Source organism: Neolamprologus multifasciatus, chromosome 19 (genome assembly GCF_963576455.1).
Source record: "Neolamprologus multifasciatus chromosome 19, fNeoMul1.2, whole genome shotgun sequence".
NCBI classification, from domain to species: Eukaryota; Metazoa; Chordata; class Actinopteri; order Cichliformes; family Cichlidae; genus Neolamprologus; species Neolamprologus multifasciatus.
Window position 1 is genome coordinate 10,086,100 of NC_140457.1, and position 279,833 is coordinate 10,365,932.

General features: G+C 40.9%; 22 protein-coding genes, 1 long non-coding RNA gene, 1 other non-coding gene and 1 pseudogene across 37 annotated transcripts; 13 read left to right on the forward strand and 12 right to left on the reverse strand.

The window, feature by feature from the left end:
* The first annotated feature begins 3,961 nt into the window (after positions 1-3,961).
* frmd6 (FERM domain containing 6) lies at positions 3,962-31,555 on the forward strand. The gene is made up of 14 exons (XM_085143535.1): positions 3,962-4,250; positions 15,331-15,606; positions 17,020-17,110; positions 18,858-18,937; positions 20,136-20,212; positions 20,356-20,542; positions 21,770-21,925; positions 22,095-22,160; positions 23,276-23,344; positions 27,142-27,316; positions 27,518-27,826; positions 28,146-28,277; positions 28,401-28,492; positions 28,705-31,555. The coding sequence occupies exons 2-14, from the start codon at positions 15,508-15,510 to the stop codon at positions 29,002-29,004; spliced, it is 1,833 nt and encodes a 610-aa protein (XP_084999661.1). The 5' UTR covers positions 3,962-4,250; positions 15,331-15,507; the 3' UTR covers positions 29,005-31,555.
* A 9,663-nt stretch (positions 31,556-41,218) lies between these two features.
* gng2 (guanine nucleotide binding protein (G protein), gamma 2) lies at positions 41,219-59,477 on the forward strand. Of its 2 annotated transcripts, XM_085142928.1 has the most exons (4): positions 41,219-41,471; positions 51,089-51,165; positions 56,373-56,495; positions 58,082-59,442. In XM_085142928.1, the coding sequence occupies exons 3-4, from the start codon at positions 56,409-56,411 to the stop codon at positions 58,208-58,210; spliced, it is 216 nt and encodes a 71-aa protein (XP_084999054.1). In that variant the 5' UTR covers positions 41,219-41,471; positions 51,089-51,165; positions 56,373-56,408; the 3' UTR covers positions 58,211-59,442. The 2 variants fall into 2 exon arrangements, with proteins under 2 accessions (XP_084999054.1, XP_084999055.1); XM_085142929.1 differs by lacking the exons at positions 41,219-41,471; positions 51,089-51,165 and having other exon boundaries at positions 56,398-56,495; positions 58,082-59,477.
* A 416-nt stretch (positions 59,478-59,893) lies between these two features.
* On the reverse strand, positions 59,894-59,976 carry trnal-cag (transfer RNA leucine (anticodon CAG)). Its single transcript has one exon. It is a non-coding gene; the product is annotated as a tRNA-Leu (tRNA).
* Positions 59,977-61,136: 1,160 nt separating this feature from the next.
* dusp23b (dual specificity phosphatase 23b) lies at positions 61,137-63,531 on the forward strand. Its single transcript, XM_085142927.1, has 2 exons — positions 61,137-61,406; positions 61,759-63,531. Exons 1-2 carry the CDS (start codon positions 61,137-61,139, stop codon positions 61,942-61,944), a joined length of 456 nt encoding a protein of 151 aa, XP_084999053.1. The 3' UTR covers positions 61,945-63,531.
* On the reverse strand, positions 62,557-79,947 carry afdnb (afadin, adherens junction formation factor b). The gene is given in 26 exon segments (XM_085142919.1): positions 62,557-62,731; positions 63,235-63,286; positions 63,412-63,499; positions 65,036-65,935; positions 66,040-66,183; positions 66,321-66,412; positions 66,548-66,706; positions 66,801-66,919; positions 68,098-68,171; positions 68,279-68,344; positions 68,478-68,564; positions 68,657-68,748; positions 68,842-69,040; positions 70,740-70,883; positions 71,093-71,364; positions 71,463-71,563; positions 71,946-72,091; positions 72,278-72,483; positions 72,582-72,623; positions 72,728-72,831; positions 72,940-73,064; positions 73,152-73,261; positions 73,494-73,686; positions 79,617-79,734; positions 79,831-79,913; positions 79,915-79,947. Coding segments are annotated over 26 exon segments (3,828 nt in total). The 5' UTR covers positions 79,933-79,947; the 3' UTR covers positions 62,557-62,637.
* Positions 71,986-92,872, forward strand: LOC146495996 (uncharacterized). Its single transcript, XR_014871115.1, has 2 exons — positions 71,986-72,099; positions 85,631-92,872. It is a non-coding gene; the product is annotated as an uncharacterized LOC146495996 (long non-coding RNA).
* Positions 79,932-86,569, reverse strand: LOC146495997 (peroxiredoxin-like 2C). 2 transcript variants are annotated; one of them, XR_014871113.1, is made up of 10 exons: positions 86,438-86,569; positions 86,185-86,278; positions 86,007-86,060; positions 85,772-85,817; positions 85,555-85,682; positions 85,298-85,412; positions 84,174-84,296; positions 83,959-84,096; positions 81,220-83,806; positions 80,658-80,733 (listed from the first exon to the last, which is right to left on the reverse strand). XR_014871113.1 is itself a non-coding variant. In XM_085142923.1 (9 exons), exons 1-9 carry the CDS (start codon positions 86,544-86,546, stop codon positions 83,699-83,701), a joined length of 915 nt encoding a protein of 304 aa, XP_084999049.1. In that variant the 5' UTR covers positions 86,547-86,569; the 3' UTR covers positions 79,932-83,698. The 2 variants fall into 2 exon arrangements, 1 of the variants encoding a protein (XP_084999049.1); XM_085142923.1 differs by having other exon boundaries at positions 79,932-83,806.
* Positions 88,455-92,056, reverse strand: txlnbb (taxilin beta b). Its single transcript, XM_085142921.1, has 9 exons — positions 91,822-92,056; positions 91,367-91,458; positions 91,066-91,236; positions 90,246-90,440; positions 89,847-89,966; positions 89,683-89,757; positions 89,501-89,593; positions 89,157-89,252; positions 88,455-89,011 (listed from the first exon to the last, which is right to left on the reverse strand). The coding sequence occupies exons 1-9, from the start codon at positions 92,054-92,056 to the stop codon at positions 88,529-88,531; spliced, it is 1,560 nt and encodes a 519-aa protein (XP_084999047.1). The 3' UTR covers positions 88,455-88,528.
* Positions 92,873-94,684: 1,812 nt separating the features above from the next.
* hivep2b (HIVEP zinc finger 2b) lies at positions 94,685-108,402 on the reverse strand. Of its 2 annotated transcripts, none has more exons than XM_085142917.1 (7): positions 107,435-108,402; positions 101,058-104,955; positions 100,299-100,456; positions 99,953-100,128; positions 99,692-99,790; positions 98,816-99,603; positions 94,685-97,482 (listed from the first exon to the last, which is right to left on the reverse strand). In XM_085142917.1, exons 2-7 carry the CDS (start codon positions 104,853-104,855, stop codon positions 97,063-97,065), a joined length of 5,439 nt encoding a protein of 1,812 aa, XP_084999043.1. In that variant the 5' UTR covers positions 104,856-104,955; positions 107,435-108,402; the 3' UTR covers positions 94,685-97,062. The 2 variants fall into 2 exon arrangements, with proteins under 2 accessions (XP_084999043.1, XP_084999044.1); XM_085142918.1 differs by having other exon boundaries at positions 106,457-108,402.
* Positions 108,403-111,718: 3,316 nt separating this feature from the next.
* Positions 111,719-115,971, reverse strand: fuca2 (alpha-L-fucosidase 2). Its single transcript, XM_085142922.1, has 7 exons — positions 115,681-115,971; positions 115,228-115,415; positions 114,725-115,064; positions 114,431-114,641; positions 113,577-113,767; positions 113,345-113,450; positions 111,719-113,203 (listed from the first exon to the last, which is right to left on the reverse strand). The coding sequence occupies exons 1-7, from the start codon at positions 115,869-115,871 to the stop codon at positions 113,066-113,068; spliced, it is 1,365 nt and encodes a 454-aa protein (XP_084999048.1). The 5' UTR covers positions 115,872-115,971; the 3' UTR covers positions 111,719-113,065.
* A 108-nt stretch (positions 115,972-116,079) lies between these two features.
* LOC146496001 (putative deoxyribonuclease TATDN3) lies at positions 116,080-122,153 on the forward strand. Of its 3 annotated transcripts, none has more exons than XR_014871114.1 (10): positions 116,080-116,244; positions 116,329-116,361; positions 116,448-116,521; positions 116,603-116,687; positions 118,452-118,514; positions 118,597-118,706; positions 119,237-119,292; positions 119,381-119,582; positions 119,702-119,779; positions 120,024-120,158. XR_014871114.1 is itself a non-coding variant. In XM_085142925.1 (10 exons), exons 1-10 carry the CDS (start codon positions 116,191-116,193, stop codon positions 120,165-120,167), a joined length of 813 nt encoding a protein of 270 aa, XP_084999051.1. In that variant the 5' UTR covers positions 116,097-116,190; the 3' UTR covers positions 120,168-122,153. The 3 variants fall into 3 exon arrangements, 2 of the variants coding, with proteins under 2 accessions (XP_084999051.1, XP_084999052.1); XM_085142925.1 differs by having other exon boundaries at positions 116,097-116,244; positions 119,381-119,493; positions 119,699-119,779; positions 120,024-122,153; XM_085142926.1 differs by having other exon boundaries at positions 116,102-116,244; positions 119,381-119,493; positions 120,024-122,126.
* Positions 122,154-122,656: 503 nt separating this feature from the next.
* coq8ab (coenzyme Q8A, genome duplicate b) lies at positions 122,657-135,335 on the forward strand. The gene is made up of 15 exons (XM_085142920.1): positions 122,657-122,839; positions 123,140-123,296; positions 124,991-125,275; positions 125,385-125,451; positions 126,575-126,646; positions 127,629-127,754; positions 129,334-129,419; positions 129,502-129,642; positions 129,739-129,820; positions 129,935-130,028; positions 131,771-131,912; positions 132,130-132,237; positions 132,333-132,398; positions 133,604-133,690; positions 134,569-135,335. The coding sequence occupies exons 2-15, from the start codon at positions 123,162-123,164 to the stop codon at positions 134,860-134,862; spliced, it is 1,785 nt and encodes a 594-aa protein (XP_084999046.1). The 5' UTR covers positions 122,657-122,839; positions 123,140-123,161; the 3' UTR covers positions 134,863-135,335.
* Positions 135,336-161,070: 25,735 nt separating this feature from the next.
* On the forward strand, positions 161,071-162,578 carry LOC146496003 (transcription factor Adf-1-like). Its single transcript, XM_085144438.1, has 2 exons — positions 161,071-161,591; positions 161,733-162,578. Exons 1-2 carry the CDS (start codon positions 161,462-161,464, stop codon positions 161,972-161,974), a joined length of 372 nt encoding a protein of 123 aa, XP_085000564.1. The 5' UTR covers positions 161,071-161,461; the 3' UTR covers positions 161,975-162,578.
* A 22,651-nt stretch (positions 162,579-185,229) lies between these two features.
* On the reverse strand, positions 185,230-191,840 carry LOC146496004 (proton-coupled zinc antiporter SLC30A2-like). The gene is made up of 8 exons (XM_085144079.1): positions 191,726-191,840; positions 191,406-191,608; positions 191,045-191,191; positions 190,239-190,392; positions 189,943-190,141; positions 189,488-189,593; positions 189,277-189,411; positions 185,230-187,525 (listed from the first exon to the last, which is right to left on the reverse strand). The coding sequence occupies exons 1-8, from the start codon at positions 191,788-191,790 to the stop codon at positions 187,398-187,400; spliced, it is 1,137 nt and encodes a 378-aa protein (XP_085000205.1). The 5' UTR covers positions 191,791-191,840; the 3' UTR covers positions 185,230-187,397.
* A 127-nt stretch (positions 191,841-191,967) lies between these two features.
* On the reverse strand, positions 191,968-200,369 carry dnajc5gb (DnaJ (Hsp40) homolog, subfamily C, member 5 gamma b). Of its 3 annotated transcripts, XM_085144085.1 has the most exons (7): positions 200,208-200,368; positions 198,622-198,751; positions 197,953-198,166; positions 197,637-197,790; positions 195,928-195,984; positions 194,886-194,942; positions 191,968-194,112 (listed from the first exon to the last, which is right to left on the reverse strand). In XM_085144085.1, exons 2-7 carry the CDS (start codon positions 198,732-198,734, stop codon positions 194,048-194,050), a joined length of 660 nt encoding a protein of 219 aa, XP_085000211.1. In that variant the 5' UTR covers positions 198,735-198,751; positions 200,208-200,368; the 3' UTR covers positions 191,968-194,047. The 3 variants fall into 3 exon arrangements, with proteins under 3 accessions (XP_085000211.1, XP_085000213.1, XP_085000212.1); XM_085144087.1 differs by lacking the exon at positions 194,886-194,942 and having other exon boundaries at positions 200,208-200,369; XM_085144086.1 differs by lacking the exon at positions 195,928-195,984 and having other exon boundaries at positions 200,208-200,367.
* tp53i3 (tumor protein p53 inducible protein 3) lies at positions 200,208-205,502 on the reverse strand. The gene is made up of 7 exons (XM_085144084.1): positions 205,374-205,502; positions 204,286-204,357; positions 203,999-204,172; positions 203,575-203,842; positions 203,178-203,390; positions 202,007-202,203; positions 200,208-201,811 (listed from the first exon to the last, which is right to left on the reverse strand). Exons 3-7 carry the CDS (start codon positions 204,137-204,139, stop codon positions 201,614-201,616), a joined length of 1,017 nt encoding a protein of 338 aa, XP_085000210.1. The 5' UTR covers positions 204,140-204,172; positions 204,286-204,357; positions 205,374-205,502; the 3' UTR covers positions 200,208-201,613.
* A 474-nt stretch (positions 205,503-205,976) lies between these two features.
* On the forward strand, positions 205,977-207,592 carry LOC146496007 (uncharacterized; annotated as a pseudogene).
* A 27-nt stretch (positions 207,593-207,619) lies between these two features.
* On the reverse strand, positions 207,620-211,098 carry cenpo (centromere protein O). The gene is made up of 7 exons (XM_085144080.1): positions 210,975-211,098; positions 210,540-210,671; positions 210,201-210,352; positions 209,569-209,719; positions 209,142-209,413; positions 208,518-208,677; positions 207,620-208,102 (listed from the first exon to the last, which is right to left on the reverse strand). The coding sequence occupies exons 1-7, from the start codon at positions 211,015-211,017 to the stop codon at positions 207,993-207,995; spliced, it is 1,020 nt and encodes a 339-aa protein (XP_085000206.1). The 5' UTR covers positions 211,018-211,098; the 3' UTR covers positions 207,620-207,992.
* On the forward strand, positions 210,622-224,971 carry slc5a6b (solute carrier family 5 member 6). Of its 4 annotated transcripts, none has more exons than XM_085144069.1 (17): positions 210,622-210,743; positions 210,896-210,949; positions 212,239-212,698; positions 212,783-212,848; positions 213,722-213,773; positions 213,886-213,953; positions 214,208-214,362; positions 215,291-215,431; positions 215,770-215,899; positions 216,294-216,382; positions 217,799-217,911; positions 218,014-218,084; positions 218,163-218,249; positions 218,326-218,477; positions 218,552-218,658; positions 218,744-218,865; positions 220,939-224,971. In XM_085144069.1, the coding sequence occupies exons 3-17, from the start codon at positions 212,351-212,353 to the stop codon at positions 221,074-221,076; spliced, it is 1,839 nt and encodes a 612-aa protein (XP_085000195.1). In that variant the 5' UTR covers positions 210,622-210,743; positions 210,896-210,949; positions 212,239-212,350; the 3' UTR covers positions 221,077-224,971. The 4 variants fall into 4 exon arrangements, with proteins under 4 accessions (XP_085000195.1, XP_085000199.1, XP_085000197.1 ...); XM_085144073.1 differs by having other exon boundaries at positions 218,552-218,662; positions 220,939-221,072; XM_085144070.1 differs by having other exon boundaries at positions 210,634-210,743; positions 210,878-210,949.
* A 3,258-nt stretch (positions 224,972-228,229) lies between these two features.
* LOC146496010 (adhesion G-protein coupled receptor F3-like) lies at positions 228,230-238,572 on the forward strand. The gene is made up of 17 exons (XM_085144065.1): positions 228,230-228,324; positions 228,946-228,994; positions 229,089-229,218; positions 229,322-229,471; positions 229,708-229,817; positions 229,921-229,979; positions 230,066-230,190; positions 231,162-231,386; positions 231,748-232,014; positions 232,135-232,275; positions 234,794-234,902; positions 235,113-235,188; positions 235,402-235,581; positions 236,123-237,442; positions 237,532-237,573; positions 237,858-237,893; positions 237,974-238,572. Exons 1-17 carry the CDS (start codon positions 228,296-228,298, stop codon positions 238,031-238,033), a joined length of 3,108 nt encoding a protein of 1,035 aa, XP_085000191.1. The 5' UTR covers positions 228,230-228,295; the 3' UTR covers positions 238,034-238,572.
* LOC146496011 (adhesion G-protein coupled receptor F3-like) lies at positions 228,238-249,444 on the forward strand. The gene is given in 18 exon segments (XM_085144066.1): positions 228,238-228,324; positions 242,321-242,369; positions 242,479-242,608; positions 242,711-242,863; positions 242,957-243,063; positions 243,173-243,231; positions 243,323-243,447; positions 243,810-244,031; positions 244,263-244,520; positions 244,617-244,754; positions 246,317-246,425; positions 246,638-246,713; positions 246,947-247,132; positions 247,448-247,926; positions 247,928-248,768; positions 248,858-248,899; positions 249,184-249,219; positions 249,300-249,444. Coding segments are annotated over 18 exon segments (3,099 nt in total). The 5' UTR covers positions 228,238-228,295; the 3' UTR covers positions 249,360-249,444.
* A 120-nt stretch (positions 249,445-249,564) lies between these two features.
* On the reverse strand, positions 249,565-252,293 carry ankrd66 (ankyrin repeat domain 66). Its single transcript, XM_085144090.1, has 3 exons — positions 252,127-252,293; positions 249,923-250,151; positions 249,565-249,812 (listed from the first exon to the last, which is right to left on the reverse strand). Exons 1-3 carry the CDS (start codon positions 252,263-252,265, stop codon positions 249,665-249,667), a joined length of 516 nt encoding a protein of 171 aa, XP_085000216.1. The 5' UTR covers positions 252,266-252,293; the 3' UTR covers positions 249,565-249,664.
* Positions 252,294-252,923: 630 nt separating this feature from the next.
* On the forward strand, positions 252,924-276,671 carry smc6 (structural maintenance of chromosomes 6). Of its 4 annotated transcripts, none has more exons than XM_085144059.1 (27): positions 252,924-253,102; positions 262,803-262,963; positions 263,063-263,174; positions 264,647-264,752; positions 264,884-265,020; positions 265,840-265,901; positions 266,013-266,093; positions 266,199-266,300; positions 266,575-266,694; positions 266,791-266,886; positions 267,123-267,269; positions 267,370-267,458; positions 267,531-267,701; positions 267,786-267,964; positions 270,050-270,251; positions 270,354-270,468; positions 270,581-270,741; positions 270,971-271,106; positions 271,891-271,971; positions 272,070-272,240; positions 272,323-272,460; positions 272,600-272,745; positions 275,510-275,635; positions 275,739-275,844; positions 275,946-276,098; positions 276,206-276,303; positions 276,558-276,671. In XM_085144059.1, exons 2-27 carry the CDS (start codon positions 262,817-262,819, stop codon positions 276,643-276,645), a joined length of 3,270 nt encoding a protein of 1,089 aa, XP_085000185.1. In that variant the 5' UTR covers positions 252,924-253,102; positions 262,803-262,816; the 3' UTR covers positions 276,646-276,671. The 4 variants fall into 4 exon arrangements, with proteins under 4 accessions (XP_085000185.1, XP_085000183.1, XP_085000182.1 ...); XM_085144057.1 differs by lacking the exon at positions 252,924-253,102 and adding an exon at positions 261,855-262,042; XM_085144056.1 differs by lacking the exon at positions 252,924-253,102 and adding an exon at positions 261,855-262,023.
* Positions 253,435-261,608, reverse strand: tdrd6b (tudor domain containing 6b). The gene is made up of 4 exons (XM_085144055.1): positions 261,459-261,608; positions 254,110-259,208; positions 253,953-254,024; positions 253,435-253,796 (listed from the first exon to the last, which is right to left on the reverse strand). Exons 2-3 carry the CDS (start codon positions 259,181-259,183, stop codon positions 253,978-253,980), a joined length of 5,121 nt encoding a protein of 1,706 aa, XP_085000181.1. The 5' UTR covers positions 259,184-259,208; positions 261,459-261,608; the 3' UTR covers positions 253,435-253,796; positions 253,953-253,977.
* Positions 268,229-270,043, forward strand: LOC146496015 (uncharacterized). The gene is made up of 2 exons (XM_085144240.1): positions 268,229-268,291; positions 268,595-270,043. Exons 1-2 carry the CDS (start codon positions 268,229-268,231, stop codon positions 269,150-269,152), a joined length of 621 nt encoding a protein of 206 aa, XP_085000366.1. The 3' UTR covers positions 269,153-270,043.
* Positions 276,672-279,833: the final 3,162 nt, after the last annotated feature.

A 279,833-nucleotide genomic window follows, 5' to 3' on the forward strand; every position in this document is an offset into this window, starting at 1 on the left:
CTGTTTTGTCCTGTTAAATTCTGCTGTCTAATACAAATATAGACACGATGTCAGCTCTTGATACGGGCGGCGTCATGTTTGAGCATTTCAGAAAGAGAAATGAAAAACAAAAACAAAAACAGCTCACTGCTCATGGACAAGAGGCTAGTCAGAGAGCTGTGTTTTATTTTATTACCAGTTACCAATGCCATACATTTATCTACAGCCTTTTCTCCATCCCAGACTTATTTTACATGATTCAAATTGGATCAATACAAACACTGTTTTTGTGTTATCACTGATAAAACTCTCTATAACATAAGGCTTCTTAGACTGGTGCTTTATTCATTCCTGGTCCACTAATGCCAACATTATGTTATAGTCTGCATGTGCATTGCATATAGTATTGCAGTTTAGGATTACAAGAGCACACTGAAAGAAAGCAGTGTTGTGTTACCATTGTGCATTCTTTTCACTGTACCATCTGGTGACCTCACTCTTCCACCCCCATCTACAGCTCTCTTTCTCTCACTTTGTTTCTTTGTTTATATGTTTTCCTCTGTCACTTTCTCTCCTGCTCTCTGGGCCGCAGCATTCAACGTCCAGTGAAAAGTGCATTGTGAGACGAGCCAGTGACTGTGAGCAATGTGAGAGTGACTTGAACCTTTTTTAGCGGGACATGCTTGTTGCTTTTGTTTCAACAATACAGCGGCGATTGTCTTGCTCGATGCTGGAGAATCACATTTTGAGAACAAACGGAGACAAGTCTTGGATGATTAGTGATCTTTGCTATCAAAACCTGCACCACGAGACAGCATAATAAACTTTTTATTTCAGCTTGCAGTGCCACTACTGATGCCACAGGGTTCTCAGACAGTATCTGGAGATGGCCTTGGCACAATAATTCAGATCAATGACCTCTATTTTCTATGTGGCTGCAGGAAACTCAGCATGTTTCTTCAGAATTGCTCTAACTTTATAGTGCACCAGGGCTTTGGGATTACCACCCATCTTTTCCTCCAGTATTGCAGGATGAGGAAGTTCATTCTTAAAACTTTCAGTAATCTGTTTCATTATTGCACTTCAGTAAAATTACAGCACACCAGAGCATCTCGAAGCCTTCCTCTCCCCATAACACTTAAGTTATCTTCCATGCAGATATCCCCACCCCTATTTCCCTGAGATTTCCCTGGGGAGTGAGAATATTGAGTCCATAGCATCGTGTAACTGACCAGCCATCTGCCTTACTGCCTGAGAATGCATTCAAAGGACACTACATAAAACAAACAAAAGAGCAGCAATACTTGAAACAGAGATGTTTGTACTCCTCTTCATTCCTCTTCTGATGATGCTTAATACATTTGGTATGCACCCTTGCATAACAGATGAGCAAATGACCACAATTAGAGAACATCTGCTGAGCTCTGAATGCATGCTCAGCTTCTTAGAGTCCAGGCTGTTGTATTTAACAGAACAAGTACAAGCATTCTTTTGAAGGCAGAGACGGGGAAAAGATAACAAAAAGCCGATAGAGTTCAGCTCAAACGTAAATAGCTGTTCAGCGAGAAAGCAAAATAAGGTTTCTGTTAAATGTTGGTAATGGATGGTTGGCAACATCAAAGCGCTACTCAAATAAATGACAGATTATGATTTCTGACGATAAATTCCCCAACCTGTTTCTCATAATAACTGCACTGACAATGGTAACTTACCAAACATGTGTGTGAAATCCCCTCTTTGCTTGTTTTCATCTATTTACATTGATATCTTAGGCAACAGTGCCCTCCCACCTTTGATTCTACAGGCTGTTTGTCCCTGTCCTGTTTCACTATAGCATCATTTCTGAGTGCCAAGCTGCGCCCAGAAGAATAGCTTTGCAGAGCGCAGACTTACAGTGCATGCTGCAGAACTACTTTAGGTCCCCAGGGCACATTTCACAAAATGTGCAGCATACAAGTTGCAACTTGTAGCTTGTGACATGTCATTGTTTAGTCTCTGGGTAATTTTGACACGATTGTCTTATAAAAAGAACCATGCTGCTCTCCACAAGTATAAGATGGAAGTTAAATAAAGTGATCCCAGGTGTATTGTTTTTTTCTACATGACTTTCTGGTCCAAAATATTTTAAGAAAGTAAAAGCAATGAGAGCAGAGGATGGTATAACATATTAATGTCCTTAAGAAATAAAATTCATGCAGTCCAGTAATGACTGCATGCTCAAGTCATTTAGTTTTAGCTATCTAGACGGTGAAACAAGTCTGTGCGTGCTCATCCGTAAGCTCTTTTGGAAAGTATGGAACATTTATAAGCTGATGATCCAAAGCATTCTTGCAGGGGTTATTCTTGTGCACCAAATAAATTCCAAATCACCACTGCAGATTATCACTCCATAGGAGAATATTATAATGTCTTTCTTTTTACCTTGCTTTGAGTATACAGAGTGGCTACGTGTGTCATATTAAGCCAAAGGAAGAGCTGATGGCAAGGACTCTCCACTGAGACAAAAGTCTGGTGGGGGAGCTGTTCATCTTCCCCTAGGGAGAAAGAAAAGCAGAAAGAGTTATGTCAATTAGCCAGATACTGCCTCAACAAAAAGCTCCCCCTCCTTTGCACCTCCAGTCTGGCCAGACCCAGCTAATCAAATCAAGACAGGGAGACAAAGGCTGGAAGCACTCTGCGGTTTAAGAAGGAGGTAGATGGGGTGGAAATAAGCTGTGGAATATGTCAGGTATGTCACATTTGGAGTGGCATTTGTTCCAGTGGTTTTGCATTTAGTGAGAAAATGGGAGAGGGCTGCGCAAAGTACTTGCACAACAAGAATTAATGATGTTGCAGAGGTGTCACCACCAACTTCTGAACTTATCTTCAAACACGACAGTAACCTGATCAGTGTTTCATCCTGGATTTGTGATTTGTGGCTTTTCCAACTTTTCTTTTTTGAAGATAATGGCCTGCGGGTCGCTTTGTTGTTCACAGGTCCCTTTCTGATGTCACTTCAAAGCTAAGCTCTGCGCAGTCTGGACTAGATGGGGGTTTTAGCCTGGCTTGACCAGGCACACTTCCAAGCCCCTTTTCATGTTTGACACTCATCTTTTTTCTCCCCTGACAAGCAATTGCAGCAGAGTGGGAGCCCCCACACACTAATTACAGGTCAACATGTCACCTAAAAGGGGCTCTCCCTAATTTTTTGTTGTCTTTTAAGCAACCACTGCCTGACATCACAAAGGTGGATTCCCCAAGCACACCCTTTGGTGAGGATGCAGTACACAAGTAACTGGAATGAATAAACATGAATATGAAGCATATGTACAGTTATTAAGTTATTACAATCATTTTTAAGGCTGGCTAACCTTTACTCTCATTACATGCATTTTGCCCAGATTTAAAAATCAGTAAAATTGGCGTATATTATTCTTTATTTATTCTAAGCAATTTATGCTGTGCAATTTGTTTTCTTAACTGATAAAACTGACTTGCTATGTGCTAACATCCACATTTCCAGTTCAAAATTAAGTTAGTTGAGCTCAAAGTCACTTATGATAATTTTATGACCTATAATATCACATGATTAGGTGTTTTATAAAATTGTTTTTTGTATCCTTCCTTTATCCGTGTGGAAAATACTGCCCGTTACTGCATGTTCAATAACAGTGCAAGAGGAGAAGAAGACCAAAACAGCTGGTGATCCTGAAATAAAACAAACTGCCCTACATCTCAAACTTTTTGAGCTAGGCTTTTAATACATACGAACGACGCCGTTACTATTTTACTTTACTATCCCTGCTGCGACGTCCACATTTAATGCGGCAGAGTTGAGTCCTACACAGTTGGGAGGAATGGAATGAGAGGCGGCCGTGGAAGATACCAAATCAGACCTCTATTAGGGGGGGATGCACTACAAGCTCCACGGCAATTCTCGATATTAACAGACATAAACTGTCCCCGGGCACATTACTGAGTATACTTTTGGGATATTGACATATGTTGCCAATAGTCGTTTGGCTTTATTTTGTTGGGTCATGTAAACAGAAAATCCACATCTGCATCCCGGTTCCCTCCTCTCACTCGTCCCTTCACCGCACATGTATTCCTATGTGGAGCTCCAGCGCGGACAGTGTGGCTCCAGCCGAAGGCGGCCGAACGACTACTCTTCCCAAAAACTTACTGAAGTCTTTCTAAACTGTGGATTTCTTTTTCTTTTTTTCTTTTCGGAAAAAAAATCCTTTTGGATTAACCACTTCAAAGGGGAATAACTTGTTTTGTCATTAAAGGTGAGTTTTACATCGCCGGCCAAATGCTTTGAATACCTTTAGCCGTTTTTATGACTTAACGCGGGGGGATTACTAACGGTTAGGACTTTAGCTAGCAGGGCTGTGGCGTCTTTTCTCCGGGTCAAGATGTTCATATTCGTTGCCGCAAAGTCTGGGCAGATTAGTTGCGTTGCTTCATCAACTGGGATGCTGCCAGGATATTTGACTGGGAATGTTGCCCTGAAATATGAGTATCGTGGACTTAGTCGCTGCTATTTACCTTTACTTACACGACGTGAAGACAGCTTGTTCAGGGTACATGACGAGTTATTTTATTTGCACGTCTTCACCCATCTTCTGTCATCATTACCAGAAACCTGGTCCCATCATTAAGAAGCGGATATCTCGTTTTGGGGGTTCGGTTTTTATCCAGTCCAGTTTAACAGTGAAATGACTAACATTCAGGATTTATTATTGTTGTGTAAATACCGCACACGTGTGGCTGTGGGGACGTAAATGGCAAAAAGTATGCGTGTCCCATTGCAGTCCTATCCCGGTTGTTTGTTGCTTCAAATCCCCCTTTTGTTTTCTTTTAAGCAAATTGCAAAGTTGTTGTCTTAGCGCACAGGAATGCCAGCAATTTCCCCCCTCTGTTTAATATTAGACCAAAGGGCAATCAAGACACAAAGGAGAATGGGAATCTATGGATTCTGTTTATGGAAAGGTGTTGCTTATTTAAAGCTAAAAATGTTGCATAGGTCCTTGGTTTATTCTCCATTTTCTGATTTAAATGACCTCATTTCAGAAGAAGCCAAAGCAGAAATGAAGCTTTCTCAGCTGGACTGATGTTAACTAATTTTTCATTCGTGTTCTTTGCCAAGCTCTAATAGGGACATTAATGCAATGTAATAAACATTCTTGCACAATGCATAAACATTGCACAGTGATGATTACTGCACTTGTCACGTTGGCTGCCTCTGAAGACACCAGCATAGTTAGGCAAGGGGAATCCCCCTGATAACGTTAGGAAATCTCTCCACTACATATGGCAGTTTATTCAGATACTTTGCTTTGACCATTCCCCAAATACAACCTGCTATCCAGGTCTCTGGTCCAACTGTAAGAGAGAACGGAAGAAAAACAAGCCATGTTTTTGATATGGTGACACTATCTTGGCTCAGTAGTGAATGGGAGAGGGGGAATAGTGCAGGTGCTGTCTGCACGGGAAGAGCAGTGCTGGTGTTAGAAACAAAAAGGAAATGACTGAACAAAGGTGGTTGGTGTGTGTGCGTGTGTGGGTGACTCATTCATGCAAGTCTGTAGGAATGTGTGACGGGATGGTCCATAATTTCACAAGGCAATGCCCCCTCTCTAACTGCACTAAAACTTTGTGAGTGTAATGTTTTCTGTTATGTTTTTGGAGCTCCTAAAACTTTTACCCTTAGCTTTACCTTTCTGTTAAAAAACCATAAACAGCACTTGACATTATTTCACTGAATGTTTTATTGATTGTTTTTCTGAAGCTTTCAATGATCTCTGCAGTTTTACACTAAGCATCAGAAGCTCAACTGAATCCTTAGCCTTGGGGCTGGCTTTCTCTGATACTAAATCTCTGCAGTGAGTACAAAACGCCTACCTATAGTAACAAAGCTGAAGAGGAAAACTCCTGTGGTGTTCTTTGTAGGTAACTGAAGATAACCCGTTACCTGTATTTTACATAACTCTCAACTTGCAATGCAAATTCTCCTAAAGAAGCATGACATAATGCAATGTGGGGATTATCATACCATTTAGGAAGCTTGTTTTAAAAAGGCTCTTCTCTTTATCTGCCCTTGGTTTTGTTGCTAGAAGATAAGATGAAACTGTGTTTGAGTTTCAGAACCATGTGATACACATACACAAGAAAGGTGAAATTACTGTTATTGCCATGAAGTATGAGAAACTTTATCTCTTGCCATCTTGCATGTATTATCTGCACAGTGTCTACAGTGTGAGGGTGTATACACCCTCAAATCTATTTTTCTGTTAGTTATACAGGTGCCCTCGGCTCTCTGCTGCTATCACTTTCTACTATCTAGCCCAGATAGCTGCTCCAGGTAGCTTGTATCTCAGGAAAGGCCAGTTTTAAACTAACCTAATTACCAGAGAAGCTGTTTATGTATCTTTGTAATTCTCACAATTGACTGGTTTTATTGCCTCAAGAGTCATGAGCACACTTTGGCTCTGACAGGACAAAAACAGCAAAAATATTAAGCAAAAACATCAGGGTGATATGCTTTTACCTCAGCTGAAAGGCTTAAGTGTGCTAAGGAGATAGAAGGGGAAAAAATGGGTCAGCTCTTCCTGCATTTGTCTTCCCATGTCCTTCTTCCTTGGATTGTGTTTTTCCTCTGCTAGCTGGGCTCTTTAGTGAAGCTCATGTCTTTTTGAGGATGTGGACCCGAGAGATTTAACCTGCCGGCATCCCCTGAGGATATTATCGGCTTATTTCTCAATGCAGCTCTTGGTGTTTCCTGAAGGCTGGTTTGTTGGTTTTTGGTAGGACTGATTGTGAGATGAGTTACAGAGACATGGGACCACTGGTGGGTCAGTAACACCGGATAGTGAGAAACTAAAGAATACCGTTAGTAAAAAGTGTATTTATTTCTCAGCATGCTATGATGTAATTCCAGCTGTAAGTGTTGTATGGGTTTGATGATGGCTGAACACACTGGCCCAATTATCTCTACTTTGTCTTTCCGTTGAGGTCATTTTCATGCTCCAGATCCCTTCGTAGCTGGCATGCAACCAGGTGATCAGGTTGGAGCTCTTGTTTTCCTTTCTTTAATTAAAAAAAATGGTGCCCAGGAGGTCCGCACAGTTCAAGCATTTTTCCAGAGAAAAAAACAAAACAAAACAAAACAAAAAAAGACTTGAGTGTTGTGGTTCTCCCCTAGTGTGACAGTGTAAGGAACTGGTTGACAATCCTTGTAGTTGCACACAGGAAACAGATTAGATCACCTGTGCAAACATTTTCATGCAGTTATAATGGAGCACTTTGCTTGAAACAAAACAACCGGTTTTGGTTGGGGTTTTGTTATAATTGCAGCTCATTTTTTAACCCTCTCCTTTAAGGCTATTTGTGCTATTTCAAGCATATGTAATGGTCGGGTTGACGTCTCTGTGGTGAATTGCACTGCGATTGCTAGGTTTGTGAGGTTACTCATGCAGAGTCCAAGATTAAATGCTGGGTGGGGAGGGAAGGGAGCGACTGCTGACTCTGTCCTAACATGTCTGGCAATGCCGGCAGTGTAAGATATGTGTGCGAGCTCTCAGTCCTTCATCAGAGCCACATGGATGCCAGATGCTATGACTGTTAAAGCAGTTTTTCCATAAAAGTAGCCGAGCTTAAGGTGTTCACTGAGAACTCCCTGAATCTTTTCTCTTGGAGCTTTCTGTTACTAATTTTTGTTGTAGAGAAAGAAAGAAAAGTGGCATATTCAAACGGTGAAGGATGTGATCATTCTGAATCAATTCACAGATTACAAAAATATATTTAGTTTAAGCTAGGGGGAAAAGGCAAACACAAGGAAACCTGGACATTCTTGTAACTTTAAGCATATTAATTTCCTTTGTATGATGAAAGAGAAGGTTTTATATTGTGTGCTTCACATGTTGCCACTTTGCAAATCTATCCAACTCTAATCCAGTGTATTTAAATTCAAAGGACCTGAAAATATATTGCATACTGGTATTAATGCAGAATGATTTAACCTTGGCAACAACAGTAGAATGATGACACAGGACTTATGAATTATAAATCCAGAGTCAGCAACGAGAGGTGACAGGTATCTTTTTGATTATTAAATTTTCTAAGCTAAAAATAGTTAATGTTATTAAATATTAACTGTTAACAGTTTTATTATATGAAATCTGTTGTTTTTACTGCTGGTTTGTAGGATGCAATGTGCTACAACTTCCAAAGGTGGCAGTAATGCAACTTTTAACAGAGCTGAAGTAAAAGAAGATACTACATACCAGGTGTTGGACCAGTAAAGTGTGTGTGCGTGTGACACTTTGAAATGAGATGCCATTGGATAAACAGGAGAAACACGCAGAGCCAAAGGCAACAAACAGCCTTCTGTGGAACTGCTTGGAAAAAATAAAACAGAAATGTGCCAACCCATCGCAGGTTAAGCAATTACATCCTACGTCTGACATAAATATGCACAGGTGTTTGAGAGCAGTTTGAGAAGGTGTGCGTACTCCAGCCTAAATTTTAGATGCAAAATGATTTTAAAATTAAAATCCTAAAAATATATGTATATATCACCATTGAAAATTCACCACCCCAGTGAATTCAAGTAATGGCTGCTATATACTTAAACTGCATTTTACTGGTTGAGTGGTAGTTTACCCTGAGGGCACCTATTTCTTGACTTTTCTCTGTGAATTATGTAACAGCAATACAGTGCTGTCCTGTATTCAGGTCTGACATTCAGCAATTACTGAACATGAGAATAGTCAAAGAGGACACCTAAAAATTTAGAGGTTACGTGATCATATTTTTTTTTTATGATCATCTACTGGCATGGAGGGACAAAATATTTTCTAGAGCTGGGGCTGGATTTGTCTGCATTGTGAATACTTGCCTCGATTTTCATCAGACATTTCATCAACCTTTAATAAATCACCAAAATTAGGTTTTGGTTCTCAGAGCTAGTTTTGCTCAGAGCTAAAAGGTTGTTTATACTCTGCAAGCTGGGTGGTAGGAGACAAGGAATTCTGACAGTCTACACACAATATCTGCTAGATGTTTTTGTGGGCGAGGGCTCAAGAGAAAATAGTGCACTGCAGCATTTCAGCCAGTGTATTTTAGGTCTGACTGGCTCACTAGACCTAGCATCGGAAAACTGTCTGTGTGTGTCTCTCATAGACAGGTACGTGTAGCCACCGTGATGTTTCCCATTGGTTTGTTAAGTCCTGCTTAGAGCCTTGAGCTAAGGGGTGGATAACACGTCCATCCCTGAGGAACCACATATTCGTTGGCAAATGATTTGTGGTTGACGGGTCGGTTAGCCAATGAGCGTACACTGTATAGTTCTTCTTGCCAACTCTTGGAAGAACTAATGTTGTCAATATGAACTGAGCCCATAAACTCATCAGGAAAGTGTTTACTGAAGTCACAAAGACTTCTGTGCAACCTCAAGTGTTTTTGGAGCCATAGTAGTCACCCTCTCCTGGCTGTTTGAAAGAATGCAGGTTTACAACTTAAGTTTAGACCATAAAAGGAATGGTTTCACTAGTCAAATAGGTCGGCCATTAGCAGAATTTTTATGCCTTTCTATCCCTCAGCCTTAAAAGGCTGATGGGGTATTGTTGTTACCCTACCAGGTGGGCAGGCAAGATGGACAACCAAATTTGTGAATGCAAAAACTCGAGGATGAGCGACGTAGGAGTTTCAAAACGATACCATAGGTGTATCTACTAAAATTCAAATTCACATCTCAGGTCAAGCTTTCTGAAAATCTCGTGAATGCAATAACTCAAGAAGGAAGTCATCTCATCTGAAATTGATAGCATAGATTTATCTACAAAAATTCTCAGAAGAGTGTGAATCTCAGTGATGTTGACCTCAAGGTTAGAGGTCCAAGATAATTTTTTCTGAAAATTTTATGAATGCGATAACTTGAGAACAAGTTGACATAGGATTTTGAAATTCATACCATGGACAGTGAGTCGTACCACTGGCCACCACCAGCGTTTTTTTTTAATTTTTTTTATTCTGCTTCTCATTTAGTCCATCAGCAAGTTAAACAGAAGAGATGGGAAGTCTTAGTCTGCAGGTTAATGCCATCCTGTGACTAATATGATTTAGAGTTACTTGTCAGCTCAGCAACATTTCCTATTAGCTGCATAAACTGATCTTTTGGCAGGGAACTGTGAGGGGAAAAGGATCAGCTCCTACTCGAATTAAGTCATTGGAGCTATTTATAAAAGTTGTGCCCTTTAAATATTTCAGCCAGGGCACCATCTGAAGCCCATGAAACATGACTGTATAATATAAGGATTTGTCTTGTGTTTTAGTTTATATTTAGTTAATATTTGTGAAGTTCTTCTGAGTTATTGCAGTTTAAACGTTTGTGGTGCTTTTATATGGTTCTTTTACAAATAAATAAGTTACCTGTCAAAGGTGTCATTCGTAGATGTTTTGTTTCACAACAGTCTGAAACCCAGGGATGCTTAGTTCACTGTCATATTGGACAAAAGAATAGCACCTCATTTGCATTTGTTATATTTTCTGGGAATCTCTCTTAAAAGTAGCACCAAAAAGTTTTCACAGTAACTAGAAAGTATGAAAATCTTAGTTCACTTGGCTTGACAGTTTTTTTTTCTGGTTAGCTCCACATGAGGGATTACAGTGCACGTGTGCCACTCCAGGTTTTCGGATGCTGTCAGAGGATTGTGGCGGTGCTGCTCGTTGTGTGCATCGGGAATCAAAGGCCACCATTGTTGGAATGAGAAGCAGATGTTCATGAGGAATTCTCCTGACTACAGCAGTTTTTTTCTTTTTTTCATGCCAAAGCTCTGAGCGCTGCCTTGTTCCAGCTCCCTCCCGCCTGCTCTCTTGTTCTTTGTTGTGTATATATATATATCCACTCTTCTTCTCTCCGTTTTCTTTAACTTTGACATATGCTGTACCTGAAGCTACACTTAAATCAGCACAGTACAGCCGCCTTCAGTGAGTGTGTTCTTCCTTTTCCAAGTAGAGGAAGTTTTTCTTCTTCTTGTGTTCCTGGAGCTTTGTAAGACTTGGAAGTGTCCACTCCTCTAATGTCAATGGAGGGAAAGAATGAGAAAGTAAGTCTTGACAGAAGGCCTTGCTCTGTATCTCAGTGTGGGATTCGGTGTCATGCCTGGTCCTGCCACGTTGACAGGATCCCTGTTTTAGACTTAAAGGCAGGAGGAAGCGCAGTTGGCCGCTTTGTGTGCGGGTGTTGGCTTAGTTGGACTTGAGCATTGCATCACATTTTGCAATCCAGTAGAAGGGGATTGAAAGCAGCATCCGATTCATTATCCAGCACTCTCTTTCCCGTAGGCCCCTTCTCACACACACACACACACACACACACACACACACACACACTCTTATCCATTAATGTGACGCCATCTGAATGGTTTATGTCTAATGCAGCACCCTGATCACATTTCCATAAAACTTAGCATGGCGCTCTTACAAGACGCGATGTATCCCCTTGAACACACCACAGGGCTTAATCTACCTCAGCTTAGATTCAGTAAGTACTGTGCATGTATGGAGAATAAATAGCTGTCTCCATGACTGTTGTGTGGTTATATATGATTAAAGCCTTGAGGAACAATTTAGCAAATTGATAAATCCAGTAAATTTATGTATTGCATATATGAAAAGGACCAGTGCGTTGTCATGGTGGACAAGTCTGCAGTTATGTGTCACATGTACACCAGACATGACACAATAGCCCCGAACCCATCAGTAATGGCAAAATGCAGTCATGTCTGCATTACCGCTGTCTTTGATATTAGAGGCATTTGCTTTCACCATTCAAAAATGTAAAAGTGTAATGAATGGGTAGTATGAAAGATGTGACATTTGTTTCTTTTCCTCCCCCTGCTTTCCATCATCACTCACTGCACAACATGTCATATGGAGCCACCCTGAGGAGCTGCTTGATTTTTGCACCTTAACCAAAACATTTAAATACAAGACAGAGCTATGCTGAGTGCAGCTGCCATGTGGATACTGCAAGACCTGTGGTTGGTCCACCAGTGAAGTTTGTTCTGTTACTAACTTTTCAATATCACTGATAATTAATATGTAATTCCAATTAGACCGTTTTTAACTCTCAGTGTTCGTTTGACTTTGGGACCTGAAGAGACGGAGTTTTGGACCCAGATTACTCCGCGAAGCTCCTCATTACGGCAGCTGTAATGCTCTGACAATCCATCAAGCAGTGCGGCTTACCAAAGTTGTACTAAAACATTTTTTAACAGATTTCTGCACGCCAAAATCGATTCGAGGTCAGTAAGCACAACCGGAATTCATACATAAGGCACACTCTCAATTTTTGAGAAAATTAATGGATTTTAAGTGTGCCTTACAGTGTTGGTCAAGTTACTTGAAAAAAGTAATTGGTAACTAATTACTGATTACTTCCTCAAAAAAGTAATCCCGTTACTTTACTGATTACTTATTTTCAAAAGTAATTAATTACTTAGTTACTTTTTAAAAACACAATTTACAACCTGAATAGGTGACAAAGCGATAGATCTTTCAGCCCAATTCTACTTTTTCTGCATAATCCATCATACAAAATGTAATCAAATGGAAAAGTCTCTTTTTTTAAACTTGTTTTATCAATTTTAATCTTTTAACTTTATCAAGCAAAAATTAAATTATATGCACCATTCTCTGATTTTGACGTTAATGTTTTTGTCACTTTTTATGGAATCAAACTCAAAATAAGTACTTCCACGCTTTAAACGCTGGATGCTCATACTCTCTCCCGCACTCGATATATTATCCATTGTTGATCTGCACACAGCTGTTGTCACGAACGTCGCACTCGCTTACGTCATTGTCATGAGACATTCTTGCAACAAAAATAAATAAATAAATAAATAAATAAATAAAAATCACAGTTTTAGTAACGCAGCGTTCCTACGGGAAAGTAACGGTAATCTAATTACCGTTTTTGCAATAGTAATCCCTTACTTTACTCGTTACTAAAACTGTGATTTTTATTTATTTATTTATTTATTTATTTATTTATTACAGATTACAGTAACGCGTTACTGCCCATCTCTGGTGCCTTATAGTGTGGAAAATACGTTATACACAAGAAAAGAATATATCGCGATATATATCGTTACCGCACATGCTTAAATTATACCGCGATATGGATTTTAGGCCATATCGCCCAGCCCTACTTCCCACATAACTTTGTTAAATATTTGCTGCTTACTGTATAAAGCCTTTGATAACCTGTAATGTAAATTAAAACCTCCTGTATTTTTTATGTATGTACAGATGCCTTGGCTTTATTTTCCATGCACTGCCATTCTGGCTAAGCATGGTATTTTCTGTAAACATTGTGTCTGTCCTGGGTCACTTGCATCACTCGTGCTCCAACGAGGAAACAATGATAGAGAGTAGTAATCCAGTTAGATTGGTCTCATGTCTAATTAACCCAGCTGCCTTCCCACTGCTCAGCTGTCCTGTAGTAACACCTGACATATGGTCATTGCAAGAGTCCAGGAACATACCCAGTGTAAGTGTGTGTCCTTATGAATGCTCTTACTGTAAATTTTGTCTCTAATTTTGTCTGCCCGTACACACGCGTGTTTGTGTGTGTGCAGTGCAGTTGGAGGTTTAGTCAAGGTCAGCAGCAATGCAGGGAGATGCCCCAGTCATGGCTCATCAGCTGACTTTGCTGAGTGGCTGGTTGCCTGCTACACTGCACACCCAATGACCGGCTTTAATGAGAACTGATGCTATATGTCAACAGTATGTGTATTTATGGGCGCGTTACCCACAATGCCCCTTGTCTATGCAGAAACAAAGCAGTGTTATATGTCGACAGCAGGCGTACGAATGGTCGGTGACTTTGCTGCAGAAGTGCAGTCCTACAGTTAAGGATGTTGTTTATTGGTATCAGTTCAGTAATTTCAGGGTTGTTTTCAGTAGTGCTTGCTTTGTTAAAGCTGGAATTTACAGATTTAAGACTGATTTTTTTTCCACTTAGTCTTAGTTTTTTAAGTGGTACTAAAATGCTGTATGGGGAGCTTATACTGCAGTGTTTATGGCATGCAGGTACTGCTTACTGAATCTTTAAGCTGAACCCCCTGTCAGTGAATCTTGTATTATTTAACTGCATCCTTTTAAATGCTAATAGTTTCTCACATGGTAATGTGATCCTCTCTGTTACCCATCCTGCCTGTTTTTAATGACAACATACCTTCAAGGTGAGTGACTTTAAACAGGAAGAAGTGATAATCTTTACTAATTGTTCTTAAACTTTCTTTGGTCTGGTCTGAGACTTTTCATACCCTCTGAAGGTCTCACACATCCTTAGGTGTAATTCAAGCTGTGAGCTACTAGCTGCTCACAGGACAGCTGTTAAAGCTGTTATGCTGTGCCTATTGTGTGAGAGACTGCTATTTATAGTACTTAGTAAGAAACTAGGGAACACACTGCTGTTCAAAAAGAGTATCGGAACTGTTTTCATATGACCTGACTTCAGGTTCATACACAGAATAAAGTTACAGTTGGCCTTTTATATGAAAATACTGCTGAAAATTAAAATGAGAGAGTTCAGGAATATTTTTAGTGTTTTTATTTCCTGTTCAGCATCTTCAGACTTTAATTCTAGGAAACTGAGTAAGGAGGCATGGAGCAGACATTGCCACAGTCTGACTCTTGCACTTGGATTCCAGCAGACGGTGAAAAATTCAAGAAAGTCAGACAGCCAAAAGCTTTTAACAGAACTGAATGAGTTGACAAAAGTAATGCCAGGAGGGAAATGTGGAGCTGGTTGGCTCACAGTCAGACACCCAGTCAGCATCCAGTGCCCTGTGTAGGTTTTTATAGACAGCTGTTCAAGCTGCAGTTTGTTACATTTGTCAAAGATGAGAATAGCAGCTAGATTGAGTTGGGTTGTTTTTTTTAAAAGAAAGGTGGTGACATAAACTGAAATTGGATAAGAGTGCGAGTGGCTTAGTCAGTATCTCCTTAACCCAGCATTACATGTCATCAGTTCCTCTCCAGACCCACCTCCACAGCTTCCTCCGGAGTCATTTATAGTCTTCTGAAATGGTGTCACATATACATGGAAATGAACAGGAGTGCTTCCCCTCCTTATTTGTCTTATATTTCTCATTCCTGTCAGACTTCATTAGTACAGTTTTGCTCTTTTTAAATAATAATTTAGATCTTCAGACAAATTCAGATTCATTAATTTTTTTTAAATGTCAGCCATGCCTCCTCCGCACATTGCAGAGCACATCTTTATAGTTCATACATTTGCATAAATCAGACTGTACTAACATCAAGTGCTTTGTTCTCTATCATGTGTCTTCACAGTGGCTGACTGCAGCTCGGGTCCCCATGCCCTGTCTTGTGAGCACTGCTTGGCCCGCTGAGCCCATAGGTGCGTCTATACCGGGCTATAGCTGAAGCAGGTCTGGTCGGTGGTGGAGGTGGGTCCTCGGAGGGCCCGATAGCAGGCGAAGAGGCCTGTCCCATTTCAGCCACACGAAGATGAACAAACTGAACTTCCACAACAACAAAACCATGCAGGACCGCCGCTGTGTCTGTGTTTTTTTGCCCAATGATGACACACTGAATGTCATAGTTAATGTGAGTAGATGCATAAAAACTTTTTAAGGTAAAGAAATACTTATGAGTGAAATAACGTAGTGCACTTCAAATGCTTTAATTGACAAACAGGCAGCTTTCTTTTCTAGATTAGATTTAGAAACATAAACTAAGATGATGCACATCTTTTATATACAGTCTGTGGGCAAGACTGTAGAAAGAAAGTCAATGACCAAGCGCTCAGCTTTGTCTTTGTACTCTCAGAGTACTATAGGTCATTGATTGTGCCAGGTGTTTTTTAGGTGAGCTACCTTTTGTTTTCTTATATCGGAAAACAGGTGTCTGTTTTGTAGGTTCCTGATTGAAAGCTGCCTGGTTCGTTTTTCAGAGGTAGACATAACAGCATCTAAATGTAAAGCTTTTAAGCCCTTCAGGAGCAGGCATGAAGTCAAAATCATCTCTACTGTTACACATCATGTTGAGTTTACAATAAGTTTTAAAGAGCTGTTTGCTGATTGAGTTATACATTTACACTTAATGAGGAGCTGTCAGCCAAGCAGTTGATTGATCTCAGTGCTTTCCATGCTATCTAAGCAAGGAAAAACAAGGTAGTTCTCTTCAAAAACAATAACTGTTACAGGAGCTTTTTTTTTTTTCTCCAAAGAAATGTCTCTGGCCTGGTCAGTAGGTCTTTCTGCGATCCAATGTGTTCTTTTGCAGACTGGATAATAATAAATAATAATGGATTGCATTTATATAGCGCTTTTCTAGAGCATTTTACAATTCCACTATTCATTCACTCTCACATTCACACACTGGTGGAGGCAAACCACAGTTGTAGCCACAGCTGCCGTGGGGCAGACTGACAGAAGCGAGGCTGCCATATCGCGCCATCGGCCCCTCTGGCCAACACCAGATAGCTAGATAGATAGCTGTTTACGTTCTTATTTCACCACTGGTGAAACTGCCTTATGAAAATGACAATAAATCAAGTTATACAAGCTTGGAGAGCATGTTAAGTCTGCTTGGTACAGGCTTAGTAAAAACCAGTTGGTGCTACTGGCCACTGGCTTAAGGTTGGGATTAGGTTTAACTGTAAGTGTCAAAGTAAATAAGGTTTTTGAACTCTACCTAAAAGCACACAGGCTGAGAAGTTTTGATTTCATTGCAAATTCTAGTCAATATTTCAGAAAGTTCACACATCTCTTCAAGTTAAAAGATCCAGAATTTAATTTCAATCTACAATCACCCATCTGCTTATAGTTTCCTGTGTTTGGTGGCTAACACCATGGTACCACAACATGTTTAAGCTTGCACAAGATGTCATAGGATGATAAACATGCAGGCAGAGTGCTGCTCATGCATGCCCCAGGTCTTTGTAGTGGTTCATAACAGTGCAGAATAAATACAACACATTGCCGATCACTAATAATTGTCCTGACATCTCCTCCCCAGGTGAAGAGTTTGTGCCAGGAACTGTTGGTCCAGGTGTGTGACCTCCTCAGGCTGAAGGACTGTCATCTGTTTGGGCTCAGTGTTATTCAGAGTAAGACTACTTTTCATTTAGGGGTATATATATATATATATATATATATATATATGTATATTCTGTTTTGTTGTGTGCAGCTCAAAGTTGATCTCATCAGTCAGAATGACTATTCTTAGGGTCTTTATACAAATAGTACTTTTGATGATGAAGTATTCTTGTCACCAGGAGCCACATAAAACCAGTGTAACCAGACAGATACTTTCCTTAGTACTAAAAGTAGCATCTCTCACATATCTGTCATGGCAGTTGCCCAGGAACCAGGGCCTCCTCATCCTGACTGCCTCCCATTGTGTGGCAAAGTTAAAGTTGTTTTTATAGTGATGGGGCTCAGCGAGGGTCGTCCTATTGGAATGAGTCACTGTGTCTGTTTTATGGTGTGGCAGACAGCAGATGACAGTTGTAGGCAGCTGCATAGGGAAAGTAAATTGCAAAAGGCGGTGTTTTCAGACAGCTGCCCGCCAGATGAGCCAATGGCAGCACAGCAGGTCAGTTGAGCTGGAGCCAAAGGGTCTGATTGTAGGACATTCCTGAAGTGCTTGTCTGAACAGCGTGAAATGCCCAAGGCAAACAGAGGCCACCCACTCCCTGTGTGTCACCCACTGTCCCCCTGACAAGACGATCTTCACCAGACTCAGTTTTAGATAATATCTGTGGTTTAAAATAATAAAATTTGTGAATGTTTTCAGCAATAGGGAAAAGATTTCTGTGGTTCTAGCGTCTGAAATGTTAGGAGTTGCTAATTTTGAGTTTTCAGAAAATATTTAGGCCATCCAGATATTTTTACTGTATGTTTGTAATTGTGCCAAACTGTAATTTAAGTATTCATACGGTGTGCCAGAAATGGCATCCTTCTCTATTTATATTGCTGTTATAGGCCACAAAATTACGTTTTACAGGTCAGTTCACACAAATAATATATATATATATATATATATATATATATATATAAAAACAGTTTCCCACTAACCCCTGGTTCATTTCCACTTCCACTAATGTGCAACCACAAAAATACATCTGCAGATTATCCTTGGTAATAGGAATATTGTTTCTGGAAACAGATATTGCCTTTGGGTATTTCAGATATATTTTTTGGATTCTTCAAGTGCCACAAACCAAATATAAATTGGCTCAATAGCAATAGAATGGCGGCAGAAGTCTTAGCTGTGGAGATCTCAAATTGTCACCAAGTAAAACCAGCATTTTCTTGGAAAATGTTTGAAATCTAACAGTGTGGAAACAAAGAATTTTAATGGATCTTTGTATTCTGGTGATTATAATAATGTGTTGTTGCTTAATGTGCTGACTTTATAAGTGCAAGTCATGTAAACGAACACTCAAGTTCCAGGTATATTTATAATGTTGATAAAAATAGGTGCTGGCATTCTGTCATAGAGGCTCTGCTCCTGCTCTTTATGTGGCTTTTAGCTTTTCAGCTGGTTTTAATTGTATAGAAGCCCAGAGTTGTCAGATCAGCAGGCTGCAGCTTATGAAGGGTGTCACTTTAGGAAAAGATTAAGACATGACAGCGTGATTTAAAGAGAATGAGAGGGAGGCTCAGAGTACAAAGGGAAGCTCAGAAGCTGTCTAATGTGACTGCGCTGAGGCAGTCTTTGAACTGGGCTCATTCAGTGGTGATTTTTCTGAGCAACACACACAAAGGCATATATGTATGTATCCAGGTGTGCACACACCGATGACACAGACAGTGAGTTCCTGGGCTAAAGCTGTTTCTCTCCCATTGCAGATAATGAGCACATCTATATGGAGCTGGATCAGAAATTGTCCAAGTACTGTCCCAAAGAATGGAAGAGAGAAGCAAGCAAGGTAAGAAAAGTTTTGCTGGGCTCCCAAATTTCAGTAGAAATTGGAATAAGACAGTAAGATGTAAATCAAAACCAAGGATTTACCAAGAGTCTTCTACCTGGACTTACATGATTTATACAATTAAAATTCCTTGTCAGATGGGTATAATTTACCATCTACTTGCTTACCTTCTAAAAACCGCTAAAAACCGTGTTTGCATAAAGTTCTGCTCAAAGCCCTGACCTTTTTTGGATCGAGAGGAGCTATATGCCTAGCATACAAGTTCAAATCTGTAGGTATGGACATTAGAATGACTTTATCTTGTAATTGTCTGACCAAGCCTGTGAATAGAGAGGTTAACAGGGTAGATGCCTGGAAAATTCACAGGTGGGGAAATCCTTAACCAAAATCAAATGGATTATTTTCAGTAGATACAAAGCATCTGATGCAAAGAGTTTCCTTTTATCACCTCCATATGTGAAAGAGCAACTCTGCACGGTATCAGGATTATATCCCAATTCCCCATACATTGTCTAGAGCTCATGTGTAAAATTGGCTCACCAAAGTCCTTCTCTGGATTTAGACAGTATTAATGCCTTTGCCCTGTTCATTGCAGAGTAACTGTGATGTTAAGTTCAGGGCTCTGTTGGGATCAGTCTGCTGTAAGGCTCCTTGTTCGAGGCTGAAGATAGAAGAGTTTTTTATCAGTCTACTGTCTTTTTTTTGACAGTTGTCATATTGCAGAATGAATTTGGATCACATGCCAGTCGGTGGTATTGCTCTAAACATATAAAGTGCTTAAAACATTTGCACAGTACTACATGCACCTGGAGATTTGTGCAGAATCTCTGGCTGTAACACCAGATGCAGCTGTGTGCACAGGCAATAGTGTCTGTACATCCAAGATGGTACCACACCTGGGAACCCCAGTCTAACAATTAGACTTCAGGGAGTTGCTGTGTTAGGTTGTCAAACTAGCCAGGCTAGCTGTTTAATGCCAGTGTTAATGCCAAGTTGGTCAACATCTGGGTATGAGTCGTGGTAATCAGCTTCCCTTCTCACTCCCAAGTATTACAAAAACTTAAGTAATTACTTAAGTAATTACCTGTTGCTCCTTTTCTATAGAGTTGATCCAGTTCATTTTTGTAGATTGATTGTAATCGTTCAGTGATGCTGGTTGTAGTATATAAACACATTTTTCCACATGTGGCTTTTGCAGGGCATTGATCAGTTTGGGCCTCCAATGATCATTCACTTCAGAGCTCAGTATTATGTTGAGAATGGACGATTGATCAGGTCAGTAAAGCCTCTTGCTTGTTTATTTGCATGCTGAGTCAAGTAATATGTGTGAATAATGAGGATATTAGACTCACAAAGATCATTCCGTTTAGCCCCAGTTATCCTTAAAGCTGGCTGAATCTGCTCTTTCTGCCCTGCAGCGATCGGGTGGCCAGGTACTACTACTACTGGCACCTTAGGAAACAGGTGCTTCTCTCTCAGTGTATCCAAAGGGAGGAGGCCTACTTCCTCTTGGCAGCCTTTGCCCTGCAGGCTGACCTCGGCAATTTCAAACGAAACAAGCACTTTGGGAAATACTTTGAACCTGAAGCGTACTTCCCCCCATGGGTGAGTCTGTCTAACATGTACTGCATTTGGAACGTACTGTATGTCAAACCTAAGTTATGATTTAAGATAAATCACTATTATCCTGCACACTCACAGGCTGTTCTGAATTTATCACTGATAGTTAGTTGCCTTAGTATCACATACAGAAGTTGAAGTATAGTCTCTCTTACTTAAATGGCTATCATTTGATTATTTTAAAATATTACTTTCATTACATATGAATGTTTTAGCTTTTGTTTGACTTCTGTGGTTCTAAGACTATATTTCTTATGCATTAGGTGATGCTATGTTATGTGAGGAGTTATGTGTTTTGACTGGCAACACGTGCACAACTCAGAGTACAAAAGTATTAATAGATGCATAAAATGTAAAGTTGAGTGCTGTGACAAGAGAATCGTTTTATAGTTGTATCCTAATTTAATTGCCATCTGGTGGAAAGCTTTGGCATATGCACAAAAATCTTAGAAGTGATGTTAGAAGTTGGAAACACAAGCTGTCAGATGTGGATAGCCTGCCGGAAAGAAGAACACAAACTGCCGTATCACTAGCTGAGAAGCTACAGGTATAGTGGGCATTATGTTAAAATGAGATTTTAGGCTGTCAAGCAGTGTCCCTGGCCTGCAGGGTGTAGAATATGTTTTAGCACCTTCCATTAGTCATGCTGACCAAACACTTAGCAACAGCTCCATAGCCTAGCATGAAAAATAATGAGAACTGGAACACTTCAGTTTATTTTTGTCCCAGAAAGTAGCACACGCACTTTTTAAAAAAACAAAATCTTTCAAAGCACGTAAGACGTGTCTATTCTGGCATCACTGCCTCCCCAACCACTACTACCATCCCTCTGAATATGGCAGCCACACCCATCTGATTGCCCCCACTTCCCGTCATTAGCCTCCTGCCTCCTTATCACTACTCGGAGCCAGCAGTGACAGGAAATTGTTGGAAATGAACAGCGTACGCTCCCCTCTGTAAATCTTGCCCAGATTTAGGTGCTTAGAAAGCTTACTAAATCTTCAAAAAGGGGCTCACAAAGCTTAGCGCGTGTGTTTCCGGTTGCTGCCTCTGGCTCTCGCTCAGTCTCTTTAGGTTGACATCTGTTTGCCCTGCAGCAGGCAGCTTCATCACCCTCATCAACCTAAGCCGCCAGTCGGTTGTAATAACTCAGCACAACTTCAGGGCAGCCAAGCCTGACGACTATCCCCCTCTCTCCCTCTCCTTACTCAGGTGATAGCCAAGCGTGGCCGTGAGTACATTCTGAGGCATATCCCAAACATGCACAAAGACCAGTTCGCTCTCACGGCTTCAGAGGCACACCTCAAGTATATCAAGGAGTGCGCCCAGCTTGATGACGTCACAGTCCACTACTACAGACTCTATAAGGTGAAAAATGCCTCTAATCAATCTAGTTTCTGACCAAGATAGTGATATGTTGTATGTTATATTGTTATGTTATGGCTAGGCAAAGATTATATGCATGGACAGCTGGTTTGATTTCAGCCTTTTCTTCTTAATTTCCCCCTCTTATCGTGTAACTTAATATTTTCAACAGGACAAGAAAGAAGTCGAAGCATCTCTTACATTGGGCCTGACTTTACGTGGTATTCAAATATTCCAGGTACTGTTCCTTAATTAGAAATCAACATAGCTACTTTTTTTGTATTAACTTGTATACATACAGTTAGGCTTTAACACAAAATAACATAACCAGACAAAATCATATCCAGAAATAATAAATCATACCTAAATGTAGCAATCCTTAATTGCTAATAGAGGCAAGTCCCAAATTTTATTTTATTATTATTATTTTTTTAATTTTGTTTAATTTATGAAACCAAGTAATCCAAAAATATTGAACTTTATTAGTGTAATTTCTTTTCAGATTTCAGGTGGTTTTGCCTTCAGTGCCTTTCACAGGGTTCCATGCTTATACTTAATATGACTCATGTATGCTATCATCATGAATCGCACCTGGAAACCACTTGGTGACCATCTGGCAACCAGAGGCAGCAAGGGAAAAAGGTTTATTCCTTGACTGGTTGACAAGTGGTTGCTGGAAGTTGCTTGCCAATCAGTATACGGCTCTGCACCAATCACCTTTGTGTGATTGCTTTGGTTGCAAACAGATTGCTGTGGTTGCCAGAATCTTGCATTGAAGATGCAAACTTTGCTTTGAAGACTCTTATACCAGTTAAAGTGGCAGTGAAATTATGCAATTGTTAGTGACCAAAGCAAACATTTTTTTGGTGCAGCACTAGGGCTGCACGATTTTGCATAAAATGAGAATCACGATTTTTTTGCTTAGAATTGAGATCACGAGTCTCTCACGATTTTCTTTTCCAGTATAAATATTTATAGTGCTTATTAACTGCACATCAACTTCGTAACAGTTGAGACTGAACATAAAAACAATAAATAAACATAAAAACAATAAATGTCTCACATTTTGTCGTTGCTGCAAAATGTCGTACTGCTTGAAATTCCGTCTCCACCGTTGCTCGACACTGGGTGTATAGAGCAGGTAGTGCAGTATGTATGAATAAGTATGAATTTAGATCGCGATTTTCTAACGATTAATCGTGCAGCCCTATGCAGCACCCTGTTTACAACCAGTTTTACCTGGCAATAGCCAGCAGCCACTCACCAAATGGTCAGTGAATATACATATATATTCTTTGTTTACTTTGATTTGTAATAAGTCGACATCCATGCATTTGTGTTTCTGTGTTGCAGAATGTCGGGTCTGTGAGGCAGCTGTTGTACGACTTCCCTTGGACCAATGTGGGAAAACTGGTATTTGTGGTGAGTCAGATGTCTCATCAAAACACGTAGCCCAGAGAAATGTTCTTCACAGGTCCTGCAATTTACCTTTTTGGATTTAAAAAGAAAAATCATTTCAGTGATGATGAAACACAAACATTCCCTTGCTTATGGCGATGTATGTGAAAGCCCAGCTCCTGCTTAGGGTCACAGAAATCTTTACGTGAGGATTTTTTCCTCCTTGTGGCTGTTTTATCTTAGTCCTCTGGAACTAATCGGGGATTTAAAGAGACTTTCCTTGCACACGTACACATGCAGAGCCACATACTGTAAACTACAGGCCTTTTTTCATCTAATGAGCAGCAGGATTTTCTGTTTCATGATATACATGCCCCTCGATTCATCCATTTTGATCAGTTATCACTGTGGTCCCTGTGCTCTGTAAAGGAAATCCTGTTAAATCTCCTCATCTCTGCTCTGACTCAGCTTGCTGTTAAGCTGAGCGCTGCAGCAATTTACTTCCATAGGGTTTCTGTTATCACAGGAGAGCAGAGAAGCTTACTGTTTATCTGTTTCACTCTTGACAGCTTCATGTTTTCTGCCAGTCTGTTATTAATCACAATCCCGAGAGGTCTTTATTGCTCATCACAGCTGTTACACAAAAATGGGCTCCTTGTGACTCCAAATTTGGCTGTTTTGTTGTGTTTATACAATGAGGCAGACTTTACAGGCTGTAAGGTCTCTGAGAAATGTGGTTTCTTTGTCCCAGGAAGTTGAAGGTCTTGGTCTCAGACTGGGTTTTAGTTTAGTCTAATTTCGGAGTAAGCAGCCGTCGTATCTGCTGCACAGTTCACGGTGGAGACTTCCTGTTTTCCACAGTCTTGTTTTTTTGGGTGGTTTTCTTACGTCTGCCATCTACACCGTCGTGACAGTGAACAAGCCGTGGCGTGGCTGTGGTTTGACTGAGACCCAAAAGGCCTCTGTAGGCCCTGTCCCACCCTTTTTCTGAATAACAGCCTTTCTCCTCCACCCCACCCGCAAGTCACGGCATCCTGCATTGCTGCCATCACCCGCTGCAGCTACAGGCAAGCCAGAGAAGGATGCAAGCAAAGGGGCGCATGGGTCAATAAGCACCAGATGTTGTGATGATTTTACGGGGATTTCCGATTCAGGATTTGGCTTTTGGAATGGCTAAAACTCCCCCTTTTTTGTATAAAAGTTTAAAGCAGGAAGGGTAGAGTATGCTCTTGGTTCACTAATGCAACAGCGTGGAATTCTGGGTTTTTCTGAGGGAATAAGTTGCATTTAGATTTTTCTTGAGCCAGTGAGCATTTCATCTACTCCCCTTGAAAGCTGAAATTAAGTAATTGCCCTTATGTCCTGTGCTCTTGGATCTCAGGCCAGCTTTTGCTTCGCTACTACTCTGGTTGATGCTGGTCTGTATGAGGAGTTGTTGGTGTTGCTGGGAGATTTCGATGTGTGTGGCCTGCTCGGGAGGTCTTTTTTCATGTAACGATTCAGAAAGTTGTCCAGCAGCTTTAGATGACCCGATCATGTACAGTGCACAGATCAGGAAAAGCTGTGGCTTCTGAAAACCTCTTAACAACCTGCCACTCGACAGCAGTCTGCTCTTTGCTGTGTTTGTTTGTTCTTGAATAGAGTTACCATCACGCAAGCCGTTTATCCACTATATCCGCTCCTGGGTTTTGGAGTATTTTTGCCTACTTAAAACCTGACTGAGATATGATTCTACTAAAAAAAAAAAAAAAAAAAAAAAGAAGCACCCCTCACAGAGTCATAAATACTGATGCCATAATCAAAACCAAACATATCCCACACATCCCTCTTCATATTAATCATCCATAGACCTGCTGCAGAGAGTTCAACTTAAAGATAAATGCCTGTTGAACAAACGATGCAGCATCGACACTCAAAGCATGTTTGAAGAGCGTGTCTCCCATCTCCTCTTTTCTTTTTACTAATTATCATTTATCAGCTGTCAGTACTGATACTGGCTGACATATTGGCAGGGTGTTTGTATAGATGTCTGTGGGAATACAAACCTGCTCTTTTGCCGCAATAAACTCTTTCCTGATGAGCTAATGGTCTCAATCTCTAGTTTTAAGTCTTATTATAAAGGGTGATGTTACTTTTCTAAAATATGGCTCCATTAGAATGAAAAAGGAAGAACGAATTAGTGTGTGGTTTAGGGTGTGCCTACCGTGTGATAAATTACTTTCTTTAATAGCCATTTTCCATTAATACCTACTCGGGTTGGCTTGGAACAGCTCGAGATGATTTTTAGAGTTTTCCATTAGGCAATTGTACCTGGTACCATGTAAATTTTTAGTACCTACTCGACTGGGGTTCCAAGCAATCCAAGTAATGTCAACAGACTTCATGCCACCAAATGGCTAATCAGTGACGTTGTTCGATAAGTCACCTTCACAAAAATCAAAACAGCTGTTTTTGAAACCCAGCAACAAAGGAAATGGCTACACAGAAACAATGCCATAGTCCCGGAGTCTGACCAAAAGCCACAGACCGAGCAGCAGGTATACCATCGCCTCGACGTCCACCTTTGTTGTAGTGTTCGAAACGCTTGGCTGCATTGCTATAATGACCCTTCGCACATTTAGGTGGTACTCGATTGTAATGGAAAATGAGTCAAGCTGGAGTGGCATCAAGCTGATCTGGTTAGGTAGTAATGGAAAAATGACTCAAGAGCGTGTACTCTTCACTTGTCACATACGGACAGCTAAAATACTCCATTTCACACCTGAACCTCGCAAAACCAACAGCTGATGTGACAGCCACATAAAATCTTTTGTATGCAGTCTTCTGTTGTTATCCATTTTTTCCCCCTCTGCCTATAAATAAAAAGAGCTCGAACCAAACAAAACAGTGGATGGTTCAAAGGTTTAAGATAAAAGCATTGCCTGGGAAGAACAATTAGAGTTCACAGAGAAGAGATTTAATGCTCAGCATCAGCTGCCTCCTCCTTGGACTCACCGAGTTCGCCTCGTTCACACCTGGCTGCTGCCCAGTACGACTTCACTGTTTTAGTGGTGGTTTCTTGGATCTGCAGAGTAGCATTTTGAGGTTAAAGATAAATACTCAGTTTGAAGGATGGCAGCAAATTTCTCTCGCACTTTCCCACCCAGACTTTCTCTCCTCTCCCACAGATTTAAAGAGGAAATCTTATTCACAGAAAAGTCTTTTGTAGGAAAGCCACCGGTAAAGAACTCAGTTCATTTTTTATGAGCTTATTTCTCGAAAGCTGAATAACCAACAATAACCACTAAACATACTTCAGTTCAGCAGCGTTGTCTAAATAAAGTAATGCTCTGTCCCGTAGTCCGAAAGCATAGCTATTTGCATTTTCTCGAGGTCAGAGGCTAAACACTTGCAGAAATGTTTATAGGTCTGTGTTGAAAACAACCCTGCTGACACTAAAGACAGCTGTTATTGTGTCGAGCCTCTGCCAAAAGGCGCAGGAGAAAGCACAAACCCACCATTTTAGTTTTTCCGAGCATCCAGCTAATATGTCCTCTGACTGGAAAAACAACCAAACTGCTGAGAAATGCACAGTTTCAGTTTCTGGTTTGGGAAATGAAGAACAGATTCATGAAGTGATTGTAGCTTTGTGTTCAGCAACAAAATAGTTTTCAAGAACAGACTTTGTTCTTTGGCTAATGCTCGCCTTCAGGCCTCCCTGGCACTTAATCACAATTTCACATTCCAATTTCATAATCGTGTTTTGTTAACTGCTGTAAATCACAGAGTCCTGTAATCAACATTCGTGTGTTTTCTTTTCCCCCCTCCCTCCACACTCTCAGGGGAAGAAGTTTGAAATCCTTCCTGACGGTCTACCCTCGGCTCGTAAACTCATCTACTACACAGGATGTCCTATGCGGTCTCGCCACCTCCTGCAGCTGCTTAGCAACAGCCACCGGCTCTACATGAACCTGCAGCCGGTTCTCAAACAAGTCCGTCGACTGGAGGAGAACGAAGGTATTTGGCGCCAATTATTCTGTCAACAGTAAATCAGGTACTTCTTCAGAAATATAAACAAAAGAGAGCTGATGCTTCCTGTTTTTTGGTTGCCTGGAGTATCTAAATTTGTGTTTTGAGATGGATACAGCATTTTGAACAGAAGACTGTTTGGTTTAGATATTAAAAACTACCTGTTTTTTCTTTCTTTCCCCACTTCAGAGAAGAAGCAGTACCGGGAGTCATACATTAGCGATGCTCTTGAGCTAGACATGGATCATCTGGACAAGCGTTCCCGCGCTAGTGGCAGCAGCGCAGGCAGCACGTCTCATCATAAGCGTCTGTCTCGCCACTCCACTACCAGCCACGGCAGCTCGCACACCTCTGGCATTGAGGCGGACAGCTTCAGGGCCCCCGGCCAAGCCCCACACAGACCCCTGCGCACCTGCAGCTCGTCCACAACCAGTCACGGGAGCTCGCACACCTCTGGCATCGAGAGCAGCGGCAAGGAACGCAACCTAGATGATGAAGGTATGAGTATTTACATTTATTTTTTTGTGCGTTTAGAGTCCAGGTAAGATTTCCCTTCAACAATTTAGGGGTAGATTCATTTCATAAAGTTTTTGCTTTTTTATATAAGAATCCACAGGAAAAGATTTCTCTTCAGTTTTCAAAATAAAATGCTGTAAGACCTGCCTGATCAGAGTTAACATGTTGATGGCTTGCTAGATTTCTGGGACTTGATATTACCAAAAAAAAAGCAATGATCATACTCCAGCAGTGCTGCTCCAGAGAAAGTGAGAAGACTTGTTTATCTCAGATAATAATTCAGAAACATTTTACTCTGCAGAAATTGAGATGCTGGTGGATGACCCCAAAGACTATGAGGAGCTTCATGAAATGGCCCTGGATCAGGAGATGTGCATTCACATTACAGAGGACATGCTGACGATGTCACCTAATCAGACCAATGGATATTCAGGTACAGTTTCTCTGTAGTCAGGGGAATTAGCCCCAAAGTGGAATGAGTGTTTCAATTAATGCCACCTGTCTGTTTTTAAGGAGGCGGTAGCAAAATGCATCTCAAAAGTTTGTGTTTTTGCAGGATTGATTGTAAAAGATGTTAGCTCCTCCACATCCAGCTCCTCTGAGACTGTCGTCAAAATGAGAGGACAGAGCATCGAGTCTTTGCCACAGGTAGTTAAAGCCGTTTCTATCTGTGGATGTCCTGAGAGGCTGTTTTTTTGTTTTTATTTCTTATTTTTTCTAGAAAACCACTGCACATACAAGGAAGTAAAGCAGAGGGTTTAGAGTGACTATAAAGAAACACCTGGACAACCTTCATAACTTATCTGTGTTTGATTGTCTACGTTTTTATTCATAGATTTGACTTGTTGTTTTCCATGCAGACGTCTGCCTGCAGGAAGCCTCAGTCTTCGACCGACCGCCACAGCCAATCACTAGACGACATCCGCCTCTATCAGAAGGACTGCCTGCAGTGGGCGGAGCTCTGCCAGGACACCGCCCACAGCTACACATTCGGTTGCGCTCAAGAGCTGAGCGACAGCAGCGGCGGCGGCGGCTATCAAGGCCTTGCCGATCAGCGTGCCGGCATGCTTGGCGAGCAGCACCCGTTTCCCATCAAGAGAACCAACAAGTACTTCTCTCTGGACCTGACCAGCGATGAGGTTCCCGAGTTTGTCGTGTGACAGAAGCACAAAGTAGGCGACCTCAGGGTGCCCTTTTCGCTCCTCCACGTCAGACGTGGAGATGTTTCAGGCCTCAGGGAACGAGATGAGAGGAGCGCTGCAGAGCTGGTTTCTATTCTTGGCAGCAAATAGTAGTGATGAGTAAATTGGCAACAAGTAAGCTGCCCCTTTTAAGCACCACTCGAGACGTTTCACATAACACATAAATCAATAGACATTGAGGTTTCTGTCAGAAAAATCAGACTTTAAGAACAAACACTGGGCTCAAAAGAACTAAAAAAACTGCACCCCCAGGTCAAAAGAAATAAAAGGGATTGTGTCATCTTTAAAAAAAAAAGATTTTATTTAATTCAGTCTTCTCCAAACTGATCCGCTTCTTTACAAAGTCATCAAAAGACTTGTGCATGTAGGTCTACAGCAGACAGATTAATGCACCTGACAAGCTTTTCAAAGATCTTCTGTGGAGGACACAAAGGACAGAAATCACGCTGAGCTACAAACCAAAGACGAGATGGAAATAAACTGAAACCACATCTGTCTCTACATCCAGTGTGGTGGAACATTACATTTCAGTCATGCAGGGAGGGAACATGGACCTACGATCCTCTGTGTGAGAGCGGCCATGCCTCCTTCCTCCTCTCTTCTTCTTCTTCTCCACCACTTCATTTTACCTCAACTGGAAGTGGAGTGTGCCAACACCCCCCTCCCCCCCTCACAGACTGGACTTTTTAATCATTTGAACACAAACCCGACGTGCCTTTATCACACTATGCAGGTGTCAGTCTCGCGCCTTGACAATCACACACCTTCACCCTTAGATCCAAGCCATCAGAACTCGAGCTCTGCTTTATTTTTTAAACATTGCGCATGCACACACATAAACACAGAGCTAGTTTTTTGGCAATTAAATGTTAAAAATATCACGATTTCACAATGTTTTGTGTCCTGTCAAATTCAGCCGAGTTTCCCAGAAGGAATGAGGTCGAGCGAGTTTCTACGTGTTCTGACTTGCTCTGCGATTGCGGCCACAAAAGTTTCCCTGTAATCTAGCCTCAAAATGGAGCCGGGCTGGCTGTCAGCCAAAACAAACCACACTTTGACGCATACATATACATTCTCCTTTGACTCTTCTAATTCTTTTGTTTCAGCTATTGTTTTAAACTGGAATTTGTTACATTTTTCTCTTAAAAATCAATTTATATGTTGTATTTTTTATGAACTGTATATGTTACACACTTAATCTGTGTAAGGTTAAAGTCTCTCAGTATTACAAGCCAGTGTAGGTGACAGTATTAAGGACATGTGGCTCTGAACAAGAAAGACAGGTTTTATTGTCGGTTTGATTCAAGAGATGTGACCGTTACTCAAGATTTCAATACTCTAGAAGTGGCACCGTTTCCACTGCGGTTTGTAAGGCAGTTGGTTGTGGAGATGACATCTTTTCATCAGAAATGGAGACTCTTTCCCTGAACCGATGTTTCCAAACTATTTTATTGGGTTAATTTTTCCGTTTTTCTTTGCCCCACTGAGCAGCATGAATGAGAGCAGGAGGAGGTCAGTCAGTTATTGGTTTTGATCAACAGTTTTCTTTTTTTTTCTTTTTTTTTAAATCATGAGATTAGGAGAAATTGTGGAAATGTTCAGTTTTAGATATTGAGGATCATGAATTTTAAAAAACGCTGCTTTATAAGGGTGTAGGATCATTTTGCTATAAAGCTACAGCTTAGCTTAGCTAAAAGACACAAAGAACAAGTATCCTGGCAGTCCATCCACCTGCCAGCTCACATTCATTCAACATGAGGGTGTAGGAAGTGTTCATTACCATTTTAAAATTTAAAGTTATAGGGTTGGCTAAATCAAACCCCTCAGTTTAACCCCACCTGCCCTCTTTCTTCTTTTTGTTGTTGTTGCAGTCAGCAAACAAAAGCGAGGTGTTAATGTGGTGATACTCCAGCAACTTTTTGTGCCAACCTGTGACACGTGCAGTGTAAGAACCGTTAGCTGAGAGTTTAAAACTCATTTATCATGGTTTTAAGTGTTCTGCGCTTAAAAACGCTATTTTAACACAGCCTATCAGACAGCATCAATGAGAATTTTTATGCAATACATAACAAATACATGGATTTAATAAAGCTGTGTAATTAAATCAACTTCTATATTTCATACTGTTTGTTTTCTTTAACTGTTTATATAATTACTCATTAACTGAAAATGTCTATTTTGATGGACAACAATGTTTCTTATATTAAAACAGCATGTGTTAAGGTACATAGCCATACATTCATAACCCATGTCCTTAAAGTCTTCCTGATTTACATCTTTGGCTCTGCTATATGGTCATACTTACACTTTGTAAGAGTCTGTATGTCTGTGCCCATAATCCTTTCTGTGAAAGGATCGCCCTGCAGGTAAAAATGTTTTTTGTCACCTTGTTGTTCAAAAAAAAAAAAGAAAAAAAAAAAAAAGATTTGTTATAATGAAGTCTGGTCCGTGCCTTCTTGGTACTAATGCCCTCAATATCCAATAAATAGGTACATTTATCTACCAATTATATGTTGTCAAGTCATTTCATTTTTTGGAGTATTGCCAGCTGGAAGCTAAAATCTAACTCTTTAAGTATAAAACTTTACATTTGGAAGGTGGTGTACAAAATGTTCCCTTAGTTCATGCTGCCCTCTGGTGGTTTACACTCACTGGAATGCAAGTCTCACTTTGGCCTGAGGGTGGCAGTATTTCATGATAATTAAACAGCTCTGTTCCTTTTGTCCTCTGGCCTCAAATTTGGCTTCACGCCTACTTTTTTTTGTAAAACCATACATATAAGCGTTATTTTAAAGTGTGCTATCTGAACATAAAAGGACACTATAACAACTTAATATTAACAAAACCATTAACATCAGAGCTTCAGCTGACCTTAGTTACCTGTCATCCTCACTTGTACCTCATAAATCTAGGTGACATAGTGATTGACTACATCAGGTAGAGTGATGTCCATTTTCTTAAGCTATCTGAATTTCAATTCAGAATTAAGAAATCTGATTTGATACCGTTTGTATTTTTATCTTACATGTTTTATTAAAAATACATTTCATTTCACAGAAAATGGTTATCCCAATAATTTATACTATGAATTGCAGTCAGTATTAATAGCAACAAAATAAGCAGATCAGCTGACAATCAGTGTTTAATTCTAAGCTACCCTTCTGTAAATATCTATCAGACAATCACAGAAACTGCTGATCTATTGGGATTTTCCCACACAACCATCTCTAGAGTTTACAAAGAAAGAAAAAAATCCAGCAAGCAGAAGCAGATACTTTGATGCCTGAGGTCACAGGAGAATGGCTAGACTTGCCCTGGGCTAATCGGATGGCAGCAGTAACCTCAATTAACAACTTGTCATCATCAAGGTATGTAGAAGAGCATCTCTGAATACACAACATCTCAAAGTGTGGAACAGATGGGCTACAAGAGCACACTGGATGCTACTCCTGTCACTAAACTGATGCTACAGGTCACAGGTTAAACAAAATTGGACAACAGAATTGTAATTCTCCATTTCAGCTGCGATATTCATATGTTTACACTGCTTCCATCACAAGACTCGCATCATCTCAAACTGGTTACTCAAACATGACGGTGATTTCACTGTACTCAAACGGCCTCACAGTAACCAGATCTCATAATCAATATCAGTAGAAGCCCCCAAGAAGCAAGCAAGGCTACAAGAGGTGAAATCTTTGAAGTAGGAGAAACCGTAACTGTGTTTTCTTTTGCGTTAAAATATGCAACATTGGGCTGAACACACAAATCGCCACAAAATCATTGATGCACAAATTAAGCGGAAACATGGAAGCCTTCCTCAGCGAGCTCCACCTCTTTCCCGCACTCTCCCCTCCGAGCTACACAGCTGTACAGGAAATCATTCATCCACCATCCACTGCCGTCACCATGGCAACACAGAGGGGGAAATCCATTCTCAGTCCCTTGTCAACCCCCCTCTCTCTCCTTCCTTTTGTCTTGTTGAATTAGGTGGAGCTCTTTTCTGACCACGTTGATGCATCATTTTTAAATTTTAAAACTGAGCAAAGGCTTCGTACACTGATCCTAATAATGCTTGCAGAGCCTCATTTGGATCCTCTCTAATATTTCCATACATCTGTTCTCCCCATCAGTAAGCATGCATGTGTAGGTGATCATTGCTGCTGATTGTCTGAGAGTATTAGGTGGCAGTGTCTCTCCAGCAGCAGTGGTGACCTCTCCATAAATCCCGTGGGGCATTGGGAAAGGACAGGCGAGGCGGTTATGCTTGGATCGGGCAAGCAGCTGCCTGGAGGAGGCAGATGGTCGCAAATCAGAGATGAAATCCAGGCCCCTCCCCTGCCTGCATGATAACCTACCCCTCTCACACTCACACACACAAAAATAGAACAGTTCAAACTGCCGTCTTACTACACAAATTTTGGGCGAATGCTGATGACCAAAAGATTAAGAAAAATATAACCCATTCAAACAAAGGCAGGCCAATCAGAATCAAAGGCGGTGCTTTCCAATTCCTGAAAAACCAGCTGAATTTAAGCTCCGCCCTGATGCACGAACATCACTATTAATTGCAGCAGAAAAGTCTGAAGTCACCACATCTGTCCGTGTCCTCTTGGAAATGGATTAACAGCACATAATAAAGCAGCCTATTAACCTAAACAGCTGCACTGACACCAAAAGGAGATGATCCCCAGAGCCGATAATAATGAAAAACAGTAATCTGATTACAAATAAACAAATCTCTGGAGTTATCTCTTCTCCAATGGTGGAGGGAGGTGCCTGACACATGTAGCTCGAAACCAGTCGATGGTATATGATATACAGTGCATCTGAATTTGCTACCAGATAAGTGGAAAATGTAACCATCTCAGAAAAATAATTCTTACAAAGTTCTATAAAAGGGAAAAGAGGAGATATATTAAATATGTGGTTTTGACAGTCAATTGTCCAGAATATTCATTATATTAGGTAATATATATGTGTGTGAACAATATGTGAAAAACTAAGTACACCCTGCTTCCACAGGACTTGGCAACTTAGCAACCAGGTGCTGCAAATCAATTGCTTGTGATAAACTGATCATCAGTAAGTATGAAAACCTCTATAAAAACAGGAATTTTGTACATCCAAGAGTGGGAATACTAGCAAATTACCCACAAGGTCAGAAAATGGTCCGAAAAATTCCAAAAAGCTAAATCTATAAGCCTCTGGCTCGTTCATTGCAGATTGCTTTGATGCTGAGATCTGGTTGCTTGTGGACATTCAAGGCTCTGGGTGCTAAGGTCACCCTCTAACATATTTAATACCAACTCATAAGTCAATCAAGTTTATTCTTCTCTTTTACTTTTACTTCAGTTGCAAATGAGAAAGAGGAGAAAAAGTTTATCTCGGGTCCTGGCCGCTTCCTTTTCTTCACCATGGCGCTGCGAATCACTTCCAGTGTTTGTAGCTTCAGTTCAGCTATGTTAAATCTGCTCACAGTGCAATTAGAACTGATGCTGCAGGACCCAAGCACCTTGTGCAGCATCAGACGTTGTGTTTACCCAAAATTAATAATCTAGTATGGACAAGATGATTTCTCCATTACTCCTGAAATGTAAAACCTAACTGAAAGAGGATGTGTTCTCTCTTTTTACCACGCCGTTTCAAAAACATGATTAAAATACCAAGCATCCATGTGTTTTATATTATTGGAGACAGAAATCAAACATCTGACTTCCTACAAATCCAGTGAGACGGAGGGCATGCAGCGTTTATCTAATTAATGGCAAAAAGAGTCAAACAACAGCCATTATGAGTCTTAATGAGGGAGTACTGTTTCAAAGAGGGCAGAATAAGATGCACACACTGCTGGTACTATGAATCAAATTATCTTAGTGTAATGAACCAGTCTCATCAATGACTGTACAATATGCGGTGCATTAAAAGTGCCAAATTTTCACAAGTTATACTCGTGGCTCTCTATTTAAACTATAGAACAGAATATTATTTTTATTTTAAAACGCTGTTTCTCTTAAAAGAAGGTAAGCGAAAGCACATATGATGGTAGCGTGGTCGGACAACGAGGACATGACCAGTTTCCTGCTTTTCAATATTGTGTCAGACTCACACCTCTATTTTTAGAGGACATAATCACACATATTGTTGTTACATTTTCAGCCGCTGTTTGCTTGAAACCTTTCACACCTCATCTCATAAACCAGAGTGTCTATGATTGTTAAAACACTGTGGGTGGCTGCTGCTTCACTATCCCATGACACAACACAGAACTGCTTTCAGCATACAGTTTATTCATTTTGGGCTTTGCCTAATTCTAATAACAAAAAAAGGTTTCTAGCATCAATTAAAGCTTAATATGAATATAGACATAAATAATAGTACCAGGGGAGTAGCACAGAACTCTGGGCCCTACAATAAACAGTGTCTGTGGCCCCCTTCCTTTGGTGATCCACATCTTTCAGGAGTCTTTTGACCAGTCTGAAAAACTATTAATACTATTTTCAAGGCTTTGGGGGTCAAGATATAGAGGTCAAGGCACACCATAATAACTGTAAATATTGTAATTATCTTGTGCAGTAAAAATGCATTATATTAAATTAAGTTTATGATCTCAAACACAAAAATTAGACAGATACAGTAACACGTGTATCTTAGTGTGCTGCCCGTGGGTGTTTAGAACTAGCAAAAGCTAAATAAAAAAAAAATCTATTCCCATTTAAATTAAGCAGCAGTGTCATTGCGTTATTCTGAAGTACCATTTCATCAGCCTGAAACACATCGACTTCCTCAGAACAGCTTATTTATCTCACGGCACAATGCTTGAAAACCACCGGGCCCACAATAAATAAAGCTCAACAGTGCAGCAGATAACTTAAGATGATGGGGGGGCTACACAGTGATGCAATGGTTAGCAGTGGTGCCTCACGGCATGGAGGTTCTGTGTTTGAATGCAATCTGGGGCCTTTCTGTGGGGACTTTGCATGTTTACTGGATACTCAAGCTTCCTCCCACAGTCCATAGACATGCAGAGGGTTAGGTTTATTAGTAATTCCAAACTGAGCAAGAGTGCTAGTCTGTGTGTTGGCTCTGTGATAAATTTCCAAACCTACCCTTCCTCTTAACCTGTGACAGCTGGGACAGACTCCATCCTCCTCCCACAGCCCAGAATTTGATAAGTGGAGAAAGATGCATGGATGAATTGTAGTTCCTTATGTTTTTGTTATTTCAATCTTTCAGTTCTGAGCTTCTGTTGCGGAGGTACTTAGGTTAATAGAGCTAAAACTGCGAGAGGGTAGTTAGATTATTTACACAAGTTAGCCAATAGAACCTGCTCAGCGCTATGTTTGAAACTGTCCAAAGATATACTCGTTAGGTTAACGGATAATTCTAAAGTGCCTGCTGGTGTGATGGTAAATGGTTATATATATATATATATATATATATATATATATATATATATATATATATCTTTGTTAGTCTTTTAATAATAACAGTAATAATATTAAAAATTAATGACAGAGTGTGCAAGCATGAGAGAGCTGAGCCAAGGGTAAAGGAGACTTCATGCACTGAATACATAAACTTCACTGACTTGAAATAAAGAAGAAGTTTTTAATTTATGAGAGGAAAAAACTCGACTCAAAAGTAAACCCTGCGAGAAGGATCCAGCGGTTGAATTTCTGCGGTAAAACGCTTGTTTTCCGAGATGGAAAATGATGGCCTAGTTGGAAAACTGTGAAAATTCCAGTTGCTAAGAGGGACAAACATTCACAATTTGGCGCTTCATTTTTGAAAGCTTATTTGAGTTATTTACTTCACTATAATGCTGGATCATTGTGTTTCATTAGAATGAGCAAAAGCAGCATAAGTGCCGTAAGCGTCCACCCATTTTTATTTTAATTAATAAGACGTGTCATTGTGGTATTTTAATGTGCCGTTTCATCATGAAACAGCACATTAAAGCTTACTGCTAAAGTTTCACCTGTTTCTCACTGTCTCTACCAACTCATGTCAGCTTTGGGGAGTGCTCTGCTTACCTTTTTCTTTTTCTTTTCCTCAGTTTTCCTCCTTCTCTTCTTTCGTTAATGGGTGGGCTAAACCATTCGGCTTCATTTGTAAGGGGTGGAATGGCGTGAGAGAGGCTCCATTAGTTTTGGGAATCAAGCTCAGTCACCAAACTGAGTTATTCAGAAAAGTTAATTATGAATTAATTGCAATTAATTAAAAATTGCAAATAAATATACAGTTTTTATTCGACGCTGTCCAGCATCCATGCCACCACTGGGGCCCTAAGTTGTCTGCTTGTGACCCCAAAAGCTAGGCTAGGTTAAGTGCCAAGACATCAAAGATGATAATGCGCATGTGCAGCTAGCAAGAAAGGCACTTGTGGATGTGTACAGAATATTGAATCATGATTTTCAGTCAGGTAAAGACCTTCTTTGTACCTGACAAAGGGCTTAAGAGATAAATACTTAAATCAATAAAACAGTTTTTATAAAAATCACAGATGCCCTTCAAAAACGTCAAGTTAAAATCGCGTAATTGTTTTTGTTTGTTTGTTTGTTTTGTTTAATAATTAGCTCAAATGCAATTCAGTGCAAAAGTCTCTTATTTTTCTAGGAAAAGGGGAAGTAGATACTACTGTAGATGGAAATAGAGTATATAAGGCAAATATTTAATGTGCTGCATTGTTTTTTATTAGAACTTCAGTAAAAACCTTTATTCTTCAACCCATCCTGAGCTCTCTTAGACAGTTGTCTAGTAATTTCTTGAAGTAGTCTTCAGGAATAGTTCTGCAGGCTTCCTAAAGCACATTCAAAGCTCTTCTTTTGTTTTGTTTTTGTTTTTTTGCTCTTCCATTGTGTGTTTTTCTATCTAGGTATGCTTTGAATGCATTGCCAGTGTGCTTGGGATAATTGTAATAATGAAATGAAGCTGCTGTCAATCAGATGCTTTCCAGATGGTACTGCACAGTGTTCACACTATTCTGTGTTTATAATTAAATCTTGACCCGATCTCCAACACCACTGGCTGAAATGCAGACCCAAACCGTAACAGCACCTCCACCGTGTTTTACAGATGACTATAGACACTCACTGTTGTACCTCTCTCCTCTGACGTCCTCTGATTTCAAAATTATTTGTAAACTGAATACCGTTCAGTCCTGTTTGTTAATGTGTACTAAGCATAGCTGTTTGCTATACACTTCCAGCTGGAATTCTTGCATTTACTGAACTGGATGTGGACACGTTAACAATGTAATCATCAGCAATTAAACTGCATGACAACATTTTTCAAAGATTTTATAGTAAAACAAAACAAAAATCTAGATGTTTATAATATCAGGACAGATGGTGATATTGATTGAGTTCAGAAACAAAAGGACTCTGTGGAGGATATGTGGGGGAAAAAAGAGATGTGTGGAAACCATTAATTTACTGGACCCAGGAAGGGCTATCCCAGATCATGGTGGTATCCTGGCGACAGAGGCTTCCTACAGTCGCCTTCGCAGGAACCATGACTCACTGATTCTACATCTTCCTCTCCCCCCTCTCTCTGTCTCTCTCTATGGACACGAGCTGCTACTGTAAGTCACAGAAAATAACATCTGCATGAATGGAGCCAGGGAAAATGTGACTCACAGAAAACGTGACGCTCAGACAGTAGGAGGAACACGAATACCGTTTGCTGAGTTTACCTGGAGGCGAAAAACTTGATATGCATGAGAGCAGATGTACAGTATTCTCATAGAGGCATCGTCTGAATGAGCTCAGAATTAGAAGCTAGACAGCTCTTAAATGCTGCTTTAATAATTTATATGAAATCACAGGATCAGCACAGTTTTTTTTTTTTGTTGTGGCAGGATGTAATGCCCTCCTGGGGGAAGCATCTGCCATCAGGGAGAGTGGCTTTGGCAGTCTCTGTCGATTTGTTTTTACAAACTACATCTGCCTGCTGTTATAAATGTACAGAAGAAACACTCCACTACAGCTGTTTGATATAGGACTTTTAAGACTGATACCAATACCGATATTTGTGGTTTACAAATCCAAAATTCTGATATATCGTCTGATTTTTTTTTTTAGGCAAACTAACTAACTACTTTTTTTACACTCTGCTAGGGCCCAGTTAATGTACCAGGGGAGCCGATATATATATCGGTTGAAATGAGCTATTTGCTCATATATCAGTATCAGCATTTATAACAGCAGAGAAATGAAAATTTAAAGAGTAAAGAAGAGATGGGAGAAACACTTTTAATCACGCTATGAATGTTGATCTTGCATACTTTGCCCAGCTGAGGGGACTTTGCAACTTCCCTGTCAGCAACACGCGCTTGGAGCCAGTTGAGTAATCCACGAGTTACTGTGGCAATAAAACAAGGTTATTTTTAAGCTGCATTACATTGTCCACCCCACCCAAGAACAAACAAATACATTTTAGGGAAGCTGTTTATGTTTCTTCCATCTGAAAGGAAAAAAAACCCCAAACTACTGGTCAGTTTGATTTTTAAAATCATAAAATGTTAGTGTTGTTATCAGCCTTAAAAGTCTTGTATTGGTCGCGGACTCGGCTCGGATGGCCAGACTGGCAAACAGATGTTGCAAACATGGTGCCTCTGCTAAACACTCATATCATGATTAAAGGGGGTTTTTCCTGTCTCTTCTTTACTCTTTAAATTTGATTTATCAGCTGTTGAAAGACGTTTTTGTTGTTGTTGGGGTTTATTTGTTTGTTTTTTTGTAATAAGTGGTTCAATATATATGAAAAGATATACCGAGTGTTGCAACTGGCACCAGAACAAGCCAGATCAATTAATGGCTCAACAGAACAGAGGAAACTGGCCTAAATTTCAATTTTTGGATGAGTAAAGATTGTAATCACCTTAATTCCCTGTTGTCTCTGAACGCACTGAAGTAATTACATGGCACAAAAACTTAATGTATTATATTTACTAGTTAAAAAGCCAGACATTCCCTTTGTTGTTTTTCAGAAAGTTAGGATGGATTGTTATGCTGTTAAATGCAGGATTGGCAAAGAAAGGCATAAAAATAACAACACTAACCAATTACAAGGAAAAACAAGCTTATACAAAATCAGATAAATGCAAGCGTATAGTAATCGAAACAGCTATTTTATTCATTAATGCCGATTTTAACATGTTTGTTTATTGCCAGTTGCGTAGTTGAGTTAAGAATCTGGCTTTTACATCAGGCAGTTGTTTGCTAAGGCCTTTGCAGCACAAATAGCAGAAAAGAAAAGAGAAAAAAGTCCCAATCCCACAATAATATGGAACATGGCGCCATCAAGATAATGTGACAAGATATGGTGCATCGATCGTGGCTCAAGAGTTGGGAGTTCGCCTTGTAATCGGAAGGTTGCCGGTTCGAGCCCCGGCTCGGACAGTCTCGGTCGTTGTGTCCTTGGGCAAGACACTTTACCCTGGTGGTGGTCAGAGGGCCCGGTGGCGCCAGTGTCCGGCAGCCTCGCCTCTGTCAGTGCGCCCCAGGGTAGGGCTACAATGTACCTTGCCATCACCAGTGTGTGAATGGGTGGATGACTGGATATGTAAAGCGCTATATAAATACAGTTGCTGGGGCCTGTTGCGTTTGCAAGATAACATCAGTTAGGTTTGCCAGTACTAAGGGTAAGAACCAGTTTTGGACTTTTTTTCTTCTAGTACAAGATACACCCAAATTGAGTGTATCCAGCACATGCAGAAAACCTCTGTACTCCCAAATGTACAGCACACTTTTTGTGTTTTTTGCTCCACATCTGGTGTACGTTTTGTTTTATAATCTTTTGATCTTTGGCTTTGCTGTGATATGCAAGTAGACTGATGATTAAACATTTCCGCTGTGGCAAGAAGGCATGTGTCGTGCATGCAATACAGGATGTGATGTTGTTAGATTTTGTTGTTGTTGTTTTTATGTAGCCCTCATCAGTAAGGATGTTTTTTTTTTTAAAGTGCCACTAAAATTTCTCAAGATTTAAATCCAGACTGTCGGCTGTCCTGGTATGCATCTGTTTATTGCAGCTGTTTAGAGAGACACTCAAGGCTTTTCCTGTGGACTTCTGAGAGGCAGAGGAAGTGTGTCCTAATAGCAGAAAAGAAAAGACACAAAGAGGGAGGGAGGATGAAGAGGAGGGTAGATTCTTGGAGCCCGAGCGTTTCGCTGAAGGGTGGAGACTCGGAGCAGCAGTGAGGAGGGAGGATCTCAGCGGGAGTAGACACACACAGAGAGAGGGAGAGAGCAAAAGGCATACAGATAGAGGAGTGTGTGTTGTGAGCGTGGATGTAATCGGCTGCCTCTGTGTGTGTGTGTGACAGAAAGAGATCAGCAGAAGGCAGAACGCGTGGATACTACTCCACATGACTGGCTGCATTTGGATTCACGGAAGGAGAGCACACAACCACAGTAAAGGTAGGTTGAATTTTTATTTACATTTTTGCTTCCTGTCATTTAGTTATTTTTTGTAATTTGGTGGCATATGGGTTAATCACATCTGAAACAGGGTGTGTTCCAGAGGAGGGGCGGGGGGGGGGGGGGGGGGGGGTTTACATATCCATGATGTCTTTTTTGTCAGCGCTCGAGGGGTGAGATTGATGCTGCTGGCTGGTTTACGTCATGGAATCCCCTCCTCCCTCTAAAATCACTAAAAAGCTCCTTCCTCAGAGGTGAGCCGCTGTTTAATACCCCCCTCCCCGTCCATTATCTCCTCCTATACGTGTGTGTGAAAAGAAAACAGGAGAGTGGGCTTTCTTCCTTGCTTTTCTTATTCCTCACTCCTCCTTCTTGCCTCAGGATTGGGCAGATCGTATAATGTGGGGCCAGAGGAATTAAGGGCATCTGTTTCAGGGGATATTTGCCTGAGCAGAAGGGATGGAAAAGGCAAAGAAAGAGGTGGATGAAAAGCAGGGTGGGGGTGGTTGGCAGGAAGAGATGCAAAAGACGGAAGCAGCCGAAAGTTATCCAGAAGCTTTTCGTGAGGCTTCCTAGCCCTCCATTGAGGAAAGAAAAAAGCAGTTGACAACACACAAGCTGGATGTAGTGGTTGTATCAGGCAGATGGCTGAGGGAGAAGGAGGGAGGGAGGAGGTGGAGAGGGGGGTGGTGGATGTTTTTTTTTAATGTAGCTTACAGACTATATAGATGCTGACAGCGGCACACATTCAAAAGAAATGCAAGAAAACAAACACAGATGCGCTGTTTTTCCCCGGTCTTAGCCCGTCACACAAAGGCATCGTCATGCACAGCTCACGTTAAATCACCCAATCATGTGCATGCAATTGTGTTACATATCCAGGCCTATTACAAATGCGAGCTGGAATTACGCAAGAGCTCGCGTCCAGGCAGGTCGTACTGTATCTCAAAGAGGAACTGCTCCGAGGCCACATAAGCTGCATCGATGTTGAGACTAAAAGAGCGGCTCACAATGCCTCACAAAACCTTGAGTGTTTTCCAGAACCCGAGTCTTTAAATAGAAAGCGAAGGGAGTAAGGGAGGAATGACTGAAAAGGAGTAAGGGGAACCGAGCAGTGCACGACTTGCTGAGCACGGTGACCTCTCCCTGCTCCTTTCACAACCTCCGCCCAAAAATGATTCTGTTTCAGGGTAAAGTGAGAAACTACAGTTAGCCTTGTCATCTGTGTGTCAGTTTCCTTATTTAAGATGTGAGCAGAAGTGACTTCATAGGAAAAGCAAACATGAGGTGGGAATTATGTTGAATTAAAGGCTTTGACCTTTGTACTCAAAGCGCTTGTTTGCTTCTGACAGTGTTTATTTTGGTTTTTAAGCTCATTCGACTGTGCTGTGTTCTCAGCTGTCGTTTAGGGAAAGAGGAAATCAAGTCTGGAGTCTTCGAAACAAAGCTCAAGCCAAGTCATTAGACTTTAATTGTTTTTTTTACAGTCTAAACTCAAGACCTAATTTTTACAATCTGCATATAAAGAGAAATGTCCACCATGCGTAGCTGTGCAGCGGGCAGCCGTCGATACGGTCAACTAACTGCCTGAAAACAGAGTAGTTTGAGTTGTTATGTCTTCATTGTCCATTGCTAATTGTTATTTTGCTTCTAGTCACTTTCACTGGCGTGTGGTCTTGACTGTGGCAATATAACTTTAACCCTCTTAAAGTACGCATCTAGACAATAAGATGTGGGGAAAGTATTCGGAGTCAAGTCACATAGCTGTCACACACTTTTGTGGCATTGTCGTACCGCTGCTGCCATTGGGGAGCGCTATTTCCATAGATTTGTGGTTGGGTGGGTGGTAGATGTCACATATCCACCCTAGCGTAGGATACGGCCTGAGTTGTCCCAGCAGACCACTGATTCCAATGAAAAAAACATTGTTATTTACATTTTTATTTTTGTGAATTAAGTGTGAGCCGGATCTACCAAATGCAAGTCTTATCCAATCCAACTCAAATCCTTGAGTTTCAAGTTCGCAGGAGCAGTTTTTAGGTCTCCTGGAGCAAATACAGCAAAGGCTAAAGCCATGGCAGAGGTCACTGCAGGAGGAAAAGTCTCAGGCCTGTCACCTCTCATAGCTGTCATATAAGTTTAAACTGGTTAATCTCACAGAGATGTGTTTAAATAAAATTTACAGCAAGTCTGACTCGAGTCCAAATCAAACAGAAGTGTTTAGTTTCCAGGCTTTTAGTATGTAAAAGCTGATCAGAAAGACCAGAAGGACAGTGAAGGCCAGTGAGCGTCTGTGATGGTCCCTCAGCAGAATCCACACAAGCCCGGACGTTTGTGATATTGTTAACAGCCCAGGAATCTGGCTGTGTTATTCTCTTGCATGCTGATTAATTTCAGAGGAAAAATGTGTTTGTGCTGCCATGAGTGAGGACAGAACTCCTTCAGATTCCCGTCAATGAAATCACGGAGAACAGAAACTGACGTACACAAAAGATGCGACCACACTGTCTCATTCCAAGTATAATTTGGAGTGGGTAAAAGACGTGATTACCCCCCGAAAACCTTCACAAAAATCAGCAGCATTATTTGGCTGATGACCCCCCAAAGAAAAAAGAATTGAGTTTTCTCCTTGTGTTTGCTCCTGAAGCTCAGAGGCTGTTCCCGTGAGCGCCAGTGTCGTGCATTGTTTCTACCCCACTAACTACAACTGTTATGTAACACGCAAATCAAAGGTTTAAAATGCTTTACGTTTGAGGGAAAGCCAAACCACTTGGTCACTGCTTCAATCTGACAATGCAAAAACACACAGGACCTTGGCTGTTTGATAAACATAAAAGACCATATTTGCACTCCCTGGAGCAAAAGAAGCCTCCTCCCTGCTTCCTCCTTGACTCCCAGCGGATGCGTCATTTCCTGGGCCACTGCTTTCTCCCCTCCCCCCTCAGGGACCTAGATTACTCCCACTACACATGTATACAGTATATGTACACACACAGCCTCTGAGTTGGTAAGATGGGCAGGGTGTCCTGGGGGTGGCACAGATGTCCAGGCTCATTGAATGATCGTGGGTGGTGGTGGTGGTCTGACTGGGAGGAAGTGGCACGAGGAGGGAGCACGAAGCAGCTAATACGTGCCAAAATTAAAACAATGCTGGGGGAAAAATTAGCCTGATGATGATGATGATCATCGTCATCATGAATATTTATTTCACTTGACACAGATTCTAAAAACAGTTTTTGTGACTGAATCGATAAAACAGATTTACAGCTGCGTGCTTGCTAGCCCTTTAAATGGTTAAATGATTAAATTAGCAGCTAAAATGTTTTAATCTTACATGTTTTTCTTTTTTAAATGATGAAGATTTGAAAGAAACATTTAGATCCTTTTCTATTTCTTAGTGAATTCTCTTTACAGTGCTATATTAAAAAGCAATGGCTTTAGAGATATTGAATGGGGATTGTGTATTTTTCATAAATCATGAATGAAACGCAACCACAAGCCTCCCTCCCACACACAGTATAGATCCACAGCACTGAGGTGCTCTTTTAGTACTAAATACGCAACTCTGGTGGCTCACATGAGATTTTCCCGCGATGTTTTCACACGTTTTTCAGTCAGTGCATGTTCAGTTAGCTAGTACAGATATTAACTTGCACTATGTTTTCATTTCTTTGTGTTTTCAGGCTTATCAGTGAGGGATAGGCCTCTTGAATGGGCCGTTTTGTGATCAAACCTCCAAATGTTCTTTATTTCTTCTACTAATATGATGCTATGTGTTGAGATCCCGCTCAGAGCCCAGTATAACTGAAGACTGTGATGGAGAAGGGCATTCAGCTGTCGCACTCAGCATCATCTCCACAGACAGTTATGACCTGACAGTTCAGCTCTCTGTGTCTCATTGCTTCGTCTTTGCGTGCAGAGGGAGGGGCGTCCTTTCTCCTGTTCAAGGGCAGGGATCCGTGCTAAATTACAGTCAACAGTCAATATCTTCCTGATTGTGTTCATTAATAACTCCGGAGGTCAGTTTTATGTTTCTGTACTTCTCCTTGCTGCGGTCAAAGCCACTCTGGAAGAAGGTATTGCTACCACATCCTCTCTTTCATTTTTCCAACAAACTTTATTTCCAGCTTTTATTTGCTTTTCTCTCTCTTTCTTGGTGTCCTCTAATATCCGTTTACACTTCTGCAAATCTTTCTTTAGCTGAGTGTGCCCTTTGCTGTCTTTAGTTCCCCAGTGACATCGCAGCTCAGTGTCCTATGACGCATTGAGGATGGTACAGTTACTCTGTCATACTATGAGAGTCAGATGACTGAACTTTTTCTTCTGCACACTCACACAAGGCTACAGAAATAAATGGAAAAACGACATTGTTAAAAAATCCGCAGCCAGGTTTAGGATTGGTTTTGTTTGGTAGGAAAGCATGAAATACTGACTCAATGGGAAGGATTGCAAATACTTCTCTCAGGATGCTATAAGTTCAGCTTGATTAATATGAAAAGAAATAACATTTTATTGCATACCGTCATTTGTAGCGAGGTATACAGATAGTTTTTTGTAGGATGCAATATGCCAGGGAGGATAGGGTGGATTTCGGCCCTCTGGCCGGCACATAGTTAACCAGGACTGCACAGAAAACCCTGTGTGACTTTTTGGTTGCTAGTTGCCATCGAAGTTTGTATGGATGACACCAACTTGTCTACAAACACTAGCAAAATACAGTGTTTACAGACAAGTCTGCATCTTTCATGCAGACAAGTGCGGCAATCTGCTAATGACCAGAGCAATCAGAAGGAGGTTTTTAATGCAGAACCCTCTTTTCACTTGGCAACAGCCAACAAAGTCCAGCAATCACTCATGAACTCGTTGGGGAATATACATTTTTCACCCCCTGGTCTCTAGGCCTTAAGAGCCCAAATCTGTCAGTTTGAAAAAGGCAAAATTAAATGACAATTTGTCTACTAGGGAAGATAAACTTTTACTCCTTTTTTTCTTTAAGAAAAACTACAAAAAATAACTTTTCTTCAGAAATAACCAAGAATTTGTAGTAAATCTGCTGGGTTTATGAGTGTAACTTAAATGTAACAGCAACAATAAGTAAGGGGGCTTTGAGGAAGGTGTGCTGTTTGCATTCTTGTAAAGACAGGCCTTAAGAGACCTTCAAATGAGCTCTGAGCAGGGGTTACTTCCTGCCTTCTTGCTGTCCCTGCAGACCCTTGCAGGTTAATCACTGACTCTCCAGGGTCCAGATGGCTGAGCCAGGGACACATTTTTAATTACCACGCTCTGATTTCACACCCTAGGCATCACAGAGGACAGAACACTCCCTGCTTCGCTGCTTAAATTTCTCTCTTTGGATGGTGTAGGGAATAAAAGACAGGATAAATAAGGTGTGCACTACAGAAGTGAAAGGAGTTGGAAAAAAGGAAGGAGAACTGAGCCGAGAGCCAGCCTGCGTGGGAGTACGTAAGAGATCGTCACTCTCGACAGGCCAGGAATTATATTTTCCTCACCAGGATGTTTCCTGTGGCGCTTAATCACCCTTTAAGTCAGCGACACCCAGAGTCGAGCAGCAGCTATAATCACATCTATGGAGGGCCTCGTCACGAACACAGACCCCCCGAAAGCCTGTAGGAAGAGGTTCAAAAAAGCTCCAAATGTCAGGGGAAGGATGGCAGAAGGGGTTAGATTGATTCGGTGGTGTTAGAAGCAGGACAGAGCATGCTGGGGGTGGTTCTGTCATATCGGTGAACACCTGTCTGCCATACAGGGAGGGACGGGAAGCAGAAGGCTGGAACAAAGGAGAGAAATGGATCACCACTCACATGTTGCATTTGTTTTTTCCCGCTCACCACAGTTTAGCTAGAAATTCTTTACTGGTCTAAAAGTAAGGAACGATATTTCCAAGTATTTAGATTAAAAAAACGAATTCCTTGGACTTAAGTATTTTAACAGCCTTTGTCTTTCATCCACTGATCTCGCTGCTGCTTTGCGACATTAATATGACGACACAATCTGTTCACCAGGAAATCAAATTCAGCAACTTTTTTCTTTTCTTTTTTAAGAATGGCTGGCTTTCCTGACTTTCCCACAGCATAAAGTGAATTAAAATAAGCAGGAAGTTACCAAAGTTAGTGCAGCAATTACTATAAAAAAGCCGCTTTGTCTCTTTTCTACAGTAAATGAGATGAGTGTTTATTTTCAAACTCACAAGAAGTGTTTGTTTCCCCACAGAATGTGTTTTATTTCCTGATGTCCCACCTGGGTGGGATCAAACTAGCTACCTTTCAGTTACCATGCAACATTGGAGGCACTTGATTAAAATGGCAACATTATATGGCTGGAAAAGTTGTCTAAAATACACGGTAATGTTTGTTTTAAGCGTAATTTATGTCCTACACTTTTAAAAATTTATCGTCACCTCCAGGCCCGACAGGTGAATTACATTCAGAAGCACCTTAAACCTGCATTCTCTTAATGGGCAACAGGGGGCGACTCTTCTGGCTGCAAAAACATGTCTTATTGTAGAGAAGATCACACAAAAATACAGCTATGTTTTAAAAACTGTGTCATAATTGGCCTTGTTGGGAAAAAAAACACTGGTCTGTTTTTTTTTAACGTTAATCAGAAACTTTGTTTGGAGGGTAGCAGACTGCTAAACTAGTTGTTTAATTTCTTGCAAATTCAGTGTTTATAAAACTTTACTTTCATATTGCTCTCGATCCCAGCAGCAGCCTGCAGAAGATGATTGCTGGAAAGTTCCCGGATGTACAAGTGATTCTTTTGATTGACAAGCCGGATATTTCTGTGAGCAAACATGTGTTCTATACAAATAAAACTTATGATGACACAGTCGCATGTTACTAGTCACGTGACTCTGCCACTGTGTAATGTCAATAACAGTTATTAATTAGAATAACTGGGTGATACACACAGCAAATAAACTCGCAGGCCAGTTCATTAGGTACACCTGTTCAACTGCTCCATAATGCAAACATCTAATCAGCCAATCACATGGCAGCAACTTAATGCATTGAGGCATGTAGACATGGTCGAGATGATGAAGTTCAAGCTGAGCATCAGAACGAGGAAGAAAGATGATTTTTGTATCTTTGAACATGAGCTGGTCTGAGTGTTTTAGAAACTGCTGCTCTACTGGGATTTTCCCACACAACCATCTCTGAGTTCACACAAAGTGATCCAAAAAAAAAGATTCTGTGAGCAGAAGTTAACTGGTCTCAGAGGTCAGAGGAGAATGGCCAGACTACTTTGAGCTGATAGCAAGGCAACAGGTGCTGTTTGCATCTCTGAATGCAAAACGCATGAACGTTGAAGCAGATGTACTACAGCAGAGCACAATAAGTGCCGATCCTGTCAGCTAAGAATAGAAAAATAAGGCTACAGTTTGCACAGGCTCACTAAAATTGGATGATGGACGACTGGAAAAATATCGCCTGGTCTGAAGTCTTTATTATGAGTCTTTATTTCTGCTACGATATTCAGATGGCAGAATTTGGCATAAACAAGATGAAAACATGGACTCATTCTGCTTTATATCAGCGGCTCAGGCTGTTGGTGATGGCCCCGGTAGCCTGAACCATGGGGAACATTTTCTTGGCACACTTTGGACCTCTTCGTACCAACTGAGCATCATTTAAATGCTGCCGCCTGCCGCTGACCAGGCCGTTCATCCCCATCTTCTGGTGGCTTCTTTCAGCAAAATAATACACTGTCACAAAGCTCAAATCAAACTGGCTTCTTAAACATCACTGTTCATCGACTGCTGCTCTGAATGTGCAGCAGCATTTGACTTTTTTAGTGGAGTATCAAAAAAACTTTTTCTTTGCCATCAAGAACTAAATAAAATTTCCCACTAAGAGATTTTACAAGACCATCCCGTTACACACTTCACACCTGCTACAGCTCTCCTGCTGCTAGTTTAAGAATCACTGCGCAGATGAGATTATTATAGACGCTTGCATAACACAGTGTAACAATGTAGATTAATGGCACCAGTGAATCTGGAGGGGCAACAGTGAACTCCAAGACTGCAAGAGTCCTTTTTCTTTTTGCTTGTTATTTAAACTCCAAGCAGCTTCAGCATTGCTAAAATACTTTGGCTCAGGGGTCCTGCAGCTGTTGGCAAGGTTTTGTTAATGGATTCCTCATTGTAACGTTGCTTTAATGTTGCGCGCTGTGCTAACATGATTTATGATGGCAGGAATTCCCGTCCTCTGCAGATCTGCTCATGCAGGATAATTGGCCCATTTATCAGAACTGAGATGCAGAGTCCCAGATGCATTAAAGAATGAATCTGAATGGCCAGAAGAAGAAAGGACAGGCTGATAGAGAGAAAGTTAGGGTCAGCACCCACTGAAGACTTAAAGGAAGAGTTGGACATTTTTAGAAGTGTCACTATTTGTGGTTTTGCTGAGAGTTAGATGGGAGGACCGATAGCACTGTTGCTTTGTTTAGTGTAAAGACTGCAAATGAGGACAAATAACTAGGCTACTTCTGTCCTACCAGCACATCTAAATCTCACTACACAGCACTTTACATATTTATTGCATAGACAGAAGAATGTTGCTGAAAACCTTTTAAGTTTAGTCTGAGGATTAGTATGTTTTCAAAAGAGGTAGCTGTTGGACCAGCATAGTTCATGGAACAACAAAGTTATAACATACAAAAGGCTAAAGAGAAACCAAGTGTTTAAAACAATAAAAACTGTCAACTGTAGCTATTTTCTCAAGCTCTTAATCAGCACTTGAGTTACGCACAGAGTCATCTCAGTCAGGCTACCCAGTGTTGGTTTTTATGGAGGACCACATGCAAGCATGTCATACATAGGTTGTGTACCCATAAACCCTCACTCTGCAGAGCAAATCACCTGCGCAAATGACACAAATGCAATATCACAAATGCCAAATTATCCACATTATACTATGGAATACCTTGAAGGAATTTCTTCAGCTCTGGCACACACTGTCATCGTTTGAATACATCAGACATTAGTGTGAAATGGCGACATATTTTTGAGTAAATTCACCTTAAATCAATGTCAAAGTCCCATATCTCTCAGGACATTGGTGACATCCTTCATGGCACGTATTTTTATGAGCCTGGACAGACTCGTAAAAGTTTGACTTGTGCTTATAATTAAGGATCTGGCTACAAAATAGTCACACATTTAACCCCTCCAACACTAAACTTTGTATGGCATCAACAAATGGGATCAAACATTAACTGATGAGTTTTGGTGGCGCTACAGGCAGATTATGTTACCTTGTCCCTGCCCTGTCTTTGAGATAGCCTAACTGGCTGTTGAAAAATCATCCTCTCATCTTTCTCTCAAGCATATTTCCTTTAAAAGTATAAATGACTTTGCCTTGTTACTTGTGCTCCACTTGCATCTCCATCTGTGGTGCGCTGTTTCTCCATCAGTTATTTGTCTTTAGCCCAGTTTGTAGGAGCTATCTGTGACATTCTGACACACAGTGATCAGAGGACAGAGGCTACACAGACATGCCTTGGCGTAATTTATCTGGAATGTGGGATTGAAAGCATGCAGAGCTCTGATTCCGATTCTCACTCCCCTTCTCTTTCCTTCTCCTTGTTTGCAGAGAGTGTGGCAGACACAAACTGCTGACCAAACTGCAGACGCGCCCCAGGGCAGAGCGCGGAGGAGTAAGTAGACAAGGTACGTCCAGGCAAGAGGAAGAAGGTTGACGAGAAAAGACGAATGGCGACATCTTTCTCAATCTTGTGGCATGAGGGCTGTGAGAGACCAAGCAGCCAAAGCAAAGAGGACACAGGCAAAAAAGTATCTTCAAAAAGGGTTTTCTTTATTTTAACCCTCAAAAAGTCCAAAATTCAAATTCATAAACATACTTAGCAGGCCCATAAAAGAGGTCAGCTAAATATAACTCTACGAAAAGTAATTTCCAGAAACTTAAACAAAACAAAGTGAGACACAACTTAACTCACAAACTGACCTAATTACAAAGACACATGAGGGTAGCTTTTATAATGATTTGGCCAAACCATTTACACACAATAGGGGGGAAACAAAAACATACACTAATATTAACTAAGCACAGAATAACCTAACTAAACCAAAACACGCCTGCTCCTGGTAAGCCCATGGTTGGTCCTGCTGAGCAGGCATGTTGTTCCCAGAGTCCTCAGCCACGCCTTTTGCCCAGACAGGAAACAGCCACCGCCCAAACCCAGGTACCTCAAAGAAAGAGAAACATAATTAATATAACAAAACATTTTAGAAAAACCACACAATGCTACTATGTGCGCGCCTCATAATATCAGTGTTAGGTTTAACCAAATGATTAATAAATTCTATTAATGAAGAAAACTGCAAAGCAAACGAATAAAGTGAAAAAATGGACTGATTTACCCCTGTGTGGCTGATGCCATCACAAGGGCACGGTGATGACACAGCCCTCTTGCTGCAGCTGCAAAGAGTTTGTGAACTAATCGTGACAGCTGCCATAAAGTTGTCGACAGCTTACACGGTTAAGGCCTCTGTCCGTCTGAATGCATTATTTATCAGTGTCACACTTATCGGGATGATGACACCAGACGCAACATCTCAGAATGGTATTTTAAGCAGCTAGCAGAAAGGAAAGGAAAGTAGGTTGGAAGGAAGGAAGGAAAAGTGTGCATCTGCTACATGTCACCATCACCCCGCCCTCCTTTAGCAGATATGAAAATGGCAGGGTGGCATTTTCGCACGCTCCAACAGTAATGAACAGGAAAGTGACCTTGCAGCCTCAGTGAAAGCTCTGCCCAATTGCTTCTTACTTTTTTCTCTTTCTCTTTTTTCTCTTTTTTCCACATTCATGCTTTAACTTTAGTGTCATTTGGAGAGGTTTTTGCCATTTTTAGCCATGCGAGCAATGTAGCTTTTTTTGTTTCATCCCCTAGCAATGTGTTAAATTAACTTTGATGAGATGAAATATAGCCCTTTGATTAATTAACTACACCCTTACTGCTTCCATATGAATAAAGAGCACTTAATTAACTAATTCAATCTTTACTTAAGTGATCATCATCAATTGTGAAAGCCTTTAAAATCAGCATTTTGATAGTTTGCTAGTCTTGAGCATTTAGGTGCATGTTAATATGATACTACAATCTTCCCAGGAGTCTACATTCCTGCAAAGGTCAGGCTGCGCAATCCTCGGAAAAACTCAGACTCTACAGGCCTCAGTTAACATGTTAAATGTTGAAGTTCATGCAAGTGCAATTAGAAAAAGACAAGTATGTCTATAAAAAGACAACAACCAAGGTGCTTGCAGTGGACCAGTCAAAGCTCAGACCACAAGCCAGTTGAAATGCTGAGAGCTGTGCATCAGCGAGTGCCCACAAACCTCAAAGGACTGAAGCAATACAGTGAAGAAGAGTGAGCCAAATATTAAAAGACTTTTAAGGTGCACAGAAGATGTTTACTTCCCGCTAAAGGCGAGTTTACAAGCTTAGTTTCTCACGTGACTATATAAAGTCTAGTAAAGAATTATTTTCCACATGACTGTATACTTTATTTAGCTCTAAAACGGGGAAATTCCTGCGTTACATCTGCCAAAACTGTAAATAACCAGAGTCGCAGTTAATTTACGTGTGGCCTCTATTTCTTTTATTATCATAGAGCTTAGCGGGTAAAATAAAAAGTGAAACTTTTTACATTTCTCAAATTTCTGCCTCGTAGTCTCCTCTGTCCTCTTCTCCGTGACCTGAAAATTAAACTCGGAGTGCCATTTAAAGGATGTCCCAGCTATTAAAATATATCTGGAGGACAAGAGAAGGCTTCCTCTGCACTAGTGTTTTTAGCCTGTATTTATAAAGTAAGCGTGGCACACAGATGGAATAGGCAAAATACAAAGGGACTCCGGGGACTATAGGTACGATATCTCGTCACAATGCGGCATGTGGTGAATTTAATTAAACGCAGACCTAATTATAAAAGCTGGCGTGAACACTGTTACGCTCGTCAGTAGTTGGGCTGTAACGAAACAATTTATGATGCATCTGTGCCAAGCATCATATTTAATTGACACGAAGCGCTGAAGCCTCATCGAGTTAAATGCCTGACATCTGCAGTCCTCTCTCCTCGCGTCTCTCCCTCATCTTCTCACATCTCTTCACGTGAACTAAGACACAAGGGGAGGATGCAAGGACAGGGGGAAGATGTAAAAACTGAGAAATTACAAAAGGGGACTTGACTTTGATCATTTAGCTTCTTCCATATTTAATACAGCGTTTATTCAAAACATCAACTCTCCTTGACAATTTTCTTAAAATAGGCTATTGTACCTCTTTTTTTTTTGGCATGTGTTAAAATGGAAGACCTACTTTTCTTCATGTATCCCAGAAACCTTACAGAGTGACATTTATCCCTATCAATAGTCTGATGATACGGTGGCCTGTTTTGACGTCTCCCAGGGGTGTTGAAACAATATTGTGGCCTTGATATAAACGACACTAAAGACTAATTTCTGTTCAGCGATCATAACTCTCTGTCCTATTTTTATTTTGGTGAGGGACGAAAACGAAGTTTGCTTTGCTTTAAGGGCTTTTAAAAAGCTAACAGAGTTGATTAGCAACCTCATAATGGATATTGGGGGGGTTTTGGCACACCATGACCCTACAAGGTGACGTTCTCCTCAAACTGAGAACATCCAGGATCCCTCAGCTGCAGTGGCTATAAACCATCGTGTTTATGTTCCACTCCTCGCGCTTTGAGCCTGCTGCAGGCTGTTCTCACGGATTGTCTACACGTTGTCATTTGGTTTGCACTGACATCGTGCAGAGATGTTCCAGCTTAGGTTAGAGGAGGGGAAAATGGAAAATGAAAAAATACTCTTCCTGTCCTCAAAAATATTTAACCTTTGTGTTGATAATTAATCTTCTGCATTGTATTGGATTCAATTTTATTGTTTCAGCTTATGCAAAAATTACAAAAACAAGCCAGTTGGAGCTTCTTGTGCAGGATGCGTTACAGTTTTTATCCCATTTATTTTAGGGTTACTCCAAAGATTAAATAGATTAAATGGAGCACTGTAACGAAAAATAATTTCCCCTAGGGATTAATAAAGTATTCTGATTCTGATTCTGAGATCACTGTAGTACTTTTTAATCATGATATTTCTTTTCACCTGTAAACCATTTAAGAATGCTTTAAAGTTAAATTCTCTGCTTCACTTGAGTACAATCGATCTTTAAAGCATTGCAAATATAACATGGAATTAACCCGTGAACCTGTGCTGAGGAGCAGATGTGCCACCGCAGAGCGTTAATGTTTATGCTTTGCTCCAGCACCTCGCTGAGATGAGTGCTGAACACACGCTGAGTCGTACCACAGCGTGCACAGACGAATAACGAAGGGGGGCTCCAGCGATGATTGATCGCACGCCGAGGATGAAGCCGTTTTGGAGGACTTGATCCATTTAATCAAAGCAGCTGGAGAACTCAGGGGAGGCCCCCAGGACATGGTGACAAATGTAAAGAATGAATAGTTGGAGAAACGTAATGAAGACGCCGAACAGTTTCATCGCATCTAAAGACCTGTGAGCACGTTGGGAAGTATTTTCCACCAATATTTAATCACCTATAGTGGCAAGAAATGTGCACCTTCAAAGGCGTTCCAGAGAGAACTTGAGGAGCACTGAAGCTTCTCCAAGGAGGCAATTATTATTTGTTTGATCTGCAAGAAGCATTTGAACAGTTTTAATCACTCAATACAGTAACTGCAGTTGAGAGAAAAAATATGTGTATTAAAAATTGCTATCTTCTTAAAGATATTTGAATAAGTCGATATTTTATGAGCCTCTGTCCATCCATTCTTTAAGTATACCTGCTTTACCCTTCAGTACACCTGGTCTACTGGCTGCCATAGGGCTGTCAAAGGAGAAAAAAACACCACTCACACTTGTAGCCAATTTAGAATCACCAGCCAACTTTCTATGCATTGTGAGAGTAAGCAAGACTACCTGCAGATAGAGGTAATATACTCAAACAAAGGGCATGTAAAAAACAGTTTGCATTTAATTTAACATCTTGCAACTTTTATATGGAGGAAAAGTCCAGTTTCAGCAAGCGTATGTCTGCTTAAACGGGGCAATAATAGCTTCTGAGGCCAGGTTGCTTACTTTTTCACAGAAGAAATATCCTGTTATGTTGAAAACAATCAAAACCTCAAATGAAATATAGTTAATTTTCATGGCTGCACGCCATGTTTTTCATGAATTGTCCTACATATAAGGCAGAGACAGATGCTGTGCTCTTGTGTGACACTGTGACTGAGTATCACCACATATGTTTAAAAAACAAAAAAATATTGTGCATAATGAGAGCTTTTCCTTTCTGAAACCTCTAATGTTTCTTATCCGTTTATCTTTTTTTGAAATTTAGTACCGGACAAAGCGCCACCCCCACACTCCCCTCCCACCTCCCCCGCCTCCCTCTCTTACTGTCAGGGGCTGCCTAGCAACTGACACCATAAATAATATGCTTGTGTCTGTGGTTTGTGTGTCCGTAGGCATGTGATAATAAACAGGGTATCTGTTACTAGCACTCCTCTCTGCATGCCTGTTACACTATATCAGGGGTGGGCAACTCCAGGCCTCGAGTGCCGGTGTCCTGCAGGTTTTAGCTCTTACCCTGGGTCAACACAACTGGATCAAATGATTAGTTCATTACCAGTCCTCTGGAGAACTTCAAGACGTGTTGAGGAGGTAATTTAGCCATTTAAATCAGCTGTGTTGGATCAAGGACACATTTAAAACCTGCAGGACACCGGCACTCGAGGCCTGGAGTCGCCTACCCCTGCACTATATTATAGTGCTCGTCTCTCAGCTGAAATGTTTGGGATGTTTAAATCTCTTTCTGCTACAGGCAGACAGAGCACGCGAGGCCTGACTGATAGCGCACATGGCGAGCAATAACACGGCCAGCATCGCACAAGCCAGGAAGCTGGTGGAACAGCTGAAGATGGAAGCCAACATCGACAGAATAAAGGTGCGCTGGCACCTCGTGGTTTATGTTTTTAATTAGGTTTCCGTCCGTTAACTTACATGTATTTGTTTACAATTGGGCTTAAAGTTTACAGAGCTAATGGTGGTAAACAATAGCAATGAATACTTCATTTACTTTTAATTTTTGCTAATGTATCCAAGTAAAAAGCCTATTAAGGACAAACTGTACTTACAAAGAGAGCAGCAATCACTGTTACGGTCATAAAAACAGACAAACGCAGCTGTCGCACATGACTTTATTATTATTTTTCTGATTTACAGTACTGTGCAAAAGTCTTCAGTCAACTCTCATGTCTTTATATTATGGTGAATGAGCTGGACATTCACCAACAAGGTAATCCCCAAACAGCTATTAGCTGAAAATGTGGCGTATCTCAGCATGGTGTGCAGTGTGTCCTTAAAAATGTAAGAAAACGGGATAAGTGGAGGACAAAAAAAGAGGTGGCCTAAAAAAGTAGCTAGAGCAGATGAGGAGTATATGAAAGTCATGTCCCTAAGAAATAGAGGGAAAAATCACCAAAGTTCTGGAACAGGACCTGAGAGATGTATGAGGAGCTTCCATTTAATAGTCCCTGAAGCCTCGTTGGAAATGGCCTCAATTGGAAGGGTGGAATCAAGAAGCCCCAAACACACTGTCAGTAAAAGCATACCTGGACAGAAGAACACACAGTGGAACACTATGAGTCATGGGCAGGCCTCCCCACAGCCCAGAACTAGAGCTAGATGTGAGATCATCTTGACAGACAATGGAACAAAAAGCCAGCCAACATCCAAAGAAGAGCTTTGAGTGTCCTTAAAGAAACCTGGAGACTATTCCTGAAGACCTTAAAGACTAGAAAGCTCACCTAAGAGAGTTCAGGCTGTGCTGTAGCATAAAGGTGGTCGGATCAAATAGTGACAGGTTTTGGATTTATATACTCTACATATACTGTTTCCCATTTTTATTTGAAAACATGAAGAAATGGGGGCCAGCTTGAAACTTTTGCACAGTGCTATATGTACAGATGTGTATGGAAGCCTGTTTCTGCCACTTAAAAAAAAAGTATCGTTCTTGACATTTTGACTTATTAACTCGAAATTACGAGTTATTTTCTCAAAATTTGGAGTTAATAAGTCCAAATTTCGAGAAAATAAGTCAAAATTTCGAGAACGATAACTCGAAATTCGAGTAATGGATATTTTTTTTTTGTAGTGGCAGAAACGGGCTTCCATAGATGTGTAAGATCAGAATGATTAGATGATTTATTTGGTTAACATAACAAAATTTAATATTAGGCATTGCTAGAGCAAGTCACATGATGAGGGTGGTAGTTTGTGAGAATTATTGATGAAATAATGTGAGTTTTAAAGTAGTGCTAAGAGGTGAGACTTACTTCTAGGGGTACTTTGGTAAAGCTAAGCTAACCAGGATCTAGCTCCTACATGCTGCTATGCGTTTCAAATCCAGATAAAAGACAAGCATCCGCCTTCTGATTTAACTCTTTGAATTAAACTGGACTGGTGTATTTCCACACTGTGCACGCCATCTTGAACTGATACACTTGTGTGCATGTGTGTTTGTAACTGCAGGTGTCTAAAGCTGCAGCAGACTTGATGTCATACTGCGAAGCTCATGCCAAAGAGGACCCTCTATTGTCGCCGGTGCCAGCGTCGGAGAACCCGTTCAGGGAGAAGAAGTTCTTCTGTGCCATCTTGTAAACTCGGCACGTCCCTGCAGCAGTCTGCTTAGTGTGGGGACTTTGAACATGGACGTTCAAAACACGTAGAAATCTTCTAGTAGGAGGGCACGTCGATCATTGCCCCCTTTTCTCGAACGGCACCTAAAGAGTGCAAAAATTAAAGTGTAACCATTAAAGCGGTGCAATTGTTTTTGAGGGGCTGTGCGGCATGTTGAAGGGTTCTGCGCTTTTAGATGACACAAAAGGGATGATGACGATGAGGGGGAGGAGGAGTGTGATGATAACCACCTAGAGACATGATGGACAAGCAGTCAACCTGCCATGTCGTCGGGTTGTGATGTGTAACAACAAAAAAATGATAAAATGATAAAAATATGGATGTGGTTCTTTTGGGACTTGCAGATGTTTTGTTCAGTGGTTTAAGGGTTGGTTGAGCTCTGTAGGAAAACAAAAAAAAACAAAAAAAACAAAAAAACAAAAAAACTACGCCTACCACTAGACGCCACCTGTATATTGGAATGTTTTTTTTAAGTTGTTTATTTTGTGTTTATTCCAACTTTACCTAAATATCTTTCTATAACTACGTGATTACTGAAGTCTTTTTTCTTTTTTTTTTTAACACCAACAGGTTAGTGATAACTTTTTTAATGGGATGTTTGACACATTCAACTCTGTGACCTTTACCTTTCTGAAAATCAGTCTCTGTGTATCAACATCTAGCCTGTCTGGCACATGTGATGCAGTTTGTCTCCTTCAGATACAAACCCTCTTTCTACTATTTGTATGAAATGACTAGCAAGTAAACTGTACCGTGCTGTGAGTTCTGAATGTTTGTGTTTGTATCATTAACTATTGCATGAAACAGTCAAATGATCTTCTCACTTTCCTTTCATGTGGAGGTTGTATAAAATAGGCAGTCTCATTCTGGAGGTGAGAAAAGTAAATATTAAAACAAGGATGATTCAATGCAGACTCAACGAGCACATCTCTCGATTATACACGATACTGCTAAAAGCATTTTTTTTTAGCAGGCAGCAGATCTCTGATATTATTTTTTCCACATTGCTTGTAATCATATATATATAAACTAAGAACCTCTGGAAACATCATCACATCTGCATGCTCAAGTCAAGCTGACACCGGTTTCATAAGAGAAAATTTACTCTCATGAAAAAATGACTTTAGAAATATTTCTTTGTAATATTTGGCATCCCAAACTTTGACATCTCCACCACAGTTTAAAATAAAGTTTGAGAAGTGCAACATAAGTTCATTAAAATGGCTCCAGCAGTGTGTTTGGCAACTTTAAAGGACATTTACTTTTTAAAAATGGTAACAGTGTAGCTATTTTGCCGCCCTCTGCAGGTACTGAAAGTGCAACTGCGTGGATTACATTCAGGTTTTTCTAATTTTCATTTTAAATCATTATTATTTGCATTTAAAATGTAAAATAAAAAGTTGTAGACTAGCTAGATTAAACATAAAAAATCCCTGTCTCTTAACACTAAATAACAGAGTCATTAAGGTCACTGAATCAAAACCAGTACTTTAGCTTGTCAGTGTAGGTTGATTCTATGGGCCACAAACAAGCAGTCAGTCAGCATTAATGACTGAGAACCTTCACAGTCAGTCAGCATTAATCATAAACAAAACGGTGAAATAAAACCAGATTCTTGTATCAAAAAAAATGTAAAAAGGTTATTGTCAGAAGTGGGATTCGAACCCACGCCTCCAGGGGAGACTGCGACCTGAACGCAGCGCCTTAGACCGCTCGGCCATCCTGACTTATATTCAGAAATAGCTAGACCATGTTTTAAAGTCGATCATAGCAATCTACACACTTATGATTGTGTTATTGTATATTGTGCTACTAACAACAACAATTCATCCCACTGTGAAGGCGCTGTACTCAAATCAGAAATCTTCTCTGTCATTAGCAGGCAGCTAAATATCCATTACAACAAGTAAGATGATTTTCATTGAAGAACTTGACAGCTGCTTCCCTCACTGATTGATTGATTGCCTGGCGCGTCACACCTAGCATTGCAACAGACACAATCTAGCCTTGGTTAGATGACGTGTCTTTCCAGTTTTACTCTTGTAGAATCGTAGTAGTTATCAGCGAAATTGTGAAGTAGCTGCTATTAAGTTGTCTGCGGTACGTGCTAACGGCGAACGTAGTAACTAGCTTGACAGACAGGGTGAGACGGTTTGAACAAGAGTCCCTAGAGTGCATTCATCAGTGAACTGTGAGTAATTCTCAGGACTTTTTGACAGGTAATAGACATTAATTGTCTATAGGGAAGCTAATTGCTATAGGGTGAATTCCTCGCCCGAGTTGTCTTTACAAATCTGCGAGGTGCTTAGTTTCATCATACCATTGCTAAAGTTTAGCTAGGTGTTACCTTTTGTCACTTGCTTTTCTAATCTCTGAAAACAAACAGGTAAAGTCTGATAAGGCCTGAAGTGCATTTCCGTACCAGACCTGTGCCTTATAATGCTACATTTGTAACCCTATTAAACTAATCCCTCAATGAGTCACTGGACTGTCTAGCCTAGCCAATATCATTATGCTAACGTAAAGTAGACAGCTGCACAGTGTCACTCTTGGCATCTTATTTTAGCGCTCTTTCCCGACTGTTTACTGATATATTTAAGATGTAAAAGTCGCTGTTGCTTTATCTGTATCTATGTGAAGTTTACATGTTATCCTCAGAAAGATCGTGTCCCGATTGAGACACTTTGAGGCGGGTTGTGACACGATAAAATAAATTAAAAAAAAAAATAAAAACACTTTCCTGGAAGTGAGGGTTCAAATCCCACTTGTGACATCAACAGTTTCAGACTAAGATTATGGTTTTATTTTACGGTTTCGTATATTGTTAATATAGACTGAATGTTTATAAAATAAACCTATGCTCTGCCCTCTCCTCAGTTGAATACTTATGGCCTCCTTTGCTCCACACAACTTCTCCTGGGTGGAGCCAGGCAAACTGGCTGGACTGGCAATGCCCCGGATGCCATGTGAATACCTATATATGGTGGACAATGGCATCAAGCACCTGGTTTGCCTCTGTGAGAGGAAACCACCCAACCATGACTCATGCCCAGAGTTACAGCTTCACCACATCAAGATAGTTGACTTTACTCCTCCTTCACCCAATCAGATTGATAGATTCCTCTCTATTGTGGAAGAGGCCAACTCCAAGGGTGAGGTAAGATCTCAGATGGTGACAGGCTGTGCATGATGGATGGTTATGCATTTAACAGTTGTATGCTAGCTCAGTACTGTAACTTAAAACATTTGACATTAAGTTTCATTTCTGTAAACAAACGTCTTCTTTCGCAGGTTTTCCCCTAACATAGCTAAGTGTTGCACTCTTCCAAGAGCCCAAAGAGGGGGGGGGGAATAATAGATTATTTTTAAAATGTATTACATAGCATTAGTAATATAATTTATCCCTTCTGGGAACAGCAAGCCTAGGAGAAATACTCCATAACCCCCTAAATATTCAGGGATACTTTATAGATAACTGACTCAAATAATGATTGTATTGTTTTCTACAGGGTGTGGCAGTTCACTGCATGCATGGTCATGGGAGAACAGGGACAATGCTGGCCTGCTACCTGGTGAAGACCAGGAAGATTTCTGGGATTGACGCGATCAACGAGATCCGTAGACTGCGACAAGGTTCAATTGAAACTCACGAACAAGAGAAGGCAGTGGTGCAGTTTTATCAGCGCATTAAGTAACATTAATTAACTGCTTCCACTAAAAGAAGCAGCAAACAGTTACTGTTAATAAGAAAATGATGTAAGAAGTGCCTTAACTACTCCTGAATGAACATTTTATTACCTATTAATAGGAAAATACAAGAAGGAACAACAGTGCTGAACAATATTGTGTTAAAATTACCCACTTTTTGCCCTTGGGACATGTGATTAATAGATGCTGTCGTCAAAGGAGCTTGCAAAGAAAAGCGTCTGGACTTCTTTAAGTTACTTGAAGACGTTTCACCTCTCATCCGAGAGGCTTCTTCAGTTCTAAGGTCAAATGGTGGAGAGTCCCAGATATAAACCTAGTGGGAGTGTCCCCCCACAGAGGGACAAAAGGACCCCCTGATGATCCTCTAATCGCCTGAGCCAAGGTGTGGAACTGGGTGTGGGTCCCAATCAGCCAGAGTTTCAGGTGAGTTCACTCCCACTAGGTTTATATCTGGGACTCTCCACCATTTGACCTTAGAACTGAAGAAGCCTCTCGGATGAGAGGTGAAACGTCTTCAAGTAACTTAAAGAAGTCCAGACGCTTTTCTTTGCAAGCTCCTTTGACTACGATGACCTGGATGACTGAGAACCTTCACAGACAATAGATGCTGTCATGATGCTAGGAAATAATTACATTTTTTTTTTAAAAATTTAAACATTTTTGTCTTCTGAGCTTTCTGTTTATGAACTGGACGCCAAGGAAAAAAGACGCTGGCGCTCCTTGAATGTTAGCTTCTCAGGAGCCGATGCTCTCTTCATTTTCTCCTCCTGGTTTCTGCAAATACAACCATCACATCAGAGATACCTGAATTATATCACATACGGGTGAAACAAACATCCTGTGCTGTTTTAGAATGTATTTATAAAGGGGACTTTACTTTATAGATTTATTTTACTCAGGGATATTATTCCGTTCTTCTTTTTTTTTTGCACCACTGTGTGCAGATGTATCATTAAGTCTTCTTGAGAAGAAATGTGGCATTAGTAGCTGCCTGTTAAATTAGATCAGGGATGGGGAATTCCAGGCCTCAAGGGCCGGTGTCCAGAAGGTTTTAGATATCACCTGGGTCAACACACCTAATCAAATGATTAGTTCATTACCAGGCCTCTGGAGAACTTCATGACACGTTGAGTAGGTAATTTAGCCATTTAAATGAGCTGTGTTGGATCAAGGACATATCTTAAAGCTGCAGGAAACCGGCCCTTGAGGCCTCAAGTTCCCCCACCCCTGAATTAGATTAATGTTCTGCTTTGTGTGCCAAAAAAGTGTAAACTCACTCTTTTGATGCTGCTTGATGAACATCATGAGCTAATCCACTTAATCGCTGAGCTGCCAAAAACATGGACATATTCCCAGTTAGAATCAAATGACATAGCTGATATGCACACATTTCTGAATAAACAAAACTGACACAATAACATTCACTTTTCTTTAATGTGTGAATTAAGGATTACCTCTCTTTTCTTCATCTTCCTTTTTGGAGAGGTGAATTCCCGTCTGCTTTTCCGTTTTGTCCTTCCCACCAGAGCTTCTTGTGTTGTTCTGAACCAGTAAATAAAAGACAATAATGCAAATTATTGGGTGTTTTTTAGTTGTATCCACACGTAAATTTGTCATTACAGAAGTATGCATGTACAGCTATGGTTAGATATGTTAGTTATGGTTAGGTTCATTATGGACATGAACGTCTTGGTAATTTTGACCCTTTAATGTTTTCTTTAATAATTTCTTTTTCTTTGGAATGTTCTTCTTCCAAGGGTAGAATGATTGTACAGCAAACGTCTTTATTGACTTAAAACATCAAGAATTGGGTGCGCAAGATTGAATTTGAATTGAAATGTCCAGTAGCAAGTCGCACCTTGACCATACACGTTCAGTCAATACGTTTCTGGCATGAATCTGGCTGCATATCTGACCTCTCTTCTTGGCAGAATAGGTAGAGTTCATTGAAACTGGCTGGCTTCCTGGCACAAACCTGGCTTTTAAGCCTAATCCACAGATTTTCAATGGGGTTGAGATCAGGGAATGGGAAGGCCATTCCAGAAGCGTAATGTTAGCCTAAGTTATCCTTTCCAAAACCATTTTTATGTGTATATGGGATCATTGTCCTGTTGGAACACCCAGTTTTGTTCAAGCTTCAAACATCTAGCTGTTGATTTGAGGTGAAATTTACATCCATAGGGATGTAAAATTGGCTTCACTGTGGATAGTGACGCTGGTGTTCCAGCAGTTTCCAGTTCATGGCAGGGTTGAGCCTTGGTGCTTTCTTAACCAGTTTCCTTTCATCCAAATATGACAATTTAGGTCTTTGTCCAGACCAAGGTGGTGACACATCTTTCTTTTACTCATTAACATTTGTTTGAACTGATGATCTTGGTCTCTATAGTTGCTTAGAAATGGCTCCAAAAGACCTGCCAACATATGTAAAGCTACAGTTCTCCTTAAATCTTCACTGAGTTCTTTAGACTTTCACGTTGATCAATCCAACGAGTGCCGTCAATCAAATCCCTTTTATACTGACAAAGAGAAAATTCTAGTTGTAGTCAACCATGATGACGAATGAGAAGTTAATAGGCCTTGGAATCATCAGCAAAACTTAAGAGTCTATGTATACTCGAGGCTGTATGTAAACTTCGGTATATAAACCGTGTGGTTTAGAGAAACTCAAAATAAAGTCCATCGAATTCTTGTATTTTGAATCATTCCCCCCTGGAAAAAGAACCAATCAAAGAAATCATCATTAAAAGCCCCATTTTACTATTAATAAATATTATTTATTATACTTATTTAGGTACATGAAGAGTGTATGTAAACAAATAATTTAAAGATGATTTGTTTCTTAACACTCTCTACTAAAGTCCTAGAATAAATTACCATACTAGGCTCCCTTTAATACACTTTACTTAATACCACAAAAACTTTTGGGCGTCACTGTGTTCAGCTTTCAATTAGACGAGCTGTGTGACCTAAATAGGAATCGGAAGAGGTTCCAACAGTGTTGTGTATTAACAGTGTATGAACAGCATACACAAAAAACAGGCTCAGAAAGATAAGTTTTCATTGTGTTTTCTCTTTAACCTTGGCCTGTGACATGCTGTTCTCTAGCTGCTGTATCATCACCATCATGTCCAAATCCTTATCTTCATCCTCGTCATCTCCTCTCTGCTGAATTTCCTGCAGCCTCTTCTGAAACTGCCACTCCAGGTTGAGCTTTCGGAGTCGGTCGTTCTCCTCCGCCGTGCGCTTAGCTTTAGCCTGAAGCTCTTGCATCTCCTGCTGCAGGAACTCCACCGCTTCAAGCCTTTGCTGCTTCTCCAGCTTCTCCTGGGCTTCCCTCTTCCATGGATCAGACATCTCCAGAGGGTCTTTCTGTTTCATTGGACCTGTGCTCTTTTTCTGTGAACAGGGAGGTTCTTGGAAGGAAACATGCTTTGTTGGAGTGATACTCACTTGAGGTTTTGCTGCTTGATCTCTGTGCATGTTGAATTTTTGTGATGAAAGTGAGGGCTGAAGTAGCTTCTTAGTTGGAGATACTGGACATGCAGAAGTACTACTAGCTTGGCTTTGAGGATTCTGCTTGTGTCCATTGATTTGAAGAGTTCGGCTCATCTTCACTGCCAGCGACGAAGAACTCTGCTGGAAGGTAGTGAGTGGAGGATTTGACTGGTGGCTCGCTGCTCTTGTTAGGGGGATGTCGATGCGTATCGGCTGGATTGAAGGTGTGGATGTTGAGTGTTGTGAAAAAGGGGTTCTCCAAACACCGGCACTGCTTACACGGCTGACCTGCTGCTGATTTGTGGGGGAGCTGTTACCAGAGAGGATGTCATGAGTAGAAAGACAAGAGCGGATAGGGAAAGACGTGCAGTAGTTCTCAGTTTGCTTTGCACCCTGATCCTTCTGTGTCCACTTGCTCTGACTTTTGTCCAGCAGGGGGCGTCCACTGTCTGTACACAAGTTCTCCTGAGAGAGGGCTTGGCGCTAGAGGGGGGTAAATAAAGAGATTTTAATGTAATTCTTTCTAGCTGTACTATTATGACTTTGCTTATGTATTTCTTTTAACGTCTTGGTACACCAAAACTTACCATGATGTTTAGAGATCTATTGGAGCTCTGTCCAGCTAAAGGTTTCAAAGACACTTGGAAAGTTTGCTGTGGTTTACTAGGTTCAGATACATTCCTGTCCTGGGATCTAGGGTTCGGTAGTGTCAAGTATTCCCAGTGGAATTTCTGACCACAAGAAAGAAAAAGTGTTACGCTGAATCCTTAAATATTTAAATGTATATGGCCCGTATAAGATCATGACAAGTCACTGAAAATGTGTTAAAAACATTGGTCAACAACGATAATATTAATAATAATCTCACATCAGAGCAAAGATTTTTAGTGGACACAGAAGCGGTGCTGTTTCCTGTGAAAGGGTCAACAAGTTTATCGCCATCCTCCAGGCAAAAGTCTGCTATAATAAGAAGAAAATAAAAGTACTGCAGCTGTTATTATGACTCGCTCTCCAATGTTATGCATATTTAACAGTAAGAAGTATGTGCGGTTAGCGCTCAGCAACAAAAAGTGACAACAGGAGAAGAGCGCCCACCGGCCATGTTGGGGTTGGAGCGATAAAATTGTCTGTTCCTCTGCATTATCTGCTGTTTCTTCCTTCGACTGCCTCCATGGAGCTGCTCTGAGGGACTGTGGTCCTCTGTGCTGTACTTTATGCAGGCTTTATTGTTTGGCATAGCGTGGTCTCTCTCCCCTTATGAGGCAAGAAAAGGTCTTTGTCAGGTTAAAGAAGGTAGAAAGTAATGGGAAAAAAAGCAGAGGTTTGATTTGAGTGTACTGGTGCTTGCCTGTAGTCTTCTCTGGGGTGGATTCTCTCAGCAGGGCTTCTAGGCCGTGGTAACTCGCTGCAAATTTTGCAACCTGTAAGGTCACAATGGGGCCAGTTTGCATCATGATCGCTGCTGCCCTAAACCAGTGTAAGATTAATAAGGTTACTTTTCTTTAATGTCACAGTTTAGAGATTGTTTCGTAATTACTAAATACTTAAACTTGGCTAAAACACTCTTAAATTTTGGCATTTGTAAAGTTAAAAGCATGCTACTCTCAACCAGCTAACCTGTGCTGTGTGTCTAATAGTTACATTGCAGTTTTGGGGGGGGGGGGGAAGAAGACAAATAGTTCATGAAATTCAGTATAATGTATCATATTAAAGGGTACAGAGAGAGCAACACACTTTATTATTTATGTTTTCAAGACTACGCCCTACACTGTCACAGAGATGCAATAAAAAGTTTTGGAAAATCACACACTGCATGAAGCATAAGTTTTTATAGACTGTAGAGGCCAAAGATTTCAGTCTATTCTGCTCCCATAATATGGGAAAACATGATAAAATACACAATTTTGGTATGTAATGCTTCAAGGTCAGAGGTCAGAAGTCAGGATCACACAAATTGGGAAAAAGCTTTAGTTTTCTTTATCTCGAGATTTTAAAGCAATAAATTAATCACTGGAGGCCAAACCGTTATTTCAATATGACATTATATGACTTTACAATGGGACAAAAAGATTAAAATACTATACTAGATTTCCATTTTAACAATAATGACATCAGCACAAATGATCTATAAAAACTGCTGATGTCATCATTTTGTAATAAAAACAGTGTGATTAAAAACATCAAAGTTTTAGTGTAGCCTTTTCCTTCGGGGGAGTTGCACTGTCTAAGTACTCTTGTTATTATTGTTATTTTTCAGAAGTGAGGCTGATATGCATGTGTTGAAGGAGGAAAGGATCATATCTGTGCTTTTGAATGAAAAGAACAGTACTTAAATAAGCATATAGTACACAAAGCAAACATACAGAAAGTATGCATTTATTATAATCACCATCTGTGGGCGTGTGCAGCCTACAGAGGTTGTGATGAGATCATAGATTAAAAGTAAGGGTATCCCAGATGTTACATGATGTCATATCATGATGGGAATATCAGTTTCACTAATTGTAAAAGAGAATAAGTCAGGGTTATTCTTATTCACTTATGATCTCTCCTGCAGTTTTCAGCTTAGACTAACCACCGTCCTGCTTTCAAAAAGAAAAGATAAGAAATGCTAAACATTTCCCTGGCTGGTGTGCAGTAGCTACCTTTCTTGGCTGAGACCAACCAGGCTTTGACCATCCACACTGAGCAGCTGATCTCCAGCAGTTAACTGGCCATTCTGGACAGAGTAAAGAGACACAGTTTGATTAAGTGCATACTTGCGCAGTTCATTGAAAATTCTGCTCCTCTTTTTCAAAGATGGACCTAAACTGTGTTTATTCTCACCATTTCAGCCGGTCCTCCCTTGACGATGGATTTAATATAGATCCCGAGGGTACACTGCCCAGCTCCCTGCAGCAAAATATGAGGCAGGCTGTTCATTTACTGAATGGTTTGCACATTTTTTTGACATCTGTAGTAGTGAATACTAAAATGCTAAAAACTAAGAAATAACAGAAATAGTCAGGAATAAACGAACGGTCACCTTGGCAGCTACAATGCTGACCCCCATCCCACTGTTCAAAGGTTTGTTCAGTGTGATCGTCATAATCTCTGGCTGCCTGTGTGCTGCCTGTCAAAGAAGAAATTATGCACCCTTAAGTCAAAGTAAAATCATATTTCAGCACATCTTGGGCCATGTGTTTCTTTTTTGTTTTTGTTTACCAAATATGTACTCTCTACAGAAGGAGCAGATTCGCTGAAATAAATGGTCCAGTCCCCTTTGGAGTTTGGCTGGGGTGTTAAAGAGCAGAGACCTGTAAGAGAAGGATGTAATATGGTGAAGCAAAGATCCCATTTTAGGTTTATGTACAATCGCTTACCGTAATCTGAATTTTTGTAATCCATACCTTTTTGGCACATTGGCTCCAAAAACTCTCTAAACCCCTGAGGGATTCCTCTCACAGTCTCACAGGAGTATCCTCCCTCCGGCAGCAGGAAGGGCAGGTGGAGGTCGAGGCTCTCCTGCAGCTGGATGTCCTGTCCTTCGCTCCGAATCAGGTTATCTGCTGAGGCTTCGGCAGCTGTCACTACAGCATTGATCAAATCCTGCAGTGAGGACAGGCAGCGGATCACGCAGCTGAAATATTTCAGGAAAAGGTCGATGTGCTGTATAGAGTAGATTGCCATTAGTCATTATGTGGCAAGGCTTCAGGAAACTGATATCCAATCGGCTGGGACTCAAAATCTGGAAAAGGACCCTGACCTCGGACCTCAGTTGCAAATGAGTGCTGTTACCTTCAGGCAACTATAGTAGTGGAGCAGGTATTGGTGCTAGTTATAAAGAACAGCAGCAATAATATAAGTTAAAGATTTATCAGTTACAGTTAATATAGTTAAAATACTGTATATTCAGTATTGCTTAGTTAAAATTAGTTTTTGGACAGATGTAATGCTTTGTTTTATATGCACAGTAAAAAAAATTTCTAATAATCTTGTAAGTCTTAGCTAAAACTATTCCTCTGTTCTGCTGCATGTCCGCCTCACAATGCTCAGTTCTTCTTCTCATGTACTGCCTACACCCAGACATTCTCAAGCCAACCAACAGGCAAAACTTCTCTCACACGTCGCGAATCTGCTGCTCAGTCTCCTCCCAGTCAAACATGCTCAAAATACCTCACACATGAGGTGTTCAGTCTTTCCTAAGGTGCCCGAACCACTAACACAATCTAATATTAGATGCAGTAAATCATACCCTAGTTAACGTTACCATGGGGCGGTTTTTACAGTGAACGTTTTAGAGGTGTTGATATAACTATTGGACTTTTCGATGACTTAGTTTATACAAATGCAACAACGACACCACTGTGGAAGGACAAAAAAACCCCTGCAGTTCCTCAAATGTCCACTCGAGGCTAGCTTCCAAAAGCGAGTCCATTTTCATAGATTTGAGAAGCATTAAAAAGTGTGAATATATTCTGTTACAAGAGTTTTCAGCTAATTCCCCAGTTTATGTTGTAAATCTTTGCCTTATTCAAAAGCACTTCTTTTTTTATTTGTGTTTTCTTTCTAATATTTATTCCAGTTAAGACAACTTTCAGTATCATTCAGTATCTTGCTCAAGGATAATTTAGGATGCAAACTATCAACCTTCCTATTGGCAGATGACCTTCTCTACTTCCTGAGCTAAAGCTGCCACACATTTTCAACTCACAGATTTTCCTAAAGCTTTAAGTTATGGATTATTAGGGGTATGGTGGGTGCTTCCTGAGACTGCAAGGGGTTACTTCAGCCAATTCAAGACATTAAACTGGACTTTGCTGTGTTTGCACTGTTGGTGGCTTTTGACTTTTTGATTTAGGCGTACAACAAAAGCTATAGCCCTGCACTCTGCCTTTGTTGTATGTTACTTAGCATTAATAAGCATTAATTAGTATCTCTCTGAGCTGTTACCTGATCGAGCATGATGGCACATGATGGATAGCCGGCGTAAACATTTATCTCAAACTCCCGAATAAAGTAATATGACAGCTCAATTTAGTATTTCTTATATATTATTCATTATCATATTATTCACCATTAATTATTCACACAGATCTATACAGCGGCACTCCTTTTCTGTGGTGAAGCTTTTAATTCAGCAAGGCACACTAAATGCAAACCCTACGTTTATGCCAGCGTACTGTTTTCTCTGTCACATGAAAATGTGTTTCACATAATTTTACTAACTGATCTTTAGAGTTGGACCTTTTCTTTCAAGGATTTACAAGCATGAGTGGAAGTGGAAGAGCAGACTGAAGGTACTCACAGGGGGGATGTGTGGCTCATTGGTTGCATAGAGGTAGCCAGCCAGCAGCATGTGTAGCTGCAGTGAGTTCAGCTTGAAACAGGTTGTCTGGATGTCCTTCGCATCCTGCATTGAGTACTTGTTCATGGTCAGGAGGGTGGTTGCCTAGAAACAGCCAGGCAATGCTATTTTAACGGCTTTAACCAAATGAAACGCGCCGTAAATTAAAGCCAGTAATACATCTGTTGAAAGCTCTTTGTATTAGAGAGAATAAAACCTGGTTCAGGTTTAAATCATTTTTGAGGTAGAAAGTTTTAGTTTTGGTAAAAAAAAGTGCTACTGTGTTAACAGTATTCAAACAGAGAGTTGCATACCTGGATGATGTGGCCAAGGTGGCAGTCAGCTGCCAGCTCCAGGCCCTGTCTCTCTGCCCAGGCTTCGATGGCTGTGAGCCTCTGACGGAGAGCAGCTCCCCAGTAGTGGGAGCGCAGGCCTGGGGTGCTGGCTTCAGGGCTCATGAGCTGATTGAAAAGCCAGACGCTGATGTAGTGGAAGAGCTGAGAGAAGAGCTGGATGGTGAGGGCATGGTTGACCTGACAACGGTGTAACAGAGACATGGTGTTCATCAAGGTGTTAAGCACCATTTCTGCAACAGGAAGACAGAAAATAGACCATTTAGTAAAGTCAAGGATCCAAAAACAGTTCACGTAGTAAAATATATATATGCTAATTTAATAACCAAACCTGCACCTATACCAGCTGGCAGGGAACCATATTGCTCAGGATCAATCAGAAAGGTTGGCAAATGTTTCCTCAGCTCATTCTGCAGACACTGTAGTAGACAACTGGAGTAAAAAGTATAACAATTAGACTTTGGGTGATACACTATGCATAAGATTAGATCAAATCAGAGTAACATACATAAGACATGCAAAAAGTCTTTTCATAATCATAAGTTTTAAACAGCAGGTGGGCAGGGGCTATATTCCCTCTCACTGACATCATACAGAGCCAGGAGAAGAAAAAACTTTCAGAAATGTGTCCTTATACTTGTGTAACAGCAGATATAATGACAAACACAGTAAGTCTTCTCTAAAGGTCTTGTTTTTACTTGTATCACCACATATAAAAACACATCTTTAGATCATATTAAACAAAGTGGAAAAATTAAGAAAATGACATGCTAAAGTCAAACAGAAGGCTATGGTCTGATTGTGTCGTGTCTACCTGTAGGCTTTGTGCACCAGGTGGGACAGGTCCAGCTGGCTCTGCTGTGTCAGTGGGCTGAGGTCTTGGTCATGCTTGAGGAAGTTTAGCAGCTCAGAGGAGTTGGCCATCCAGAAGGCGAGAGCCCCTCCAATGGTCTGCTGCCTCTGGAAAGGTAAATGTAGCCCACATATGAGCATCGTGCAAACTTAAAGAACACCTGCAAACATGATTCTGAAGTGTTAGTGTCTGAAAGTCCACCTTGACTGTAGACATAATTTAAATGAAACAATAAAGTGACATTTCCTTGAAGTTAATATTTGCAAATGTCACAGAATCTGTCACACACTTGCCTGGATGACCTTCCCTGTCATCGACACCATTTTGTTACTGATCGAGGTTACGCTGTCTGCGCGCTCTGTGGTTCGAGAGTCTTGACCGTACCGGCGTTGTAGAGCAAACCGGCACGCGGCGTAGAGGACGTATGCAGGCGAGAGCTTGAAGTGAACTGTGGAGCTGTTGGTGTAATTTATAACTGCACACAGGAAGGGCTCTGCAACTAAATGTGTAAAAGACACCAGCAGGGGGCAGGAGGACATTATGAGAGAGTCTGCAAATGCCTTGTATCAAACTATAAAATGCTTATTTCATACTCACAGTTATCAGAGAACTGAATGGCAATCGGTAATCCAGCTTGATCTGAAAGTTCACGATTAGATTTAGATTTAGAATTTAAATATGCCAGACAGTGTCCAAGTAAGGCACACATTTATGATCCAGTCTGTAGTGTTAAGATTACTCACCTGCAGCAGCCTGCCTCTGCGGTCTTTTCTTTTCTGTGCAATATTTTTGTGCATCAAGGTTAGACAAGCAAATGCTGTCATTGTTGAGTGAACTTTCAGCTGGCCTGGATAATAATTTAAAAGGAGAGGATGTTATTCTGATGGTTCGGTAGGCGTGACACTGGTAGTCTGGCAAATAAGAAGTAAAAACTGCGAACAATGAAACGTTTTACCCATTCTCATCCTCTGAAGCTTTGTCATCTGTGTTTCTGTTCCTCTCTTTCTTCTTTCCTTTTCTTGACAGCGTCCTCTTAAAGTTTTGTATGAAGCCTCCTTTCTCTTTCTCCTCGAACTTTTCCTTTATTGTTAAACACATAAAACGATGGCGCGGGTGTCAGACAGTACGTTACAGTTATAATTCAGGTTCGATGGGTGTTAGAGTTACCTCCACGCTGTCCTTGTCTTTCTTGAGCACAAAGCGTCCTTCTCTGTTGGCTGAGTTCCAGTTTAATTGCACAACTAAAGGTCTCTCATTCAGATCCAGCTTGCGTTCTTCTTCCATACAAAACATAGAAAGCAAGAAGAGCTTAGTTACTGAATCATATAAGCGACTAGAGCACGTGGCTGTGCTTGATTACTCCTTTATATAATATATCTTGTTTTAAAAATATTAACATAATGATAAAACTGACATTTCAGTATTACCCACACATGCCACTATAAAAGCAAATAAGCAGCTAGAAGCTTGCAGTGTCTTCACTTGTTTTCTCTTGAGTTAATTGCTTACCCCTGTTGTTGTGGATTTCATACAGGGCATAACTAGTAGTCAGCATTTTCATGTCGGGCCTGAATTTCTCTGACAGCATGTCAATGATCTCACGAGTCACTGAGTTGCTGCAGACGCGCAGACACTTCGTGGCCACGTTGCCTTCAGCAGGATCCTCGAAGTAGAAGCGCATCACGCCATGAAATTCCAGATTCTGCCAAGAAACGTGACGTTTTTAGAGTGTTTTGCGTGTTTGCCTTTAATATTACTGCAGTCATGAAAGAACTAAGACAAAGTTTGAACCAGCGGCTTGGGTATATGCAGGGTAACCAGTTATACCTGACAGCTTTGAACTGTGTCCTGTGTTTTCTGTTCATTAAATTTACCTTTTTTTATTGTATAAAAAAAACCACGCTTTTCTATCCTTCTGTGTCCTTCCTTAACTGTGAAGGTGAATAGACTTTGAAAAGGAATGGACCAATTTAGTCTTTATAAAGAGCTGTTTAGGAATTTAAAAAGCTTTCAGAATGTCCCTGAGAACCGTTCCTGCTGCTCCTCGTGTCTAAAACAAAACAAATGACCCGTTAAATCTGAAGCTAAAAACAGGATTCCAACTGAAGTTGGAAAAAGTCTGTTTTCTAAGATTTGGAGCTTGGAGTTAAGAGAACATTTGAATTTTGATCAGCTGGTTATAGCCCCACAGAGAGAAACAGGCAGTGCAGCTTACGCTAAATGTAAGTTAAATGAGCAGACAAGATTTACAGTTTCTGCTGTCCTCTATACAGTTGTGCTCTGAAGTTTATGTACAATTAATTTTATGGTAATTTTAGGCTTTTAATGATTTTGTTAAGCTGTTGTTTTTTTTCCAGGGTGGAATAATTATACAGTATACATCTTTAATGACTTTAAAAAACAAGAATTGGGTGCAAAGTTTGAATTTATTTTGGATTTTCTTTTTACATTCACATAAATATTTTAATAAGCGGTGCTGGAGTTTCCACAATGTCTTTAAAGTTGGCAAGTCCAAGGCCTGTTAACTTCTCATTAGTAATCATGATCAGGTACGACTGGTAGTTTTTCATCGAAAAGCATAAAAAAGATTTGTTTGACAGCACTCAGTGGATTGACCAATACTCAGAACGATGGAAAAGTAGATATACACACCCTGTGAAGGTCTGTTAGAGCCTTTTTTAAAACAACTGCAGATTCCAAGATCATCATTTCAAGCAATTGTATATAAATACATGTTGTTAAGATGGAAGAAGACCCACGTATCCTGTGACTCCAGCCAACTATAATTTCCATCACCAGTCAGTAATCAGATAAAATTAGACATTAAAATTTCCCTAAGTGGTGTCTTCTGTTGTTTTCTAACCTCATAACAAACAAATATGTGACATTTATTTGGGAAAAAAGAAAATGATCATTTTACTGAAATTATGAAATTACTGTTACTAACAGCCTGAGGCTTTTCTTTGTGGAGTTTGCATGTTCTTTTTGTGCCTGTGTAGGCTGGATACTCCAGCTTCCCTGGGGTACAACCTTTCTACGGTGTACCCCACCTGCACCTGCCCGGTGACAGCTGGGATATGCTCCAGCCATGCCCCTCTGTGACCTCGAACAAAGTGATAATGAAAGTGAATAGAGGCTTCTGTATTTTATATATACTTTTGGGGTTTAGCCTTTAATTGATAGGACAGTGGAGAGAAGACAGGAAATTTGGGAGCAAGAGCAAGGAGAAGACACGCAATAAATGGCCCCAGGGCAGATTCAGACCCAGGCTTCTACAGTAACTTAATGCAATATGATTAAAAGCAGAGACTCAACCCAGTGAGCTAAACAGGCCCTCGGAAGCTTCTGTATTTAAATGTTGGGGCTATTTTCAAACACAGACTTTCTGTGTGTTCTGTATTTTTGGCTACAGTAGCTCTTTTGCAGGATTAAACAACATCAGACTACTTTTGCAGAGCTTTGGATCTGTTCACCCATCTCTTATTCCTTTACCCAGTTGGTAGGCACTAAGCACTGCATCACAAGACCCATTGTTTTGGAGATGCAATTCTCTTGCCATCACAGATTGTCTTATCAAAGTCCACATGTTCACTGGCTCAACCAGTAATTTATCAGTGAGAACCTTTTTTTGCAGAACCTCTACTATTCATTACATTTGTATTTATCTTCAGAGCTTCAACAGATAAAACTAAAAGATCAGTTAAGAGCACTTCCAGTTAAAATTTCTGTAACCCTCCAGTGCAAGGAAAAGTCTCAGCCTGGCCACCTCAGTAAACAGAATAACTACATACTAACTAAATAACTTCATATTTCAGTGGTTTGAAAACTGTGGCTGGTGGGTGAATATAATATAGCACACACATAACTAAACATTTTCCCTATTAACCACAAATATTTCAGTTATTTTACAACAGATAATTTTCCTGTTTTGGAACATAAAAAGTAAAACAGCAACAAGAATATGCAAGTGGCAAAATATCTGATCAGACCAGAAATGTAAAGGCCAAAAGTACGCAGTTGATTCTTCTGTAATAATAACCAGTAAATCCAGAAATTTAAGAAGCTTTAAATTTAAGAGTAAATGCCAGAATTTGATATAAATAAATTTGAAAAACTGATTATCTAAATACTTTCTATTGATCGGCTAACTGAATTGTTCATTAGTCATTTTTAAATGAGCTTTTAAAGTAACACTTCTGTGTCTTATAATATCAAATAGCACCAATAATTAAAAGTAGAAAAACCTTTTTATTATTATTTTTTTATCTTTGAAACTACATCTAAAACTGTGGCACTGACAGAAAATACAGAAACCTTCACAAACACAGATATTTTGTGTTCCTCACCTCGTCGGGTTGGCTAATTTCAAACAGGTCCAGTCTGTTATTGTTCCACTGTCTGATGACTTTCCCTAACTTATCTTGTTCGTCCTCTTCGGGCATTTTTAACAACCAACCTCAAAGTTGTTTTCTAGATAACAGCAAAGCTCCTTCCTACAAAAACAGGCTGTTTCAGTAGGACTCCAGCTCTCATCGAATCTATTCCCCACTTACATTGTTCTCTGAAGTGAATTCTTAAACATAGTTGCCTACTTAATACTCACATACTCATCCCCTCTTCAAGCCCCCTCACCGCTCTGCCCTCATTTAACAGGTCAGTGGATCTTTGTTATGTGAGAGACACAGTTTCCTAATCACACATTTGATACAAGAGAATAATTCCCACGTTTATCGGGCAGCACAGATTTAATCTATCATCTTCTCTTTTCATTATTTTCACAACTTTCAAATATAATTGTCTTTAAAGGTTGTGTTTTGCTGAGAAAACATTTTTTCTCAGTCACCTCTTTTTTCTTTTTTTCTTTTTTCACAGCATTGTTTATGCTTGAGGGAATCCCATTTCTCACGCATGCCATTGATTTTCAGCACAATTTATAGTTACATGTCTTCCCATGTATGTGGGGCAGCTTTTGTTGGCTGTTCCAAAGCTTTCTGGGTAAACCTTCGGTGGAACAAAAGGCATAACAAAACCATCCTCAATTATACATACAGTATAGATTTTTCTTTTTTTAAATGAACAATCAAGCGTATTGTTGTCTGGATGATGGAATGTGCAGATTTCTCAGAGAAGCAGAAAAACAAAAAACTACATTAAAGTTTCTTCCATTATTGTTTGTTTGATGAACACATCGAAGCTCCAGCCCAGGAGAATAACAATTTATATATATATATATTTTTTTATTTATTTAAAAGCTTAGTTTATACAGTGTTTTATATATAAGGTTATATAAACATATAATGGTGTAATGGTGTAATGGTGTGGAGAATGTTTTCTTGGCACACTTTGGTACCAATTGACCACATTTAAATTGTTGCTGAACATGTCGATCCCTATATTACTACATTATACCAATTTTCTGATGACTAATTTGAGCAGGATAACACTATCTCACAAAGCTCAATTCAGCTATATGTAGCTCTAATGACCAATCACATTGGAACAGGGTTACAGGCGAGTAAACAGTGCATGTGAAAGTAACAAAAGGAAGCTATTGCATCTGCATTTCAGAACCAGGTTCATGGAGTTGTGGTAGTGGGATGGATTTATAGATAAACCAATATAGAGCTGAATTGATGAAAGAGGTGTTTATTAAACACAATCAATAAAAGGAACAAAAATGATAGTACTCAGACAACATAAGGGTCTTGTAGAGGATCTCTTGTAGGGGCCAAAGTGGCTACATGTTGGCAAAATTGCGTATTTGGTCTTTGAGTCTGTAACTCAAATACCTGAGGGTTTTTTTTTTTTTTAGTTTTAACACCCCTTTTATCTCAAGGAGACATAAAGGTGCTGATCCCTTATTCATTTGACTGTCTTTACACCTTGTGTGTTTCATCACTTCAGTGTCTATATTTCTAGTTAACACAAGTCTGCACAACCACGGCAGTTTTAAATAACTTTTCACTGGCTGTGAAGCTACTGTTCAGTGTATTGTAAACACAGGACATCTGCAGAAAAAATCCACTGTTTTTCTCTGTGAAGCGTCAGACTTTCATCAAGCTGTTTCCCTCTGCATATTTCGATTTTTCTTTCTTCCTGTCAGAAAGCACACACAAACCGAAATGAAGGACTTCGAACATGAATCTCTCTGCGCCAAATGCCTAATTGGAAAACTGGGCTTTTTAAGCACACTTTTGTCTCTTAGACATCAAACACTGATTTTCTTTCTGCTGTCTTCCTCCCTCCTCCAGTGTTTTTGTCAGCACATTTCTATTTCATGTTTTGAAATTTATTTTTCATTATCCTGAAACATTTCTGCAAATCAATTCTATGATCTCTGGCAGGGCAACTCTAGACATCTCATCCAACAGTGTTACCTGTACACTGTACCACATCAACATCACACCTGAAACAAAGATAATATATGTAATATGCTAAATACTTTAAATTTTACTATATACAAAATAGTTGCAGGTAGATCAAAAACTTTAAATTAAATGTAAAGAACCAGAGACAGCTCCAGCCACATACTGGCCAGTCTGTATAGCAGGAATGGGACTACAATGGCTCCAGTGCTACTGGCTGATAAACACACTGACACACCCAAGTTTCTGTGAGAAATTAAAACTGACAACAGGAAGTTAGAGCCACATTGGTCTGAAAAGTGAAGCCAATAGAAGTGTCTTAAACCGGCTCTTTTTTTAATGGGCACCAGAGGGCGATAACGGTGGTTGAAAGGACTGGTGGTAAACTTTTGCCTACAGAGATTTCACACATGATGCAAGTGCACATTGCTTTTGAGATGTCTCCAATAATGTGAATTCGATACAACCACTGGTTGGCGAGTGGTTCCTAGCAGTTGTTCACTGGGTGAAATCAGTTCAGCTCCAAAAGCTCCTATATTCCTATACCAGGGGTGGGCAATTCCAGGCTCGAGGGCCGGTGTCCCTGCAGGTTTTAGATGTGTCCTTGAACCAACACAGCTGAATTAAATGGCTAAATTAGCTCCTCAACATGTCCTGAAGTTCTCCAGAGGCCTGGTAACGAACTAATCATGTGATTCAGGTGTGTTGACCCAAGGTGAGATCTAAAACCTGCAGGACACCGGCCCTCGGGGCCTGGAATTGCCCACCCCTGTCCTATACTCTTGGTCTGTAAACTGTTAGCCGATAAACGTCTAGCTGCACAGTCAGATCCATCCTTCACTTGTCACCTTCAATTTCAAAACCAAAATGGGCATGGTGAAAGTGAGTATCTGAGGGAGCATCAAGCCCTTGTTGACCAGCAGATAAAATATGAGCCCAATGGGAAGCTCCACCACAGCACAGAAAAAAATCCAAGAAGACATTGTTACGTGCTTATAGTATGGTACCATCATGATGTATAAAAACATAAAATCCTTAAATGTAGTTTCAGACTGATTTACCAAGTATACATTAAAATTAGAGTGTTTTCTTTTCTTATATTTGGTGTCCTGAACAAGTCCATAATTGACATAATTGGGTGTACTTTCTTCTTTTACTCCTAATGAATGATCTAAAAACATTTTAATAGACTGTTAAAATATTCCATTTGTAAATTGCATCTCCTATGTTAATAAGAATATACAGTTGTTCAAAAATGTTGTCATACCTCTGGTAGATCATGTGGTAAACATTTCCCATTGCATTTAGCAATGTTTGCAGCAACTTTCATGGCCTCGGTAATTCTTTGTTGTGAAAACAACCAGTGTGGAGATTCAGGAACAATCCTTTTAACAAACACAACTTACTATTGGACTCAGCGTGAATATGAAGTGAAGATTAAGCATTGAATGTGTCACATTGAAGGAAAATTATATTCATACCAATGGTTTGAGATAAACAGGATGCAAAGAAGACTCATGGCCAGCTGCAGAGTCTTCCAGGAGGACAGGAAGTAAGCCAGACCAGCCAGGCAGGATCACCATGCCAATAGAGTAGGAAGTTCAAATCACCATGGCAACAAATTTCCTGTTGTTGGGCCCAAATAACTCAATCACTACGTAAAGAAAATAACATGTTTTAGCAGAACATTGAAAGCGGATCAGTCGAACACAACAAAGGAGACAATATGTGACAGAATATGCTAAATTAATCATCAAAGGGTAGATTTGATCTTTCGCAGCCAACAACCTAGTGTAAAAGATGGATAGATAGCTGCTAAGTCTAAGAATAGTGCTCCTTAAACTTCCATTCTATCTAGTGGCCAACAGGGGGTTCTCTAGTTAAAAATAAAAGTATAAAAATGTACAAGAAATCATTGTGTAGTTTTCACTTGATATGATATGTCACTATTCATTTTGATAATGAGATTATAGTTGGAATCGCTAGTTTTAAGCCCTACTTAGTACAAAATGATGATAATTTTATAAATTATTTTCCAATTTAAAGTAAATCAGATGACAATCCAAGAAAAGATTTAGGCATTGCTACCCTGTAAGTTGCTAAGTTATATCCTCAGTGATGTGATATCTTGTTTTAAAAGAGTGATGAAATGACTAAAATGCTAAATGAGCAATCAAAAAGGTCCATAAATCAGTCGGTGATGTCATCTAGGGTCAATGAGTTAGAGGGGTATGCCTTAATTGATTTGTTGGTAAAAAGAAAGAAATGTGTTGTCATTGGTGCATAATAAACCTGACAGCTGGGTAACCTGTCACAAGAGTTCCAATGAAAAATCCCACATGCCAGGGAAACATGATCCAGGTCCGCGAGCCAGGATCTAAAAACTAGGTGGGAAAGAATTCCAAGAAACACAAAGATTAACACTGTTTTTCTTTGTGATTTCATGACTATAACAGTAAAATAAACCTAGTAAAAACCAAAGAACACAAATGAATGTGTGTGATGAGAATAGCAAGGGGGGCAATATTGGAATGTTTAGATCCAGGAAAAGACTTCTTTTCACGACAGAACTTTTCTGATATATGTATAACAAAAGCTGAAAATGGATTTCTTTAAAACTCTCATGGTAACATGGCTCACTTGTTTTATTTATAGCTGCAGGACAGATTAGGTCACGTTCCAGAGTTACACAACATCACATGAATATTACATGTGATGCAATGAGTTTCTTCTCAAGTAGTCAAAACATGAATCAGTCTAATGCAAACGCAACCCATGAGATCAATTACAACCGCTGTAAAATCAATTTAAAGATATATTACATCATACTATAACATCATTGGAGAAATAGGAAAAAAATGACCATTCACCTTTAAAACAATAGTAGTGCGGTTATCATCAAACAGCCATCTGCTTTCGCACGCCACCGTCTGGGTTGCATTAGAAATCCGCTGCCAGTCAAGTTCATCATATTTCTTTTGGCTTTCGCTCCAGTCCACTGCAAATCTCTCACAACGGCTGAAAGATCCAGACTGTTCTGAGTGGGGAATGGTCACGTCCCGCACCTTGACATCACTCCATCCACATTCCTCCCAGAGGCCCTCAGATCCATGACTCCAGCACCAGTGATCCAGAGTGTGGCCTAAGAAAACAACTCCAACAAGTACGAAAGCAAAAACTATCAATGAAAATGAACCAAGTGTGGCAATCTTCCTCTGGAATGGCCCAAAGTCTCATATCTGCATGATGAGTTTGTCCACGTTTGCCATCTCTGGTGATTAAGGACTGTCTTAAAATGATGGGTCTCTTAAGCAGTTCTAGTCTGAAGATGTCTAAGAAGAGTCTTGATCAAAAGCCTGCTTTTTTTTTTAATAACTCTTGAGTTTACTGCTCATCATTTCAAGGGTTTTGCGCAGGCTTATGTCATTAAACATGCAGCATTATGAAGCTTGATCCTGTGATTTATGTCTGCAGAGGTGCATTTTCTGCCTTCAGCCTTCATCTTGATTTTTATCGTTAAGATATATTTTTGAACTGCTCTTCTTCTGCTATTGCAAATTTGGCGAGAACTTTTCTTGCAACATTTTCTAATCACTGATTGAAACTCAGATATGAGAAGTAGCAGTTTTAACATCAGATTTTAAAGTTTTTTTAAAGATTTTAAAAACAGTTATTGTTTCTGCAAAATGTATGCTTTTTAAGGTAAAATGCCATGTTTAAATGGACTTCATTTATACACCAGGTTTTATCACTTAATCGCTCAGAGCACTTATCATAGGACAAAAGAGGCTTCAGACCTTAGTATAGAGGCTGTGCTGCATCACCTCATTTTAGCAATGCTGTGTAAGCAATTGCAAACTGTGGAAACCCAACCATAAGTTGTAGTTTGTTATTATTACCTGATGTTGGACTTCAACCACTCAGCAGTTTGCACTTTTTGTTTCATGTGACAATGCATTACATGCAGTCAGTGGGTGACAGATGTGCACTTCTGACATGTTTAGGATGCATACTCTTACTGTGGAGCTGTAATTTAAAAGGGCTGTGTGTCGTTAAACACTTAGATGCCTTGACATATGTGCAAGTTACCCATAGTGCTAATGCAATCCAAGAGTTCCAAGTGGAAAACTGGAACTGTGCAGTGATATTGTGTCTGTCATATGTTTTCATATTTAATGCACTTCCTATTTCATCATCTTATCTTTAAACTTTTAATCTGAATCTGGTCCATTTTTAATCCTGAAATACTTTGAACAGTGGTGATGCTTTCAAGTGACGAAGAGTGCATCAACGACTCATCCAGGAGGTCACAAAAGAACCCGCAACAACAATAATGTAAAGAAGCGCAGGCTTCACTTGCCTCAGTTATGGTCAGAGCTCGTGATTCAACAATAAGGAAGCAACTGGGCAAAAAATGACATCCACGGGAGAATTCAAAGACGAAAAACATGACTGCTGACTAAAAAGCTTGTCTCATCTTTGCCAAAAAAATCTTGATGATCCCCAAGATTTTTGGTAAAATATTCTGAATACACTAAACTAAACTTTTTGGAATTGGAGTCCTGTTTCATCTTGTGTAAAGTCTGTGGCTCTTTGGCTGGTTTGCTGCTTGTGCCTCCATTACGTTCTGTAATTGACTGTGAATTCTGCTCTCTATGGTCCTGAATGTCCAGTCATCAGTTTATACACTGAAGTTCAAGCTCACTTGATTCACTTAATACAGCAGGATATCTGAATGGCTATATAAAAAAAACAAACTAAAATAAAGGCTTGGACCTTGTCAAAATCCAAACTTAAATCTGATTAAGATGCTGTGGCATAACCTCAAAGAGGCCGTACATGCTTGAAAATCCTACAATGTGGCTGAATTAAAACAATTCTTCAAAGAGCAGCAGCCAAGATTCCTCCACAGCGATGTGAGATACTCATTGCCAGTTCATGCTAACGCTTGATTGCTGCCAAGGGTGGCACAATCAGTTATTAGGTTTAAGGGCAATTACTTTTTCACAGAGACACAGGTAGATTTGGATAATTTTTTCCCCTTAATAAATAAAATAATTCTATTTGGGGTTATCTTTGTCCAGTACTGACATTTTTTTCATGTTCTGAAAGATATACATATGACAAATAAGGAAAAAATGAAGAAATCTAAAAGGTGGGAAATACTTTTTCACAGCACTGTATAAAAAAAAAAGTAATACCTTTAAAGCAGTTCTCACAAAATTATCGTTTCAAAGATGGCTTATTAATCACATTTATCTTAACTTGATACAAAGAATTAATCAGCTGACATCATCTGTTTCTTTTTTCCTTTAATTAAGTCATGCCGTGCATGAAGGATTTTAATATTCACTGTGCAGATAAAATGTCCTCCACTGAGGGTCGGTCTATTGGACTCTGGCAGCGGTGAGAGAACAGCTCCCTTCCATGTTCGTCCAAAACAAAGTTGCCTCCCAGCTAGAACAAATGACAGGAACGAGAAATTATTCATAAATCTTAAAAGTCTTTCTTTGTGGTGAGAATTTAGTGAATTTCTCTATCACCTCTTAGAATTCATTAATACATAGATAGATGTGTTGCACAAAATGGTCATATTGAATTCTGATGACCTGAAACATGTCGTCTTGAATCCATGGAAGCTCTCGTGGAAACTCCATATTGTTCGCTACATATTCAGAGTAGATCAGCATGTTACCGAAGTTTAACACTTTCTTCAGAGATGCTCCCAGACCAAATGCACTATACATCTGCAATACCAAACAATCAGTTAATTTATTTATTTATCAAAGACTGAAATGTGTATTGTCTGATGTTGACCCCTGACCTTTCTACTGGGATCCAGCAGCATGTCGTACTGACAGCCTGTTTGCTCTACCCAGTGTGATGCTCCCTCCTGACAGCCAAACGAAATGACCACCACTTGTACTGAGTGTGCATCCAGAGAACTCTGCAAAGTAACATTAGAGATAAAAGTATATATATATATATATATATATATACACACAAACACACACACAGGGGTACACACGGGTATTCACAGACACAAACTACACCTTTCTTGGCTGCTACCTCAAAGCACATCTTGCGTGCTGCACAACATTATTCAATATTTAGTATCTACTGTTTTTACTCTTAGCTAGATTATTGCGATGGTGTTGTGTTTATTACGTTGCTCTCTTTTTTGCTTGTTTTCTTACTCTCCCTCTTCCCCTCTGTTTTTCTTTCTCTCCCTCTCTTTCTTTCTTTCTTTCTCCCTTTCCTATCCCCCAGTCATGTCTGTCCCATCTGTAACAACTGAAAATAAAATAAATAAGTAATAATAACAAAGGTCAATCAAATAGACCAATATGGCAAGGCCATGATGATCCACTTGGTAAAATAAATCCGTTGGGCATCTTTCTTCGCCTTCAGACAATAATTCTGATGGCTAAAGAACCAAATGGGACAGTCTCTCTTCAAAAAAAAAAAGAGAGAGAGAGAGAGAGAAAAGCATAATTATGTAAGTTTTATATACTGTACTGGGGGATTTTAGAGATCAGCTGATTGTGGATATTTATGAGAATATCACACTGCATATACACCATGGTGCAGAAGTCTTGAGCCAACAGTGATGATGATTTGCAGCAACCAATGATTTCCTCTACACACACTGATTACAATTAGACCCAAAACTTTTAAATTTGGACTCAAGACCTGTTACCACTTTCTCCCTGTTTCCCTCCCTTAAAGACACACTGCACAGCATGTTGAGATATGCAAAGTTTTCACCTTATAACTCTTTGGTAATCATTTTTTTTGGTTCAAATTAGTATTTTATATTGTGCTGTTATGTCTGGCATTTTTCTTGCATAGTAAAAAACATGAATGTGTTACTGCGGTCACGATGAGTCGTCCAAATAGGTTTGGATGAATGTAGCAAAGCATTGTTATTAGGTGTGTGATGTTTACTTGATTCTTCTGCAGATCTTGAATGTGTAGACGGCAGAGCAGACAGGAGAACTGACGGATTAACACCAGCAATATCTTCTTACCTCTCCCAAGATATTTCTGCAGCGTTACTGTTCTGTCAAACACAAAGCCTCAGTAAAATATAAAGGTGCAAAGCAGACAGCACCAACGACGCATAAACACTGGCAGATATATGAGGTTCATTGTTACGCTTTTTTAATAAGTGTGGAAGCATTAAAGGCTTTCATCAAACCCACTCTCCAGTTCTGGCATCGATGAGCGGCGTATCTGGTGAAATGCATTTTGATTGATGATCGACATTGTGTATTTTAGGACTCAGTTGTAACTCATCATCCAAACGCTGTAGGAAGGCATCCCACTGCACCTGCGGTACATTGGCTGCACTACGTAAAATGACCGTGGTGAGTATGCTTTTTAAAAATATTTTACATTTTGTATTAAAAAAAAACTCACTTCGAGCTCTTTAAAGTCCTGAAGAGCTTCTCTCAAAGCAGCACAGCTGGGAACATCATGCACAATAGTTTTCAGGGGTCACGTCAGTTTATTAAGGCTGTGACTTACTGTACTATGTGAATCAGTGAGTGGATGCACAGCACAAGCTACAGCTGATTTGGCCTTTGTCATGTAATCTAGATGATAATAGTTATATATACCTCAATACATTGAAATTGAATTTTTGTGCTCTTACTTTGTATTTTTGCTCCAGAGATCCTCTGCATCCTTTTTTCGTTTAACAGACAAGCTGTGAAGCAGAAAAAATGGGCCTGAAATATAACACTTCATTACATATTTTAGCTAAAAATATTCAATATAATAAGGTTTAACAGAAGAGGCTGCTTAGTTAAACTGAAGGTGGGACTTTAGACCTGTTGTACAGAGTTGCACCGGCTTCAATCAGACCCAGCAGTGACTGTTTACGCTCTATGCGGATTTTCTGCCTGACGAATTCTTGGCACGAGCCTGTTCGACACAAAGTGCATGAAGTTAGCAGCTAACCATCTGTTTCAGCAGATTCTGTATGTATAATGATTGATAGGACTCCTGCAGCCCCTGCTCATGCTAAGTCCATAAATTGTTTGACGACTGGTGTCTATTTTTATGTACACTTGTGTGACCTACCTTCCCTGCTTTCCTTCTCAGCGAGGTCCAGCAGAGCTTTTCCTTTTTCGACAAAAGATGAGAGAGCTTTTGCACAAGAAATTGCAGTTGAATCTGGTTGTTCTGCCATTTTTCTTTTAAACTCTCCAGCCTCTTATCGGGGACAGCGGTAACAACTGCCTCTGCTTTCTCTCAAAGTCCAGTCTGGCCAAGTTTAGAGCCAAAAGATTTTCGACTGAAGCTCAGTTTAAAGGGGAACGTCACTGATTTGTGACACAAGTGTTTGTTTGCAGGTTTTAAATGACTTATAACAAAACATTTAATCAAAACTGAAGTAAAAGCCAAAAAAACAGAAATGTGAAAGAAAGGAAATAAAATTCTAAAATAAAATAGATTCTTTGACATCAAGCCCATTTTATCGTTTAGTTATGCTATAACTGTTCACTGATTTGGTACAGTATCACATTAGGATACTAATAATTGTGTTCACGGGTAATTGGACACTTGACTGACCAGCAGTTTAATGAGCAGGTGAGATCCATTGTTCCATTGTTCCATGACAAACTAAGCAGATAAAAGATCTGAAATTGAAGTGCTGAACATTTAGTAGACGTCTCAATATCCATAGTGATGTCAATTGAAGTGAAGGAGACAACATTAGCTGAAAACCAAAATAAACCTTTCAGGGACAGAGAGAGAAAATGTAGGAGTGCCCAAATCAACAATCTGGTACAGAGACGGAATGTAGTGACCAGCTCAGCAATACGAAAAGGTGTGAAAGACTATAAAAGACAACTAAAAGTGATGATCACAGAATTATTTCCATGGTCACGAGTGTTCATGCCATCTAACCAAGTCATGTACACTCTCAAAGAGGTAGGTGTTTCATTTTAAAAGTCCACATTTAAGAGAGAGATTGTTTAGAGCAAGGTGCAAACCCAAGACCAGGAAGGACAGATTAAACTAGTGAGGAGCCTGAACAGTTCTGAAAAAATATATATTTGGGCAGATGAAACTAATATTACCTTTTCCCAAAAAGATGGGAAGAGAAAAGTGTGAAGAAGGACAAAAACAGCTCATGATCCAAAGAATATCACATTATCTGTCACACATGGTAGAGTCAGTATTATGGTATGGCTCCCAATGGAACTAGCCACCTCTGTTTATTAACAATGTGACTGCTAATAGAAATAGTAGATTAATTATAAAATGTAAAGGGCTGTCCAGACAGATTTTGCTAAACTAATAAGATACTGTTTCACAGGCCAAATGGATAATGACCCAAAAGCATAATGCAAAAGAAACCCAAGAGTTTATCATGGAAAAGAAATGGGATGTTCTTCAATGCCCAGGCCAGTCATTTGATGTTGGCCCAATAGACCATGCTTTTTAATTACTGAAGACAAAAATGAAGCCAGAAACAAAATGCATCTGAATGATGCACTTTGTATGAAACAAAGGCCGGAAAAACTGATTATTTTTGCTTACGTAATCAGTAATTAGTGAATTTGTAGTTAAATTCATTCAACTTTGGACTCAGTTTTTGTTTTCTTGTGAATTTCTGTTTTCTCTTAGCCCTTAGCTAGCCACCTTAATACTGAAAAAATACAATCTTGTTTGCTTATGTAACAGTTTCCATGCTCACTAGATCCTATCAGGTCCTAGACTGGGTGAAGCGCAGCGATATTGCAACACAAGTAATTAAAGCCAAGACTCTCTACAGAGTGATTCCAGAACCGATTTGGATTTGTACTTTTAATATCGGGCTTAAAACTTTCCTTTTTGATATACGATTAAAGTTACAGCTACATTAGATGTGCCTGAACATTCGTTTAGATATGCTGCTATAGGCTGAGGCTGCTGGGAGGGGTCTCGTGGTATAGTCTTACAAAACTGTTACTGGAGAAAAAAAATGGGTAGTTGGAAAAGCTCTGGTTTGTTAAACAAGTTCATAAATCTGTGTAGTTATAGGTGGAGATTTGCGTACTAAAATAAAACCCACTTTTAAATGTCTTTACACTAGGATCAGACACTCAACACAGATGTAGCATTTTTATTTTTATTGCTAAGAATCTCACACGACCATGGTTTCTTTTCACAGTGATTTCAGCATTAATCAACTGACTCCATTTCCAAATCTCTCTGTTGTTGGTATCCATCCTCCTGGACTTCCTGGTGTTCACTCTGCTCTATGTGGTTCTCCTCTGGCTCCTTGGTGGGTTCATGTGATTGACTTGTGCCTGTTTCTGTAGAGGCAATGTGAGAGATTGTGAAAGAACTGGCGACCTCTTTCAGAAGGGCTTGTTCAGCCTTCAGTTTAGCCATTTCCTCAGTGAGCGGACTCGTGAGTGTTGGTGTCCCGGTAGGGGCAGCTGCTCCAGTATTCTGAATGGGCTGATTCTCATTTGGGTCTTCAGGTGTCTTCTCAGAGCCCCCCTTCTCTGATGGATCAGCAGACTTGTCCTCTGGTTGACTGCCAGCTCCATGCACCTTTGCATATAGACTCTTCCTTTCTTCCTGCAAAGCCCTGCACAGATTCTCAAGCTTCTGGTTTTTGATGGTGAGAAGCTCAAACTCCTTTTCCTTGATTGCTTTCTGTAAAAAAATTTTTAACATATTGTATAAAATTTCATATGGTAAACTGAATTTTTTTCCCTGGTGGGTCATATATATATATATATTTAAATATATCTATGTATGAGGGTATTAATGAATTAAAACAACAACAAAAAATTCTTACATCTGCCACCATGTCAATAAGATTCTTATTGCAGCCATCAAAGCGAGTCTTCCATGACTGGCACTCTTTCTCCAGCTTTTTCATTTTCTTGGCCATCTGCACAACAACAACAACAAAAAAATCATGTTATGCTGCAGACAATCAAAGTATCTTCTAAAAATAGCTGCAACTGAGCAAGTGTAGGATTATAAGGTTTGTCAGTTTTTGAAGTGTTACTGAAAGGCTCATGGGATTCTTTCCTCTCATTTGTATTTTTGTCATCTTTGTCATCATCTTTTTGCAGAAAAACTCAATAATTTAATCTCCTGAAGCAGACTTCAAATATTCTGTAAAACCAAACTTACTTTGTCCATGTCCTGTTTGAAGCTGCTGTAGACACTGGTACTCTTTGTTACCGTGCCCTGGAATTCATCAAACTTCTTGGAGTACATATCAAGCTGTGGAAGAATGGTAACAAAACATTATACTTTTCTCCAGGGAGGTAGAAAAATGATCCAATTTTGCCCATGATGCCCTGATACCATACCTGGGTCTTCATATCGATCTCTTGCTCCTTCATGACCTTCACTTGCAGTTTATATTCGGTTGCCTGTTTCAGCAGCTGTGTGATTTTGAAATGGTAAAGAAAAATGAGCATTAGGGGATTATTACAACAAATCTTTTATTAACATGCACAACGAAAAAACGTACATGGTCTTTTTCCAGCTTATGCTTCTCCTCTGCTTCCTTCAGCAGCATGTTTGCTTGCGCGAGTTTGGTTTCCAGCAGCTTTTCTTTCAGGTCTCTGTGCTTGAAAACCTTTTCCAGGTTCTGGAAGACATTCAGGTGGATTTATGAGTCGTTTTCACAGAGAAGGCTGTTTCATTTCTCGCTCTGGGAGCCTTTGGCTACATAAAACTAAAATAGTGTAACTAATAAATGTAAGACCTGGGAGAAATCTGCAAATAATTCATGGGCACAGATGTGAGAAGGTTTACACAGTACAGTTTATCCAGTTTTAATAATGCATGTAGACTGGGAGTACAAATTGGCTTTGCTGTTATGTTATGCGAGTGTCCGTGTGTGTTCACAGTGTAGCAGGATCCATACCGCCTCTCGCTGGTCGTATTGTGAAATGAGTCCCTTCAGTTTTTCTGCAAGAGCGCTGTTCTCCTGACACAGTTTGGTGTTGCGGCTGCTGTGTTCCTCAATTTGGGCCTGAATCTCACTGAGCGTGCCCTGGAAATGGGTGGTGATCTCTTTCCTCTTTAGGTCATCCTCTCTGCACCTCTGCAGGGTCTCCTCCTGCGATTCAGGCATGGGTGTTAGCTTTAAAACCTGCACTGCAAGATGCATATAAATGCTCAACCGTTTTGTTTGTCTTGTGCACCACCACTGACTTATATAATTTGCTATTGCTCCAGCTAGCAGCCATACAGGAAGCTCATGAAGGAACTGTATCACTGTACAAGAGGAAGCATCCATGATGTTAAACTTAGAAAAGAAAGAATGCAAACCCTTTCAACTGAACTGCAGTTTTGTCTGCACAGTCTTATGGTTGTTATAAAGGTGATAGTTGCTAAAGCATCAAAAAGCTCTGAAACTGAGCAGCTCACACCAAAACAATCTTGACTAAAAGTGCTACACTGCAAGCAAAAACATGCATATTTGATCAGGGAGTTAACTTTCGCTAAAGTTCTGCTGTTTTGAACAACACTTGGCTTCACAACAGGAGTTGTGAGGGTGGCAGTGGAATAGGTCAAACTTTGAGCGTTGACATGGCAGCAGATTTTCAGTGCCAGCTGATGTCATATCCTGTAGAGCAAAAAATATGCTGGGACCACCTGGCACCATAGCTCAACAACAAAGTGGCGATTTCGGCATCTCTGATTAGACACTGTTCAAGCGGTGATGTCTGGAGTTGAGCTACCTTTAACGTCTTGTTATGTCTTTGCAGCTCTCTGCAGAGCCCCTCCAGTTTGCTGCGAGCCAGCACTGCACGGCTGTGCTCGCCCTGCAGCTGGTCCTTCTCCTTCATCACTTGGAGAAGCTTCTTCTGGAGAACTTTCATCTGCTTCTGATCACTGCGATGCTCCTCCAGCTGCAAAAGCACACACACAGTGCCCCATAATAGTGATTATATCTTTTCTCCGGAAACAAACCATAGCTTTGATGAGAGCTACTATATATTTTCTCTTTTTGCTCTCTTCACCTTTGTTTTATCCACTCACCAGCTCGGCATGCTTCTTGATGATGGCCTGCAGTTTCTCTTCCGGAGAATCGAGTTTGTTCAGACTTTGCATCAACAGCATAGCTTCCTTCCCTGAGCAGCCATACAGAATTTAACCTTAAAAATCAATCATTGCCGTAAAGCCAGTTTTAAACAGACTGATACATAAATTATTGTTGGATGATTTTCTGGGACTTCAAGAACTCTGCTGGTCCATCTTGTGAAAAATCATCTTGGCAGCTGAGTGACACAAACTATAAAAGGCATTTGGAACTACTATTTTACCTCCCTCTCTGTTGCAGATGGATGCATTTACACGCGTTACGGCTCTGCTATCACACACTAATCACTTTCAGTACAACCTGGACTTTTGCTGACTTCACTGAATTAAACCCACCTCAGATAAAATCACTAAAACTGTTTTTTTGTTTGTTTTTTCAAAACCACACACAACACCTAGATTTTTCAGCATCTTCTTCTCCATTTTCTGGTCCTTGCGGGTCTCTGCCTCTTTGACGGCTGTGACCTCCTCCGTGTCCTCTGGCTCAGCTGGAATCTCGGCAGCCTGGTAGGTGCTAATGATGTCCTCCAGCTGTTGGCCCAGGTCCTCTGTCAGGTCAATGTGGTGATCCTCGGCTGGCGATGCTTCAGGACTCGTGGGTGAGCGTTTACTCTCCTGACAAGCCTCCATTTTTCTGAGGTAGTTCCAAAAGGGAGATGGTTGGTTCTGTAATGGAATCCGTACATGTGTAAGAGGCTAAGGATTAGGCTTAGGATAGATGCATGTTTTCCTGTTTAGTGAAGTAGTAAACATGGAGAAAACCAAAGTCATGCTGAGTTTCCATTTTGGTCCTAGTTATTCCAGCTTTGCTATTTGAAGCTTAATTTTACTGATTAATCAATCAGAAATCTGATTAACTCAAATCAGATTTGAGAATTTCCAGCACAGACCTTCATCTCTGCAGAACTTTTTGTCATAGTAGAAAAAGCACAGGTCTTTACAATGATGTCATAAATGACTTTTTCATTCATGTTCTTCAGTACAGCAACACAGCGTTATGGTTAACCATTAAGCGGAGAAGTAAGATAAATAATCACACCTGATTTTCATACAGAGACAGTAAGTAAATGTTTTTCAGTGAATTGGCTGACCCAACACATCAACAGATATTATTATTTTTTGTAAATAGACACACATAATTCTTTGGTAAAAGACTGTAAAAACTCTGTAACCCTGCTGTAAAGGCTCGGCAGAAAAATAGACTCAAACTTCAACACTACCATCAAGTTATTTGGACATTGGCTGCTTTTTTGTTCATTGGGTTGTTTGTTAAGCAACTTAAAACTGACCCAAGAATCATTTAAGTATAAGAAAGACTCAAGGGGTGAACAAATGTGTTTACAACTTTGTACAGATCGATTTTAATTTGTATCTTTAGGCCCTTTGTTACTAGCACCCTGTCACAAAAACACATAATTTGTTCTCATTTCTTACGTCGAATCTATTTTTTTTTTTAAAAGATAAAGATAAAGATAACACAATAATTTGACAATAAGCTTTACACCAATAAGGTTATTGACAAAGAGCTGTTAGCTGAAAACATATCTCAGCATGCCGAGTAGTTTTTGCTTAAAATTCTGAGTAAACTGGACAGGTGGAGGACAAAAGAAGTGCTAGGCCTACAAAAATATCTCCAGGAGAGTCATTTTCTTAGAAATAGGAAAACGTCCAGTAAAGACCTGACACAGGACCTGAGAGATGTATGTAGACCTTCATTTGATGCATTTGCATCCTTCAATGAGGATGGAGAACAATTCCAGAGGAGTAGTTAAACAAACTAAGAGTTCAGACTCCTGCCGAAGAATAAATGTTTTTAATTCTTTGTTTCCGTGTATCTTGACACGTTTCAGTAAGTCAACGCACTCATTTTTTCCATTTTTTGCAAAACAAAGAAATGAATGGTGGCCCAAGTTTTTCTTGGTTTTGAGACCATCTTATATTTACTGTTAAGACAGGCAGACATTGGAAAATCTGCCATTTTTACGACAAAAACAATAATCACTTAAAGTAATACTAAAGCTCATTAAGTGAATAATAAATATAATCCCCTATCGAGTCCTTGCGTTTGTCTTGCGTTGTACGGGCTTGCAGCCAGAGCCTGTTTATGTGCATAAAAATTAGTGCAGCCTTCACGCTGCCTGTGCCTTCACAAGCTGAGCACATGGCACCTGTTCCAGATCCACAGGCTATTTTAAGAACTTCTTAATATGGGCACGTTATTTATTTATTTCTTATCCACTCTTATTGATGTCAGTGGTTGTGCGCAGTAAAGTCGTCTTTTTCAACTATTAATATTCAATAAAAACACAAATGTTACATAAGCAACCCCGTCGGCACGCAGTATATTTCTAGGAGGTTAAAGTTACCTTTAACACAGTGTATGTAACACTGTGGCTTTAGTGAGCCATTACTTTAACATAAATATTACTAAATGCATTCACAGACTAGACTAGCCTCACTGCCGCTTCTCGCCTCTAACAAACTTGGCAAAGATTGCATCCATCAAATTCAGAGAGGCACTCATTAGTACGTTAAAGAAGACGTTTTGAAACACATCCCAAGCACAAGAGTTAATCTTTTAAACTATTAAAGCCTAAATATCCCTGAAGAAGCAGGGCAAGGAGCAAACAGGGTCTTACCAGGACCAAGGGCCAGAGGGAGAAAAGGAAGAGTGTCGAGGGGCTTGGACAGGCTGCCACCAGCTACAACAGCTGTGATAAGACCACCTCAAAATAAACCAGAGGAGCACAGCTCACTCTGAACAGAGAGAGGGAGTACAGAGATACTCCAGAGCACACTTCTATTAAAAACAACCCACGGGCCTCCTCTGATTGTAATCTTAGCGGGAATTTACCCCAAGAAGCACCTGTGTTCACGCTAACAATGTACGAATGCAATAAATCTTCTGGTAAAATCTTTAGCAGCCATTTTATGTGGTGTCTTTGAACCAATGCAGCACTCGTTTTATTTTAGGCAAGGTTGCTGTTAACAGCCATATAATTATTCTAACAAATGGGCCTGACAAGCCTGGTGACTGAGCAGGAGACGGGGGGAAAAAACCCTGATGTGTCTCTGTGATTGGCCAGAATTAGAACAGACCTTCTCCCCCGACCCAGAGAAGAGTGGCCGAAAAAAAGTGATTTGCTCATTTCCTCACTTATACATGCTTCACACATGCGGTAAAGTGCACCGCAAATACTGCTGATACACAACAAAGTGTGTGCGAATGTGGTTCAATATTAGTCACAAGGTGAGAGCTATTTTTGGAAGCGTTCATTTATTTTTCCTCTCCCGTGTTATGACTGCAGTAATAATTCTTCACCAGAGGATGTCACTGGTTGGAGATTCTCCAATTTTTCACTGTACCCTGAAGATAAAATGTGAGCGATTTCATCTGAAAACCTTCTCGTGCGAGCTCTAATTTAAACAGCGGTGAATAATGCAGGAGGAAAGGTACAGAAGCTGTGAAATAAGCTGCGACACACATTTTTGGGTTAGAATTATATTCTTTTAAAACAATTTTGAATTTAATCTGAAAAAGTAGAGCACCAAACAATAAATTCCTCATAGCATAAAAGAGGCACTCCGTCCTGACTAGCCAGATTTGATGCAAATAGCTAAACAACAGATTGGCTACTGAGGTTGTTTTTTCCCTCCTCGAAAAAATCTTAGCTTAGAGGTAAAATGATTTGTCCTCTGTGTGTTTTACAGAATTTCCATAGACATGAGAGGCACAATGCAGTTCAGTATATATGAATACACAATTTAAAAAAAAACACAAAACACAATCTGAATACATAATGTATGCAAAAGCAAATAAAAGGCTTCGCTTTCCCTTCACATTTTATGAGCTATGTGCACAACAAATGAAAATACACAACCATGAAATCAAAGCTACATACACCTTCAGAAAGGAAAACACAAAATTAAAGCAGTGCACCTATAAATCTTTTATGTAAACATGAGTGAACAAAGTGTTGTTGTGTTTTTAAATTTCGAAGTCTCAAAAACGGATAATCACTTAAAGATGTGAGTACATTTTTTTTTAAAAAGATGAGACACGCTGTGTTAGCAATCAGCCTCATTAAACCTCTGCCATTACATCAGCTGCAGACATTTTACCTCTTAAAGAGATATAAACAATCCACATAAAAAGTTTTCAGAATTCAACACTGCAAAAATAGTTTAAATCATAAAAATACACATATATATATATACAGAGAAGAAGTAATGCATTTGGTGAATGATTACTTACATTGTGAGCTAAAGCACAGTAAATAGTCATGCTTATAACGTCATTACTTATATTGATTCATCCAGTTACACTTGAAATGCAAGAAAATGTACTATTGACTGATCATTGTAGCCCCTTGGATTTGTGTGCAATGTGTTTTACACAATGAGAGAAGAAAAAAAACAACTGGAATGTGTCAAAAATCACAAGAGAACAAACTGTGTTTTACTCCCCCGTTTCCTCCACTGACCGAGTCAGTTAAAACATCAAAGGTAAAAGGATGAAAGTGCATCTTTAAAACTCATAAAATGCTCATGGTCATCTGTATAAGCAAGAAAAAAAAAACTGTAGAGACGACATGAGATCAAAAGCAATGCCAGCGTAGCTCACTGCATAACTGCATCACTGCTGCATAAGTACAGATATACCATATAAATAGTAGTCAAATATTTACCAGTATCAATAAGTGCTTACGTTCTAATATATAAATACATCTTACAGTATTCATAATTACATAATTACCTCCTCTATTGTTGTGCAATAGCAAATCCCATGCATTTTTACCAAGATAAAAACCACAACATTAAGAAAAATTGCAACATAGGAAACTTTTTTTTGTTTCTTTTAAGCTTATTTCACATAAATAAAGCTGCGTCCGTCTGTCAACAGAGCCGACGGGGCAAGAAAAAGCTGTCCTCTGAGCAAAATAAAGAGTACCTCGACCGCTTTCCGTAGCTCTCGCTCTGATAAAGAAATGAAGAAACGCAAAATAAAGGCACAGACCCTCGCTGCTTGATCAGAAGCACCAAACTGCACAAGAAGCGTCTACTTAAAATTTGGTCAGACTGTTTCATAATACACATACTTTTCCCCTTATAAATAGTCTTTATTTACTGCACTACTGCATCACACCTTGATATGGATTACATAAACAACAGTCTATTTTCAAAGTACACACAGTAAAATACACTGTTTGTATGTATCTAAGGAGTAGTATATGTTAAGGACATTTGTACAGAATTCATAAATATAATTTATGTGCAATTGTACGCAAACTACTATGTCAGACAAAGGCATATTAGCAGAATATCTTTCCGTATTGCACCTGAACCCATTAATGCAAAAAACACCCTGCTGCTCGTCCAAGTTTTCCAAAAAGCCTCTGAAGAGAAGAGCTCATCAGATGCGGTGGCCTTCTTCTTCACTGAAAAGACCTCCACTCATATTATCCACTTAAGAAGATGTCTCGAGTATGTGCAAGACCAGAGGAAGTGTTATTATATTGCCTCTAATGGGATAAAGATGAGGTCATGTGCCTAAAGGGCAGAAGGTGACAAGGTCGCAGGTGTAGCATGGAGGTGTCTTTTCCTTGATCAACCCGAGAAAACAGACAATGACGGTTCTAATGAGGGTCTTCTGTGGTAATCTTCAGCGAGGCGATGGCTTTCAAGCAGGTCTGTACATTCTCCTCTTGTCTGCTGTCTCCGACTTCAGGGTCGAGGCTTTTCTCCTGAGCGGCCTCGTGGCAGGACAGCTGGCCGTGGCCTCTGATGTCCTCTCCTTCTGTCTCAGGACTGAGGACAGATCCCTCCCTGCTGCTGCAACATTGGCCTTCGCTGCTTTGGGGGCTTGGCGCCACAGAGGGGCTGACATCAGTGCTGGAGGAAGGCGGGGAGTGTAATATCTGGAGCCCGCCAACAGGAACAACGGGGAGCAAACTGTGGGCCTGCTGCTGGGAGTGAAGAGGGAGGTGGCTGAGGATGTTCTGATGATGAGAACTGGCAGCACTAGGCAGACTGGAAGCCAAGCTGCTCCTTTGATCCTGGAACGACACATTGGCAGAATTAGCAGCAATTTCAGCATCGCCAAGATAATTTCTCATGTGAAAATATCTTAGTTAGAAATCATGAAGTAATGTGAATGTTGAAAAATGAAAGCACTCAGAGAAGAAAAAACTTCTCTGCCAACAGAATATTCTACGACTTGTTCTTTCAGTGCAAGAAAAAGAAAATGTATGTGTGCTTTTCTTTTAACTAGTGAAACACAAATAGCTAATTCCATGCTGAAATATACACTGGTTGCTAGGGAAAAATGTGTAATTTTTTTGAGTCGTTGGTGAGTGGTTGCTGGCTGTCGCTAGGTGAAAACAGTCTTAAAAAAGGTGATGCACCAAAAACCTCCCTGTGATTGGTCACTAGCAGATTGCTTTGGCAAAAGTTTGTATTTACAGTTTGAGCCACATTCTTCGCCGCTTCACTGCTGCTTGACAAGTTTTTTGAGAGTTTTGCACCTAAGTTGCCATCTTCCATGCTAATTATGCACAACCTGCTAACGCTAAAAGCAATCACAAGAACGTTTGTGGCATAGCATCATAAGTTTCACACTAGCAACTGCCAGCAACCAGTCGCCAACCATTTGTGGGGTACACAGTTTTCTGAGGCAACCGGTCATTACCATTGGGTAATTGACTGCCCTCTTGGCCTGGTTGAATCAGACTTTTGTAATCAACTTAAAAGCAACTGCCAGCAACGTCCAGCAACAGTTGGGGGATAGCCTATGTGACTAGGGCATTAGGGGAGAATAGTCTTCACTATTGGTAACAAACGCTAAAGATCAGGGTGCGCTAACTGTAGCAAGTGTCTAATCTGCTGAAACACTAGTATCGACCATACAATGCCAGGTCATGATAGCACAACATTAGCTAGTCAACAGTTGTGCTTTACAAGCTAAGTATTTACTGACTTGAAAATGACTAAATTAATGCAAAAAAAAAAAAACTGTCCCAAAAGAAAAAATGGCGATGGACTCGACTCGCCACCTGCTAGCAAGAATTAGCATGCTTGTTTGCTAAGCTATAATTTTAAACATAGTTACCATTTTAACTGTGCCCAGATTAATATCTTATGTTGTTCGAGTTAGATACACTAGTAGACAAGAATATAAAATTTCTGAAAAATTTCTTAAATACAGTGTATGAAAATATTTTTGTTTTTACACCACACACGGTCCATCTACATGTACCCAGATTCATCAAAATTTAACAAAATAATTTTTAGATGCTGTTCTATACACTTGAACAGATTAACAATAAGTCCTTAAAAGCTCTTTGTTTGTGTTACACTTGAACTGGCTGCAGAACACGCTGTGCTACTTACCATCTCCATTTCAAAGGCTCCTTGGTGCTGAGCCATCTCCATCTTTGCTTGGTGTCTGGTTTTGTCACCGCTGCCTTTATGTTGGTGTGAACCTCTGCGTGGTGAAACGGCTCTTAACACAACCCTCTGCCTGCCTCTGACTGAGGATTCCCGCTTTCCAGCAAGCTCTATGCCGGGAGACATGGGCCGTTCAATTGAGACCGGGGAGGGATGCTGGATGGGTGTGAAGCTAGGTGAACTGGGCCTCAATGGAGAGGTATCCCATCTGGGAGAGGAGCGACCACGTGGCGAAAGCTCCCTCCTTGGGGACGGGTAACGTAGACGTGAAGGGGAGGGCTCCCTGATGGGAGACTCCCAGCCAGGAGATAGTAGACAAGATGAATAAGGGTCAAAAAGGAAGCTGCTGTGATCTGGAGACAGCATGGTCAGAGAGTCTTCATCCACGGATTTCTCTCTCTGGTCGTTTGCAAGAACAGGACGATGATCCAAGCTCGTACGTCTGCCGGAGGGTTGCTGACTGACATCGACTCCGGGCAGAGATGCGAGGGAGCAGCCGTGGATGGCAGCAGTGGCTGTAACTGACAGAGAGGTAACTCCACACGGCTGAGGACTCGTGCTTCTTGAATGTAACTTCGGAGTGGAATCACCCTCGTATTCATCGTCCTCATCGTCATCTTCATCGATTTCATCAGCTTCTTCATCCATGCCGTCGGAGTCCTCGGCGTCTGAGAACTGATGTTTGGTCGTCGCAGCCACCTCTGTCTTGGACTTTTGTTGCATGTCGTCCACTTGAAATGAGAAACACATTAGTTTAGCAGGATTTGTTGCAGTGACAGCTGGGCATATCTACAACACTTACATACATCCCAGTCTTACCATGTTCCTGTATCTCTGTCTCATCCATCGTCACTGACACTCCCAGTTCAAGACACTTCTTCATGTGCGCTTTTGACTTCATGTGTTTAGTTAGGTTTCCTGTAGAAATAAGGCAAATTTGTTTAAATTAAACACAACAAAAACTGAACTTTCGTACATTTCAGATGCTTAAAAAAAGTTCATCTAACAGCTTTTTTTTTTTTTTTAATCACTGCTACAGCTACGATGACTCACTTCTCTGTAAGAAAAAAAAATGCTTACCTTTAGTTTTAAAAGCAAAGTTGCAAACCCTGCAGATATACGGCCGCACATCCGTATGGGTCCTGATATGTTTTTTCAGCATGCTTGGCTTCTTACAGCGAATACCACACTCCTCACATATGTATTTACCCCGGCCTCGACCTCTAACATATACATAGTCTTCATTGGATTTGTACCTGAAAGAGAGAGATTCATTTCTAATAAAGAAATGCACAAAAAGCACAGTCGTAAACTGCAAAAAGAGCGTGGGCCAACAGATACTTCACATACTAGCACTCTAATATATCCGCTGCATATGCAGTCAGCAGAAGTGACAAGTGTAATGGTAAATAATATCTCGACTGACCCTCCTTCAAAGATCTTAATTCGTGTTGGCACAGTCTGGGTTGTGGCAGCCTCCCTCTCTTTCCACTCTTCCTTGGCAGTTTTCACTCTGCAGCTGATGTCTTTCACCTTCTTCCCGTAGGTGACGTCCACCTCTTTGGGCTCCGGTTTCCTCTGCAGCTGAATCAGATGAACAAACATTGTGTTAACATCCTTTTTAAGTGGACACCATATCGACAGTGCAACGCGATCCCACCAATATTGTGTGTCACACATGGCATTGCACAGCATGTTTTGCAAACATGAACTATGCCACTGCTGGGGAAAAACCCAGCACAGGTAACTCTGATCTTAATGTTAAATTTTATGCTTTTTATCCACTGAGCACAGTGGAGAAAAGTACCAAGATTTGGACTTAATAATGACCTTAATATAATTATAATATCTGGTATTTTCATCTCCAAGACATATTTTTTAAAATCAAGACCATTTGGCGATTCATAGTTAAATATCATTATCAGCACCAAGCAAATGCTCGTTCCAGGATCTTTCCAAGGAAACCTTCTGTCGGTTGATTAAAGTATGCAGTTTGCCAAATTCTGGGTATTAAGGTCCTTAAAACTTTCTGCATTTTAAACAGTTATCTTCTCATAATTATTTCTGATTATATCAGTGATTACTGATACAAGATGTACAATAAATAAGGCTTTAATTCAATATCTCAACAGGTGTTTAAAACACCAGTACGCCTTTGATAGAAAAGACAGGATTATGTCCTTACCTGTTCCATGGTCTGCCTCCACAGGATGAGTGATGAGACCAGTTTCCCAGTACCAGGCTGGCACATGGCAGCCATGGTGTATATAACCTTGTCTCCCCTCTGTCTGGACTGCAGCAAAGCCAGAGCAGAGTTGGTGCTCACTTCAAGAGGGTTCGGGTTATGGGAACTCACACGCCAGGTGGCGTACACAGATGAGAAAGGGGCGGTGCTGTGAGAGCAGCTCGGCGTGGTGTAATTGAGATAACACCAGCTCACACCTGTCGCCGTGCGAAGACTTGGAAACTGAGATAACAGTCCTGAATGCTCAGAGTCTGACATCAGGATGTCTTGACTGGTTACCAGCTGTGCCACTATATCCATCTGCACTCGTTTCTCCGTGCCAGCTTCTTTCACTTCACTGACTGATATCATGGCGTAAGGAGGCGAGCTTGCATCCAGGGAGCTGCTTTCCATAACTGACTCTGCGCCGTGGTCCGTGGCCTCGGCCTCTTTTTGCTGAAGTGTGATAAATTTACTCCTGCGTGAGTCATTCTGAGCATGAAGTGTTGGTGCACCCTGCATCCCTGACCTGTGCCCCTTCTCTTCACTCAAATTACATTTTCCCAACTCTACCGCACTCAGTTCCTCTACAATCTGCCCAAACATCCTCTCCTCTTTCACACGCTTTTGCTGCTTGACCTCCATGAATAGGTCCAGGCTGCTGGCAGGGGATAGCATCCGTTTGTTTGCACCACCACTGGAGGCATTAGTGGTTGAGATAGTTCTGGAGGTCAGAGAGAGAGGGATGCCTGTCTTGAGCTTGGCTGAGGACAAATCAAGGGCCTCAACATTGAGGGTGTGTGTTGTAGGTGGTTTTGTATGAGCCGATATGTTATGAGAATCAAGATTCCCAGAAATTCTTAAACTCTGACTCTGAAGGGTGGACGTAGTGGAGCTAACACTGTCATAGTGATTGTCAAAAATCTGCGACATTGAGGTGTATGTGATACTACCGTAGGATGGAACATGAGTCTGAATTCTTACAGGAACCATTAGGCTTGGATGTGCAAGCTGAGGAAATGTACTCCCAGCTGAGAATATTGGCAAAGTCTGCGGCAGGATAGTGGCGGCAGTGAATGAAGGGGAGATGCTGCTGAGATACTGTGGAAACACTTGTGATGTTACTTCACTATCCATATTCAGTGACTCCTGTCGCACTAAGTTTCCCCTCCTTCTCTCCTTCACAGAGTTTATGTCCACGTGTCTAACTTTGGATGTTGGAGAAAGACTGCCATAGTCAAATGATATGCTGCGCAACTCTGGGAACTCCTTGCGCAAGTTACACGGCGCCTGCTCTGAGGAGGAGCGTCTCATTTCATGTTGTTGACGCTGGTTGAGCACTGAGAGGGAGTGCCCACTCCCTGGCACAGCTAACAACTCTAATGGTTTGCCAAATTCATCCTGCCTGGCGGGAGAGACTGACTTCAAGCTCTCTTCCCTGTCAAACGATAAGGTGGAGCTGTAAGATAAGTTGCTGTCTTGACTTGGGCTGCGGGACAGGCTAGTGCAGGCGGACTCAAAGCTAGATTCACCAGAGGAGTGCTCAATATCAGCTAAGCGTAGCCTTTTTTTCTTTGGAGGGAGTTTTTCTGGAGGGAATTGTGCTAAAGTTTCACTCCTTTGAGGCCACTGAAACTCCTCCACATGCTTCTCTGGCTCCTTCACCTGCACCTCAGGAGCTTTTTCTGGACTGTCAGGCTCTACTGTGACTCTAATTTCTGGGACTTGTATGTTAGACTGCCGCACGAGCTTGGGCCCCAGTTGAACCGACTCCCTTAATCTACTGTCAATTCGCTCCATCTCATATGATTCAGAGGCCTCCATAGCTTGATATTTGTAAGATTCTGAATGTTCAGAGTAAGGCCTGTTTATTGAGTTTGTGTGCTGGATAACTGAAATTACATTCCCTAAGTTTTTTCGAGCAGACACTTCAGGGCACACCGATATGTCCATGTCACACCTGTCCATCTGTGAATGGCCTTTCCATAAAGCCATAATGCCCAGTGCGCCTTGTTTTACATCATAGTCCTTGCTTGAATCAAACATCTCCTCACACGGTTCATGATGGCCTTCATATTGACCCGACAAATCCTCCTCTTCCCTTTTTTCCTTCCGACGCTTGCGCGTTGCCAGTTCCATCGCATGCCTCTGATGGCTCATACTAGGCACCACAGAAGGGTAGCTTTCCATTTCCAGTCCTGAGGGTGAAATGCCACTCTCACTAATCTTTCCGTGACTGTCAGTGTCAGTATGGCCATCTTGCGCGGATAGTTCAAAAGCGGCTTGCCGCCTGAGTCTCCTCATGCCGCCGGTGCTTGTTCTCTCATCAAACGAGTGACTGCCTCTGAGTGCTTGAGGCATAGTCAGACAGACTGCTGAGGATGTTGGCATTGAGTTGCTTCTAATCAGAGGCCCCACATCAGAGCCAGCATCTAATAGGGGTTCTTTTACCTCTTCCCTTGTGAACGATTTTGTGTTTATTTTGATTGACTCAACTGTGTCTTTTTCTTGCGTGAAAACACGGGAGACGCCTTTCTCTGAGCGTTTGCCGGTATATTCACTCGTGTCTGTGCTACAAGCCGCAAAAGCTGTTGCCTGCTTAGGGCTTGGCCGATAACACTTTCCAAACATAATTTCTTGGTAGGACTTTGCGTTAGTGTTTGGAGGGCCGGTCTGGTGCTCAGCACTCTCAGAGCGAGAGAAGTACCCGGAGTCCGTGCTGCCCTTGCTAGACTGACTTGGGAGGGACAGATTGTGGTCAGAGTCACTGCTTCTTTTTTCAGACAGCCGGAGTGCCAGCCTCTGTTTGATTGTGCAAGATTGAATTGCACGACTAGCCTCGGCAGCAGCAGAAGGTGCATTGATTTCTTGGGGTTGGGATGAACCATCCTGAGCTGACATTGACGTGGCTCCCTTTTTCTGAGCAATGAGATTTAGTACTTTTACAGCAGTGTTATCTGATCCCTCCATTGGAGAGTCCAGCAGCAGCAGCGGGTCATTAAGAGTGTCCTCGTCCGTGTCTGTGCTTTGCTCAGCATCAGAGAATAGCTCTCCTTCCCCTTCAAAAGACCCTTGGTCTGTATTGGCATTGTACGAACCGAGTTCTGAGAATGGCACCGTTCCAGCTTTGACTGAGTGAGCATGGGACTTTCTGTGTTTGTACAAATTGCTCTTGGTTTTGAAGGAGAACCCACAGGGAACACATGGGTAGGGTCGTTCCCCTGTGTGCGAGCGAATATGTTTCTTAAGCACGCTGGGTTTGGCACATGCCCTTCCGCAGTAATCGCAAACATACTTCCCAGGCTTTTGTGATTTCTGTTCCACCTTGCACACCATTTCTGTAAGTGGATCCATCCCTGAATTTGAACATTGTTGTTGGACTTCAGGTGAGCTGGGGGACTTCCTGTGAGATGTGGGTGCTGGGGACTGTGTAGAAGCTTTCTGTCTGCCACTAGAAAACTGCTTTGCGGACTGTAGTGGGTATGAAGATACCTCATAGTCTGGATGGCTTGTGGACTGGGCTTGAGGGTGCTGATCTTCTAATTGCAGTGATTTCCCTGAGTCAGACATTTCTTTGAAACCACATGTATCTTTGCTCTGAGCTTCTTCTAGTTTTTGGTGCCACCCTTTGGCTTCCAATTCGACTGGTGGTCTCCGCCTACTCTGTGCAACCTCCAATGTGCATTTTTTCTGTGCAGCATTTCTGTCCTGACCCTCAGTGGAGCTTTTTACCCCTGCAGTAGTTTCAAGTGACTCCATGAATCCAGTGTCACTTCCTTTGCGATCGATTTTCAAGGACAATAACTGTTATGTAACTTGAGTAATATTAACATACATGTGAATTGCAGGGAAGGGTCATCTGAAAGAAATAAGAAAGAGTCGTTAGGATGCAATAACATGAACTAGGACCACATAAATATGCACGAAGATTATCGTGACAAAATAAATGAGGCAGGAAAGTCTGTGTGTGTGTGTGTGTGTCTGCGCTTGAAATTGAGAGCTATTCAAGGCTGTTTCCCAAAAGTCCTCCTAATAAAACTGGAGTATAAAATTCATAATGAGCTCCATCACAGCAGGAATGGAAAAGCTGGGTCTCTTTACCAAGGTAAACCCTGGCACCTAATTTTCTGAAGCTCTGTGAATGTGCATATGAAGAGGTATTTAACTCTTTGCCCCTTGAAAGCCTACTAGGAGTAACCCTCGAAGGTCCCTTCAGACCGGAGTGGTTTCTGTCATATTTCAGGCCTCCTTATGGAACAAAATCACTGGGTGAGTGAAAGTGGTCTCTGCCCATGTATCTGCCAAAGCACATATTTACTGATATATACTGAAGTGTCAAAACTGATCATTAAGGGCACGGGTGAGGTTGTCAAATGATGTCCTCATGGGGAAACAAGCCAGTACCGTAATGTGGAATGTCTCTTTTATTCAAACATTTATGCACCGGGTCACCATCACCCCATCCTGAGTTAGAAGTAGTGTTCGGCTTTTGATAAAATTTTAATCTTTTTGGAAAAATTTAAAAAATAACTGCAATGTATTAAAATTAATCTGAAAGGTAACATGATCTAGTTTGGAAAAAGTAATCTATTTGTATGGCTCATAACACAAGCTAACCCTACATTGTATAGGTTGCCACTGGGTGTTACAACAGGTCAAAGGGAATTAATAAATTCAGTTTTAAACTCACTTGTTCAGCCGTGGTTGACATTATTGGCAATCATGGGAATAAAAACTAGACTGAACCGAAGAACAGAAGACAAGACTGTTATTGGAAGTAAGCATTTTTTGAAGTCTGGTATGTGTACTGAAGCATGCCAGTCGATAGTCTTAAATCAATGGCAATGGAGTGTAATGAGTCCGCCCGCACCTTTAAAGCCTTTTATCTAAATCCTGTATCATTTCATATCACCTCCAGTGGGATTCAAAGCTTCCAACCTATCTGAGTCACTAGTGTCCGTCTCCACAGTGAGCCGCACAGGACCACACTCTTCACTGTAGGTAAACATGCAGGACTCAAGCGAGAAACAACATGATGCCTGTGACTGAAGTGAACTGGTTACACTTTCCCTTCATACCGTGGGGATGGATGGCCATCTGAGGGCACGTCATTTTCATCTTCTCAGTTTCAAATGCTGTGTCCTCCCTAACGACGTTATGTAATTTTATCTGGTACAAACCCTCTGAGTTCCCTTTAATTAGGACATCCTTCGACTCTCACTCTCTTTCTCTCACTCCCTTTCTTTCTTTGTTAGCACACCACCACGCTGCTCAAGCATAAAAACCAGAGGATATGAATCCAAGGTGACTCTTGAGATGCCGAGAGACGCTCAAAAGCAGCGGTAAAGATGATAATCTACCTTTTGTGTTCTTATCCAAATGCCCATTCCCCTCTTTGAGCTCATCTTTGGGGTCTCTGCTGTCAGCCAGATTTGAACGCTTCCTCCACATACAGGAAAAATAATGAAGGCATATGAAGGATGGTGAGGAGGGGAGGAGGTGGAGGGGCAGCTTTGGATTGGAATGATCCATGTTTCAACGGGGAGGTTTAGAGAGGTAAACTAAGCTGGAGGGTGCCTGGGGGTAACAAAAATTCAGAGGCCTGGTAGGGAGCTCCCTTTCAAGGTCGATCTGACCTCATTGCTTAGTTTCCATCCTCTGTGAGCCACCAGAGCAGGGAAGAGGGGAATATGGGTGCAGAGTGACAATGAGATAAGACCCTCAGAAACAATGCATACCTTTGAACTGAGCACGGCAGGGAGGAAACAGAGCCGTCACATTCAGAGTCTCATTGACAAGTCTCTGAGCGCATTCAGACTTTTCCAAAAAAAGAGTGGGCCAGCGCACCTTTGAAAGCCAAATTCCTCTCACTCCTGGCAACAAGCGCTAACCTAAACGAAAATATGTGACACGGCAGCAATGACGCGCAACAACAGGAGGCAGGTGGGTGGCAGTAGGTGTGCTTCGGGATGACTGTGGGCTGACTGTGGTACAGTATGTCCGCATGGATGGAGAAACGACTCTGTGGAGACATTTATCTGAACCGCACATTCGCTGGGCACATCCCTTCACACACAAGGGAGCACGGTGAGCTACGGGAGAGCATCGTTATGCCGCTGCATTACATCATTAGGGGCTAAGTTGGCCATTAAAGGGAATGGGGCTTGAAGTCTCACGCTGACAACAAATCCATAAATATCATAAGGAGACGGTTGGCTTTAAAGTCCTCTACGACAGCATGCAGAATGAACCAGCAGCTCTCTCACTGTGATCGGAGTGACACACGGCACACACACAGCAGCTGGCATTCACATATCAAATATAATCCTCATACAAACCTGACATTTGAATAGTCCCCTGTCCCATATCGGCAGTCACATGTGACATTCCTCATACTGCATAGTCCGTCTCTCCATTCTCCTCATGTCCGGGTGGCGAAATATGAAAGAAACGAGCGAGGTAAAAGTCCCATCAGTCGCGAAGCTGCTGGCCGACTGGATGTACATTAGAAGATCTATTGATGCGAGCTAGTCACCAGAGAAAATACCCAAGCGTGACGTGCGGACCCAGGCACAAAAATAGCAAAGGGGCCCAGAGAGGGATACACAACAGCCCACGTTTAAGGGCGCTTTTCCTCTCCCTCTCCCTCTCGTCTCTCCGTGCGCTTCGCACACTCCGCACACAAAGTGGGGAGCGAGGCTGTCATGATCCAAAGAGCTAAAGCATCACCCATCCCTCACAGCTCAAATTCATTCAGGTACACATATTCATTAACTATTATTATCTATGTAAAATGTGTCGGACAGTCGGTAGGAAGAAATGCAAAAGCGCTCGGCTGAAAGACTCTAATCATATGGTGCAGCGAGCTCTGAATGTACATCTCCTACAGCGTGATCCTATTCAGCGTGTGCATACGGAGAGGAACTCAATGAATGTGGCTGGCTGCGAGGCTGCTGCAAAAATTAGACATGTTCTCTGAATTCTGAGACACCCACAAGCCCCGTTCAGAGCCAGTTCTTCCCGTCACGACAGGATTTGCTTTGTGAATGGAGAGAGTCGTGATGAGGGGTGTCATTAACGCGGCAAAAAAGGAAAAAAAAAAAACTAGGACAATACTGCAGATTATGTGCAGCTGCGAACCTCATCTTGTGAATCACATGTGCGAGTTTAGTTGGTGCCATTTGGAGCCTTTGCATTAATGCATCAACTCTGCAGTGAATCTTAAAGACTTCCTCTGAGCAAGATTCAGTAAGAATTAGTGACTCTTGGGCTGCATTGTTATAGTCTGAGCTTTAATTTTGCAAAACAAGAGAAGAAAGACTAATTGCTTAATTCTATTACCGTAGCAGTTACAACTACAGTTTAATGTATTTACTGTTTGCACGTAACCCTGTTACACATAAGCCTGTTGCTTATAATTAAATAATTGCCTGTGATGTTTCCTGATCAGGTTAGTCCACAAATTCCTGTAAACAAAGGGTTAAAGATTTGAAAATGACTCCAGTATCGGCATATAATGTTACTAGTCACCGTTTACATCCTTTTTTGGCTTATTGTTAGATAACAAAATGTGGCACATCGTACCCAGGTAACTACTGCTGTGTTACTTTGTATTTTCTCGTCTATTTTTAACATGTCTGATTGACTTTTGGAATCAAAATCATTCATGAATATAGATTAAAACAGTGTCCTTTAAAACACATGACAAACATTTGAATTTTACTGTGAAATTACCTTTGCATAGAGGCCAAACCATCTGATAAAATGTGTCATAACATTCGTTTGAAGCTGCAGGTTTTGCCATCAAACACATCAAACGAGGTCTTTCTGTGCTTTTGAACTGATTTATGATCACCCCGCCTCAGCCATTTGTGTGAAAAAGTTGGCCTTTCAACACAATATAATTTACAGGACTTCAGATACTACACCCCGCTTTGACCCACCTCCTCGTCCTCCTCGGTTTCACTCTTTGCTCTTGGGTGAGAACAACTGGAGGCTTCTATGAATAGGAGTCCTTGGCTTTGGGCTTGCACCAGCTGTGCTTGCTGTGGCTAAGACATGTTTCACAGAGGTCCTCCCCTTAATGCAAAGCTTACACAACAGAGCAACTTATGTAATGACTCGCTGTTGAACTTCACCTCATAGTTCAAAATCTTATCCAAATGGCAAGCATTTTATTTCTCTGCAAAACTGTAATGTCACAGAGCATTTCCTTCAGAAAAGCAGCAACTCAGTGTGTGCTAGAAAAGCAGTGAATGCAGAGTCTGTGTATTGACAGAGTCCCTCCACAGTATGGAATTGCAGAGAGCTATTATTAGATATAGCCTCTAACAAGCCAAAGATGAAGTTGAAGCTAACTAACTGCAGTGCAGCTGAGATCCATTATGCTGTATTCAGTATCTACAGGAGCGGCACTAAAATGGCTGATACTCAATGTGCAGTGAAGGTCAAGTCGTGAGCCTCTATAAATATAATGGTCTGTCCCTCAGGATGTTCCACACACTGCTTGGCATTTCCACTATCTAAAGCTACGCCGTGGCTCCACTGACCAGCTCAAATCTGCCACAAATCTGCATGTGATTGAATGCCACACATGCACCTGACTACTAGTGGGACTTTAATTATATTAGTCCTAAATTAGAAGGGCAGGGAGGGGGGTTTATGAATGGAAGGAATGAGGTTTTCCTCTTGGCTCACTGTAGTGGCAGTCATATGGCAGCCTTAGATAAAGGAGGGGGGGGGGGGGCTAAACCCAGCAGGTTGAACAAACACAACAACATAAAACTAAAAACCTTCTCACAGAAGCCATTCAGAAAACTTCAACCGATTCACTTTTTTCATCAGCCGTCCACCGCTCCTTTGTCCGTCTCTTCAAGTCAGCCTCTCGAGCAGGCATGCTTATGCCATTATCACAGCAGTACCTGAAAATAATCTAACGTGATTGTGTGTTTCCATGGCAACCATGCCAACGTCTGTAACAGTTTCCCAGTTCCTGTCTACATATATAATTACTGCCTGCAGATTACAGAAGAAAGACTGCAGAAATGAGCCGGCAGTGTATCAACCGCACAGTGAATCACGCAGCTTTCTGTGCTGATTGATAATAAAATGTACACACAGTCCCAGTGAGCATGAAAAATAATAGTTTGATAAACGGCAAAGATTTGGCTTTGTTGAAGTCTTGCCTTTACTTCAAAGGAATATGCAAATTCATTGCTGCCGGAAATGGAAAACAAGTGGGAGAAAGTCAAGATGGCAAAGTACAGTAACACGTCTGTTTTCAGTTAACTGAGTATCATTATTCAGTATTACAAGAAAAGTCCTTTTAATGTCTCTGACACCACTAACAACAAATAAGTCACATAAACCTAATGTACTATGCTCAAGTCAGTGCTCTACATCATTTTATTGCTGCTTTGCCTGGGATCATTGTCGAGTTTTTAGGACATGTGGCCTCACATTGGACTCCAGAATCCTTTGGGAGGAATTCAAGATCCACTAAATGACCACACAGTCTCAGAACCTGGGCTGCAAAACAAGCTCAAATCATCTCCTGTCACCACCATTTGTGCTTATATATTGTGTTTGATTTTCTCCAAACATGGCACCATGTGCATGCATTACAGCCAAACATCTCCACTTTGGTCTTGTCTTTCCAAAGAAAACTGTTCAGGAGGTCTTGTGGTTTGTTCGTATCCAGTGTTGCAATCCTAAGGTGTGCTGCTGTGTTCTTTTGAGAGAGTAGAGGCTTTTTCTAACTGTGATGGCCTTTAACATGCTAACTGAGGCCTGTGGACTCTTTCTTTGTCACACTACTGTATAGGCAAATAAACTCTACAATATGCAGTCAAACAGAACAAATACATCATTTTAAACAAGTAAGTTCTGATCCAGTTGACCAAACCGAGAAAATAATCCGCACTGCGGTCCTGCCTTTAAATGTCTAAGTTACATTTTTTGACATCTCAACATTTTTGCTACAAACTTTAAAGGTTTAAAGCCCGGGTTCTCCCAGAATGCAGAATATGTGTATTTCACTATTATTGAGCGTCTATCTGTGCACGCGTTTTGCACCCTTACATCTCTGTTTGTTGTGTTTAGGTGATCAGCTGCGATGTGCGCGTACCAGGCTGGGGATAGCCTGCTGAAATTAGGGTATGTGTGTGGGGTGGGGGGGTTGCACAGACGTGAGAAGAACCCCTTGCAAACCCCCCATCAGCACGTCATGGAACATTTGCAGAACAGGAACCTCCCACCTTAAAGGCGTGCAACAGAGAGCAGACACAACAGTGAGATCTGCCCTGCACCGGACTCTCTATCTCAGTTGACAAATACTCCTGCAGCTGCTGTGGTTTCAGTGCAGAAAAAGAGCAAACACCAGCTTTGAAAGAAATTTTGCAGAGGCTTACCGGTCAGTGTGCAACATGAAAATAACTTCACTGCTGCTGCATTTTTCAGAGCCAGAAGAGGATGTGTTGTTTTCCCGGGTCATCTGTGCACAGCGGGGGTGCATAGATCCGTTTTGCACCGTCAGACTGCTTAAAATGTCCCAGGCGGCTAGGGCGTTACACATGTTGACACAAGGGGGCGCCAAAGGGAGGCAACAAATGAGAACAAGTCAGTGTAATAAAGGTTGATTTTATTGAAACATTTATTAAAAATGAATCAAACCGATCAGTGCAACAAGCTTATCAAACTTCCCACAAAGCACATCTCAAAGAAAAGGAGCAATTTTACAGTGTTTAATGTCACTGGTCCCAAAATTACAGAAAGTGGCCTGGGTTTCTGGGTGAGAAACTAAAGGAAAACCATGGTGTTCTGTGTAAAAATGTCAAGCAAGCCCAGCTGAAAGTCTATCAAGATAGCGTTACAAGTGAAAAGGGATTCATTAGGAACAATGAGTAAAGCAATATTGGCATTTACAGATAGGGAAAAGTTTATTAAATGGAATTGGAAACTGTGGTCAACACCACACATTTGTTGACTCCGATGCTTGTGCATTAGTGCGATTTGTACGACATAAACAGAGGAGGAACTCTTCCTCGGGCTACTGAGGATGTCAGTGCAGGGCATCATCTCACCCTGCAGCAACAGTCGGTCAGCAGTTACATGAAGAGGGATGTTACACTGGAGCTGCAGGGCATAGCCCCAGTATTACAAAGATGATTGCACATTTCAGAGCCAGGGGTGTTTCGAGACAATCTGTGGCAAGATCTGAAAACTGCTGTTCACAAACGCTGTCCATCTAATCTGATTGAGCTGGAGCTGTTTGCAAAGAAGAATGGGCAAAGATTTCAGTCTCTAGATGTGCAAAGCTGGTAGAGACATACCCTAAAATAGTAGTCCCCAACCTTTTTTGCGCCACAGACCGGTTTATGCCCGACAATATTTTTTACGGACCAGCCTTTAAGGTGTCGTGGAAAAATAAAACAAAATAAAACTAGTACTGGTGCCGAAAAAAAGAAGATTTATTCATAACACACGTGAAAAGACCCAGGAAAACCGAGTTAATGATAAAAACGATAACAAAATAACGCTGAAAACCGATTAACACCCTGAAAACCATACATTTCACACCTGAGCCTCAACCGGTACCAAACGACTCACGGACCGGTACCGGTTTGAGGCCCGGGGGTTGGGGACCGCTGCCCTAAAAGACTGGCAGCTGTAATTGCAGCAAAAGGTGGTTCTACAAAGTATTGACTCAGGGGGGGTGAATAATTACGCACACCCCACTTTTCAGTTATTTATTTGTAAAAAATGTTTGGAATCATGTATGATTTTCGTTCCACGTCTCACATGTACGCCACTTTGTGTTGGTCTTTCACGTGGAATTCCAATAAAATTGATTCATGTTTGTGGCTGTAATGTGACAAAATGTGGAAAAGTTCAAGGGGGCCGAATACTTTTGCAAGTATAATCCTTCCTTCCTGCTCCATCAGTTCCTCTTCAAGTGATGTGATTTTCCTTTAAGTGGCACCAGTCAGCTTCAGTGTCCAGGCCCACTGGCATGGCATCTGGCTAAAGGAGAGCTGAGGCAGGTTAACCTGCAGCCCACTGGGCTTTACAGGCTCCCACTTCAGAGGGCCATAGCCAAGAAGCACCACCTTTTTTGTTAAACAAAAGGAAGTTATGAATAAAGTTCAGATCTCACACAAGGTTCTGCATTTTATTGCCATGTACACTAATACCAGTTTAAATATAAGAAGCTGGCATCGCAACATTATTAGGTATTGAGTCAGTCTTACCTGAGTTTGCCCAGTAACCACTGGCTCATTCAGAATCACTGATCCATTATTTGGCCACTTGAGTAAGATGGAAAAGATGTTTTTTTCCTGGGGTCTGAACGTGTACCTGTTGAAGATCAGACCCATTAATTACCTCTGATTTTATCTATCTATATATTTTTTTCTATAACTTTCTATGTCTTTCTATAGATAAATATCAATGTAGCCTCATAAAAAAAAGTTGTGGACCCACCACAGATCTGGAGTGAGGCTGTCATTCTGAGCTCGCCATGCTGTCGTGTTATAGATGGCCTCCCCATTGACCTTCAGCCACTGACCAATCTGCCTCAGACGCTCCTCAAAGATCGGAGCGATTCTTCCATCGTGTGTGGGGCCGATATTCATCAGCAGGTTTCCTCCACAGGACACAGTCTCCACCAGTGTCTGAAACACACACACATGGACACACATTAAAGTGGACATGTCTGGAAATTATTACAAGCGAATTTTGACACATAAACATGAACAAGCAAAGCCACAAGAAGGGCTCCAGATTAGCGTTTCCATCTTTGACCCTCGAGCCAAACAAACTTCAGTCTAACGTGACCGCTCCCTTGTCTGGGTCTGGAGGCGTGTTTTAAAGTAAAACAGAGGAGAATCCTAACATTTTAACCACAGAATGGCATCACTGCTCAGCTCACTTTGGCTTGCAGAGCGACCCTCGGGCTATAGTTTCTAACTTAATTCTCTAGTGCCGCTGACTCAGGTTGAACTCCCATATATTATCTCTATCCCATTTTCTTTCCTCTTTAATGCCACTCACTCATGTGAGTTTTTGTAAATTACACAGACGAGTCTTGCATTTTTGCATCTTTTTAACGTGTTGATTTAACTCTCGTGGGTTTACATTTTTAAGTGTATTCATGGTATGTTTTTTGTAAGTGATGGCTGCTAGTAACAAAATGCCTAAAGATACAATTTAAAATTGCAAAGTTGTAGGGAATGTGTTGAAAAGAGTAAAGAAGCATTAGCTAAATTTCCCAATGACTCATTTAATCACAGTGGATCTGTTTTAGTTTAGAGGTGAATACGATTTTCAGCTCTCACCGACACAAGCTGATCGATGGTGAGGTAATCGCTGAGAGGAGCGTTACGTCTGTAACCCCAGGACTTTTTGTCAATGGTCATGCAGTTTTCCCATTTATGCTTGAGCAGGTGTCCTGGCTGGTAGCGATCAGAACAGGTGTAATATCCACCGTGCGTGCAGATGGAGCCATAGCCCCACCGATCATTCGTCACCACCGTGTCACGTACTGGACTGTTGAGAAGATTTCAGTCAGCTCAGTTTTTATATCCATGATGGGAAAAAAGCTAAAAATAATGCACATTTTGCAAGTTTACCTGTCATTATAGAGCCAAGCTAAGAAACCAGTGCTATTCCAGTACTTGTCAGGCGCGTCTCCATCTCCATCAGACCACAGCACCTCTGGTTTGTACTTGACAACAAGCTCGTAAAGCTCAGGCAGAGTTTTACTGGTGGGAAAGTAGTTTGTAGTGAAGACATTGGCAGCGTCCAGCTCAAAGAGCGGGTTAAACCATTCGAAGAGGGAGTGATACAACCCTACACGAATGTCACCGTTATTGCGAAGAGCTGTCACCACTTCATCCACCAGGTCTCTCTTTGGTCCAATATCCACCGCATTCCAGTTCCAGGAGTTCTTTGAGCCCCAGAGTGTAAAACCTGAGAAATACACCAACAAAACAGAACATCTCTTGTGTGGTTGAAGGACAGCCATGCATCGCTGACACCAATCCTGACATCAGACTACTTCTTCAGAAAAAAAAAAAAAAGAACACTGTAGCTGGTATATATAAACACAACGATGCACAGAAATGTGGTGTACCTTCATGGTGTTTTGTGGTCAGAACGATGTATTTTGCTCCCGATGAGGCGAAGATGTCGGTCCATTCTTTGGCATCAAAGAACTCGGCAGTGAACAGCGGTGCAAAGTCCTGATACTTGAAGTCTGGAGGATAATTCCTCTGCATGAAGTCCACATATGGCTTTTGCTTTTGCTTTTGCCAGTACCACCTGTGTAACAAATAAAATGCAAATTGTGTCATCACTGTAAAAACTTGTAAAACTGTAAAACGTTTAATCTGTACGGCCACTGTTGCCATGATGTAAAACATATGAGATCTGCAATTTTGGACAGGATAGATGGCGGGTTCCTGGATAAGTCCGAAGTCAGAATTTCCAATGAATGAGTTGTTCCCTAGATTTCACAGACCCTCTTGCCCTCACTGATTGTCTGCAAAAGTTTAAATGATCTGGTAATGTCAAAAGAAGAACTCACCAGAACCATTCGCTGCCAAAGCTCGGGACAGAAAAGACACCCCAGTGTATGAAGATGCCGAACTTTGCCTGGTCATACCATTCTGGCAGCGGTCTGGAGTCGATGGACTTCCAGTTGGGTTCGTATTTGGCATTATTGGCCCCGATCTGCAGGATCAATAAAAGCAAAGGAAAGACTGCTAAAGCTCCCATTTCAGTGCCGCACACAGATCCGACTTCACTCTTTAGACGTCATATGACTGTGAATAAAGTTGCGGAACTAACACTGGCAGGAGAGAAAAAACAAGGAAGTGAAAACGGCTGGTTTACCTTGAAGAACCAGGTACGTTTGATTTCTTTCCGTTTACTTCCCGCCATAGTTCAACCAATAATTTCTAAGAGAGCACCGCCCTCTCGAGCTGCGTAGTGTCATCGATCTCGCGCACCGACGAGCCCACACGTGCACATGCGCAGTCGGATTTTATTGGAGGAAGCGGGTTTGTTTTGATTTTGAGAGCTAAACAACGTCCACATGCACGGCTACGTTGACTGCCACTGTCACATCTCTGCGGGGGATTTTGACAAGGTATTAACGCTTGTTTACGGACTGAAAATTCATTTTTCTTATCTTTAGCAACCTTAATTTAACCTTTCACGTTTTTTTCGCCAGGATGTAGAAGAGGTGATCGAAAATTCAAAAAAGGTGAGATCTTAGTGAGTAAAAGCTGAAAGTTAGTCAGATATTTGTTGTTTGAAAGATAATTTCTGGTTGTTTTTACTCTTGTCCAGGCTGGCTTGTTGGCGTTATTAGCTGTGGCCGAGCATTCAAGGGAATTTGAGAAGATTATAGAGTTGTCACAGAGGTACCCAGCACTGTTCAAATGATGATGTATCTGTACTGTGTAGGTCGCGGTTTTGTAATTTCCTGCTGTAATTTTCTCCAGGTTTCCAGGTTTCATTTTCCCCTGCTTAGGAGTTCACCCTGTTCAAGAAGTATCCCCCGAGCAGCAGAGGGGTGCTTGCCTTCAGGTAGGATTGCTGCACTTTAAAATCTTTTTCCACCCATGCTGTTAACATAACCTAGTGGTGTCACAACTGCCTCCTGAAAACAGAAATCTCCTTGGATTTGAGAATTTATACTGCATCATATCATAGAAACAACACCAGTGAAGGTTACGAATGACCTTCTCATGGCCTCTGAGAGTGGACCCAGTCCTTGTGCTTGTCCTGGTACTCAGTGCAGCATTCAGTACCACTGATCGAAACATTTTACTTCAGAGATAAGAATACAGCTGTGGCCATTAAAGGAAATACACTGCCCAAGTTTGAATTGTATCTGTTTGTTCATGTAAACAGGGATTCTTTACACGCAAACGTTAGTCATGGAGTTCCACAGAGTCCTGTGCTGGGACCAATACTTCTTACATTGTAAATGCTTCACTTAGGCAGTTATATTAGAAAACACTGCATGCATTTTCATTATTTTGTAGCTGATACCCTGCTATATTTATCTATGAAGCCAGATGACAAAAATTAATTAGTTAAACTACAGGAATGATTTCAAGACATAAAGGCCTGAATGAGCTCTAATATCCTGCTTCTAAATTCAGATAAAACTGAGGTTATTATATTCAGCTGTAAAAATCAGAGAAACATGGGGTCTAACCAAATTCCTAGTATGGATAGAATTACTTTGGCCTCCAGTAGCACTACGAGGAATCTTGAAGTGCCTTACAAATATGTAAGATTGTTCCCTTTTATCTGTGTAGTGTCTAAAAGTAGGAACATCCTGTCTCAGAGTGATGCTGAAAAAATAGTTCATGATTTTATTACTGCAAGGGTGAACTATTGTGAGTTATTATCAGGCTGTTTTTGAACTTCTCTGAAAAGCCTTCATTTGATACAAAACACTGCAGCAAGAGTACTAATGGGGGATGAGAAAGATGGCTCATATTTCTTTATTCACCAGAAGGCCGCAAACACAACAGCCAGCTGATCCGAACAGCCATGTAGAGCGTAAACAAGTATTGTTGTATTGTGGCTTTATGAAAATATAACATCCATCTAGCCACCCATCTTCATCTGCTTATCAAATTGAGGGTCACGATGTGCTGGACTGTATTCCAGCTATTTAGGGAGAAAGATGGGGTACACTCTGACAGGTCACCAGTGTGTCTCATTATTAGTGCTTCAGTCTGATCTTAAAAAAATCTATTGTGGTACTCAGTGGTGGAAAAAAACAGCAGCGCTTCTTTCCTGAAATAGTGTGGATGATTCATTCTTTCTGCAATTTTGCACTAGTCCCTAATCCACCCATTCACACACACTGGTGATGGCAAGCTACATTGTAGCCACAGCCACCCTGGGGCGCACTGACAGAGGCGAGGCTGCCGGACACTGGCGCCACCGGGACCTCTGACCACCACAAGTAGGCAACGGGTGAAGTGTCTTGCCCAAGGACACAACGACCGAGACTGTCCAAGCCGGGGCTCGAACCGGCAACCTTCCAATTACAAGGCAAACTCCCAACTCTTGAGCCATGATCGCCCACAATGACTAATAGGCTCATTAAAGTCTCGCACCACTAAGAACTGCAGATTGTAAGTACGACTGTCATACAAGAATGGATAGACAGTTAATTTGTCTGTGTTTCTCTTCCTCCACCACAGCTGTAGTTTTCTCAGAAAACAGTAAAAACATTGTAATTTTTACTGCTTGTAAATTTAAAAAATTGGATGAATTATTTCTGGTTTATGCAGTTAGATTCAGGAGTGTGTTCTGTGTGTTTTACAGGATCTGGATGCTGCTTTGCCTATCATAGAGAAATACAAAGACCAACTTGTTGCCATTGGGGAGGTAAAGATTGACCATCTTTGATTCACCTTCATTGGTTTTCTTTATTAACTACAATGATAATACAGCTTGTTTGCCGTTGTAGGTTGGTTTGGATTTTACACCCCGATATGTCAGAAGCGACACCGATAAGGAGAATCAAAGGCTGGTCCTGATTCGTCAAGCACAGATAGCCAAGGAGCTGGACCTCCCTCTGTGAGTCTTATTATTAAGGCTATTCTCTGAAATTCATGTGGTACATTTTTTAGCATTTTTTAAGCAAAGACGAATTAAGAGCTTTCCTGGGAGGTGTAGCAATATATACAGTACAAATATTAATGTGTATTGTTTTTGGGTTGGGTTTTTTGTTTTGTTTTGTTTTTAATAGAAGAAGAGTCTTTTAGCCACTCCCTTATTCAGAAAGGGTCTGCACAGTAGACAGCTTTGCATATTTGATTTGGTAAATATTAATGCCAGATTCCCTTCGCAACACAACCCTAAATGGATCTGTGTCTCCTCCTGGTATCAAAACAGGGACGATCCATACATTCGGCAAATGTGTAAACTACAATTAAAGTGTAAAAACCTAAATAAGACAGAGAAGAACTCCATAAGAAAACAAACATTTACATTTGCAGAAATTAAAGCGATCAAAGGTTTATGAGACAATGACCGCCACAGTATTTACAGAATCCTTCTATAATACATTGTGTTTGTTCATTTGTTTTTTTAATTTTTGGCTTTAGAAATGTTCATTCAAGGTCTGCAGGAAGACCCACCATCCAGCTCCTGAAGGAGCAAGGTGAACACCTAAGTTTATTCTGTCTGTGAGTTAACAGTTTTCTTGAGTGCTTGACAAATAAACTGCAGTTCCTTTGTATTGCCACTAGGTGTCAGAAAAGTCCTTCTTCATGCTTTTGATGGGAAACCGTCTGTTGCTATGGAGGGAGTGAAGGCCGGCTATTTCTTTTCTATCCCTCCATCCATAATAAGGAGTGAGCAGGTACAGCCGAGCATGCAGTCAGCTTATCTGTCATTCGTGTGTAAACAGACCAAACTAGTTTATTTAATTGACACAGGTAACAGTTGTATGTGAGTATTTACACTCCCCACACAGCACTGGCATGTTGACTTTGTTTTCATTGGTTGACTTTATCACATTGAGCATTAATGATTTATGGTGATCTGTGTGTGTATTTTCCACCAAGAAGCAGAAACTTGTGAAACAGCTGCCGTTAGAGAACATCTGTCTAGAAACTGATTCTCCAGCTCTCGGCCCAGAAAAACAGGTTGAGTATTTAAAAATTTCTTATATTATCTTTGTTTGAGAGGAGTAATTTAATATTTTCTTTATGTATTACAAAGAAAATTGTATAATAAATGTTCTAGTTTCTAGATAAGATAGATAAGATAAGATAGATAAGATACCTTTATTAGTCCCACTAGTTACAACTAGTTTGTTGTAATTAATATAGTTGATAATATGATAACTATAAGAATCAATACAACGATTGTCCCTTGTCCTGACTGCAGGTGAGAAATGAGCCAAAAAACATCTGTGTGTCTGCCGAGTACATCAGTAAGATCAAAGGGGTGTCGCTGGAGAAGGTGATGGAGGTGACGACACAAAACGCTCTCCAACTCTTTCCGAAGCTGAAGGCTGCCATCAGACCTTGACGGAGAGCACAAAGAATATTTTATCTATCAAAAAAGGATTTGCCAAGGAAAAATTATATATATGATGGAAACAAAATGCCCTACGGTGTAAAAAGCAAAACAAAAACATGAGAAAATAAAGACGAGTTTACAAACTCGCATCCAAGTTGTGCTTTTTTTTGTGCATTTGACACATCTGAAATTCCTGCCACTGACATCCTGCATGCCAGTTTTATATCCTAGCACAAGCAGAGCAGTAGCAGTTATTTCCTTGATCACTTTTTCAAATTAAAAGGCAATTCATTGTTAGCTTCATGACAGCTGATGCTACCACACTCTGATGGCAAACTTCACAGCTGCATGGGGGTAGTGTTGCCTTCATGTGCACCTCATAATTTTCAGCATTTTCACTTTTGAGCTCTGAAGTTGTTTTTTTTTTAAACCACTTATGAAACTAAATTTCATTCTTGTTTTTTTTACAAAAGAACAAATTGAACTCAGTGGTCAGTTTACACTAGTGGTACACTAAGCTAGTGTAATACCACAAGACTGTAATCAATTCTGCTTTCAGACTAAATAATAGAATTATGTCTGCTGCTTTTGTGTTTGCACATCTTAGATTTAGGAAATCAGTGAATTGATTTGATTTGTTTGAGTTGTGAGATAGATAAGATTCAGCTGAGTTGTACTGACATGCCATCTGGAGAAACTAGTTCAGGGCTATCTCTAGCAGATTATACCTCTGTAATGGACTTTTGTCCAGTCTTTCTAAGACAGTGATAAAAAAAAGCTTCAACTTATCCAGAACGCAGCTGCTACAGTCTTAAAGACTAAAAGAGCCGAATGTAATCCAGCCAAGCAGTTCTCAGATTACTGCACAGGTTCGTTTTGTCTGCCAGAGAATACATTCTAAAAATATTATTGCTTATTCATAAACTTTTAAATGCTTTTACCCACAGTATATTGTAGATATGCTGATCTCAGACTGGCAGATTCTGAGTTACTCTAAAATGAAACTGAATACCTTTCAAGTAAAGTTTCTTTACCTTCTATCAAACTTTAAGAAAACATTGTATTGCATCATGATTAAATGATATAAAAAAACATTCCTTTTGTCTATGTTGAAATTAGAGGCATTTCCAGATTTAAAAAAAAAAGGGGGGGGGGGGGGTCACGGGGGACCACGAAGCACAGAGGCAGATGTGCATTGTGTTCCCCTGTGTTCTGAAATACAATTTCAGGCGTGCATATCATGTGTCCTATCACAGATTTTTGTGGTAAAAAGTAGTGTTGGACAAGAATTTCAAGACACTTATTTTGGGAAAGTAGAAAAGGCATTTATACCTTAACTGCTGACAGGTTGTATATTTAAAATATATTTAAAGCATCTACAGTAAATGTACTCATCATGTGGGATGAAACTTTTCAGAATCATATAACCAAGCATGATGTTATTGTATCATAATTATTGACTTGTTTATATGTATATTTCTTTAATGTCAGGAATGCTACTACTTGTAATTGCTTATCTAATGCTCAGTAGCTTGATTAATAATAAAAGCTGCTTTAAGCTACTCCCTTTTCCCCAAGTGGCACCACAACGGATTGCTCTGCATGTTTGATCTGGCTGTATTTCCCGCTGCATCCTCTTCCTATAGCAACTCCAAAGTGAGTTATGTGTATTCTTGTTATTGAACTGGAAGTATTTCACTTGTTAGACGAATGTGTAAACCACTACGTGATCTACAATCACCCCCACCCCCACCTTCTAGACACACCCCTGCTTGTAAGCAAGGTTATCAGAGTTAACTAAAACTAAACAAAAAAATAAACCTAGACCTGGAAAACAAAAGTGTAAGCTGGCTAATTAAAAAAATTGACCTTTAGAAAAAAGAAAACTAACTGAAACAATTTTGTGAACTTGAAAAACTAGCTAAAATGAAATAAAAATAAAAATCGAGAAATAACCTTTAAATATTGTGTTTATTAATTTGGTTTTAAAAATAAATAAATAAATGTATAAATATATCTAGTATTACAGTAGCACATTGTCTATTATTTTGCTCTGTTGTACTACTACTACTATTGCTGTTGTTGTTGTAAATTGTGAAAATTTCTGAGTAGCCTCTGGTACACCTTTGGGGCAAATACGGATCTACCTTATCTAAATAAATAAATAACCATTTACTTTGAGCGTTGTACTACTTCTCGTGGCCATAGTAACCTTACATCGAACGTTAGAGAGCGCATGTCCAGCACATGGTCTGGCAGAAAGCCTTCTCCCCCATGTGTCCTTTTTTCTTTTCTTTCTTGCTAGTTGCTTGTGAACGCCTCACGTGTTCACATCTCGCACCGCCCCATTGGAGGATACGCCAATCGGTCGCGTGCTGACGTGTGAGGGGCGACTGACAGTTTGTCCAGCCAGTAAGGGTGTATGTTGATGTCTGGACCCCGCGGCTGAAGTTGCCTCATTGGCCTGTGTTTGTTAAACTTCTTCCGAGGGAGCCTCGGCCAGAATCGGCACGTACTCCAGCGCGTCGCCCGCCTTTTTCCTTCGTCCCGCTGGAGGTTTTTAAGGGAATTGTGTCGAGTTAAATCAAGGTGAACGTGGCTCATGTTACAGTAGCACAATGCTTGCTGGTGTGCACGCTCACTGAGTGGGGAGGACGTGTGTTGCGAAGTTTTTGTTAGTGGTGAGTGGAAGTTGTTTCTTTGTCCATGCCTTTTGTCTCGGGTTTGCTTTGAAAGCTTCTCTTTGTGTTTTTTTTTTTTTTTTTTTTTTTAAATTTTCCTTTCTTGTCCAGGCTGTTAGCAACGTCAATATCACACTTTTGCATTGTTTATTTTGTTGTTTTGCTTAAGCGTGCTTTACGTGGTCTTGTACTCTTCAAGTGTGAGAACATAAACGGATATTCACCCAGAAGAGCTACACCACTTCACACATCTCTGCATGACACCCTAACACCTGTTTTAAAGACCTTACTCCCCTGCAGGTTTCTAACCGACAGTTGCAGCATGGCAGGCGACACCGTAGTCTGGAGGAGTCTTAAGTGGGTAAAGCAGGCGGCCCGCAGAGCCCCACCAGGCGGCCTAACTGTCACCGGGAACCAGAGGCTGGTAAACTTTCATCACACCACTGGAACGGCAAGGGTGAGCAGTCAGCTGTGATTTGGGTGTTGTGCAGTTGCAGACTAGGATCAAGTTTCACATTGCATGCAGCGCAGATATCTTCTGTTTTTGCTTTTTGGTCACTATGACCTCATCAGCAGCAGTAGATAGAGGCTTCTGGAGGCAGGTAGTACAGAAGCAGAAGTGAGAGGGGATGGTTTGTGAAGCAGGCTGTGAAGGATACAAATTTCCTAAAGCCTGATAGGGGTATTTAAAAATAAATAAATAAATAATAATAGTAGCCTGCCAAGTGCTTCTGTTATTTATTCACTGTTGGGAATAAAGGCTCATAGTTAAAATTAAAGGATTTGTACTTTGGATATTTAATAATTAATCAATAATAGTCTTTTGGGACTAAAATAACAGCCTCTGAACTAAGCAGGTAGAAGCTGGCTTTGTATACACTTGGTTTTAGTATTTATAACGCCTTACACCAGGGGTTTTCTTTTGCACCAAGCTGAAGGATCTGAAGGCAACAGCATGAACTTCTACTGTATTTTTGTAACCTGTTAATTGAGACCAAACACTGATGTTGTATCTAACAGCAGTTTACAGTGTATTTATTATAATACACTTTCATTAGTAACGCCTCTGCATGGGCCTATTTCTGTAAATACCAGCCCATCTTCTGTTCCACTTTAATAGGAGTTACATACAGAGCTCTGTGCATCAGGAGGAATACAGCTGTAATGTTTATTTTCTACTTTAACAGAACTAATTTGTTAGCAGGTTTTCCTGTAAGGGTTTTATGTGCTGTAGATACTACAAACCTGCGAACCTCAGGGGTGGGAACAGGTTACTCACATTACTCCAAAAGTAATGTTTTACACGTTATGAGTTATTGTTTCTTTTCTTATTTACTTGATGTAACGAGTAACATGTTATCCCACTCTTTATATTGCTTTTTCCACAAATCTGCTGCATAGTTGGCAAAAAACAGCTCAAATAGGGCTTCTTATGTAGAAATGTTTCCTGTATCAAGCTCCACATCTGTGGATCGCGGCTTTTGTTATTTATTTGTGATCTTTATAATTTTGTTAATCCATGTGCCCATTAAACACATCATCAACAACTTGTAAATTAAGTAGCAGTGCAGCTATTTTAGAAGTACAGTGCATCACTGTAACAACATTATATTGTATTGCATTGCATTGAACACTATTCGTGATTAGAGATGCCCTGACTGCAGTTTGTTGGCTGGTCCCAGCATCTCTACTCATGATACAGTACTTTCACAATACCTTTACCTCGATAATAACAATATCATGATACGGCAACCCTGCTGAACTGATAAATTTGTATATTGCAAGGTGGTCCCCTACAACACATCACTGCAACATCATATCACCATAGTATAATACCACTTAAAAGGGTAAAAAGCAGGAACTATGCTTTTATAAACAGCATTGCTGTGCCTGTGTGTATTGTCATTATTATTTAAGAATATTATAACATTTAAATTCACATTTGTTAGCTTTCTTGCCATTTTTCTGCTGCAAGAGTCTTCTCTTCTTCCCTGAAGTTTAGTTATCATCTTTGTTTTAATAAAAATATTGATATTTGGCGCCAGCGGTTCGGTAACATATCACAAGAGAAAGCGAAAAAACATTTTGTCCCATCCTTACTTAACATCTGCATAAATAAATGTTGCTGAATGTCATGTTTTGTTCTTTTAGGAGAACCAGAAAGATGTCTGCGTTTACAGAGGCACAACATTTCACAGATACTCCACTATGGCTGCTTGCTTCAGCTTAACAGGAAGTGCAAATGGGCATCGGAGGACCTGCAGTGGAAGATGTGATAAAGGTCTTAGGTACTACAAAGACTGGTCAAGTCGGCTGTTCTCTGGACATACGAGGCTCTTTAACCAGAACAACACCACAGTGGGGCGGCTGACATCGGAGGATATCGATAAAGCAAGGAGTAACAAGAAAAGGGACTTTAAGCAGCATACGCAAGTGGTATCTTCTTCTCTCTCTTTTTTCTGTAAATGAGTGTTTTAATGATAAATGCGAGTGTGTATTTCACAGCTGCAGTGAAGTGTTTACATTTTTTTCCCTTTGATTTCAGCTTAGTGAAAAAGCTCGAGAGAAGAGGGTACCCGTCACACGGATAGGAAGGCTGGTAAACTTTGGAGGTAGGGGATTTCTTTACCATGGTATTTGTCACATTAAAACCTGGATTAAAAAATGTCTGTAAATCTCAAAACAAAGTGTACCTCTCAGTAAGGCATTTGACCCTGAGTTGCTCCACTGGGCAAGAACTGGACAACGCCAGCTTGTGTGGGAATACTGGGCTGCTGCCAGGTGCTGTCAAAGTGTGATCTGCATGAATGTGAAGCAGCAGCAGTGTTGAAAACCTATCACACTTCCCCCAAAAATGTGTTTTAAAATAATCAGTTACAGCTTCTTTAATGGGATTCTGTTTTTAAGGTGAGAGAACATCTATAAAATTGTTAACCAATTTAATGTTGAGCTCACTTTAATTTTTATATATTAAATGAGAATCTGACCTTTTTAAAAATCATAATCCTGGATGGAGTCTGTAACTAACGACTTTTTGCGATAGAGGTTCTGCAAACTAGTTCTGCAATTTATTTTTGGCAGTGCTGGCACTTCCAAGTCTAACTCAGCGAGACGTCAAAATGCACTTGAGTAAAAACTCCCTCACAAAGCCTGAACATGCCATTTATACAGACATCTGTTTTTTGTAAGTAGAATAGCCACTGTTGCTTGTATTCCTCATACTGTAAAGTGTTTGGGTATCAAAGTTTAATTTAGGATTTAGTGGAAAGAGTCTGACCTCATGACCTTGGTCAGCAGTTTTCAAGAGGTGGGGTAAGATTGTGGAAAGTGCTGACGTGCTCCCTCACAGGACTTAAATTACAGAGTATCAGTAGCAGAAAAAACGTTACTGGAACATGCCTGAGGATCCAGCTAATAGGAAAACGTGCAATCAACCATCAGCTGCCTTCTCATGGAAGTATCAAATGTTTCTCTCACTAATTCTTGGCCTCCATTTGCCCCTGAGCCTTCCTTGGTGCTGCTTTAAGAAATTATACCCAAGTCTGGTTGCTGATTGTTGTTATCACGTTCTTTTTTTTTTTATGCAGTAGTTATCATATGCAGGTAGGTTGTTTGTAAGGGCAACACTGCTCTTGCAAGCAGTTACCAACACTGGTAATGTTAACTTCATCTTTGCAGCAGTTTATTCAGTGAATTGTTTGGTTTTTAAAAAAAAAAAATCACTTCCTTTTGCAGGTCTGGCAGTTGGACTTGGCATCGGAGCAATCGCAGAAGTGGTCAAGAAGAGTTTAAAACCCAAAGAACGAGGTGACAGCAGGAGAGTTTTGCTTTACGAGTCTGCTGAGGTTGATCCTCATGTTTGGGCTTTGCTAATGATGCCAGGAAAGCTATAGCTGCTCCTCTAAACCTGCACAGCTGACCTGTTGTTTAACTGAGACTGTTAAGATAAGCAATCGTGAGTAAACTACATACCTGCCGGGTTATCGTCAGGATGTACAGGTAGTCTAATTCTGGATATTGGAGTTCAATATTTTTTATGTGGAAGCAAGCACAGAGTATCAGTGACTAGTTGAATGTTAGGGGAAATTCAGGACACTATTGTAATGTTTTGTTTGTAAATAAGGGGCTCTGAGATTTTGTACAGAAGAAACAATCACCTATGTAACATCCCGCTACAAACGCTGGCATCAAAAAGCCTGATCGTACCAAAAAAAAAAACTTCTGCATTTCACAAAAACATGGAAATAAAAATGGAAAGTCTGTGGATTTAAATTGATGTTAAAAAATGTCTAATGTTGTGACTAAAAGTTAGAAAGCGATATTGTAGATGCTTCATTGGCTCTAGGTCAGGAATCGAATTTAAGCAGATTAGTGGTATTGATTATGTTGCTTGCTTTGAGCAGCAGGTCACATTTCCTCTGGATGTAACCTTCCACTGAAGCTTGTCAATCCACTCATCAGAATCTTGTTCAAGCAAATCATCTTGGAGACATTTTTCACCTCTTATAAATATAGCTGGGCGTCAGTGAGCTGTACACACAAAGCACGATCAAGCAGATTATCTTAAAGCTTTTAGTCTTTCCTCCACACTCACCTGACCTGAACCCCACTAAACATCTAGGAAGTGGGGACACTTTAAGACAGAAAGCAAAATGTGCTAGGATAACAAAGATTTGCACATTTATGAATAAAAGAAAAATGGTGGGATTTGTTGTGGATTGATGCATTTTTCGAAGACACGTTGCGAGTTGTCTTGGCACATGTTATAAATAGTTTTTGTGTTTTCTAGGTAACAAAAAGGCCATAATGGATTCAAATGCTTTCCTCTCTGAAGCCAACGCTCAAAGAATTGTCCGGACGCTTTGCAAAGTTCGAGGTGCTGCTCTAAAAATTGGACAGATGCTCAGTATTCAAGGTGAGGTACACATACAGCTGAGTGATGCACCTTAATGGAATCTTAGCTGTGTTAATCACTGTAAACACAAGCAGAAGTTAATCTTTAGTGATACAGTATTAACTGATCTCACGTGATACAAGGACATGAGGGTCTGGACAAGCTGCTGAGGCATATTATAAGCAGGAAACCCACATGTGTCGGTGTACAAATAAAGGTTCAACTTCCATCACAGACTAAACATGCCTACTGTCTGCTGCTTCAACTTGTCAACAAGACTCTGTCATGCTGATTTGGACTCGCTGGCTAACAAACGAGATCACTTCACCAACTTTAAAATGTCATCCCCAAAAATAAACATCGGGCCAGCTGTACACAATACGTGCAATTCCAGTGGAGTTATTGTAGGTGGCAGAGTCTAGCCTGACTGTTGGCTTTAAAAAGCATGTTTACAGCGCAGTCGTGTTTTTCAGCTCTGGCCTGTGCAGTCATCTATGATCCCTGCGCTAAAATCATTCAGCTAAGCATTTTTTTGAAACATTAATCCTTGGCAACCTTTTAAAAGAAACCACAAGATTGTTCAACAACACTTGTTTTAAAGATGTTTGTAGAAGCTTTATTTTCCCTTATCCAAACTGACATGGTAGCCAGCTGTGACACAGCGTTATCATCTGCTAACTTCGTTTACTTTATCTTAATACTGACCTTGAGGGGGGGAAAAAAAAGCTGTTGACAAAACGGTGTCACTTCAAGGTCCGTTTAGTATCTCTTCAGCTTTCAAACGATCCTTATCTGCAAGGAGAGTAGAAGTGAAACCGTTTGTGATTATTAGTGTTATTAGTTTTCACGTTAAAAATACAGAACAACAACTATTTCCAGTTTTTCAGCAAGAGGATCTGTTGTTTTTCTTCCTACATGACAGTAAACTTATTTACATATTGAATATATTATTAGATAATAAAAGAATTTATAGGGAAACAGTTGTCTCTACTACAGTAAAGCTACATTAAATGGTTATATTTATATTTTAAATGTATGTATTTTACAGCTAATTTATGTGAAAGAGATTGATCTTAGTGATGGACCTATAGAGTGTTAAACCTAACTCTGCTATGGTCTGGACCCTGTTTTGGTTCATTCTGATCTCTCCTTTAAGGCACCATTTAAGCTCTAGACTAACTCACTGCATGATACCAGCTAGCCAAATTTAAGCTTTGAGGTATTTTTTCATTTAAAAGCAAGGATTTAATTAAGACTCTCAGTTTTGCACACTTGAAAACGTACAGTACCAGAGGATTGTTTTTACTACTTCTTCATCATTTACCTGCTCTCATTAGGGGTCACCTCACTCTATCCCTGTCATCCTCCTTTGTGACACCAACTCTCTGCATGTCCCCCTTCACAACATCGATGAATCCTCTGTGATCTTCCTCTTTTCCCCCTCCTGGCAGCCTGGCATTTTTTAATCCTAAATTTCAGCTCTGCCTCCTGTCTTTTCAATAACACCTGGATTTTTTTTTTTTTTTTTTTTAATGGTTCTTACCCTATAGGCATCATCATGTGTTTCATTCGCTCTGTACTTTTCGTTTTTGTTTATCAGATGACGCCTTTATCAACCCTCAGCTGGCTAAAATCTTTGAGCGTGTTCGACAGAGTGCAGACTTCATGCCTACTAAGCAGATGATGGTACAGTATGGAGGGCGCTGGCAAACTATACAAATAAAGTTACATTTCTCCAGTTAATTTTTTTTTCTTTTTCTCTCTACAGAAAGTCATTTACAATGATCTCGGCCCAAACTGGAGGGACAAACTGGAATACTTCGAGGAGAGGCCATTCGCAGCCGCGTCCATTGGTCAAGTCCATTTAGCAAAGATGAAGGATGGCCGGGAGGTAGCCATGAAGATTCAGGTGAGAGAAGTGTTTGTGCTGAGATAAATGCAGATGTTAAGTGGGTCATAAGTCAGCGAATAGAATAAAATAACTCAATCAAATCTTTTCCTTCAGTACCCTGGAATAGCAAAGAGTATCGAGAGTGACGTGAATAATATCATGACTGCCCTGAGGTTAAGCAACGCACTGCCTGAAGGTATTTTTCTTATCATTTAGGGATAACAGCTACTATTGTCTGATCTTTGTAAACCTGCAGTTCGACCACAATGATTTTCAACCCCCCCCACCCCAATTTGTCCTCTTTTTCCAGGTTTATTTCCTGAGCATCTCATTGAGGTCATGAGTCGAGAGTTGGCGCTGGAATGTGATTATATAAGGGAAGCAAATTGTGCCAGAAAATTTCAGTGAGTTGTTTGCATTTATTCTTACTAAATTGACTGAGCTTGGGTAATGTTTTATTTGTCTTTGCTAGAAGCGTGCTTTGCACCAGAACTTCCATCTAGCTACAGTTAGCCACAATCGCTACTTCTCACACAACACTGTTCAGATTTTAGTAAAACACAGTGATCACCTACTTGGTCTTCACTAAAACTGCTCAAGGTCACGATCACGTTTGTTATTTTACGAGCAGTCACCTGTGAATTGTGATGACATGGTGAGTCAGATGAGCTGCTGCATCATTGACATTCTGGCGTGTGGCCTTTTATCTGTGTTATTTTTTTTTTTTATATATATTTTTGTATTATTTAGCAGTTTGTGTATAAATGCATTGTTAGGTTTTAGATTTTGAGTTTTAAAAAATATTCCTCATATAGTCTGTGGCTTTTGCGTAAACTTCCCAGAATTCAGTTGTGTTCCCGCCTCCTCAGACATTCAGGTTGTTTCACCATTGGTGCCTCTATTTTTGGTATTTTGGGCTATTTTAGCTACTGTACTGTATTTCTTATCCACAAGAAAATACTTTGTAGTGTTTTGAACCCTCTGATTTTGTTTAACAACATACAAACTTATTTTAACCTTTGGTCTCTGCCAGTTTTTCCTGGAAAGTCCTACCAGGCAACAACTTACAATAATAGCTGCTGCATAATGAATGATATACAGTATACACAAACATTACTGTTCCCATATAGTTCCCATAGTAACACCTTCACAGCTCTTGTTGTGTCACAATGAGTCCTAAAGATATTTTTGATTTAGGTTCATGCCCTTGACATTTTCAGCAGCAGGCGGCTTTGATAAAGGAGCCATTTGGCAACAAACAGCAACTAGATCATGAACATGCAGTACTGTGCAAAAGCCTTGAGCCCCACCCCTCATTTCTTTCCATTTTGCTCACGGAATGAGTGCAGTATTTATTGAAACACGTTCCAACATAAATGGAAATGCATAAAAATAAAAAATCTCACAAGCTTGAAATTCCATATTTGTTATGGCCATCATTATTCTTCAATACAGCCTGAACTCTCTTAGGCAAGCTTTCATATTATGTGTGTGTCTAGGTGTGCTTTTACTGTACTGGCAGTGTGTTTGACGTTTATCATGCTGAAAAATGAAGCAACTGCCAATCAGATGTTTTTTCAGACGGTCTTGCATGGTGGCTCACATTCAGATAACTTTATTTTTTTTCGTTGCCCTGTGCCTGTGCATGTGCAATGACAACAAAGTTGAATTCTATTCTATTCTATTATATTATCCCACATTGGGCAATCCAGTTTGACAGTCCGCCATTGCAACAATACGGCAAAAATTTAAATCAACATCCAACAGTACTTTTCTGAATTTCCACGGGCTAAAATGCAGCACTCCATGAGATCTGTCACCAGCAATTTTCAATCCAGTTCATGTATAACTGTGGGTACCTCAGCCTGTCCATAAAAACGGTTTCTTGACAGCCACCCTTCTGTTGGGATCGTTTCTGATGAGGCTTCAGTTCTCCACGTTTTCCAAAGAAAATACTTTGAAAGCCCTTCAGAAAGGTCGGAGAATTATTGCTCAAGACCAGACAAAAACATCTGGCCCCTTGGAAGCAAAATATAAAGAAATGGGTGGCTCAAGACTTTTGCACTGTGCTGTAACAGAGCACCTGAAGGGCCAGATAGGGGTTATCTACACGCTTCTTCTGACTTTGTTGCTGTGTGTTTGGTAGCGAGCTGCTGGAGGATCACCCCTTCTTCTGTGTGCCTGATGTGATAGACGAGCTAAGCAATAAGCAGGTTCTCACCACAACACTGGTGCCTGGTTTCCCCCTGGACAAGGCCACACATCTCCCTCAGGAACTCAGGAATGAGGTATGCTTCACAGAGCTTCACTCTGCTCTGAACTCTACACCACTTACAGTACAGTTAACACCTGTGCTCTGCCAAGATGAGGTACATGTCACCTTAAAAAAAAAAAAAACAACAACCCTGAGACATGGCAGCATGTAGCAGAGATAACTATTTAAGTATCAAGAACCCACTTATAAAAACACGTCATGTCATTTCCAGTTGTCTCTCCTTCTGCCAGATTTGTGAGCAGATCCTTATTTTATGCCTGAGGGAGCTTTTTGAGTTCAGATACATGCAAACCGATCCGAACTGGTCCAACTTCTTCTTTGATCCACAAACTCATAAGGTCAGTTTGCCCAACTTATACCAGAGACACGCGTGGATTTAATCTTTCTCCTTTTCACTGACGCATGTTTTCTGTTTTTTATGACTTCATGTCAGGTTGCGCTGCTGGATTTTGGAGCTACTCGAGGATTTAACAAGCATTTTACTGATACCTACATTGAGGTGAGAAGTGTTCTCTTTGTTGTTGTACACTGTGTTGCCCCCACTGGCTATTGTGCTACATGAATTTAAAAACAAAAAGATGCATACACCTGCCTGAGAATTTAGTTTATCTAGTTCTCAAACAGTGATGTGCAAATGTTATGTCATTTCTTTATAATTATTCTTCTAATGTGCTGTGTAATGTTTTTTTAAGTGGTCTAGACTTGTAGTTGTCGAGGTTTTCTGAAAGTCTTTCAAAGTTTCTTGAACATTGGCTGCTCCTTAACCCATTCTAGGTCCAGATAATTCTGGTCACATGAAGTACACTTAGATTATTACTTGTAATTACAACATTTTGCTTTGTATTTGGAAAATAGTGTTCATGAAGACTATCAAGAAACTAAACACACATACAAATATGAAAAAACGATGTGAAAAACTTAGCACACTGCTTCGTTTGACAGAATTAAGCAGGCAAGACTGCTAATGAAATGCGCTTGATTGAATGAACATCTATAGAGAACAGAGGTTTTTGGAGTTTTCTGGTCTGGAGCATTTAGGCGTTTCCCTGTAAAGTCACCCAAAAAACCCAATAGCTACATCTCACACTCTGCAGACCTCAGTTAACATGTTAAAGTCATTTTGACCAATGAGGCGAAAGCACAGCTCCATGTTTGGAGAAAACCAAACACAGCATATCAGCACAAACACCTCGTATCAGCTGTGAAACACCGTGGTGTAGGGGTGATGATTTGGTTTGGTTTGCAGCTAAATGCAATAGTACGATGATCCAAAGCACAGCAGCCAGTCTAGAACAAAATGGCTGAAAAAAGAGAAGAATCGAGGTGCTGCAAAAGCCCAATGTCCAGATCTCAAGCTGATTGAAATGCTGTGGTCCCAGAAACTGAACTGAAGCAACACTATAAAGAAGAGTGGGCCAAAGTCCTCCACAATGTTGTGAGAGACTCATAAAGCCGTGCAGAAAATGAGTTCTTCAGGTTGATGCTGCTAAAGGTGGTTCTACAAGCTGTTGAATCATGGGACAGGACTGCAGTCCTGTTCAAGTTACTCTGTTTTTGTCATTTTGCTGTGAGAATATCTGTTAACCACACAGGTTAAGACAGATGATGTGCTTTATTGTTGTGCAGACAAGAATTTCAATAAGTTTCAGTTGAGAAATATCTTTTCGACACGTGAAACCGTCTGGTGCGATTTCTCTCACTCAGATTATAAAAGCGGCTGCAGATCAGGACAGAGAAGGTGTCCTACTGAAATCCAGAGAAATGAAGTTCCTCACAGGATACGAGTCAAAGGTGAGAAACGGACATTGTAAATTTTACTAATGAACCGCACCACACTGATTCAGTTCAACAGTGGCTGTGAGTTTATGTTTATGATTTGTCTGTTGTTGTATTTTTGAATGTAGCGTGAAAGACATGAAAGGTTCATGCATTCAAACAGCAATTTTACTGTGTTCCAAGTACGATTGAGAGGAGCTTCTGAAAGCACCACATTTTTATTGAAAATGTTTTGAAATATTCAGTCACTCAAAGTATTTACTAGGTGTTCTTTAGCGACATCTAGTGGCACCCAACAGGAACTACAACAGCACTAATATTTTGTGAACAGTCTCACTATCTTGGTTTTTATTATAAAGGAACTGTTATGAGATGATAGTAAAAATGACTTGGAGTATATACTGTGGACAATTTCTTTTTTTTTCTGTTCTCTTTATTATATGGTGCCTGAAGATCACATTGCTCTCTCGTCTTACTACAGTTCTTGTGTGGGTTTAGTGTGTTCCAGTGTTGTTCAGTCTCTCTTCACATAACTCCACAGTTATTCCCTGAGGCTGAGAGCAGGCCTGTGTGTCTTTAATCAGATTTGCAGCTCTTGTGGTAGAGGAAATATTTTATTTATTGAGTCTGGCTTTGTGTTTGGGCTGCATGTCCTCCTGCAAAATAAATATGTGACCAACGATGAATGAAGCGTTAGCTTTAGAAGTGCTGATGGAGGGGATTATTTCAGCTTGTTTCCAGTCTCTGTTGCAAGCTGCTGGGTGCAGCATCCTATTCAACACAAATAAAACTAATATTGATCTCTTCGTCTAAAAGCAGAGGAGCAGGTTTCTGTACATGCTGGACTTTTACTTGAAAGCCTCTTGATCATTTTTCTTGTCTTCTGCATTAAGGCGATGGAGAACGCCCACGTGGATGCGGTGATGATCCTCGGGGAGGCCTTCAACTCAGAAAAGCCCTTTGACTTTGGAATGCAGAGCACAACTGAGCGCATCCACAACCTCATCCCAGTGATGCTGAAAGAGCGTCTCACGCCACCGCCAGAGGAAACCTACTCCCTCCACAGAAAAATGGGCGGCTCCTTTCTCATTTGCTCGAAACTCAAAGCTAAAATCGCATGCAAGGACATGTTCCAGGAGGCCCACAGAAACTACTGGAGAGATGGAGACCCCAAGTCCGCACTTTGAAGACTGCTTTTCCAGAAAGTGTGTTGAAACCAGGAATTTTTGTCATGCTGAACAATTCTTATCTGCAAATTTTTGGGCTCATCGGGCCAGAAAGTGTTTTGTTACTTGATATACTAATAACTACCTAGATTTGTTTTTTTTTTTGTTTTTTTTACTGTTTGTTAAACTAAACTGTTACAGTACATCCCCAAAAAAAAAAAAAAAAAATTAAAAAATGCATATCGGAATAATCTCTACCTATTAGCAATTTCATATCTATGTTTAACATTTCATTGCTTGCTTTGACCTGGACTCAATCCAGACTAACTCTTGCTATACCGTCCTTAATAATGTGCTAACTCTTTTGTATGTATTGTTTGAAAAAATTTGTACCTCATAATTATGTGCCTGTATGATCTGAGGGAGTGTCCTTCATTTGACCTGGATTGTCAGTTGAAATAAATTGAAACTGATGCTGCAAAAAACAAACCAAATCTGTTCTAGCGACAGACGTGTGTGATGAAAGGCGATTCAAACGTCACACAGCGGTGGTGTTGACACTGCTAATGTTACCAATCGGAAAGGGTGTTACTTCAAAAGCCAATTATTGTCCCAAGTGAATCCATTATGGTCTTATAGCTGAGGCAGGTAAGCAGTTTTTTAGTTGAAATAGAGAGTACACCATGTGAGTTCCATTAATGTATCAGTGGTGGTGGATACCATATGACATCCTCATGAAGTAAATGTCTTGGGCTGTGACCTTTAGTGTTGTTGCTCTCATTTTGTGTTGTAGCAGGTTGAATAATCCTTTTGGGTTTGACTGTTGTAGTCCTTTATGTTGGTCACATGTTACTCTTTGTGCATTCAGTGTGGCAACTTTAAATCCTCATGCAGGGGCATCCATGCTTAAAGATGCCAACTAAAGAAATGCAAGTATTTAGTTTTGTGTTAGCAGAGCAGGTGATAAAGTGCTCAAGTTTTGGCTTTGGCTTAATAAATTTAGGGGTCCTAGAGGAACCCTTTTGAGGGAGATGGTGTTACGCTCCTCTGCAGCCCCTAATCTACTCAGTGTGTTCAGCTGTTGCTAATTGGTCACACCTAGTAAGGTGTAAATAAAAGCATACCCGAGGCAGGCTTTTCAGGAAGCTCACTAGTCTTTGGCCGTATCCCAATTCAGGGTCTGCAGCCTTAAAGTACGCAGCCTCAACGATCCTCAAGGGCCGCGTACTTAAAGACCGCTAAGGCCGGAAGTGCGAGGCTTGTGAAATGGGACCGTCTAGCCTCCGTTGCGCTGCCCAGGTTGCCTAGCAACCATGATACTAACAGCTGGAAACGTTTCATACAGCTTTGTTTGACAGAAATGAAGGAGAAAATCGTTTGTCCATTTGTTTGTTTGTTTCTACATGAGCTTTGATCATTCTCTGATTAAGGTCAGCTATTGAACGGCGTATATTTTAAAGTAAAGGCTTTAAAACCAAGTTAGTACAAACGTCACTAATGTCACATAACTTTGCCGACATGTGGCCAACAGTAATGTTTTAATATTCTTCGTTATTAAACATTTGCACATAAATAAGTGACATAATATTCAGTACTTAGTTTACTAAGTTACTCTTCGGGCGCCCCTCATCCGCCGTTTTTTTTCGGCAAAATTATCCACACCCACCGCCGCGCTATGCATTCTGGGATATGTTGGGCCACAAAGTCTACACCGCCACGTCCTTAAAATTCAGGGAAATGAAGGACGCATTTGAGGGCCGCATTTCGAGCAGCCTTCGAATTGGGACAGCCTTCGTCGCGTCGCTGTGACGTAATCGGCCTTAAAATGCAGCCTTTAAGGCTGCAGACCAGAGGCGGAGGCAGACATTTGATACACCCGGGGCTTAGCCCTAAGGATAGTATGCATGTGGAATGGGGGCTCTGTTTTGAGTTTTGTTAAAAAAAACTTCAAATAGGGAAAAATATATATCACATATGCAGGACACCTTAAACTAGTTTTTTAATTAAGCAGCAAGGCAGAACAAAGTCGGTGCTGTATCAAGACACGCGGACTAAACCCCAATTCAACCAGACCCAGAACTGATCCGGAATTAAAACAGGACTACAACAGTTCAAAATCAGGACTACTTAGGACTTAACCAAGACAGAACAAGAATCAGAACACTCAAAATCATCATAGACCTGCACTACACTTATTTTTTAATTCTACACTATTTAGATTGAGAAAAGTTTATATAATTATTTAGCCTTGTTGTGCAAACAAGCCTACATAACTTAATAAATATAGAATTTGAAAAATAACAAACCTAAAAAGAAACACTAGATACGAGAAACATGAGTATCTATGATACGGTGATACTTTTGGTAAACAACGATTTGACTAACATGTCTGTCTCACCTGCTCTTGTTCCATCTCTGTGCTGTCCTCATTCTCTCTCTCCCTCTTTGTGCTGACAATCAATCAAGCCAACATAATCAAATATACAGTTGAAACCAGATTTTTACATACTCTTCAGATAAAAACACAAACACTTTTTTAATTGTAACATCAAATCAGACTAAATGTTTATTTTTTTAGGTTGATAGATATTAAAAACATAGTTTCTCTCTTTACTCTTAAAGTTAACAAATATCTGTATTTCTTAATTGTAAATGGCACCAAATTGTATTCAAAATTGAGCCACACACATTCTTTTCCTGGTGTTTTGGTTGACATCTCTTGATTTAAGCCCGGGCTGTTTTTTTTTCAGAAGAAAAATTTAAAATGCCAGTGCACTTCAATCAACATTATCAAATTCTTTGTAAACATTTATATGCTGAAATTATCGATGGCAGCGACACGCAAGTGCTCCCCCAAAATGATCTCAGAGAGACAGAAAGAAAAGATTTTGCCTGCTGGTGATTGTTTTGCTTCACTTTTGTTGTCACCGCACATTTTTGTAGTTGTTTACCAAGCAACAGATGTTGTGCTCAGTGGATCTGTCCAATGACCCATCCACGCAGCTTCCTTCTGATTGGTTGAAAAGCCCAGCAGGGTCAGCGAGACTCACTGTGGAAATATTTGAAACATGTTTTTATCCTGTGGCTTCAGTTCAATTCAACAAACACGTTGTTTGTGTGATATGTTGCTTTGTTTTGCCAAGTCCCATTGCAGTTTGAATTTATATCTCTTCTTCATGCAGGTTTTGTTTTTGTTTTTTTAACAGCTTAAACCTAAACCAGCAACCAAAACTAAATTTGGACTCAGCCCCAGACAAATGAAAGAAAACCAGAAACCACAGCAGCTCCCGCAGCTTGTTGTGCTTTTATTTCCTAATTTTAAAAAACAGAGAATGAAGCTTTTGATCTATAAGAAGGAAAGTTTCTGTTTAAAGACTCGGCAAAGTTACAAGCTTTGAACATTTCTCTATTAAATTACAGCCTGAGGCAGAGGTGCTGCTTTCTTCTTATTTGTAATCAAGCAAGGCCTGAATGTTGGGAGTGGACTGTAGTTTTATATGGCAGAAATTAGAAAGCAGAAGGTGCTCTTGGCTAAGCTACAATTAAACCCTCCCACAGGAAGGATGGTGCAGTACAGCAGAGACCACAGAGGGACAGAACCAGCAGCATGATGCATGCAAGACTATTTTGAAACAACGATAATAAATATCAGACTTTCCCATAGAAGAGAAATATGTGAACAATGCAACTGAGGATCTGGGGTGACTGTAGCTCAGGTGGCAGAGCAGGTTAGAGCCTAATCAGAAGGTCGGTGGTTCGATCCCAGGCTGCCTCCTGCCTGCATGCCAAATATTCTTGGGCAAGATACTAACCCCATGTTTGCCTACTGGTGGTGGTCAGAGGGCCCGGTGGCGCCAGTGTCCGGCAGCCACCGGATGTAGTGTAGCGCTTTGGAGTCCCTAGGGACTGAGTAAAGCGCTATACAAATGCAGGCCATTTACCAATGCATCTGAGGAAAATTACAGGAAACTGGAGAAGAAAATTATTTACAGCAATGGGATGATTTTTTTTTAAAATAAACACAAGTGCTCAAGATGATCAAAATCCTTAGCAGTGCACCACAGATTTAACCCCCATAGGGCCCCCATAACATTCTGATTCCTGGGTAATCTTTGGTAATGCATATCTAGTGAGGAGGCTTGTTCCACCTATAGAAGGTCAAAGCCGTCTCAAGAGTTGCCGTTACACCCGTCACACCAGTCGCACCTTGATGCCGTCTGCGAAAATTGTATGACATCACATCAGTCACACAGATTAGAAATGCGCTGCCGTCACACCGGTCACATTGCCCGTCATGCAGTGCTGCCTGCGTGGTTTAGTTGGCAGCGCAGCTTAACGGGTATCACGGTTTCACGGGTAGAGCGTTTTCATGGGCAGCATGGTTTCACGGGTACCGCAGTGTCACGGGTAGCGCAGTTTGTCACTCCCGTCAAACTGTGCTGTCTATGAAGGGGTATGTTGTTCGTGTGAACTGACCATGTGAGATCCTCCGCCAGATGTACAGCTAGGAAACGGAAGCTGTTCACTCTTTCCACAGCAGCGCCATTGATGGTGATCGGGGTATGTGCTTTACAACACCTCTAGAAGTCCACTATCATTTCTTCTGGTTTTGTAATATTGAGGGTGAGTTGTAGTCTTAGCAATGGAGTAAAAAGGCACTGACATCCTCCTTGTAAACTGTCACTCACCATTGCTGTGTCATCGGCAAACTTGAGAATGAAATTGTAGATTCTAGTGGCCGTGCAGGCGTAGGTGTAGAGTGAGGACAGGAGAGAGTATACGCCCAGTTCACACTGCGCTGCCGTCATACCCGTCACAACACTTGCACCTTGCTGCTGTCTGCGAAGGTTATATGACATCACATCAGTCACACAGATCGGAAACGCGCTGCCGTCACACCCGTCACACTGCACGTCACACCTGTCACACCATGCTGCCTGCACGTTTTAACTGGCAGCGCGGTTTAACGGGTATCACAGTTTCACGGGTAGTGTGTTTTCATATGCAGCGCGGTTTCACGGGTAGCGCGGTTTACCGGGTAGCGCGGTTTACCAGGTAGCGCGGTTTCACGGGTAGCGCGGTTTACCGGGTAGCGCGGTTTACCAGGTAGCGCGGTTTACCGGGTAGCGTGGTTTCATGGGCAGCATGGTTTCACGGGTACCACAGTGTCACGGGTAGTGCAGTTTGTCACTCCCGTCAAACTGTGCTGTCTATGAAGGGGTATGTTGTTCGTGTGAACTGACCATGTGAGATCCTCCGCCAGATGTACAGCTAGGAAATGGAAGCTGTTCACTCTTTCCACAGCAGCGCCATTGATGGTGATCGGGGTATGTGCTTTACAACACCTCTAGAAGTCCACTATCATCTCTTCTGTTTTTGTGACATTGAGGGTGAGATGGTTCTCTTAGCAATAAAGTTTAAAGGCACTGAGATCCTCCTTCACAATGAAATAAGAGATACCAGTGGCCATGCAGTCATAGGTGTAGAGTGAGGACAGGAGAGAGCTCAGTATACACCCCTCACGTAACACCGCGCTGCCATCTGCAAAGGCTGCGTAACGTCACACCAGTGACACTGGATACACAGGTCACACCTCGCTGCAGTCATACCTGTCACACTGCGCTGCGTGACGTAACACTGTGCTGTCTATGAAGGTGTCTGCTGTTTGTGTGAACTGACCATGTGAGATCCTGCGCCAGATGTAAACCTAGGAAATGGAAGCTGTTCCCTCTTTACACAGCAATGCCGTTGATGGTGATTGGGGTATGTGCTCTACTACACCTCCAGAAGTCCACTATCATTTCTTCTGGTTTTGTAATATTGAGGGTGAGTTGTAGTCTTAGCACTGGAGTAAAAAGGCACTGACATCCTCCTTGTAAACTGTCACTCACCATTGCTGTGTCATCCGCAAACTTGAGAATGAAATTGTAGATTCTAGTGGCCGTGCAGGCGTAGGTGTAGAGTGAGGACAGGAGAGAGTTCAGTATACGCCCAGTTCACACTGCGCTGCCGTCATACCCGTCACAACACTTGCACCTTGCTGCTGTCTGCGAAGGTTATATGACATCACATCAGTCACACAGATCGGAAACGCGCTGCCGTCACACCCGTCACACTGCCCGTCACACCGTGCTGCCTGCACGTTTTAACTGGCAGCGCGGTTTAATGGGTATCACAGTTTCACGGGTAGTGTGTTTTCATATGCAGCGCGGTTTACCGGATAGCGCGGTTTCACGGGTAGCGTGGTTTACCGGGTAGCGCGGTTTACCGGATAGCGCGGTTTATCGGGTAGCGCGGTTTACCAGGTAGCGCGGTTTACCGGGTAGCGCGGTTTACCAGGTAGCGCGGTTTACCGGGCAGCGCGGTTTCATGGGCAGCATGGTTTCACGGGTACCACAGTGTCACGGGTAGTGCAGTTTGTCACTCCCGTCAAACTGTGCTGTCTATGAAGGTGTCTGCTGTTTGTGTGAACTGACCATGTGAGATCCTGCGCCAGATGTAAACCTAGGAAATGGAAGCTGTTCCCTCTTTACACAGCAATGCCGTTGATGGTGATCGGGGTATGTGCTCTACTACACCTCCAGAAGTCCACTATCATTTCTTCTGATTTTGTAATATTGAGGGTGAGTTGTAGTCTTAGCAGTGGAGTAAAAAGGCACTGACATCCTCCTTGTAAACTGTCACTCACCATTGCTGTGTCATCTGCAAACTTGAGAATGAAATTGTAGATTCTAGTGGCCGTGCAGGCGTAGGTGTAGAGTGAGGACAGGAGAGAGTATACGCCCAGTTCACACTGCGCTGCCGTCATACCCGTCACAACACTTGCACCTTGCTGGTGTCTGCGAAGGTTATATGACATCACATCAGTCACACAGATCGGAAACGCGCTGCCGTCACACCCGTCACACTGCCCGTCACACTGCCCGTCACACTGCCCGTCACACCTGTCACACCGTGCTGCCTGCACGTTTTAGCTGGCAGCGCGGTTTAACGGGTATCACAGTTTCACAGGTAGTGTGTTTTCATATGCAGCGCGGTTTCACGGGTAGCGCGGTTTCACGGGTAGCGCGGTTTCACGGGTAGCGCGGTTTACCGGGTAGCGCGGTTTATCGGGCAGCGCGGTTTACCGGGTAGCGCGGTTTATCGGGTAGCGTGGTTTACCGGGTAGCGCGGTTTCATGGGCAGCATGGTTTCACGGGTAGTGCAGTTTGTCACTCCCGTCAAACTGTGCTGTCTATGAAGGGGTATGTTGTTCGTGTGAACTGACCATGTGAGATCCTCCGCCAGATGTACAGCTAGGAAACGGAAGCTGTTCTCTCTTTCCACAGCACATCGGGGTATGTGCTTTACAACACCTCTAGAAGTCCACTATCATCTCTTCTGTTTTTGTGACATTGAGGGTGAGATGGTTCTCTTAGCAATAAAGTTTAAAGGCACTGAGATCCTCCTTCACAATGAAATAAGAGATACCAGTGGCCATGCAGTCGTAGGTGTAGAGTGAGGACAGGAGAGAGCTCAGTATACACCCCTCACGTAACACCGCGCTGCCATCTGCAAAGGCTGCGTAACGTCACACCAGTGACATCGGATACACAGGTCACACCTCGCTGCGGTCATACCCGTCACACTGCGCTGCGTGATGTAACACTGTGCTGTCTGTGAAGGTGTCTGCTGTTTGTGTGTACTGACCATGTGAGATCCTCCGCCAGATGTAAACCTAGGAAATGGAAGCTGTTCCCTCTTTACACAGCAATGCCGTTGATGGTGATTGGGGTATGTGCTCTACTACACCTCCAGAAGTCCACTATCATTTCTTCTGGTTTTGTAATATTGAGGGTGAGTTGTAGTCTTAGCAGTGGAGTAAAAAGGCACTGACATCCTCCTTGTAAACTGTCACTCACCATTGCTGTGTCATCCGCAAACTTGAGAATGAAAGCTTTTTGAGGAAAACAATTTTCTAGTGCTTGTGTTCACAATCTACATACAACATACAACTTTGACTCGTGCTTCGCTCGAGGCATGTTGGCATATGACAGGAGGGGCAAACAGTTGCTACCTTCCTGTCTTACTTCCCATAGCAAAGGTAACACCTTTTTCAAGTAGGTGTTGGACAGTCACATCAGCCGGTGGGGTTTTCCTCACTCTTGGAAGTCTCATTGCTGCTCAGTTTGGGGCTTTCACTGTAGTATAAGCTCTCTCTTTTACGTGTAGCATAACCCCAGAGGTCTCAGGTAGATCTAGTGAAGTCTCCAAAGTTTGGATAACTTCCAGGCTGAGAAGCTTCCCATCGACATGACAAATAGAATCTTTTTTCTTAAAGATGACTGACAGTGGCCCTACTCCCTTTGATGCTGTATGATGTATGAGCGCGTTTTCACGGGTAGCGTGGTTTCGTGGGCAGCATGGTTTCGCGGTTACCGCAGTGTCACCGGTAGCGCGGTTTGTCACTCCCGTGAAACTGCACTGTCTATGAAGGTGTATGTTGTTCGTGTGAACTGACCATGTCAGATCCTCTGCAAGATGTACAGCTAGGAAACGGAAGCTGTTCTCTCTTTCCACAGCACATCGGGGTATGTGCTTTACAACACCTCTAGAAGTCCACGATCATCTCTTCTGTTTTTGTGATATTGAGGGTGAGATGGTTCTCTTAGCAATAAAGTTTAAAGGCACTGAGATCCTCCTTCACAATGAAATAAGAGATACCAGTGGCCATGCAGTCATAGGTGTAGAGTTAGGACAGGAGAGAGCTCAGTATACACCCCTCACGTAACACCGCGCTGCCATCTGCAAAGGCTGCGTAACGTCACACCAGTGACATCGGATACACAGGTCACACCTCGCTGCGGTCATACCCGTCACACTGCGCTGCGTGACGTAACACTGTGCTGTCTATGAAGGTGTCTGCTGTTTGTGTGAACTGACCATGTGAGATCCTGCGCCAGATGTAAACCTAGGAAATGGAAGCTGTTCCCTCTTTACACAGCAATGCTGTTGATGGTGATCGGGGTATGTGCTCTACTACACCTCCAGAAGTCCACTATCATTTCTTCTGGTTTTGTAATATTGAGGGTGAGTTGTAGTCTTAGCAGTGGAGTAAAAAGGCACTGACATCCTCCTTGTAAACTGTCACTCACCATTGCTGTGTCATCCGCAAACTTGAGAATGAAATTGTAGATTCTAGTGGCCGTGCAGGCGTAGGTGTAGAGTGAGGACAGGAGAGAGTTCAGTATACGCCCAGTTCACACTGCGCTGCCGTCATACCCGTCACAACACTTGCACCTTGCTGCTGTCTGCGAAGGTTATATGACATCACATCAGTCACACAGATTGGAAACGCGCTGCCGTCACACCCGTCACACTGCCCGTCACACCGTGCTGCCTGCACGTTTTAACTGGCAGCGCAGTTTAACGGGTATCACAGTTTCACGGGTAGCGCGGTTTCACGGGTAGCGCGGTTTCACGGGTAGCGCGGTTTATCGGGTAGCGCGGTTTATCGGGTAGCGCGGTTTACCGGGTAGCGCGGTTTACCGGGTAGCGCGGTTTACCGGGTAGCGCGGTTTACCAGGTAGCGCGGTTTACCGGGCAGCGCGGTTTATCGGGTAGCGCGGTTTACCGGGTAGCGCAGTTTACCGGGTAGCGCGGTTTATCGGGTAGCGCGGTTTACCGGGTAGCGCGGTTTACCAGGTAGCGCGGTTTACCGGGCAGCGCGGTTTATCGGGTAGCGCGGTTTACCAGGTAGCGCGGTTTACCGGGCAGCGCGGTTTCATGGGCAGCATGGTTTCACGGGTACCACAGTGTCACGGGTAGTGCAGTTTGTCACTCCCGTCAAACTGTGCTGTCTATGAAGGTGTCTGCTGTTTGTGTGAACTGACCATGTGAGATCCTGCGCCAGATGTAAACCTAGGAAATGGAAGCTGTTCCCTCTTTACACAGCAATGCTGTTGATGGTTATCGGGGTATGTGCTCTACTACACCTCCAGAAGTCCACTATCATTTCTTCTGGTTTTGTAATATTGAGGGTGAGTTGTAGTCTTAGCAGTGGAGTAAAAAGGCACTGACATCCTCCTTGTAAACTGTCACTCACCATTGCTGTGTCATCCGCAAACTTGAGAATGAAATTGTAGATTCTAGTGGCCGTGCAGGCGTAGGTGTAGAGTGAGGACAGGAGAGAGTATACGCCCAGTTCACACTGCGCTGCCGTCATACCCGTCACAACACTTGCACCTTGCTGCTGTCTGCGAAGGTTATATGACATCACATCAGTCACACAGATCGGAAACGCGCTGCCGTCACACCCGTCACACTGCCCGTCACACTGCCCGTCACACCTGTCACACCGTGCTGCCTGCACGTTTTAGCTGGCAGCGCGGTTTAACGGGTATCACAGTTTCACAGGTAGTGTGTTTTCATATGCAGTGCGGTTTCACGGGTAGCGCGGTTTCACGGGTAGCGCGGTTTACCGGGTAGCGCGGTTTACCGGGTAGCGCGGTTTACCGGGTAGCGCGGTTTATCGGGCAGCGCGGTTTACCGGGTAGCGCGGTTTATCGGGTAGCGCGGTTTACCGGGTGGCGCGGTTTCATGGGCAGCATGGTTTCACGGGTAGTGCAGTTTGTCACTCCCGTCAAACTGTGCTGTCTATGAAGGTGTATGTTGTTCGTGTGAACTGACCATGTCAGATCCTCTGCAAGATGTACAGCTAGGAAACGGAAGCTGTTCTCTCTTTCCACAGCACATCGGGGTATGTGCTTTACAACACCTCTAGAAGTCCACGATCATCTCTTCTGTTTTTGTGATATTGAGGGTGAGATGGTTCTCTTAGCAATAAAGTTTAAAGGCACTGAGATCCTCCTTCACAATGAAATAAGAGATACCAGTGGCCGCAGTCATAGGTGTAGAGTGAGGACAGGAGAGAGCTCAGTATACACCCCTCACGTAACACCGCGCTGCCATCTGCAAAGGCTGCGTAACGTCACACCAGTGACATCGGATACACAGGTCACACCTCGCTGCGGTCATACCCGTCACACTGCGCTGCGTGACGTAACACTGTGCTGTCTATGAAGGTGTCTGCTGTTTGTGTGAACTGACCATGTGAGATCCTGCGCCAGATGTAAACCTAGGAAATGGAAGCTGTTCCCTCTTTACACAGCAATGCTGTTGATGGTGATCGGGGTATGTGCTCTACTACACCTCCAGAAGTCCACTATCATTTCTTCTGGTTTTGTAATATTGAGGGTGAGTTGTAGTCTTAGCAGTGGAGTAAAAAGGCACTGACATCCTCCTTGTAAACTGTCACTCACCATTGCTGTGTCATCCGCAAACTTGAGAATGAAATTGTAGATTCTAGTGGCCGTGCAGGCGTAGGTGTAGAGTGAGGACAGGAGAGAGTTCAGTATACGCCCAGTTCACACTGCGCTGCCGTCATACCCGTCACAACACTTGCACCTTGCTGCTGTCTGCGAAGGTTATATGACATCACATCAGTCACACAGATTGGAAACGCGCTGCCGTCACACCCGTCACACTGCCCGTCACACCGTGCTGCCTGCACGTTTTAACTGGCAGCGCAGTTTAACGGGTATCACAGTTTCACGGGTAGCGCGGTTTCACGGGTAGCGCGGTTTCACGGGTAGCGCGGTTTATCGGGTAGCGCGGTTTACCGGGTAGCGCGGTTTACCGGGTAGCGCGGTTTACCGGGTAGCGCGGTTTACCGGGCAGCGCGGTTTACCGGGTAGCGCGGTTTACCGGGTAGCGCGGTTTATCGGGTAGCGCGGTTTACCGGGTAGCGCGGTTTATCGGGTAGCGCGGTTTACCGGGTAGCGCGGTTTACCAGGTAGCGCGGTTTACCGGGCAGCGCGGTTTATCGGGTAGCGCGGTTTACCAGGTAGCGCGGTTTACCGGGCAGCGCGGTTTCATGGGCAGCATGGTTTCACGGGTACCACAGTGTCACGGGTAGTGCAGTTTGTCACTCCCGTCAAACTGTGCTGTCTATGAAGGTGTCTGCTGTTTGTGTGAACTGACCATGTGAGATCCTGCGCCAGATGTAAACCTAGGAAATGGAAGCTGTTCCCTCTTTACACAGCAATGCTGTTGATGGTTATCGGGGTATGTGCTCTACTACACCTCCAGAAGTCCACTATCATTTCTTCTGGTTTTGTAATATTGAGGGTGAGTTGTAGTCTTAGCAGTGGAGTAAAAAGGCACTGACATCCTCCTTGTAAACTGTCACTCACCATTGCTGTGTCATCCGCAAACTTGAGAATGAAATTGTAGATTCTAGTGGCCGTGCAGGCGTAGGTGTAGAGTGAGGACAGGAGAGAGTATACGCCCAGTTCACACTGCGCTGCCGTCATACCCGTCACAACACTTGCACCTTGCTGCTGTCTGCGAAGGTTATATGACATCACATCAGTCACACAGATCGGAAACGCGCTGCCGTCACACCCGTCACACTGCCCGTCACACTGCCCGTCACACCTGTCACACCGTGCTGCCTGCACGTTTTAGCTGGCAGCGCGGTTTAACGGGTATCACAGTTTCACAGGTAGTGTGTTTTCATATGCAGTGCGGTTTCACGGGTAGCGCGGTTTCACGGGTAGCGCGGTTTACCGGGTAGCGCGGTTTATCGGGCAGCGCGGTTTACCGGGTAGCGCGGTTTATCGGGTAGCGCGGTTTACCGGGTAGCGCGGTTTCATGGGCAGCATGGTTTCACGGGTAGTGCAGTTTGTCACTCCCGTCAAACTGTGCTGTCTATGAAGGTGTATGTTGTTCGTGTGAACTGACCATGTCAGATCCTCTGCAAGATGTACAGCTAGGAAACGGAAGCTGTTCTCTCTTTCCACAGCACATCGGGGTATGTGCTTTACAACACCTCTAGAAGTCCACGATCATCTCTTCTGTTTTTGTGATATTGAGGGTGAGATGGTTCTCTTAGCAATAAAGTTTAAAGGCACTGAGATCCTCCTTCACAATGAAATAAGAGATACCAGTGGCCATGCAGTCATAGGTGTAGAGTGAGGACAGGAGAGAGCTCAGTATACACCCCTCACGTAACACCGCGCTGCCATCTGCAAAGGCTGCGTAACGTCACACCAGTGACATCGGATACACAGGTCACACCTCGCTGCGGTCATACCCGTCACACTGCGCTGCGTGACGTAACACTGTGCTGTCTATGAAGGTGTCTGCTGTTTGTGTGAACTGACCATGTGAGATCCTGCGCCAGATGTAAACCTAGGAAATGGAAGCTGTTCCCTCTTTACACAGCAATGCTGTTGATGGTGATCGGGGTATGTGCTCTACTACACCTCCAGAAGTCCACTATCATTTCTTCTGGTTTTGTAATATTGAGGGTGAGTTGTAGTCTTAGCAGTGGAGTAAAAAGGCACTGACATCCTCCTTGTAAACTGTCACTCACCATTGCTGTGTCATCCGCAAACTTGAGAATGAAATTGTAGATTCTAGTGGCCGTGCAGGCGTAGGTGTAGAGTGAGGACAGGAGAGAGTTCAGTATACGCCCAGTTCACACTGCGCTGCCGTCATACCCGTCACAACACTTGCACCTTGCTGCTGTCTGCGAAGGTTATATGACATCACATCAGTCACACAGATTGGAAACGCGCTGCCGTCACACCCGTCACACTGCCCGTCACACCGTGCTGCCTGCACGTTTTAACTGGCAGCGCAGTTTAACGGGTATCACAGTTTCACGGGTAGCGCGGTTTCACGGGTAGCGCGGTTTCACGGGTAGCGCGGTTTATCGGGTAGCGCGGTTTACCGGGTAGCGCGGTTTACCGGGTAGCGCGGTTTACCGGGCAGCGCGGTTTACCGGGTAGCGCGGTTTACCGGGTAGCGCGGTTTACCGGGCAGCGCGGTTTATCGGGTAGCGCGGTTTACCAGGTAGCGCGGTTTACCGGGCAGCGCGGTTTCATGGGCAGCATGGTTTCACGGGTACCACAGTGTCACGGGTAGTGCAGTTTGTCACTCCCGTCAAACTGTGCTGTCTATGAAGGTGTCTGCTGTTTGTGTGAACTGACCATGTGAGATCCTGCGCCAGATGTAAACCTAGGAAATGGAAGCTGTTCCCTCTTTACACAGCAATGCTGTTGATGGTTATCGGGGTATGTGCTCTACTACACCTCCAGAAGTCCACTATCATTTCTTCTGGTTTTGTAATATTGAGGGTGAGTTGTAGTCTTAGCAGTGGAGTAAAAAGGCACTGACATCCTCCTTGTAAACTGTCACTCACCATTGCTGTGTCATCCGCAAACTTGAGAATGAAATTGTAGATTCTAGTGGCCGTGCAGGCGTAGGTGTAGAGTGAGGACAGGAGAGAGTATACGCCCAGTTCACACTGCGCTGCCGTCATACCCGTCACAACACTTGCACCTTGCTGCTGTCTGCGAAGGTTATATGACATCACATCAGTCACACAGATCGGAAACGCGCTGCCGTCACACCCGTCACACTGCCCGTCACACTGCCCGTCACACCTGTCACACCGTGCTGCCTGCACGTTTTAGCTGGCAGCGCGGTTTAACGGGTATCACAGTTTCACAGGTAGTGTGTTTTCATATGCAGTGCGGTTTCACGGGTAGCGCGGTTTCACGGGTAGCGCGGTTTACCGGGTAGCGCGGTTTACCGGGTAGCGCGGTTTATCGGGCAGCGCGGTTTACCGGGTAGCGCGGTTTATCGGGTAGCGCGGTTTACCGGGTAGCGCGGTTTCATGGGCAGCATGGTTTCACGGGTAGTGCAGTTTGTCACTCCCGTCAAACTGTGCTGTCTATGAAGGTGTATGTTGTTCGTGTGAACTGACCATGTCAGATCCTCTGCAAGATGTACAGCTAGGAAACGGAAGCTGTTCTCTCTTTCCACAGCACATCGGGGTATGTGCTTTACAACACCTCTAGAAGTCCACGATCATCTCTTCTGTTTTTGTGATATTGAGGGTGAGATGGTTCTCTTAGCAATAAAGTTTAAAGGCACTGAGATCCTCCTTCACAATGAAATAAGAGATACCAGTGGCCATGCAGTCATAGGTGTAGAGTGAGGACAGGAGAGAGCTCAGTATACACCCCTCACGTAACACCGCGCTGCCATCTGCAAAGGCTGCGTAACGTCACACCAGTGACATCGGATACACAGGTCACACCTCGCTGCGGTCATACCCGTCACACTGCGCTGCGTGACGTAACACTGTGCTGTCTATGAAGGTGTCTGCTGTTTGTGTGAACTGACCATGTGAGATCCTGCGCCAGATGTAAACCTAGGAAATGGAAGCTGTTCCCTCTTTACACAGCAATGCTGTTGATGGTGATCGGGGTATGTGCTCTACTACACCTCCAGAAGTCCACTATCATTTCTTCTGGTTTTGTAATATTGAGGGTGAGTTGTAGTCTTAGCAGTGGAGTAAAAAGGCACTGACATCCTCCTTGTAAACTGTCACTCACCATTGCTGTGTCATCCGCAAACTTGAGAATGAAATTGTAGATTCTAGTGGCCGTGCAGGCGTAGGTGTAGAGTGAGGACAGGAGAGAGTTCAGTATACGCCCAGTTCACACTGCGCTGCCGTCATACCCGTCACAACACTTGCACCTTGCTGCTGTCTGCGAAGGTTATATGACATCACATCAGTCACACAGATTGGAAACGCGCTGCCGTCACACCCGTCACACTGCCCGTCACACCGTGCTGCCTGCACGTTTTAACTGGCAGCGCAGTTTAACGGGTATCACAGTTTCACGGGTAGCGCGGTTTCACGGGTAGCGCGGTTTCACGGGTAGCGCGGTTTATCGGGTAGCGCGGTTTACCGGGTAGCGCGGTTTACCGGGTAGCGCGGTTTATCGGGTAGCGCGGTTTACCGGGTAGCGCGGTTTACCGGGTAGCGCGGTTTACCGGGCAGCGCGGTTTATCGGGTAGCGCGGTTTACCGGGTAGCGCGGTTTACCGGGTAGCGCGGTTTATCGGGTAGCGCGGTTTACCGGGTAGCGCGGTTTACCAGGTAGCGCGGTTTACCGGGCAGCGCGGTTTATCGGGTAGCGCGGTTTACCAGGTAGCGCGGTTTACCGGGCAGCGCGGTTTCATGGGCAGCATGGTTTCACGGGTACCACAGTGTCACGGGTAGTGCAGTTTGTCACTCCCGTCAAACTGTGCTGTCTATGAAGGTGTCTGCTGTTTGTGTGAACTGACCATGTGAGATCCTGCGCCAGATGTAAACCTAGGAAATGGAAGCTGTTCCCTCTTTACACAGCAATGCTGTTGATGGTTATCGGGGTATGTGCTCTACTACACCTCCAGAAGTCCACTATCATTTCTTCTGGTTTTGTAATATTGAGGGTGAGTTGTAGTCTTAGCAGTGGAGTAAAAAGGCACTGACATCCTCCTTGTAAACTGTCACTCACCATTGCTGTGTCATCCGCAAACTTGAGAATGAAATTGTAGATTCTAGTGGCCGTGCAGGCGTAGGTGTAGAGTGAGGACAGGAGAGAGTATACGCCCAGTTCACACTGCGCTGCCGTCATACCCGTCACAACACTTGCACCTTGCTGCTGTCTGCGAAGGTTATATGACATCACATCAGTCACACAGATCGGAAACGCGCTGCCGTCACACCCGTCACACTGCCCGTCACACTGCCCGTCACACCTGTCACACCGTGCTGCCTGCACGTTTTAGCTGGCAGCGCGGTTTAACGGGTATCACAGTTTCACAGGTAGTGTGTTTTCATATGCAGTGCGGTTTCACGGGTAGCGCGGTTTCACGGGTAGCGCGGTTTACCGGGTAGCGCGGTTTACCGGGTAGCGCGGTTTACCGGGTAGCGCGGTTTATCGGGCAGCGCGGTTTACCGGGTAGCGCGGTTTATCGGGTAGCGCGGTTTACCGGGTAGCGCGGTTTCATGGGCAGCATGGTTTCACGGGTAGTGCAGTTTGTCACTCCCGTCAAACTGTGCTGTCTATGAAGGGGTATGTTGTTCGTGTGAACTGACCATGTGAGATCCTCCGCCAGATGTACAGCTAGGAAACGGAAGCTTTTCTCTCTTTCCACAGCACATCGGGGTATGTGTTTTACAACACCTCTAGAAGTCCACGATCATCTCTTCTGTTTTTGTGACATTGAGGGTGAGATGGTTCTCTTAGCAATAAAGTTTAAAGGCACTGAGATCCTCCTTCACAATGAAATAAGAGATACCAGTGGCCATGCAGTCGTAGGTGTAGAGTGAGGACAGGAGAGAGCGCAGTATACACCCCTCACGTAACACCGCGCTGCCATCTGCAAAGGCTGCGTAACGTCACACCAGTGACATCGGATACACAGGTCACACCTCGCTGCGGTCATACCCGTCACACTGCGCTGCGTGATGTAACACTGTGCTGTCTATGAAGGTGTCTGCTGTTTGTGTGAACTGACCATGTGAGATCCTCCGCCAGATGTAAACCTAGGAAATGGAAGCTGTTCCCTCTTTATACAGCAATGCCGTTGATGGTGATTGGGGTATGTGCTCTACTACACCTCCAGAAGTCCACTATCATTTCTTCTGGTTTTGTAATATTGAGGGTGAGTTGTAGTCTTAGCAGTGGAGTAAAAAGGCACTGACATCCTCCTTGTAAACTGTCACTCACCATTGCTGTGTCATCCGCAAACTTGAGAATGAAATTGTAGATTCTAGTGGCCGTGCAGGCGTAGGTGTAGAGTGAGGACAGGAGAGAGTTCAGTATACGCCCAGTTCACACTGCGCTGCCGTCATACCCGTCACAACACTTGCACCTTGCTGCTGTCTGCGAAGGTTATATGACATTACATCAGTCACACAGATTGGAAACGCGCTGCCGTCACACTGCCCGTCACACTGCCCGTCACACCGTGCTGCCTGCACGTTTTAACTGGCAGCGCGGTTTATCGGGTAGCGCGGTTTACCGGGTAGCGCGGTTTACCGGGTAGCGCGTTTTCACGGGTAGCGCGGTTTATCGGGTAGCGCGGTTTACCGGGTAGCGCGGTTTATCGGGTAGCGCGGATTACCGGGTAGCGCGGATTACCGGGTAGCGCGGTTTACCGGGCAACGCGGTTTCATGGGCAGCATGGTTTCACGGGTACCACAGTGTCACGGGTAGTGCAGTTTGTCACTCCCGTGAAACTGCACTGTCTATGAAGGTGTGTTGTTCGTGTGAACTGACCATGTCAGATCCTCTGCAAGATGTACAGCTAGGAAACGGAAGCTGTTCTCTCTTTCCACAGCACATCGGGGTATGTGCTTTACAACACCTCTAGAAGTCCACTATCATCTCTTCTGTTTTTGTGACATTGAGGGTGAGATGGTTCTCTTAGCAATAAAGTTTAAAGGCACTGAGATCCTCCTTCACAATGAAATAAGAGATACCAGTGGCCATGCAGTCATAGGTGTAGAGTGAGGACAGGAGAGAGCTCAGTATACACCCCTCACGTAACACCACGCTGCCATCTGCAAAGGCTGCGTAACGTCACACCAGTGACATCGGATACACAGGTCACACCTCGCTGCGGTCATACCCGTCACACTGCGCTGCGTGACGTAACACTGTGCTGTCTATGATGGTGAATGCTGTTTGTGTGAACTTACCATGTGAGATCCTGCACCAGATGTAAACCTAGGAAATGGAAGCTGTTCCCTCTTTACACAGCAATGACGTTGATGGTGATTGGGGTATGTGCTCTACTACACCTCCAGAAGTCCACTATCATTTCTTCTGGTTTTGTAATATTGAGGGTGAGTTGTAGTCTTAGCAGTGGAGTAAAAAGGCACTGACATCCTCCTTGTAAACTGTCACTCACCATTGCTGTGTCATCCGCAAACTTGAGAATGAAATTGTAGATTCTAGTGGCCGTGCAGGCGTAGGTGTAGAGTGAGGACAGGAGAGAGTTCAGTATACGCCCAGTTCACACTGCGCTGCCGTCATACCCGTCACAACACTTGCACCTTGCTGCTGTCTGCGAAGGTTATATGACATCACATCAGTCACACAGATTGGAAACGCGCTGCCGTCACACTGCCCGTCACACTGCCCGTCACACTGCCCGTCACACCGTGCTGCCTGCACGTTTTAACTGGCAGCGCGGTTTAACGGGTATCACAGTTTCACGGGTAGTGTGTTTTCATATGCAGCGCGGTTTCACGGGTAGTGCGGTTTACCGGGTAGCGCGGTTTACCGGGTAGCTCGGGTTATCGGGTAGCGCGGTTTATCGGGTAGCGCGGTTTATCGGGTAGCGCGGATTACCGGGTAGCGCGGTTTACCGGGTAGCGCGGTTTACCGGGCAACGCGGTTTCATGGGCAGCATGGTTTCACGGGTACCACAGTGTCACGGGTAGTGCAGTTTGTCACTCCCGTCAAACTGTGCTGTCTATGAAGGTGTATGTTGTTTGTGTGAACTGACCATGTGAGATCCTCCGCCAGATGTACAGCTAGGAAACGGAAGCTGTTCCCTCTTTACACAGCAATGCCGTTGATGGTGATTGGGGTATGTGCTCTTCTACACCTCCAGAAGTCCACTATCATTTCTTCTGGTTTTGTAATATTGAGGGTGAGCTGTAGTCTTAGCAGTGGAGTAAAAAGGCACTGACATCCTCCTTGTAAACTGTCACTCACCATTGCTGTGTCATCCGCAAACTTGAGAATGAAATTGTAGATTCTAGTGGCCGTGCAGGCGTAGGTGTAGAGTGAGGACAGGAGAGAGTTCAGTATATGCCCAGTTCACACTGCGCTGCCGTCATACCCGTCACAACACTTGCACCTTGCTGCTGTCTGCGAAGGTTATATGACATCACATCAGTCACACAGATTGGAAACGCGCTGCCGTCACACCCGTCACACTGCCCGTCACACTGCCCGTCACACCGTGCTACCTGCACGTTTTAAATGGCAGCGCGGTTTAACGGGTATCACAGTTTCACGGGTAGCGCGGTTTCACGGGTAGCGCGGTTTCACGGGTAGCGCGGTTTACCGGGTAGCGCGGTTTATCGGGTAGCGCGGTTTACGGGGTAGCGCGGTTTATCAGGTAGCGCGGTTTACCGGGTAGCGCGGTTTATTGGGTAGCGCGGTTTACCAGGCAGCGCGGTTTCATGGGCAGCATGGTTTCACGGGTACCACAGTGTCACGGGTAGTGCAGTTTGTCACTCCCGTCAAACTGTGCTGTCTATGAAGGTGTTTGTTGTTCGTGTGAACTGACCATGTCAGATCCTCTGCAAGATGTACAGCTAGGAAATGGAATGTCCAAAGTTTGGATAACTTCCAGGCTGAGAAGATTCCCATCGACATGACAAATAGAATCTTTTTTCTTAAAGATGACTGACAGTGGCCCTACTCCCTTTGATGCTGTATGATGTATGAGCGCGTTTTCACGGGTAGCGTGGTTTCGTGGGCAGCATGGTTTCGCGGTTACCGCAGTGTCACCGGTAGCGCGGTTTGTCATTCCCGTGAAACTGCACTGTCTATGAAGGTGTGTTGTTCGTGTGAACTGACCATGTCAGATCCTCTGCAAGATGTACAGCTAGGAAACGGAAGCTGTTCTCTCTTTCCACAGCATATCGGGGTATGTGCTTTACAACACCTCTAGAAGTCCACTATCATCTCTTCTGTTTTTGTGACATTGAGGGTGAGATGGTTCTCTTCCTCCTTCCTCCTTGTAAACTGTCACTCACCATTGCTGTGTCATCCGCAAACTTGAGAATGAAATTGTAGATTCTAGTGGCCGTGCAGGCGTAGGTGTAGAGTGAGGACAGGAGAGAGTTCAGTATACGCCCAGTTCACACTGCGCTGCCGTCATACCCGTCACAACACTTGCACCTTGCTGCTGTCTGCGAAGGTTATATGACATTACATCAGTCACACAGATTGGAAACGCGCTGCCGTCACACTGCCCGTCACACTGCCCGTCACACCGTGCTGCCTGCACGTTTTAACTGGCAGCGCGGTTTATCGGGTAGCGCGGTTTACCGGGTAGCGCGTTTTCACGGGTAGCGCGGTTTATCGGGTAGCGCGGTTTACCGGGTAGCGCGTTTTCACGGGTAGCGCGGTTTATCGGGTAGCGCGGTTTACCGGGTAGCGCGGTTTATCGGGTAGCGCGGATTACCGGGTAGCGCGGATTACCGGGTAGCGCGGTTTACCGGGCAACGCGGTTTCATGGGCAGCATGGTTTCACGGGTACCACAGTGTCACGGGTAGTGCAGTTTGTCACTCATCACTCATCACATCACATCAGTCACACAGATTGGAAACGCGCTGCCGTCACACCCGTCACACTGCCCGTCACACTGCCCGTCACACTGCCCGTCACACCGTGCTACCTGCACGTTTTAAATGGCAGCGCGGTTTAACGGGTATCACAGTTTCACGGGTAGCGCGGTTTCACGGGTAGCGCGGTTTCACGGGTAGCGCGGTTTACCGGGTAGCGCGGTTTATCGGGTAGCGCGGTTTACGGGGTAGCGCGGTTTATCAGGTAGCGCGGTTTACCGGGTAGCGCGGTTTATTGGGTAGCGCGGTTTACCAGGCAGCGCGGTTTCATGGGCAGCATGGTTTCACGGGTACCACAGTGTCACGGGTAGTGCAGTTTGTCACTCCCGTCAAACTGTGCTGTCTATGAAGGTGTTTGTTGTTCGTGTGAACTGACCATGTCAGATCCTCTGCAAGATGTACAGCTAGGAAATGGAATGTCCAAAGTTTGGATAACTTCCAGGCTGAGAAGATTCCCATCGACATGACAAATAGAATCTTTTTTCTTAAAGATGACTGACAGTGGCCCTACTCCCTTTGATGCTGTATGATGTATGAGCGCGTTTTCACGGGTAGCGTGGTTTCGTGGGCAGCATGGTTTCGCGGTTACCGCAGTGTCACCGGTAGCGCGGTTTGTCATTCCCGTGAAACTGCACTGTCTATGAAGGTGTGTTGTTCGTGTGAACTGACCATGTCAGATCCTCTGCAAGATGTACAGCTAGGAAACGGAAGCTGTTCTCTCTTTCCACAGCATATCGGGGTATGTGCTTTACAACACCTCTAGAAGTCCACTATCATCTCTTCTGTTTTTGTGACATTGAGGGTGAGATGGTTCTCTTAGCAATAAAGTTTAAAGGCACTGAGATCCTCCTTCACAATGAAATAAGAGATACCAGTGGCCATGCAGTCGTAGGTGTAGAGTGAGGACAGGAGAGAGCTCAGTATACACCCCTCACATAACACCGCGCTGCCATCTGCAAAGGCTGCGTAACGTCACACCAGTGACATCGGATACACAGGTCACACCTCGCTGCGGTCATACCCGTCACACTGCGCTGCGTGACGTAACACTGTGCTGTCTATGAAGGTATATGCTGTTTGTGTGAACTTACCATGTGAGATCCTGCACCAGATGTAAATCTAGGAAATGGAAGCTGTTCCCTCTTTACACAGCAATGCCGTTGATGGTGATTGGGGTATGTGCTCTTCTACACCTCCAGAAGTCCACTATCATTTCTTCTGGTTTTGTAATATTGAGGGTGAGTTGTAGTCTTAGCAGTGGAGTAAAAAGGCACTGACATCCTCCTTGTAAACTGTCACTCACCATTGCTGTGTCATCCGCAAACTTGAGAATGAAATTGTAGATTCTAGTGGCCGTGCAGGCGTAGGTGTAGAGTGAGGACAGGAGAGAGTTCAGTATACGCCCAGTTCACACTGTGCTGCCGTCATACCCGTCACAACACTTGCACCTTGAATTCAATTCAATTCAATTCAATTCAATTTTATTTATATAGCGCCAAATCACAACAAAAGTCGCCTCAAGGCGCTTCATAGATACAGAGAAAAACCCAACAATCATATGACCCCCTATGAGCAAGCACTTTGGCGACAGTGGGAAGGAAAAACTCCCTTTTAACAGGAAGAAACCTCTGGCAGAACCAGGCTCAGGGAGGGGCGGCCATCTGCTGCGACCGGTTGGGGTGAGAGAAGGAAGACAGGATAAAAGACATGCTGTGGAAGAGAGACAGAGGTTAATAACAGATATGATTCAATACAGAGAGGTCTGTTAATACATAGTGAGCGAGAAGGGTGACTGGAAAGGAAAAACTCAATGCATCATGGGAATCCCCCGGCAGCCTACATCTATTGCAGCATAACTAAGGGAGGATTCAGGGTCACCTGGTCCAGCCCTAACTATATGCTTTAGCAAAAAGGAAAGTTTTAAGCCTAATCTTAAAAGTAGAGATAGTGTCTGTCTCCCGAATCCAAACTGGAAGCTGGTTCCACAGAAGAGGGGCCTGAAAACTGAAGGCTCTCCCTCCCATTCTACTTTTAAATACTCTAGGAACAACAAGTAGGCCTGCAGAGCGGGAGCGAAGTGCTCTAATAGGGTGATATGGTACTACAAGGTCATTAAGATAAGATGGGGCCTGATTATTTAAGACCTTGTATGTGAGGAGCAGGATTTTGAATTCAATTCTGGATTTAACAGGAAGCCAATGAAGGGAAGCCAAAACAGGAGAAATATGCTCTCTCTTTCTAGTCCCTGTCAGTACTCTTGCTGCAGCATTTTGGATTAGCTGAAGGCTTTTCAGTGAGTTTTTTTGGACATCCTGATAATAATGAATTGCAGTAGTCCAGCCTGGAAGTAATAAATGCATGAACTAGTTTTTCAGCGTCACTCTGAGACAGGATATTTCTAATTTTAGAGATGTTGCGCAAATGGAAGAACGCAGTCTTACATATTTGTTTAATATGTGCGTTGAAGGACATATCCTGGTCAAAAATGACTCCAAGGTTCCTCACAGTGTTACTGGAGGCCAAGGTAATGCCATCCAGAGTAAGAATCTGGTTAGATACCATATTTCTAAGCTTTTCAGCGCCGAGTACAATGACCTCAGTTTTATCTGAGTTAAGAAGCAGAAAGTTAGTGGCCATCCAAGTCTTTATGTCTTTAAGACATTCCTGCAGTTTAACTAATTGGTGTGTGTTATCTGGCTTCATGGACAGATAGAGCTGGGTGTCATCTGCATAGCAGTGAAAATGTATGCTATGTCTTCTAATGATGCTGCCTAGGGGAAGCATGTATAATGTAAACAGAATTGGTCCTAGCACTGAACCCTGTGGAACTCTACTCCACCTTTTGAGTAGAGGTTTAACTGCAGCCACCTTGAAGGCCTGTGGTACATAGCCGATTATTAGAGATAGGTTCGTGTGAACTGACCATGTGAGATCCTCCGCCAGATGTACAGCTAGGAAACGGAAGCTGTTCAATCTTTCCACAGCAGCGCCGTTGATGGTGTTCGGGGTTATGTTTTACTACACCTCTAGAAGTCCACGATCATCTCTTCTGTTTTTGTGACATTGAGGGTGAGATGGTACACCCCTGACGTAACACCGCACTGCCGTCTGCTAAGGCTGAATGACTTAACACCGCGCCGCCTTCTGTGAAGGCTGCGTGACTTCGCACCGGTCACACCGCACTGCCGTCACACCCGTCATACCACTCAGCGTGACGTAACAAGGTGCTGCTGTCTGCGAAGGTTGCATGACGTCACATCGGTCATACAGATGAGAAAACCCTGCCGTCACACCCATCACACCCGACACACTGTCCGTCACACCCAATCACACCGTGCTGCCTGCGCGGTTTGACTGGCAGCGCGGTTTAAGGGAGAACAGACGCTTTTTGAGGAAAACAATTTTCTAGTGCTTGTGTTCACAATCTACATACAACATACAACTTTGACTCGTGCTTCGCTCGAGGCATGTTTGGCATATGACAGGAGGGGCAAACAGTTGCTACCTTCCTGTCTTACTTCCCATAGCAAAGGTAACACCTTTTTCAAGTAGGTGTTGGACAGTCACATCAGCCGGTGGGGTTTTCCTCACTCTTGGAAGTGTCATTGCTGCTCAGTTTGGGGCTTTCACTGTAGTATAAGCTCTCTCTTTTACGTGTAGCATAACCCCAGAGGTCTCAGGTAGATCTAGTGAAGTCTCCAAAGTTTGGATAACTTCCAGGCTGAGAAGCTTCCCATCGACATGACAAATAGAATCTTTTTTCTTAAAGATGACTGACAGTGGCCCTACTCCCTTTGATGCTGTATGATGTATGAGCGTGTTTTCACGGGTAGCGTGATTTCGTGGGCAGCATGGTTTCGCGGTTACCGCAGTGTCACCGTTAGCGCAGTTTGTCACTCCCGTGAAACTGCACTGTCTATGAAGGTGTATGTTGTTTGTGTGAACTCACCATGTCAGATCCTCTGCAAGATGTACAGCTAGGAAACGGGAGCTGTTCTCTCTTTCCACAGCACATCGGGGTATGTGCTTTACAACACCTCTAGAAGTCCACGATCATCTCTTCTGTTTTTGTGACATTGAGGGTGAGATGGTTCTCTTAGCAATAAAGTTTAAAGGCACTGAGATCCTCCTTCACAATGAAATAAGAGATACCAGTGGCCATGCAGTCGTAGGTGTAGAGTGAGGACAGGAGAGAGCTCAGTATACACCCCTCACGTAACACCGCGCTGCCATCTGCAAAGGCTGCGTAACGTCACACCAGTGACATCGGATACACAGGTCACACCTCGCTGCGGTCATACCAGTCACACTGCGCTGCGTGACGTAACACTGTGCTGTCTATGAAGGTGTATGCTGTTTGTGTGAACTGACCATGTGAGATCCTCCGCCAGATGTACAGCTAGGAAACGGAAGCTGTTCAATCTTTCCACAGCAATGCCGTTGATGGTGTTCGGGGTTATGTTTTACTACACCTCTAGAAGTCCACTATCATCTCTTCTGTTTTTGTGACATTGAGGGTGAGATGGTACACCCCTGACGTAACACCGCACTGCCGTCTGCTAAGGCTGAATGACTTAACACCGCGCCGCCTTCTGTGAAGGTTGCGTGACTTCGCACCGGTCACACCGCACTGCCGTCACACCCGTCATACCACTCAGCATGACGTAACAAGGTGCTGCCATCTGCAAAGGCTGCGTAACGTCACACCAGTGACATCGGATACACAGGTCACACCTCGCTGCGGTCATACCCGTCACACTGCGCTGCGTGACGTAACACTGTGCTGTCTATGAAGGTGTATGCTGTTTGTGTGAACTTACCATGTGAGATCCTGCGCCAGATGTAAACCTAAGAAATGGAAGCTGTTCCCTCTTTACACAGCAATGCCGTTGATGGTGATTGGGGTATGTGCTCTACTACACCTCCAGAAGTCCACTATCATTTCTTCTGGTTTTGTAATATTGAGGGTGAGTTGTAGTCTTACGGTGTGTTCACACCGAACGCGATGGACGCGAATAGAGCGTCAGGTTTACATGTAAAGTCAATGGAAAAGCGCGATGATGCGCGATTGTGGGTCCCACGAAAATTCGGAAGCAGATTTGCGTCGCCAAAATGCCAAAACGCGTGAAACGCGTGTCAGTGTAGCGCGTCTGGTGCGTTTGACTCGCGAAAAAAACCACGCGCGTGAGTTTTTGTGTTGCATTTTGTGCATACACGCGTTTCGCGTCTACCGCTCGAGTTGGAAAAATCTGAACTCCAGCGTCAAATCGCGCCGCGACAACCAATCAAGAGCCTGGTGACGTGGCTCTGACCTAGGTCAAAGGGGCAGATCCAGCCAAAGCCCTTGATTCTTCATTCAGTATGGAGGAAAAGCTCATCAGTGCCGTGGCTAATCACCCGGAGCTATATGATCCTAGCTACTACTTCTACCGAGACAGGAATAAAAAGGACCTAGCTTGGAGGCACATAAGTGAGGAGATCGGGCAACCTGGTAAGTTCATTCCTCCTTCTTTTTAATTTTCAGACTGACCCGATGAAGCCACGCAAAAGCTAGCGAGCCCGCCTACTGTCCCGCTATTTTCCCACTGATGTACAAATACCTTTCCGCTAACAAGATAATGCGTTTATTCAGAGGACATCTGCAGGAGAAAGTGGAAGAGCCTCAGGGACACTTATAATAAGGAGAAGAAGACAGAGAAGGAGAAGAGGAGTGGGTCTGCAGCAGGATCGGGGAGAAGATGGAAGTTCTTCGCGGTCATGGGCTTTCTGGACCCCTTCCTCACCCCGTGGGAGACAAGCGGCAATATGGTGCGGACCGTGGAGAACTTCTCCCCCGAGGACCAGGGACAGCCCGAAGAGGCAGCAGGGGAGTGACAGTCAGAAGGTATGTTTACAATGAATTAATGTAGGCAGTTAATTTATGCGTGTTGTCATACAGGAATATATTTTGTTTATTAATAAACAGTATACAGTAGTCCTGTTCTGTTCATCCGTCACTGCCTCGCCTTTTCGCTGATTTTTTTTATTGCACCGTACAGCTTTCAACGATGTGCATTGCATTCTGCAGCCCAAATGACAAATCTCCTCCGTGTCCTGTCTCCTGCGCTTGCCAAACTTATCATGTTTGGTTTTGATAACCACTACGTCCAATAGAAAAAAACAGCACAAAAACACTCATAACTATGACCCTCATTCGGAAATAGACACCTGCACCGGGAGCAAAAAAGGCGCACAAAAGTGGCGCCACAGACAGAGAAAAAGCACGGCATAATACTTTTACGTTTTAAAATCGACAAAGGTTTGCACTTTGAGAATCAACTTGTGAGAACAGTGACTACTGTTCATGTGCTGCAATAAATGAGAGACCACTGTATATAATAATAAGTATATAAGTATATATAAGTATATAATAATATAATATTCTCTATGACTATTGTCTTCAACCTGTTAACATTTAATATTGTCTTGATAGAGTCAAGTAATCATACAGCAGAGTCCTCCCCTGTCTCTTCTCCTGGCTCCCCAGTCCCTGGTCCCTCAGCTCCTCCTGCTGCACCCACAGATATGAACATCAAGCACTGATAGCTTTTTACTTGCTTGAATTCCCTTGTGATCACCTTTACTAAATATCTACAACCAATCTGTTTATATCCTGTTTTTTTCAATTTTGAAAATGAAAATCTAGTAGCAGCCTTCTCATTACTTTGTGTTGTTTTGTGCTGTGTTTTACAGGCCCACAGAGGAGGACAGCTCGAAGGCGGGCGAGGGACGGGTCCCAGGACGGTCCATCGGCGGTGGAGCTGGCCATCCTGGAGTCCCTAAAGAGGCCACTCCCGTCTCCAACAGAACATTTCCTCCTCGGCCTTGTTCCTGTTCTGGAGAGCATGCCGCCTCGGACACGAGAATTCGTGAAATTTCAAATTTATAAATTAGCTTTTGAAAACAGCACAGCTGTGTTAAATTTGGAAACATTGGACCCTAATGATCAGTAGTTTTCTGATGAGGCAGCAGCTCTCCAGGGCAGAAACAATGTTCTTATTTTTCTCCTCCTTCTCCCTGAGGCTCTTTCACTCCAAGCTGGGTCCTTTTTATTCCTGTCTGTCTGTAAATAGTTAAATTTCATATATTTATGATAAATGTTTTTGTTAATGAATTTATATATTTTTTCAAATAAACATTTATAATGACAAATGTCTCTGTTCTACTACACAGCAAATATTGGCACCCGACTTGACACAAGTAGAATTTATTTCATATTATACTAATGACAAAACATACTAATACAGTGGGATGCAAAAGTTTGGGCAACATTGTGAAAAGTAATTATTTTCCTGTACAAATCATTGGTTGTCACAATAAAAATTGTCAGTTAAATATATCATATAGGAGACACACACAGTGATATTTGAGAAGTGAAATGCAGTTCACTGGATTTACAGAAAGTGTGCAATAACTGTTTAAATCAAGCAGGTGCATAAATTGGCAACACAAAAAAAGAGAAATGAAATAAATATTTAGTGTATATCAATGTGTGTGTCTCCTATATGATATATGTAAGTGACATTTTTCATTGTAACAGCGATTCATACAGGAAAATAATGACTATTAATAAGGTTGCCCAAACTTTTGCACCACACTGTATATAGGAACATAGTGAAGACAAGTTACTTAAGAGAGTAAAAAGAGGTTAGTTTATTTTGGAGTAGAGCTCCATTTATTAAGAAAAAATTAAAAGGACAGGAACACTCTTTAGAGGTTTGTGGGTGGCTCTTAAAAGAGCCGTTGTGGGGAAGTCACTCGGACTTCAAACAGGCTACTCCTTTGGTTGCCAAGACACAGCTCCCTCCGCCGAGAAGTGAGCCATGAATTTCTCCCTCACCAGGACAGCCTCTCTGGAGGAGTTGTTTGCTGCCATACGACCCAGGCCTTGCAACGGCTCCACCACAGCAGGTGCCACACCCCTCACAGCAGGTGCCCCTCTCTCGTCCACACAGCGCAGAAAATTGTGGAGAACACAAGTTGCCTTCACACACTTCTTCGCAATTTCAGGACGGAGCTCCATGGCGCGCCGATACAACCTCCACTGTGAGGAGAGGATACCGAAGGCACCCTCCACTATCATCCTGGCGGGCGATTCTGGGACCGACGCGGGAAAGCAGGTCCTCAAACTGGCCGAGTGAAAGACGGTGATATCGCTGAAATTGGCCGTCATCCAGGCGCAGCTCCTGGAGCAAATGGTGAAACTCACCAAACTGCTCACGTCTCTGGAGGACCTGATGGACCCAGGTACGGCGAGGACGTCTTTTACGCCGCTGCTCTGCTCTCCACAGTACATAGAGAAGTAAGACTCTCTCTTCAAGCGCTAACTCGACAGCTGCCATCTTGCAAAGATACCGGTCTGGCACAACTTCCTCCCACATTTCCGGTTCACGCGCGTCAAAATATGATATTTTGACGGGCGATGGATTTTTCTTGGACACGCGTTGAGGCGCGAATGTGCACGCGTCAAATTAGGGGCGTTTGGGGCGTTTTTGTTCGTGTCCATCGCGTTCGGTGTGAACACACCGTAAGTGTCCCTGCGCAGAGCTTACAGCTCTCATATTCGAAAATCCCACTAAGTAGGTGGAATGGTACAAATGTGTACCTTCCATTGTTTAAAATCCCTTTGAGCGGGAAACAAGTTAGATGCGATAAATTTTGCTTAGAAAACGATTTTGTTAATAGCTATATTTACATACTAGCATGTTTTGAGAAATTATTGATTTTTTTTACATTGTTGTACACGGTTAGTCGCTATTTATTGATAAAACACTCGAATACGGCGGGCAGACAGACGTTGAACATTCCACCAACCATCTAAATAGTCCACATTTGTACCTTTCTTTGTTTAAAACTTAGCTAACTGCTAGCTTTCACCCATGTTAAATCTAGCTCTTCAGACTTTTGCTAACTCTACTGTAAAATTACACGTTGTAATTTTTATAAAAACACAAAATCACCTCTAAACCTCTAATTACCTCTAAACCTTAGCGCCTCGTCGTCTGACACATCAATGCCTTCTTCCATCAACTTTTTAAGGAGCTCCTCCGTGGATAACCCCCGGAGAGTCATTTTCTGCGCCAATGCTAGTCAGCTCAGAGGCGGAGCACTCATCGCTGCTGGCTTTTAAGCCTTTGGGATTAATGCGCGTTGCGAACTTGACACATGAAAATACAACTTTGTGGTATTAATGCGCAGTTGTTTAGAAACCGTTATGCTGTCTTGGCGAGCCATATTTGTAACTTACAAAAAATGTAGTCACCGTAACATAAAAACCTGCTTGACATTTTAACTTCCAAAGAACCTCGGTTTAACTTGATGTTGCAAATTCCATAAAAACCACACAATTAATGAACAATTCTAGGATGTAGTAAAAGCGAAAAAGTAAATGGCCAAACATAACAGTAAAATTATTTCACGTTTTTGAAGGCTACAACCAAGATTTAAAACATTAAAAATTATAACTGGAACTTAATAAAATGGAAATGGACCAGTTTTTTTTAACATCATTTGGTTGTGCCTGCATGTCATTGTGTGTGTGTGTGTGTGTTTTTTTTAATATAATTTAACATAACTTACACAGAGGTAGGTTACAGATATTCTTTGCATCATAGGATAATTTACGTACAGAGGAGAGGACCAACAGATTTCATTATAGCTTTTATGAGCACACTCACATCTCATATGAATTTTACAATTAACCAGGCCCATCCAGATTTTCCCATGCTGACCCATTACCACATTCTGCCACTGTCACTGCAGTAGAGGTCAAAATGGTACAGATTTGTACTTTATTCCAAATTGAACCTTTAAAGGGGCATTTCTGGACTTTTAAAGACCAGTATTGTACTTTTAACGGAACCTTTTAAAAAATGTACCTATAGGTACAAAAATGTTCTTCTCTCGTACCTCTATTTCTGAGAGTGAGTGACACAAAATGCTTTAATTGCCACAACAAACCATTGAAACTGTATTTCTTTTACTTGATATTGTCAATAAATACAAGATTGATCTATGTCACATGCCTTAAAAAAACGAGTAAAATTTATACCGGAAGTTGTTACATTCCATCTTATTAAGAAAAACTCTGTGGAAGTGAGAAAGGAAAACGCTGCCACTCGGCATATTACCATGTTGCCACCTCTTAAAGAGTTTTTAATATTTTTTTTAATCATAATAAATCAAGTAAGGATTATATTTTCTTTTCTTTGTTAACAAAACATCTACTGGACTGCGGAGTAAATGGGGACAAACTTGCAGGATAAAAAAAAGACGAACTCTGCTGTGTTTCCGAGTAACCGTATTATGGAGAGAAAAAGAGCAACAAAATTCAAAGTGCGGCCGACATGACCGCAGCCGAACACGTGAGAGCTCACTGGACCAGTTTCTCGTTGATTCACAAGTCCAAATGTTTAGGAAGACATCCCTCTTTTTATGTATTCTCCTTTGAACTTGTACAGTATCTTAACTCAATTAAGAACTCCACTAACCCAAAAGTTATAAAAACTATTGGTGTTTGTGAAAAAATTAAGATCTTTCAATCACTTTATTCTTTGGCTTGATCAGTTACTTTCCCCCTAGCATATTTATATTGTTTTCTGAATACTGTTCTTGTGGTTTTTTTTTAATCTATGCATACAATTCTTTTGTAAGTACAACACCATTATTGTGATACTGTTTAATTCCATTTTTGTATTGTACTGATGTTTAAATAAAGGTTTAAGAAAAAAAAACAGTTTTCTTCTGCCACGCGCACCCGAGTTACGAGCTTAACGCGGGCGGTTGCGCATGCGCGAATTCTCGTGCATTCGAACGACTTACCTCATAGAAGATTTTGACGTGTTACGTCAAAGAAGTCCTTTAATGTGGTTTTCCTTTGATCCGGGAAAGTCCTTAAATAGGAGCCAAGCGAAGTCAAAAAGTTATCACTACCAGAGACCCCCTCGACAGTAGTTACATGTCAAACTTACCACGCTCTTTCAATTCAGAAAGTTTAGCATTTCAGGAAGATTTTAACAGAGAGAATCCGTGTGAAATAACAATGTCTGCAACACAGGATTATAATACTCAAACCGCACTGGTCGTATCACCAGATGAGCTGTCACCGATTATCGATAACGCCTTCAACAAGCTCGATGATGTACAGTGGACTTTAATAGAAAATGGAGCTTGGGATTCTGATATTCAAGCAGTTTTGGCTGATATGATTTCTGAAATCATACAGATCACCTCAGCCAACATTTTGAGACGTGCTCTTCCCGTCATTCAGAGCGATGCATCTGCAGAAATAGAAACAAATCCATCATTTGGTGACTCCATCTCAATCACTATTGCAAACCCGCTCAATATCCCAAAGCAGATATGTGGCAGTGCTAAAAAGCTGACAAAGATGGTTGAGGAGGAGATTTCAAATAAGGTCAAATATATAGTCGCCCTGGTCAGAGAGCGCTTCAATTTACCATCAGACCCCGCTGTTTACGTCAGTGGGGCAATTTGTAATATTAGAAAACTGCGTGTCATGGTTTCTCATGCTCTCTCATGCTTGAAAAGATATGCAAGTAAACTGAAATGCCCGTGCATGAGAAAGGAAAGCGATTCAAGTAAGTCTGAGTCCAGCAAAGATAGCATTGAGTCCAGCATCTCAGTCAAATCAGCCACCCAGGAGGTTAGTGAGATTCTGACCAAATGGTGTCAAGATTCAGATTTTACAGATGATGAATTATCCGATGATGACAGCGATATGGAAATTGAGCCACCCGCTAAAATAGAGCAACTTTCAGAAAAGAAAGAAAATTCAGAAAGTGGGGAATGTGCAGAAGCTGAAAGGCAGGCAGAAAGTATTCCACCTGAGACCCCAGTAGAAAAAATTGCAGCTGACATTGTCAATATTATACTTGACAATCTCCAGTGCACTGACACTGATTATTCTTGTCACAGTGAGAAATGTACCTCACCCAAATCTGGATTCGACGGGGGAATCATCTTTGATAAAGTGAGAGAGTTTTTTACCTCACGTGCTCGTTCTGCACCGCAAAAATCACGCAAACTGCATTTTTCCAAGATTGCAGGAAAACATTTTGAAAAGATGAAAGGGGAGCTGAAAACAACAGTGAAGAAGAGCAAAGACTATTTTATTAGTCTGTCAAAGGTAACCCACTCCCCTGAAACTGAGAGAATGGGTTCCCACGACAGTATGAGTGTCAGCCTCCCAGGTTCAGCATGCGAAACTCCTCTTTCAAATTCTAGCATGTCTGTCTGTGCCCCTTCTAGAAGCTCATCTACTCTGGGAAACATGATCAAATCTGCTACTCCAACTAGCTTTAATGTCATCAAATCTGAAATTAGTGACATATACAGCGAGTTCACAAAAGAAAAAGAACATGACATTATCCAAGAAAGGCTCGAAAACATTAAAATAAGCGAGAAAGTGAAGAATTTCTCGAGAGAATTGACAGAGAAACTGTACGACCATTTAATGATAAGTCGTATATACCAAATTCCCACAACTGTTATGGGTAGAAGTCTATCAGACTCCGTCATCTCCAAGACACCACAGCAAGTAGCTGAATCGAGAGTTTTCTTTTCTCCTGAAGTCCTTTATGTAATCATAGAAGACGCAGTTGGAAAGTTTTTGCAAAAGATTCTGCTTTTGGTTGATGGTGAAACAATAGATGAAATTGTTCAGAGCGAAAAAGTGTCTGATGCTGTTGAAGAGATCCAAAAGGTCATTGCAAAGGGACAGAAACGGGCAAGAGACACAGAATCAGACTATTCTCAGAAAAGTGTCAGAGAATCTAAAAAACCCTGTCCTTCTAGACCAGCGTCTCTGGAAAAGCAGGTCAAGTCACCAGAGAAACGCTCAACATCCTCTTGTTCAAGTTCAACACCAGTTCTTGAGAGGATGGAGGAGGAAATGTCTGGAAAGTCAGAGGACAGATTCTCAGAGGACATACCCTCGGAAAAGTCTGAGGAGAAATTCTTGGAAAAGTCTGAGGAGCAAACCTCAGAAAAGTTAGAGGAAAAACTGTCTGAAATGTCTAAAGAGAAACCCTCAGAAAAGTTGGAGAAAAAGCTCTCAGAAGTGTCAGTGTCATCTCAGGCAGCATCCGAGAACCTTGCCATGTGTCTTATAGCTAGACTCATGGCTCAGTACAAAAAGAGCCTAAAAAAGCCGCTTTCATTACCTAACAAAACTTTAGGAGACATCATTGAACATCTCAACAACTTGGTGCAACCTGAAATCAGCACTGAGGAGTCTATAACAAATCTGGACAAGAATGTGAGTCAATTGACCAAAAAAATGTTTAAAGGACTCGTCAAGGAGTTTGGCTCCACAGAACAGGTCATGAATGCTGCTTTTGCAAGTGATAGTTCATTTGATGAGGCTATTTTGAAGCATTTGAAAATCAATTTGGGTGTCCTCACAAGTCCTCCAAAAAAGTCCAGAATTGCCAGGTTCTTTGCAGCAGTGGGAAGAGCTATTATGTATCCCTTCAGATGCTGTTTTAAGGGCAGCGATGACTAAAGACCTTGACTTTTCCACTGCCTTGCTTCAAATCAAAATTCCTAAAAGTCTTTACAGTTTTCCTAAAAAACTATTATATCTTCACTGTGTCTCCTTTGTGTTTTCCATCGTACCCAGCCAGCCGCAGCAGATGGCTGCCCCTACATGAGTCTGGTTCTGCTGGAGGTTTCTGCTTTTTAGAGCAGTTTTTCCTCCCCACTGTCGCCAAGTGCTTGCTCATAGGGGATCATTTGATTGCTGGAATTTTCTAAAGATGGTTTTTTGAACTGTAAGGTGGAGGTCCTACAGGCCCTCCACCTTACAGTTCAAAACACCTTCGGGAGACTTCTTAGTTAATTGGCACTAAAATTAAATAAAATAAAAAAAATACAAATTAAAAACAAGTTGACTTTTGTTGTCTTTTCTTGATGTCAACCACAAATTAAAAAAGTGTAGCATATGTATAGTCTGGTCATCAGTACTTGTATTTTAATGTATTACAGTATAATTTGATATAGTGATCATTCTGTGTCAAAACCAAACCTTCTGCTCAACTGTTCACAATGGAAAAGTTTAACGTTTATAATGATTGCTGTAAATTTTAGCTTCATATATCAATCTTAATTCAAGTGTGTGTTCAAATTGTCAAATTTGATGGGAAGAAAAGGACAAGCACAAAGGCAAACTCGACACATATACAGCTGCAGTAATTTGAGCAAAGAGCTGGGTTTTGTTTTTTTTGGGGTGTTTTTTGTATAAAGTGACACAAAATGCTTTAATTGCCACAACAAACCACTAAAACTGTATTCCTTTTTACTTGATATTGTCAATAAATACAAGATTGATCTATGTGACATGCCTTAAAAAAACGAGTAAAATTGACAGTGTTTATACCGAAAGTTGTTACATTCCAACTTATTAAGAAAAACTCTGTGGAAGTGAGAAAGGAAAACGCTGCCACTCGGCATATTACCATGTTGCCACCTCTTAAAGAGTTTTTAATATTTTTTTTAATCTTAATAAATCAAGTAAGGATTATATTTTCTTTTCTTTGTTAACAAAACATCTACTGGACTGCGGAGTAAATGGGGACAAACTTGCAGGATAAAAAAAAGACGAACTCTGCTGTGTTTCCGAGTAACCGTATTATGGAGAGAAAAAGAGCAACAAAATTCAAAGTGCGGCCGACATGACCGCAGCCGAACACGTGAGAGCTCACTGGACCAGTTTCTCGTTGATTCACAAGTCCAAATGTTTAGGAAGACATCCCTCTTTTTATGTATTCTCCTTTGAACTTGTACAGTATCTTAACTCAATTAAGAACTCCACTAACCCAAAAGTTATAAAAACTATTGGTGTATGTGAAAAAATTAAGATCTTTCAATCACTTTATTCTTTGGCTTGATCAGTTACTTTCCCCCTAGCATATTTATATTGTTGTTTCTGAATACTGTTCTTGTATTTGTTTATCTATGCATACAATTCTTTTGTAAGTACAACACCATTATTGTGGTACTGTTTAATTCCATTTTTGTATTGTACTGATGTTTAAATAAAGGTTTAAGAAAAAAAAACAGTTTTCTTCTGCCACGCGCACCCGAGTTACGAGCTTAACGCGGGCGGTTGCGCATGCGCGAATTCTCGTGCATTCGAACGACTTACCTCATAGAAGGTTTTGATGTGTTACGTCAAAGAAGTCCTTTAATGTGGTTTTCCTTTGATCCGGGAAAGTCCTTAAATAGGAAGCCAAGCGAAGTCAAAAAGTTATCACTACCAGAGACCCCCTCGACAGTAGTTACATGTCAAACTTACCACGCTCTTTCAATTCAGAAAGTTTAGCATTTCAGGAAGATTTTAACAGAGAGAATCCGTGTGAAATAACAATGTCTGCAACACAGGATTATAATACTCAAACCGCACTGGTCGTATCACCAGATGAGCTGTCACCGATTATCGATAACGCCTTCAACAAGCTCGATGATGTACAGTGGACTTTAATAGAAAATGGAGCTTGGGATTCTGATATTCAAGCAGTTTTGGCTGATATGATTTCTGAAATCATACAGATCACCTCAGCCAACATTTTGAGACGTGCTCTTCCCGTCATTCAGAGCGATGCATCTGCAGAAATAGAAACAAATCCATCATTTGGTGACTCCATCTCAATCACTATTGCAAACCTGCTCAATATCCCAAAGCAGATATGTGGCAGTGCTAAAAAGCTGACAAAGATGGTTGAGGAGGAGATTTCAAATAAGGTCAAATATATAGTCGCCCTGGTCAGAGAGCGCTTCAATTTACCATCAGACCCCGCTGTTTACGTCAGTGGGGCAATTTGTAATATTAGAAAACTGCGTGTCATGGTTTCTCATGCTCTCTCATGCTTGAAAAGATATGCAAGTAAACTGAAATGCCCGTGCATGAGAAAGGAAAGCGATTCAAGTAAGTCTGAGTCCAGCAAAGATAGCATTGAGTCCAGCATCTCAGTCAAATCAGCCACCCAGGAGGTTAGTGAGATTCTGACCAAATGGTGTCAAGATTCAGATTTTACAGATGATGAATTATCCGATGATGACAGCGATATGGAAATTGAGCCACCCGCTAAAATAGAGCAACTTTCAGAAAAGAAAGAAAGTTCAGAAAGTGGGGAATGTGCAGAAGCTGAAAGGCAGGCAGAAAGTATTCCACCTGAGACCCCAGTAGAAAAAATTGCAGCTGACATTGTCAATATTATACTTGACAATCTCCAGTGCACTGAAACTGATTATTCTTGTCACAGTGAGAAATGTACCTCACCCAAATCTGGATTCGACGGGGGAATCATCTTTGATAAAGTGAGAGAGTTTTTTACCTCACGTGCTCGTTCTGCACCGCAAAAATCACGCAAACTGCATTTTTCCAAGATTGCAGGAAAACATTTTGAAAAGATGAAAGGGGAGCTGAAAACAACAGTGAAGAAGAGCAAAGACTATTTTATTAGTCTGTCAAAGGTAACCCACTCCCCTGAAACTGAGAGAATGGGTTCCCACGACAGTATGAGTGTCAGCCTCCCAGGTTCAGCATGCGAAACTCCTCTTTCAAATTCTAGCATGTCTGTCTGTGCCCCTTCTAGAAGCTCATCTACTCTGGGAAACATGATCAAATCTGCTACTCCAACTAGCTTTAATGTCATCAAATCTGAAATTAGTGACATATACAGCGAGTTCACAAAAGAAAAAGAACATGACATTATCCAAGAAAGGCTCGAAAACATTAAAATAAGCGAGAAAGTGAAGAATTTCTTGAGAGAATTGACAGAGAAACTGTACGACCATTTAATGATAAGTCGTATATACCAAATTCCCACAACTGTTATGGGTAGAAGTCTATCAGACTCCGTCATCTCCAAGACACCACAGCAAGTAGCTGAATCGAGAGTTTTCTTTTCTCCTGAAGTCCTCTATGTAATCATAGAAGACGCAGTTGGAAAGTTTTTGCAAAAGATTCTGCTTTTGGTTGATGGTGAAACAATAGATGAAATTGTTCAGAGCGAAAAAGTGTCTGATGCTGTTGAAGAGATCCAAAAGGTCATTGCAAAGGGACAGAAACGGGCAAGAGACACAGAATCAGACTATTCTCAGAAAAGTGTCAGAGAATCTAAAAAACCCTGTCCTTCTAGACCAGCGTCTCTGGAAAAGCAGGTCAAGTCACCAGAGAAACGCTCAACATCCTCTTGTTCAAGTTCAACACCAGTTCTTGAGAGGATGGAGGAGGAAATGTCTGGAAAGTCAGAGGACAGATTCTCAGAGGACATACCCTCGGAAAAGTCTGAGGAGAAATTCTTGGAAAAGTCTGAGGAGCAAACCTCAGAAAAGTTAGAGGAAAAACTGTCTGAAATGTCTAAAGAGAAACCCTCAGAAAAGTTGGAGAAAAAGCTCTCAGAAGTGTCAGTGTCATCTCAGGCAGCATCCGAGAACCTTGCCATGTGTCTTATAGCTAGACTCATGGCTCAGTACAAAAAGAGCCTAAAAAAGCCGCTTTCATTACCTAACAAAACTTTAGGAGACATCATTGAACATCTCAACAACTTGGTGCAACCTGAAATCAGCACTGAGGAGTCTATAACAAATCTGGACAAGAATGTGAGTCAATTGACCAAAAAAATGTTTAAAGGACTCGTCAAGGAGTTTGGCTCCACAGAACAGGTCATGAATGCTGCTTTTGCAAGTGATAGTTCATTTGATGAGGCTATTTTGAAGCATTTGAAAATCAATTTGGGTGTCCTCACAAGTCCTCCAAAAAAGTCCAGAATTGCCAGGTTCTTTGCAGCAGTGGGAAGAGCTATTATGTATCCCTTCAGATGCTGTTTTAAGGGCAGCGATGACTAAAGACCTTGACTTTTCCACTGCCTTGCTTCAAATCAAAATTCCTAAAAGTCTTTACAGTTTTCCTAAAAAACTATTATATCTTCACTGTGTCTCCTTTGTGTTTTCCATCGTACCCAGCCAGCCGCAGCAGATGGCTGCCCCTACATGAGTCTGGTTCTGCTGGAGGTTTCTGCTTTTTAGAGCAGTTTTTCCTCCCCACTGTCGCCAAGTGCTTGCTCATAGGGGATCATTTGATTGCTGGAATTTTCTAAAGATGGTTTTTTGAACTGTAAGGTGGAGGTCCTACAGGCCCTCCACCTTACAGTTCAAAACACCTTCGGGAGACTTCTTAGTTAATTGGCACTAAAATTAAATAAAAAAAAAAAAATACAAATTAAAAACAAGTTGACTTTTGTTGTCTTTTCTTGATGTCAACCACAAATTAAAAAAGTGTAGCATATGTATAGTCTGGTCATCAGTACTTGTATTTTAATGTATTACAGTATAATTTGATATAGTGATCATTCTGTGTCAAAACCAAACCTTCTGCTCAACTGTTCACAATGGAAAAGTTTAACGTTTATAATGATTGCTGTAAATTTTAGCTTCATATATCAATCTTAATGCAAGTGTGTGTTCAAATTGTCAAATTTGATGGGAAGAAAAGGACAAGCACAAAGGCAAACTCGACACATATACAGCTGCAGTAATTTGAGCAAAGAGCTGGGTTTTGGTTTTTTTTGGGTGTTTTTTGTATAAAGTGACACAAAATGCTTTAATTGCCACAACAAACCACTAAAACTGTATTCCTTTTTACTTGATATTGTCAATAAATACAAGATTGATCTATGTGACATGCCTTAAAAAAACGAGTAAAATTGACAGTGTTTATACCGAAAGTTGTTACATTCCAACTTATTAAGAAAAACTCTGTGGAAGTGAGAAAGGAAAACGCTGCCACTCGGCATATTACCATGTTGCCACCTCTTAAAGAGTTTTTAATATTTTTTTTAATCATAATAAATCAAGTAAGGATTATATTTTCTTTTCTTTGTTAACAAAACATCTACTGGACTGCGGAGTAAATGGGGACAAACTTGCAGGATAAAAAAAAGACGAACTCTGCTGTGTTTCCGAGTAACCGTATTATGGAGAGAAAAAGAGCAACAAAATTCAAAGTGCGGCCGACATGACCGCAGCCGAACACGTGAGAGCTCACTGGACCAGTTTCTCGTTGATTCACAAGTCCAAATGTTTAGGAAGACATCCCTCTTTTTATGTATTCTCCTTTGAACTTGTACAGTATCTTAACTCAATTAAGAACTCCACTAACCCAAAAGTTATAAAAACTATTGGTGTATGTGAAAAAATTAAGATCTTTCAATCACTTTATTCTTTGGCTTGATCAGTTACTTTCCCCCTAGCATATTTATATTGTTGTTTCTGAATACTGTTCTTGTATTTGTTTATCTATGCATACAATTCTTTTGTAAGTACAACACCATTATTGTGGTACTGTTTAATTCCATTTTTGTATTGTACTGATGTTTAAATAAAGGTTTAAGAAAAAAAAAACAGTTTTCTTCTGCCACGCGCACCCGAGTTACGAGCTTAACGCGGGCGGTTGCGCATGCGCGAATTCTCGTGCATTCGAACGACTTACCTCATAGAAGGTTTTGATGTGTTACGTCAAAGAAGTCCTTTAATGTGGTTTTCCTTTGATCCGGGAAAGTCCTTAAATAGGAGCCAAGCGAAGTCAAAAAGTTATCACTACCAGAGACCCCCTCGACAGTAGTTACATGTCAAACTTACCACGCTCTTTCAATTCAGAAAGTTTAGCATTTCAGGAAGATTTTAACAGAGAGAATCCGTGTGAAATAACAATGTCTGCAACACAGGATTATAATACTCAAACCGCACTGGTCGTATCACCAGATGAGCTGTCACCGATTATCGATAACGCCTTCAACAAGCTCGATGATGTACAGTGGACTTTAATAGAAAATGGAGCTTGGGATTCTGATATTCAAGCAGTTTTGGCTGATATGATTTCTGAAATCATACAGATCACCTCAGCCAACATTTTGAGACGTGCTCTTCCCGTCATTCAGAGCGATGCATCTGCAGAAATAGAAACAAATCCATCATTTGGTGACTCCATCTCAATCACTATTGCAAACCTGCTCAATATCCCAAAGCAGATATGTGGCAGTGCTAAAAAGCTGACAAAGATGGTTGAGGAGGAGATTTCAAATAAGGTCAAATATATAGTCGCCCTGGTCAGAGAGCGCTTCAATTTACCATCAGACCCCGCTGTTTACGTCAGTGGGGCAATTTGTAATATTAGAAAACTGCGTGTCATGGTTTCTCATGCTCTCTCATGCTTGAAAAGATATGCAAGTAAACTGAAATGCCCGTGCATGGGAAAGGAAAGCGATTCAAGTAAGTCTGAGTCCAGCAAAGATAGCATTGAGTCCAGCATCTCAGTCAAATCAGCCACCCAGGAGGTTAGTGAGATTCTGACCAAATGGTGTCAAGATTCAGATTTTACAGATGATGAATTATCCGATGATGACAGCGATATGGAAATTGAGCCACCCGCTAAAATAGAGCAACTTTCAGAAAAGAAAGAAAGTTCAGAAAGTGGGGAATGTGCAGAAGCTGAAAGGCAGGCAGAAAGTATTCCACCTGAGACCCCAGTAGAAAAAATTGCAGCTGACATTGTCAATATTATACTTGACAATCTCCAGTGCACTGAAACTGATTATTCTTGTCACAGTGAGAAATGTACCTCACCCAAATCTGGATTCGACGGGGGAATCATCTTTGATAAAGTGAGAGAGTTTTTTACCTCACGTGCTCGTTCTGCACCGCAAAAATCACGCAAACTGCATTTTTCCAAGATTGCAGGAAAACATTTTGAAAAGATGAAAGGGGAGCTGAAAACAACAGTGAAGAAGAGCAAAGACTATTTTATTAGTCTGTCAAAGGTAACCCACTCCCCTGAAACTGAGAGAATGGGTTCCCACGACAGTATGAGTGTCAGCCTCCCAGGTTCAGCATGCGAAACTCCTCTTTCAAATTCTAGCATGTCTGTCTGTGCCCCTTCTAGAAGCTCATCTACTCTGGGAAACATGATCAAATCTGCTACTCCAACTAGCTTTAATGTCATCAAATCTGAAATTAGTGACATATACAGCGAGTTCACAAAAGAAAAAGAACATGACATTATCCAAGAAAGGCTCGAAAACATTAAAATAAGCGAGAAAGTGAAGAATTTCTTGAGAGAATTGACAGAGAAACTGTACGACCATTTAATGATAAGTCGTATATACCAAATTCCCACAACTGTTATGGGTAGAAGTCTATCAGACTCCGTCATCTCCAAGACACCACAGCAAGTAGCTGAATCGAGAGTTTTCTTTTCTCCTGAAGTCCTTTATGTAATCATAGAAGACGCAGTTGGAAAGTTTTTGCAAAAGATTCTGCTTTTGGTTGATGGTGAAACAATAGATGAAATTGTTCAGAGCGAAAAAGTGTCTGATGCTGTTGAAGAGATCCAAAAGGTCATTGCAAAGGGACAGAAACGGGCAAGAGACACAGAATCAGACTATTCTCAGAAAAGTGTCAGAGAATCTAAAAAACCCTGTCCTTCTAGACCAGCGTCTCTGGAAAAGCAGGTCAAGTCACCAGAGAAACGCTCAACATCCTCTTGTTCAAGTTCAACACCAGTTCTCGAGAGGATGGAGGAGGAAATGTCTGGAAAGTCAGAGGACAGATTCTCAGAGGACATACCCTCGGAAAAGTCTGAGGAGAAATTCTTGGAAAAGTCTGAGGAGCAAACCTCAGAAAAGTTAGAGGAAAAACTGTCTGAAATGTCTAAAGAGAAACCCTCAGAAAAGTTGGAGAAAAAGCTCTCAGAAGTGTCAGTGTCATCTCAGGCAGCATCCGAGAACCTTGCCATGTGTCTTATAGCTAGACTCATGGCTCAGTACAAAAAGAGCCTAAAAAAGCCGCTTTCATTACCTAACAAAACTTTAGGAGACATCATTGAACATCTCAACAACTTGGTGCAACCTGAAATCAGCACTGAGGAGTCTATAACAAATCTGGACAAGAATGTGAGTCAATTGACCAAAAAAATGTTTAAAGGACTCGTCAAGGAGTTTGGCTCCACAGAACAGGTCATGAATGCTGCTTTTGCAAGTGATAGTTCATTTGATGAGGCTATTTTGAAGCATTTGAAAATCAATTTGGGTGTCCTCACAAGTCCTCCAAAAAAGTCCAGAATTGCCAGGTTCTTTGCAGCAGTGGGAAGAGCTATTATGTATCCCTTCAGATGCTGTTTTAAGGGCAGCGATGACTAAAGACCTTGACTTTTCCACTGCCTTGCTTCAAATCAAAATTCCTAAAAGTCTTTACAGTTTTCCTAAAAAACTATTATATCTTCACTGTGTCTCCTTTGTGTTTTCCATCGTACCCAGCCAGCCGCAGCAGATGGCTGCCCCTACATGAGTCTGGTTCTGCTGGAGGTTTCTGCTTTTTAGAGCAGTTTTTCCTCCCCACTGTCGCCAAGTGCTTGCTCATAGGGGATCATTTGATTGCTGGAATTTTCTAAAGATGGTTTTTTGAACTGTAAGGTGGAGGGCCTGTAGGACCTCCACCTTACAGTTCAAAACACCTTCGGGAGACTTCTTAGTTAATTGGCACTAAAATTAAATAAAAAAAAAAAATACAAATTAAAAACAAGTTGACTTTTGTTGTCTTTTCTTGATGTCAACCACAAATTAAAAAAGTGTAGCATATGTATAGTCTGGTCATCAGTACTTGTATTTTAATATATTACAGTATAATTTGATATAGTGATCATTCTGTGTCAAAACCAAACCTTCTGCTCAACTGTTCACAATGGAAAAGTTTAACGTTTATAATGATTGCTGTAAATTTTAGCTTCATATATCAATCTTAATTCAAGTGTGTGTTCAAATTGTCAAATTTGATGGGAAGAAAAGGACAAGCACAAAGGCAAACTCGACACATATACAGCTGCAGTAATTTGAGCAAAGAGCTGGGTTTTGGTTTTTTTTGGGTGTTTTTTGTATAAAGTGACACAAAATGCTTTAATTGCCACAACAAACCACTAAAACTGTATTCCTTTTTACTTGATATTGTCAATAAATACAAGATTGATCTATGTCACATGCCTTAAAAAAACGAGTAAAATTGACAGTGTTTATACCGAAAGTTGTTACATTCCAACTTATTAAGAAAAACTCTGTGGAAGTGAGAAAGGAAAACGCTGCCACTCGGCATATTACCATGTTGCCACCTCTTAAAGAGTTTTTAATATTTTTTTTAATCATAATAAATCAAGTAAGGATTATATTTTCTTTTCTTTGTTAACAAAACATCTACTGGACTGCGGAGTAAATGGGGACAAACTTGCAGGATAAAAAAAAGACGAACTCTGCTGTGTTTCCGAGTAACCGTATTATGGAGAGAAAAAGAGCAACAAAATTCAAAGTGCGGCCGACATGACCGCAGCCGAACACGTGAGAGCTCACTGGACCAGTTTCTCGTTGATTCACAAGTCCAAATGTTTAGGAAGACATCCCTCTTTTTATGTATTCTCCTTTGAACTTGTACAGTATCTTAACTCAATTAAGAACTCCACTAACCCAAAAGTTATAAAAACTATTGGTGTTTGTGAAAAAATTAAGATCTTTCAATCACTTTATTCTTTGGCTTGATCAGTTACTTTCCCCCTAGCATATTTATATTGTTGTTTCTGAATACTGTTCTTGTATTTGTTTATCTATGCATACAATTCTTTTGTATGTAAAACACCATTATTGTGGTACTGTTTAATTCCATTTTTGTATTGTACTGATGTTTAAATAAAGGTTTAAGAAAAAAAAAAACAGTTTTCTTCTGCCACGTGCACCCGAGTTAGCACTGGAGTAAAAAGGCACTGAGATCCTCCTTGTAAACTGTCACTCACCATTGCTGTGTCATCCGCAAACTTGAGAATGAAATTGTAGATTCTAGTGGCCGTGCAGGGGTAGGTGTAGAGTGAGGACAGGAGAGAGTTCAGTATACGCCCAGTTCACACTGCGCTGCTGTCATACCCGTCACAACACTTGCACCTTGCTGTTGTCTGCGAAGGTTATATGACATCACATCAGTCACACAGATTGGAAACGCGCTGCCGTCACACCTGTCACACCGTGCTGCCTGCCCGTTTTAACTGGCAGGGCGGTTTAACGGGTATCACAGTTTCACGGGTAGTGTGTTTTCATAGGCAGCGCGGTTTTACGGGTAGCGTGTTTTCACGGGCAGCGCGGTTTCACGGGTAGCGCGGTTTACCGGGTAGCGCGGTTTACCGGGCAGCGCGGTTTCACGGGCAGCGCGGTTTACCGGGTAGCGCGGTTTACCGGGTAGCGCGGTTTCACGGGCAGCGTGGTTTAATGGGCAGCGCAGTTTCACGGGCAGCGCGGTTTAATGGGCAGCATGGTTTCACGGGTACCACAGTGTCACGGGTAGTGCAGTTTGTCACTCCCGTCAAACTGTGCTGTCTATGAAGGCGTATGTTGTTCGTGTGAACTCACCATGTGAGATCCTCCGCCAGATGTACAGCTAGGAAACGGAAGCTGTTCACTCTTTCCACAGCAGCGCCATTGATGGTGATCGGGGTATGTGCTTTACAACACCTCTAGAAGTCCACGATCATCTCTTCTGTTTTTGTGATGTTGAGGGTGAGATGGTTCTCTTAGCAATAAAGTTTAAAGGCACTGAGATCCTCCTTGTAACCGTCACCAACCACTGTTGTGTCATCCGCAAACTTCACAATGAATTAGGAGATATTAGTGGCCGTGCAGTCGTAGGTGTAGAGGGAGTACATGAGAGTTCAGTATCCACCCCTGACGTAACACCAAGCTACCGTCTGCGAAGGGTGCATGACATTACACCGGTCAAACCGCGCTGCTGTCACACCAGTCACATCCGGGATTAACCATTGGTGATAAGACCCACCATTGTTGTATGGGCCGCAAACTTGACAATGAAATTGGAGATACTAGTGGCCGTGCAGTCGTAGGTGTTGAGTGAGGACAGGAGAGAGCGCAGTATACACCCCTCACGTAACACCGCGCTGCCATCTGCAAAGGCTGCGTAACGTCACACCAGTGACATCGGATACACAGGTCACACCTCGCTGCAGTCATACCCGTCACACTGCGCTGCGTGACGTAACACTGTGCTGTCTATGAAGGTGTCTGCTGTTTGTGTGAACTTACCATGTGAGATCCTGCGCCAGATGTAAACCTAGGAAATGGAAGCTGTTCCCTCTTTACACAGCAATGCCGTTGATGGTGATCGGGGTATGTGCTCTACTACACCTCCAGAAGTCCACTATCATTTCTTCTGGTTTTGTAATATTGAGGGTGAGTTGTAGTCTTAGCACTGGAGTAAAAAGGCACTGACATCCTCCTTGTAAACTGTCACTCACCATTGCTGTGTCATCCGCAAACTTGAGAATGAAATTGTAGATTCTAGTGGCCGTGCAGGCGTAGGTGTAGAGTGAGGACAGGAGAGAGTTCAGTATACGCCCAGTTCACACTGCGCTGCCGTCATACCCGTCACAACACTTGCACCTTGCTGCTGTCTGCGAAGGTTATATGACATCACATCAGTCACACAGATTGGAAACGCGCTGCCGTCACACCCGTCACACTGCCCGTCACACCGTGCTGCCTGCACGTTTTAACTGGCAGCGCGGTTTAACGGGTATCACAGTTTCACGGGTAGTGTGTTTTCATAGGCAGCACGATTTCACGGGTAGCGCGGTTTACCGGGTAGCGCAGTTTACCGGGTACCGGGTAGCGCGGTTTACCGGGTAGCGCGGTTTACCGGGTAGCGCGGTTTCACGGGCAGCGCGGTTCAATGGGCAGCGCGGTTTCATGGGCAGCATGGTTTCACGGGTACCACAGTGTCACGGGTAGTGCAGTTTGTCACTCCCGTCAAACTGTGCTGTCTATGAAGGCGTATGTTGTTCGTGTGAACTGACCATGTGAGATCCTCCGCCAGATGTACAGCTAGGAAACAGAAGCTGTTCCATCTTTCCACAGCAGCGCCGTTGATGGTGTTCGGGGTTATGCTTTACTACACCTCTAGAAGTCCACTATCATCTCTTCTCTTTTTGTGACATTGAGGGTGAGATGGTACACCCCTGACGTAACACCGCACTGCCGTCTGCTAAGGCTGAATGACTTAACACCGCGCCGCCTTCTGTGAAGGCTGCGTGACTTTGCACCGGTCACACCGCACTGCCGTCACACCCGTCACTCAGCGTGACGTAACAAGGTGCTGCTGTCTGCGAATGTTGCATGACGTCACATCGGTCATACAGATTAGAAAACCCTGCCGTCACACCCGACACACTGTCCGTCACACCCAATCACACCGTGCTGCCTGCACGGTTTGACTGGCAGCGCGGTTTAAGGGAGAACAGACGCTTTTTGAGGAAAACAATTTTCTAGTGCTTGTGTTCACAATCTACATACAACATACAACTTTGACTCGTGCTTTGCTCGAGGCATGTTGGCATATGACAGGAGGGGCAAACAGTTGCTACCTTCCTGTCTTACTTCCCATAGCAAAGGTAACACCTTTTTCAAGTAGGTGTTGGACAGTCACATCAGCCGGTGGGGTTTTCCTCACTCTTGGAAGTCTCATTGCTGCTCAGTTTGGGGCTTTCACTGTAGTATAAGCTCTCTCTTTTACATGTAGCATAACCCCAGAGGTCTCAGGTAGATCTAGTGAAGTCTCCAAAGTTTGGATAACTTCCAGGCTGAGAAGCTTCCCATCGACATGACAAATAGAATCTTTTTTCTTAAAGATGACTGACAGTGGCCCTACTCCCTTTGATGCTGTATGATGTATGAGCACGTTTTCACGGGTAGCGTGGTTTCGTGGGCAGCATGGTTTCGCGGTTACCGCAGTGTCACCGGTAGCGCAGTTTGTCACTCCCATTAAACTGTGCTGTCTATGAAGGTGTATGTTGTTCGTGTGAACTGACCATGTCAGATCCTCTGCAAGATGTACAGCTAGGAAACGGAAGCTGTTCTCTCTTTCCACAGCACATCGGGGTATGTGCTTTACAACACCTCTAGAAGTCCACGATCATCTCTTCTGTTTTTGTGATATTGAGGGTGAGATGGTTCTCTTAGCAATAAAGTTTAAAGGCACTGAGATCCTCCTTGTAACCGCCACCAACCACTGTTGTGTCATCCGCAAACTTCACAATGAATTAGGAGATATTAGTGGCCGTGCAGTCGTAGGTGTAGAGTGAGTACATGAGAGTTCAGTATCCACCCCTGACGTAACACCAAGCTACCGTCTGCGAAGGGTACAGTACAGTAAAATGTGTTAAGTTTACTATCAATTTTCTCAAAAACCGTACAGTAATTTTGGCTGTGGATGACAGGGTGAAGAGTGGGGGTCACCCAGAGTCAGAATCCAGTGAGATATCTGCGTCACCTCTTACAGTTTTCCTGTAATCTGAGGTCAAAGATGAGGACATTAAAAGTACAGTAGAGTAAATTGTGCAAAGTTTACTATCAATTTTCTCAAAAACCGTACAGTAACTCTTGCTGTGGATCACAGGGTGAAGAGTGGAGATGGCCTAGATTCAGAATCCAGTGAGATATCTGCGTCACCTCTTACAGTTTTCCTGTAATCTGAGGTCAAAGATGAGGATATTAAAAGTACAGTAGAGTAAATTGTGTAAATTTTATTGTTAATTTTATCTGAATCATACAGTAATTTGCGCTGTGGATCACAGGGGGAAAAGTGGAGATACACTAAAACTGGGAGTGGATTGTGAAGTAAAATAGTGCCAGGACACAAAAGACTGCGTTTCTAAACCGGGCTTCACCCATACCGTAATATGTGTAAGAGTTGTGCAACCACATTTTCGGTGCGGCTGGCGGTGCGGCTAGCTTGACTGTGACTTTGTAAGTGAGGGCTCACTTGACCGCAGTTGCTAGCCTCACCCCACTCCCGCCTTTCCCTTTGTTCATCCTGCATTCTCTCTTTCTTTAGTCTGATTGCGTCCTCCCAGCTGTCCTGGAGTGCCTGGAGAATTGCAGTCCTTCTTCCCTCGCCTTTGACGCGTTTACTCTCTACTTTTGTGGCTTCTTTTTCAGCTCTTTGCTTTTCTTTGGCTTCCACGAGCTTGTTTGACACATTTTCTGCGATTTTTTGATGAGGTCTTATTTTAGCCATGCTCTCTTCGACCCTTTTCTCATACATTTTATGTAATTTGGACTGAATACTTAGGTTACGTTCATATTCTAACGCCTCGTTTTGTTTTCGTAGTATTTTTTCTTGGGCTCCTGAAGCAATTGCGTCTTGAAGCTCTTTTAAGAGTTGAGCCTTAAACTGGGCTTTTCTTTCAGCCTCTTTTCTTTTTTCTTGTTCAAGGTGTTCCGCTAACTGCTTTTTCTCCTGTTGTTCCTTCAACTTGATTTCTTTTTTGATTTCTTTAAGTTTATTTTTCTTTCTAATTTGCTCTCTTTGGTACTCAAGAGCCGCATATGCTTTACGCTTGCTTAGATAAGCGTTGTGCTGATGATTTTGTATTAATCTATCGGATATATTCATTCCCTCGCAAATTTTTAGTTCTTTTTCTTTGTGCTCAATCACTGTTTTAAGCTCTGCCAGCACCGGCTTTGGCATTTGAACCAAGGAGGTTTGGAGGGCCTTGTTGAAGCTGGGAACAAAAGCATCTTGGGAAATGTGTTTATCCGAGTCACAACCTTGCTTCGGTTGGTTGTGCTCGGCTTCACATGCGCTTGCTTCTGGCACTAGCATGCATGTATTTTAGATGGAACAACTTTGAGAGTTCACTTGTGTAGAGAGTATAGCGTTGCCAAGGCTCTATTTATGCCCTCAGTATGGAAGCTCCTATATTGTGGCGATCTGAGCTTAAGCCCCGCCCCCTGTGCTGTTAATTAGCAGCAGGTGCATAGACAAGCCACATTTGCACCTCGATGCGCGTCCAACGCGAATTGGTTGCGCTTCAAAATATGCCATTTTCACGCACGAATGCGTATGCTATCAGTGAATGCCGTTGGTGTTTACTGATATCAAACTGTGGTATGAGGACCACTGTTTGTAATCTTTGTAGTGATACTCAGAAGGTCTGGCTTATAAAGTCCTTATTTTGTTTTATTTAAACCTGGTTTAATTCTGGCCGTTGCAAGGCCTGGGTCATGTGGCAGCCAACAACTTTTCCAGAGAGGCTGTCCTGGTGAGGGAGAAGTTCATGGCCCACTTCTGGGCAGAGGGAGCAGTGTCTTGACAGCCAAAAGAATAGCCTATTTGAAGTCCCAGTGACTTCCCCACAACGGCTCTTTTAAGAGCCACCCACAAACCTCTAAATAGCGTTCCTGCCTTTTTAAAATTTTCTTAATAAATGGAGCTTATCTCCAAAATAAACTAACCTCTCTTTATTCTCTTAAATAATTGGTCTTCACTATGTTCCTATATAGTAGTATATTTTTTATTGGCCAATATTAAAGTTATTATATTTATCATTATTAGTTATTACAGCAGTGAACTTGAACTCTGTGTCAAATACTGAGCTTCAGTAAAGATTCAAGTTGCAGTTATTTATATTTCCTATCACCTTATATCTTCACTCAAAGACAAGTATTTTTGACAGTGTATATATAGATGTATTATATATAAGAGACAAATATTGTTCTTTTAATATGTTGGCATTACTAAATTTGGCTCAATGCTTACATATATGTGTAAAAAGCAAATGTATGAGCTGTGATAACTGTGTCTGATAACATGAAGAGTAGACCGATATATTAAATATTCCTTTATTGGGTGAGAAAATCTCACCATGTCATAACTGCTTTAAGTCATACAGAATAGATATCAGAGCCTTAAACAGGCTTACTTCTGCTAAATGGGTCAAACTGGGCAGAAAGTACACAAACACATAACATCCTTATAGAATATGATATAACACTATAGTGTGTAACCTGAAGGCCCTGAGTACTTTCTCCCACACTAAAAACACTGGAATGATAAACTATTTTGAACAATACCTAATAAGACTAATTCAGGACAGACAGTTAGTGATTTTAAACCTTTCTAGCAGTCCTTCACAAACAGGGAACGGTCTGTCTATTCTCTCCATCTGTCAGCTGCTGCTGGCTCTTCCTCCTCCTCTTCCTCACACACTGCTGAGTTTGTCCTGGTGGATCATCAGGGGTGCAAAGCCTCACAGATGATGTGCAGCAGTGGGTCCCTCAGTCTGTCCTCACTCTGGACACTTGCAGTTGTCACACATGAAAATCAAATGTGTGAGAAGTTGCAGGATTCAAACACAAGTGTAACTTATAAATACATGTTCATACTTTTATTCCACAATCAGAGAGAAAGAAAAGAGAGAGAGTGCAGGACAGACAGACAGGTGACAGTCTCAGGTGTATACACTGCTACAAAACGGCACAAGAGAAGGAGGATTTAGTGTGTGTGTTATTACGAGTGCTAAACAGATGGTACGGTGGACACATGTGTGACTCCTGTGATTAAAGCATATTTCTTTCAGCTTAACGAGTGAACCGTCAGCTCGTTCAAACACACGTTAAAGTCTGTTTGGCTCGACACCACCGAACAGAGGCAGCAATATAACATAGCTAACATTAACAGTGCAGTGGATCCTGCTTGTGCTTGTATTTGGCAGCATTCACTGACTTTCAGCTTGTTGTGTTTGTGGATATATGACTGAATTTAATTATCCATATAATCATCACATTTTCTGTAAGATTAATGTCAAGTATTAAACGGGGTATACAGTATTTTAAAGTAAAGGCTTTAAAACCCAGTTAGTACTAACATTGCTAATGTCACATAACTTTGCCGGCATGTGGCCAACAATGTTCTAATGTTCTTCTTTATTAAACATTTGTGGTTTTATTGTTTTAGGCTGGGAGTTGCTCACAGTAAACCAGTGGCACCAAACTTGGCAAGAGGTTTGAATTAGGGGTGGGCGGTATAAACAGTATACGGTAGAAACAATATAAATTTGTATATTGTAGTGATGCCATTATACTGTGTATATTTATAAGCTTTACAAGCTGCATGTCTTCGGATGGTGGGAGGAAGCTAGAGTACCTGGAGGGAACCTATGCAAACACGGGGAGAACATGCAAACTCCACACAGAAAGACCCCGGCCTGATGGTGGAATTGAACTCAGGACCTTCTTGCTGTGCGGCAACAGTGCTAACCACCGTGCCACTGTGCTGCCTCAGTCCCAAATATGAAGCTGTTAAATGGGAGCACCTAGTGCCTGTATTTTTGCAGTCACCAGTATCTGTTCAGTCAACTTTAAACCTCTGCACTGCTGCCTGAAATCCTGCAGCTCTCTACTTGAATTGTAATGCTGGAAAAACCAAACTTGGAGCGCAGGACCCTTGTTGCCTTCCTGAGGATGATCTGCGAATCAGCATCTTCCTCTGGAAGAAACAAACAAACAAATAAATACAGACAATGACATGAGTTTATCATCAGTGCTCTTCTCCTACAACTTTGGCTCAACTCTTCCTCTTCATTTTATTGTGGATGCTAGAATTTTGCTTGTACTCAGAAGTTCATGGAAGTAAATAAAACTTCATCCCAAAATGACAATATTTTACCTGTTTATCGTGTATGCTGAACTTGTGGGTTTTTTTGTGTTCTATATAAATCAGATTATATTCATAGTGAGTTGTGGAATGGCTGCCGTAATTTCAACATCAGGGAAACCAAACAACCTCTGGCGAAGCGGATTGCGCAACACAGAAGAGCTACCTCGTCAGGCCAGGACTCTGCAGACTATTTACACCTACAGGCCAGTGGACACTCTTTGATGATGAGGATGTACACATCCTGGACAGGGAGGAACGCTGGTTGCAGCGCGGAGTCAAGGAGGCCACTTACGTGAAAAGGGAAAGACCATCTCTGAATCAAGGAGGGGGCTTAAGGGGGCATCTTTCACCATCTTACAATGCTGTGATTGCAGCCATTCCCCAACTCTCTGTGACTGGTACTCATGGTCATTGATCAGTGGTTGTTGATCAATGGTCATGAGAATTTGCATATTAATGATCAATGAACTGACCTCATAGCCCATTGTTCATTCAGTGGTGCTAGTTTCAGTCATTGGGCAAATGTACTGTTTATAAGATTGGGGAAACCTGCAGTCAGCTGAGACTGAAGAAGTCACTTGGATGAGTGACGACGTTTCTCCCACTGAAAACGCTACGTCCAGATGAACAGAATCAACCTTTTGGGGGTTGTCTTGAGGTGTTTGTGTCCATATTCTTCATTACTTCCCGTGTTGTGGTTTGTTCAGATGCAACTTTGCAAACCTAAGCTGTGTCGCCATGTTATGTTTGCAGAGAAGTCATACTTAGTCTTTTTTTAAACGTGCCGCCAATGGACTTGAATATTTCACATGTTAACTAAGGCCTGTAGAATTTGAGAGTTAGATCTTGGGTTTTTTTAGTTTAGTTTTTTTTTTTTTTTTTTTTAGTTTTCTGGGACCTTCACTCCTAGAAAGAACTAGAATGCTCCTGAAAATTGCCAAAAACCTTTACTTTGTCAATGAATTAATCATTTTCTGATGATCATTTAATCACGTGCATCTGATTAGCAGCACCTGGCTGCTTCTTACCCTCCTAATTCTTGTGGACGCAATAAGAACTTTCTTTTTCAGTTGACTGGCACCTTACATTACTGCTGTAATAGATCAATATTTGCCAAAGGGTTTTCCATCCTATTTACTTAGAATACAAACACTCTGATCAAACAATAAACAAATGTTTACAGGACCAGGATAAAAGGTGCAGGATGGGCGTGTGGTGTTTCATTTCTAATTAAACCTCCATAGTTTTAGCAGGGGCACCAGCAAAGTGGGGCAAGGGGGGCAGTGGGCACTCCCAAAAATCTGCAGACAGATTTGCAATAGACTATCATGGATTTCCAAGTCTTATTTGATTTTTATATATATCTATTTTCAGCTATATCAACTTCAAAAGCAGAATTAACTAATTAATTATTTTCTTTTTCTCTTTTTTACCATATTTTTCAAGTAACTTATATTTGGAAACAGCATAATAAAACTGGAAATTCTGTTTTTGGTGTACTACCCTAGTATTTTTACTGGGCTTTAGAGCAGGTTCTGCTTTCTCTCCACATTAATAACAGTACCGTCTTCGCCTCTTACCTGTGGCAAGGTGCACGGAAAGCAGAGAATGAGTCGTGTTGAGGCTCCACATGTGTAAACTGTGAATGGCGGTGACTCCTCCTACAGACAGCAGCAGCTCCCTCACGGCGCCGAACCTCACGTCCCGAGGAGCGCCTTCAGAAAATACACACGTTAGGTAAACTGTCGCTAAAATCTGAACGTCACCACAGGCGGAGGGAAGTGTGTTTACCTTCCAGCAGTATCCTGAAAACATCCTTTGTGACAGGAAGCGTTGTCCCAATAACGAGAAGAGAGAACAGGAAGGTGCAAATCGGATCTGCTACTTTATATTCAGGCTGTAAAGAAGACAGAAATATGATCAGAAACAAATGATGGAGTGATATTGCTCTAATGAACATTTACAGCAGCAAGGTCAGTGTTAAAAAGTTGCACCCTGCATATAGCATGCGTGCATGAGCAACAGCTCATGTAATTGATTCATTATAAATGCATAGTAAAATTTCCATAAGAAATGGGAAAGACACTGCGGGTTGCTATTCTATTACAGTGAGCCATTAACCTGACACGCACACCTTTGGACTGTGGGATGAAGCCGGGGTACCTGGAGAGTACAGTGCTCTATCAAGCCCATCCTGATTATTTTTGTTATTGTTATTTAACTGTTATTTTTAATCTTACACTGACCCAGAAGTGGATGATGGTGGCAGCCAGCATGACACCAACACTCTGCACCAGATCTCCCACCATGTGGACGAAAGCTGCCTTTACACTTGCATTATCGTGGCAGTTGCTCTGCCCATGTTTGTCTCGCTGGGTCAGGTTGGTGGCAAACCCATGGCTGTGGCCATGTGAGTTGCCAGGCTGATGCAAGATCAGGATCATCCTGGGTAAAACAAAGCATAGACGTCATCACTCATCGCTGCTGACTGCCCCCCTAAACCAAGCAGAAATAATCCATAAAGTAAGCTCGGCACACTCACAGGACATTGACCCCCACAGCACAGCCTGATGTTATGAGCATGATCTCACTGTCAATCTCGTATTCCCCATCGGAGATCCTCTGCACGGCTGATAAGACGAGCACTACTGTCACGGCCCAGATCGACACCACAGACAGAAACATGGCCAGAATCTCTGCGTGAAACAGTAAGAGTCAGAAATGTTCTTCATATTGCCCCGAAAATATGAAGGATATGAGTATGTGCAACTTATATGGACTAATGTGCACATAAATTCAATGGGCAGTTTGCTAGCATTGGGTTTGACGCCCTTTTGCTTTCAGAACTGCCTGAATTCTTCATGGTACAGATTTAACAATGAGCTGAAAGCTTTTGGTCCATATTCACATGATTATGTCACACAGTCCACAGTCCACATCCACCACATCCCTGCTCTACGGGATTGAGATCTATTTACTGTGGAGGACATTTGAGTACAGTGCACTTGCTGTCATGTTCGAGAAACCAGCTTGACATGATGTGATCTTTGTGACATCGTGTTTGTTCTCCTGCAGGATGCTGCCATCAACTGACTTTTAAATGATGCTCAGTTGGTACTAAGGGATCCAAAGTGTGCCAAGAAAATATCCCACCATAACATCAGCACCTCCACCAGCCTAAACTGTCGATACAAGGCAGGACAGATTCATGCTTTTGATTTGTTTATTCCAAATTCTGACCCGTCTATGTTGTACTGCTACTTCGGTTAATGAATCTTAACCCGTGTACTTAACAAAGTGGCTGGTGAGTGTATTCTTGAGAGCTCCTCGTGAGAAACTTGTTCCTACCAGCTCGATACCATCCAAAAGTCATGGTTCCTGTCTGAGGCCTTGATGCGATCCACAGAGAGAAGATGCTGATTACAATGCTGACAAAATCCGTCAGAAGGTGAGCTGCGTCCGTCATGATGGCCAGACTGCCGGCGGCGTATCCACCTGCAGAGGAAACCGTATGTGTGTTTGGGCAGAGGAACCAGAGGAAGCCTGAGTGTGTCACTTTAAGATCAAGTTTGTATGGAGCGATTCAAACTCAACAAGCTTTACATATTTATGCATGACACAGTAAAAAACGAATATAGGTAAACTTCATTTTTTTTTGGCAGAATCAGAGTTGCTGGCATGGAAATTTGTGATGAGTCTTTTGTCTCACCAATGGCCTCTGCCGTCATGAACACGAGGCTGACGGCACATGCAGTGAAAAGCTTCTTTCTGGCCAAACATCTCGAGTCCCTTTCAGTCACCGACCTCCAATCGGCCTCTTGGCAGAGCCATTCGTGCTGCCACAGCCCCTCCACACTGAGGGCGTCTTCACCGAATTCTGAGTCTGAGCACTTTTTCTCTGGACCGCTCACCCTGACACAAGATGGAAGATCTACACTTAGGCTGGCTCAATGTGGAAGTCAACAGTTTTAAAGCCATCTGTGTTGAACTTTGGTGTTTCAGGAGGTCAAATGAAAAATGAAGACGTACCACACAAGAGGCTCCAAATGAGTCTCAATCAAGTGTTGCTTCTCTGGATCTGTTGATGACTCCATATCCTCATGTTATTGACAGCTGAGACACTCCCGTATTTAAGGTTGACCTGGAGCTAGAGGGAAGCCTGGCAACTTACCACCTGCTCTAACCCACGCTATCTCTCAGGGGTGGAGCACTGCAGGAGCCAATGGGAGGTTACTGAGCCAACTCCAGTGAAATTATAAGACAACCGCATGACATTTTCTGAATTATTCAACTTTATTTCATGAACTGCTTTAGTAGAAACTCAAATTTACACCAACAGTTGGAAATCTGTCAAAGTGGACAGAACAAACCCAGCATGGAAATGTTTAGATAATGACATAAAATACACATTTCTGTAAAATTATTCAAAAACTGCATTCAGGCACTTTTGCGTCAAGTATAATCATTGGCATACAAAAGTATACAAGCAGGCTTTTAAATACACTGCAGTCAAGAATTGTCAGAAAATCAGCATCCATATTATTATTATTATTATTATTATTATTATATCCAGATTTGTATAAAATGAAGCGCAATCTCAACATTTTTACCCCGAGAGAAAATAGAAAAATATCATTTAAACAAAAGAATCTTTATCTTAATATATACTCAATTTGTAATAAATCCTCTAATCATAAATATAGCTCTGACTTTACACAACAATCACGACATACACAAAAAAGTCAAAATGGCAATAAGTCAGAAAGCTGCGATCTTATTTTCTAAAGAAACAAACAACGGTGGCTTTAGTGTCAAGTGTAGAAAAATTCACACAACTCTATTCACCTCCCTGCATATTTTTTACTTATGTGCAATGACAAAAATGACCAACTGTACCTCTTCTAAAACACTGGCTCACTTTCCAGGAGTTACAACAGATTATCGTCACTGCGTCTGTGTGTATAATTAAGTAAGCTTGAGCTGCAGCCGAAGGGACTTAAGCATAAAGGTTGAAAACATCACAAGTGGAAACATCAATCAACATGTCCAAAGCACATGTCTTTTGTTTAATCTCCGCACAAACAGAATAAACAATGGTCCACTGGTCCAGCCGGTTCTTTGCTTCAGGTAGTGAGGGAGGAGGCGGCTTGGAAAAAGGTGTGCTCCCCCAGCTGGTTGGCGAGTGGTTCCTGGGGCTTGCTGGTTGTTGCTAGGTGAAATCACACACAAAGAGGGCGCTACAGCAGAAGCCTCCGTGTGATTTCTTTGGTTTCTACACATTGCTGCACTCGCCCATCCAATCACAGTTAAATGTAACTCATTTAGGACTAATTTCTAAACGTACCATTGAAGTAAATCCAATCTTTTTGTGTTAATTAAAAGCAGGTATATAAATCTGGTTTGATTTTGAAGCTGTTGTTTTACAATTATAGCATTTATAGGAAGACTCAAATCATATTTGGGGGGGGGGGGGGGGGGGGTATTTCATCCATTTACAATCTATCCTTAGTAGATTTCAAGTGGACAAACACAAATGTGATCAACAGTCCTCATTCAACTCTCAGAATTAGGTGATTTAGTAATTCCTTAAAATCTCTGCAAGCATCACAAGACTAAACTTCAATGAGTCATTTACAAGCTAGCAACTGAATGTGTCACATAAGGCAGTGCTAAAATTTTAAAAGTAAACCTTTGTTTGATAAATCTGTGTGTGATCTGTGGCCACATCAGTAAACCGTTTAACATAGAAACAGACTTTATGTGCAGTGCGACCGAACAAGCGTTTTTTCCCCAGCCACTGAAAACTGCGAGGTTCTCTCTCAAAATTTCAACTTGCTGGCTCACATGTCTGATTTAAGTGAGACTCGACTTGAAATCCGGAGTTATTGAGTCAAAATTTTGAGATCTGACACCAAAATTCTGATTTATGCTTGGCATTTTTTTTTTCCTTTTCCAGTGCTGGAAGCAAGCTTCCACAGAAACCCCTGAATCGGCATATTAAAAATAAAAATCTGAAAATTTCTGAATCTTGGGCCAAAACGTGCTCTGATCATGGCAGCTTCAGAATATTCCAAACATTCAATATGAATGTGTGAGTTTAAAGTGCGCAGGAAAAAAATAATTATCCCCGAGCTCAGAGGCTTTGATCTGCATGGCTTTGTTATTTGTCTCCGCCCCAAATTCAGAAATTTAACATTTTAAAAAGAATAAATACAAGACTGGATCAAAGAAAAAGCACATTTTTAAAAAAATAACTATGGCACAATCAAATAAATTGCAGTTTGACTCATGTAAACAAACAAATCTCTGAGATGAAAACATTTTCTGCACTTCAGTGTTTGATACAGTCGTTCATTCTCCAGGTCCCGAGCCCCCCTTGGCTGCGTGAGTCTGAATCACAATCGGTGTGTTCTCCCCTGCAGAAGGTAACGAGAACAGGTGATGAACAGGTGTGTGGTGTGGGAGTGTTCTTAAATGAGGCAACAAGCTGTCAAAACCCACTTACGTCTCACAGAAAATGAAACATGAAGGGAAGTAAGTCTCATTTAAAAATAAATAAATACATAAATAAAGCAATTATATTACTGCCTGGGTTCACTGCCTTAGTTTAGCATGTTAGTGCACAAAAGCAAGGTATTTGACCAGATGATGGTGCCCAAAAACAAGTTAAGTGAACACTATCGGTACCAAATTTCATGTCACTCCATATTTGTACAAATCTTTCAGCCAAAACTCCAGAACTATAAATCTGTACGAATCATTATATGTCAAGATCAATCTGTGCAATCTGCTCATACATGCAAAAGGAGATTTTGATGATTGGTTGTATACTCTGTTCTGTGTCCTTTTTTAATATAATGTGGGAAATGGACAACACTTACAGTCTAAAATTACAGTTTGAGCAATGATCTTTTATAGCAGGGAATAAACCATATAAACAGTATAACGCCATAAAAAAATAAATAATAATAATAAAAAACAAACAAAACATCCTTCCAAAATCCTTTAGGATAGAAACACTGAAAAACACTTAATGAAGCTTTTCTCATTAACAACAACAGAAAACATAAGCAGCACAAAAACCTTTAAATCAATTCTTTGCTGCAAGATCTAGCAGCAAGTTAAGCAGCACAGAGCAGCAGCAAGCTGGCAACAGGTGAATGTATTTGGAGGAGGAATAACACCTTACCTGAATGAATAGCGGCATTGCTAGAGTTTGGCTGAATAACTATTACAGGATGGTCTGCTGTAAAACAAAATTCAACACTGGGTAAATCAACACGCAGCTTCTTAACAACATCTCCTCACTTGCTTTTGTCTCGGCTTGAAATGTACAAAGACGAGAGAATACAGAGATCAAGATCAGCGCAGAATTTAAAGGATTAGCATGACATTTTGTTAGGCAACAGCACCAGCATTAGTGAATTTAATAACTGCCACTCGACATGCAAGTCTCATGTATTAGAATAACAGTAATCTGACCTTCAGCACGTCTTAAAATGACAGAAATATAACCTCACTTGACCTATGACATGTGTCATTATTTATTTAACAGAAATAAGCCAGAATGCAGAAGCAGTGTTTGAAAGTATACGAACAAACTTACCGCTTCGATTGCAATTAACAGCGTAACAAGCATTCAGGGGTTGGGGGGGGGGGGGGGGGGGGTTAAAGGATCATCAATTACAAAGATCAAGATCAGGGCAGAATTTAAAGGATTAGAGTGGCATTTTGTTAGGCAACAGAATCAGCATTAGTGAATTTCATTAATACGACTCTACATGCAGGTTTTGTCAGAGTAAAACAAAAACGATCTCCCCTTTAGCATGTCTGAAAATTAGACTGGGGGGGGGGGGGCTATTGGGTTTTTTCAAAATCACATCTGAACAAACCACAAAACATCTGGAACAATGTCCACTAGACAGATGAGACCAAAGTGGAGACATCTGTCCACAATCCGCAGGACCACGTTTGAAGAAAAACCAAACACAGCACATCATCAAAAAGTCCTGGGTATGTGATAAGGGACATAGATCACTTTAAAAAAAACAAAACAACAAAAAAGCTTTGGATTTCCCATGCGTCCTTCACATTAAGGATTTAATACATGGAAAAAAAAAATCTTCCACAGTGAATCACTGCTGTAAAATCTAGCAGGTGAGTCAAGCAGCGCAGAGCAGCAGGAAGCTGACGACAGGTGAACGTTACCTGAAGACGGAATAACACCTTACCTGAATGGATACCAGCATCGCTAGAGTTCGGCTGAATAACTATTACGGGATGGTCTGCTGTAAAACAAAATTCACCACACAGCTTCTTAACGACATCTCTTCACCTGCTTTTGTCTCGGCTTGAAATGTACAAAGACGAAAGAGTTCAGAGGTGAAGTATCACCAGTTACACGGATCAAGATCAGGGCAAGATGTAATGGATTAGAGTGACATTTCATCAATTTCCACTCGACTCGCAGGTTTCATGAGGATAAAAGTAAAAAATATTTTGCCATTTAGCACGTCTTAAAATTAGATGGGGGTGGGGGGGATATTAAGGCTATTTCAATAAAAATGTAAAGTCCATCATTCTGCGGTGAGAAAGATTATTCACAAGTGGAAAGCATTTAAGACAGCTGCCAATCTTCCTAGCAAATTTACCCAGAGATCAGAAAAACTCCTATAAATCCAAGAGCTGTATCTGAGATTCTTCAGGCTACAGTTGTCATGTTAAATGTTAAAGTTCGAGAGAAAACAATTAAAAACAGACCAAACAAGTACGGCTTGTTTAATAGAGAAAAAAAATTAAAAGTGACAGTATGGTTTAGGTTTGGAAAGTTGCATCTGAACAAAACCTTGAAGGGGTGATGATCTAGGCTCATTTTGCAGCCACTGAGTCAAACATGAACTCCTTTGTATAGCAAATTATTCTAGAGTCAACTGTTAGGCTATTTGTCTGACAGCTAAAAGTTTGGCCCAAATTAGGTAATGAAATTGGACAATGATCGCAAGCACAGCAGCAAATCCACACCAGCTAAAAAAAAAAAAAAAGAGAAAAAAACCCCACCAAAACCAAAAGTGCTGCAGAGGCCCAGTAAAAGTTCAGACCACAACCCAGTTAACATGCTCAGAGCTGTGTTTTGGTAAATACCCCCACACACCCCACTGAAAAGAAACAAATCTACGAGTTGCAATGGGACACCCAAAGTCACGATTAAAATGCTGCGGTGGGACCTTAAGAGAGCTGTGCATAAATAAATGCCTCCACTTCAATGAACCAAAGCAACATTATAAAGAAGAGTGGGCCAAAGTCCCTGCATCCCTGTGAAAGACTGATGAAGTCATCCATCCACCCGTGGTTCTTCAAGCTACTGAGTCATGGGGTGTACTTCGTTTACCCACACACTGCTTCTGCATTTTAGCTTAGTTTATATTAAAGAAACAATGGCAGTGTAATATGTCACCAGCTGTTGTTCATCTGAGATGTTTACTTCATTTTTATAGACTATATCATTTTCTAAACATGCCCTGTACTGAATGAGGATGTACCCCCCCCCCCCCCCCTTTCTTGGCAAAGTTAACTTGCTGCTGGATTTACTGCACATGCACAGTTAAGATCAAGATTACTGGCAGGGTTACAACTGCTCAGCATAAAGTAACACCCGTGTTATCAGTACAGCAAAACTGGGCTGTAAACACTTCAAGAGGCTGTCGACTGTATCTAAGAGAATCCAGTTAACGCCTTCCTGTGCAGACTTTCCACAAGAAAACACATAATTAACTATATCGGTGAAAAAAAAGGCAGACTAAGCTGTGAAAACTAATATTTCCATATCATTAATCCTAGATTTCTAGAAGAAACATTTTCAACTCCAGCTCTTTGTTTCTATGCAAGCTGCTGCCTTGCTCAACTGTATATATTCTTAAGTGAATATAAAATAGTTCCTCACCTGCATCTTGTTCTCTGATCTGAGCCTCCAGGTCCTCAGGGTCCATGTAGATGAAATTGTCCTCTTCATCTTGTGGTTTGCACTTTCCGCAGCAGCAACAGCAGCAGAGGCAACAGCAGCAGCAGGTGAAAATAGTGCAGCACACAAACAGGGTCTAAAAGAAAACCAATGTGAGTATTAGGAGAGTTTTTGGACACTTTGCGGCATGCTCTGGTCACATTTTGGCGTTTAAATTTCTGCATAATTCACCTACTACCAGAACAAACAACTTCATGTTCTGTTTTCACCTTTAAAACTACGTCCCCTTGCCTCTCACCTTGAACCAGCACTTGGACATGAGAAAGTAATATTTGACTCCCTCCTCCCCAAACTGCTCGGCCACCGAGAGGCCCATGGATCCATATTGGTCGTAGATACCACGCTTGTCCACATCAGTGAGGATGGAGTGGGCATTATTGATCTCCTTGAACTTCTCAGCTGCTTCGGGGTTGTCTGGGTTCTTATCAGGGTGATACCTTAACGCCATTTTCCTGGTCAAAAGAGAAATTTAAAAATATACAAACAAGTGAGGGTTTAAAAAAGTCGGTGCTTTTCCTTGACATTTTGCTGCGACGTTTCAAAGAGCCAGAAATAAATAAGCGGCAGACAGAAATGAGGGAGGTCAAATCTTCTTGCGTTTCACGCATGCGCAGTACTGGAACGTAAGCATTTTCGGCCGTTTCAATGTGGAAACACAACTCTGTGAAAATGACTGAATATGCTAGAAGGGACATGGAGCGTTTTAAGACGAAAATGCAGTTTTCAAATCTATCCGGTCTAGTGTGGATGTAGCCTAAGATTTCACTAATGTCGCCATAAATCTCTGAAACAATGATGTTACTCTCACTTGTTAATTGTGCTATTGTAAGAACAGCACAATTAACAAGTGAGAGTAACATTTTATTTATTAGTTCTTGTAGCTCAGAACTGAAAGAGATAGTCACACCTGTAGGCTCTTTTCAATTCGTCAGGAGACGCTCCCTTCTCCACTCCCAGCAACTTGTACAAACTCTCTCCTGCTGTTGACATTTTCCTCTGTGGTCTGTTTGGATCCTCCATGTTTCAGGATGCGTTTTCTGTGACATAAAAAATGTAAACAGTTCCACCCTTTTCTGACAGGCACAATGCAGACAGATCAGGAAAGTAACTTCAAGGGCTCAAAAGTGTAGTTGAAATAAAGAAGTTTGAGGGGAAAAAAAAGAACATATCTGGAAGTTCTGATGGACAGCACGCTCACCAAGGACATCATTCAGTATATCATTAATCTGCATTGTCCCAGTGCAAGTGAACGCAGCAGCACACTATTCAGACACTGTAAGGCGTTCTAATTCATGTTTATTGCTGTGGTTGAAGAAGTACTTCTTATCACAGAAAGTAGGCGCATTACTTGCACACATTTGTACAATTAACCTAATTTAGCCTAACCTGCACGTCTTTGGACTGTGGGTGAAAGCTGGGGTTCTCTGGGATAATCCTACATGCAAATCCCACATACAGTCATATATCCAAATAAAGCTCAAAACAGAAAGTAGGATCAAGTTTAAATACTAAAGTTACTCATACCAGCAGTTAGGTAAAGTGCTTTAACACATGTAATTACTCTGGTTTACAACTCTTGTTTATTGCTAATAAACCTAAATAGGCCTATTTGCTGGGGATGTTTGTTTTCCTTAAAAGGACATCATACTCCTTCACATTTACCTTTTCACTTAAAAAGGTCAGCCAGTCTCTTTCAAGAACAACAAATGCATTTCAGCACTCCTTAACTTACATACTGACATATTTTTTGATTAGCCCGTGCACCTTAGCAGCAAAATATAATTCTTTAAATTCATCGGCTTTTGGTTTTAGTTACCCTACCACCCCTAAAGATTTATGTAGAACCACTGGTCACAATAATATGTATGCCAAACACTGCTTGTTGACGTTTGCATGTGTTTTATGCCTAATATCCTTGTTTGATTTATTTAATTGGTTGTAGTCTACAAGATTTACAAAGGGATTGTATATAAAATAAAAAATTGACTTGTTTTGCAAGCGTCCCTATGAATGCATCATTGCACCCATTTTTACTCTACATTATAATCAACCTAGTTCTTTTAAAATATCTTTGTAGAGCTGTTATGTTATAGTTGTGGAAAATTTTGCTACCCTACTGGCTAAATTCGTCTTGAATTTGACATTTTTAACGTCAATAAAACTTGTTACCTTGATAAATAAAGGACATAAGCGGCACTTTACCCAAACACAGACAGCAGCTTCTAACTTGCGACAGAAATGTTACTTCTGGTTCAAAATGGCTTGATATTCATGAGAGATGTTTGACCAATTATAGGTCAACAATTCATTCACATGAATCAGCTTTTAACACGACTGGCTGCATACCTAGAGCTCACTCATAAAAACATTAGTTTAGCTCTTACATTCAACTTGTTTTGCTAAATTTCACGTAAACACCTGCGGGTTCAGACTGCTAGCTGACGCAGATACGTTTAGCAGGGCGGCTTGAGGAACATGCTCACTCTTACTTACCAGATAAATAAAGATATTCGCTGTTTTCCGTCGAATCATAGAGTCCGAAGGTTGTCCGTTGACTAATTTAATATTTATTCATTAAAATAACTCAGTTACACGACCTTTTTATGTTAACTTTGCCTCCTCAGGACCTGGAGGGAAGTTGTGAAAAGAGCCGCAACACAGAAGCCGGAAGTTTGAGAACATTTTTTTTTTCAATTTAAAGAACTTTATTTAAACAAGTACACAACCAATCAGCATCGTCCAGAGAGTCGTCTCTAAATCCTTTCCGATTTTTTAAAATTTATTAATATAAGATTCAGCTCACATAAAATTTGAAGACCTTGACAGTTATTATAGTTTGCTATTTTCTATTTAGTTTGATTTATTTTTTATTATTTATTCGATTTTTTTCTTTCCAATACAGTTTCAAATGACGTTTTATTATTATAATTAAAACGTCATTTTATAATTAGGCAGATAAGTGTGTGAGGGTGGTGCACGAAATGTATGATAACACTGAGGTAGTAGTGATAGATGTGTTGAAAGTGGGCGTGGGATTGCATCAAGAAACATCTCGACCCCTTCTAGTTTGGATCTGTGATCTGATGAGGTCAGCCAGGAATATTCATGGAGTATATAATGTTTGCAAACAACATTGTGATCTTTAGTGAAAGTAGGGAGCAGATGAAGAAGAGTTAAGAAAGGTGGCGATATGCCCTGGAGAGACGGGGATTAAAAAGGAGAAAAAGTGGAAGACCACAGAGGAGGTACGTGGATGTACTGTGGGAGGATATGCAGAGGGTTGGTGTGGCAGATGAGATTAGATAGGGTGAGATGAAGGGAGATGATCTGCTGTGGTGACCTCTGAGGATTATTATCAGGGGCAAAATTTAGGAAAATCAAAACAGGTAATGTTACAGTACAAATGTCAGCTGACTCACAATCATGTAGACGTCCCAAGTCTCAATAAGAAAATGCAACAAAATTTAATCAGGCAGGCTGTGATAATAAAATGTATTTAAACTGGCAAAGATTAAAACTTATAACATTTACTATGTTTTTCTAGTTTTGTGAGTTAGTTTTGCTTTTTTCCCAAATTAGCTTTTTAATTAACTATTATAAGCATTGATCATGCATTGAAATGCATATTTCTGTCATTTCTTTCTATGCTGCTAGTAGAAAATTGTGAGTAATACCACCACAGGAGAATACTCACCTCAATGAATAGGGGATAGAAAAAGAACAGTAACACGGGATGTAATCGTAACAAAACTAGAACAGAAAATGAAAAACAGTGATTTGGTCTATTTTATTAGTAAATTATGAATATTCCTAACAAAAGAAAAGTTTTACAATGACAGTGGGTTTCAGTATTTTGGGAAATTTGAAAGCCAGTGCGTTTCTATTACAGTATGAATTCATCACTGTGTTTGCTCAATCTGTGGAATCACATTGATGACAATCTTCCCCATGTTTCTGTTAGCTTCCATGTGCTTATGAGCCTCTGCAATGTCATCCAGGCTAAATGTGCTGTCAATCACTGGCCTCAGGGTGGCAGGCTGGTCTGAGAAATATGGCAACACCCTGCCTGTAAAAGCTTTCACCAGGTCAGCTTTGTACTGTAAAAGGAAAATGCAAAGTACATATCAGGTCCAGTTGCAAACATATATATTACAAGAGATGTCTGAAAAGTAACCCAAGCAAGTTGCCTCATTTTGGCAAACCAGACCCAGGAGAGGAAAGCGACACTGACACGAGTCAGCACAGAGATGAAGAAACACAGCTGTTGTGTCACTTCTGTTTTCAATTCTTACCTGCAGGCTGCGAGAGCGGAGGAGACTAGTGAGCAAGTGGCCTCGCTTGGACAGCAATTTGCCCAGCAGATCTCCCTCTACCGCCCTCCCTCCCATGGTGCCGTACAGCACCCACCTGCCATCGATGGCCAAAGAGCTCACATTTGACTCCCAGTTGCACCCACCAATGCAATCAAGGATCACATTTGCTCCCTTGCCTGTGAAATTAGAGATTTTACAATTACAGGTGACTGCCCTTCTCCAATACAATCAAGTTCTTGATTCAAAATAGCTCCAAACCAGAGATGCTAATCTTATTTTACATCATGGCCCACCACAGCCCACTTTGACTCCATGTTTAGCGTGAAAGTTTAGGAGTAAAGTAATGCTGTGGTCTATACTGAATAAAGCCTTTAACCCAGTTTATTTGCATATCATATCCTCTTATGCAGATTTGTTATTTCAATGACCTTTTGCACCCATTGTGTTCAAATGTATTCAAAATTACTTCAGTGTTTTGTGGTGTAGGTTAGCTAGGCTAAACAAGACCAATGAGGACTATATTTCTGCAATGGAGAGTGAAAATACAGGAACTATTCTATCCTTCCGCTGTTTTTAATCCTACTTTACTACATTAGTGCAGTATGAATGACCATGTGGGAGGTTTGTATCAGTAGGAAAAGTTGTAAATGTAATGAAAATACACAGAGAACTCCAATCTTTATGTCCTCCTTTGCATTTTCCAGTGGGCCTGATTGGACTCTTTGGTAGGCCGATTCTCCCCCCGGTCTTATGCTTGACCCCTGTTCTAAACAAATACACTGTGACAGATTGAATAAAAATTTTTTTAACTAAAATTACAAAACAACTCATTTTTCTTTTATCCTTGAAAATGAAATCATGTGTTTTGACTTGCTTCTTAAGTACTGATGGAGGATTTTTTGGAGTTGGTTATCAAAGCTCTTTGATGTGCATTTATTAGAAAGCTACAGAAGAGCTATGTAGCATTAAACTCTGATTGCTACAGTGGTTGGAAACATTTAACTCCAATATAATGCCTGTGAAACAAAGACAAAACATTTGATAGCAATCAGAAGTATGCAAAAACAATGCTATCATTAGGAATTATCAGCAGAGACACTGCACTGTTGCCTGCAGCAAAATTAAATGCATGTTGATTTCCATAATTCACCTCCAGTGAAGTCATGCACTCCCTGTGCAAAGCTCTCCTCTTTGTAGTTGAATCCAACTACAGCGCCCAGTTTCTCAGCCAGCTTCAATTTTTCTGGGCTCCCTGCAGTGACAACCGGCACACCCCGAAACAGACGAACAAGCTGAACGGCCGCTGTTCCGACTCCGCTGCCTCCAGCGTGAACCAGCACCACCTCACCCTCTTTCACCTGAGCTGGAGCAGAGAAGACAGATGGCAAGTATAGAATTTGCACCAAATCTGACTTTGGCCTCTTGTTAATTAAAAAAAGTCAAATAGAAATAAATGTGACTCATTGAAGAACTCAGTTGTCTAATCTTTATCATTAAAACATATAAAAATGAAGAAAAACAAAGAGACACAGAAATGTTTGTTATACCAACAAAATCCAGCAGTTGGAAAGCAGTGAGCCAGGCCTCTGGGATTGCAGCAGCCTGACACATTGTGAGATTAGAGGAAACGGGCATGAGAAGCTCCTCGGGCACAGAAACATATTCTGCATATCCTCCTCCACAGAGCAAAGCCATGACCCGGTCATCTGGTTTCCATTGCTTTTTCACCCCTGGACCCAGGGTGTGGATAGTACCAGCTACCTCCAGGCCTATGATGTCACTCTCACCAGCAGGAGGAGGGTACAGGCCTCGTCTCTGTGGAAAACACAAGATAATTATTTTTAGGCCAGTGTTATGCAAATTTAGATATAATTCAGAATACAGTGAGTCACAGAAGACTGAAAGCAGGCTAATAGATTTACAGGAGATAATAGCACTGTATTATGCTCTTTTGGCTATAATATACTCTACCTGTAACAGGTCTGCTCTGTTGAGGGCAGCTGCGTGAACTTTAATCAGGACTTCTCCTGCTTTGGGATTAGGTCTGGGAACAGACTGCAGCAGCAAATTCTCCGGTCCTCCGGGTAGATCAACACACACTGCCCGCATCATCTTGGCAACACTAACGTAATGCTTGGACCACACCTTGAAAACAAAAGTAGAGTAGGCCTACATTTTTCTTTCTGACCTGCAAGTGGTGCAACAAGAAAAACTGCAGCAACTTTATGTAGGCTTTAATTTAGGGCTTAAACACTCACTGTGTATTTCTGAGTAAAAATCGTCCAGGTTGCAGGATCTGATGCATTAGATAACCTCTGCAGGGGCAATTGCTATTTGAGTGGAAAACAAAAGAGGAAATTAAGCTGTTAAAGCACAAGTTGTTACAGAACATTAAGTATGTCATAATTTCTAATAATAACAACAAAGCAGAATTCTATAAAACAAGTGTTATTTGTTGATATCTGCATTTCCATAGATTTGTTTAGGTGCTCCATATTTAAAACAGCAATGTGCTTCAGCTCCTGTCTGGTGTAAAACCTTAAGAGTAAACTAATGCTGTGGTCTATACTAAATAAAGCCTCCAACCTGGTTTGTTTGCATATAATATCTTTTGCGGATTGATGATCTCAGTGATCTTCTCCACCCAGTGTGTCCAAATGTATTAAAAAATGCCTCAGTGTTTAGTGGTTTAGGTTATCTGGGTTAAACGAGGCTAAGGATTGTTGCTGTTAAATGTTTTAAATAATATCCAAGCATAAACCTCTGTGGGATCAAAATTAACTGTTCGTATTTGATAACAGCCAACTCATCTCTTTGCAGTTATTTATGCCAAAGTCAGCACCTGAAGTAGCAGAAACAGTTTGACTCTCCGGTTAACACAGTTTTACATCTCTAAACAATTACATGGGACCAAAACAGTTTAAACCACAAAGTTTGAAAATGCTGAATACAAGCCAGGAACTCAAGGGGATGAAGACATATCAGAACTATTTAGCAGAACAAAGAGAAAAAACATGGAGAAGAGACCGCGAAAAAGCGGAAAAGAGAAACCCCTTATTGTAAACATATGCGTTTTTCTGCTTTTACATTATACTGTAATCTCCCCTTTCCGTGATGCGCATGCGCAACATTCTCTCACGCTTTAGACGGCTGTATTTTGCATTATGTCCGAATCATTGTCTGTTTCATTAAATAATGTAAATCGACAAACCTGATTGATTACGCTGTTTGACCTGTGCGACTAAAACCAGCGAAGCGGCAGTGAAGATAAGCAGCTGAAAACGAGCGAACAGCATTTCCTCTGAAAATGTAAATGAAGCTAAATCACTGCAGAGAATAAACTTACCAAGCAGCGATGTCAACAGCTGATCAACTTTGGAGTAACTGTGTGACATTTTGGGAAGTTTTGTTGTGCCATCTTCAAGCCTGGTTTTCAGTTTTAGCGCGGGAGGGCCAAACTCCAGAGGGGCTGGCTTTGCTTGTTAAAGGTATACTGCAATTACACAGTTTTTTTTAAATATGATCAGGACACTTCGTACTATTTTCATTTATATAATAACGTAATATATGCAGTTAATATTTTATGGGGAACAGAGACAAATAAAAGTAAACTGAGAAATCTAACAAACTAGAGTCATGATTTTGTAATATTGTATCTTTTTTCAACTTTTTCGTTTTCTGCCTGCTGTAGCACAGCGATTTTCTCGTAAGCATAGTTTCTCTTATGTTCATGTTAATGTGGATCTAAGTTCTACAAATGTTATCTTCAATTATAAATGAGTCTACTAAAAAGCAGATTGAAAACACCCACAAGAAGATGACAAATCATCAAATCAATTAATCAAAGGGAAAAAAAAACCCTAAAGATTCAGAGTTTACTGTCAAATAAGATGCTAAAAAACTTAAAGTAATGATAAAAAATGTTTTTGAAAATATCAAAATATTAGTGGATACATCAGGCCGAAGATAACATTGAGCTGACAGGCAGGAGGGTCAGAAGAAGACCAGGTAAGATTCACAGATATAGTGAAGGAGGAGATGAGAAAGACGGTTGGAGAAGGATGACATGTTTGGGGATGATCCGATGGCTAACAACTGAAGACTTGTGTCAAAGCAAATCTTTCTCAGTCAGAATAGCGAGGATTCATGAGCTCAGTGTTTCTAAAACCACCACATCTTTAATTACCAATATTTATATAAAAGCAACAGTTTAGGATATTCGAATAACAGACTCTGATTGTATTTATTTACACAGCATTTACAGTAAAACAAATGGTAACTCATAATGTAATTTTCTTCCAAAATGTACATTTACAATTAATTTTTTATCATAACCCCAAATAGTGAAGCAGGAGGGAGAAAACTGCACAAAATCAAAGTATTTTTCACAGTCACAGTGTAACGTGCAAGAAGCCCTGCTACTGTGCTGAAACTGAATCTCTATATGCGCCGATGAACAATTACTGCACACTTGTAAATCACTAACAACACCTCCATTAGACATGCTTTACAATAGGCTATTATATTACAGATGGTGAGACTGCCATGGGACCAAACACACCTGTACGACTGCGCTCAGAATAGTGCACAAAAATCAGGTAATAAAACTGATATTTTTGGTTTTAATCTAAAACACAAAAAAGCTCAGAAAATGCTTTCCTCCCCCTAGTTCTTGGACATAATGGATCACATCTACAGAAGACCTGAACTACAAAGAGTGTTAAGAGTGCTAAACCAAAAGGAGGACCGAGATCTGCAACGTAAGCTAATCATGTTGGATAAACAGCACCGATACACCCAGAAAATGCTTCAACGGCGAAGGGACAAACTGCTAAATGAAGCAAGACGGGTGGTGATGGTACAAGTCTGTGAACCAAAAGCTACAGTCAGCATCGCTATGAAAGAATTCGCCGAGTATGAAAGAAATGCAGACGCAAACTTCTCCAGGGCGATATACACATCTGCTGGACGATTGCGTTCTAGCAAATCCAGCTATGAAGGATCTAAACTCGTGGAACAGGGTCGGTCCATATCAGCACCACCACCATCGACTAAACCTACAAGTTCTGTGAGACACAAAGGGAAAGTCCAGAGCAACTTGTCACTTATGCAGATGAAAAAGATTGCAACGATTGACTCAATATCAGAAAAAGAGCTGTCCAGGCAACAGCAGAAAGCCCAGGAGGAAATGGAAAGGCTGAGACTGCTTCAGTAGAGAGATGTTACACAGAAGGTGATGGAATTTATAGATAAGCTGAAAGATAAAAAAGACGTGGAGGTTGTTACGAAACTTTCGTAGAGGAATTTGAAAGTTTGGCACTTTTACGTTTTTCACAACTCAATACCTTAAAACAAAAGTATTTTTTATTAGTTGTTTGATGTGCAACAAACTCCACGATTGTGCTGAAACTGAATCTCTAAGGAATGTGCTGCTGAAAAATTACTGCACACTTAGTGACAACTGCTTGCACTAGACACGCTTTACAATGGGCTATTGTATTACATGTGCTGAGACAGCCATGGCAACAAGCATACCTGTATGCCTGTACTCAACGCAACAGTGTGCAAAAAAATAAATAAATAAAATAAAAATTGATGTTTTTCCTTTCTTTATTAGAAAGAGGGACAATACATATTATTGAAGATTTTAACAAATGTAACTATGCCAGATTATAGCCTAATTTCCATCTGTAGACCCTCTGGCAGGTTGATGTTACACACAAGTTAATAGCAACATCAGACAGTATTTACAGACCATGTATATAGAGACAGGGACAAAAAGCAGTGATCACATCACGAATATGACTTTTATTGCCTGAATTTTAAGACTTTTTGCTTGAACATTTGGAAACTTCACTTTCTTACAATTTAATACCTTAAAAACAAAAATGAAAAATGAGTAAGTACATTACTCTTTTAGCAAAATGCAACAGCAAAACTCATTTAATACATATTAATGAATAAATTAAACAATGCTTCCCATTTTCTTCATGGTTATTAAAGCTTTGTGCACAGGAGTCTCCATAAGTAAGGTGCAGTTTTTCTTCCACTGTGGAGAATCGGGAAGCTGTTTGTCTGCAACAAACAAAAGGAAATCAACATTAAACAACATTACCATATTTAAGTTTTATGAATTTCTTTAACAACAACATCACATGTTTGTAAACAGACTTTCTACATCTATTAAATGGACAAAAGTATCGGGTCGCATTACAGCAAAAGTCTGCTCAGCCACTGAAACAGTCCTGTCACTTCATGAACCGTTTGTGGCTGACCTCTTGTGGCTCCTGAACACTTCCACTTTTGCAGTAATATTCTTGCAGCTGATGGTTGAATATCTAGGATTTCACAAGCTTCCTTTTTGCAATTCAGTGACCGCTTTACAATGACCATTACTTCCACAAATGTTCGTAAAAGCATGTTGCATCATACGCCTGTGGGAATGGGACTGAGTATGTATTTAAAACAAAAATGAATGTGAAACTCCTACCTTCACTTTCAAGATGGACTCGTGTGGGGAGACATCTGGTGTGGTCCGTGTAGTCCAGTGTGCAGAGCACAGCTGTCTTTTCTCTCGGCACAGTGAGTAACAGCACCAGTAGTGAACATAAAACATTACTCTCCATCACCTCAATCGACTTATGTTTTTCCTATAAACAAAAAGCAAAACAGGGTCAATTTGATATTGTTTTAAAACAAATAGCAATAAATACAAAACTGTTTTGTGCTTTAAAGGCCATAAATAGTTTGTGCTTAACATTAATGGGTTCTTGGCTTTCAAAATCTATGAATGGAACAAAACTCCACAGTTTCTGTTGCTCCCCAACAAAGCTACAGGTTTCATAAAAAGAAGTGTGCAACTGTTTAGGGTACTTTTGATTGTTATATTCATAATTTAATCAAAGTGTAAATTAATTCTGTAGTAGAACAAGCCCAAACGTCCAGCCAGAGATATGTTTTAAAAAAAATCTTCAGCCACTTAAACATGGAGTCCTGCAACAGATGGCTTTGCCCACCCAGAACGCAGAACATGATGGAGTCAACATTAATTGGGCGATGCCACAGCTACTGAGGGATATGTTGAAATATAATTTAAAAAAGTGAAATCTGGCACCTTAACAAGCTTCAGCTGCTGCTTGCGACCAGCAAAGGCGTTGAGATGTTGGCTGAGGGTGTCCAGAAACACCCTCAGGTCTGTTTGCATGTTGTTCTGCTCAGCAAGGTTGTTTAGGGGAATAAAGGGAGGGATGTTGTGGCGACTAATCTTTACAGTTGGCTTCAGATCAATCTCCAGGTTAAAGGTGTCTAAGAAGACGTTCTCATAGGCCGTTGCGATAGATATGCATGCTCCTTTCCCCTTGCGAGTCTTTATGATGTCATACCCGCCTGATGATATCAGCAAATAAAACAGAGCAGGAAAAAAGAGAGGATTAAAACAGGCCAATAAAGATCTGAAGTCTGAGACACACTGGAAAAAGTCAGTGAAAACATCTCCAGGTGACACTGAACCAGAGGAAATAATACTGCAGTTAGGCTGATACCTATGAGGTGATGAGCATGTAGAAGATCTTTCAGCTGAGTGTGTCTGGCCATGAGCTGCAAAAGTTTTGAGTTCTCCGACTCTTCATCCATGTTCTCCTCTTCTTCATCTGCACACTGTTTGTCCATAGCCAACCTCAGTTTCTGGAGGTCCTGTAACAGGAAAGTGCAACCAGCATGTGAAAGTGATGTAACGTTTCAGACCCAGTTCAAATGTGAGCATCATATGAATATGAAATCAGTTGGTTTATCACTGCTTTCTCACACCTAAGTAAACAATCAGGATCTGAATCCCAATCAAAAAATACTATTTTATGCCTGTCAGACAGTGGTTCATCTCTCGAGTTGTGTACCTTCTTTATGCTGGAATGATTTATAGATCAGTGTTAAATGGCTTAACAAAGAAATACAATATTCTTCTGAAAATGGTCAGGTAAGGATGAGTACTCTACTGTAGTATTTAAGAAAAACACTAACATAAACTGCTATATCTTGATAAAGATTTCAATGTAATCCTACTATAAACGGTATATTTTATGAATATAAATACGGCTTATAATTGTATAAGTTTATCACGTGTTTTGCGTAAATATTTGTCCGCGAAGTTAGCTTCTACCACCATGAGTCCCCAAACCTGGTGTGTCTGTATCTGTGCCTTCAGCTGCTCTCTCTGGGTCTTCAGTGCTTCAACTTTAGCCTTCAGCTCCATCACACGACTCTGCTGCTGAAGCTGAGTTTTACGACTCCTGGCTTTAACTTCCAGCAGACTCAAGTGACTCAAAACACCTGAGGATAAAGCACACATTTACTAACTTCTAAAGGACACAAACGAATGTTTTACTGTTGTATTGTTGGGCTAATAAACATTAGCTCATAGCATTAGCAGGCTAACGAACTTTGCATCACAACAATGTTCTTTATAAGCTAGCTTGCGGTGTCGCTAAGCTAGTTAAAAGCTCTCGCTCCGAGGTACCTTTCGCAGGTGCTCCCTCCATGTTTCCCGAGTCTTTTTCTTTATTTTTCTGTACGTACTTGATCCGATGTAAACGTCCACTCCTCTTGCAAGTTTTTGATTTTGGCGGCTGTTGCGTCACCACACCGCCCACTTCTCCAACCCCGGAAGAAAATTAAAAACAGTTTGCGATCACATGGAGCAATGGAGCGACAGATTAGCATGGTAAGTGTGTTCAAGTCCTTTTTTCAACATAGCATACGTTTAAACAGTTTATTTGAAAATACAACCCCTGATTTTCATAAAGTCGTGATTTCATTCATGGAAATACCTTCCTCATCAAGTTTTAACTAACGCAGTGCTCTTGAACGTCTCAGTGAAAGGCATGGTGACGGTTACACTCACCCGGATACCCACAGTGCCCTGTAAAGGTAACCCTGCTCAATGCTGTTGTACCTGTTCTGTCTCCGCTAGCACACTGTTTCCTCTCACACATCATGCTGTCTTGATTAGGGCCATTTCCTTCATACCCAGTCAAGTTATGCAGATAAAGTCACTTTTAAAATCCTGCATCATGCTTTGCCATAGTACAGCGAGGCTTTTGTGACCTTGTTGTATTTTGTGCGCCTCCTTTGTTGGGTTTGAGGCAAAATGATCAATTAATTGATCAGCAGAGATTTTTACAGTATATTAATACCTAATCTGGCTCCCGGCCAGATGAAAGGATTTCAACCTTCAGTCCGTTTTAATGTGGAAGGAAATCAAAACAAGATACACGAGGATGCCACCTTGGGTGACACCTATTTGTAATGCTAAACCCCCCCCCCCCCCCCCCCCCCCCCCAAATGTTTTGAAAACAATCTTCTAGGTAATTTTGCTTGATTTAGTTAAGCAGTCAATTTAAAAATACTGCATCCGTGTGAATTTATAATACATTCCACTGAAATATTTTTATTGGCTGTATATTCTGATAGGAAAACACTTTTTAAAATTACCTTTTAACCCCTCTTCGCCACAGCTGGAAGCGCTTGTTTAAACGTTTGATGTCGTTGACCTTGAAAACTCACAGTGACTTGTTCCTGCTGTAGCTCAGGAGCAAGGAACCTCCCCCTTTCCAAAACAGCTGACATTATTTTTGGATCAGCACAAGCAGGGAAAAGTTGACATAGTGAGAGGTTACGTGACTTCAGTTTGTCTGCTTTACATTGCACAGATTGGTGATATTCTCATGTAGCAGCGGTGCTTTGATGCAAGCATTACAGTTTAGTGACAACAGACTCAGTGCTGAATCTGTTTGTCTGAGCAGGAGCACAAATGTCTAAGAAAAGCACAAGGAAATCAGCTGTGTGCAGATGTGTTTCTTCTCCCGCTTTTGCAAAGTTGTTGTTGTTGTTTTTAAATTGTATAAGCAGAAAAGGGCTGAATAGAATAATATTTCATAATATAAATAATAACTCTGGATATCTGAGCAGATCACCTCACATGCAAATGATAAATAGACAGGTTCTTAAATAGCGCTTTTCTAATCTGAGCACTCGCCCATTCACACCCTTTCATACAAGCACTTTTTAATGCTTAAGTGCTTTCTGTCTGACATTTATACTCCAATGGATGCATCAGAGAGCAACGTGAGTTTAGTATCTTGCCCAGGATTCAAAGCACCAACCTTCAACAGCCAGCCCACATGCATATTTATTCAACTTTTTTTGTTTCCTTCAAGGTTTTTGGACTGTTATGACTGATGGGTGTGAACAAGGACGTTTCCTATTTTTCTGACCGTGTGTGTGAAGAAGCACACAATCTTCTCAAACTGCAGCCAGGAGACAATCAAGATGGACCCGTCCGACCAGAAGTTCTTCACGGTTATAGACTATGTGATATTTGCCGTCTTACTCGCTGCCTCTATGGGCATCGGGCTGTACTACGCTCTGTCTGGTGGGCGTCAGCGCACGACTCAAGAGTTCTTAATGGCAGACAGAAGCATGGGCTGCCTCCCCGTTTCCCTCTCGCTCATTGCCTCGTTCCAGTCGGCCGTGGCTATCATTGGCGTACCAGCAGAGATCTACACGCACGGCACTCAGTACTGGTTCATCGGCTGCGCCTACATCCTGGGCCTCTTCATTCCAGCTCACATTTTCATTCCAGTGTTTTACAGACTGCGCGTCTCAAGCGCTTATCAGGTTTGCCGAAGCATTTTCATTTTTCACCAGTACTCAGTTAAAGCGAGCTTATCTTTAGATTTCTTATGCTGCTTTGTTTCACAGTATCTTGAGCTGCGCTTCAGCAAAGCAGTACGCATATGTGGAACTTTGACCTTCATCTTTCAAATGGTGAGTGCAGCACTGCAGTGCGATAACACAGGATGTGCGGATGCAAGGTTTTTTCCCAATATTTGATATTCAAATACCACAGCTACAAATATAATATCACTACTGTCTTTCTCACAGGAGTAAAATATAAATAACATCCCTTGTGTAACCTATTAAGTTTTGTTTTTTAATGTAACATAACATTTTATAATAATGGTATTCTGTACAACTGGTAAAAAGCAAGACAGAATAACTGTAAATGACAGGGTTAGAGAAGGTGGACAAGTTTAATGGAGCTGGAGATGGTGGAGTTGAAGATGTTAATATTTTCACTGAGAGGGGCCAAAAGTGGCAAGATTAGAAATAACTACATCAGAGGAACAGGTTAGATTGAGCAGTTTGGAGACAAAGTTAAGACAAGGTTGAGATGGTTTGGACGTGTGCAGAGAAGCGATAGTGGATGTGCTGGACAAAAGATGTTGATGGTGGAACTGCCAGGCAGGAAGAAAGGAGGAAGACCACAGAAAAGATTATGGATGTACTGAAGGAGGACATACAGAGGGTTGGTGTGACAGAGGAGGATGTTAGAGATAGTGTGAGATGGAGGCAGATGATCCACTGTGGCGACCTTTAAAGGGAGCAGGCAGAAGAAGAAGGAGAAGAGGAAGACTGATACCCAGTAGCTATGTCATGTTGTACCAGCTCTAGTTTTATTTTAAGCAGATATAATAAAGCAGTGTAAATATTATCTTTTTTACTCTCAGCTATAAGGAGAATAAACTTAATGTCACTTTGCACATTTAGTGGACCGCTTTAGTGCATTCAATAATATAAAGGCCTTAAAGTTCAAAGGTTTTTCTATGAAGCTGACATTTTCTTTTTACCTGACTGCAGGTTATCTATATGGGAGTTTGTGTGTATACTCCTGCCTTTGCACTGAATGCAGGTAAGAAGAGGTTATTTATCTTTTTCTTTTTCTTTTTTTTTAACTTTCTCATTGAATTTAACTAAATAATTCTTGTAGTTCAGTGGGTTGCTCTCTGTCTCTGTTTTTGCAGTCACTGGGTTTGAACTATGGGGAACAGTGCTGGCCACTGGACTAGTGTGCACGTTGTACACAACACTGGTGAGTTACATCACAGGCTCAGTTTGCACAGCCTTCTACAAGGGGTTTGAATAAATTGAGGGTGATTTCATTGAGCTTAACCTGATAGGAATGACTTGCTCTTCTGTCAACACTGCCTTTGCTACTCTATAAAAATAACTTGCAAGAACTGACAAAAAACCTGCAAAAAATACCCATAAATATTTTTTAGTAGGGTCTTTATTTTTGAGTAGCAGTTGAATACTTCTTGATTCACACGTGCCTTTTTGTCTCAGGGTGGTTTGAAGGCCGTCATCTGGACAGACGTCTTTCAGACTGTTGTGATGTTTGCAGGGCAGCTGGCTGTCATTGTGGTGGGAGTGCAGAAGACTGGAGGAGTGGCTGATGTTTGGAGGAAAGTCTGGGAGGGAAACCGCATCTCTGGTCTCGAGTGCGTTTGAAGTTTGCTTAATGGAAACGACTCTTTGTAGAGTTTTCCTATGAATATGTAAAATATGCAGGCAAGGGGCATGATATTTGATACTGAAAGCTTTCTGGGGTGTACAACACTGAGCACACATTAGTTGCATGCAGATAAAGATGGGGGGAAAAATAAAATACACTGCATATATATCCAGATGATAGTCAAATACATCGCACACTCTAATAAAGCTGTCGTTATTTTTCGCACCGGCAACCACACGAAACTTCCTTCTTTTGAACAGCTGCAGAATTAAAGCACTCTGAAATCTAACGCTTCTTTTTGTTATAGCTCGTACATTTAAAAACCACAGTGCGGTTTTTCTGGTGAGAAATTAGGTTTGCATTTGGTTATTAAAATTTATCTGCATTCTAAACATTGACTGGCAGATGGAAACCAATATCACCTGGCTCCACGGGAGCTGTAAAAATGTGTCTGTTGGCACCTGAGGCTACTTCAGCAAAGTAGCGGTTGGATTTACATGGATGCGGAAAATCTGAAAAAATGTTTGCAGACAGTCTTACAAACGAAAAACAATCCTTCACCTATCCTACAAGATAAATGCAGGTTATAGTACTGCAGGTGGCATTAAAACCTCCACTTATTTAGTAGAGGGAGGAAAAAAATAAATCAAATCTAGCTTGAATGTGTTTCTCTTCAATATTTAGTACTTGCAAATCTTTGTTTCTGCAGTTTTAAGAAAGGTTTTGTCACCTATTGCCTTTTTTATTAAATTAACCCAGGACTGTATTCTTCAAATAGTATATTTGGAATCATTACCTGCTGTTGCAAGTTTACTCTACATGGAGGCTTGTTGGAAAGAGCTCCGGTCCATGCATTTGATTTCATAAGATATAGTCTTTAAACCACATCTCTCTCTCTCTCACCTGTGATACAGTCTAAACCCAGATCCGACAGAGAGACACACCTTCTGGACTCTTGGGGTTGGTGGGGTCTTCCTCATGCTGTCCCTGTATGGTGTGAACCAGGCTCAGGTCCAAAGATACCTCAGCTCACGCACAGAGAAAGAGGCTGTCAGGTAAGCAGTGGCTTTGATATTAAAGCAAAGATTCTTGTGAATTCATACTGATAATATGTTCTACAGTTATTCATGACACAACAGAGATGGAAGGAGACAGTAGATGAGCCTCTAAATATTTTATTTCAAGCTAGCTTGTATGTATTCATGTGCTTTATTAAATCCTGTGGCTGTTAGATTAGCTCTATGTGTTAGCCACTCTGCCCTGCAAGTTTAAAGGAGGGTGCTCCAAAAAAACATGAAAAAAACATCTGCAAAAAGGATGAGTGAAATAAAAAGAAAATGACACGAAGCTGACTTCAAAGTTAGCACCTTATTATGTTCCCAACCTCCTGCAGGTCTTGCTACATGGTTTTTCCCTCCCTGCAGCTGGCTCTGGCTCTAAGTTGTGTGATGGGGCTGGTCATGTTCGCACGTTACTGTGGAGAGGACCACTCTGACAAGCTGGCCAGTTCTTCACGGGATGCAGTGAGTTGCACTGTACTGTGTAATGTTTATAGTGTTCCCCATCCATCCATCCATCCATCCATCCATCCATCCATCCATCCATCCATCCATCCAGGATGAATATTGCATAACTGTCATACTCTTTTCTGGAGTGAACAAAATCTGAAGTGAAATATGAAGAATGATCAAAAATATTCATGCCTAATTAAATAAAGTTCCCCTGAGAGCACAAAAATTACAGCATTGGTATTTGCATATTTTATAGTGATACCTTTCATTACATTCGACTCATGTCTCTCTAGTGTTTTGGACGTCAGAGATGATACAATATGTGTTTTGTTCCTGGCAAATGATACATTTATGCAAATCGAACTGAAGGTACCAGGAAGATATGTCTATAGTTTGTTTCCCACAGATGGTGATATATTTTGTGATGGATATGCTGCACGGTCTGCCTGGGCTGCCTGGACTCTTCATTGCTTGTTTATTCAGTGCAGCCCTCAGGTACGGGACTTTCCACAGTTTCTGCAGAGACAGAATAAATTTTACTACCAATCCTCTTTCCACAGTATTTCATCACTCAGCTTTAGGCTTGTCATGATACCTGCATTATCAACTCATCGTCACGTATGGACACATTTTCAATAATTGTCCACGACCCCAACATTGCATGATGTTTACATGCATCTTTGTTAAAATAGGAAACATTTTAACTCATATTTCCAAAAGAAAAGCAGGTTTTTCACTCTCATTAAAAGTGAAGAGACAAAAAAAAGATTCTTTTTTTTTTTTTTTTTTTTTTGCTGTAATTTGTGGCTGTGCTGATCTTTGTGAGCAGTTTCACTGTCAGTGGGGCACAGGTACTGCTCCTATACACACACACACACAGAGTGAACCTGGGGGGTGTACTATGAACCAAGATTAATGGATTAGTGTGCTATGCTGAGTCTAAAGTCATACATTCCAGTGTGAATAACCTGCTACATTTGTAGGCTATTTGTCATGAAGAATACCATAAAGGTGGCTCTCTTTTCAGGTTAGATCACCATAACAACTTCTGTTGAACAGCTAACCTGGGCTGGAACAGGTTATGTTCACAATTGGAAGTGACTCATTTTCACTATTTCTATTATTTACAGAATCTTTAAGTGTTGTATAGATTCAGTGCTTAAGGAACCAGTTTTACCTGTAGAGATGTAGCTTAGTAACGCCACCAGTTTAAGCTTAGCTATAAAGTTACAGCAGCACAAACCGTGGCTATAATTTTACAGCTGCTAGTCTCATTGCCACTGGAATTTACATTTATTAAGTTGGTGATACAGAAAATATGTAAATGTTTGTGTTTCATTTGTAGGTCATTTTACCTACAGATGTGACTTTTAGTGACTTTTACTTTGATCTTGTGACAAACTCTCCCGGTGACCATTTTACTGACTCAGAACTGAACACACTGCATAATTTTGATCTTTTAAATGCATCAACATGAAAGTTTCAGAGCTCTAACGCGCAGATGTCACATATTTGTGTGTACAAAAAAATAATAATAATAACCACTGTTGTGTTAGGTGTTATCTCTGATAGGAATTGTAGGTTTTGTCAAGCGAGTAAACATAAAGAGAACCTGACTGTTTATGTGGAGCTTGCTTTATAGCTCTGTTGTGGAGTTGAAACACTGTTCCATTCTCTTTATCTCTTGAAGAGAATTAATAAGAGCATTTCCTCAAATTTGTTACCAAAGTTCACCTGGACTCAAAGATAAGACTTGGTACAGGCCAATAATACAAGGTGGTAACTGTGGTTGTTTATCTTTTACATCAACTCTTATTGCTGTAATGATTTGCTAACTAGAATCCAAGAGGTGAAACATGCTTTAAATTTGCATTTTAAAGTTACACGTCCTTTTTTCCTTTTCTTGTTTAGCACCATATCGTCGGCCTTCAACTCTTTAGCTACTGTAACAATGGAAGACCTCATCAAACCGCAATATCCTGCCATGACAGAGGCGAGAGCAACCCTGCTGTCCAAAGTTTTAGGTCTGCTCTCTGAAGCTTTAAATGTTGCAATTTGTGAATTAAAGCAGTGAATTGAAAATGATGCTTTGACCCTAAAGTTTATACTTGTGTCTCCTTAATAAGCTATGTCCTATGGACTGCTCTGCCTGGCCATGGCATATCTCACTCACCTCATGGGTGATTCGGTTTTACAGGTAAGATCGCACCAGTTATAACTTTATAATCAACATACTTCTATGTTTGGACCGATTGTTTATCATATTTAACGTTAGGTGGCTTTGAAAATCTTCGGCATGGTTGGTGGTCCTATTCTTGGTCTGTTTTGTCTCGGGATGTTCTTCCCGTGGGCCAACTCCATCGTAAGTTGACTTCTAACGTAAACTCACAATAATGCTGTTTATTTATTTATTAACTTATTTTGGTAATTGTTTCCAGGGAGCTCTGGTAGGTCTGTGTGCAGGACTGGTTGTGGCTTTCTGGCTCAGCATTGGAAGCATCCTCACTCGTAGCACAAGACCTCTACCAGTGGAATGCGGCGCCAATGCGACTATTGCTATTCAGACAGCGTTCAACAATACCACTCTGAGGTACGGATCACTCCGGCTGCACACTGTGACCTCTCCTCATTGATCATCTCCTTAAGCATCTCTTTGTTCTTCAGCCAACCCTCTGGACTCAAGAGATTTTACTCCCTGTCCTACATGTGGTACAGTGGCTTTAACTGCACTACAGTCATTTTAATAGGCCTGATTATCAGCTTTCTCACAGGTAGGTGAGTTCTTATGCATATCTTTATTGTCCATAGCTTTTCTTTATAAAATTTTTATTAGAAATTCTTAATTATGTTTCTTAGGCCCAACAAAGGAAGAAGATGTGATGCCAGGAACACTCTATCCCTTGTTAGGAAAACTTTTTTGTTTTCTACCTGAACACCTGAAGAAGAAGCTCTGCTGTGTGACTCCACTGGGACAAACGGTGAGTGAAATGATCGATTTAATAGCAAAGAACCTTGCAACATTTATATATAATGTATTTGCAGTAGAATAATAGTAAAGCATTAAGTAAAGATGGTGGTACAACTGTGTAACCCCGGTGACACAGAGATGATGTTTTGAAATGTTTACTAGAATTTGGAAGAGCGGGACTTTTTTCAAGGGCCTCTTTTCAGGATCATGATTTGCAGGCGGCTAAAGTGGGATTTGGCAGGTGGGGAACAATAAGATTGGGCGTAGTGGTGCAGCATGGGAAACTAAATTATTTAGAAATAAGTCAGAATAATTTGTTTTGCTCTTTCTGCCCTTTTTAGCCAACCAAATTCTGCATGATATTAGTAACTGTTACACAAGCTTTATAACTAATTTCCAACACCTAGACCTTTCCAATAAGAAAGGTACAATTCAGTGAATCTAATCAGCATTGTCACTTTGAATATACATTCGTGTCAGCTACCCTAGATGTAAACAGTCCAGCACAGTAAACTTTAACACATGACTCCAAACTAACCAGTTTAGCCTGTCCTAAATTTCCTGATATTTTCATCCAGTCTTTGTATAACACAGAATTAGTGTACTTCAGTTCATTGTGCAAGAAATTGTAATTCAGCAACACATCATTTATTTATATATATCTGACTCAAAAAAATGTAAAGTTAGTTACAACATTACATATACACTTTAAAATTCCAAGCATGTAAATTTCACTTTCTAAGCAGTGCTTGCCTTTGAAAATAATCTTTCTTGTCCTGTCTTTCTTTGCATCTTTTTCCATCTCTGATAGTGCCACATATTAACATTTTACTCTAACCCTGTAAAATACAGAAAGTGTCCATATACAAAGTGCACAGAAGCAGTAGTGCGACCACAACTTCACATCTGCATCATGAACCCATTGCAGAGTTGAAAGCGAAAAAGGATGAGTTGAATGTGCTTGCAGGCCATGGATGTAATTATTTTCTTATTATTGAGCAAATATCTATATGCCGTCGCTAGAAGCAATGCCAGGCTGCAGTACATGAAAAATTAACTCATCCAGTAGTAATATGTATGAACCTGCGGATTAGATTTATTTATTAACTGACTGCTAATCGCCAGGATTAACACTGCAAATTGCAGATTGTTCAGTCATGCAGTCATTTAAAACTAATTTTTATTGAGCTGACCTGACAGGCTGATGAAGGCTATTGCAAAATGTAGGTGCTACAACCTGAAAAGCCTCTGGTTTTAAAGTAACAATTGGAACAGTTAGACTAATCAGATAATCAGAGAGACTCTAATCAAGAATATTTCAGTCTTGTGTAAGGAATCCTCATATCAGTCAGGGCTATGTAAGAAACTCATAGTTCTTTTTAGACTAAAACTGAAAGGGGTGCATTCACCTATTTCCGAGGGCTTAAAAGGATTCAGGACTGGGTGACTTCATTTATCTTTATTATAAGTAATTTATCCTAACTGATTTGTCAGAGGTTGTATTCTTGCAGGAGTAAAAATCTGGTCTCAGAGACATTTTTTCTTATGTTGGAGATGAGAGAGCGTTGGATATGGAGGCAGTGGGAGGGATTATCCGTAAACATCTTCAGGCACCACTGAATATAATGCTGCTTCCCCTTTTTTCCCAAAATTAGACTAAATATTATGTATGCTTGCTTGCATTTTGTTCGTATTTACTCTGCATCATTTAGAGTCAAAATTCAGAAGTTGGCAGCAGTCAGTCATTCTAACAGTTTATGGAAATGTGTAGCACAAAATACAGCAGTAGCAGTATGTGAAACATCCCTGGTTTGATCCCCCTTTGGGGCTGTATCAGAAAGGATCTCTGGCATAAAATACCAAATTGAACATGTAAAGCTACCTTCTGTGGAGACCCCTTGTGAATAAGGGAGTTGCTGCCAGTAGCACTTAGCATAATGTCAGCATGCTAACTAACATGGTGTTTATAATCAAAATGATCACTGTTAAATATTTGCTGCTTTTTCACAGGTATGAATATTTGATAAAATCAGTTTCTTATGTGTGTTTTTATCTTTTTAAATTAAAAAAAATATACATATAGCTTGCAGCACCACAGAGGCAACCTTCACAACACAAAGAAGGTAATGGACTGGCATTCCCACAAGAAGATAGATCATCACTGGAAGAGAGGGAAAGTTTTCTTCCCGAGACTTTTGTAGAGTATGAAACCGCAGTGTGACGTCGACGTCTGTCACAAGAAGCTCTATTCAGCTCCCTCTAAAAATTTACATGTAGAAGTTGTGAATATCGTCCACATTAGATTGATGCCTGCAGCATTCAAAGCTACAAATTTTTCAACATTTAACATCAGAATTTTTTGTTTGTTTGTTTTTCTATTTATGTCAAAAGCTGAACCTGTCAGTGTCTGAGTCAGTTATGTCTTACTTACATACAATACTTGTCAGCTTTATGTGAATGCAGCTGACAAATTGACCTTGTACTAGGCCCTGAGGCAGCTCCTCGGTTAAACATCCGTTTTAGCTTTTCTTCCATTAAGCAGGTTTATTCGGATTGAGGGCCCCTCGCAAACAGCAGAGCCAAAGCTGAGTCCCTGAGATGATTATCTTAGGAATACCCACTCTCACCTTGACATAAATGAGCAAAGACTATAGAGGCAACTTTCACACCGAAACTTTGCACATATGCCAACCTCATTATTTTTTGGCCATGTTAGATTAGAGCATCTCTTATTGAAACAGTATAAAAAACTGCAGCAAGTAGGGTGAAGAATAACAGACAAATTGTTAGCTGCTTTCTGGAAGGTTTTCCTTGAGTACATGTTAAAAAGCTGAACTATGCTGATATATGTCAAAATTGATATGTTGGGAGCTTGACATAAGAGGAAAAGAAGTAAACATATTTTACGGTGATGTTTTCTTTGTACTTGATGACTGTTTAGCATTACTGTGTCTGTTTTAAAAATGGTCCTGTGAAAAGATGTCCACCCCAGCTGTGAAATTGTCCACCCCAGCTGTGAAACTCAGAAACCAGTCTTACTTGTTATCATCTATCGTCCACCTGGGCCTTACACAGAGTTTCTGTCTGATTTCTCAGACTTTATATCTAATTTAGTTCTGAGCTCAGATAAAATAATTATTGTGGGTGATTTTAACATCCATGTAGATGCTAAAAATGACAGCCTCAACATGGCATTTAATCTGTTGTTAGACTCAATTGGTTTCTCTCAAAATGTAAAAGAACCCACCCACCACTTTAATCACACTCTAGATCTTGTTTTAACATATGGCATAGAAACTGAACATTTAACAGTGTTTCCTGAAAACCCTCTCCTGTCTGATCATTTCTTGATAACATTTACATTTACAATAATTGATTACGCAGCAGTGGAGAGTGGACTTTATCAAAGTAGATGTCTTTCTGAAAGCGCTGTAACTAAGTTTAAGAATATAATCCAGCCACTGTTATCATCGTCAATGCCCTGTACCAACACAGAGCAGAGCAGCTATCTGAACGCTACCCCAACAGAGGTCGATTATCTTGTTAATAATTTCACCTCCTCACTACGTACGACTCTGGATACTGTAGCTCCAGTGAAAACTAAGGTCTCTAATCAGAAGTACCTGACCCCGTGGTATAATTCTCAAACACGTACCCTAAAGCAGATGACTCGTAATCTGGAGAGGAAATGGCGTGTCACAAATTTAGAGGATCATCATTTAGCCTGGAGAAATAGTTTGTTGCTTTATAAGAAAGCCCTCCGCGAAGCCAGAACAGCTTACTACTCATCACTGATTGAAGAAAATAAGAACAACCCCAGGTTTCTCTTCAGCACTGTAGCCAGGCTGACAAAAAGTCAGAGCTCTGTTGAGCCAACCATCCCTTTAACGTTAACTAGTGATGACTTCATGAACTTCTTCACAAATAAAATTTTTATCATTAGAGAAAAAATTACCAATAATCATCCCACAGATGTAATATTATCTACAGCTACTCTTAGTTCCATTGATGTTAAGTTAGACTCTTTTTTTCCAATCGATCTTTCTGAGTTAACTTCAATAATTACTTCCTCCAAACCATCAACGTGTCTTTTAGACCCCATTCCTACAAAACTGCTCAAAGAAGTCCTGCCATTGATTAATTCTTCGATCTTATATATGATCAACCTATCTCTAATAATCGGCTATGTACCACAGGCCTTCAAGGTGGCTGCAGTTAAACCTTTACTCAAAAAGCCATCTCTAGACCCAGCAGTCTTAGCTAATTATAGGCCAATCTCCAACCTTCCTTTCATATCAAAAATCCTTGAAAGAGTAGTTGTCAAACAGCTAACAGATCATCTGCAGAGGAATGGTTTATTTGAAGAGTTTCAGTCAGGTTTCAGAGTTCATCACAGCACAGAAACAGCTTTATTGAAGGTTACAAATGATCTTCTTATGGCCTCTGACAGTGGACTCATCTCTGTGCTTGTCCTTCTTGACCTTAGTGCAGCATTCGATACTGTTGACCATAATATTCTATTAGAGCGATTAGAACATGCTGTAGGTATTACAGGTATTGCACTGCAGTGGTTTGTATCATATCTATCTAATAGACTCCAATTTGTGCATGTAAATGGAGAGTCCTCTTCACACACTGAGGTTAATTATGGAGTTCCACAGGGTTCGGTGCTAGGACCAATTCTGTTTACATTATACATGCTTCCCCTAGGCAGCATCATTAGAAGACATAGCATACATTTTCACTGCTATGCAGATGACACCCAGCTCTATCTGTCCATGAAGCCAGATAACACACACCAATTAGTTAAACTGCAGGAATGTCTTAAAGACATAAAGACTTGGATGGCCACTAACTTTCTGCTTCTTAACTCAGATAAAACTGAGGTCATTGTACTCGGCGCTGAAAAGCTTAGAAATATGGTATCTAACCAGATTCTTACTCTGGATGGCATTACCTTGGCCTCCAGTAACACTGTGAGGAACCTTGGAGTCATTTTTGACCAGGATATGTCCTTCAACGCACATATTAAACAAATATGTAAGACTGCGTTCTTCCATTTGCGCAACATCTCTAAAATTAGAAATATCCTGTCTCAGAGTGACGCTGAAAAACTAGTTCATGCATTTATTACTTCCAGGCTGGACTACTGCAATTCATTATTATCAGGATGTCCAAAAAACTCACTGAAAACCCTTCAGTTAATCCAAAATGCTGCAGCAAGAGTACTGACAGGGACTAGAAGGAGAGAGCATATTTCTCCTGTTTTGGCTTCCCTTCATTGGCTTCCTGTTAAATCCAGAATTGAATTCAAAATCCTGCTCCTCACATACAAGGTCTTAAATAATCAGGCCCCATCTTATCTTAATGACCTTGTAGTACCATATCACCCTATTAGAGCACTTCGCTCCCGCTCTGCAGGCCTACTTGTTGTTCCTAGAGTATTTAAAAGTAGAATGGGAGGGAGAGCCTTCAGTTTTCAGGCCCCTCTTCTGTGGAACCAGCTTCCAGTTTGGATTCAGGAGACAGACACTATCTCTACTTTTAAGATTAGGCTTAAAACCTTCCTTTTTGCTAAAGCATATAGTTAGGGCTGGACCAGGTGACCCTGAATCCTCCCTTAGTTATGCTGCAATAGATGTAGGCTGCCGGGGGATTCCCATGATGCATTGAGTTTTTCCTTTCCAGTCACCTTTCTCACTCACTATGTATTAACAGACCTCTCTGTATTGAATCGTATCTGTTATTAATCTCTGTCTCTCTTCCACAGCATGTCTTTATCCTGTCTTCCTTCTCTCACCCCAACCGGTCGCAGCAGATGGCCGCCCCTCCCTGAGCCTGGTTCTGCCGGAGGTTTCTTCCTGTTAAAAGGGAGTTTTTCCTTCCCACTGTCGCCAAAGTGCTTGCTCATAGGGGGTCATATGATTGTTGGGCTTTTCTCTGTATCTATGAATCGCCTTGAGGCGACATTTGTTGTGATTTGGCGCTATATAAATAAAATTGAATTGAATTGAATTGAATTGAAAAGATACAGCCTTGTCTGTTAAGAATGTTTGATTATTACTTGACCGAAATAGTACAAAATTTTCTAAAGAGAATTAAAGATTTTATAGTTACATTGTTGTCTTTTGTGTTGTTTTCATTAGTTTTTGTAGTTTTATGTTTTGACTTTTTTATTCGTTTTTTTGTCTGTAGTTTTGAATAGATTTGTTTCTGTAAGTTTTAAGAAAATGTTTAAAGTTTAGTTTTTTATATTATTGAAATTGTTTATTTGATTTTTATCCTCTAATACTAGGTTTAGGTAAGTTTAGAGTAAATATTAAAGTAAACACAACACTTTGTAAAAGGAATTGACCCAGAGCTACACAATCATCCCAGTCTCAGTGTTAGGAAGCGCAAATGATTCCTTATGTTTGACATGTTCAAAAAGTCAGTGAAACTAGTCGATATGACTGAAACTAGCACCACTGAGTGAACAATGTCAGCCCATTGTTCATTCAGTGGTGCTAGTTTCAGTCATTATGCAACGTACTGTTTATAAGGTTGGGGAAACCTGCAGTCAGCTGAGGCTGAAGAAGTCATTTGGATGAGTGACGAAACGTTTCTCCCACTGAAAACGTTACGACATCCAGATGAACAGAATCAACCTTTTGGGTTTTGTTTTGTTTTTGTTTTCCTAAGTTTTTATTTTATTTTTGCAGTTGCAAATTTCAGCGGGCCCTACACAAGTTTCACACATGAAGATCAGTATAATGTAGTTGGAGGACTGTGTTTAAATTGTATTTAATTCGAAAACAGTTGATTACTTTTGTTAAACTTCCTGAATTAAAGTTGGAAGTCGACACTTCAATTGCATATTGATTGTTTGATTTAAAATCCACTGGGGTGGTGTGTAGAGGCAAAGTGACAAAAATTGAGTCCCTGTCCAAATTTACAACTAGTGTTATTTATAATTAGCTTGCATTAAAACTATAGGCTTGGTGTTTAAATGATTAGACATTTTTCAAACTTACTCAAACATCGTACTGAGTTAGTTGTATTAATATAATATCATACTTTCCTTAAAGCAATTTGATTTTTTCTTAACTTGCCTGTACCGTACAATGTATATAATAAATCATTGGACAGAAAAACACCAACAGTATTAGGATTTAAATATATGAGCTGTTTTCCAGCTAGTTACATCATTAAAATGTTGTCAATGTAAAGATCTACATTCCAATCATGTATTCAAGTCACAAAATATTATCATTTATGCTTTTAGACACTTTTTACTCTTGTACATTTTGAATGTGCTATTTTTTTTTTTTTTTGACTTAGTCTCCCTTCATGCACATGTTTTCGGTTGTAGCTGGTTAGATTTAGACTTCTCTACAACATTCAAACTAAAAGAAATGTTTTGCATGTTCACATCAAGTATGGGAGAAAGCAGCTTTTATTCTGGATGTCCTTTTTTTTTAAAGATAAACAAGGAAGTTTCACTTCATCTTTTTTCTTTTAACCAACTGATAAGTCATCGGTTTAAATAATATCCAGATTGTTAAGCTGATGAATGATGAATGAAAATATTATTTTAGAAATATATTATTACGCTACTACTACAGTGTTATCAGAATAGAAACGACTGAAAGCTAAAAGTAATTTTTTTTCATTCATTCTGTTTAATAAGTAATTTTCATCGAACATGAGTTATTTGTATGTAACACATCCATCCACTTTTCAGGGTCGTGGGGAGCACTGCAGCCTATCCCAGCTGTATTAGGGGGAGAGGCAGGGTACACCCTGGACAGGTCGCCAGTCTGTCGCAGGGCTAACACATAGACAGAGACAACCAATCGCACTCACATTCACTCCCGTATTCACACCTATGGGCAGTTTAGTGTTTCCAACCCCACCTGCATGTCTTTGGGAGGAAGCCGAAGTACCGTGGAGAACCCACTCAAACACCACACAGAAAGACCCCGGCCTGATGGTGGAATTGAACTCAGTTGAACTCCTCTATATTAAATCACCTGTGAAAATATAATTGAATGCGATGTCAAGTCACTGCATATGTTTAATCTAAAAATCAAATTTGAGGCTAATTATTTAAAATCAAATAATAAGAGTTAGATACCATAACTCTCCAAGTAGATTTCCTGTAATATGTGTTTAGCTGTGAACTCTTTATCGGTTCACCCTGCCTAGAAAGAGTTGTCAGTTGCTCCTAAATCTCATTTGACTAAACAGTTGTATTCGTAATATACTTAGAGCAAATGAGTTCTTTGTTTTAAGGTCACTAAGGCCACTAATGATTATCCAAAAGGGACCCATAAAAGTTCTGCATTACAGAGCTTCACTATACGCTCGGTCCTCAACACAAGGTTTGTATAATAAGGGTTGTATAATATGTGCTGTTAGCACATAAAGGCTATGTAAAAACTGTAAAGGGAAAATATTGATGCTTGGTATAGAGGTGATTTGCCATTACAGTCACGTGAAACGAGTTGGCTTTCCAATATATTTGCAGTACTCACTCGTCTTCTTTGATAAGGTGGTGTACAACATATTCACAAGGAAAATTAACAATTCAATCAATTATTCAACAGATAATACATGTAATGATACTTTAAGGAAGGATTGGACAGTTAATTTTACAAAATGTTCTTTGGTTTATTAGTTTATGCTCAAAGATCTTTTTACTTTGAGAGTTGGGACATATCACTGGTAAACAGAAAATAGCAACCAACCTGATATTGACATATGAAGACCTGTGGAGGAGTTCAGAGTTCAAAGAAAAAAAAATTAATGGGGAAAATCATTAGGGTGAGACATTAATATGTGTAGAAAAATTAATGGCCATCCACTGGCTAGTTGCTACATGCAGCAAAGTAAATGCAACAGTTTACCTCCTATAAATCCAGCTTTTATCCTTTGTGTATTTTCCCAGTCCAAGATGAAATACTCCAAGAAACCCAAACAAATTCCAACATACAGTCAAAAGCATGTATATAAACCTCACATTAACACATGCTTAAGTTACTCTGAAGCACCAAGTTGAACACTGAATAAACAATACAGTACAGTATGAAGGCAAACATCAGTGATATAAAAACTGTCCTTTTCATATATGACATCATAAAAACTATGCCTCATATCTAATAAATAAACTACACTTTTGCTGTAGTGTGGAGTTATTCAGGTGACACTGCATTTTCTGTACACATAGTTTCAAAAATGAAAACCATATTACACACAAACACCATTCAGTCTCTGTTTTTGATAGTCAAATTAGTGGTACATGACAGCCTTTTTACTTTGCATGTCTATATGCAGTAACCTCTACAGGTAACTGGTCATCTACTGCTGTCACGTTAAAAAATACTTCAGTCTTGTGTTGACCATTTCCTTGTGAGCAGCAGTAGGGATATCTGGTGCGCCGCCGTCATTTTGGAGCTCTAATGGGTCCTTCTACCATCCTGTACACCAGGTTAGTAAAAAATTTAAGTATTTATGATTTTCCTCAATGTGACCATTTAAAAATAATTTGGCTGAAAATAGTGTTTTTAAGAAACTTTAAGAATTTCTTAAATATGTATTTGAAATTTGATCCTGAATTGTGGGTGGTTATGGCTCAAGAGGCATTAGAATTTTGGAAGTATGAACCCTGGCAGTCAGTATGATAAGACGGGCACCTCAATTTCAACTTATTTTATATTTCTTTTGTGTAATACATCAGGATTTTTATATGTTTATATGTTAGAGTAATTTGTATTAGAGCTAGCTTTTAATATATTGTATTTTTTAATGTTGGTAATTTTCACTACTGTCCTTGCTGTCTTGGAGCAATTGTGACCACAAAGTTTCCTCTGAGATAAGTTAAGTATTCTGATTCTGACTCTGCATGCAAAAATGGCCTCTCTCTTTCCTTTATTAATGAGCTCTATCATCTCTTTAATTATATCGCCATTTTAAGCTTTGCAAAGGCAGACTTTTTTGCTGGTGTTGCATGGAAGTGCAACATTTTAATTATAGTATTTATAATTAATAAATGTTAGTGTTTGCTACACCAAATGCTTTTTAAAAATATCATTTATTTTTCCAAAAACAGGATGTGGACCTTTTTATTTCTTTACATCTTGGGAATAAATCTCTGTCAGGTTTGTTGATTACATCAATTAAACATTTTGATCTTAAAGTTCAACTGTATCATGAAATTAAAAAAAAGAAAATGGAATCACTTTTCTTTCACAGTCTGATAACTCAACACAAATGCTTTATGCCAAACTGATAATAGACAAAAGTGCAATTGCAAATATCACGAGCATACTGGAGAGTTTTACGTATAACAATGCAGTTGTTGAAAAACCTGTAATGACAACAGGTAAACTAATTTCCAATCTTCCACATACACCATGCTGTGATTTATGAAGAAAATACTTATATAACCTCTAACTCTAACCCTGAATAACTCTTGTCCTTATAAGTGTGCACAAATGGTACAGGTGGGAAGGTATGTCGCTGCAAACTAGACCACAGATGGAGCGATACTTTCTGTCAGTCTAATCCAAAATGTTGCGGCAATGCAACATGCACTTTGAATAGTGCAGACGCAAAGTGTGTCCTAAGAACCACAGGTATTTATATATATTTATTTATTATATATATTTATATCACATATGCATATATATATATATATATATATATATATATATATATATATATATATATATACATATATATATACACACACACACACACACACATATATATATATATATATATATATATATATATATATATATATATATATATATATATATACACACATATACATATATACATATATATACTGACATTTTCTTGCTCATAGTTACCATCACAGGATCTGTGAAAATTGCACAGGCAAACAAATATGAAAACTGTCTGAAAAGCACAGAAACCACGGACTATAAAAACTGCAGAGATGACTTGATGAAACAGGTAATAAACAGTCATTTAAAAATATATATAATGTCTTTATCACCGCAATAATAAATAAAGAATACTATTATTAACTCTTTTTCCATCCTTTGTTACCTCTTAGATGAAAACAGTGTACAGCAGGATGAGGGGATTTGACTTTTTAAACATTACAGGATTCAGGTATATTTGTGCAATCACAAATTAAATGTTTTGTTAAATTTATTTTAGATATGTGACTAAAATCTGTCTTTGTTTTTTTATTGAAGGCTCGGAAGCCTCTTCATAGATTTTACAATGAGCATCGCTTCCACTGTCAATTCACAAACTCTGATTAACAATTCAGAAGCCATCAGCCGATATCTGTCAGCCTCGCTTGATATGGAGACTGCAGGTAATGTAATCTACCTGTGGAGGGCGCAGTTAATTCCAACCTGGACGGAAGGGATTTTTTTTTCTTAAATTTTATATAAATTCTGTTAGATTGTGTTTTAGATATCATTTTAGCGCTCCTTGAGTATCATTCTCCACCAACATATCAGACTGAAATATCTCGACAGCTACTGGAGGGACTACCATGAAATTTTCTGCATATTATAAATACGTTTTTCACTGTGTAAATTGTTATTAACGCTCTTATGTAAAGGAACAGTTCAGCTAAATAACCTTTCAATCGTTGACAAATTGCTGCCCGCTAAAATCCCAATTTTATTTCTTTGTTTCTATTATAAAATGATAACCTGAGGTCAACAATGCTATGGATGCAATCATATTACTCTGATAAAGATCAAGAAAATATGAGTGAGAGACAAAAATCTCTCGGAACCTCATGCATCTTGTTTTAGTTTATAATAATATGCTCTAAAGGTGGTTTTGTAAAGGCTCTTTTAGCACATTCACTTCACCGGATGCACCTTTTTTCTTTTCCTCACCTTTGATTGGGTGTGGCGCTTTCCATTAATTGCACTCACCTGTCACTCGTTATATAAGGACTGCACTCACCTACAGCTCACTCTTTCTTCACTCCCACATGGGGCGGCAGCTGAGAGATAGCAGTCCATGTGTGTTTTTCCTTTGCTCATTATTCAATAAAACAAAAAACCTGCAAGTGAGTACTGACTGTTCAGTCTCATCCTGGCCGGATGAGCCCGTGATGGTAACTATCTCCAACCTCCTCTGAACCTTCCTCTAAAACAGATGGTTTATCTGCAGCTGCAGTGCTATTCAACCTATGGCGTTCATGGAACTGTAAACGTTTTCAAGTTTCAATGACTGGCCGCAAGGTGGCAGTATTTCCATATGCCATACCATCTAGATGTATGTGGTTTCCATGGCAACTGATTATCATTTGTTTGTTCTCTGTAGGTGTTGTCAGCTTAAAAATGCCAGACAAAATGCCGGTCTCTTATGGGGACACTAACAAAATCATCACTTGCACAGCAACGGAGGACCTTGGAGCTACACCACAGTGGAGTATAACAAACATCAATGGGCAATATGACATAACTAATGGAACAGTTTCAACTGTCACAATATTATCAAAAACAGAGAGTCAAATCCAGCTTAAAGAAGTGACAGAACTCTGGAAAGGTATGTTTGTTTGTATGTATGTGAGACTTTTATATAATTAGTGTAAACCCAGAAAAAAACTAAATAAATTGTACAATACATGTTTAAGCAATTAAAAAATAAAGAAATAAAGATTTTTCTTTACATCTCAAATGTGATACAAATTAAAACTTGTATATGCAATTTGATATTTCTTTCTTTCTTTTTTTTTTCTTTATGTCAGAATGTTAAATAAATATTTCATTCACTTTTTTTCTGGGAATGTTTCAGCCTTTAAACGGTTAACTAGTTTGGCACTATGAGCTGAAAAACTCAGTATCACTATCTGGATTAAATCTAATTCCTACTTGTACCAGCTTTAACCACGTTTTTTTTTTTCTAGGAACATACTTGTGTCTCTACCAACAAACCAAAAACTGTGGCAATGCCAATCTGACATGTACAATCAACATATTACACAAAGGCAGATATGTACTGGATGTAGCTCTATTGCCAGACATTGCTGTTTTCACTGTGCCATCATTTCCACGCTGCAAAACTAGAAATGATATTCTCCAAGTAGCAGCCCAGTGTGAGATAAATAATAGCACTGAACCTTATATTGTCTCATGGAATGGTGACGGCCTCAAAGATTATTCAACAACTTCGGGTATGGATATTTCCTTTTCTTTTCTTTTCTTTTCTTATTTGCCAAATAATTTTAGTTCAAAATAGTTATTTTGCAAGAACTGTTATGAAAATCCATGACATGAATGTATCATTCTGGCAGATGACAAAAGACAAATTTATTCGGCTCAAAAAATTATCAACTGTCATGTATACAACACCAGTCAAACTACAGCATCGTGTATATTTAAAAACAGAAACAACCAAACTAAAAGTGCTTCGGTGTCCTTCAACATCATTGCCGGTAAGTTATTGCATTTTGTAATAAGAATTAAACACATAGCTTAAAAAAAAATCTTACAACAAAGTTCTTGTCTTTGGCAGAAATAAATGATTTTTAAAAAAAATCTGATTTAGTTATTTTCAAAAAGTGCCACTTCACTAAAGTTGTCTGAAGTTGCTGATATTTTAAGATAAACCAACTAAAATATTTATAAATAATTACTTACCTTAATAAGGACAGTCAAAAAATTTGCCATTTTAAATGCCCAAAAATGTATTCATAATTAATTACAATTAAATTAAAAGAAATAGAAATAAAAAGAAGTGATATTTGTAGCTGTAAGACACACATATTTTATTATGGGTTTTGTTAATACTTTTCTTTTTTTTTTTTTATCCTGCTTTAGACTATGTAATTAATTAATATTTTGCAGGTCTAAAGGTTTGGTAAATACAGCCTCAGATAAACTACAAAACATGGAATATTACACTGTGTCATTATTTATTTAACAAAAAACTAAGCAAAAATACAGAAGCAGTGTGTGAAAAACTAAATACACACTTCCTGCTGATTAACTGACCGTCAGTGTCATGGTCCTGGGTTGTGTGGCTCAGTGTTTTGAGTTTTTTGGTATTTTGATATTAATTGTTTATGTTTGGCTGTCATTTATTTGTCCAAAGCTCATTTTAGGTTGCCATGTTAGTTATTTTGTTGATTAAGTTCCCCTTGTGTTTTAACCCCTGTGTTAAGTGTCACTTGTCGCCCTTCAGGTGCTTACTTATGTCCTTGCCTCATCTCCAGTATCCCTTTTCCCTCTGTATGTTTCTACAGTGTTCATTCTCCACGTCAGTCCACCATGTCCACGTCGTTGTCTGTCTTGTGTTTCATGTTGTTTAGCTCATGTCATGTCTGCGTCTTATTATGTTTCCTGTTTTACTTTGAAGGGTACTTTTGTTCATTGTTTTAGTTTTACTTCCACTGTGGCGTCATTATGTTCATTCTAGTCAGCTGTTCCCTCATATGTTTCCACTCCTGATCACCCGTTGAGTGTATTTAGTCCGTGTGTTTCCGTATAGTCATCGTCAGGTCATCTGTTATACTTACCCCATGTCATGTCAGGGTTTCTGGTGTTTTGCATGATTGTGTTCAGGGCATGTTCATTGTTTTAACTCTTGGTTTTTCCTCACAGTTTCTATCATGCTCACTATCATGTTCAGGTCAGGTATCACAGTTTTGTCATAGTGTCATAGTTCATTCATAGTTGCCAGTCTCGCCCAGTTTAGGTTTAGTTTTAGTTCTTGCCACTGTTGATAATGTCTTGTTGTATGTTCCTGGTTTTCATCAGCCACAATAAACAGCTCGCTTTTAGTTTACCACAGTTTTGTCCTCCTCCGTGTCCTGCTTTTGGGTCTACTTCCTAATCACCAGCGTACCCTGCCATGAGTAAGTTTGGGAGTAAGTCAGTAAGTTTGAGCACCTCTGTAAAAGCAGATCAGTTTGCTGATCTGGAGCATTCAGTAGTGTGTTAACACATAAGAAAGACACCAACAATGATCTTAAAGGAACAACTGTTACTCACCATCCTGGGTGCGGTTCTAAGACCAAACAAGTGAACGTCCATCATTCAGCAATACAAAATATTACTCACAAGTGGAAGATGTTCAAGACAGCCATAAATCATCTCAGGAGTGCACATCCTAGCAACCCAAGGTCAGGCTGTGCAGACAAATTACATAAAAACCCAAGAGCTACATCTCAGACGCAGTTAGCATGTGTTAATGTTAAACACAATATAATTACAAAAAGGCAGAATGAGTGTTACTTGTTTGGAAGGGCTGTCAGGAGTCAACTCTTCTCTTTAAAAACAAATTGACAGCATGGCTTAGGTTTGCAAAGTTGCATCTGAACAAACCACAGGACTTCTGGAACACTGTCCTTTGAAAAGACAAGACCAACGTGGAGAGGTTTGTCCACAATAAAGGTGGTTCTACAAGCTACTGAATCATGGGGTGTACTTAATGAGGGTGGACACAGTGCTTCTGCATGTAACTTAAATTTTGTTACATAAATAATGACACAGAATATAAATGTATTAAAAATGTTGTGTATCTGAGGTTGTAGTTAAATAGTTTGTGAATCTGTTAAGGTCCAGAGGATTTATTTTATATTGTTGTGATATATAAAACCTTTGAAGTGAAAGAGGGTGCACTTTCTTTTTACCATGACAGTAGTAGTTTGTAATAATAGATATAGTAATAGTGATATATACAGTGTAAAATAAAATGGGGTAAAGTATTAAATTGCTTCTTATACTTATTATATAAAAAATAGGAGAGCAGCCCAGTGTTTTAGAATCATGAATGAATGCAGGCTATATTGATTACTTCAAAGATGAGAGAGTGTTTCTGGAGAGACCAAATTTTTATGAGACATTATAGGATATCATTTCTGCAACAGAAATTGATTTGAACTCACCATTCTCTAAATTAACTTTTGATATTGTCTTAGTTAATGTATGAAAGTTTCTTCGCTAAAACAGAAGGTGACCCGTACTGTCCGGCGCAAGGTGTATGGGGAGACACCAAAGCTGGTTTCACTTCAGTCTTAAAATGCACAAACTCTGATGGGCAAAGAAAAAGGGAATGCAAGTAAGAATCTAACTGCTGATCATATTTATTATGTAATAATGTTATTTGTTTGACTATTTGTATTTATTTTTTTGTATTGAAATGGCTCCAAGAGTCCACCAACAATGATTGTTTGCATTTGTGACTGGGAACATCATTTGACCAGTTCATAAGTGAACATTTATTTGTGACACTTGTTAAGATATTCAATATTAAAATTCATATTTTCAGCTCAGATGCACAATGGAAAGACGAGGTGTCAGAATGTGTGAACTCAGATCTGTACAACGTACTGCAAAATGCAAAAGTAAGTAAGCTTAGTTTCATAATTTATGTTAAGAAATTGTTTGCATATGATAGGAAAGTATCTTAATAATCTCTAACTTAATATAGCAACAAATTCTCCAACTGTAACGAGATTTTTATGCAACAGAAAAATGGAAAGTCGTTCATCTTTTTGTCAAACTCACTGTAGCTGATACAATTAGGCTTGACTAATTCATATGTGCTGTTGTTACAGATTTCTGACACTGGACTTGGGGCATTAGATAAAAATGCAGAAACAATATTTTCTAACCTTAACAATGTCACTCAAAATTCAGGGCGTATTAACACTTTTGCTAATGTGAATGCATCAGTTGATGTACTCAGCACCATGAGTGACAAACTGAAAGTAGTAGACAGTGTAACCACAACTAAAGTAAGTATCAAAGAAGCTTTATTTTTATTATTATTTAAATTCTTTAACAAATATTAAAATGAATAAGTATAAATACTTGTACGTAAAGTTGGAATCTTTAAGAGTTACAAGGAAACAAATTTCCAATCTATTTATTCACTTTTTTGAATACATTAACAGTTTTACTATTTACAATTAGTTCATTGCTAATGCAAATCAAGAATTTCCTGCTGCTGTTACTTCATATTAAAAGAGTTCAAGTGCTGAATAACCCTGTCCCTTTTATTGTGAAGAAGCCACAGGAAGCCACACGTCACCACCTTAGCCATTGTTCAATTCAATTCAAATCAATTATATTAATATAGCGCCAAATCACAACAACAGTCACCTCAAGTTATTAGTTTTGACAGTGGTTTACTCAAAGAAATCGAGGGTCAATCAATGACCAACTAGGGAAGCAGATAAGAAGGTGCATGTGTTAAACTTTGACTAGTTCAGTCTTTTATGATTCATTTTAAGCATTGTAGTTATATCACCCTCAAAACTTTGTTGTTCTTTTCAGAATCTCCTGGCCTCATCGAGTAATCTGTTGGATGAGTCTCTTGGAAACTCATGGAATAAACCGAATCCTGAAAGCAACAAAACCCTGGCTGAGAAATATCTGAAGTCAGTTGAGAATTTAATTGCCATATCAAACATAAGTAATGATACTGATCAAAAAAATATAAATATAGGCACATGCAGTGGAAAAACATGCACCACTAAGGTGTTCAATGCCAATGTCACTGTTAAAAGCTCAGGAAATGGCATCGTAAAAACAGCTGGATTCCAAAACCTGCAGAACTATTTGCCCAATACAACAGAAACATTTAACATCAACAGCATTGTTGTGTCAACAACCACTCAACGGGGAAAAGAAAACCTTGAGATTACACTAAAGTTCCCATTGGTCACACAAAGGCCTCGCCATGTTAGTCTGCAATGTGTCTCATGGAACTACAACCAGAGCAATTGGACAGCTGAAGGATGTAAGTGGGGGGGCGCTTCTAATCCTGACGAGTGCACTTGCAATCATCTGACTTCATTTACCATTCTGATGTCCCGGTATCCCATTGAAATCCTTTACATGACCGAGATAACGTACGCTGGACTTTCTGCATCAGTGTTGTCACTCGTTATCAGCCTCCTGATAGAACTGATCGTCTGGAGCAAAGTAGTCAAGACAAATACTCTACATTTGCGCCACACCGCCCACGTGAACATTTCTCTTTGTTTGCTGGTGGCAGATTGCTGTTTTCTGGCATCTTCTAAACCAGAGAGCATTTCAGAAATCTGGTGTAGAATTTCAGCTCTTCTGAAGCATTTCTGCTACCTGGCCATGTTCTTTTGGATGTTGAGCCTGAGCACCATGCTCCTTCATCAGGCAGTTTTCCTGTTTCACAAAGTGGGCAAGAAAACCTATCTGAGGTTCTCGTTGATCCTGGGCTACGTTTGTCCTTTTCTCATTGTTTTCATCACATTTCTCACCAACAACGCCGGCGCTCAAGGCGCGTATTTCAGTTTGGAAACATGTTGGCTGGTTTATTCTGGAATTCTGAAAGGAACCATCTATACATTCATTCTCCCAGTTGGTATAATTGTTTTCATCAACTTGTTTGCCATGATAGTGGTAATCATGAAGCTTCTGGACCATAAGATCACAGAAAAATCTCATGAGAAAGAAATACAGGCTGCCAAAACTGTCCTGAGATCAGTTATTCTTCTGACTCCAATCTTTGGTTTGCCATGGATTTTTGGATTTGCAACATTTAGTCTGGACCTCACAGCTGGAGCTGTGACTTTAGCTGTGAACTACGCTTTTGTTGTGCTCAATGCATTCCAGGTATGGTCACAATTATTAAACTGATCAGACTCAATATCTGTTCTGCTAAAAGTATAACTTTTTTTTAAATGCTTGTTTTTCATTTCTAGGGTTTGTTTATTTTGTTGACCACGTGCCTGGGGGACAGAATGGTAAAGTCATTTACTTCTAGAGATAAGAGGCCTACCTAGTTTTAGTTAGGATTAGTTACATGCTGCTGTATCACTGTGATAACATTTGAATATATTTAAAGTTTGAAGCCAATGGCAGGAACACATGATCTAAAATCCACAGCTGAATCGATGTCATTATTGTTGTAGTTGTTCTCAGGTTTATTCTGTGTTATTTCAATTATTGTAATGAAATTATTATCAACAGTCATCAAAAATATCCTTGAAAATGTTTTCATCAAATGTTTTTATTCTGATTTTGACAGACCCGTGAAGCACTGCTGAATTCTTTCAGGAAAAAAGTAAGTGAACCACAGCTTGTTTGTAAATAACCGTGGTAACTCATAATGAATGACGCACATCTGTTTCCTCTGTTCTGCAGGCTCCACCAACCATCAGCGAAAGCTCCACAAAGTTGGAAACAACAACTAAAAAGTCCTAAACAACACCTGTACACATGTATACTCACAAAACACTACATTTAAATCAAATATAATAGATTCACAAGCTACATTTACTCTTTGGTGTGACTGTTACTTTGTTGTTTATTTTGGTTTACTTGCAGTAATACAAGTCAGAAGTTTTAATAATTATTACACTTATCTGTCTTTCTTTGTTCAATATACATATTAATATGAAATGTGATTTAATAATACTGTACATTGCATGTTTTAAATAGCACTTAGCAGTGAAGAGCTGAAGGAAAACTCTCAGCTGAAAGGATAGAAGAAAACCTGTGTGAGGATTTTATTTCTGTATATGGGATTTGGGCTCACATCTTGCTTCAGTTTTTAAGTTTTCTTTGTCCCGTTCTGCCTACTCCTCATCTGTGTCATCCACCGAAACCCCTTCGCGGGCTGCTTGTGTACAATAAACATGTCACCCTGTCTCTGCTCTGTAACACACAAAAACAAGAATGTATACTTGTCATGTATAAAGATTATACTCTTGGTTATTGTTATTAAAATTACAAGAATCTGAGGTGTGAACTGGGCTTTATACTGCTCTAACTGCTTTGTAGTCCTTGCCATGACGATCCTGGGCCCTCTGACTGCGTCCTTGCTTGTGTGGCCTTGCAGATGAAATACAAACCTCAGCCACATCGTTAGCAGCAGTTCTCCACTATAATCAGTGCACTTGGTAACTAACTGTGTTAAAATTTAGTAGCCTGAAAAATAGGCTCTGGATGTTTTACTTTTCAAGGATAGAGTAACCTGTAATAACCCTTTGAGAGATTTTATAATAATACACAGGCTTTTACCTTGTTTACTCATCCAATTAATCTACTGCGAGCTAATGATGATTTCTAATACTGAAATTGTGACTAAGAGGAGGATGGGCACAGCCAGGCTGGAAGATGCACTCATCACTTATCCAACAGGAAACAGCCAAATCCTTGGAAGTTCTAATCCAATTTTTCAGTACTAGTTTGGTTGTAAAACAATGTCCTTTGAGAAGATATTGTCTTGACTTTTAAGAATGTATGTTTATTACTTCACTGATAATGTCAGGTTTGTCCCTTGGATGTTTGCCCTGAGTTCCTAAAGGCTCTGGATGTTGGTGGGCTGTCTTGGTTGACACACCTCTGCAACATGGTGTGGAGATGATACAGGGCGGTCCCTCTGGATTGGCAGACCGGGGTCCAATCTTTAAGAAGTGCAACTGGAGGTTGTGCTTCAACTACAGGGAGATCACACTCCATAGCCTCCCTGGGAAGGTCTATGCCAGGGTGCTGGAAAGGAGTTCACCCTTTAGTCAAACCTCAGATACAGGAGGAACAATGTGGTTTTCATCCACCAGGGCTGCCCTTTGATTCTGTTTATACATTTTATGTACAGAATTTCATCTGTGCTTTTTTCAGATGATGTGGTTCTGTCGGCTTTATCGGGTGGTGGCCTCTGGCTCTCATTGTAGTGGTTTGCATCCGAGTGTGAAGTGGAGGGAATGAGAATCAACACGAATGTGAGTGAGAATGAGAATCAAATTTGAGGTCTCAGCTGGAAAATGGTAGAGTGCTTACTGTGGGTCAGGACCAAATTGCTGCCCCAAGTAGAGGAGTTCAGCACCTCCCTTAGATACAGGGTGAGGAGTTCAGTAATTAGAGATGCGTAAAGTTTTTATTTAAAAAATAAAATAAAATAAGAGTTAGATACCCGACTCTCCAAATACATTTCCTGTAATGTGGGTACAATTCACACATTCCTACCAGCGTATGAACAGTCAGTTCCTGATACATATAATTTGACTGAAGATTTGTATGCTTGGAGTGAATAAGTTCCTTGTTTTAAGCTCAGGCCTCTAATGATTGTGCAAATTGGACCCAAAAACTAGGAGCCCTGCATTACAGAGCTTCTCTGTACTCTGGGTCCTCAACAAAAAGGTTATATAATAATGTAAAAAATGTAAAAATAAATATAGATGCTTGGTAGTGTGCTGATTTGCCACTAAAGTAACATCAAAAGTACATCCCCCGTGAAACATTAATTTGGCTAGTTTCTACGTGTGGCTAACCATAGGCCACAATTTATCTCCTGCTAAATTTTCATACAAACTCTTGTAATTCACCGTTTATCATTTGTATATTCTCCCAGTCCACGATGAAATACTCCAAGAAATCCAAAAGAATTTCCTACATACAGTCAAAAGCATGTAAATAAACATCACATTAACACACGCCTACACTAGTGTGAAGCAGCAAGTTGGATGTTGAATAAATATAATACAGGTTATCGAGGGATTGCATGCCAATCCCAACTGAAGGCAAACGTGACTGATGTAAAAAAAATAAAGTGGTTTTCATATATGAAATCATAAAAAATTATTTCTATATGAAAACGTCAAGGTTATCAATCCCTTATCAACAAACAGTATATCAAAGACATTAGATTCATGTAAATTAAACATTTTATGCATAGATAAGAGCATTCTATCAGAACACTAAGCAAACAGCACAAAGCAAAGATGAAAACTAGAACAGACTTTAAAGTGAGCATGCCATTGCATCTTTTTCTGTACGCAATTCAAAGTGAAAATATATGCTAAAACTATGGACACCAACATCATTCATTCTATTTTTGAAAGTCAAATTAGTCCTTCATAAGTCTTTTTAATTTGCATGTGTATCTGCAGTAACCTCTAACAGTAACTCATCATATACTCCTATTACTAGAAACCAGGTTTAGTCTTCTGCCAACCTTGTTGGTGTTGCTGTAGCTCCATCAGTTGATAGTTCATCATTTCTGAGCACCGATGGGTCCGTCTAACATCTTGTACAGCAGGTTAGTGACACTTTCACAAAAATGTTTGGATATGTGTGTAAAGTATAATTTAAAATGAATTGAAAATAGTGTTTTGAAACTTGGGATTGTTTTTAAATGTATTTGAAGTTTGACGCTGATTTGTGGGTATGTTGGTAGTATGATTTCTGGCTGTCGGTCTGATAAGCACCTCAGTGTCAGCTTTAAATTTAATAATTTTTTTGTGTAATATATCAGGATATTTATATTAGAGCATTTTTACACTATTAATATTGGCAGTTTTTGATCATGTCCTTATTTTGGAGAAACTGAGACTGCAAAACTTCCTCTGGGATTAATAAAGTTTTCAGATTCTGAATCGCTTTGTTTGCTTGAGTATAAATGATATAACCTAAAACCTAAAAAATCTAAAACCTTTTTAATATTATTTTTAAAGAAGGCTGTGCCGCATCACCTTTTTTGTTTTTGTGGTCCACATGTTTGCAGTGTGTGAAAGATTTGGACATTGGACAGGCCAGTTTAGGAGCTATACTGTACATGACCACATAAAATATGGTCTGACATGGTCTTGCTGTAATGATTCTTTGCTGTAATGAGTCTTTCAGAAGTGTTCTTGAGCCCAAGCAGTGATTTCCATACATAGTATTATATCACATCTCTTTTTAAATTGGATTGCACAGTGATGGCGTGGTTAGCTCTGTTAATTCAAAGCATGAAGGTCCTGGGTTTTAAGTCACCAGCCTGTTGGAGCTTTCTGCCTGGAGTTTGCGTGAGTTCCCCGTGATGCCATGAGATGCCACAGGGTACGCCACACCCTACATTCAAAAGACAGCCAAGTTAGGTTAACATACTCTAAACTGGAGGGAGGTGTGAATGTGGGCATGAATAGTTCCTCTGTGTGATAGCCTGGCAGGATGGAACGGTTTGTAATTCCAGGCTCAACAGTAATGGCCGTTCTATATTAGAGTTCAGCTTTGTCTCTTGTGTGTGGATTTGTTTTTACTATTTAATTTCTATCATACAACATAGAATCTACATTTCTTTTTCATTCTTAGAGTATTTTGTAGCTTGCTGCGGATATATTTTTCTCCCCAAAAAAGGTGTTTATGTTGTACTTGAACTATATTTAGTCAAATGATTACCAATCATTGCACCACCTTTTTACATATCATCCAATTTTTTGGGAACTTATTTGTTTACAGAGCTAGTGCTGTAATACAAGCTAGACACACACTTTATCAGATACACCTGCACAGTTTAACTGTTCTTTCGAGATAAGCGGATTTCTTTGTACTGCATCATATTCAAATGTGTTTTTTTCCTCTCTCATGTGTGCAAAACGGGAAAGATAAAGCGACAGAAAATCTTTTTCATACATCACTTTCATTTGTTTTGAAGCAGAACATTTTAATTATAGCATGCTGTGTACTCCAAATGCTTTTTAAAAATATCATTTATTTTTCCCAAAACAGGATGCGGACCTTTTTATTTCTTTACATCTTGGGCATAAACTTCTGTCAGGTTTGTTGATTACACACAATTACACATTTTGATCTTAAAGTTCAACTGTATCATGAAATTTAAAAAAAAAAAGGAAGAAGAAGAAAATGGAATGACTTTTCTTTCACAGGCTGATAACTCAACACAAATGCTTTATGCCAAACTGATAATAGACAAAAGTGCAATTGCAAATATCACGAGCATACTGGAGCGTTTTACGTGTAACAATACAGTTGTTGAAGCACCTGTAATGACAACAGGTAAACTAATTTCCAATCTTCCACATAACCATGCTGTGATTTATGAAGAAAATACTTATATAACCTCTAACTCTAACCCTGAATAACTCTTGTCCTCATAAGTGTGCACAAATGGTACCGGCAGCAAAGAATGTGAATGCAAACTGCGCCACAGATGGAGCGATACTTTCTGTCAGTCTAATCCAAAATGTTGTGGCAATGCAACATGCACTTTGGATAAAAGTGCAGATGCAAAATGTGTCCTAAACACCACAGGTATTAAGTCAATTTAACTGTTTTTGCACATTTGGTTATTTGTGAGCCTCAAGGTTAAAAGCATTCCCCAAAATGACATTTTCTTGCTCACAGTTACCATCACAGGGTCTCTTAGACTGCAGGGGTCTACATATGCAGATTGTTTGGAAGATATAACAAACCCTAAATATGCAAAATGCAGTGATGGGTTGTTGACAGAGGTAATAATTTTTTTCTCAAAATGCATTTAAATGTATACAGCATCATTTTTAACCTTGAAAATAAAAATTACTGTTATTTACTTTATTTCCATCCTTTGTTACCTCTTAGATGAAAACAGTGTACAGCACTCTGTGGGGATTTGACTTTTTAAACATTACAGGATTCAGGTATATTTGTGCAATTACAAATAAAAAAATATGTTTTTACATTTATCTAATAAAAATGTAAAATCACTCTTTTTTTTTTGTTTGTTTGAAGGATTGGTAACATCATTGCAGACTTTAAAATAATCATTGCCTCCCGCATCGATTCACAAGCTCTGATAAGTAATTCAGTAAAGATTGGCCAAAATCTGTCCGCCTCACTTAATATGGAGACTTCAGGTAATGTAATCTTACTGCAGAGGGGTGCATTGTATACTGTATGCAAGAAATTCTTTCCAACATGTGAGTTTAAAAAAAAGTAAATTCTGTTCTCTTCTTAGTTCTCCATGATCATCATTTTCTGTCCACCAAAAAACCCCAAAAACCAAAGTGAAATCAGCTTTGTTATGGATGCAATCATTACTCTGATGAAGATAAAATGAAAGTCACAGATCTTTATGCATCTAGTTTTAGTTTATAATAATTTTAAGATTTATTCTGTTGCTCCAAAACAGTACCTTCAATCTGTGGTGTTCACAGCGCTGGATAGGTTTTTAAGTTTCAGGGACTGAAATTTCATTTTTTTTTTTTTTCCTCCACAGGTCTTGTCAACTTAGAGATGCCACCAATGCCTGTGCCTTATGGTTCCGCCAACCAAGTGATCAGATGCACAACCAAAGAGGACCTGAAAATTTACCCACAATGGAGTATAATAAATAGCAAAGGGCAATATGACATAACTACTGGAACAGTTTCAACAGTTCATACATCATCACGAACTAACAGTACAGTCAACCTCAGTAACGTCACAGAACTCTGGAATGGTATCTATGAATGCTCCATTATATTATTATTGGTACTGTTAATAATTAACCAGAGATACAATGATGGCAAAACAGAAGAAATTCACTTTTAACACATATGTGAAAGCCCCCCCCCCCCTCTCCCCCCCCTCTATGGACCAGAAACAAACAGAATGAAAAGAATCCAGAATTGAACATCAACCTAAATCACAAAATCTGCTGGCTTTAACCCCACTTGTGTTTGTTTCTTAGGACAGTTCTCATGTATCTACCACCAAACGGGTGCTTGCACCACATCAGGCTGTACAGTCAACATGTTACACAAAGCCAGTGCTCAACTGGATGTAGCACTATTACCAAACATTGAAGTCTTCACGGAGCCATCATTTCCGCGCTGTAATACCGAAAATGATATTCTCCAAGCAAAAGCCAAATGTGAGATAAACAATAGTACTGAACCTTATAATGTCACATGGGATGGAGGTCTCAAAGGCCAATTAGAAACTCAGAGTAAGTAATTTATTTGGTCTTATTTAATTTCAATTAAAATATTTATTGTGCAAAATTGTTCTGAAAATACATGACATGAATATTCAATTCTTGCAGGCGGCAACATGCTAGTTTATACAACTAGTAAAATAATCATCTGTGCTCATAGCACAAGTGTATATACAGCAGTGTGTACATTTACCAACAGACTTGGGAATGTAAGAAAGGCTACAGTGCCCTTCAATATCATTTTCGGTATGTCTTTGTATTTTGTAATGGGAATTATTGAATGCATAATTACCCACAAATGATCCCACAATGAAGTAAAAAAAAAAAAAAAACTAAGTAACTATAAAACTTTCAACAAACAAATGAATCTGATTTCATTCATTTGTGCCAGTTCACAACAACAGTTTCTGATATTTTAGCATAAACTGCCTGAAACATTTTTAAATGATTACTTACCTTAAAGACAACAGTCAAATGAATCATTTTAAATGCCCCAAAATGATTCCTAATTCATTTCAAGAAAAATAAAAGATATACAAGTTTAAAAAGAAGTCACATATGTATCTCTGAGACACACATATGTTATTATGGGTTTTGTTTATATTTGTATTTTTTATTTTTTTTAATCCCGTTTTAATACTTTGCAGGTCTAAAAGTTTGGTAAATAGAACCTCAGATAAACTACAACACATGGAATATCACACTGTGTCATTATTTATTTTTAAAAAACTAAGCAAAACTGCAAAAGCAGTGTGTGAAAAGCTAAGTACACCAATCCTGCTAATCAAATACACTTGATTAGCAGGCTGTCAGTAAGTGTGAGCGCCTCAGTAAAAGCAGATGTTTTGTCACTTTGCTGGTCTGGAGAATTCAGTAATGTGTTAATGCAAAAAAAAAGAAAAAAAGACATCAACAACTGTTCCTCCCCATCTTCGGCTGGGTTATAAGGCCATTTCCAAACAATTTGAAGTCCATCATTGCAAAATATTCGAAGTCGGAAATATTAAAAACAGCTGTCAATCTTCCCAGGAGGGCACATTCTTGCAAAGTCAATCTTAGACTGTATGAGCCTCAGTTAGCATGTTAAATGTTGAAGTTAATCAGAATACAACTGGAAAAAGAAGAATAAGTATGGCTTGTTTTGTAAAGGCTGTCAGGAGTGAGCTTCGTCTCTAAAAAATGAACATGGCAGCACAGCTTAGGTTTGAAAAACTGCAACTGAACAGACTACAAGACTTCAGGAACAATGTCCTTTGAAAGGTCAAGACCAGAGGGGAGAAGTTCTGGCAAAAATCAAACACAGCATATCATCACAAACAGCTCATGCCAACTGTCAGCACAATGAAGGGTTGATGTCCAGGTCCTGTGATGGGACAGGATCCGGGCACCTTTCAGTCACTGAGTCAACCATGAACTAATCTGTACTGTATAAGTTTCTAGAGTTGCATGTGAGGTCATTTGTTGTAATTATATAATTTCAGAACTTTCTATAGTCCAGACAAGTTTTTTAAATTACATCCTGATATATAAAACCTTGCAATTGAAAGAGGGTGCACGATATTAGTGTATAATAATATAGTAATTGTGACATACTGAATTATACTACACTGTAAAATACATTTGGATAAAATCTGGCAAGGATTGTGCAGTCATGACTGAATTCTGGAAATACTTATTACTTCATTGAAGGATCAAATATATATATATTTGTACGCTTTACAGGAAAAAAAATTTGTGACACAAATTCAGTTTTAACAGTTTTAGGATATTGTCTTTGTAACTATATGAAATTTTCTTCCCGAAAACAGTAAATGATAAGTACTGTCCAGCTGAAGGTGACTGGGAAGACACAAAAGCTGATTTTACTGCAGTTTTAAAATGCAAAAACTCTGCTGGGCAAAGAACAAGGAAATGCGAGTAAGAATATAACCAATCATGTGTAGTATGTAATAATGTAATGTGTCAGTTCTTTTTAAAATTATTTTTATTTATTTATTTGGATTAAAACTTCTGTTTCTTTTACTGTCCAAAAACTATAATTGTTTGCATTTTGATTAAGAAAATTATTTAAGCAGTATATATATTAGAATTTATGTGTAACATTTAATTTTTTTAATTAATATTTTCAGCTTGAAGGGGATATGGAGAAAGGAAGAATCAAGATGTGTGAACTTCGACCTCGACAATATACTGCAAAATGCAATGGTAAGCCTAAATTTTATAACTGAGGTTATCATCTTATCACTTTTTATTTTTTTATTTTGTTTTTTTACACATGAAAGGAATCGTATTAATATAAAGCAACAAATTATCCAACTGTTTTGCTATTTTTACAGGACAGGAAAATGGAAAGTACTCTAGTGTTTTTGTTAAAGTCGCTGACACAGTTACATCTGACACAGTTAAGCTTGCCTAATACATATGTGCTCTTGTTACAGATTTCTGGCACTGGACTTGGGGCATTAGATAAAAATGCAGAGTCAATATTTTTTAATCTTACCAATGCCACTCAAAATCCATGGACTATTAACACGTTTCCCAATTTGAATGCATCAGTTCAAGTGATCAGCACCATGTCTATCATTCTGACAAACCATGGTGTAAATGACACAACCACAAGTAACGTAAGCACCAAAGAATATCTTTGTTATTACTATTTAAAAACATTTAAAGCATTAAGATCGATAAGTATAAATACTTGTATTTAAAGTTACAATCCTTAAGAGTTACAATGAAACAAATCTTCAGTATTGGTCAATGTATTTATTGCTATTTACATACATTAGTAGTACAGTCTCACTATTTAACTTTTACACCAAGTTCATTGCTAATTTAAACCATATACCATAAAACAGCTGCTGACGAGTGACAACTAACTCATTTTTTATGATTAATCTTTAATGGGAACATGAGCTGCAAACCTTTGTCTTTCTTTTCAGAATTTCCTGGCCTCATCTAGTAATCTGCTGGATAGGTCTCTTGGAAAGTCGTGGAACATACCGAATCCTGAAAGCAACAAAACCCTGGCTGAGAAATATCTGAAGTCAGTTGAGAATTTAATTGCGATATCAAACATAAGTAATGATTCAAATCTAACTAACTTGCATGTACAGACATGCAGCGAAGATGAATGCACCAATACAGTGTTCAATGCCACAGTCACTGTTAAAAGCTCAGGAAATGGCATCGTAAAAACAGCTGGATTCAAACACCTGCAGGACTATTTGCCCAATACAACAGAAACATTTAACATCAACAGCATTGTTGTGTCAACAACCACTCAACGGGGAAAAGAAAACCTTGAGATTACAATAAAGTTCCCATTGCTCACACAAAGGCCTCGCCATGTTGAACTGCAATGTGTCTCATGGAACTACAACCAGAGCAATTGGACAGCTGAAGGATGTAAATGGGGGGGGCGCTTCTAATCCTGACGAGTGCACTTGCAATCATCTGACTTCATTTGCCATTCTGATGTCCCGGTATCCCATTAAAATCCCTTACATGACCGAGATAACGTACGCTGGACTTTCTGCATCAGTGATGTCACTCGTTATCAGCCTCCTGATAGAACTGGTCGTCTGGAGCAAAGTAGTCAAGACAAATACTCTACATTTGCGCCACACCGCCCACGTGAACATTTCTCTTTGTTTGCTGGTGGCAGATTGCTGTTTTCTGGCATCTTCTAAACCAGAAAGCATTTCAGAAATCTGGTGTAGAATCGCGGCTCTTCTGAAGCATTTCTGCTACCTGGCCATGTTCTTTTGGATGTTGAGCCTGAGCACCATGCTCCTTCATCAGGCAGTTTTCCTGTTTCACAAAGTGGGCAAGAAAACCTATCTGAGGTTCTCGTTGATCCTGGGCTACGTTTGTCCTTTTCTCATTGTTTTCATCACATTTCTCACCAACAACGCCGGAGCTCAAGGCGCGTATTTCAGTTTGGAAACATGTTGGCTGGTTTATTCTGGAATTCTGAAAGGAACCATCTATACATTCATTCTCCCAGTTGGTATAATTGTTTTCATCAACTTGTTTGCCATGATAGTGGTAGTCATGAAGCTTTTGGACCATAGGAGCAGAGAAAAGTCTCTTGAGAAAGAAATACAGGCCGCCAAAACTGTCCTGAGATCAGTTATTCTTCTGACTCCAATCTTTGGTTTGCCATGGATTTTTGGATTTGCAACATTTAGTCTGGACCTCACAGCTGGAGCTGTGACTTTAGCTGTGAACTACGCTTTTGTTGTGCTCAATGCATTCCAGGTATGGTCACAATTATTAAACTGATCAGACTCAATATCTGTTCTGCTAAAAGTATAACTTTTTTTTAAATGCTTGTTTTTCATTTCTAGGGTTTGTTTATTTTGTTGACCACGTGCCTGGGGGACAGAATGGTAAAGTCATTTACTTCTAGAGATAAGAGGCCTACCTAGTTTTAGTTAGGATTAGTTACATGCTGCTGTATCACTGTGATAACATTTGAATATATTTAAAGTTTGAAGCCAATGGCAGGAACACATGATCTAAAATCCACAGCTGAATCGATGTCATTATTGTTGTAGTTGTTCTCAGGTTTATTCTGTGTTATTTCAATTATTGTAATGAAATTATTATCAACAGTCATCAAAAATATCCTTGGAAATGTTTTCATCAAATGTTTTTATTCTGATTTTGACAGACCCGTGAAGCACTGCTGAATTCTTTCAGGAAAAAAGTAAGTGAACCACAGCTTGTTTGTAAATAACCGTGGTAACTCATAATGAATGACGCATATCTGTTTCCTCTGTTCTGCAGGCTCCACCAACCATCAGCGAAAGCTCCACAAAGTTGGAAACAACAACTAAAAAGTCCTAAACAACACCTGTACACATGTATACTCACAAAAGACTACATTTAAATCAAATATAATAGATTCATGAGCTACATTTACTCTTTGGTGTGACTGTTTCTTTGTTGTTTATTTTGGTTTACTTGCAGTAATACAAGTCAGAAGTTTTAATAATTATTACACTTATCTGTCTTTCTTTGTTCAATATACATATTAATATGAAATGTGATTTAATAATACTGTACATTGCATGTTTTAAATAGCACTTAGCAGTAAAGAGCTGAAGGAAAACTCTCAGCTGAAAGGATAGAAGAAAACCTGCGTGAGGATTTTATTTCTGTAAATGGGATTTGGGCTCACATCTTGCTTCAGCTTTTAAGTTTTCTTTGTCCCGTTCTGCCCACTCCTCATCTGTGTCATCCACTGAAACCCCTTCTCGCGCTGCTAGCTTGCGATAAACCTCGCACTCTATCTCTGCTCTGTAACACACAAAACAAGACCATATATTAATCATGTACAAGCATTATATTATATATAGTTTATTGTTATTAAAATTACAAGAATTTGAGAACCGGGCTTCATGTCATACTTTTTAAGGAATCTAACACAGTCTTGGTGTCCGTATATCTCAGCTATACGCGCTGGCTTGTCTCCACAGCAGTCCTCCTTATCAATAGGTGCATGGAGTGAGTGCAGCAACCGCAGCACTGCCAGCCGACCAGACTCTGCAGCAAAATGGGCAGGGGTCCACCCATACTCTGTCCTCAGGCACGGTCTGGCTCCATGCTTTATAAGTATCCTCGCCATTTCTGTGTGTCCTATGGAAAGATATAATTAGTTTGTGAGCAAGTTAAGAATATTTATTTTGATGAATTAGGGCTATTGGGAAAATTAAACAATATTGTGCAGAGTGTTTTATAAACGTTTTCAGGGACCCTCCTTAAGGTTTTGGCTCACTCATTTCTCTCCCTGTAAAAAACAGCAGCTGGACCTTTAGCTAGGAGCACGCCTGACACACAAAAAGCCAGGTGTGAAAAGGGGTGTGGGCCATAGCAGAGGTTTTGGGTGAAACCATTGTGAGACCTTGCCTCGCCCTAAATAGCCAGAAAACCTGAAAAGAGACCTCTCGATGTTTGAAATCTTGGGAGATGTTGTCTTTGTCTATTGCGTGTGTGTGAAAAAGCCACCTTTCATGTAATGAAACACATGATTAATAGTGGGTCAATGACCCTCTTAAGGGACAACTTGCACTTGGGACTCTCCACCATTTGGTCTTAGAACTGAACAAGCTTCTCGGATGAGAGGTGAAACATCTTCAAGAAAAGTCCAGTCACGTTTTTTCCTTGATTATTCTAAAAATGTTTAGGTACAAGGACCGGACTGAAAATGAGTAAAAAAGCAGGCCAAGCATGTCCAAATAATGTTGAAAGACTGGAAAACTATTGCTGAGGTCAAGGTCACTGTAAAAATGTACGAACAAGTCTGGCACCTTGGAAGCAAAATATAAAGAAATGAGGTGTAGTGCAAGGCTTTTGTACAGTGCTGCACATGCCTAAAAGTACCGCGTTTCTGCAATCTGATTGGCTCATTAGAAATTACAATAACCGAGATGTTGAAAAGGTGTACCTAAAAAATTGGCTATAGTGTGTAATCACAGTTTTAACATACAAGCACAAAAAAGACATTGTTGAATATTTAGAGACTGGACTGGACGCAGCAACTCAAAACTCTGATTCTTAGCAAACTACAAGGTTGGCCTGTAGCTCCCATGTTGGCTCACTTTTTGTTTTTTGTCTCAGATGGCCTGACTCAGCAGGTGAGGGTAAATGCAGTTTCTGAATTTGCCTTTGCCCAACAAGTTCAGGAATGGCTCCTATATGCTCCAGATCAAATGGGTGGTGCAGGACACCCAATATCCAGCCCCATTCCGGAGTAAATTAGAATCAATGAATTCAAAATAATACACTGAACAAAAAAAAGTTTTTATATAATAAACTGTTCTTAATTGATGCAAAGATAAAACCTAATGCTTAATAATGTTGGGATATTATTATGGACATGTTAAATTGTAACATAATGTTTAACAGATAATGGTTGTCCTGTTTTTAGATCACACACAACTGTCTTATCCACAGGTTTAAATACTGATGGTAACTTGCAGTGGTTTAGTATTAGTCCTGTTGATTTTTAAAGAATTATTTCATTGTTGCTTCACTATTAACGGAGCATGCAAAAGTGATGGAAAAATCAACATCAGAATTCAACACCGATTCACTTTTAACAGAGGGTGAAAAATTGATATAAAATAAATGTTCAACATCAATGTTGAACTTTAAAATGTATTTTATCCGACTCTGATATTGTTTCAATATTAATGTAGTTTAAAAATTTGATGTAATGTCAGATTTCAATGTTGAATCAATAGAATTGAGGAAAGGGCTTTTTTTGTCAAGCTTTTACAGAAAAATTGTCATCTTTATGGCTCTTAAAGGAGAAACTGTTTCCATAGTCTTTTAATGAATGCTGTCTACTGTATTAAATATTTAGTGAAAAGGCAGCTCTAAAAATATTCATGAATTCCGACTTTGTGCCTAAATCGTTTTTACGCACGGTATAAAGCGCAGTTTAGTGTACTGACACTAACATTTATGTTGCATAAACAGCGTACACGTGGCCTAATCACATTTTTCATTTTCATTTTACAGCGAATGCGAACAGGTAATTTGAGTCCAAGACTTGCGCAGTCACCAGGGGACAAGGATACCCCTCATTTTCACGTATTTAACGAACTACCTTTAGCCGCTGCCCAGTGGAGAGGTGTCTTGCTGTACCAGTCGATGTCTTTCTGGTTGGGATTGCACTTATTTTCCCTCAGAAGCTCCTCAACTTGATCACAGTCGCCTGCTGCTGCAGCTTGGTGCAACTCTGACATTTTAACCTAGCAACAGTGGATCCTAGCAACGGATCAACACTAGATGGCTCCTAACCCGAAGGTAAAAACGCGGAAAGGAAAACAGGGCGTGTCTAGATAGTTATCAATAATATAATATATTAATAATACTATATTAATATTCAAAAACAGCAAGCCTGTCTTAGGAAGTGAAAACTCATTTTAGGTACTATAACAAGTAAATAAAGGTAACGCAATCCTTATTGTGTTTGTTTTTACTCATTGTGTGGAAATAAATCAGGCTAACATTTTAAGTGTCCTGTGCTTCACAGATATAGCCAGATTCTTAATGAATTGCTTTATTAGTTACAACATTATTTTATTCACATTCATGTCTCTATACTGGTTTTCCACATCTGCTGACAAACAATTCCCAGATCTAACGGGCCTATGAAGCACATTTATTACCCCAGTACATTTTTTCTTGACTTTAGTCATTTTGACCCTGCCACACATGTATCCCTTCATCTAGATTCAAGACTTTGAAGACATGCTCCCTACTTTTAAGATTACGCTTAAATCTTTCCTTTCTGATAAAGCTTATAGTTAGGGCTGGTTCAGCCTGAACATCTCGCCATTAAAGGCTCGGGCTTGTGGAGGGGCTTTCTAAATGCACCGAGCATTTCTTCCCCAGGTGTTTATACACCGCTGCAGCATGTCATTAATGTTAATTTTCATGCCACAGTCGATTTTTGTCTCACATCTCTGTGTGTGCCCTTTTTCTCTTTCCTTTCTGCCCCAGACGGTTGCAGCAGATGGCTTCCCCCTCCCTTATCCTTGTTCTGCTCAACGTTTCTTCCCATTAGAAGTTTCTAAACTGTAAGGAGTTTTTTTCCAATCTCAAAAATTACTTAGATAATATCCCCATGAGCCAGCACTGATAGTTTGAGTTTTCCACTCAGAGACTCTACGTTAAGACATAAAGTGCCTTAAAGTGACCGTTGTTTCATAAATGAAATGCCAAATAAATATCCATAGAAAAAAAATAAAATTAAACAGCACCAATTGTTAATGCTCAAATCTTTATTATAAGCAAATGCAAGTCATTTTGGATTAAAAGTGAAAACGGCTGTAGGAATCAAACCATCTTTAAGGATTGTCAAAAAACAAAAATCAAAAATATGACTCTGTACGTGTTTCTAGAGACTTGACCTGATAAAGAATATTATAACCTGTTATAACAATAAATCCAAACAAATGTAAAAGCTATAAAAGCTAAGACTAAATCCCTTTTATTTATACATTCATCTTGATGATTTGGCTGTAGAGATTTATTCTAAGTCTGCATTACTGCTCTTTTAATCAGAGTACAAATGCTAAGCAGCTGTAAATCTGCCAGCCAATGCAGTCTGCAAAACTATCTGTTTAAATGTTTAGAAACCATGAAAATAAATAAACAAACCAGTTTTAATCTATGTAAACACTTTATTGGGACAAATATATAAAAAGTAATAAGACAAATTGTTACTTCATATTGAAACAACGTATCAGACACATTTTGGCTCCTCCAGAGCTGGAAGAAACAAAGAAAGATTTTTTTTAGTGCTGTCATTAATTCTCCATTTCTGGAAATTTACTTTTGATAGATAATTCACCTGTGAGTTGCTATTAATAATACATAAAAAAAAGAAGCATTGATCAAAAAGAGACTTTTATGTATTAAACGTACCAATTGCCGTATCACTTGACAGCTTTTAAGCCTCATCAATCTCGTCCTTGGCACTGGCTTCATTCTTGTATACTGGAAAAAAAAAAAAGTCAAGATACACTAAACTAGCAAAGGACCTTTTAGTCATTCCAGTAACACTAACTAGCAGTCTACTAACCTGATTCCACACTTTCTGCCAAGGCACCAGCTCTGGCCACTCCTTTCCAGTATTTCTGCATTTGTTTGTTCACATTCACTCCCTCACACTCAATTTTAACGTGATACTGAGGAACAGTGATGTCCGAGTGGTCTCCGATGCTGATTACTGTCAGTCTGAGTGGTTTATTAATCACAAGGTTGAAAAAGTCATCATAAACTGTGTCATCCCAAGACTCCTCAGACTCCTTAAATCCATTTAAGCAGCACAAAAAGGCCTGAGGAGCCTTCTCCAACAGAGTCTGAGGCAGTGATCTTATATTACCGATGTCAACTTGAGACTCATTTCCATAGTCAATGAACACAACATGCAGTGAAGTGTCAGCTTTCTCAATAACCTGGGCTCTGTACCATTGGTTGTCATCGGAATACAGAGCGAGGCATGGACTGCCTGGACCAGGAGTCTCAGGGAACAGTTTCTGCTGTGCCTCTCCTGCGTCCTTAGCAAGCTGCGACACTTTGCAGAGGTCCTCTGTGTTGGCATATTGACACCAGAAGAAATGTGGTCCCACAACGCAAGATGCATATACCATCTCTGTATCGTTGGGGGAAAGTCGCGGCTCTTTGTACATGCATTTAAAAACATTTTCTTCTGCAAAGCAAATTTGTTTCGCATCAGGTTCAGTCTGACCACCCTGTGGGAGGTTTTCTGTTTGATGGCTTTCAGCACCAACACATTCTTCTGTAACCGGATTCCAGTATTTCTGCATTAGTGTGTTCACAGACACTCCTTCACACTCAATTTCAACATGATACTGAGGAACACCAACCTCTGAGTGGTTTCCTATGCTGATTACTCTGAGATTAAGTGGTTTATTAATCAAAAGAGTGTAAAAGTCATCGTAAACCGAGTCATTCCAGGAGCCCTCGGACTCCTTAAATCCATTTAAGCAGCACAAAAAGGCCTGAGGAGCCTTTTCCAGCAGAGGCTGGGATAATGATCTGATGTTCCTGATGTCAATCTCGGACTCGCTTCCATAGTCAATAAACAAAACATGCAGTGTGCTGTCCGCTTTCTCAATTACTTGGGCTCTGTACCATTGGTTGTCACTGGAATATAGAGCGAGGCATGGACTCCCTGGATGAGAAGTCTCATGGAGCATCGTGTCCTTCTGTGCCTCTCCTGCTTGCTGAACAAGCTGTGACACTTCACGGAGACCTTCTGTGTTGGCATACTGGCACCAGAAGTAAAAGGGATCCCCAATGCAAGAAGCATATACAGTCTCTGCATCGTTTTGGGAAAGCTGTGGCTCTTTGTACATGCAAAGATTGTCATTTCCTTTGGGAACATCAAAATGAGTTGTGTTGTTCTCAGTTTGAATGCTTTGGGAGAAACCTTTTGCTTGATCAGTCTGGTTCTCTGAATTTTCTCCTGACAGTGATTTCCTGTTTTCCTGCACTAAGCTACTGATGAACAGCTTAACACATTCAATATTCACTGCATATTGAGGAACCACCATCTCTGAATACTTTTCCTTATTAATGACTGTCAATTTGAGCGGCTTATCAGCCACAAGATTGTAGAAGTCATCATACACGTCATCATCCCAGGAGCCTTCAGACTCAAAGCCATCTAGAAAGCAAAGAAATGCCTGAGGAGGAATCTCCAGCAGATGCTGGGGTATTGACCTCACATCTTTAATGCTAACTTCAGACTCATTTCCATAGTCAATAAATAGAACATTGAGAGTACTGTTAGTCTTTTGAATTACTTGAGCTCTGTACCACTGCTTGTCACTGGAAAAGAGAGCAAGGCATGGACTTCCAGGCACCAGTACCTCAGGAAAAACTGCGTCTTGAATTTGCCCAGTTTCCTGAGCAAGCTTTGATATCATGTTGAGATCTTCAGTGTTGTACTGACACCAGAAATAATGTGGTCCAACAATGCAGGAAGCGTACACGTCCTCAATCTGTTTTTGAGAAATATTTGGCCAATTGTACATGCAGATGGTCAAGTTTTTCTCAAGGCAAGAATTGGAGTGCTGTGTGTCTGAGTCACTGTGGCAAATCTGAACAGAAGTCTCTGCCACAGTTTTGTCTTCAAGAGTGACATGCATTATGGGTTTTGTTCCTTCATCCAAAACCGTTGCATGCTCAATCCGTGGTGAAGCGACATTAGCTGTGGATTTTGAACTCTCCTTTAAATCATCTGCAGCAGACATCCTATCGTTACCATGGACTCCATTTTGTCCTGCTGTCTCCACCAATACTGATTCTTGTGCTGAACAGCCTTTGTTCAAGCTGTTAAAGTGGTGCTGGTCAGTCTGCTGATTGACATCGGTCATTTTGTTTTGTTTAGTTTTAGCCATCCTCTCTCTGACTTTCATATTCACACTCACTGAGCCATCATACAGTTCAACAATTAGCTTTCCATTTTCCACTTTTGCCACGGAAATGGTGAAACTACGGCCAACAGCACGATCTGCAAACCACTGGTTGACCTCCTGGGGAAATTCTGCAGGGACATCAAACAGTCCGAGGGGAATAGCCTGCACTGGAAATGACCTGGCCGCGCTTGCTTCAGTGGGAAAGGGACAGATATCAGTTTCACTGACTACAAGAGTATCCCCATAGTCCACAAAGTGCACTTTGTGCTTTGGAGTTATTTCTACTACTTGACCTCTGTACCACTCATTATCAGTGTACCTCGCAAAGCACAAGCTATTGAGTCCAAGAGTCTGATCTGAGCGCTGTGGCTCGCTAAGGAGTTGTGCAACACTTTCCATCAATTTGTCAAACAATTTGGCATTCCTGTCCAGTTGACAGTAGAAGTGACTGACAGTCTCTGAAGACGTTATCCACACATTTTCTTTACCACCCATCTCAATATTATATGTGGAGTAATTGTACACATCAGATGTGACTTGTGGAGGAGATTGCAGATGTGCCTCAGACTGTGCACATTTCTTATCCAGAAGCTTGTGTGCACTACCAGATGCAGTCTGAATGTCTACCATATTAAGCAGCAGACCTTCTTCATCCGATTCCACTGCCTTTACAACGCATTTCAAACTATTGTCTGTCGACGCACTTAAATCCACAAACTTGTGAAACTCTGCTAAGGCATCGCTATTCCAAGTAGTGGTAACAGGATAAGTAGGTCTCTTCAGACTGAATAAGCAACATGGGAAAGCCTGAGTACTTAGCCGCAAGAAAGCTGGATCAATGGGGTGCACATCTTGCAGAGGGACCTTTTGAATTTGACCATAGTCTATAAATCTCACGTCTACAACCGGTGAATTGCTATTAGCAACGATCCTTGCTCTGTACCACATGTTATCATCTGGATTACGGGCAACGCAGATGGACTGAACAAGTGGCTGAGAGCGGGCGGATGAATAGTGATTTTGCAGATCTTGCATAAGGCATCTGAGGGAGTCCTCATTTTCTGTTATTTGACACCAGAACTTCTGTAGGCTTTCAATGCAAGACACCTTTACAGTGACACTACTTCCTTCAGTGAATACACTGTCATGACAAGCACTTTGCAACTCAGAGCAGAAACTTGATGCAGTATTCCCATTGCAATCTACTGCAGGTTCAGAGCTTGCTTTCGTATAAATGTCACCGTTACAAGAAGGAGATACACACTCTTGTCCACCATTGACCGTTTTGTTTTTGGAGCTTGGCGCAGTTCCCTCCGGTACACCACCAGGAATGACATGGACTTTGTTCTGTAAATTCATGCATTGTTCATCTTCAAGTAAACTGAGAATGGATGAGTTAAGAGATTCATTCTGGACAATTAAATCCTGCTCAAGCTTAGGGAGGGGAATAAAGTCTGCCTTCTCCAGAAAAGAACTGTTGACACAGGTAGCATTAGCTGCATAGAGTGTAATATTATAGACATCTTGAGTTGCATCATAGTGGTCAATCGTCACCACCACAGTCTTGTTCAGCAGGAGTGAGTTCAACAAATCTGTCTGCACTGCAGTCCACTCTCTGCCATTTTCTTTTATTCCATTTAGAGAACAACGATATGTGATAACTGGCATTCTCAGGAATTTGCCAGCCAGTGGCCTGATGTCTTCAACAGGCACCAAGTCATTTTTTCCTTCATCCACATGAAAAACTTTTACAGCACCATCACAGGTCTCAATGTTGTGCTTTAGTAATGAGCGGTGCCATCTGCCATCTGTCCCTTTAGCAGCACATGGATCCCCACAGCTCTGCGGAAGTTCCTCTCCAAAACTGGAGCTCTCTTCATAGTGTTGATGGATCTGTTCAGACAATATCTTCACTGCTTTTGAAAGAATAACAAGCTGGCAAAAAACATTTTCTGGATCAATTACCTCAGTCACATAAACCGTTTCCAAAATATCAGTAAGCAGCTCTGGGTAAAAGTATTGGTTATGTTTAGCAAATTGGCTGCTAACATTCAGGCTCTGTTCCTGTGTTACATCAAAGGCCTCAGAAGACTCATCATTGGGCAAATTTAGGCATTTCAGTACAAAATTTTTAAATTCCTCCACTGGGATCTTCTTTGGAACTCTAGACTTGCACATGTGCTTCGAAACAACTGGTATGTCAAGGAGAATTGTCCTATCCGGCATCAGTACATATTGAACGAGTCCCTTAAACTTCTTCCCAGGCAGAGACATCAAAAACTTTGTAGCTCTATCGGGGAAATTTTTCTCAAGGGACAAGATATTTGCAAGTATGCAACATTCGATTTCAGGAGGCAGGAGAAAGCTGTCATTTTGAGCCCATGCTAAAACTTCACTTGTGGCAATGTGGGGCTGCCCCTGATCAATTAGAAAAAGACTGTATGTTTGACTTTCAATCGATATGATCCGAGCTCTGTGCCACGTTTCGCTGATGCAGACCAGACAGAGATCCCCTGGTTTCCCTTCTAATCCAGAAAACTTCCTGTGAGGAGTCTGAATTTCCTCTCTCATCTGCTCGTAAATGTGTTTCTTCTCATCATCCATGTTTACCCATAATTCCACAAGACCACAGTTGGGTTTCAGGTTCACCCTCGTGATGAGAACAGAGATTTCTGTTCCTGGTGCTGGAAGCCCGGGAATTGAACACATCGTGAAGCTTAGACATCAAATATATCTGCAAAATAGTAAAGACAAATGTGTTCCCACTTAAGAAAAAAAACAAAAACAAAAACTTCAGTCCATTATTTTTTTAAAGGCACTTAAATTGTACTAAACTGTAGTGTGGCCTAGGTTACTACCACTCTGCATTTAATGATAGCAGCCCCTCCCTGAGCCTGGTTATGGTGGAAGGTTCTCCTTCCCATTGTTGCCAAGTGCTTGTTCACAGGCGGTCATCTGATTGTTGGGGTTTTCTCTGTATTATTGTAGGATCTTAAACTTCCAATATAAATCACTGAAAAGGCGATGCTATTGTGATTTCAACAGCATACAGATTTGAATTATATTCAGTTTTATACAAATAAGACTGAACTGACTTCACAACTGCTGCAACGCCATGTACTGTGGGATCGATATAGTTCCTTATTTTTAAAATGCAACTTTTACATTTTGATGATGGTGCATGCATTTTTGCGTTATAGTCATCTATGTCAGAACTGTTAGCAGAGAAACAAAGTAACACTTTGCATAATTTCCATGAGATAGCAATTTTTGTTATTTCTAACCATTAACCAACCAAAACTTATATAATCTGTACTGACTTTGCAGTAATTTCTAATGTAACTGGAAAGGTTGTTAAACACACCAGATGATTATCTGGCCACATGTGCATTCAACTATTTTACTTATGCATTTATCTCATTGGTTATTCTTATAAGAAGAGGATTATTATTCAGGTCTGTATGTCTTGAGCTGCAGGGAAATGCATTCCATAAAGGCAGAGGAGTCTCAGGTTTCTTAAAAACATTCACTTGTTGGACTGTTTAACCGCTCACTTAACTGACAACAGCAGATGAACAAAAACAAATATGATGATAGAGAGAAACAAATTTGTGCCATTTAAACCACTCAAAAAATTGCAGCAGCTGTTTGAGTTCTTTTTGAGCTACTGTGATCTACTAACAACTAATGTGCATTTAATCTAACTTCAATCAGGCCAGAGGATTCCAGTGAGACTGGTGGTGTTCATTTACAAAACAAACAAGCTATATGGTAAATGGCCTGTATTTATATAGCACTTTACTTAGTCCCTAAGGACCCCAAAGCGCTTTAAACAACCAGTCATCCACCCATTCACACACACTGGTGATGGCAAGCTACATTGTAGCCACAGCCACCCTGGGACGCACTGACAGAGGCGAGGCTGCCGAACACTGGCGCCACCGGTCATACACAGGACTTAATGACCCATCTCATTATTAGCACATTAAAAACTACACATAAAGACAGCTCAGGCAGCCTGATGAGGAGAGACACACTCAAGATCAGATGAGAAAGCAGATCATTTAAATTTCACAACACTGGCATTCGGTGCCATCTACTGTCCATCTGCAGAACATGCCAACATTTTTAAAAGATATATCCAATAACTTAAGTTTATTCAGGTGAAAGATGTCTATCCAGGTATGCTTTTCCTGCACTGGCACTGTGTTTGGGGTCATTGTCATGCTTAAAAATAAAGCTGCTGCCAATCAGACGCAGATGGTGTTGTATTGTGGATCAAAATCTGGTGCTAAGAGACCACCAGCACCACTGGCTGAAATGCAGCTTTAACATGTTTTACAGATAGCTGTAAACACTCACTGTTGTACCTCTCTCTCCGGACCTCCTTTGTACAACCACTGGAACCAAAAATGTCAAATTTGGATTCCTCACTCTTTTCTTAACGCTTAGATGTGTAACCTTCACTGTTTGTCTGCTGTTGATAGTTTTAGGCCTGAAACGTTTTTGTCCACCATAAAAATCTTTTAACAAATACTGCAGACCTTGCATAGATATGCTAAGTTTTCGGCGAATAGTTATTTGGGAATCACCTTGTTGGTGCAAAAATAAACAGTCTACTAGCCTTAAGTGCCTAAAGATACAATTCAGTATTGGTTATTTACTAAGCTGTCTATGATGTGTCACCAACACTGATTCAAAGCTTGAGTTACGGGACTATTTTTAATGCTTGAATGACTCATAGATCAAGAAAAAAAGAAAAAGAAAACATGAGGTGACCAAAGAAAACGTTTGAAAAACCTTCAGAAAGTCTGGAGATAAATTGCTCAGGTCTGTTTTTTTCCTGGCGTATTGCAAGCAAAATAAAATTAAAGGTAGTTTAAGACTTTTGTCACCAAAAGTGCCCGTCGCTTCACAGTTTAGTTTGCGTGCTTTTTCACATGTGTTACACGCATCTTCAGCTTAATGGGTTTTTTTTTCTCACCACGTCTGCTGCAGGCCACACGTCTCATCTTGTTCCTGTCGTTAAACTCAACTGGGATCCGGTAGGAGGAGGACATGGGGGCGTGCACTCACGCCTTTTAAAGGCTTCGATGAGCCATGACACAAAATCCTCCCGGAGATCATGTGTTTGTATTTTTGTTGTTCTTTTCTTTTCTTTTTTTTAATAAAATAAAATATAGAGTCTAACTCCACATGCAGCACAATTTAAAGCCCCGGTCCCTCCCTCCACTTCCTCTCTCCCTCCCCCGGCTTTTCTATTTTCAGCCAAAACAAAAACAAAACGGGAAAAACTTACATTTGTTTTGAACGCGCACATGCCCACACACAGCCACGCACGCACACAGGTGGGTGCAGAGCAATGATGCCGAGCCAATCACGCTGCACGCTTCGTGTTCCGTGTTTAGAACCGAAATCACACCCACAACTGTCACGGCAGCAGCTTGTTTTCCACGCAGTCACACCGTACGACCAGGAAGTCGTAAAGCGACGTACACTCTTCCCGTGATCATAATATTTTTGAAGGCTTCCCACGAGATCGAGCGATGGTAGGCGACTTCTAACAAGGTGCTACATTGTTTGTGATCCACGAGAGCTGAGCTCTAGCGGAGGTCTGCAGGGGGGGTTGTGATCGCCTGCGTTCTTGGGGGGTTGTGAGACAAAGAGCTGGACTTTGGTGTGCACTTTTGGAAACTGTTTTCTCACTGAGCTCAGAGGCTCTTACATGTTGGTGCAGCTGGCATAGCAGATCCAGCTCATTGTGACCTATAGATGCAGCGTAGCTCGGCTTGCTGGTGCCTGTAGTTATGTACAGTTGCATGTGGAAGTAAAACGCTTAGCTACATGTTGCACTGCTGATCATCTATTTGTATCGCCGCTGAATCTGCTAGTTTAGGTGGCGGCTTCCTGACTTCAAGTCAAAATGCATATTTCTTTATTTTTACATGCTGACTCTATGAGAAATTAGTTTTCACCACTGTGTAAGCTTTCCTATACATTTTTGGTGCTGTCTCCAAACTGCTGCATGTCTCGCTGACATATTTACACTTCTGATTGCAAATTTAAACAAGGAACTACTACTAATACTGATGGCTTATTTAGGGCTTTTGCAGGTGGACACACTTATTAATAGAAGCATTCAAATCTGCCCAGTTTAATAGATTAAGACTGAACGAGAAAAGTTGTTCTGGTTGTGCATTAGTAGAATTAAAAACATATCAGTTTGCAAAATGAGTGAAAGTTTCATTTAAGCTGACAGTGCTGAGCTATAGGGGGAGTTAAAAATAATGGTATCTCATTTGCTTTGTCATGTTAACTCCGTTGACAGTGACTTGTTCCAAAATGAGTAAGAGGAAAGGCAAAGTGATCACTGAAGCAACAACTTTCAAGAGCCGCAAAGTCGCAGCTGCGAGTATCGAAAATACGCCAGATGATGCAAACCCAAGTCATCAGGGGATCTGTTCCAAGGCCTTCGCTCAGTTTTCTACAGTGAGTATATCGCCCCAACATTAAAACCCACACAAAGTTTTGTCTTTGCTCCTCCCGGCTCGTTAAAGGTTAAATATTGTTTCCTGCTTGTGTTCTTAGGGCGACATTGGACTCATTGAAAGCATCAGTCTGAAGAATTTCATGTGCCATCATTCTTTTGGTCCGTTCCAGTTTGGCCCAAATGTGAATTTCATAGTTGGCCACAATGGAAGTAAGAGCTTTCCCTTCACTTGATTGTACCTGGATGTTGTCATGTCTGACATGTGATTTTAATTGGGTGCAGCTGTTCTTTTCCCTATAGAAACACTTGCTGGCCACTTTATTAGCTACAGCATGCTACTATGGGGTTGGACCTCCTCTCACCTTTGGTCCATGTTGACATGATAGCATCACACAGTTGCTGCAGGTCCATGATATGAATCTCTCTTTACACCACATCCCAAAGGTGCTTTTCGATTGTACAAGTTATTTGAGTACCTCGAACTCACCGTCACGTTCAAGAAACCCAACCGAGAGGATTTGGGATTTTTGTCATCCTGTGTTATCTCGCTGGAAGCAGCTTTCCGAAGATGAGTACACTGTGGTCATACAAGGATGGGCATGGTTAGCGACAAAACTCGGGTTGGCTGAGGTGTTTAAACAATGCTCAGTTAAGCAAAGTGTGCCAAAAAAAAGTAGTCCCCACAACATTACACCACCAAGAGCCTGAATTCAAATTTTGATGCTACCATCCAGAAATTGAAAATCATTGTAGCCTTGGTTTCCTGTTCTCAGCTGACCCAGTCTGGTCTTCTGCTACTCTAAGTTTCAAGGCTTGCCATGCTCTGCATTTAGAGATGTGCTTCTGCACGCCGTGGTTGTAACGAGTGGTTATTTGAGCTATTGTTGCCTTAAGCAGTGCAGTTATTCTTCTCTGACCTCTGACATCAACGCGAGAACTGCCACTCGCTCGATATTTCTCTAGTAAACTCTAGAGATGATTGTGTGGGGAAAGTCCCAGTAGATGAACAGCTTCTCAAATACTCACATAAACAACCATGTTACATTCATGTTGCGCTTAAATCACCTTTCCTCCCCACTCTGATGCTTGGTTTGAAATTCAGCAGATCATCTCAACCATCTCTGCATTGCGTTAATGATGAACAGTCGTACTTAACAAATTGAGAGTTTGTTTTTAAAATGATATAACAGACTTCTAATATATCAGGAAGGAATGGCATCTTGAGACTTCAGGCCTAAATCCAGAACAAAACCTTGTCACCCTTTGTGGATTAACAATACAGTGAATTTTGTTATCTACACAAGAACGTTTGATCCATCCCTCTCCAGCTTTGTTATTTTGTCACTTAACACCACACAAACTCCCCTGTAAAACATTTTAAACATTTAGATTTCTTTCACTGAAAAAAATACTTTGCAGGATTTACAAGATTATCATTTATTGCTCACTTGGCTGAATCATTTTAGGTGAAGAATCAGCTTATGTAAAGAACTGTTTAATGCTGGGCTGACTGAAAATTTGTTTATTCAAAGACGGCTCCCTGATTTCTTTTTTTTTTTTCAGTCAATGCATCATTTACAATCATTTGCATAGTTTTCTAGCTCTGCCGAGCGCCGCATGTCTGTAAGATGCTTTACATGCACCGATTTAATTTGATGTCTTGTAACTGGTTTATCCCTCAGGTGGAAAAAGCGCTATCCTGACCGCTTTGATTGTAGGCCTCGGGGGAAAGGCCACTGTGACGAACAGAGGAATGTCACTGAAAGACTTTGTGAAGACCAATGAAAAGTAAGTAATAGATCCTAATATCGTCCCTCAGTAATAAATCGTGTGTCTTTATTTTAGTGTTAAAAATGCTTTAGATTTCTTTACTAGCAAACATCACTAAAACAATGTTAAAAATACACTCTGGTTTCTAGTACTGCAGATGTAACTGTAAAGCTGAGAAACAGAGGGCCAGATGCTTACAAAAAGGATGTTTACGGCGACAGTATCACCATTGAACATCGGCTCTCGAGTGATGGATGCCGGACCTGCAGGCTGAAAAGCAAATCAGGTGACTTTCCACAGATGCTGTGACTGGAAAATTTTCTGTGAGTCAGTCCAAGTCTTGTGAAACCTTCTGGAAATCTTAGATTAACCAGACACAGTTGGGAGTGAAGACCAAACACTTCAGCCACACTGTCACCTCCTAATACTGTATACAGTCTTTACTCTCAGTCTGGAATTTTCTCTATAAACTTGTATATATTTTATTTGCATGGCACTGCTTTCAGCCGCTGGTTTTCCTATGTTGTAAATGTCATTTTATAAATAAAAGGAACTTAAAGTGCATGTGCCAGTATGCATGTTCACTCTTGTACCTGACCATTTTCAGAAGAATGTTCTTCTGTATGTTAAGCCGCTAACATTATTATAACACTATTATTACATTCTCACACAAAATCACAGAATTTATTCACGTTTCTTCTGTTGAATCTACCAAAAAAATTACCAAAGTAACCAAGTTTATCAGGCATAAATTAGTATTTATGCACCAACAAGATTCACAAAGAGCTATTAGCTAAAAACCTGTCATATCTCAGCATGGTGGGCAGTGTGTCCTTACCAGAAAAGTGGAGGACAAAAGAAGAAGTGGCAGGCCTAAAAAAATTGGTGAACTGAGTGTCTACAGCCTGGAAAACACACTGGAGGCTCCGTCGTGTTTTGGGCTATATATCGGCCAGTGGTGTAGGAGATCTTGTCCAAATTTAAGGAATTATGAACACAGTACAGTATCATCTTATTATTTTCCAATGAGTGGCATGTAAGTTATAACCTCTTTTAAAGGGCAACAGAGGTTCAAACCACTTTACTTGCATTTTATCTCTTTTAGGACATCTCGTCTCAAACAAAAAGGAGGAATTAACGGCCATTTTGGACCACTTTAACATCCAGGTACTTGCTACTTTTAAATTTTTTTTCCTGTAGATGCCCCGAGGTTGTGCTGCTTCCTGCACAATCATACACATTAAAGGACTTAACGGGGTATTTGCTTGTGTATTCCAGCTGGATAACCCAGTATCCATTCTCAGCCAAGAAATGAGCAAGCAGTTCCTGCATTCAAAAAGTGAAACAGACAAGTATAAGGTAGCGTAACGCCACGTTCGCTAAAAGCGTTAAGATTCAAAGGTTACACCTGCAATGAAGCTCACTTTGATAAGTGCTTTCTTTTCTGCTTTTTTTCGTTTGTAGTTCTTCATGAAAGCAACTCTGCTCGAGCAGATGAAGAGAGATTACATCCACATTAAACACACTAAAATGGTCACGCGGGAGCAGGTTGAGAGGCAAGAGGAGGTACGGCATTCCTCACACAAACCGCTGAACGTTGATGTTGCACATCAAGCGAGATTATAAAGCAAATACACGTTGGAGAAATGTTATTTACATTGTTTATTTCTGGTTAAACACTGACAGTTTTAAAAGCATCTTCGTCTTTTAGGTTTCTCTTGATTTTCTGCCTTTTATTTGGGAGCCCTAATTGTATCCAGTTGCAGCTTATATGTTTATCTATGATTAGCATTTGATTTTTACATGAATAAAACATATTTTAAAATGCTTTTGTGTCCAGTGTCTCAAGGACCTGAAGCAAGAGTTCCTGCAGAAGAAGGAACGATATGAAAATGTTGCATCCTTCAGTGACATGAAGGTTGTTTTGGAGAATCTGAAGAAGGCGATGGTATGGTGTTTGGTAAGACTTGATCTTGAGGCTTGAACGCAACATTTGCTGGTTGGATAGAGCTTGCAATTTTTAATAAATGTGTTTGTTTGTTTTTATCTCTTTCAGGTGAGTGAGAAGGAGCAGCTCTTAAAGCAGTTGAAGGAAGACATTGAAAAGGAAGAAAATAATTACAAACCCAAGGATAACCTTCAGCTCTGTCAGGTGAGTCACAAGTGTTTCTTTTCTGTTAAATATACAACCCTATTTATAAATGTCAGACCACTTCAGACCTTCATCTCTGCATAAACTCAAAGTCCTTCCTTCACATAATGCATGGTTGTGTTTACAGTAGATATCCTGAGGTTGTGGGGTGGGGGAGGGGGGAGTGGCTCTATCCTGCTGGTAATTATTTGCAGGCATTGTCTTTAAAAACCTGTTTCTGTCTCTCTCATCTTCAGACGAAGATCATACAGCTAGAGAAGAAGCTTCAATGCATCAAAAGCAAAATTGACACTCTGAGAGAAGAGCAAGAGTCTCTATCAGAGGACAATGTTAAGTTGAAAGAACAAGCGAAGATCATTAGCAAAGCACACAAGGACCAGGAGGTAATCCCTGACAAACGGCGCTGTGTTAATCTGCACATTTATTTATTTATGCATAGAGAAATATTTGAAGTCATGTTAATGTCACAATCTTTTCCAATAGGTCGTTTATTTTCGAGCTCTAAACAAGCTGAAACAGTCGGAACAAGAGCAAAACCTTCTCCAGGAGAAGCTTAACAAGGCAAAAGCAAGGTGAGGGAGTAAGAGTTGATGTTAATACAGCTGATGTATTTGTTTTCAATTTTTTTTTTTACTCTGTTTCAGTAAGAGTCTGAACAGTGAGGGAGACTCGGAATACACCAAACGGCAGAAGAGTTTAAGTAATCTGAAAGAGCAGCTTGGAGAGCTCGAGAATAAGTGCGTGCACCTGAATCAAGACATCAAGAACAAACATCAGGCGCTTCTCAAAGGGAAGGAAGAACTGGACAAGATGAGGTATAACAAAGTAAATCAGCTCTCGTGTAAACATATTGTCAAGGAAGTGAAAGTTTGTGATCTTGCTCTCTTTGTATTTACCAGACTGGAGGAAAGGAACGTACAGGCTTCATACGAGTCCAAACTAAAGAGGAAGAATCAGCTGCTCGCCAGTCGATCGAACAAACTGAAGCGCTTTGGAGACCAGGTGCCTGACATGATGAGTGCAATTAGCGAGGCTCATGCCACAGGACGCTTCCTCAAGAGACCTGTTGGTCCAATAGGTAACACTCATTTTCAGGGCTTTTTTTTTTTTTTTTTTTTTTTGGATAAAAATATTTTCAGACTTGTTTTGTTTGACTTTTCATTTCAATACGATCTGCTTGTTAACATTCTTGATGAGAAGACTGATAAAACTCTAATGTTTGCATACTAAATTAAAAACAAACACCAATAACCAGTTTGACTAGAACAGAGACTGAAAACTGGAAACAGGAAGAAGTGAGTCATCTATCAGCTATCACATCTAAAGCTCTCTGATCAAGAAAATGTGCCCTGTTAGCGTCATTGCCTCACAGCAACGAGGTCCTGCGTTCCAAACCTGGTTGCTGGTGGGGGTCTTTCTGGGTGGAAATTCTCACTCTGGCTGTGTGGGTTCTCTTTGGAAACTCCAACTTCCTCCAAAAGCCCAATTCTGTGTTTCATTTATCTCTTAATTCAAGTGTGGGCGCTTGGAGTCATGTCACTCCTGAGTTGAGTGGGTTCTAGTAGCAAAGTTGGAAAGTAAGGTGGGAAAAAAAAAAAAGATGACTTGTAGCAAGATGTCTGTGAAGGTTCTCAGTCATCCAGGTCATTGTAGTCTAAGGAGCTTGGAAAGCCTCCTAGAAGACCAGACACCAGCTAGGGAGGATTAGAAAGACAAACGCAACAACATTGACGGCCCAGCACTCAGACAGAAACTGGTTCATCCCAAAGACAAAACTCCTAAACACAAACTTAACAATGTGGTGTATGCTGTACAGTGTAGCGAGGAATGCCCAGACCTCTACTTCGGAGAGACCAAACAGCCACTTCACAAGCGCATGGCACAACATAGAAGAGCCACCTCCACAGGACAAGACTCAGCTGTCCACCTTCATCTAAAGGACAAAGGTCACTCTTTCGAGGATGCCAATGTTCACATTTTGGACAGAGAGGACAGATGGTTTGAAAGAGGAGTGAAAGAAGCCATTTATGTCCACTGTGAGCGACCATCTTTGAATAGAGGCGGTGGTTTACGACACCAACTGTCTGCCATCTATAATCCAGTTTTGAGTTCCCTCCCCAGACGCCTTAACGCCCACTCACATCCTGGGCCATCTGACCTCAGGAAATCACATCATAGGGTGGGGCCAGGTTTCACAATGAGCTCACCCGAAACCCTGGCTGATTGTGATGTACACCCGTTTTCACACCTTTGCTTGTGTGATTAGGTAGAGGATCATTAGTCCCTTATGGGCAGACACTCTGACCCTAGAACTGAAGAAGCTTCTTGGATGAGAGGTGAAACGTCTTCAAGCAACTTAAAGAAGTCCAGACACTTTTCTTTCCAAGCTCCTTAGACAACTTGTAGCGAGGTAGAGCCATTCACTAGTAGTCATAATACAGTGCAGGGGTCGTTTTTCTGTGCTTGAAAGCATGACTGAAGAAAAGTCATGGATAGTGTGGTCGATTATCTCTGTATGGCTTATTTAACAAGTCACAAGCACACAACAGTGGCGGTACAGATTACAAGTTGAAAACTCTGACTTCAGACTTTAAATGAAGCACATCATAAAGACAGGGAGTTGCTCCACATGGTTTAAAAAGCATCTTATTTTCCTTGACATCAAATGTGAAACGTGTCCTGCTTCTCTCTTCTTCACAAGTGTTGACATTTTGTTGCTTTTTCATGAGAAACTGAGAGCGTGAGAACTTGTACGTTTCCTCTGGGCAGATCAAATGTGCGCATCTGACCTAACTGCACAAGGAGATTACTTCTGATTGGATCACTCCCCAACTTGTCCCATCTTTCTGAACAACTTAGTTTGTTCTGATTGATCCGTCCATTTTCATCTCATTTTATTGTCGGACAAAAGCGTCAATACATTTCATCGTAGTTTTTCATTATTGTGCATTAGTTTTTGTCATGTTTTCATCTTGACGCTAACTAAGCTAACGAGTTTCTAGCTGCAGCTGCGTATTTACTGTACAGACATATGTCTAATGTTCTTTTCTTTCATGCAAAAAAGCAAACGCTGAACCTTTTTTATAAACATCTTTAACATTTAAATAATACAAAGCTTTCTACTTTTGATATATTGAAGTTGACAGTCTGTGTTTATTCCCAGGGGCATGTATCAGTTTAAAGGATCCCTCGTTAGCTGTGGCTGTGGAGTGCTGTCTGCGGAGCTTCGTGAAGGCGTTCTGTTGCGACAACTACAAAGACGAGGCGGTCCTCCAGGAGCTGATGACTCGCTTTTATCCAAAGGGCAACAGGCCACAGATTATTGTCAGCCCCTTCTCTGATAAACCGTACAACATTCATGGAAGGTCGGCATTATGTGAGATTTTCTCTTCTTTTTCTTATTACGTTTTTCTGGAACTTTTGTTTTTTTTAAGCGTGTTTTGTTTTCACTCTGTGCTGTTTCACAGGAAAGCATATCATCCGGAGTACCCATCGGTAATGGACGTAATCACAGCAACAAGCCCAGTCATTATCAACTGTCTGATTGATATGCGAGGGATAGAATCAATCCTTATAATCAAAGTAAGTGTCTTACTAAGACCTGCTTATGCCTGGATATTGCCTAGAGTGGTGCTTTAGGATTGATGTTGCATTTGATTTTTTTTTTGTTGTTGTTGTTGTTGTTTAATCTCAGGAAAAAGATAAAGCGAGGAGGGTCATGCAGCACTGCCGTCCACCTAAAAACTGCCGTGAAGCCTTCACTGTTGACGGGGATCAGGTGTATCCAAACCGTTATTACACGTCTGATTTCAGCATGGCAAAATATCTCGGTGGGGACATTGAGACTGAAATAAGGTAACCACTTAACCACATTCAAGGCTTGAGTGATTGTCTTTCACATTTACACCCAGTTGAATGCTCAAACCCGATCTTTATGTCACATGGGAATGACAGTAGTATAAATTGTCCCTGAGCACAGTCCCCCCCCCCCCAAAAAAAAACAACAAAAAAACAAAAACAAACCCAATTTCATGTGACTTCATAGATGTGGTATGTTATGTTTGTGGTATCCTGTCTGTTCCAGTATGCTGGACTCAGACCTGGAGAATTACCAGGCTCAGCTGTCCAGGTTTCAGCTCCAAGTGAACTCTGTCACCGAAGACATTGTGAATATGGAGAGCAATCTTAACAACACCATCCTGACCATGAAGACAACACTGGTCAGTAAAAAGATACACCTGAAGCTGTTTGGGTTTCCTTTCATTTTCTGCATTTGCAGTCTGTCTCCTCTTTTTGTGGTTTCTGGCTTCCAATTAAAGCAGAAAGCTAAAGAGCTGACAAGTGAATTCAGTTTTAGGGCTGAATATGTTGATTACTGATTTTCTGGAGTCAAATGTGAAATAAAGCATATTTTTAAAGGGGTTATATGCTTTAAAAAAAGTAGTTTCTTAGTGTTTCAGCCTCAGTAGCTTTGACACAGTAACATCTGCTGTAATATTTACACCTCTGATGAAATCTCACTTTATTATAATAGAATATTTAATAAAATAGCTTTATTTTGATACCAGGATTGTTTACACAGAGTTTGTAATTGCTGAGAAATACAATATTCAGTTTGGGCATGTCATTTTCGAGAAGGAAGCTCAGAAAGCCCCACAATCTTTTTAACAGGTAAAAAGATTGTGGCTATTTACTCCCCTCACTAAAAATCAAGTTAGCATCCCTTTCAGTTTTACACTGATTTACTAATGTACCTTGCTAACCAAGATAGTTGCTCAGTGTTAGCATTGGGCGTGTTTAGTATATAAAAAAAAAAAAACTCAAGATGGTGACAACAGGAAAATCCAGTCTTGCAAACAGTAATCCATAAGCTACTATGTATCCATCTTTTATGTGAAGTCTATGTTCCAGTTGCTGTTTAATGCTGGCAAATCAGTGCTGAAAAGTGTGATTAATGTGATTTTTAATTAACATTAGATTACATTTATTTTCTCTTCGTTGCAGGCTTCTGTGAATCATGTCAAAGCAGCAATAACTGATCTGGTGACTGCTAGTGAGGAGCAAATTAATGACATCAGCTCACTGGTGATACTTCAGTTTTTATTTTTATCTGTTGCGTAACAAACTAAACGCTGCCATGAATTATGCAGGTTAAGTGTTTCTGAATGTTTGAAATTGTGCAGGAAGAAGTTGCCCAAGAGAATCAGCAGAAAATCGAGGCAGAGAAGCAAAGTGTTCAAGAAGCAAAGGCAGAACTCGACAAGCAGCGAAAAATGGCCGAAGACTCAGATTCCAAGTACTCATCTGTCAGAGACCGGATTGATCAGCTTCTAGAGGAAATAGAGCCCCTTAAGGTGCAGTAGAGGTTTTACAGTTTCAGGTCTACAACTTGTTGTTTTGCGCAGGTTTCCAAACCTTTGTGCTCTTGATCTACAGGATGAACAGCTGAAACTGGAGACGGAGTGTGCCAAGCATGAACGAAACCTGAAAATCTTAGAAAACAAAGCGAAGGCTCATGACAACAACATTGAAGGCATGAAAAATGAACTTGCCCAAAGAGAAGAAGAGCTACAGGTAGGAAGATTTTTTTATTTTTCAGCATGATACGGTGTAGTTAAGCTGTAGTTTAGCTGTTGTTTAGCTATTCACGCCAGCCAGTATTCGGTGAATTCAATCAAAGAAAGTCAGCAGACGTCTCGTGATGTTACGACAGGAATACGTGGCAAAGGCTACAGAGATTAGTCCTGAACGGCAGCACGTGGTCGGCAACACCAAGAGCATCGGCACAGAAATCACTCGACTGAATAAGAAGATCAAAGTGTACGAAAGCAACCACGGCGAGCAGCAGCAGGTGGTCAGGTGAGAAACTGAAGGCTTTCAGCAACAGAGGCAGAAATTATTTTAACAGTTAAAATTTAAATGTTTATTGAGCTAATTCCTCAATCATGTTAGTGCATGTGTAAACTGTATGTATAAAACTGGTAGAATGTAGGTAATCTAATCAGGTACTGTACCTGTGTACAGACTTAAGGTACTTATAATATATATTAATCCCAGTTTCCCCCTAGACCTAAACTGGCACCCCACTCAGCCAAGGATTTTCACCTGAGCTGACTTGTTTTATTAGCTAACCTAAATAGACTATTAGGCATTGCCATGGTTAAAGTAGACCAGAACCATCCAGAACGATGGTCCAGGAACTTTAATTGAGCCAGCATATCCTCTCAGCACCTTCTTTTTTTCCTTCTCATCAGTGTGATGCCTTCATGCTGCAGATGTCAATAAAGTTGTTGTTACTGAAATTGAGTATTTAGCTGCCTGCTCTGTCTGTGCTTACTTGTATTTGCTCAGGATATAAACCGAGTAGCATTTATCGCTGTTGACATTCAAATGTTTCAAACAGCACGAGAAATAAAGACGCTGCGTCTCCCAAGGAGAAAAGAAACATTCACGTGTGAAAAGTTTACTGAATAGAAAGGAGAGATGATGAAAGATGTAAGGAAGACGCAAGATTAATTACATTTAATACATTATTTCAGGTTAGTTTTTTTCATATTGTGGAAAACCTGGAAAAACGAATTGAAATCTAATAATTTTCTTTAGTCAAAGGTTGCATTACAATACTAGACTGTCCAGTTTAGTGCATACTAAATTGGTTAGTTTGCAGCAGTGTGGTGAAGTTTACAGTAAAGCAGCAATGTTGGAGTAGTGCACAGCAGCCTGTGTTGTTCATGGTCAATGTCCGGTGACATCCAGAGTAGCAGACATCAAATTTAAGCTGCTCTGTTATCTTGTTGAATTCAGATAAGTCCAAAAAGAGCAGCAATGGCACATGTTAGCTGATCACAGCTGTATGCAAAGGAAACAAATCTATTGGAGCTCGAAGTACAAGTTTATATCTTATTTTTAAGTAATTTTTCTTCTCAGTGCTACACCTGACAAATCCACTTTAACCCCTTTTCACACATAAAACAACAGCTGAAAACAACCCGGACGTATGAAACGGGCAACTGTTATGATTCGCTATTGTTTTTCCTTGCCCTTATGCTTCTGCTAATCAAAGATGACTATCATAGATTGCTACATTTGAGTCGGGTTTTTGAAGTAAACAATAGACTCCTCGGTCTCCTGCACGCGCTCTCGACCTCCGGTGTTAAAGACCATAGGCGCACCACCACAGACGCATCGACGTCTGTGACGCACATGTGCAAAAATAACTGCATTAATCTGGTGCAACGTTACATTGAATAATTATTGTTATCTACTAATTGTTGTCACCATACTTAAATGTGGTGTCTTACTTTAGATCGAACAGTGTTTTTGTATTCACTATCTTGAATTTATTTACATATTTATTGAGGGTGCAGTGTTAGAAGCACTTCTGAATGTGTCATGGGTGTTAATTGTTTTATTAACACCTATGACAATTAGAACGCTATTGGCATCGAAAACCTAGACCTGGTGGAACTTAGCTGTTGTACTGGATAAAGGAATATATTGGGTTTTTTTGTAATCAAAATGTCCAACCTTATATAGATAATATTTTAGATAATATTTTAGAAAGCTCTGTCTCAACCGGCTGCAACAGTTAAATCCTTCTCAGACACTTATGCATCAGTAATAATATTAATTTCATTATGTATAGTAGTATTACCCTTATAGGACTCATTAGCAAAGTTGATGTGCAGAGCTGTAGCAACTATAGAGATATAAACTTCAAGTAGGAGTAATGGATGGATTCAAGGTGGGGGTTGACAGATGAGACCGGGCAGAAGTCTCTGTGGACTATGATGATAGCAGATGACACTGTGATTTATAGAGTAAGGAGCAGGAGGAAGAGATCCTGGAAAAGTGGAGGTGTGCTCTGGAGAGAAGAGGAATGGAAGTAAGGAAGCAAGACAGAATACATGTGCGTGTGAATGAAATGGTGATGACACTGGGAGTAAAGGTAGTGAAGGTGGATCTGTTTAAATACCTGGAGATCATCCAAAGCAATGTTTAGTGCACAAACAAGGTAAAGAGGAAAGTGCAGACACAGTGGAGTGGGTGGAGATGAGTGTCAGGGGTGATTTGTGGCAGAAGGATGGCAGCAATGGTGAAAAGGAGTGTTTACAGGAGGCCTGCGATCTATGGTTTGGAGGGGGTTGCACTATTCAAATGACGGGCGGCAGAGCTGAAAGATGTTAAGATCTTTAATGGGAGCGATCAGGAAAGTTGGAGAGGCAAAGCTGAGATGTTTTGGACATTTAAAATTGAAGTGTTTAAAGGTAGAATTTACTCACACAGCAAACATGACTCATACAGATTTAAAAGCTGACTTAGTTTGCTGTAGACCAACTGTATTTTTTCCAAAAACTTTTTTACTTAAAGGCTTCTTCAAAGACATCTTCCATCTTCATTCTAACCTATCATTTTCCCTGGATTTCATCTCCCAAGAAATAAGAAAGGCTCGCTTGAGTTTCAGCTCATCTCCTTCGGACTGTCTCTTCCCCTGTACGGATTAATCAGATCTGCCTGTTGGCCATCACTAAATCATCTCCTGCCCTCATTTTACATGTGCACACTGAAAGCTGAATTGAGAAGAATTTAGGCTATGCCAATTTCTTCCCTCTGACCTCATTAGGGAGTACGCCGAGGCCCTCGCTCTCTACAGAGAGAAAACCAACCAAGTAAGAGATTTGCGGAGGTTCATCGATCGTCTGGATAACATCATGTCAGACAGGCAGAACAGATACAAAATAATGCGAAGGTAAGTAACGATCTTGCACGGTAGAAAAATATAATATAAGGATTCATTGACGTGGGAAATATTGTACTTTTGGCTAAAACTTTTTCTTCTCTTTTCTCTGAAGGTCCCTGTCTGTCAGATGTAAGTTATACTTCAATAACTTCCTAATAAAGATGAACTGCTGTGGATCTATGATTTTTGACCACAACAACGAGACGCTCTCTATCATGGTACGTGCTTATCTCTCTAGTTTGCCAGAAAAGTTTGTTACATTACAGCAAACCAGGAGCACAGTTAATATAAGTAACACTCAAGTTTGTTGGCACTGAAGGTAAAGCCTCCAGGCAGGGAGGAGGATGGTGTGAGTGACATGAGGTCGCTGTCGGGTGGTGAGCGCTCCTTCTCCACTGTTTGCTTCATGCTCTCGCTGTGGGAGATTACCGAGTCACCCTTCAGATGCCTCGACGAGTTTGACGTCTACATGGTGAGTGCACAGAAAACACATTAGTCGCATGTAGCCAGTAGAAAATGCTTACGGGGTTTGGCTTTTACTCACTTGAGTTAACAGTTCCATTTCTTTTGCTGCGGCAGGATATGCACAATCGAAGAATCTGTCTGGATCTGCTTCTGGAGTTGTCAGAGCGGCAGCATCTTCGACAATTTATCTTCATTACACCTCTGAACACCAGGTAATGTATTTTTGTGATGTTAGCTTTGATATCCTTTGACGTTTTCTCTGTGGAGGCTGATGTGCACAAGTGGAACAATTGTAGATTTTTGTTGTTGTTATTGTTCCTGAAATCATTTTATGTCAGTTTGTCAGGTAAGTATTTTTGATTGATCCTATATTCTTCTTTTTAAACCTCCCGCTATCCATCTTTACCTTTTAATCTCTAAAAATGACCTGTGATTGACAACTGATCGAAAGGTTCGTATTTTTCAGCAATCTACCCAAGTCGGACCTCATCAAAATCCACCAGTTGCGGGCTCCAGAAAGACACCGGGGTCAAACAGAAGATGAAGATGTTTAAACTTCAGTGACATCAGTGGATGAATGTTAATGGGCATTACTGTATACAGTTAGAAAAACCATTTATGAACCATTTTGAATTACCAGGATGTCTTCATTTAATTGCTCTAAATGTGGTGTGAGCTTCACCTAAGTCCCCAGTGGTATGCTGGCTAGAGTAAACAGGCTATCTAAAGAGCTGTTTACTTTAGCCGGAAAGAGTAAGTGTGCTTTTGAATTTATTTCGTGACTTGTAGATCCTCCTCGGGTAGCAACAACTCCCATCAGACACTTCCTGTAGCTGGTCTTGAAACTTGTACAGTGATGAGGCATTTTGGACCCCTGCTTCCTACAAAATAGTTTCAGTGCATTAACATTTATGGATAAGGCGCAACATCTCACTTGGATTAAGACAGAGACTCTGCCTTTATCATTACAAAACCCAGTTTTCTTTATCAGCTGTTCTGTTGTTGGCTTGCTTAGAAGTTCTTGATATGGCGCCAGGCTCTGAGGTATCAAAGGAACATCAGTCTATGGTTTTAAAATTAGATCGATAGCAACATATGATATATTACACCGTGCCATTATTCATTTAAGAAAAATGCAGCGCCCGCAGGTCGGCCGCTACATTTCAACCGCAAGACCTACGTGTGCCTGCTCGCCTAATAGCTGAAGCAGAACACTTCAGGTCTGGACTTTGACTGAGTCATTGCAAACCTTGATATGTTTTTTCTTTTTCAGCCATCTGAGGTAGATTTGCTGCTGTGCTTGGGATCATTGTCCTATTTTATGGCCCAGTTTGGGCCAAGCTGTCGGACAGATGCCCTCACATTTGACTCTAGAATACTTTGGGATACAGAGGAGTTCGTGGTCAACGCTGTGGCTGCAAAGCAAGCCCAGGTTATCACCCCTCCGCCGCCATGTTTGACATTGTGCTGATATACTGTGTTTGCTTTACACTAAACGTGGCGCAATGCATTATGGGCAGACATCTCCGTTCTCGTCTTTCGAAGGCAGAGTGTTCCAGAAGTCTGGTCATTTCGTCAGATCCATTTTTTTCGAACCCAAGCCATACGCCACGTTGTTTATAGAGAGAAAGGCTTTCTCCTGGCAACAATTCGAAACAAACCATACTTGTTCAGACTTTTTCTAATTGTGTTGTCATGAACTTTTTAACACGCTAACTGAAGCCCGTAGAGTCTGAGATGTAGCTCCTTTCTACACTTGCTCTGAGCAACGCTCAACGCTCTGGCTTCAGGGTGAATTAAGCACCTTGATCAACCATTGTTGCGATTTGGCACTACATAAATACAATTGAATTGAATTTGCTGGGAGGTCCACTACTAGCAAGACAAAGCACTGTGTAAAATGTTTTCCACATTAATCTATGTCATTACAGCACGGTGTCCTTCAAGTTGTTTGGAAATGGCCTCCTAACCTTTTCCAGATGAGCAGCAACAACTGCTTTTCTAAGACAGCTGCTGATATCTGTGCTAGTTGGCATTGTTTTAACTGCTCCAGACCTCCAAAATAATAAAACGTCTGCTTTTATAGAGGTGCTCACGATTGCTGATGATCATTTAGTCAAGTGCATTTGATTAGCAGCACCTGGCTCGTACCCACCCCCTGAATTCCATTGGAAACATTAAGGGTGTACTTAGATTGCGTTTTGGTTTAATTATTAATGGCAAAGTGTAATATGTCATGTTTTGTAGGTCAGATTAGGTTGTATTTACCTCATTTTAAAGACTTGCTAAAGCCACAACTACTTTGTGTCCTGATAATAAAACCTTAAAACTGACAGACAAACATCCAGGTGATCGTTTGCAAGCTTGAAATGTACCACAGTATGTTTGTGTGGAGTGTTTTTTGTTTCTTTTGTTGCACTGATTTCCATGGCGGCTCACACAAACCAATCTTTCTTGAGATTCTTCTTTCTTTTTTTTCATTTCTATGAACAATCTGTAATTTATACAGCTGCAGCTGTTGTTGTTGCTCATGTGAAGGCTCGTTTTTAGCCTACGAGCGCTTTGAGCGATTGCTCAGTGTGTTCACTAAAGGCTGCTTTTATGATTAGTTTTGAGTTTCTCTATTATAGTTACTTAGATGAAGATCACGCCACGTTTTTAACGAGGACTAAATGAAGCCGTAGTTGCAGCTGTATGTCAGTATTACTGTGTGTTTTGGAGATCGCTGTTTTTTAAAATGTCATTTTTCTTGTGATGAGCACTCGTAAGGCACAGATCCTTCCCTGTTGGATCATGTAACGGATTTTGAGTTCTCAACTTTTTATTTTATGTAATGTTTTTATCATTTTATTGCAAATGAATGCAGGCTTTTAAAACAACACAGGAGGTTGTGTGCCAAAAAACATGCACTGTACAAAGTTAATGTTTTGTCCATAATAGATAAGATGTCTGAGTGTAATTTTAATGTTTTAATGAAACACCAAGTGGCTGATGATGATTTCCTCTGTTCATTTTTGCACTTAACATACACATTCTCAGTTTTAGTCATTAATGTGAAAAATTTCACAGATCTACCAGAAGTGTCCTGCACTATTAACGTTTTCCAGCAACTTTTATTCCAGTTTTCAAGAGCTAATGCCTGTGTTCAAGCTGCCACGTAAAGATGCAATCAGGCCACGGTATCTTCTTGAAAATTGTCATCAGCATCTGGCAGGGCTGTATCCTGTCGCTGTTCTTCTTTCAGGTTGCCCTTGATTACATCATGTGGCAAGCAGTAACACACATCAGAGGTGGCATCCGCTGGAGTGATGGGCAAACACAACATCACAGATGATTACAGTGTAGTTGAAACGCAGCGGCTTAGATAGAAGAACAACCCAAGAAAGTCAGCGCTGGGGAGAAACCGTTCAGGTCTAATGCTTGTGCACAAATGTTTAGACATCAAAGAAGACTAAAAATACATGAAAGAGATGAGCCCCTCCTGTCCACTTGGATTCTTTATGAGGAAAATGTTTTGATCCTGTCCAGTGAAAGACCTTAGACAGTCAAAGGAGCTTACAAAGAAAAGCGTCTGGACTTCTTTAAGTTGCTTGAAGACGTTTCACCTCTCATCCGAGAAGCTTCTTCAGTTCTAAGGTCAAATGGTGGAGAGTCCCAGATATAAACCTAGTGGGAGTATCCCCCCAAAGAGGGACAAAAGGACCCCCTGATGATCCTCTAATCGCCTGAGCCATGGTGTGAA

What these genes read in the sequence shown, in the direction of transcription:
- frmd6 (XM_085143535.1), top strand. Translation starts at nt 15,508, where the DNA reads ATGAACAAACTGAACTTCCACAACAACAAAACCATGCAGGACCGCCGC. An exon ending in ACTACTACAGACTCTATAAG is followed by an intron (nt 21,926 to 22,094) that starts GTGAAAAATGCC and finishes TATTTTCAACAG; the next exon opens with GACAAGAAAGAAGTCGAAGC. An exon ending in TGGGAAAACTGGTATTTGTG is followed by an intron (nt 23,345 to 27,141) that starts GTGAGTCAGATG and finishes CCACACTCTCAG; the next exon opens with GGGAAGAAGTTTGAAATCCT.
- gng2 (XM_085142928.1), top strand. Translation starts at nt 56,409, where the DNA reads ATGGCGAGCAATAACACGGCCAGCATCGCACAAGCCAGGAAGCTGGTG. An exon ending in CCAACATCGACAGAATAAAG is followed by an intron (nt 56,496 to 58,081) that starts GTGCGCTGGCAC and finishes TTGTAACTGCAG; the next exon opens with GTGTCTAAAGCTGCAGCAGA.
- dusp23b (XM_085142927.1), top strand. Translation starts at nt 61,137, where the DNA reads ATGGCCTCCTTTGCTCCACACAACTTCTCCTGGGTGGAGCCAGGCAAA. An exon ending in AGGCCAACTCCAAGGGTGAG is followed by an intron (nt 61,407 to 61,758) that starts GTAAGATCTCAG and finishes TGTTTTCTACAG; the next exon opens with GGTGTGGCAGTTCACTGCAT.
- LOC146495997 (XM_085142923.1), bottom strand. Translation starts at nt 86,546, where the DNA reads ATGGCAGAACAACCAGATTCAACTGCAATTTCTTGTGCAAAAGCTCTC. An exon ending in TGAGAAGGAAAGCAGGGAAG is followed by an intron (nt 86,279 to 86,437) that starts GTAGGTCACACA and finishes TGTGTCGAACAG; the next exon opens with GCTCGTGCCAAGAATTCGTC. An exon ending in TTCAAGACGACATGTTTCAG is followed by an intron (nt 83,807 to 83,958) that starts GTCATCAGAATT and finishes CATTTGTTCTAG; the next exon opens with CTGGGAGGCAACTTTGTTTT.
- txlnbb (XM_085142921.1), bottom strand. Translation starts at nt 92,056, where the DNA reads ATGGAGGCTTGTCAGGAGAGTAAACGCTCACCCACGAGTCCTGAAGCA. An exon ending in GAAGATGCTGAAAAATCTAG is followed by an intron (nt 91,459 to 91,821) that starts GTGTTGTGTGTG and finishes ATGGCTGCTCAG; the next exon opens with GGAAGGAAGCTATGCTGTTG. An exon ending in AGATCGATATGAAGACCCAG is followed by an intron (nt 89,594 to 89,682) that starts GTATGGTATCAG and finishes ATTCTTCCACAG; the next exon opens with CTTGATATGTACTCCAAGAA.
- hivep2b (XM_085142917.1), bottom strand. Translation starts at nt 104,855, where the DNA reads ATGGAGTCACTTGAAACTACTGCAGGGGTAAAAAGCTCCACTGAGGGT. An exon ending in GGAGGCAGACCATGGAACAG is followed by an intron (nt 100,457 to 101,057) that starts GTAAGGACATAA and finishes CATCTGATTCAG; the next exon opens with CTGCAGAGGAAACCGGAGCC. An exon ending in CTTTGCTTTTAAAACTAAAG is followed by an intron (nt 99,791 to 99,952) that starts GTAAGCATTTTT and finishes TTATTTCTACAG; the next exon opens with GAAACCTAACTAAACACATG.
- fuca2 (XM_085142922.1), bottom strand. Translation starts at nt 115,871, where the DNA reads ATGGGAGCTTTAGCAGTCTTTCCTTTGCTTTTATTGATCCTGCAGATC. An exon ending in TTTGGCAGCGAATGGTTCTG is followed by an intron (nt 115,416 to 115,680) that starts GTGAGTTCTTCT and finishes TTTGTTACACAG; the next exon opens with GTGGTACTGGCAAAAGCAAA. An exon ending in AGCCTCACTCCAGATCTGTG is followed by an intron (nt 113,451 to 113,576) that starts GTGGGTCCACAA and finishes GATCTTCAACAG; the next exon opens with GTACACGTTCAGACCCCAGG.
- LOC146496001 (XM_085142925.1), top strand. Translation starts at nt 116,191, where the DNA reads ATGCACGGCTACGTTGACTGCCACTGTCACATCTCTGCGGGGGATTTT. An exon ending in CCAGCTCCTGAAGGAGCAAG is followed by an intron (nt 119,293 to 119,380) that starts GTGAACACCTAA and finishes TATTGCCACTAG; the next exon opens with GTGTCAGAAAAGTCCTTCTT. An exon ending in CCATAATAAGGAGTGAGCAG is followed by an intron (nt 119,494 to 119,698) that starts GTACAGCCGAGC and finishes TTTTCCACCAAG; the next exon opens with AAGCAGAAACTTGTGAAACA.
- coq8ab (XM_085142920.1), top strand. Translation starts at nt 123,162, where the DNA reads ATGGCAGGCGACACCGTAGTCTGGAGGAGTCTTAAGTGGGTAAAGCAG. An exon ending in TTTAAAACCCAAAGAACGAG is followed by an intron (nt 126,647 to 127,628) that starts GTGACAGCAGGA and finishes TGTGTTTTCTAG; the next exon opens with GTAACAAAAAGGCCATAATG. An exon ending in AATTGTGCCAGAAAATTTCA is followed by an intron (nt 130,029 to 131,770) that starts GTGAGTTGTTTG and finishes TGTGTTTGGTAG; the next exon opens with CGAGCTGCTGGAGGATCACC.
- LOC146496003 (XM_085144438.1), top strand. Translation starts at nt 161,462, where the DNA reads ATGGAGGAAAAGCTCATCAGTGCCGTGGCTAATCACCCGGAGCTATAT. An exon ending in TGAGGAGATCGGGCAACCTG is followed by an intron (nt 161,592 to 161,732) that starts GTAAGTTCATTC and finishes GCGTTTATTCAG; the next exon opens with AGGACATCTGCAGGAGAAAG.
- LOC146496004 (XM_085144079.1), bottom strand. Translation starts at nt 191,790, where the DNA reads ATGGAGTCATCAACAGATCCAGAGAAGCAACACTTGATTGAGACTCAT. An exon ending in TTTTGGATGGTATCGAGCTG is followed by an intron (nt 190,393 to 191,044) that starts GTAGGAACAAGT and finishes TGTTTCACGCAG; the next exon opens with AGATTCTGGCCATGTTTCTG. An exon ending in TTCCGTGCACCTTGCCACAG is followed by an intron (nt 187,526 to 189,276) that starts GTAAGAGGCGAA and finishes TGTTTCTTCCAG; the next exon opens with AGGAAGATGCTGATTCGCAG.
- dnajc5gb (XM_085144085.1), bottom strand. Translation starts at nt 198,734, where the DNA reads ATGGAGGATCCAAACAGACCACAGAGGAAAATGTCAACAGCAGGAGAG. An exon ending in GAATTGAAAAGAGCCTACAG is followed by an intron (nt 198,167 to 198,621) that starts GTGTGACTATCT and finishes TCTTTTGACCAG; the next exon opens with GAAAATGGCGTTAAGGTATC. An exon ending in TGTCCAAGTGCTGGTTCAAG is followed by an intron (nt 197,791 to 197,952) that starts GTGAGAGGCAAG and finishes GTTTTCTTTTAG; the next exon opens with ACCCTGTTTGTGTGCTGCAC.
- tp53i3 (XM_085144084.1), bottom strand. Translation starts at nt 204,139, where the DNA reads ATGATGCGGGCAGTGTGTGTTGATCTACCCGGAGGACCGGAGAATTTG. An exon ending in CCAACTGCTGGATTTTGTTG is followed by an intron (nt 203,391 to 203,574) that starts GTATAACAAACA and finishes TCTCTGCTCCAG; the next exon opens with CTCAGGTGAAAGAGGGTGAG. An exon ending in AGTGCATGACTTCACTGGAG is followed by an intron (nt 202,204 to 203,177) that starts GTGAATTATGGA and finishes CTAATTTCACAG; the next exon opens with GCAAGGGAGCAAATGTGATC.
- cenpo (XM_085144080.1), bottom strand. Translation starts at nt 211,017, where the DNA reads ATGATGTGTGAGAGGAAACAGTGTGCTAGCGGAGACAGAACAG. An exon ending in TGCTAGCGGAGACAGAACAG is followed by an intron (nt 210,672 to 210,974) that starts GTACAACAGCAT and finishes GGGTTGGAGAAG; the next exon opens with TGGGCGGTGTGGTGACGCAA. An exon ending in CACAGATACAGACACACCAG is followed by an intron (nt 209,720 to 210,200) that starts GTTTGGGGACTC and finishes TTCCTGTTACAG; the next exon opens with GACCTCCAGAAACTGAGGTT.
- slc5a6b (XM_085144069.1), top strand. Translation starts at nt 212,351, where the DNA reads ATGGACCCGTCCGACCAGAAGTTCTTCACGGTTATAGACTATGTGATA. An exon ending in TGACCTTCATCTTTCAAATG is followed by an intron (nt 212,849 to 213,721) that starts GTGAGTGCAGCA and finishes ACCTGACTGCAG; the next exon opens with GTTATCTATATGGGAGTTTG. An exon ending in GCACGTTGTACACAACACTG is followed by an intron (nt 213,954 to 214,207) that starts GTGAGTTACATC and finishes TTTTTGTCTCAG; the next exon opens with GGTGGTTTGAAGGCCGTCAT.
- LOC146496010 (XM_085144065.1), top strand. Translation starts at nt 228,296, where the DNA reads ATGGGTCCTTCTACCATCCTGTACACCAG. An exon ending in GCTTGATATGGAGACTGCAG is followed by an intron (nt 230,191 to 231,161) that starts GTAATGTAATCT and finishes TGTTCTCTGTAG; the next exon opens with GTGTTGTCAGCTTAAAAATG. An exon ending in AGTGACAGAACTCTGGAAAG is followed by an intron (nt 231,387 to 231,747) that starts GTATGTTTGTTT and finishes TTTTTTTTCTAG; the next exon opens with GAACATACTTGTGTCTCTAC.
- ankrd66 (XM_085144090.1), bottom strand. Translation starts at nt 252,265, where the DNA reads ATGTCAGAGTTGCACCAAGCTGCAGCAGCAGGCGACTGTGATCAAGTT. An exon ending in CCACTGGGCAGCGGCTAAAG is followed by an intron (nt 250,152 to 252,126) that starts GTAGTTCGTTAA and finishes ATCTTTCCATAG; the next exon opens with GACACACAGAAATGGCGAGG. An exon ending in TGTGTTAGATTCCTTAAAAA is followed by an intron (nt 249,813 to 249,922) that starts GTATGACATGAA and finishes TGTGTGTTACAG; the next exon opens with AGCAGAGATAGAGTGCGAGG.
- tdrd6b (XM_085144055.1), bottom strand. Translation starts at nt 259,183, where the DNA reads ATGTGTTCAATTCCCGGGCTTCCAGCACCAGGAACAGAAATCTCTGTT. An exon ending in GGCAGAAAGTGTGGAATCAG is followed by an intron (nt 254,025 to 254,109) that starts GTTAGTAGACTG and finishes TTTTTTTTCCAG; the next exon opens with TATACAAGAATGAAGCCAGT.
- smc6 (XM_085144059.1), top strand. Translation starts at nt 262,817, where the DNA reads ATGAGTAAGAGGAAAGGCAAAGTGATCACTGAAGCAACAACTTTCAAG. An exon ending in AGGCGATGGTATGGTGTTTG is followed by an intron (nt 266,695 to 266,790) that starts GTAAGACTTGAT and finishes TATCTCTTTCAG; the next exon opens with GTGAGTGAGAAGGAGCAGCT. An exon ending in CTTAACAAGGCAAAAGCAAG is followed by an intron (nt 267,459 to 267,530) that starts GTGAGGGAGTAA and finishes ACTCTGTTTCAG; the next exon opens with TAAGAGTCTGAACAGTGAGG.
- LOC146496015 (XM_085144240.1), top strand. Translation starts at nt 268,229, where the DNA reads ATGTGCCCTGTTAGCGTCATTGCCTCACAGCAACGAGGTCCTGCGTTC. An exon ending in CGTTCCAAACCTGGTTGCTG is followed by an intron (nt 268,292 to 268,594) that starts GTGGGGGTCTTT and finishes AGGGAGGATTAG; the next exon opens with AAAGACAAACGCAACAACAT.